Consider the following 253,346-nt stretch of genomic DNA (forward strand, 5'->3'; position numbering starts at 1 on the left):
TGACATCAAAAATGAGCTCAGCATCTCAAAATTAGCTTATATTGTGATTTTCAGCCAATTTAGGTAACATTTGAGGTTTTGTCCGACTTTTGTTTGAAGACCCGCCACTGTGCGACGCGCCGATATCATCACCCCTTTTCCAAAACCCTGACAAATCTGAAAATACAGTGAAAGTTTTGTAAATTATTCTCGACGAGTACTGTACACAGTATGATTGTATGTATTTGTCATCTAGTAATCAGTCGGAAATCGTCCCGTAGATGGGCAACGTCGAGCCCGAAACCGGTCGACAAAAAGGCAAATTTTAACTTCTTTTTATAGTTAGTAAGGACAATAAGTGAACTTGAACTGAATTTCATCATGACCTGGTGTTTTAAAGAGGGACTCAACGTGAACCCTGCAAAGTCATTGTACCGTTTTCCAGTTAGAGAAAATTGAAGTCAATTCATCCAACTCTCAGTGCAACTACATACATACGCCGTTTATAAAGATAAAGAAACAACAGCACTATGGGTGTGCAGTAAACTCTTCGGGGAAAACTTGGGGTCGCAAACCGAGGTTGGCTTACTGGTCCTACACTACCATTGCCAGACCACGATTGACTTATTCCGTAATTGTGTGGTGGTCCAAAGACCGTCTAAATAAAACTAAAGGTTCAGGGGCTCGCCTGCTCTATTCTATCATAGGCGCTATGAAACCAACTTATGTTAAGGAGGAGGCGAGACTTGGCTCTCCGAGAGTGCTAATGGGAAAACCACTGTTTGATGGGGATTTAAATGGTAGTTTGAGTATTAAAAAGGAATTATGAAATCAACACCCACTACAGCTGTGAAAGCCATGCTTCATCTACTTTAGTGTAGAGTTCTAACTAATAAATATTGAGGTGCTGATTTGATTCAGTGTTCGTTTGTGTAGAGTGTGCTTAGAATATCCCAAAACGCAAGATCTAGTAGGCTGGGGAATGTTTGGAGCATGCGCATAAGAAACGTCTCGTCCCTATTGATCTCGACCAGCGTAACGAACGGCAGCAAGTTAGCAGAGCTCTGCAACATATAGAGACTAATAGGTTCTACAATTTTGGCGCAGTCGGTAATACATGGTGAGTAAAATTTGAATAGCAAATGAAACATTTTTTCTTTCATCGAGATTTGAAACACGACTGAAATATTAGATGCGGCTTCGATAAGTGAAGTGGTTACATGCGAACATCGCAAATGGAAAAAAAAAAGAAAATGGAGGTGCAAACGTGACTAGCGAGTCCGGAAAAATCCGTAGCGCAATGTTTAAGGCGATACCGGAGAAACCCCCGATCCATGGGGCAAGCGAGTCCGGAGAAAGCCGTAGCGCTGTTCATCAAAGCAAGTCCAGAGGAATCCGTAGTGCTGTACCTAAAAGTGAGTCCGGAGTAATCCGTAGCGCTGTTAATAGAACGAAGCTAGAGATTTACGTAACTGGTAAAATTAGCAGCCAACGCAAAAAAAAAAATCAAATCATCATATCAAGCGTTGGTTATTGATACGCAGTGAAAACGATTTTAAGAGAGCAGGTTGTAAAACTTGGAAAACAATGTGACTTTTCGTAGGCACTGCGGGTAAAACCGACACCCCATAGGGGTAAGATCGACACCCCCTTTAATTTATTTTCTCTACACTTTATTCAAATCTTTATCTTAATTAAAAATGAGATATATGCGTGATTAATAAAGTATGAGTATGTATGTTGCAAATATGTGCTTTTTATAGCTTCATCATGTAGTGAGGGGAAGAAAGTTTGAAAGCGTAGTACTATAAATTAGAGTATTTTATACTATAGGATTATTTCTTGATATGGGCATTTCCAAATAATCCTTACGCACATCGTTGCAACCTTCAGTGTCATTTTATTTCGTAAGAGAAGATTTGCAAGCGTTCTACTTTCTGCTAATCGGATTCATTTACTTATAAGTGACACACAAACTATCTATCTAAAACTATCTTTTCAGATTTGATTTTTCAGACTCTAATCATTAACGATCTATTGGGGTATACATAAGATCATTGTCTCATTGTGATAAAGTTCGTCTATGACAAACCAAGAGACACTAGAAATTCGGTTTGGTGAGCTTTTTGCAGAAATGTAAAAGCTTCGATAGAATCAGATAAGCAAAAATTCCAATTTTTGATTTTTAAAGAGACTTACAAGAAATAAACACAAATGTATTTCTGCTATTACTATAGTGTGCTAATAGTCTAATTGAAGTATCACGAAGATCCCCAGCATTTTGTAATGAATCGCAAGTATACACAACCGTTTTAACAGCGTGTTGGTTTTACCCTAACCATAGGGTGTCGGTTTTACCCCAACAGCGCACAGTTTTTTTATAAAAGCAATTAAAAATATTGAGTTTCTCAAACTCATCAAACTGATCATAGGAAAGGCCGATTATAATAGGCACTGAAAAATGTGGTGATTTGAAAAGCTTTTGTTCGGTTAAAACCTTAAAATCTACCAACAAAATTTAACATCCACACGTGTATGAACGCTACTGTCGTATGTTTTGTTCATTTTTATGACACTCGGCGCACTAACGTAAATCCAATTTTTCTTCAATTGCTCTACATAAACGTACTAATAATAAAGTGTCATTATGAAATGAATAAAAATTTGATTTCTAGGGAAAGTTTTGGGGTGTCGGTTTTTCCCACAATTCCCCTACCTTATAGCAATTATTTTTCCACACATTGAAGTATTTTGATTCTACGGATGAGTATCAATTATTTTTTGTGATTTTTTGCGGATAAGTAAATTCAACAATTTTATATTAGTCGCTAACATATCATCTCATATTATGCCACGAAAATATGAGGTCGGTTGCTATTTTGACGCGAAACTTTGGAAAGCAAACAATTTTACATCACATGCTTGCTTTTCTATTGCTGTTGGAAGTAGGTGAAATATCGCCTATTTCAATTCACGAATACGAAAATTTCAACCTCTGCTATTTTCAGTGTATGTTGAAGCATTTGTATAAGGAGAAAAAAAGAAAATTCTGGTCTGTTTTCGAAGCAATGGTTTGTCAAACGTCTACTGCATCTAGCTAACATGCCAGGATTTTTGGTACAATAAGCGAGTTAGACAACAAGACGATATGTACACTTTTCATGCTACGATGCAGAAACAAGTTGCCGAATCACATCAGGGGTTCTTAAGTAACGTGTGTTGAACGATTACTTTGTTAATAAAGTATGAATTGGCAACCAACCCAAGTTGAATACGACTGCGTTGTAAATTCTATTTAATTTTCATTTTTTCTTTTTGATTATCGGCTTTTATCGGTTTTTCCATCTTCAATACCGAAACAACTGGTTTTTTTTTAAATGCCTCGGTTTTCCCAACCCTACTCCCAACCCATGGTGGGACAAAGAGTGGTTAGACGTGTACGCGGAGAAGGCCGTCTTTAATAAGACCTTCCGGGATGACGGGCTACTCGCTAACTATTGACAGTACGCGATGTTAGAAACGCGAATGAAGAGTTTGATGAAAGTCAAGAAATTTATCTATTGAATTTCGCCTCGGTACAGAAGATTTACCCCACAACTCTCCTCACGATACCGCGAACGAAACACCTTTTTCAATGGTGGAATTAACATTTAAATCCCAGGAACGGACAGAATCAAATTCAACTTGTAGAGGAACCCGCCAGGCTCTGCCAAGGGACGCTTGTTGAACTTATTTAATAAGTTTTTTGATGGGAACATTGTCCTACACAACTGGAGACAAGTGCGTGCTATCGCCATCCAAAAATAAAGGATCACAACTCGTATCGACCGATATCAATGTATCCGGAAGTTGTTCGAGAAAATGATCTTGTTTCGCCTCAACAATTTGATCGAATCAAATGGCTTGAAAAAATTAAACAACCGAGATATTCCAGCTACATCACGAAATTCTACGAACCAACAAAAAAAAATACTAGAGGTATCGCGTATCACTAGCAGCCAATAGCGCACCGTAGCTTTCGAGAATACAATGCGGGCTCGTCATCTATTTGTGGATTTCAAGGCAGCGTATGATTCAGTGTAACGAATTGAAAAGATGGCAGATAATTCATACGACGCTGGATTGGTAAAAATTAAGCGTTAGAATTGCCCGGCAGATATTCGGCTCGTTTGTATCGTTATATTGATTGAAACAGGGCGAGGAATTTTTCTAATATGTTGTTCAATCTAATACTCGAAGATGCAGTGTTTGTGTAAAGGAACGGAACCATCATCGTGAGTTGTCCGTGCTTCTTGACTTCGCAGGAGATCTCGATTTCATTAAAATCAATAGCAGAGTAGTTTGAGCCTTTTAAAAGTGAGGCTACAATCGAAGAAGATGCACGCGTGGTAGGCTTGAAAGAAGACCAGAGGCTGGCGGTCCATGATCGAGCAACTTGGAAGTTTAAAAGACATTCCCAAGTAACAATTGAAGTTTTATAGCATGCTCCAAGTGCAATCTAAGTTTTATGAGTGGCTATAAAACCACAGTAAAACCTCAATTGTTACTAGGGATTTTATCATGATGATGATGATGATGATGGTTATGAGCTGTGAGTGAACTGGATCATCGTGTACTGGAGCATTCCAGACGTTATAATTAAAAAGAAAATATTGTTGTCGTAATGCATCAATCACTCAATTTTTCGTTTCATTAACTATTTGCCAAAGTTGAAAAGTTTTTTAGCGAATGTGTTTTTGAGCATTTGGAATAGGTTTTACCACTCCTTTATCATAGTGGTGGTAAATTTCAGTCCGCTGACACAATAGCACTTCCTATTTGCAAATTCAAAACGAAACACTAAGTTTTTACTAGTTGCACAAAGGTTGATTGGGAATATATTTTGGATGTATCAGATGAAGTTCCTCCAAACTTAAACGAAAATCATCAAGGTAATAGATAAGAGAATCGAGAGGAACGATCATTTCTAATACAATTATGGTTTTAGCGTCCTTTGCTAGCTCCAGGTAAATTCTAGTGAGTTTTTACTAGAAGCACAACAAGCTCCAACCATTCAATTAAACAACATTACAGCTCATCATAATCAAATCAGAAAAATTACGCGGTTGCTAGCAGGACGAGTGCATCCTCACGATGTGCAGTTGCATAAACATTCCAAGGTTAAGCATGGAAAACGAGCAATTTGCTTTATTCCATGCACAACATTCCAGAGAGCTTTTGCGCGCCAAAACAACCTTTGAATCTGCCCGCAAAACGGAACCAGCGCTGCGGCAGCAGTCACACAATAAGGAGCAGAAAGGAAAGCCCTAAGCCTAGAAGATCAAAAGGATGGTTATGCACGCATCAGCAAAACTCATAAGCTACTAGACTAAAGTGCAAATTGTAGTCACTTCACTGTGAGTATTTACCCTACTGAAGAGCCAACGACTCAGACCATACATGATAGGGCAGTAGAACCTTCAATTTCGCATCTCTGCTCTCTGTCGGCAATTATTAAAGCCTAAAAGAGCTAATTTGATATTCTTATTATTTTTTTGTTCTTCTCTCGTACTTCTTTCTTTTTCTTGCTCCCCACTTTCTTCGTATCTCCTTCATTCTTCTTATTTTTTTTCTCTTTGTTTCGTCCATCGCGCAAATAAATGTTTCTATGTCCTCTGGAATTTTATTACAAATGAAAAGTCAACCTAAAATAAATCCTTCAAATGCCACCCCCCACACCAGCAGCTGTTGTTCCATCAAAGCAGAAGAATGCCCGACCTCCGTCTAACAGTACCGGGCTCATAGCGGCATAACTCTAATTACGAATAACTGTCTTTGACCAAAATTTCGTTTCGTCAGTCATCAACCGTACGACGTACGGCCACAGCCAGTATCGCAGCTTCCATAGCAAGAGGGGCTGCCCATGCCCATGTGACAACAATGCATTCCAATTAAAAAATACTTTTCCTTCCTTCCCCGCGTTTCCAGCCCTTCCTGCCTAGTCGGATGACGGAGTGAAAGGATAAACGCTATCGGCGACAAACGGGTGGTAGAACAAAACCATAAAGCAAATAATAACTAGAGACCCCACTATAAAGGATTCATAATTACACTCAATTAGCGCCATCCTTTCGAAGCTGCGGTTGTTGGGTGTACTATATATAATATACCGTGCGCATTTCACATCGTATAATCAACAAGGCCTTGAGAATTTCAATATCTGACAATCATAATAAAAGACGAATATTTTCGGTGATTTTTCTGAACATTTGTGTACAGCCAATGCGTTTTGCAAAATCGTGATAATGCTTCATCCGCAGAGTTCTGCTAAGGAAAAGGTGTGAAAATTGTTATCATTGTGATCCAGAATTATACGTTTTGTACTGTTCGGAACGTGTAATAATTCGGTATAGAGAACTATCCATATAACGCAGAAAACACCATGTTCGCCTCCTGGAGAACGATTCCAAAACTATAGTTAATGAAGGTTAAGGATCCGAACGCAAGGTTGGAATTACACAATTAGGAATTTACACTAAACTTTTTGCAGATCGAATGTATCAGCGGTTCCTCTTATTTGGATTGAAATTTCTCTTTCATAAGTTTTTGATACGGAGTCAATTTATGAAGAGTAGACTGGCGACGGGATGATCCACTGCCTGTCCAATAGGACAAATTAATTGCTATGTTAGGACTTTAGATATCAGTTTATTTTTAAAATTATTCAATTGTTTAACCCGTAGCATAGGACTTCATTTATATGTACTTTCAGTCGTCGAGGACGTAAAATAATATAATAATAAAGTGGAATAAGGAATTGTTGGTCTTATACACTGATTTTTTCCAGCAGAATTTTAAAAATGGCTATCAACATATGATGCAATTTTGCTTGGCCTTATTTTTAAGAAAATGAAAAATCCAATTAATCAGTGTGATTCTAAAACAAACTTCTGAATATGACGATTCAACAAATGTCGCAACCAACTCGTCTTAAGTGTGTTAAGTTGCAGAAAATTTTTAGTTTTCTAGCGAACATTACAAGGCTGGTAAATCAAGCCACTTAGCTGTAATATTGCTTAGCGTCTCAGTGTTTCTTTTATAAAGCATAAGCATTAGAGATTGCCCGCAGTTGCTACTCCGTTATTGACCAGAAATTATGCATTATGAGCCACATTGTGCAATCTATATCCCTGCGGAAGTTGCGCTTATGGGCCACTGAACGAGCAGGCGCTGGTGTCCTAAGACGATTTCGCTAGATTTTCAGAGCAGCGTGCACTTAGTGCACTAGCGCGACTGCCGGAAGCATATTGATCCCTGCATGCTCTCAGTGTTCCTTTTATAGAACATACAAACTTAGCATTGAATTATATTAACAATTTCTAGTGAACAATGGGTTTGGGTTTCTTGAAAAATACCGAAAATGCTGAAAACAATCAAGAAATGGATTCTCTGTTAAACACATTTAGTATATACTTTTATGTACTTTATCATCTCTGAGACTTTTTGATCAACAGCTTCTTTTGATTTTGTGGAACAGAAGTAAGGCGTTAGTTCCTTGTTTATCCGATCCCAAGCAGAAGCTGATTCTAGTTTCTTTAGGACCATTCTACTAGTATTGTATTTGTCCTGTACACTGACAAACTATAGTAATTATCGAACAAGGTCATGTGCATGTAATTGCTCCACACCAAACTATCTGAAATAATAATTTTGGAATAAAACACGGAACTTATGCCATTTATTACTCCATCAAATAACTATTACCGTTGACAATTCGAAAATAACAAACGAAAAAAAGCCATGACAACAACTGTTTTAAAGAGACAATTGAAATGAGCAGGGAATGGGTTCAGTGTTCTCACTTATTTGAGGGCGCATTTCCACACCCATTCACCACCAGATAGCGCTTCTGATGTCAAAGAGAGTTCTAATGAGAAATCAGAACAGTGATGAATCTAGTAGATATTTAATTTATGATTCATCACTGTTCTGATTTCTCATTAGAACTCTCTTTGACATCAGAAGCGCTATCTGGTGGTGAATGGGTGTGGAAATGCGCCCTCAAATAAGTGAGAACACTGAACCCATTCCCTGCTCATTTCAATTGTCTCTTTAAAACAGTTGTTGTCATGGCTTTTTTTCGTTTGTTATTTTCGAATTGTCAACGGTAATAGTTATTTGATGGAGTAATAAATGGCATAAGTTCCGTGTTTTATTCCAAAATTATTATTTCAGATAGTTTGGTGTGGAGCAATTACATGCACATGACCTTGTTCGATAATTACTATAGTTTGTCAGTGTACAGGACAAATACAATACTAGTAGAATGGTCCTAAAGAAACTAGAATCAGCTTCTGCTTGGGATCGGATAAACAAGGAACTAACGCCTTACTTCTGTTCCACAAAATCAAAAGAAGCTGTTGATCAAAAAGTCTCAGAGATGATAAAGTACATAAAAGTATATACTAAATGTGTTTAACAGAGAATCCATTTCTTGATTGTTTTCAGCATTTTCGGTATTTTTCAAGAAACCCAAACCCATTGTTCACTAGAAATTGTTAATATAATTCAATGCTAAGTTTGTATGTTCTATAAAAGGAACACTGAGAGCATGCAGGGATCAATATGCTTCCGGCAGTCGCGCTAGTGCACTAAGTGCACGCTGCTCTGAAAATCTAGCGAAATCGTCTTAGGACACCAGCGCCTGCTCGTTCAGTGGCCCATAAGCGCAACTTCCGCAGGGATATAGATTGCACAATGTGGCTCATAATGCATAATTTCTGGTCAATAACGGAGTAGCAACTGCGGGCAATCTCTAATGCTTATGCTTTATAAAAGAAACACTGAGACGCTAAGCAATATTACAGCTAAGTGGCTTGATTTACCAGCCTTGTAATGTTCGCTAGAAAACTAAAAATTTTCTGCAACTTAACACACTTAAGATGAGTTGGTTGCGACATTTGTTGAATCGTCATATTCAGAAGTTTGTTTTAGAATCACACTGATTAATTGGATTTTTCATTTTCTTAAAAATAAGGCCAAGCAAAATTGCATCATATGTTGATAGCCATTTTTAAAATTCTGCTGGAAAAAATCAGTGTATAAGACCAACAATTCCTTATTCCACTTTATTATTATATTATTTTACGTCCTCGACGACTGAAAGTACATATAAATGAAGTCCTATGCTACGGGTTAAACAATTGAATAATTTTAAAAATAAACTGATATCTAAAGTCCTAACATAGCAATTAATTTGTCCTATTGGACAGGCAGTGGATCATCCCGTCGCCAGTCTACTCTTCATAAATTGACTCCGTATCAAAAACTTATGAAAGAGAAATTTCAATCCAAATAAGAGGAACCGCTGATACATTCGATCTGCAAAAAGTTTAGTGTAAATTCCTAATTGTGTAATTCCAACCTTGCGTTCGGATCCTTAACCTTCATTAACTATAGTTTTGGAATCGTTCTCCAGGAGGCGAACATGGTGTTTTCTGCGTTATATGGATAGTTCTCTATACCGAATTATTACACGTTCCGAACAGTACAAAACGTATAATTCTGGATCACAATGATAACAATTTTCACACCTTTTCCTTAGCAGAACTCTGCGGATGAAGCATTATCACGATTTTGCAAAACGCATTGGCTGTACACAAATGTTCAGAAAAATCACCGAAAATATTCGTCTTTTATTATGATTGTCAGATATTGAAATTCTCAAGGCCTTGTTGATTATACGATGTGAAATGCGCACGGTATATTATATATAGTACACCCAACAACCGCAGCTTCGAAAGGATGGCGCTAATTGAGTGTAATTATGAATCCTTTATAGTGGGGTCTCTAGTTATTATTTGCTTTATGGATGAATCTAGTAGATATTTAATTTATGACAAAACATACCCCTCTGGTTACAAATGGCGCCGACTATGATGAACGGTGGCGGATGTGGGAGAGTCCAACAGTATTCTAAGCTAGACTTGCAAACCTGCCACTCCCGGTGCGGTAGGTTCCGATCTCTTCCCGTTGGTCTGGATCCATCCGGCCGTCTGTGCATTTATGCATCGGATTGACATTTTCCACTCACTGAGGAAAGCGTACCGATTCCGTTGGTAGTCTGTTGCAGGGCTCTTGGCGATAAATGAAAGCGAAGGTGGTTGGTTGGTTGGGAACGAAACGTGGTGGCGTTATCCTAGGCCAAGGATTCTGAACGAAGCGAGCAGCCGGTATTTTATGTCGCCTTCTCTTTCCATTCACATTCAGGTTTGAATGAAATATTTCCATTCAAAGTTTCATCCGTTTTCTACATATTTGTTTTAGCGCAAGAATGTATCATGGACAGGTGTTCAGGCGGATATTCAGCGAAGATACAATAAACAGTTGTCATTTACAATATTTATTAGTTTTGACAGCACCTAAAACTTCCGGAAAGTCGATCGTAGTAGCCATGCGCGACGGACGCAAGTGTTTTTTCGTTCGCGTCAATATTTGGGTGAAAATATGAAAGTGTTCCAAGATTTGGTTTTTCTCGGTTTTCGTTCGGGATTTGAGAATGAAAAAAAAAAATCAAAATGTGTGCAGTGGTCTAGCAGTCAAAAGTGTTGGCTCCCTGAGCTGTGTTGGAGCCATACAGGAACGCAGTTGCGTTTTCCTCCGGTCTGTTTGTCAGAGGCGGTGATGAAGAACGCAGTGATTGTACGGTCAAATGTGGTTGCAGCTTTCGTTCCTCCAGCGAATTACCTATAGGAGACGGTCAGAGGGTGCGACATGGTGCACAAGTCAGTGTACATTCGGTGTTCTAACATGTTGGTGAGATCCATCCTGTTTATCTTGTTTTTCTATTTGAATGAATGATACACTAAATACGCGTCAATTTCATGTGCACTTATGTTGATTTCGTTTTTAGAACCGAGTCGCTTCAGGTTCGCTCTGAGCTGTCACTTTTGTATGGATTTTGTAAATATTAGAGCGAACCTAGGGCGACTCTGATCTAAAACCGAAATCAGCATTAGTCGTGGCAAGGAATCGAAAGTTTAATAATAATACTGGTATAAATTTGATACACGTATTATAATTGAGCGGGGCTTGCCGACGGGAAAATGACCTCGGAATGTACCGCTAAGTCTCTGTCATTTTGAAATGGGTCATTGGAAAATCGGCGGAGCTAACACCTCCTACCTCTCGAAATCAAGTTGTTTGCATATGGAAACCAGACCATATGCAGAAAACTTTTCATAATACCACTGCCGGCCAGTGGGATTTGGAAGGTTAACACACACAAACTTCCGGAAAGTCCCTTTGGATTTCAAGAACTTTGATTTTCCCATGATTCCACATCCAAAACCAAACTTTTTCCACTTATTTGTTGACCCATAGAACTTTTACCCGAAGTTGACGACCTCTTCCAGGTTCTCTGTTGAGTTTATCTTAACCATTAACCATTAGCTGGGATCACTTCTGGCTTCTATTTATAGCATTCGGCGTAGACTTCTTCTCTCAAGCACACCGACAACCAGATGCTTTGCTTCCTTCAACGCTCATGGTTGTATAGATCAACAGGGAGTGTATAGAGCATGATTTGTATAGAGCAAGTGTCTGTAGACTACGGGACTTTAGCTCATTACGCAAACAATAGCAAGACCGATTTGCAACTGTAATATTCCAAATAGTCCAAAATATATGAATTCGTCGACAATTTAAATAATTTCATTTGAAATCGTCTTCAACCTCGTATTGCACCTTATCGATTTCTTCCTCTTAACTCACTTTAAGCTAGCTTGTCAAACCTATATTTTATGCATTCCACACACATGATAGCTATATGCACAAAAATGTGCTTAAAATATAATGTGTATTAATCACACACATACATTTGATGTGAAATCTGTTATGAAACAAATTTCTATATGGCAATCGTTTATAATTTTTATATACGCCACATGAATTTCAATAGTTTTCACATTATATTTATGTGTGACAGATAATTTTCATGTGCTGCTACAAATTGCATAAAATCATATGTGAAATCAATAGATTCAATATAGCGAATTTTAACAGTGTAGTCAGCTCAGTTTCCGCAGCCTCTATTTTGAAAGGCACAAATGCGTATTCCACTGCTCTGCGATCAACGCCAATAATGTCGATGTCGTCCACGAAGCCAAGAAGCGTGTGAGATCTCATGATGATAGTTCTGTTCCTATGCACATCACAGATTTTCATATCGCATCTTCGTACATCACTCTGCTTCAGTTCATTTAACGTTATATGAAATGCCTCTCCGGATATTTTGATAGTCGATTTTGGTCCATCCAGCTTCATACGACTCAGTTAAATGGTCTTGCCACACATTTTAATCCTGTTTAATCTCGTTCCACAGGGCTTACCATCCCACTGAAGTAGTTAATTTTATATTAAAAAATTTCCAACTCCAATCATATCGTCTCTGAACAAAATACCCCTTCGACTCATCTGGTGCATATACCCCCAAGTATTTACCTTTTTTCTGGTCGCTTGGAAATAAAAATTTTCCGATGGAAGCGAGTATTTGAATTCCATTTCCGTGCCCGGATGGTGTCTCGCCTCAGGACCAACAACGAAGTAAGTACACTCATCACATCTAGATACCAGCTGATGTTACTGTAACTAGAACGCGGGCGCAAGGTACATGAATAAATAAACTCGGACGAAACTATGGTGGCGGATTTAAAATTTCTATGAATGTGTTGTTACATCAGCCGGCATTCCTGTTGAACATTTTAATGGTTTCTTATTTATTTTGAAACTTAAGCTTTCGTCGTGTTTGAGTATTAGTGGGTTTATTTTGTTTGGTTTTTCCGTCGAAGAGAATTTCAAATCCAATGTGATATAAGCAACGAATGAAAACTATTTTACCTTTTTGCCCAATCTAATATCGAAAGGTCATGCAATCACGTTGACGTTCGACGCCCTAACCACGGAAAATTGGTTTCCGGAAACTTGAAAGTTCTGCAAACTGTTTTGTCGTTCGCCTTTTGTTCAAATTTTCGATTCAGTTTGAATCAAAAATGTTTCGGGTATATATGCAATAATATCACATAATTTTCTAGGAGAAGACTAGTTCCAAATGAACGGTATAATCCGCTGCTATGGAATTTGTTTCGGATTCAATCCTCTGGAGTTGATAAGTACGGTCACATAAAAGTTCAACGTACCAGCGTAATAACCAAAAGGTGAAAATCTTGTGAAAATGGAAGCCAATTTGCGTTTGTAGGCGTAGGTGACCTAGGTTGGCAATAAATACTATTTGGCCACATTGGTCACCATCAAAGCTTCTGGAAGTGTTGAAGGTAATGATCGCATTTAAAATTAAATTCAATTTCTTCTCGGTCATGACAGAGCCGATTTTTACAAACTTGGTCTCAAATAAAAGGTGCAATATGTAATAGCCATGCGATTTAAGGTTCTCATTTGAAACGCAACTGAACAATTTCAATGGTACTGTAAACCGGGGTGACATTGATCACTTTTCGAAGTAATCATTACATATTTTTCGACGCAACACATTTTTTTCAAGTTTAATATTTTAAACCATGTACACTTTACGAAGCTTCGTCAAAATAAGATAAAGTAAAAGTTTAGATTTTTGCATATTTTGTGCTTAAACATCGAATACTCAAAAAGTATAACAAACCACTACTTTATAAGTTTAAAGTAAAACTCATTGCAAATTTGAATGATTAGGTAGACTATTCTAGCTAAATATGTAATCTACGAAAAAAGTTTCGAGTGATCAAAGTCATCCCGACGATCAAATTCACCCCGGTTTACGGAAGTGGGATTACGAGAATCGAGTTTTATTTTTTTATGTTAATTTGTCGTAAAAATGCATGGGACGTCTTGTGATATCTCGGAACAAAATTTTTTTGTACGAAAATCTACTCTCCGGAATATTTACCTTATGTCTTATCAAATTTTGGAACCACTTTCATGTATTCAGAATAGGTTCTAAATTGCATAATGTGGAACTCTAAATGGTTGTTGCTCAAAATATATTTCAAAAAACATTGATTAATTATGAGGATCTCCGAAGCCCCTCGAAAAAAGATCAGTCTAATTCTCACATAAAATGGGCATCCACATTCATGAAATTAGTGGGTTTAAAGTGGCATTAATTTACTTTAATTGCTGATGCCTTCATTTTTGTGTCATTTTTTCAAATTCCAATATTGATTTATGATTTATGTTTATGAATAACTACTCTATTACGCTTCAAACATTATATAAAACTAAACCAGGCATGCAAACATATTCTGCATAAATGAGAAAAGTATAATCGCACCATTAGGTGGATTAAACAGGTTTTTACAGCACATATTCTTTTCGCTACTGCTAATCCCTTACCATGCCAGTAGTTTCCTACCAAATTCATCTTCGAACATAGGATTTTCCTGGAAACAAATCCACGATAAAAATTTTTCCTCGCCAGGCTGAACTTGACGAGTAGGTGCCAGAAATTGTTTTTTGACGCCATTTTGAAATCCAAGATAGCGACTTTCGGTTTAGAAAAATTCGCTATAATCCAGTCAATATGGATATTTTCGAAATGGTCTTGAAGAGCAGGTGCCAGAAATTAATTTTTGACGCTATTTTTAAATCCAAGATGGTGACTTTCGGTTTGGCGAAATTCGCTATAACCCAATCAATATGGGTATTTTTGGAATGGTCTTGACGAGCAGATGCCAGAAATTGATTTTTGACGCAATCTTGGAATCCAGGACGGCGGCTTTCGGTTTAGCGGAATTCGCTATAACCCAGTCAATATGGATATTTTCGAAATGGTCTTGAAGAGTAGGTGCAGGAAATTTATGTTTGACGCCATTTTGAATTCTAAGGTGGCGACTTCCGGTTTAGCGAGATTCGCTACAACCCAATCAATATGGGTATTTTCGAAATGGTTTTGACGAGTAGGATACAAAGGTCGATGTTTGACGCTATGTTGAATTCCAAGATGGCGACTTCCGGGTTAGCCACATTCGCTATAAAAACAATTTCAGCTTTTACAGAGTCATTTTCTTATGCGTTAGAATTTCTTTTATGTATAAAATATTGTGTGAGTTTTAGTTTGGACATTGTAAAATCAATTGATTCGCAATAGCGGTTATAAACAGCCATCATTCGATTTATAGGGCCATATTTTGCATAATTTGTGCGATATGGAGTTATTGAAAATATGCTTCGGTTTCGTAGCTGTCGAGAAGGTGCATAAAAGTTTAATTTGGATAAAATTTCGGCTGAATCAATACGATGCGAGACGATATTATTAATGAACGAAAGCATTGCAAATTCACGACGTTCCTTCAATGTTTGTATATTGATAAGCATGCAGCGTGCTTCATAAGATGGCAGAGGAAATGCTATCCAACCTAGTTTACGAAGGGCAAATAATATGAATTGTTTTTGTACAGATTCTATTCGTTCTTCATGTGTGCTTGAAAAAGGGCACCAAATGATGCTGCAATATTCCAATATCGACCTAACATAAGCAATATATAATGTTTTGATTGTATAGTATATATATATATATATATATATATATATATATATATATATATATATATATATATATATATATATATATATATATATATATATATATATATATATATATATATATATATATATATATATATATATATATATATATATATATATATATATATATATATATATATATATATATATATATATATATATATATATATATATATATATATATATATATATATATATATATATACATTGTATAGTATATATATACAATGTATACGGATCTACAAAATGATAACTAAAGCGTTTTATAAAACTGAGCATGTTGTTAGCTTTGTGAATAATTGTGTTATAATGATCAATAAAATTTAACTTGGAATCTAATATAACGCCTAAATCCCTAATTCTTTCACATTTTGCTACAGTCTGTCTTCCTAAGGTAATCACAACATCCGATGTTTGTCGTTTTCGACTAAAAGTGATTGAATTGCATTTTTTCACGTTTAGCTGTAAGAGGCTTTTTTGACACCACGTGTGGAAAACTAGAATTTCGTTTTGGAATGTATCAATATCCTCGGCATTTCTTATCTCCAGGTAAAGTTTCATGTCATCGGCATAGATTAGTACTTTCAGTTTTTTGAGAAGGAAGGAAATATCGTTCACATATAAAATAAACAATAGAGGTCCTAAATGAGAGCTTTGTGGAACTCCTGAGGTGACTTCAATTGGATTAGATTGCTTTCCTTTGAATTTGATTATTTGCTGGCGGTTGGATAGATATGATTCTAACCACGTACGCAGCTCAGGCTCAATTCCCATCTTTTTTAATTTATAAAGTAACATTGGGATGTCGATTCGATCAAATGCTTTACTAAAGTCTGTGTAAAGTGCTTCCACGTAGTTTCCATTGTCCATTGCAATCAGTGAATAGTTAATAAATTCATTGCAATCAGTGAATTCTTAATAAATCAGTGAATAGTTAATAAATTATTGTATAACCCAGTCATTATGGGTATTTTCGGAATCATCTTAACGAGTAGGTTCCAAAAATTGATTTTTGACGCCATTTCGAAATCCACGATGGCGATTTCAGTTTTAGCAAAATTCGCTAACACCCAATCAATATGGGTATTTTTGGAAGTTGAAGCTGCAGTACAAATAGTTTTAATTAAACAGTTAAATTTACTTAGATTTTAGCAATGTGTTTAATTTAAATCAATTCAAACCCTCAACTCAAACCACATATGTTTCTTTCCTCTCTCATTTCCATTCTCACTGCATTCTTCTGGATGAACACATAAAAATATTTTGCATTTCGCTGGTTTATGATTAGATCTTATAAGCGAGGATGTTTTGGGTGATCGGCTAGATTTTTCATGCGGGCATTTCGGTGAACCGGAAGTTGCCATCTAGAATCTCAAAATGACGTCAAATATCGACATTTGTATCCTTTCGGAAAACCATTCCGAAAATATTCATATTGATTGAATTGTAGAGGATTTCTTTAAACCGGAAGTCGCCATCTTGGATTTCGAAATGGCATCAAAAATCAATTTCTGGCACCTACTCGTTAAGACCATTCCGACAATACCTATTATTGATTGAGTTATAGAGAATTTTGCTAAGCCGGAAGTCGTCATCTTAGATTTCAAAATAACGTCAAACATAAACTTCTGGTATCTACTTGTCGAAACCATTCCGAAAATAACCATAAATTTCTGGCATCTACTTGTCGAAACCATTCCGAAAATAACCATATTGATTGGGTTATAGCGAATTTCGCTAAACCAGAAGCCGCCATCTTGGATTTCAACAAATGCATCAAACATAAATTTCTGGCACCTACTCGTCAAGGCCATTCCGAAAATACCCATATTGTTGCGGTGCGGGCCATAAGACCCGTCTCTTCCATCTTTCCGAAAATCTACTAAGTCTTTTGCATTCAAAAGGACTGCAAATATTTTTGCAAAAACCGTGTGTATAGTGTCGCCTCGTTTTTTTTCTGGAAACTTTTGACTTTAATGTTAAAGTCAAAATTTTCTCCAAAATACGAATTTAACGAATTTCTTAGGATCATGTGGAAGATATATTATTTATATTTTTTGAATCATGTGGAAAGGGTGTACGGAATGAAATTGCATCTCTTGCAAATACTGCGACTTTTTTACATTAGATATTTTCTATTTGAAATTTTGGATGAGATTAGTTCAATATGTATTGTTTACATTGTGTATGGGTCATTCCACGTCAGATTTATAACCAAAATTTTAATTCCTTCCAATTTTTTTTCTTGCATTCTTCAGCTAAAAATAATTGACACGTTTTTTTTTGTTTTGGCTGAATATGATATTTTGTTCAAGTTATTAGTTTTTGAACTTTTGAGGTTTATAAAATTGAACAATTCTCAAACACTTATAGCTTGGAATCGATGCGATATATGGAAAAAAAACATTAAATAAAAAAGTTGCGTTTTCAAATGAGCTTACCGAAAGAAATTCCCAAAGAAGTTTTTTTTTGTTATATAACTTATGAAAACTGCTACTATCGGAAAAACTTGATTTTGTTGAAAGTTGGACCAATTTTATTTTACTTATTATTTTCTTTAAATATTAACAATCATTTTACAAAGATTGTGTAAAAATTTGGGAGTGGATATGAAAATACTTTGCGAGATATTACAATTATAAGCTATGTTGAGATGGGGGGAAAAAAGGGAAAAGTTTGAATTTTTGTAAGTTTATGTAATACTTGTTATATGTCTAGCGTAGTACAATGTCCAATTTGCAGAATCTACTTGAGAGCATGAAAAAATATTAAAAATTGGCGAAGGTATAACAATTTCCGCAAAACACGTTTTTCAAAGAGGTTTGCCGTGACTACGAATCCAGTGCAACAGCTCAAGTGAAGCATAAACTTAAAAAAAATCATTAGTATAGGTACATGTGGTGTCCTTGTACGATTCATTGAAGAAAAATTTCTTTTTGTTGGAAATGGAAACGATTTTTCCAAAAAACTCACTATTTTCACTATTTTTTGACGAAAAAACGGAATCGTTCAAGGACTCGGTATTACTATTACGGTATTACGAACAATTAAAATAAAAAAAGATTTGAGATCGGTTGAAAACTTTTTCGGCAATCGTAGTCACCGCAAAGATGTTTTTGGAAAACACGATTTCGAGATAATCGCGTTTAAAGTTTCAAGTATAAGCTTCGCCTCCGTAAGGGAGCAAAATGAAAAACGCTATAACTTTGCGCCTAGTGCTCCGATCTCTATAAAACTTCCGCAGATATAAATGAATCAATTAGTTTAGTTGAGTTAGAGGAACGTCATCTGACAATTTAGTGAACTTATTTTCGGAATGTCATCGATTTATTCTTTCCCTTGGTGATATTCACCATTTTTGGTTTTAGTTCGAAGAAAAAATAGAACAATGACCTTCCAAAGAGACAGGAAACTGAGATACAGTGGGTCGAAAAAATTACATGCTCAAGTTCACTAGCGCCTCCTAGTGGAAGAATCATATATTATTCGATGTACAACCTTGAAGGTTTTAATCTCGTGAGAAACTTTTCCGAATGTACTTACTCGCTAAAAAATTAGTTAATTGAAATACAGGAGATACAGATTGAACAACTGACAAGCTCACTAGCGCCGCTTAACGGTAGTTTTCTGAAGCAGCCGTTATACCACCTCACCTGCTTAGCAACTTCGTCGAAGATACTGACTTTCTAAAAGATCTTGATCTTGAGATATAGTAAGCTGAAAAAATAACATGCTCACTGGTGTCACCTAGCGGCAGAATTTTATATCAAACTATTTTATCCTCCACTGACTAGCTCTTGATCTTCTGAACAAGTTTGCCGAAGGGAGTAACCCTCCACATGATCGAGATCACGAGATATATTGAACAGAATATTGTTTGGTCGAACTTCCCACATCGCGCGTTCTATTGGTCTGGTTTCATCAAATAATTTCAGATTGTTTTGTTGCACTTTAGGTATATTACAGCACAAAAATGAGTATATCTTGTCTAAAACATGATTTCTGAGGAATACATAGTGGTTTGGCATTGATAAATGTCTTTGCAACTAAATGATAGCATAGCATACTCTTAGAAAACATGAAAGTTACATTTGACGTAAACAACGCAACGACGTATTTTTCTGTCCGATAATAGGATTTTACATGCTATGATATGTGAAATTGAATATTGTGACTCTTTTGATGTAAAACTCAGACTGAATGCCCTAGAAAAAGCCGAACATCTCACATTTTTACATGTAATAAAATGTAAATTTATGTGAATTGGGACACTCCTTTTATGTGCATCTGGCAAGATGTAAAGTTGCATGATTTTTTTTGCTGTGTAGCATAGCATAGCAAAAACGACCGCACTCATCATGGGTGGCAGATACAGTGATACTGCACACCTGGCCATGTCCTTACGATCGCTAATGGGAAGGAAATGTTAGTTGAATACTTTAGAAGATACGGGGAACCCACGCAATCTTCATAGGTATTACGGATGGAAGAGTTTGTTAGTAGGGAAGAAAAATGGGAAGTGGATATGTGGATTTATTAATTATAGTATGGTATGAATGATATAATGAACTATAAAATAACAATAAACTGGGTCGATCTCACCATTTTTTCTTGAATACCCTGCAACCGGAACAGGCTTCAGGCACCATCGTTCCACCACATTTTTTGTGTATTCTGCTTGTAGTACTTTAACCATTATATTCCAGGCCATACGCCATATTCGTCGACGGCAGATCTTTGTTATTTTCGTTATAGGTCTCAATAACAATGTCCAAATACACAGGAATAAATACGGCGTCAGCAATTGCGGGTAACTGGATAGCGATTTCTCCACACTCCACACACTCAACTATGTTTTCTAAAAAATGACACGCCTTTTAGTCCTGCCCTATTTGAGTAACATGCCGGAGTTCTCGGAAAGGTATCATGGAAGCGACGAGTTGTTTTGGAAAAGCGACAGACCTGAAGAGCGCGAGAATGACGGGCATCGAGAATTTGCACTTTCTTTGAAAGGCACTACTGTGTTCCCATGTCATTAATAAGTCCTTATGTCCTGATCGTGTCATGATGTTTGGAGTTCAGGCTTGCAGCCGGATTCACAGCTACGTTGTTTCTACAAACAAACTTCTAAATGGGAACCACTTTTTCAATTTTCAGCAGCAGTGTGTATAAAACCTGGAATTTAGCAAAAAAAAATATAAACGCTGAAAAATGAAAAATGGCAGCGAAATTTTATTGCGTCCTTAGCGCATGGCTACTACGATGTCACCTGCATTGCAGAGCCCATCTTGCATTGTAATAAATTCAAACAGACCAAAAAGAGTAATCACTACACATCACTGCAGTTGGTGGTACGCTCGCTGAAGATCAATCGTGGTGAACATATTTTTACACTGTAATGCATCCAATAGATCATGGCTGTGGGGTACAGGATATCGATCCGGAACTGTAACCCTATTGAGGGCCCGATAATCTCCTACGAAGCGTCATTTCGCATTGTTTTTCGGTACACAATGCAACGGGCTAGCCCATGAGCTGGAGGAAGGACGACACATATCCTAATCGGATATAAGCTGAAATTCCTCTTTTGCTGCGTCTAGTTTGTCTGGTGCTAGTCTATGAGCCTTAAAATATGGTGCTTCACATCTCTTTCTCTTACTGCTTGTCGCATCGTGGAAGGCAGTGTAATTTCACGATATTCCAGCAACAGATCTTTGAACGGGTGGTTCAAACCGATTGTCGCTCCTGTATGGATTTTTGCTGTAGATATATCTCCAACTGCTTTAAGGTTATTTTTCTTATCGATGAGCCTGCTATTTTTGAGATCCACTAACAATCCGAAAAATACCAGGAAATCGGCTCCGAGAATAGGAACTGTTACATCAGCTACTACAAAGTTCCAGCGAAATTGTCGACGGAGACCCAAATCAGTCGTGACGAAACGAGAATCGTATGTTTTGATCATCGTTCCATTTGCGGCATGTAAACGGAACGCCGACGATCCTTTGATGCGGTCTCTCTTTGTAGCAGGAACCAAATACAAATTTTGTATTTGGCAGGAACTATCGAAACATCTGACCCCGTGTCGATCAGATGTCGGCAACTTGTAGAGCGGTCGTAGAGCAACAAACGGCGACTTTCGCTGATTTCGTTCACCTTCGCCGTTTCAGGTGAACTGCAATATAGTTTTTTGGATCTTTGAAAGAACAAGGCTCGCGGCACTGGTGCGCATTCCGTCCGTACTTTCGATGGTACCAGCAAGCGATTCCCAGTGGAATGTCAGTTTCCCTATTTCTCGACAACGATCGACTTCTCGCACTGGGAATCTTGAGTCGACGAACCTCAGTTATCAGATCGTCGCTGTTGTGCTATTTTATGACAAGCGCCATTTAGCACATTTCGAGAAAAACGATTTTTAAAGTTTGAGATTGAATATCTTGAAACTTATAAATGGTATAAACAATCCAAAGAAAACAATTGATGCTTCTATCTATTCTGCATTAATCTCTCAAATATTACAAAGATCGGTTGACTATGTTGCGAGTTTTTACTATGAATGTAAACAAAAGTCGCACTCACACGTGTCCTAGGCGTGTATTGATGACAAAATTTGTATGACGTGTCATAATCGTGCATGGAAAATTTTCCATAGAAAAAAATCATAAATTTTTAACTTTTATTCATATCTTTGCGTTCATATGGTCTAGACACAATCGGTGAAATGCATTTTGAAGGAAATGAGTCAGGGAATCTAGAAAAAATTGTAATTTTTGGTTACAGTGTTGCCAAATATCCTTAATTTTCAGTTTAAAAATAAAACTGTGTTTCTCTCACAACTCGTGTATTTTTCTTTTGAAAATATTTATGCCATTGTATTCCTCAGACATTTTTACACATAAAAACATCTAAAACTTCAATATGACTTGAGCAAATCCCTAGAAACAATGATTTGAAGCAAAAAACTCACAATTTCTTATCATGTTTCTCGCTATATCTAAGTAACCAAGTAGAATTTCAAAATTCTGAAAACGCCACTTTGTAGAGATTTTTTAAGGATATTATACATGCGAGCCACAACATAGCTGCTACGTCGCACACACCCCTCTCCCCTGCCCAACCATGTATCTGACATGAGCAAATATAAAAATACGTTTTTCAACACACTAACCTTGATGGTGTGCCACGAAACTGCTACTTAAGAAAGCTAGAATATTTTCCTATACAATCAATCCGAGTTTTTGACGGAATGCCATCTGTAGCTCCTATTTTGTGCAAATATATCACCCCTCTTCACTTGGGGTTCCTTTCGAAACACTCTTTTTATCGTTTTCATTACACTTTTCACATGCACTTTTTTCTCACACCACTGCAAAAACACTCGCGAAACTTTAATCGTTTACTAACAAAACTTCAAATTTACTGCCAATGTACAGATGACCAAAGGAAAATGTTCGAAAACTCTCATTTGTGCGTTTGAATTTTCACTTCAGATTTCAGTTTTTCTCAATGTAAACAAGCGAGTCGGTGCCTAGCAACGTGGCTTCCACATATCTTCACCTTAAACAAGTAATGTGGCATATTTAACTCAGTTTATCCCAAAATGGCGTTTGTCATAAGATAGTACAACAGCGACGAGAAGTTCGCTGACTTCGTATCCAGCCGTAGAAGAGATTGAGGCAACGAGGGATGGTGAAAATTCTGTCGATTTATCTGCCATTTGCGCCAGCTGTACTAGAGTGCTCCCATCAGAAATTGATAGGGTCGTTTTAAAGCGTTCTTGCATACGCGCCAAAAGGAGAGACGGGCGCATATCGCTTAGGTCGTAAGTATTCAGCAATTGCTCCAATTTTCCTTGAGCCGACATTTCAAGCCGAGAAATCAACCGATCCTTTACACTTCCATATTTGTTTTCCTTCGGAGGAATCTGCACCAAATCTGCCACATGAGAGATGACAGATTGATCGATTTTGCTGATAATTGTGTAGTATTTAGTTTCGTTCTTTACCACACCAGCTAGAACAAACTGTGCTTCTGCTTGGACGAACCACATTGTAGGGTCGCTTTTCCAGAAATCTGAAAGCTTCACTGATACCGCTTCTGTCACAGAACTGTTCTGTTGCGATTTCGTATTAGTTGAGCTTCCTCCGTTCATAGCATCCAAAATGGCGTTCATTTGTGTTTCGAAGAAAAATATTTTTTTTTCAGTTTTCGTGAAACACTTGTTCAAGTAGATGTGGGCGAATTCGTCGCGAGTAATAATAATGCAGCACTTCACTGATTAAAATAAACACTTTTTCAAATGTCTTTGCAACTAAATGATGACGAAAAATCCCAAAGTGTTGTACAAAGTACAACAGCGCGAGTGCTCGAGGGTTAAAGATGTTTTTGATGAGCGTCAGCAAGGCTACGAGCACAAAAGGGATGTCGGGATAAACTCATTAGCTCACTAGTTGTCAGAAAATGTGAGAATTCGCTGATGGTTTAACGGATGTTCAAGGTTGCACAACAGTTTGTGAATTAGATTAGAATGAAGATTATGGAGTCGCTGTATTTGTTTTTCTTTTTGGAGGTACTCTTTACTTTGGAGTTGCCGTAGTGTGCGAATTGTTTATAGTAATCACGTAAAAGACTGTTTATCATAAGTACCTATTAAATTTGAGCAACAGTTCGTCGTCAGGTCACGAAGGAAATAATTGGGTTCTTCAACTAGAACTCCGTTGCTGATGCTTGGTAAGAAGTTCCTCCACTATTCTTTTATGGAAGGCACTTCACCGTAGTGTAGCATGTCCCCCTGCACCCTCCAAACCCAAATTATTTGCTGATTCAGTTAATACTTCAATGCTTTTTTAAGTAGATGTATCTAACAAAGAGTGGTAATCTTTATTTACTTTCTCATTCGAATATTACGGTATCAATACAAAACTTTTTTAACTTTATCGTGTATCGCAGATCAGAACGCAACTATACAAATGACAGCATCGTTTGCTTTAAACTTACCAAATATTTTAGGCCGGCTTAAAAGTTAATCTGGTTTAAAAAACAGTTAGTACGCCTTCGAGTTTACGGCTATTTAAATGTATTCAATTGAATTTAATTTCAGATGCATTTTAAGATCATGTATTAGTCGAAATGTGATCCGATTCGCTGTTAGCGTTGTGCCTGAGAAACTTTTAATATTTTGTAAGGCCAGCTATTGTGTCATCGGATTCCTGTTTCTGTCGTCTCTTTTGCGATAATTGATCAGAAACCCATTTTTGAATAGTTAATTGTGTTAGAACTTCTCTTGAGGTTTATCCACTTGCCTGATCCCAATTTCTTATTAAATATTCCACAGAACCCACAGTTCCACCAATTTTAAAAGTTCATGCCATGCTCAAACTATCATGTACATGTTGCCATATCTACTGATTTTTCTTCATAGTTTCAATCTACATTCGAGTGCAAAATTGATCAGATTAAACAATTCCGTTTAGTGAAAAAGAATATATTTCTGCGATTTTAGTTTTAATTAATGCAAACATCACTGGTAGATGCAGGCTGCACTTAATCTCCTCATTACCTCATTACACATTCAACAGCACTAATTCCTTCGTTTAAGTTTCAGTGTCTAGTTGTGCCAAGAGCATTCGAGTAGAAGAAATTTTCCTAAAGATAAATGCTTCTCACGGAAAAGTTTCACCATTTCCGTTGCCGCTACCTGTTCCGTGCATGCCTTCGGAAGCATCAAGAACTAACAGTCTAGCTAGCGAATAGGAAAATATGCCGTGCCGATTATCCGGAGCGAATGCGTACGCATGCACCCAGCATGTGATTTGCAGAGTATCAGATGATGCCCATGATCATCACTGCACCGTTTGCTATAGTGATGATGGTTTTGCTAGGCGAACATTAAAACCACCCAGCACCACCCACAGATAGGCATTTGCATTGCACCCACACACGGCTCGTGTCGCCGGCCGGCTTGGGAAAAACATGAAAACATTGGCAAATATGGGCCTCATGCTGTATGTAGCAGTGAGCGAGCTTTCACAAAACTTTCGCTCACTAGTGGCGGTGGCTTGGCTCCTCTTCGTTCGTGTGGGTCTCAGCTCCCTCTCTGGCTCAACCTGGACCGACACTCGTTAGTTCAGAGTAGTGATGCCATATCAATAAATTTTAAATTAAGTACAAACATTTTTAAATTTTAGTGCTACAATTTCAGTTGCAGATTTCCAGGTTATTGGATTTGGTGAAGCATATCGAGTTTTTGATTTTTCGCAGCCCAACGAAGAGTTGTTTAACTTAATGGTGTCTTATACGGTTATATTTAAAAATAGCACGAGCGTTTATTTCGAAAAAAAACTTTTATCCTTCCCAATTTTTCTTGTTATTGTCTAACAAAAGTAGATCGTTTTGTTAGAATGATGATTTACTTGAAATATGATCTACTAGTCACTATACACTCAACACTATCTGCGGCCCTATTCTCACAGTTAAGGCACCTAGACCTATTTTCTTCTATTCACTAGATTACATGACTGTGAGAATAGGGTCCTGGTTTTCATTGTCTTACTTTTGGATCGTTTTTATTAGTGAATAAAATTGAAGTATTACTTTAATTTGGTCTTTGTCATTGTTCAGTTCATAAACTCGCGATGTTCATTGTGCTTCTGATTCATTGGTTCAAATTTAGTATAGCTTGTATGATAATTGCTTGTTGTAAATGCATTTTTTTCATAGTTAGTTGTTTTCATAGTTAGAACGTTTTGGAAATTGGTTTTAATCATTTCACCAATATCAAAAAAATGGCACGGTGATGGATGAAAATTTTCGTAATTTTACATGTTAATGTACGTTGCACGAAAGTTATCGTCGACGAGGAAATTATTTTTCTTGAATGAAGCGAAATGTTTCGTACTTTCACTAAACGTTTCTGTATATAGTTCGAAAATTTTTGTTCATAGGTCGAGCGAAATGTTGTGTGTCACTAGTAAATTAATTCGTTAGTAGTACGATTTTTTTGTAGAAGGAAACAAAATTATCGTATTTTCACTTATTATTTAGTAACGCCGTACGAAAGGCATCTAACATCTGCTTACATGGCCGAAGGCGAAATACCATCTGATGGTAACATGGAAATCCATTATTTCTCTTACACTCGCATTGTCCCTTGTTCCTAACTGCGAGTAGCGGAAATCCGCTTTCTTTTTAGCAAAGAATAACGACCGAGGTTGTCTGTTGTAACTGTGGCTTTTACTATAAATTTATTAAGTATAAGTTTCATAGTTGTTTCGTGTTAATCAAATGTTACTTACAAAATCGATTTGCATGTGTAGAATTAAGGAAAAACTATCCGCAATCCTATAATCCGTAGCGTTCTTACCTGATTAGTTTAAATTAGGTTATGTTTTAATTAACTAGACCATACAACTTACAATTTGCATGAAGGGAATGTTTATTATACTGCACTGTGATGTTTAGCGTGAGAAACTATAGTTAGGGATCATCCATAAATGAGGTAGCATTATATGGGGGAGGGGGGAGTTTTGTATTTTGTGATGATGTGTGACGACAGGGAAGGGGGGGGGGGGGGGGTAGGGGGTCATGTCATGCTACGTAGCTTTTTTAAAGGGGAATAGAATAGAATTTAAAAAAAAAATTACTGTGGCAAGGGGGGGCAGGGTTACCGTCAAGCTACGTACGGGTGTTAAAAATCACTCAAAAAATGCTACGTCATTTATGGATGAACCCTTATAGGATTTAACTGCTGTGTTGCTTCTTTTTCGACACGAAAACTACTTGCGAAAAGACTATGACAGCAAATCTTTACTGCTTATCTCCTTCTCTATTTCCGGTTGTCGTCGTGACAATCCCGTTGACGTGACAGCTGACGGCCTCTACTGTATCGTGACGAGAAGTGTTGCCAGTATCCACATCCCCTGTAAAAAAACAAGTCCCACTAGATTCCTCTGGACCATGGATAGTGTATTTTCGAACCGGAGAGAAACCGGTTATAATGAATATATTGAAATTTCTCGGAAACTGACTACCTGGCGGTAACTCGGATAACACGTGGTCGGGCAAAGAAGATACGTGTTGTAGTGAATGATCTCGGTCTGACAAACGAGCTTGCTTGTTGTGAGCAGCAGTTGGGCCACACAACCCCCTATTGTGGCAATAAGAAACTGTGCGGTAAATGCGAGGGAGACAATGAGGATGACTCTTGCGGCAGATAAACTGAAAAGTATATTTACCGCAGGGGCCCTTCACATGCTCTTAAATTATGCCCAGCGTACAAGAGACGCGGGTATAAAATCAAGCGCCCCCTTAAGCAGCACTCGAAGCGTTATTATGCAGAAATATTATTGAATGTTTCGCCATCTGTCCTGTCCTAAAATCCCTATGCTCGTTTGGCTCTACAATGAGCAAGAATCTGATCCTTAAGAGGGAACAACTCTCGTTAACCTGGGGGAGTCCAGGAAGAGGTGAAATCTTGCCTCCCCTTGACTACCTCGTAAGGGTCCCAATGTGTCCTCTGAGAGTGCGCCAACAATATCTAATAAATCCAACGGAAGTACCCACCACTGTCAGGGACACCAGAAAGCCAAAGTGTGCCCTTTTTTCAAATTTTCTGATATTGTGAACTTAATTTTCGCAGCTTTCAATTTTACTAATCCCCTTAAAATCCTTCAGCCACGTTTCTCCTTATAGTGCAAACAGTTTTGAAGTAGTTGACTGCTAAATGACCCCAGCAGCGATCGTATCCTTCGATGGCAAAGTCATCAAACGAGGTCACTGATTCGATCACTGTCCTACAGTAGAATCGTCTGGATCGAGCAAGTCTCTATTGAGGAGTACTTTTAGGGATTAAAAATTACTATTCTTTCAACCGAATTAACCTCCCGTCGACACCAGGCATTGAAATTGTCTCTTGTCAAGCTCTAAGCAACGGCAAAATTCTTTACGTCGCTTCCATTTACATTCCTACTATAGCCTCGGTAGGGCACCGAACGCTTTGTAATATCACGGAATACTTACCTGCACCGCGGCTAGTTCCACGTGACTTTAATTCGCACTGTACGATATGAGGCTGTCTTCGTGGTGATAATAGATCAACATTAATCTTATATGTTTGCAACAATTTCAACATGACCATCTTAAACACGGAAGATATGACACGGATTCAAGCGCGTTGGATTTATCACTATGCTCGACATCGCTACAGTTAGATTGCATATGGAAAGTGATCCTTGATCCCCACGATAGCGACCATTTACCTATCGTGATTTCAATTGCTAACGATTCACGATCATCAGAAAAATCAATGTCTCGTATGACTTCACACGGAACATTGATTGGAAGTGCTATGTTGCCGCGATATCTGATAAAATTGAATCCACTCAAGAAGTTCCTCCGGAGGAAGAGCACAGGTTTTTGGCTGGCTTGATTCTCGACAGTGAGAATCAAGTTTAGACTAAACCGGTACCCAGCGGCAACATCCAAAAACGTTCTCCCAATCTGTGGTGGGACAAAGAGTGCTCAAACGTGTACTCGGAGAAAGCCACCGTGTATAGGACCTTCCGAGACAACGGACTACCCGCTAGCTATCGACAGTACGCTACACTAGAAACGTGAATGAAGAGTTTGATGATAGCCAAGAAACGTGGCCACTGGCGCAGGTTCGTTGACGGATTAACGAGGGAAACATCCATGAGCACTCTTTGGGGTACGACCCGACGTATGCGAAGCCGTAACTTTACGAACGAGAACGTAGAATATTCAAACCGTTGTATATTCGATTTCGCCAAGAAGTGGCCGGTTTCCACCCCAGCACAGAAGACCTACCGTGCCGCGTCCCCTCTTGATACCGCAAACGAAACATCTTTTTTGATGGTGGAATTCTCACTCGCTCTCTTATCATGTAACAATAAAGCCCCAGGCCAAACAGAATCAAAATTACCTTGTTGAAGAATCTGCCGGGACTCTGCCTGTTGGATTAATTTAATAAGTTTATTGAGAGTGACATTGCCCCACATGATTGGAGACAAAACTATAAAAAAACATCCTCTGACCACAACTCGTACCGACCGATTGCAACGCTGTCCTGTATCCGGAAGTTGTTCGAAAAAATGATTTTGTTTCGCCTCGACAATTGTGTCGAAGCAAATGGCTTACTGTCATATGCACAATTCGATTTCTGCAAAGGCAAAGGCACGAACGATTGCTTTGCGTTGCTCTCAACAGAAATTCAAATGGCCTATGCCAGCAAAGAGCAGATAGGTGCATTACTATACAAAAACACGAATATTATATTATCCCTTCTTGTATATGTATAAGTTAGCTATAAAATTTCGTTAGTTTCATTATATTTATATAAATTTTTAATGTGTAATCCCCTAGCTTTAAGAAATTCAAAATGTAAAAAATGGCACCTTTAAGCTAACGCAAATGTGCCTTATCATATAAACGAATTGAATAAAAAGGGATCTCCTCATCAGTCAGCTTAAAAACATTTTTTTCTTCGCTTTAATTGTTAGAATTTTTATCTGAGAATATTCTTTCATAGTTTCAGGGTATACACTACCGGTCAATAGTTTAAGTTCACTTGTGTTTTTTTAAATTTTACATAATTGAGTGGGTTTCTCAGTAGACTATATTATGTTGCTACACGTTACTGGTCAGAGTGTAGCAGGATGTTTGACGCCTTTGGGTGACGCGTAGATCACACACAAACTTGTTTTGACAGGTTGTATTCTTTCGATGCGTCGAGCTCATAACACGTGTAACATTTTAGTGCTGCAAGAGCTCACTCCAAAAATTATATTCCAAATTGTTTTTTTTTAATATTTTTCTTTATTAAAAGATAAGTAGAAATATTCTTAAATTGAAAATCGTAACTGTCGAAAAAAAATCTATTCAAATTGACCTAATTCGAAGATGATCATCTCATTATTGGAAAGTGAAAAAAACTACATATTGTATGTGTCTATCGTAGACAAATGGGTCGAAAAATAATTATAAATAATTATAAATGATAAATTAATAACAATGAATTAATAAAACCATAGATTTTTGAATATTACATTTACATTATAGGGTGACCTTAAACTTTTGACCGGTAGTGTAGTTGATTAACATTTGAAGGGTGGATATTCAAAGTCGTATAACCGCCATTTCCAATTTTTATAGGAACAGAAAAACACTCGCATTTTTTCATTTTTAAGATTAAAAACAAAAACTCACGATTGTTTGTTTATTACACAAGTAATACGACACTTATTAAGGCTTGAAACGATTTCGCTTTAAATTGAGGAAAATACGACCACTTGAAATTTGAACACATATAAGTCGAGGGGGTCTGATAGTTCAAAGTCCTATATCAACCATTATTTATTTAGCGTCACGAAGTGGAAGTCAGAGAGATATGCTTCGCGAAGGTATTAGGTCATTTTTGGCAATTCTATAGTTAAGATTCTTCAATAAACGCTCACAGTATTCATAACATAAAGCATACACAGATATTTATTTGTTTGTTTTAGTGAATTCGTTACTCGATATTTCGGGATTTTAGATTAAATGAATATCTCTTGTTACTACTTTGCCGGTAAGACGAAATGCGAGTGTATATGCAATATTTCTTTGGACAAACTTTTTTTAATTAATGATAACGTTAAATACCACCGAAAACGACTTAGGTCCTTGGGAATCACTTTCGCTGAAATGCGTTTTACCAAAGCAGTCGCCAGGGTTGCCAAAAGTATTTTTGTGTTAAAAAATCTTTTCATCTGTCTTTACTTTTCGAAAAATCTGTGTCGATATCTGTGTCGAATTAGTTTAGTCGTTCAACCTTTTGCTGAATAATCTATCGAAGATACTAACTAATATGGTTTAAATACTTCAAACAAGGACCTGTTCATATTTACGTAAAAAACCAATACAAAACGTTCTGATATTTTACATTCATAAAGTTGAACTTTATCGATGTGTACAATACAATGGAAGAATAATTTTATTCTACCTTTAATGACTTTTGGTAATATAATATATACATTTAGTGACCAATGTAGCTGTCGAATTTTCATACAAAAGATTGAGAATTAACAAGAATTACAGAATATTACAATTAACGTTTCTGGGAGTATAATTCAGCCAGGCGTTTGCCAGACTTGTGGAGTCAAAAACAGTAAAACTAGCAATGAATGTAAATCACGGAAGATCCCTAAAGCTTTGCATGGGCTTTCTCTTGTATATCTCCTCTCAAAACCCTCATGCTCGGTTTGCATTTTTTGACACTTCACTAGGCTGTGTATAAAGTGTCTGAAACCTTCACATTTCAGAGTGAGCGACCACTCTCACAAGTGAAGATATATTTAATATAGAGCGCTAAGCTTAGAGAGACGGAAAGGAAGTAACACCGAAACTGAAAAAAAAAATTTGTAACATCATTTCTCAAAAATCTGTATATCTGTACATACATGCTGAAAACTCTGTATAAATGCAGATTTTTCTGTATTTTTGGTAACCATGCTTGGCACTGGGTCAAAAAGGTTTAAATTGCAATTAAGAAAAATTCTAACAATAAAACTATTGAAAATTTTGATTTGGTCTTCTCGCCAAAATTACGGCATTAGCTTAGAGTTTCAAAAAAAAAAAGAACGAATTTTGTAAAATTGACGGTTATACAACTTTAAATATCAACCCTTCATATATTTTATAATTTAAAGTAATGCTCACAAATTTGATGTTCATCAAATTCGACGACCGTATACAGTTTCTTGAACTAATTTAATTTCTTATTGAAATAACATATCAGTATATCCAAAGTTAGTTGTTAAAACGTGCCTTTGAAAACCAAAATATTTGGCGAAAATACTGCAATTTTACATAGAAAATAACTTTAGAAAGGCCACCCTTGTAACAATTGCGGTTTTATGATAGTTTTATAGTCACTCATAAAACTTAGATTGCACTTCTAGCGGGCTATAAAACTTCAATTGTTACTTGGGCAGCTATGGGTTTTGCAGAATTGGTATGTTGTATTTTCTATTATTTTGATTATAGAGGTTTTAACCTTAGTGTCATTGCCTCTTTTTTGGGTTAGAAAAATCTTGAGCACTATGTGCTGGGTTGGGAATCGAACCTAGTTGAGCTGCGTACAAGGCAATCGATTTACCTACCAACTACGATATGCCCGTCCCCGTTGTATGTTAGTGATATTTACAAGTTTGTAAAACATATTCAATTAATCAATTGCGATTTTAATACGAAAATGAAAAAAACCGACTTTGAGGCCGCATTTCTAAAAAAAAAACAACGATTCTTGACAATTAAACCTAATATTTACATTATATTTTTAAGAACAAATAAAGGTTTGTTCTCTGCAACATTTAATTCTTTTGTACATTCTACGTTAAAGTTCTCTTTGAGGTTTCGTTGTTTTGAACATTAATCGCAAACAGTGCAAGTAAAATAAAGAGAATAGTTGAAACAGTTTTTGTTCAAATTCCCGGTAAAGATGTAAATGTGGCAACACTGGTTGGTAGAATTGTTTGGCCTTCCATCTGGGTTTATTGCTCTGTTGTCGGAAGAGTCTTTGGGTGTACTGAAACCGGATCCAATGTTGATTGTAGCTCGCAGTAATCATGCGTGAGAAACAAACATGAGACATTTAGAGGGAATCTCTCGTTTTTTGTGTTTACAGCGATGATTGAATATAGAATGCGTTTTGTGTAAATAGCGATTACATATTACCCGTAATCTACAAAATTGAAACATCTGTACATCCAAGTTGCTTTTATCACACCATTCAAAAAGCTCATTACCAATAATATATGCGAAGGAGTTCTTTCAATATGTTCTATATTATTAGAAAGCAAAACGCTGAAAACCGCCACACATCTGCTGCCACAATATGGAACCCCACCGGTAACCATGTACCTCCATCAGACTAACCCTGGTATGGTGACGCATGGTGTTTCGTAACGGTACAAAGTCGTTCGCGATCCCGCAATTTCGCGGTCTCGTCGTGTTCCTACCAATTCTATCCATCCTTACAAATACCGTGGGAAATTTACAATTTCCCCGTTTGGAAAAAGCTCTCCGGCAAAGCGAGTGGCGAGTTAGCAACCGAAGAGCGAGAGTCTGATGCTCTGATCCTTTCAGCAGCATCTGTAAGCCGGTCGTTCGGTAGGTCGGTCGTTCGGTTGTTCGGTGAGCGCTCGCTCGGTACACAATAACCAAACCAGGCACCATCGGAATCCGTCAGTTTGATTTCAGCCGTCGTTCGTTTCGTGTGGCCATTGTAGTGGAGCACTGAAGGAAAACCCAAAAAAAAACTCCACTGTTTCAGTATTTATATTGCTGCTGCTATCGGTGGCACAGTGCACCGGGATCGGTGTTTGTTGAGTTGAGTTGAGTTGAGTTGGGAGAAGTGGTGCCGAAGGAAAAGTTTTTGAATTGTGCGCTCCGTTTGTCGAACGTGGTGTGTGGCTCAACAAAGATAACTAGTGGTACACTATTCGAATAGCTGAACGCAGGCGAAGAGCAGCTGTCCTGTCTAGTGGGTCGGTATTGTTTCATTGCTATTTTCATTACGGGGTTTCCCCCGAACCCGAGTGAATGTATACAACGGCATAAGTTGATTACGTTGAATAAATAAAGTGGCCGATTCTTTTTCATTTAGCTTTAATTGTTGGAGATGTTACCTTGCTTTGTTTGGGAAGTTGGCGAAGGTCGTCATCCCTTACTTGGCATATCAACTGTTGTGCAGGTCTGACTTATGGCGAGGGCAGTCAGTAAGTGATAATTGGGACTTTTCGTGCTCGTTGACTATCTGCCAAGTCAGTCGCGCATAGCAAAGGCCGTTGTTATTCTAGGAAGGATGTGAAGGATAGTGATATTTTTTTCTGCCTACAACAGTGAAACCCGCAGTTTGCATCTATCGTAGCCAGAGGGCGGTTGAAAGTGTGCTGAAGTGTGTATTCGCAGAAGGAAATCGTGCACAAGAGATGAAAAGCTGCAAAAATAAATAGTGTCGGCAATGGTTGTGGGATGAGAAGCCAGTTTCCTATTTATCTCCCAGCGAACGCCGACATATTCCGTCTATGTCAATTTGCCCAGAGTCGCTTTGCAGTGACGGTATGGGAGGTGAAATGGGAAAAAAATACGTGGAAATCTGGTGAAATATTAGGCCAGACGGCAGAGCTCTGTGTGTATGCGGAGAAGAGACATTGTCGTAATCATCATAATGGATATTGTTCCTATCACATTCAACCCGCTTTTCGAACTGGCTTTTGTGCTTACGAACTCTGTGAATCAAACGAAGAGTATAGGATGGTATGTACGCATTTGTTTGTTACGAACGATGGACGGCGTATGGCTGAAATTGGTTCGTGATGATGATGGTGGAGCGGATTAAATTATGTGCACGTCGAAACTCGCTTTGTTGTTGTAACGGTGTTTCGCAATGTCATATGCGATTGGATTGAAAAAATGATTTTACCTTTTCGCTTTAGAATCGGGCTTGATGTTGGAGTTTCCCCCTTGCGAGGTGGGATAGATGCCCTACTAACAATTGATGTTTTATAGTTCTCTTGAAACCATTTTTAAAACTTAGAATGTACTTGTAGTATGCCATAAAACCAGAATTGTTACTTGGGTGGTTTCGAAATAAGTTTTCGTTCGGTTTTAAAAGTTCATTATTTAGAAAATACAAAATAAACGAGGGTAAATAGACTGCAAGTTTTATAAATGAAAGCATAGTGTAGTAGAATTTTAAAATTCAAATGGAGGAATACCTTCTAATCAATAGGTAGCCAAATTTTGTCAACAAACCATATATTAATAAGGAAATAGTCAATAGTCACTCAATCTTTGATTCTTTTCGTAGTCGAAAGCAGTAATTGTATGTATTAGTTTTTGCTTATCTATATCAAAATCAAAGTTGTCAAAATAATGTTCATTTCTCAAAGGCACCAAATGTCCAGAATACATACCTAGAGCACTAGAAACTTTCATCGTCGAAAGTAGCATCCTATCCCACTGTGACCCACAGAGCCGTGTTACGACCACTCGAGGCTGCTGGGCATTCTTAAACTTAGTGAACAGTAATTATTTTCGATGGAAGTCATAAAGTACCACTTCACAGAAATAATTCAGTATACCATTAGCTATGGAATTTGCGTTTCGACTTCGTCGCATCAGAACCCGACACTAACTTAGTGGAAGGACAAAACTAGCGCCAGATTGATGCTAGCTCCAAAGACGGAGAAAAGAGTTGTGTTTAATGATATCTTTTTTTACTCGATTAACGCAAACAATCGTTTAATTTCTAAAATAATCGAAAAATCAATAATCGATTACAAGCTTTCGGTATAATCGAGCAAATCGAGTAGCTGCTATCAATAATCCGAGAGCATAATTAATGAAGGATTACATTGAAAATGAAAGTCGCAGAGCAAAAAAAAAAAAAATTTGACGAATCTTCTCCAAATTTTTCAAAATGTGTCGAGCGACCTTTTTTTTGGTTTACAAAGTAATCGATTATTGATTTTAATCGATTATCTTGGTCGATTAATTGAATGAATTAATCAAGCTCTAAAAAATTATTCGATTAACGGATAATCGATTATTTGCAAAAATCAGACATCACTAGGTGTTCCTGAACAAACACCTAGTCTGTAGTGATGCGTCGCTGTAGCGGGCTGTACGGCCTGTGCAAATGTAAATATACCGAAAAAAATGTAGTTTATCGGTACCGTTGGCATCCCTGGTCACCACCACGTATTGATTTTCGGAAAGTAGAAGCACATTGATGGAAATTGCGTTTTTTGTTTGTTTCTAGAACGTCAGGATCAGTTTCTATAAGCGTTTTTATTTTTTTGTATTATCGATCATAAAAATAGCCACTGAGATTGGGATGGAAAATGCAGGAAAATTAATAAGTGACCGTCTTGACTATTTCTAGTGTACATTTGAGTGCTGAGTTAAATGGCGTGATTAGATGTTGTATACAAGGTCCCGTTCTTAAAATATGTTTAAAAACAGTTTTTAGGGCAAGTGTACATAATTCCGAAATGGTCAACTTAGGAGGTATATTATGAAACTTCTCAGAAGATATATTTAATATATATTTAAATCGTTTTACCCCAATTTTTCCTAAATATTGAATTTTTAGTTTAACTTTACTCAACATTTTTATGTAGGTCTAACGCCACTGATCAAAAGTAATGTTTTTTGTGCAAAAAAGTCAAAGGAATCGAGTGAAGAAAGATAGAATGACCGCACGGAACGTGTGAACTCGTTTTACCCAATTTTTCCTCAAACTAAAGAGAGAAATTAATCATGGCAATATATTTCGAAAAGAGTCTACATACAGTTGATCAATAGTTGTATTGCTTAAATGTAAAAGGTCATGGGAATCGATTGTAGATAGTCAGAGTGGCCATACCGGCTTGAACCTTCGTTCGAACCGGTCATAAATCTTGATGGCTCCTGGTTTACCTAGAGTTTTTCAACAGCAACAGTCTTTCTCAAGGCTACCTAAATTTTTTCGACAATTAATCTTTTTCAAGACTACCTAGTTTTTCTACTCAATCAGTCTTTTTCAAGACTAAAACATTTTTCAAGAACAATTCAGCCTAAAGAAATATTTAATTCTTCCAACATGCCTGGGTACTCCCAGAAAGGCCGTGTACCAAAAATTAAAGCTAAACGGAAAAGGGTATCTTCTCCACCCGCAAATTCAATTGACAGCAGTAACTCATCCGATGTTTTATCCGAATGTGAAGCTGATGAAATTTCTAAATTTCATCGCATTGCGGATAATGCCAATGAGAAGAAAACGCAATCACCTCCGCCTATAACAGTGATGATCTCCGACTTCAAAGCCTTTCGAACTGAGCTTTCGACGTTCATTCCGGACGTCTGTATTCGTCTGTAAGGAATCCATCAACAATTGATTTGGTTTTGACAGATCAAAGTCACCTTTGTAGCGAATTGATTACACATGCTGACTTTGATTCTAATCATCTTCCAGTAACCTTTTATCACTTTCTCAAGAAGCTGTTTCCAATCCCATTAGCTCAGTGTTCAATTATCACAAAGCGAATTGGGAAAGGTACAAAACTTATATTGAGAATAATTTTAATCATGACCTTGATTTAAAAAATAAAGCTGATATTGATACGGCATTACAAAATTTAAGTGATTCTATAGTTGATGCTAGAAATTTATCAGTACCAACAACACAGAAAAAATTTAATACTCCTATTATTGACGACGATCTTCAACTTCTGATTCGCTTGAAGAATGTTCGAAGACGTCAATATCAACGTTCTCGTGATCCTGCTATGAAATGTATCTATCAGGATCTACAAAAAGAAATTAAGCATAGATTCACACTCTTAAGAAATGAAAATTTCGCGAAAGAGGTTGAACAAATCAAGCCAAGTTCTAAGCCTTTCTGGAAACTTTCTAAGGTTCTTAAGAAACCTCAGAAACCAATTCCAGTTTTGAAGGAAGGTGACCACATACTTCTTACAAACGAAGAAAAAGCTCAAAAATTTGCTCAGCAGTTTGAAAGCGTCCATAATTTTAATCTTAACGTTGTGAGTCCTATTGAAACCGAAGTCTTACAAAAATATGAAAACGTATCAAATCAAGTATTGTCTCTAGACGATATTGTTGAAACAAACTATGATGAGATCAAATCCATCATGAAAAACCGATTTAATCCACCTAGCAGTGAGATGAGACATTTCTTACACATTCACACACTCTATTGGATTAGTTTGCAGAACGCACGAGAAGTAAGCACCCAACTAGAGGTGGGATGAAAACAGTTTCTAGTCTTGCACGAATACAATCTCGAATAAACTGAATAAATCATAGAAATCAACAAAACGACCTCATTCGTTATCGAGCACTCAGTCGAGATAGAAGTCTTTTGGCATCGGTCCGTACACTCTATAGCGACAAATAGTGTTAATCCGCATTCAAGGTTATTTGCACACTCTGCGCCTAGTTGAGGTTTCAGTATTTTTTCCCTTCTTTTGTGTTTCTGTTTCTGAGTACCGTTAGCCGGTCAGTGAAGTGAAACAGTGTTCTTCTAGTAAGCCGTCTGGATACCGTTACATACACAAGCTAAGTATTAGTTTTCGTTTCCCCTTCTTGGTTGTCTTAATAACGTGCACTGGGCAATAGGCCCGTGCAAAAATGACTTCCCCTGACGGCGGTTCATCTCAAGGTGAGATGGACGTCGAAATAAAATCGGCTCCCCGGCTCAAGGTATATCCGAGCTCGGCCACCGGGCCATTTGTGATCTTCTTCCGGACCAAAGAAAAAAAGTGTTTGAATCTGTTGCAGATTTCACGAGTTCTGACGGATCGGTATTCGGCCGTGACAGAAATATCGAAAATTCGCCCTGATAAGCTTCGGGTGGTGGTTAACAGTTCTACTCAGGCAAACGATATTGCTGGCTACGAGCCCTTTACGAAGGAGTACCGGGTTTATATTCCAGCTAGCAGGGTTGAAGTCAGTGGGGTCGTTTCCGATTCGAGTCTGAATTGCGAGGACCTGCTAAAATATGGGACTGGCTGTTTCAAAGACCCCATGCTTAAGCCAGTGAAGATACTGGAATGCAAACGTTTGCATTCAGCATCAGTCGCAGCTGACGGCAAGAAAATATACGTCAACTCAGACTCTTATCGGGTGACCTTCGCCGGCTCTGCCCTGCCCAATTACCTCCTCTTTGACAAGGTTCGTCTACCTGTTCGCCTCTTTGTGCCGCGGGTCATGAACTGTACTAATTGCAAACAATTGGGACACACAGCCTCCCATTGTAGCAATAAAGCCCGCTGTGGGAAATGCGGTGGGAATCATGCGGATGATTCCTGTGGTAGAGATGTCGAAAAGTGTCTCTACTGTGGGGGAAACCCACATGATCTCCCTTCATGTCCCGCGTACAAACAGCGCGAGGAAAATCTTAAGCGTTCCCTTCAGGGACGCTCTAAGCGATCTTTTGCAGAAATGCTTAAGATAGCTACGCCACCTGTCTCTACGAACATCTTTACCAACTTGTCTACTGACGAAGGCGACTGTGATGAACCCCAGGAGGGAACATCTTCTGCTGTGCCTAGAAGTAGTAGAAAAAGGAAGAACATTTCTTCTTCCAAGCTTCGTCGTAAAGGCCAGAAGGTGTCTCTTCATGGTCCCCCTAAAATAACTACTCAAGGAAGTACTGGTGCAAAACCGAAGCAAGTCGCTCCTGAGCTCAGAAAAGGAGTTCCCAGCACTTCCAGGAACATCAAAAACCCCAAGTGTTCCCATATCTCAGCCAGAGAAAGAAAACAGTGCTGGCTTAATAAATTTCTCTGACATTGTGGACCGTATTCTTACAGCGTTAAACATTTCTGACCCCCTTAAAAGTATCTTGATAAGCTTTCTCCCCGCAGTAAAAACATTTTTGATGCAGTTCACTGCGAAATGGCCCCTTCTTTCAGCGATTGTATCCTTCGATGGCTAATTCATCGAACGAGGTCAAGGATTTAATCACTGTTCTACAGTGGAATTGCAGAAGCATTATCCCGAAAATCGATTCGTTTAAAATCTTACTAAATAATTTGAAATGCGATGCATTTGCCCTATGCGAGACATGGCTCACTTCAGAAATAACCCTACACTTCCACGATTTTAATATTATTCGCTTGGATCGAGAAGACTCTTACGGAGGAGTACTTTTGGGGATCAAAAAGTGCTATTCTTTCAATCGGATCGACCTCCCCTCGACACCAGGCATTGAAGTTGTCGCTTGCCAAACCAGAATTAAAGGCAAAGACCTTTGCATTGCTTCCACCTACATTCCCCCTAGAGCCTCAGTTAGCCACCGACGGCTTTGCGATATTGCGGAACTCCTCCCCGCACCGAGGCTAGTTTTAGGTGACTTCAACTCCCACGGCACGGCATGGGGTTGCCTTCATGACGATAATCGATCTACCCTACTCCATGAGCTTTGCGACAACTTCAATATGACCATTTTGAATACGGGTGAAATGACACGGATTCCTGCCCCTCCAGCGCGTCCGAGCGCCTTAGACCTGTCCCTCTGCTCGACATCGCTGCGGTTAGATTGCATGTGGAAGGTAGTCTCTGATCCCCACGGCAGCGACCATCTGCCAATCGTAATTAATATTGCTAACGGTTCAGGGCCACCGAATACAATCAATGTTTCGTATGACCTCACACGAAATATTGATTGGAAGAGCTACGCGTCCGCGATATCCGAAAAAGTAGAATCGACACAAGAGCTTCCTCCGGAGGAAGAGTACGGGTTCCTGGCTGGCTTGATTCTCGATACCGCGATTCAAGCTCAGACTAAACGCGTACCAGACGCGAATTCACGCGGGCGTCCTCCCAATCCATGGTGGGACAAAGAGTGCTCAGACGTGTACGCGGAGAAGGCCGCTGCGTATAAGACCTTCCGGGACGACGGGCTGCCAGCTAGCTACCGACAGTACGCGATGGCGGAAACGCGCATGAAGAGTTTGATAAAAGCCAAAAAACGTAGCTACTGGCGCCGGTTCGTCGACGGACTAACGAGAGAAACATCGATGAGCACTCTTTGGAGTACGGCCCGGCGCTTACGAAACCGAAACAGTACCAATGAGAGCGTGGAATATTCAAACCGTTGGATATTCGATTTTGCCAAGAAGGTTTGTCCGGATTCCGCCCCGGCACAGAAGATCTACCGCGCCGCGTCCCCTCACAATAACGCGAACGAAACACCGTTTTCGATGGTGGAGTTCTCACTTGCTCTCTTATCATGTAACAATAAAGCCCCAGGGCCAGACAGAATCAAATTTAACTTGTTAAAGAGTCTGCCAGACTCTGCCAAAAGACGCTTGTTGAATTTATTTAATAAGTTTCTTGAGGGTAATATTGTCCCTCATGATTGGAGGCAAGTGAAGGTCATTGCCATCCAAAAACCAGGAAAACCAGCCTCCGACCACAACTCGTATCGACCGATTGCGATGCTGTCCTGTATCCGAAAGTTGTTCGAGAAAATGATCTTGTTTCGCCTCGATAATTGGGTTGAAGCAAATGGCTTACTGTCAGATACACAATTTGGTTTCCGCAAAGGCAAAGGGACGAACGATTGTCTTGCGTTGCTCTCAACAGAAATTCAAATGGCTTATGCTAGCAAAGAGCAGATGGCATCAGTTTTCCTAGATATAAAGGGGGCTTTTGACTCAGTTTCTATCAAAATTCTTTCTGAGAAGCTGCACCAGCATGGTCTTTCACCGACTCTAAACAACTTTTTGCTAAACTTGCTGTCTGAAAAAAATATACATTTTTCGCATGGTGATTTATCGACATCACGAATTAGCTATATGGGTCTTCCCCAGGGCTCATGTCTAAGCCCCCTTCTCTATAACTTTTACGTGAATGACATTGACGAATGTCTTGTCAATTCCTGCACGCTAAGGCAGCTTGCAGATGACGGTGTGGTCTCTATTACAGGTTCCAAAGCCGTCGATCTGCAAGGACCATTGCAAGATACCTTGGACAATTTGTCTGCTTGGGCCCTCCAGCTAGGTATCGAGTTCTCCACGGAGAAAACTGAGCTAGTCGTATTTTCAAGGAAGCGTGAACCAGCGCAACTACAGCTTCAATTAATGGGTCAAACTATTGCTCAGGTTTCAACTTTCAAATATCTCGGGGTCTGGTTCGACTCTAAAGGAACCTGGGGATGTCACATTAGGTATCTGAAACAGAAGTGCCAACAAAGGATCAACTTTCTCCGTACAATAACCAGAACATGGTGGGGTGCCCACCCAGGAGACCTGATCAGGCTGTACCAAACAACAATATTGTCGGTGATGGAGTACGGGAGTTTCTGTTTCCGCTCCGCTGCGAACATAAATTTCATCAAACTAGAGCGAATCCAATATTGTTGTTTGCGTATTGCTTTGGGTTGCATGCACTCGACACATACGATGAGTTTAGAAGTGCTGGCGGGCGTCCTTCCGCTGAAAAATCGATTTTGGGAACTCTCATATCGATTGCTCATCCGATGCGATATCTTGAACCCGTTAGTAATTGCAAATTTCGAAAGGCTTGTCGAGCTCAATTCTCAAACCCGATTTATGTCCTTGTACTTCGATTACATGGCACAAAATATCAATCCTTCTTCATACTATCCCAACCGTGTCAATCTCTTTCATGCTTCTGATTCAACTGTATTCTTCGACACATCCATGAAAGACGAGATTCGTGGAATCCCGGATCACATACGCCCGCAAGTGATCCCAAGCATCTTTCATAGTAAATTTCGAGAAGTCGACTGCAACAAGATGTTTTACACCGACGGGTCAAGCCTCGACGGCTCCACTGGCTTCGGTATATTCAATCAAAACCTCACCGCCTCATTCAAACTCAATGATCCTGCTTCAGTTTACGTCGCAGAACTTGCTGCTATTCAGTATACCCTTGGGATCATTGATACTTTGCCCACCGATCATTACTTTATTGTCTCGGATAGCCTCAGCTCAATCGAGGCTCTCCGTTCAATGAAACCTAGAAAGCATATTCCATATTTTCTGGGGAAAATCTGGGACCGCCTGCGTGCTTTGTCTGAAAGATCGTACAAGATTACCTTAGTTTGGGTTCCCTCGCATTGCTCCATTCCAGGTAATGAAGAAGCGGACTCTTTAGCTAAGGCGGGCGCTTTACAAGGTGACATATATGAAAGACCAATTAGCTTCAGCGAATTTTTCAGTATCACTCATCAGAGAACCCTCGAAAGTTGGCAAACTTCATGGAGCAATGGTGAACTGGGAAGGTGGCTACATTCGATAATCCCTAAGGTATCGACGAAACCTTGGTTCAGAGGGATGGATGTGGGTCGGGATTTCATTCGCGTGATGTCTCGGCTCATGTCCAATCACTACACGCTGGACGCACATCTCCGGCGTATTGGGCTCGTGGATAGCGGTATCTGCGCTTGTGGCAACGGTTATCACGAAATCGAACATGTTGTCTGGGCATGCGCCGAGTACTGTTCTGCCAGATCTCAACTATTCGATTCCCTTCGGGCCCGAGGAAGATCACCCAATGTCCCGGTTCGAGTTGTACTAGCAAGCCGCGATATTCTCTACATGTCCCTTATATATACGTTCCTCAAAACCATCAATATCCAAATTTAAATGCCCCTATCTTTTCTCTTATCATTCGCAGAAGTGCCCTCTTCCGCCTACCGTACCCCAACGATGGTTTGATACGACTCCAAGACGAGACAAAACATCTGTCGAATGAACCAACAACACGAGATCTACAGTACAACATCACACACGCAGCGCGGTGTGTTCCCGATCCGTATCTGAGCCGTACTACGAAATCGTCTGGAGGAACCCCTGCCGGCTCGAGGAAAACCGCCCGGTGTCCCAATACTTGATACATCCGTTCGAATCTGTAATCCTGGCCGTTGATTCCTGATGCCGGAAACTGAAAGTTTATATTCCCCCCCGTTTAGCCTTGTCCACCCTCTCTCCCATGTCTCTGATACACAGATGTATGACTTCACCCCTCCTCCCCTTGAATATCTTCCCAAAACTTATGTGCCCCCCTATCTTCTAGTGTTAGCTGATCAATCCGTTCGAATCTATAATCCTGGCCGTTGATTCCTGATGCCGGAAACTGAAAGTTTATATCTCACCCCCCCCCCCCCCCCCCCTTCAGCCTTGTCCACCCACCCTCCCATGTCTCTGATACACAGATGTATGACTTCACCCCTTTCTCCCCTTGAATATCTTCCCAAAATTTATGTGCCCCCCTATCTTCTAGTTTTAGTTGATCAATATTTAATCTCATTAAGAAATGCACAACAGTACCACTACTTTAAAATAGCCCTAATTAATTCCCCTTAATCTTGAACCACTCTTTCTAGTTATCTCTAGTTAATAAGCTTGTACAATGTTCCGCTTAGTTAATAATTATTTTTTTCTACAATCTCCCTTCTAAAAATCATAAAGTGAATTACTATACAAAGAACACACAAAATGACCCGTCCCCCAAATCTTACGAATATTATATTATACCCTCTTTTATATGTATAAGTTAGCTGTAGTTTTTTTTAGTTTCATTATATAAAACAAAATAATATTGAAATGTGTAACCCCCTAGTTTTAAGAAATTCAAAATGTAAAACAATGAAAAAATGGCACCTTTAAGCTAACGCATACGTGCCTTATCAAATAAACAAATTGAAAAAAAAAAACAAAACGACCGAAATAAAAAAAGTAAAGCAAAAAATGAAATAATAGGTTTTTAAATTCATAAAATGAGTAGAAAAATTAATGTAAATCAAAATTATAATATATATGAATCAAATTAGATTAGGTTATTAAATAAAAATTAAGATTATATTTAGAAATAGTTATAAGATTAATAGAATAAATTGACTCATACTAACAAATTGAATGAAATAAAACGAATGACTGAACATTAAATGCATAACATTAAAGATATGAATAAAATGCATAAAATGAATCGATTGAATCAAATGAATCAAATGAATCAAATGAATCAAATGAATCACATGAATCAAATGAATCAAATGAATCAAATGATTTAAATGATTCAAATGATTTAAATGATTTAAATGAATCAAATGAATCAAATGAACCAAATGAATCAAATAAATCAAATGAAACAAATGAATCAATTGAATCAAATGAATCAAATGAATCAAATGAATCAAATGAATCAAATGAATCAAATGAATCAAATGAATCAAATGAATCAAATGAATCAAATGAATCAAATGAATCAAATGAATCAAATGAATCAAATGAATCAAATGAATCAAATGAATCAAATGAATCAAATGAATCAAATGAATCAAATGAATCAAATGAATCAAATGAATCAAATGAATCAAATGAATCAAATGAATCAAATGAATCAAATGAATCAAATGAATCAAATGAATCAAATGAATCAAATGAATCAAATGAATCAAATGAATCAAACGAAACAAATGAAACAAATGAATCAAATGAATCAAATGAATCAAATGAATCAAATGAATCAAATGAATCAAATGAATCAAATGAATCAAATGAATCAAATGAATCAAATGAATCAAATGAATCAAATGAATCAAATGAATCAAATGAATCAAATGAATCAAATGAATCAAATGAATCAAATGAATCAAATGAATCAAATGAATCAAATGAATCAAATGAATCAAATGAATCAAATGAATCAAATGAATCAAATGAATCAAATGAATCAAATGAATCAAATGAATCAAATGAATCAAATGAATCAAATGAATCAAATGAATCAAATGAATCAAATGAATCAAATGAATCAAATGAATCAAATGAATCAAATGAATCAAATGAATCAAATGAATCAAATGAATCAAATGAATCAAATGAATCAAACGAAACAAATGAAACAAATGAATCAAATGAATCAAATGAATCAAATGAATCAAATGAATCAAATGAATCAAATGAATCAAATGAATCAAATGAATCAAATGAATCAAATGAATCAAATGAATCAAATGAATCAAATGAATCAAATGAATCAAATGAATCAAATGAATCAAATGAATCAAATGAATCAAATGAATCAAATGAATCAAATGAATCAAATGATTCAAATGAATCAAATGATTCAAATGAATCAAATGAATCAAATGAATCAAATGAATCAAATGAATCAAATGAATCAAATGAATCAAATGAATCAAATGAATCAAATGAATCAAATGAATCAAATGAATCAAATGAATCAAATGAATCAAATGAATCAAATGAATCAAATGAATCAAATGAATCAAATGAATCAAATGAATCAAATGAATCAAATGAATCAAATGAATCAAATGAATCAAATGAATCAAATGAATCAAATGAATCAAATGAATCAAATGAATCAAATGAATCAAATGAATCAAATGAATCAAATGAATCAAATGAATCAAATGAATCAAATGAATCAAATGAATCAAATGAATCAAATGAATCAAATGAATCAAATGATTCAAATGATTTAAATGAATCAAATGAATCAAATGAATCGAATGAATCAAATGAATCAAATGAATCAAATGAATCAAATGAATCAAATGAATCAAATGAATCAAATGAATCAAATGAATCAAATGAATCAAATGAATCAAATGAATCAAATGAATCAAATGAATCAAATGAATCAAATGAACCAAATGAATCAAATAAATCAAATGAAACAAATGAATCAATTGAATCAAATGAATTAAATTAATCAAATGAATCAAATGAATCAAATGAATCAAATGAATCAAACGAAACAAATGAATCAAATGAATCAAATGAATCAAATGAATCAAACGAAACAAATGAAACAAATGAATCAAATGAATCAAATGAATCAAATGAATCAAAAGAATCAAATGATTCAAATGAATCAAATGAATCAAATGAATCAAATGAATCAAATAAATCAAATGAATCAAATGAATCAAATGATTCAAATGAATCAAATGAATCAAATGAATCAAATGAATCAAATGAATCAAATGAATCAAATGAATCAAATGAACCAAATGAATCAAATAAATCAAATGAAACAAATGAATCAATTGAATCAAATGAATCAAATGAATCAAATGAATCAAATGAATCAAATGAATCAAATGAATCAAATGAATCAAATGAATCAAATGAATCAAATGAATCAAATGAATCAAATGAACCAAATTAATCAAATAAATCAAATGAAACAAATGAATCAATTGAATCAAATGAATCAAATGAATCAAATGAATCAAATGAATCAAATGAATCAAATGAATCAAATGAATCAAATGAATCAAATGAATCAAATGAATCAAATGAATCAAATGAATCAAATGAACCAAATGAATCAAATAAATCAAATGAAACAAATGAATCAATTGAATCAAATGAATCAAATGAACCAAATGAATCAAATAAATCAAATGAAACAAATGAATCAATTGAATCAAATGAATCAAATGAATCAAATGAATCAAATGAATCAAATGAATCAAATGAATCAAATGAATCAAATGAATCAAACGAAACAAATGAAACAAATGAATCAAATGAATCAAATGAATCAAATGAATCAAATGAATCAAATGAATCAAATGAATCAAATGAATCAAATGAATCAAATGAATCAAATGAATCAAATGAATCAAATGAATCAAATGAATCAAATGATTCAAATGAATCAAATGAATCAAATGAATCAAATGAATCAAATGAATCAAATGATTCAAATGATTCAAATGATTCAAATGAATCAAATGAATCAAATGAATCAAATGAATCAAATGAATCAAATGAATCAAATGAATCAAATGAATCAAATGAATCAAATGAATCAAATGAATCAAATGAATCAAATGAATCAAATGAATCAAATGAATCAAATGAATCAAATGAATCAAATGAATCAAATGAATCAAATGAATCAAATGAATCAAATGAATCAAATGAATCAAATGATTCAAATGATTTAAATGAATCAAATGAATCAAATGAATCAAATGAATCGAATGAATCAAATGAATCAAATGAATCAAATGAATCAAATGAATCAAATGAATCAAATGAATCAAATGAATCAAATGAACCAAATGAATCAAATAAATCAAATGAAACAAATGAATCAATTGAATCAAATGAATTAAATGAATCAAATGAATCAAATGAATCAAATGAATCAAATGAATCAAATGAATCAAACGAAACAAATGAAACAAATGAATCAAATGAATCAAATGAATCAAATGAATCAAATGAATCAAATGAATCAAATGAATCAAATGAATCAAATGAATCAAATGAATCAAATGAATCAAATGAATCAAAAGAATCAAATGATTCAAATGAATCAAATGAATCAAATAAATCAAATGAATCAAATGAATCAAATGAATCAAATGAATCAAATGAATCAAATGAATCAAATGAATCAAATGAATCAAATGAATCAAATGAATCAAATGAATCAAATGAATCAAATGAATCAAATGAATCAAATGAATCAAATGAATCAAATGAATCAAATGAATCAAATGAATCAAATGAATCAAATGAATCAAATGAATCAAATGAATCAAATGAATCAAATGAATCAAATGAATCAAATGAATCAAATGAATCAAATGAATCAAATGAATCAAATGAATCAAATGAATCAAATGAATCAAATGAATCAAATAAATCAAATGAATCAAATGAATCAAATGAATCAAATGAATCAAATGAATCAAATGAATCAAATGAATCAAATGAATCAAATGAATCAAATGAATCAAATGAATCAAATGAATCAAATGAATCAAATGAATCAAATGAATCAAATGAATCAAATAAATCAAATGAATCAAATGAATCAACTGAATCAAAAGAATCAAAAGAATCAAATGAATCAAATGAATCAAATGAATTAAATGAATCAAATGAATCGAATAACTCAAATGAATCAAATGAATCATATGAATCAAATGAATCAAATGAATCACATGAATCAAATAAATCAAATAAATCAAATAAATCAAATAAATCAAATAAATCAAATAAATCAAATAAATCAAATGAATTAAATGAATCAAATTGATTTAGTTCATCCAGTGAATACAATGAATCAAATGAATAAAAAGAATGGATGAACAAAATGAATAAAGTAAAAAAATAAATGAAATGCATAAATAAAACAAACGAATCAAATAAACAAAATGAGCTGAAGTGATAAAATGAATAAAAAGAAGCAAATGAGCAGAATTTAATGCATTGTTTAAAATGAAAAATTGAACAATGGTAAAAGGTTATAAATTAATATAAAGAAATAAATTGAATCAAATAAATTATTTGGATGGAATGATTAAAACTGAAAATGTAGTCAGATTATTAAAATGAAGAAACTGAACAAAATGAACAAAATGAATAAACTGGAAAAAATGAATAAAATGCATACAATGAAAACAATGAATAAAATAAGTTAAATGAATGATATGAGTAAAATGCACAAAAAGAGTAAAGTGACCAGAGTGAATCCAAAGAATGAAACGAATAAAATAAGTAAAATGAACGCAGATGAACAAAACGAATAAAAAGATGCGGAATGAAATAATTAATTAAAAAGAAATGGTCATATATTTGAAGCTAAAAACATTTTTGAATAAAGAAAATGAATAAACCGGATTGTACGAATTTGAGAACCATTGCATCAGAAAGTTTTGAAATGTTTTTGAAAATCCCATCTTCTGAGAAAAGGCTAATAAATATGCAATGGACTTTCTAGGGCTTCCATCTTTTTTTAGTTTTATTCTTTTTGTTTTCATGCTTCTTTACTTGACGGCGTCGTTTTAAGATTATCTGGTGTTTCTACTTTATTGTTGTACCTTAATTAGTTATCAGGAACCTGGAATGTTCAATTTGCTTTGGAATTCGAAGTTTACTTTTTGGTCACATATTCCCGAAAAAAGATTTATGTACAGAATAGAATTTCCAGGTCCAGTATTTTAACGCACAATTGAATACAGTAAAATGTGACAAGGTCACATGTGCTTTCAAGGCCCTTGAACAGAGAACGACAGGGAGAATGCGATTCGTGAATGAGACAGGTACATATTTCAAAGTTTTTATTTGCATTGAAGTAAATAGTGTGAAATGTCTAGGCTATGTCGATAGCAGGTGCATTCAGTTGATTGCAATGCAGTCTCTTTCCATTCATCCTTATAGCTTTCATATTGTTTCGTTCGGAATTCTCGTGCAGAAAATATGGATAAATAAGTCCTATACAGACCAAAGAAATGGTTCAAACTACTCAGTATATCCAGATATGGACGACGATAAGTTAGAAGACACATTGTAGTTGCATCCCCCATCGAGAGTGGGTACTTTGGGAGACTTCTTTTCCTGGATCTAATTTGTGGATATTTTTGGTCTTTGATCCGTTATTTTTCATGAAAGTTCGTACCAATACAACGAATGTGCAGCTGATACAACTCATGGTTCATTCGCCTGCGCCACGTTCCGTCTTCCATCTGCACGCCACCATAGATGGTACGCAAAACCTTTCGTTCGAAAACTCCAAGGGCGCGTTGGTCCTCCACGAGCATAGTCCAGGTCTCGTGGCCGTAGAGGACTACCGATCTAATCAGCGTATTGTAGATAATCAACTTCGTGCGCCGGCGAATTTTGTTCGACCGGAGCGTCCTCCGGAGTCCAAAGTAGGCACGATTTCCCGCCAAGATCCGTCTCTGAATTTCTCTGCTGTTATCATTGTCGTCGGTTACCAGTGAACCCAAATACATGAATTCGTCGACCATCTCGATTTCCTCACCGTCAATCCGAACTCGGGTGGGAGGTTCACATTGTCGTCTTTAGAACCTCTTCCTCTCATGTATTTTGTCTTCGAAACGTTGATGGCAAGTCCAATCCTTCTGGCTTCAGCTTTCAGTCTTTGAGCATATATTTCATTCAAAATTCAATAGAGATACGAATAGTTTAAATATTGCACATGGAATGTCTCTTTTGAAAATTTTCATCGTCAAGCTTTCATATTACCCAGTTAAGCCAAATATTTTTCTGATATAGCCATGAATTTCCTTAAGTATAGTGTAGATACAGGCTTTGAATAGAATTGAATTAAAGTTGAGTTGATGTAGCAGCAGACAAGAAATAGTTTTGTTTTCTCAAACCTTCGCAATTACAATTAATAAATATTTCAGATTGGCAGAAGATCTTATCACACAACTTAGAAATGGATACAGAAATAGTTAGATAGATGCGATAGAAGAGAGACAGAGAGAGCAAGAGAGAGAGAGAGAGAGAGAGAGAGAGAGAGAGAGAGAGAGAGAGAGAGAGAGAGGGGGGGAGGGAGAGAGAGATGGAGGGGGGGGGGGCGTGTGAGGAATGGCAAATGATGGTTAATGCAGTGACATTATTTTTATAGGTATATTATTATGATATATTGGTTTCTTACATTCTTATCATAAATAATGTAATTAGTAATTTTTGCGCCATAACCAGTATAACCTAAATCTTGCAAAAGAGTTAAATTTTCGCTAGATTTTTGGGCTTCAAACATACAGTTGCTTTCGGTGACGCCACGAGTATAATTATATAAGAAATCTTTTATCTCACTACTAGGTGAATTACTTGTTGATCTGTGTATTGATATACAATCCAACATTTCCCTCATGATTGAACGCAATGCCTAATCCAAGGAATAAATACTAGAAATCACTGTTTCTTTATCAACACATTATTTTGTCTTTGAAGTGAACTTATATATTGATTTTTGAGAAATAGTTAATTTATTATAAAGGTAATTTACAAAATGTTCTCAACATCGAATTCCTTGAATCTCGTAGATGTGTTTTCATACCCCGATATTCAAAATCGGTTTAGTTTTGCCCCTAAAACACCAGTAAAGCAATACTCTGTATGAAACAATCTCATTTTTAGTTAGGAGAAATTGGTAAGCGCGGACTAAAAATACAAAATGTTCAATATCTCCGCTGCTTGTGCAAAATTGTATTGTTTGAAAGTTATTTGCAAAAACCTGCCGTGTTTTGACAAAATCGCCCATATCTCAGAAAGTAAACAACATATCGAAAATCAAAAATAATAGTGTCAAATGGCAACGTTAGGCCTTTCATTTGAAACTAATTTCATTAAAATCGGTTCAGCCATTGCTGAGATAATTACATGACATTTTGTACATACATACATACACACATACACACACACACATACAGACATTGTCTCAATTTGTCGAGCTGAGTCGATTGGTATATGAGACTCGGCCCTCCGGGCCTCGGAAAAAGTTTTCAAAGTTTGAGCGAATCCTATACATTTCTTTTGTAAGAAATGTAAAAATATACTTCACCTTCCAGTCCCTTGCTTATTAAATGCCGTAACAACAGTTGATAACCAAGACTATTTATCATAAAAATTACTTTTTATCAGCTGTTTTCAGCCTCTGAAATATGGGGCAAGTATAATTTAATACTTTTATAAGGGAAAGCATTGGGGTAAAATGGGTAAACATGTTTCTTGCGGTTATTGCAAGTATGTACAATCGATTCCCTGAACTGTTTTACGTAAGAAAAACTACTTCAGTAATCCGCTTTCAGTCTCTTTCCGAAATGACGAGTAAGGTATATTTTTACACATACCTTATATGAAGATTTAGGACAAAACGGGTAAACACGTTTCGCTCTGTCATTCTAGCTATCTTCAATCGATTCCCTGGACTATTTAACATAAAAAATTACTTTTTGATCAGCCGCTTTAGCATTTTTTTTGAAATGTAGAGTAAGGTATATGGGGTAAAACGGATACAAACGTTTCGCACGGTCATCAAATCAATTGCCTGGATTTTTCTACATACGAATTATTATTTTTCATCAACCACTTTCAGCCTCCAGGTAGAGCTTACATTCTGCAGGAAATAATTTCTTCCATATAAATTTGAACCAGTATACACTAGACGTTTCGAGAGATTAATTGAATTATCTTCAATCGATTCTCTGTGTTTTTTCACATAAGAAATACCTATTTGGGTCTTCCGTATTCAACTTTTTTCCTAGTTATAAATTCAGTCTCAAACGAAAGGGGGAATTAGGGCAAAACAGACAAGTTTAGCTATCGGACCAACGTACTTGAAGTTGGTATGGAATTTTTCAACAAATTACATGGAGAAAACTTGCAAACTCACAAATTCACCGCTGTATGAATCAGTTTATTACTCCGATAGCTGGATTTGTCCGAATTGAGTCAAACTGGGTCTGTTCCTCTCCTGATGGGACTGAAAATCGACTCAGGATGATCCATTAGGGGTCATATTTTCACTCTAGTATATAGTTAAATCCTGCAAATTTAAAAATAGTTTCTAACACATTTGGCATATTTTACACAAGGACTTTTTTGGAGGTCTACAATTGCGAATTATGAATACACTTAAGAACTATAAGAAAGATCCTCTAATACTTCTAGGTGGATTAAATGCATTTTTCCCATGAATAGACAATTCCATTATTTCAAAAATAGATCATTTTCATTCATCTTCATGGCGCGGATAATTATTTCACACATGCCAAGTATCCAATTTGAACCATCTTCTACAAATTGACTCCCCCGCTTCTTAATACCTAAGGACAAAATATCTTCAGCACGAATGATGATGGTCCACAACATCTTGTAACGTACATATACATATACCCAACCGCATACTTAGCATAAACGTGATGTCAGTTCTGCCACTTTTCCTGTCTACACTTCCAACCATCCATGCGCGCTTATCGGTAGCGGTATGAGTGTGGTGCAGGGCATACACGAAAAGAAGGAAAACTCGAGAACAAAGCTCTTGCTCGCACAATGCTAACAACTTCCAGTGGTGTTGAGGGATGGTACCTATACCCTTGCCGTCAGTGTGAAACGGTACATAATTGGTAGATGGTTTCATTACTACCCGTGGTTCATGGATTAGCGTGGAAGATATCTCTGTTCCAATTACATTGCATGAAAATGTTTAATCTCACTTTTTTAACAGTTCAGAGAACTTGTGTACATGGACTTATATTTTCTTTTGTTCGATCATAGTTACCTCGGTTCGAATCGCTTTAGAAATAACTCCTTGTAAATACGTTTGCTGAACTGTTATTTCTTCTTTCAATGTCGTCATCGTGCAAGGTGTCATTGAATTGTACGGTGCATGAAAAAAACAATTAATTACACTACACAAAATAAGTCACAATCGTAACCCGAAAACAAACCATCTACCATAGAAGGATCGTATTGAACGATGGGCTCAGCATTTGCAAACAGGCATCGTTTTTGGGGCCTCCCACAGCACTCGATTCCAACCCTCAAGATACTTTAGCTTTCATCTACTCTGTCTGTCTCCTGTCGGCATCATCTTTTGTCATCAGTTTTGCTGGTGGTGCTTTACTGTAACACAATCGGGCTGTAGTATATAAGGGAAGGATGGAGACTAGAGTATGCTTCAACCTTTCGAGCGGATGTGGTAGAGTCACGATTCCTATTACTGTGACACGTTTCTTTACTTTCCTTAGTTTTTTTTTTCTGACTTTTCAACATAAAAACGCTCTGGAATCACTTCAAAAGATAACTGTTTTCTTCAAATTTTGGACATATGTATGTTATAGGTAGGGGTTAGTGGTGGCAATCTGATACACCACGAAAGCAAATTTCAAGCATTCAATAATAATTTTCGAGATATCTTGAACCCACATTCGTACACCAAGTGTCAAAACGAGCAGTGGCGTAGCCAAGGGGGGGGGGGGTGGGGTGGTGTTTGGGGGTTAAAACCCCCTCCAAACCAAAATATTTAAATTGAAGAAAAAATGTTTGATGCTGACTAGTTTATTTAAATATTCAAATAATAATTTTGGAAGTTTATTATCTGTTCATTACATTGAGAATTTAATGTTTTAAACGTTATGGGGACCTTTTGTAAATTGTGGGATCTGGGATCTGTAACTAATATTTTAGTGAGGATCCCATAGTTGATAAATCATGTAAATATCAAGCAAAATAGCTCAACGAAAACACCTACATGGAAACTGATGAAAAATGGCGTTTTACGCTTGTCTCTAACAGGTCAGAATCGGTTTTTATGTGCATTGACTTTTTTGGGTTATCACTTATATATAGTGCTACTAGCTAAGATTGGTAATACAAAAAATTGAAAATTTGTCACGTTTTTCGCTATTCATGATGTACATTTGGGTATCGAATGGCGGCAAGATACCATAATTTGGAAACCATCAGCTTTTGCAGGTTTAGTATTTAGCTGCATAATTTTGTTGATTAATTTTTCCAGTTGGATGCATTACTAATTCCAATTAAATTTAGTTCGAGACTTAGTGTCTTCAGCAAAGTTTTCAAGAATGTTATTGCAAATAGCTTGGTTGAAGATATTAATGCAACCCGTATTAGTGCATTATAGGCCTTAACGGTTATAGGCGGCAACAACTTCCACAAAAAAGCAAAACTTAATTTAAGTTAGGTCTTGTGCCCTTAACGCGCAAAACGGTTTAGTCCAATTTCATTGCATAACTCATGTTCATGTTTATTTACTATCGGATTTTTTACTCGGGGTAACGTGACAATATTAACTGGATCGTAAAAATGTAACTGATTCGCGGTTTTCTTATTTTGTGAACTTTATCACGAATACGATTTGTGGTTCTTTAATATATTTTTGTTGCTCAGTGCAGTTTTTGTTTTCACTCCGGCATCTGGATTGGAGCCAAATTAATAACGATGCTCGAGGCCTTACTAGTTTTATTTTAATCTGCTGCGCGTACCCATCACTAGTCGCTATAAGCTATAAGATGGTTCACGAACAAACCCAAATATTGTTAAATAGTTCGCGTGAAAATATGCAGAGTTTGGAAAGTCTTCTACACTAAGGCAAAAAAAACCTTCATAGGAATATCGCATAAATTTTAGCCATAAGTAGCACGTATGTAAATCATAAGATTATCTTATGAATTGGAATTTATTTTGTCAAATCGGTTTGCTACGATCTCGTGTTTCATAAGGAATCTTTAATATTTCGTAAGACAATATTATACATTTCACTTATGTTTATGAGAATCATAAGATGTTCGTATGAAACTCAAACGACCGGCATACGCAATACCTTATAAAATGTTAAGATAATCGTAAAAGTCGCATGTTTTCATATTAATCTTATGAAAACATAATTTTCTTACTTTTCTATGCATCATAAGGTAATTCTTATGAATTTCGCTATACGTTTTGCCTGAGTGTAAATATCACAAGCACTCAAGACCGTGAATCATGAGCCACGAATCTATGGTGTATATTTTATGATTTTGTGCGTTATTTCTCGAGCACGAAGTGTTAGTCTTGAATATTATACAGTGAATACCCGATTTTATCAGCACCAGATTTTATCAGCCTCATATGAAAATTGATAGTTGGTAGTTTGATGGGCTCTAGCAGACGAACCAACTTGAATTCGAGTAAATTCTTTCTTTAGTATATTTTTCTTAGAGATCCGAAGTATGCAAAAAGAATTTTTCAATTTTTTTTTTAAATTTTGCTCAGTCAGACCCCCTTAAGCGAAATTTAAACTAAATAATCAGGAAATGTCATTAAGCTTTATCTAGGGACAAAGAAAGACTATTTTGAGAGCTTCGGTTTCTTGAAAAGAAAGAAAAATATATGTCCCGATTTTGTCAATGTCCCCATTTTATCAGCCTAAAATTCACCAAGGGGCTGATAAAAAAGGGGTTTTCACTCTACTAGGAATATTGAACCAGTTCAAGAATACGTAATCAATGTTTCATGATCAAGCCTGGTCAGAATCGTGAACCATTTCACGTTTCCGTGAGTAAAATTTCATGATTTTGAGAACTATTTCACGAGCACGAATGGTCAGTCGTAAATACTATACTAGCAACCATGAACCAGTTCATAAATACATGGAGAATATTTTATGATTTTGTGAACCATTTCACGAGCACGAACGTTCAGTCTAGACTAATTTGTTATGAATCATGAATCAGTTCACGTATACATCAATATTTTTGTACTCCTTCACGAGAATAAATGGCTGTCGTGACTATTATACTAGGAATCATGAACTAGTTCACGAATACATGAAAATTATTCTATAATATTGTGCACTACTTTACGAGCACGAATGGTGAGTTGTGACTAGGAATCATGCACCAATTGACGAATACATTAATAGGTAATATTTAATGATTTTGTAAAATATTTCATGAGCACGGATATTGAATCGTGACTAATATATTTAGAATCATGAACTAGTTCACGAGGATTGAAAGAATTCATGAATGATATTCTGAGTTTCGTGAAATAGCTCACGAGAAAACATGTTTTTATTTTGTGAATAATATTCCTAAATCATGAATAATATCACAAGTCAAGCGTTGGTTCTATGAATAGCGTTCATAAAGTTGTGAGCAACTTCACGTACAGAACATCGTTTCGGTAATGTCATGACGGAAACCGTGACTGTAGTTCACAAAACATAAACAAATATCTCCTCGAATAAAAGCGTTATGTAGGCGCTACTGAAGCGAAATTCAACATATAATTCTAAAGCACATGATTTTTATTCATGGTCTTGATTTCGTGACGTTAGTGAAATAGTTCTCAAAATTATCAAATAATATTCATGTATTTATGAACTGGTCCATGACCCCAAGTATGATGGTCACGACAGACCATGGATGCCCGTAAAATAATTCACCATTCGTGCTTGTAAAATAGTTCACGAAATCATAAAATATTATTCAAGTATTCGTGACCTGGTTCATGATGCATAGTACAATAGTCACGACAGACCATTCGTGCTCGTGAAAAAATCAACGAATCATTGGTGTTCCTTGCACTAGCGACCAATAATAAATTAGAGCATATAAGCAAACTATTCCCTCGAACATCGATATCCAATTGATAAAGTTCAGTGTGCTATCTGGACAGGGGGGTGTGCGTAGCGTAGTTGGTAAATCGATTGCTTGGTACGCAGCGCACCTGGGTTCGAGTCCCGATTTTTAAAAAAAAAATTTTAACCCGAAGAGGCGAATGACCTTAAGGTGAAAACCTGTATAATCAAAAAAAAAGTCGGGATAAACAACGAAAACTGCGCTGAGCATCAAAAATACATTATAGAATTACAAATCGTGTTCGTGATATAGTTCACAGAACAAGATACCGCGAATCAGCTACACTTTTATGATCCAGTTAATATTGTCACTTTAGCTCGAATAGAAAATCGATAGTAATACAAAAATAACATATCGCGATAAGGCGAAGAGAAATTACGAATTTGATGATAAAACTGCTAATATAATGAACATAAGCCACATCAGGACATGTGTCAAATTTGAAAGTAAGCTCTGGAATAAAATATCATAACAACGTGCACACAAATTACGTCAATCGTGACTAAGATTCTAAAATTACATCGCACTACTCGCGGCTAAAATACCAAAAATCGCGGCTAAGATCATGAAATCAAGAAAATAAATCACTCAACTCGTGACTAAAATATCACGATAACGTGAATAGGAATAACGAAAATCGTGACTAATTACGAAAATCGTGATTAATATTATTATCATGAACATAAATCACGCTACTCTGACAGAAAAATCCGACAGTAAACATGACGGTTGCGTGATTCATAAATTACGAAAATTGCTAAAAAGCTCCTGAAATCATGAACATCGTTTAAATGGCGGTTGTGTATTCTCAAATTATGAACCAAAATCTTAATAAACATATCCAGGGAGCAACCTCAGTAACTCAACCCAACATTCGAATGTAACGCCATGTATATATTCGGGGCGAACTAGTTTTTTTTGGAAAAACAAACAGTTTCATGAATACCAGGTTTATTATTCATAATTAAGTTCCTGATCACGATTTTCGTAATTCGTTCAGTTCAAGGAATCTTGATTTTTTCATGAATTTATGAACGGATTTTTTCCGTTTACCTTCAGTGCAGAGATAATATAAATTTATCCATTCATGTGTTGTTATGGGAATAAATCGAAGTCAGAAGGTAGCAACTTTTCTTTTTTAATCCCACTCAGAACCAGCATAGAAACAAATTCAGTTTGCTACTCAAGTTGAAATTGATCCGAAGCAAACAACCGAAATATACTCTTCAGTGTGACGGGAATTTTGTTCCTCATTCGAGGCGACTCGAATTTCTATTTTCAATATTTCTGAGCTCCCTACCGACAATCTATTTGTTTTAACAAGGTTCAAAGCAAACGAGTGAACAATAACATAGAGTTTAATTCTGAAAACAAACATATTCCCGTTCCTCAAATATGGAGCTAACCTATCAACCCTCGTCATATGTCGTTGGGATAAACGAACGGATGAGATAACAGATGTTTTCTGTCCGGTTGAATGATTGACAAAAATCAAAAACTTGAATCCCAAGATTCTTGGAAAGCAATTAAAAAATTCCCACACTTCCCAAACGGTTCTAACAGATAAGAATTTCGGTTCGTTCGGAGATTTGGATGTTTCCCCAAAAACTAAAGAAATGGGCGTGGGAAGGATGCTGGTCAAAACAGGTCCCGAGAGCAGACGGCATAATTGTATGTGAATATTAAATTCGTCAGACTAGGGTTAATAAATTATTCATGGAACGTACTCCGTGTAGTGTAGTTTCTTTCTCGAGTAGCTTTCCGTCCGTTTGCTGGCCTAAGGATGAGGACGTTAGGAGGCAAAACAAGAAAACTCAGGATAAATTGGAAAAGGAAAAACTCTTCTGGTGGCAGGCTGTGCGGCAGGGCATCAGATTCTACCGTGCTAAGTATTTAATCCGGATGCTACTGGTGGAAGGAAGGGAGAACTCCCACTGGAAAGCGTCCATTGAGACCTAGGGTTTGTAGTACATAGCTTGACATGGCATGTCGTGGGTGGCCTGGGTGAAAACAGATGATGGCAATCATAATCAAAATTTTCTGTTGATTTTATTGGGATTGAACAAGTCCCATGCGACGTTTGTTGCTGTGATCACATAACTGTTTAAAGCAACTTATAAGTAAGAGCTGTAAAACAATGAAACTTATGAACTGTGTTAATTTATGTGACTAATTGATTATCAATAAATTGTACAGCCCACGGGTTTCCCCTTTTTATAAAAATTAAACTCAGATTCGAAATCAATTACAACCTTTTCGTCAATGCCCTATAATTGCTACCACATCACGACATTCGGTGAAGCTAACTCTCGCAAACACCTCCACCAACAAATCCGACTTCTGCAACAAGGTTGCAATAAATTTTAGAATCAATGCCTTACCGTCCTTCCCCGACACATAGTAATTAATTTATGCTGACAGGAACAAGCTGACATCCGGCCCGAATCAGGGTTGACGGATAGCAGATACATGCCTGTAGCGTGACACAATCGCTGCACAGCAGCACATGCCTGCCTCCAGATAGTATGTATATACATGAATCTGAACACATCAACCTACCTACGACGAATCATGCCTCCGTAATCTACCCAGTGCCGACCGAGAGCCTGCTGTTCGCTGGCTGGCAATGGAGTGCACTGCTTGTGCACTGTGGCGACTAAAAGGCCCACAAAAGATGGTGTACCTAAATTGGACCGGGTGCGTTGTATTTCGCGAGGAGCGTTCGTTTCCAATGCTGTTCGGATCCATTGTGGTTCCAACGTTAGGGAGTGGGCTGTTTCGTTGCGTCTACCATCAATTAAAACAAATCAGATACGCGATCCGTTTACCATTAAAACGGCTGGCTGGAGTAGGGTATTTGGTAAGTCTTGAAAAGTACAGAATATAGAATTGACGTGTTTCGCGGTAATTCCCTTGCGGGATTGACAGCGCGCACAGAAAAAATATTGTTGAAAATAGTTTATCACTGTTAGCAAAGACAACTACGCCTACTTTTTGTTTGAAAGTGAAACATTATTTTGAGTATATCTGTATTAGGTTAAAATTGTTACTTTCGAGTTAACAGTACACATTGGCTTTTTCACTAAAAGCGAGAAACTCTTACTTTAAGTAATTTATGCTTTCAGTGTACCATGATTTTCTGCTTAATCTGACGTTATAAATAACGGATATCATTTTTTCACTCAATGTTAAGTTATAAGTTTTTTACCGGATCGAACTGATTAGTTGGATTGAAATAACCCAATCTCTTTCCCAAGTTCTTGTTTGGTAGCGTATGGGAAATTAATCATTTGGGAAGCTGCCGTGAACCTTGTTGCTGTTATATGGTGTGAACCGAACGGTCCAGCAACATTCATTCTTTAAGGCTAGTTTCATTGTATCGATTATCGCTCAAATCCGTGCACCGTCCAACACAAACCATACATTGCACCGGTTTCCATCACAGAGTTGGTGGCCAATGTGCGTCGCCAGCACCGGTTTGTTATTAGGTACGGTAAGCAGGAAATTCGCAAAGAACGACCAGTACCCGTGTCCCAAATGACCTGATTATTGATTATTTTTTAAAAGTTGTGAACTCATATCCAACCGGATACCGTTTATGGGGGTTGGTCATCAAGAATACATTTTGCTGGGTAACATGTGCTAGGCCCAGCATGTTGGGAAGCACCTACAGGATTGACCCATTCGTAATCAACTGAACTGTGCTTTCGGATGAACTACACCTACATATGCACAAAGGAACGCTGATGAACGGTGGTGGAGGCGAGCCGTGTTTGGGGTTAAGGCTAGCTGGAAATAGCTTTTTGTGGGTTCGGTTTTGGGGTGGGATTAGCACATGTTCAGCGGGTCAAATGAGTCTGTTTGAGGGTGCAATTGGAGATCGAAAGCAGATAGGGTGCCGGAAAACGCTTATTAGTGGCTATTTGGATTTCACAGTTAATCAGGAGGTTGTTGTTAAATTAAAGCAGTGAATTCAGTCCTATTTTGATTGTGTTGCTTATCAGTTCAAAATAGAAATATCGCATCACAGATTTGTCAAAAACCTTATTTATTATTATTGTTTAAAACTTGATCACTATGATTGTTTCTTAACATTAATATAACGTATTTATTGATCAATACCTCGTCCAGTTCTCGAAATCTCCATAAAGTTATGCAGAAGTTTTTTATGACATTATTTTGAGTACTTTTGCACAATTCTAACGTTTTCGCTGTGTCAATTGATGTATATGTAGGCACGTTTATCTCAAATCGCTAAGGTGAATTACAAAGCAATTTGGTGGTTTCAATTTTCTGAGTACAATTGTTGACGTTTATCCATGGTATAATCAGCATAATTATTATCAGTTACCAGGATCGGTGAAAGCACTGTGGGAAGCAAACCAAAATACATGTGTATCTGTGTGTGGAATTCTACCACTGAAAATTTTAAGTATTCTTTTATGTTCTATTTTAACTCTAACATTGTCACATTCGGGGGCGAATAGGGCCTGGGTTACACTTTTAGTCCTAGTGGCATTGAAGGCTTGGAGAGCGAGTTTGTTCCAATTTCATTGGAGGATGATCGTAATTTTTTGAAATCAATTATATATCTCAATACAGAATAATACAATCAGTATTTTTTAACTCGAAACAAGAAAAACTAAAATTTATAATATTGCTGTGACCACTCTTGGTTGGTTTTGGGACTGCGGAATCTGATTCTCTAGGCCGAATGACAATGTTTATGCTCAATGGCATGCTGTGCCAAAAAAAAAACAGCAATGAATGCATCTCGCTTTTTGAAACTCCGAGATTCGCTTCTTCGGATTACAGATTCTTTTTATAACTCTCACCATGTTACATCAATCATACAATCTACGAATCATATGGAAAGTAATGGGAAATATTTAACTTCGATTTCGAATATTGCGGAATTCAGTTCCCTGGACTGATGATTATTTTTGTAGCTTGCCATCGTGTGACGCACGAAATGACATTCCCTTGACGATCTACGAGGAATCCAGTGATATTTATCAAAAAATTCCTGTTGGTTTCTGAGACTCCTGAATCCGGTTACTAGGATCGAAGATTGTTTTCGAACCCTATCATGTGTCCCGTCAAATAAATAAGAGTGAGAGACCATGTTTGCAGTTATACGGACAACTTTGCAACAACCTAATTGAGGGTAGGTGGTTTGTATGGATGAATTTTAGAGTAAACTTAACATATAAGCCTGTGGTAATAACTTTTTGGGGTTAAGAAGATTGCATTTTCTTCATTTACTTCAATATATGTTTTAATCGGGGTTCCTTTTCAACCAAATTTTTCATTCAAAATTCTATCATTTCCATTTCCCTCAGATGATTCTACCCCATTTTGATATATTTTAGTTGTATGCTTTGTCAAAAAACATCGAAAAATTTAAAAATATATTCTAAAAATTCGAAGAAATGCACGATAAATGTAACATTTCGTGATTTTAAGGACACCACAAAAAGTTATTACCACAAACTTATAGTACTAAGTTTGCACTAAAATTCATCCATATAAACCTACTCTCAAATAGGTTGTTGCAAAGAGCTATAAGGTTTTCAATATTGTCATTTTTTAGGTAAAATATGAGTGCTTTTCAATGTGCCGATGACGAATCAAAAAGGTATATCCTATTTTAAAGCCATCTCAAAGCCCTTTCTGAAAAACTAAACATATTTAGATTTTATCAAGTTATAACGTGATTATGATTATTGACGAAATAGAAATAATGAATATCGTGACTATGATCCTGAAATATTGAACACAAATCACGCTACTCTGCCAAAATCCGATAGTAAACTCATGAGCATTAGAATTGTTACCATATAATTCGTAGTTGCTACTCTGCAATTTCATTATTTTCTCCACACATTCGTTTTCGCTTCGAAATTGAGAACGACATTAGTCTCTTCGATATTGCACATAGCGCTGGCCAAACGAAAAGAAACTAGTAACGATATTTATTTGTCGTTGTTCGATTTGGGAGAATTACAAGCTAGCGATGATATTGGACGACTGAAGCACTATTGGTGCGCATATTTCCTGTGTTTGCGGCGTTCTAGTTGCATTTTATGATGCTCATTGATATAATTTCATTTAATGAAAATTAAAATAAAAATCAAAATTACTGATTTGAAACTAAAACGAGATTGAATTTTCGTATTGTCATAGGAAAACAAATGTCACTACTTTGAAATTATAAATAGAAATAAAAAAAAATTAAAATACCGTACTAAATAAATGAATTGTATGAAAAAATTGTACACAACTTTATAAAAAATTGTGTTCAACTTAACTATTCGAGGTATACAACTGATTTCGAAACGTAAATATTTGAAATCGAAAGATCTAATTTCAAACCAGTAACGGAAGCTAAAAGAAAATATTCGTCTGTAAAAATCTGTAAAACATCTAATGGACATATTAGCCGAAAATTAACATTGCTTTACTGCTTACGATCGGAAATCATAGGAATAAAGATAGGAAATCCCATGAAAAAAGGACAAATGTGTGATCATGGGCAGTCTTGTTATAAGTTTTGGTTGGGACGGGTTTGTTTAGAAGGTGATATCTTGTTTCCATGACAATATTTTTTAGCACCATTTTGTAGATATATTATGTAACTTAATGTCTGAGAATGGAAGATTATTGTAAACTTGTAAACTTGCAATTTTAAATAAGACTCAAGATCCATTTTCTGCATGACGGTAAAATGACGAAAAAAATTGTGTCGTATAGGTTGGGACCAAGGCTGGAAGAAGTCATTTCAAATGACATTTTTAAGCGAAAGTTCGGGAAAAAACCAATACGACAGCACCGATGCTAGTTTGACTTCGGCTGCTGTGCATGTAAACGGACGAGAGAAAAGCAAAAACGTTCGTGCTGCTTATCGTGCCTGTTACATGTTCGTGAAAGTTCGGTTATTCGGCTTGCTGCCGTAGTTGGGTTTCGTTCGCTAGCTGTTGCGAATGTATGTGAATGGCTCGTGTGTTTTACTTGCATCATCCGTTGCGTTGGAACTGTTGCAAATAAATTTCATAGCAGCGGCTCAAAATGAATGTAGTGAACGACATTCATGGCTCATATTTGCAAGATTGGAATGTGCGGCAGTTCGTTTTTCGCTTGCTATAGGAAAGGACTGCAAGCAAAATGTTAGCGGTCACATAGTATCGTTGAAAGGAAAGTTGTTGGCCATTGAAAATCTATAGTTTTGTATATTTACAATTCGCTGATGCGTCAAAATTAAAATATTTTCAACTTTTTAGTAATGAGTTTTATATTGAAGGAGAAGTTGTTGGCCGTTGAAAATCAGTAGTTTTGTACATTTACAATGCGCAGGGGGTCTGCCGATGCGTGAAAATGGAAATGTTTTAAACTTTTTAGTAATGAGTTTTATATTGAAGGAAATTCGTTGGCCGTTGAAAATCAATAGTTTTGAACATTTACAATGCCCAGGGGGGTCCGCCGATGCGTCAAAATGGAAATGTTTTCAAGTTTTCAGTAATGAGTTTTACATTGAAGGGAAAATTGTTGACCGTTGAAAATCAATAGTTTTGAACATTTACAATGCGCAGGGGGCTCTGCCGATGCGTCAAAATGGAAATGTTTTCAAGTTTTCAGTAATGAGTTTTACATTGAAGGGAAAATTGTTGACCGTTGAAAATCAATAGTTTTGACATTTAAAATGCGCAGGAGAGTCCGCCGATGCGTGAAAATGGAAATGTTTTAAACTTTTTAGTAATGAGTTTTATATTGAAGGGGAATTCGTTGGCCGCTGAAAATCAATAGTTTTGTACATTTACAATGCGCAGGGGGGGGGGGGGGGGGGTCCGCCGATGCGTTAAAATGGAAATGTTTTCAGCTTTTTGGTAATGAGTTTTATATTGAAGGGGAATTCGTTGGCCGTTGAAAATCAATAGTTTTGACATTTAATATGCGCAGGGGGTCCGCCGATGCGTCAAAATGGAAATGTTTTCAAGTTTTCAGTAATGAGTTTTATATTGAAGGGGAATTCGTTGGCCGCTGAAAATCAATAGTTTTGTACATTTACAATGCGCAGGGGGGTCCACCGATGCGTTAAAATGGAAATGTTTCCAGCTTTTTGGTAATGAGTTTTATATTGAAGGAGAAATTGTTGGCCGTTGAAAATCAATAGTTTTGTACATTTCCAATGCGCAGGGGGGTCCGCCGATGCGTCAAAATGGAAATGTTTTCAAGTTTTCAGTAATGAGTTATATTGAAGGGAAAATTGTTGACCGTTGAAAATCAATAGTTTTGACATTTATAATGCGCAGGGGGGTCCGCCGATGCGTCAAAATGGAAATGTTTTCGACTTTTTAGTAATGAGTTTTATAGTGAAGGGGAAATTGTTGGCCATTGAAAATGAATAGAAGTTGTTGGCCGTTAAAAATGAATAGTTTTGGACATTTGCAATACACACGGGCAACCGCCAATGTGACATAATGGAAACTTTTTTATGCGGTAGTAGCATAATCAAGTTACAGAATGATGGTATTGCAAGACAAAATTTTCATTATTTTTCTCCTTTCATCAGGAAAATAAATCGTTTCATTAATAATTTTGTGCCAATACATAAGAAACAATTAAATGAACAAAAATATTCTTTTTTCATAATCCACCATTACATTTTGGCATATTTCCATAGTGGAAATCTCAAAAGGAAATGTTTTCGATCATTTTTACCGCTACCTTGCAGTATTTTAGTCGCATAATATCATAGTAGCGAAAACTCGGTTTTCTTACATTAGCGATTTAGGCCAGTATTGCCACAATTAAATCTGTACCGGGATCCTTTCTATCTGCACTCTTCTATCGAAAGAAGGACCGGATTATGTACCCAAACAATAACGAGGTTTTTTTTTCTTCTACATATTTTCCATTCGGGGAAATCAAATCAGACATTCTGACTCGGTTGTTTTATTTGAGCTGGAATTCCGCAAGAACCCAGTAAACTAAAAGGCGGCGCCGTAACTTGCCGATCACTTTAAAAGTAGTGTGGGAAACCAGTTAGAATTCTGGATGAGTTTGACTGGGTAATGTCAATATCAGCTCCAGCTCAAATTTTCACTGCCACTTTGTTTGCCAACCAATGGTGGCCAACAAAGTAGCGACGAGAAGCTGAGATGGGGTTGGAAATATCAATAAGATGCGAGAAACCGGCTTGCAGGAATTCAAATGGAGTATGTCAGAGTAAACGTATGCACTCCGAGAAGATTCGCTCAGCTTTTATTAGACATCATCCCTTTGATTTGCTAGAAGCATGTTTCTCGCATATTGCATTATAATGTCAGCTTCAGTTCAAGCTCAATCAGTACCAGCTCCACTTCAGATTCTTGCCATCACTGCTGCCTAACTCAACTGTTTACTGGGATGCATCGCAGGGTTAAATTATTTTACCTTGCTATAATGTAAAAAATCTGTTCCAATCTGTACTTTTTTACAAAAATCTGTAATCTGCACCCTAATAAAAAAATTATACACAAACTTTAACCCACATAGTCCAACGATTCCACATAATGTATGAATGATACCCTGAACAGGTCGTTAGGCTCTTGGATCATTAGATGTTTATTCGGGTACCGTACAGAATCTGTGCCAAAAATGCTTCAGAAATCTGTACCTTTCTACATAAATCTGGACTTGCGGCATCACTGATTTAGGCCCTCATGAAAGATCTATGTCGAAGTGAGAATTGCGTATCAAAAGAAAAATGCGAAGAGTGACCAATTTGACTAACACAAAGTCGTTTCAAGGTAATCATCATAAGGTGTAGGCATGTGTATAATAAGATTATTGGTGGCAAACTCTAAAAAACTCAGAAAACTTGAAAATGCTAAATTGTTATATTCAAATCAATTTGTTCCAATTAATGATTTGTTTTTTAGAATGATGTAGTATTTACGCCATCCCAATCCTGTCGGATGTAAAATCAAAACACTGGCGTCACATATGTAAAAATCTTATCCGTTATCATATTGGGGTTTATGCCACTTGCTGTTTGACGAGACTATAATTTAATATTGTAAACGGTCTATGCAAGAGAATGATCATTGGAGGGTAGTCCTTCGTGAACACAGAGTTCGCTAAAATTTAAAACTGAATATATGTAAATTTGTAATATCTCGATGTCACAGCGTTCACACGATTCAATAACACGTGACATGACAATAGGGGGGCGTTTTGTTCCAATTTTACGTCAGAATGGTCCAGCTCCTGATTGGTTGATTCTGACTTTTTTACCGTACGCAATGTTACTGCAGAGATAGCGAAATGATGTTTGGCAGTGTTGCAATATTTATAGAAAAGATTGTCATTACTTTTGACAAATAAAATTATTATCGTTAAAGAAGAAAAAATGACTAAATTGAAAAGAAATTGCACGGCAAAAAGAAACAAGTATTTATCATGCATTTACCGTATCCGTGGTTGATTATCTTTAACAAAAATAAGACAGAAACCACAATATAATCTAAAATTTTTCAGAAAATGGCTTCATCAAACCTTACTAAACACCTTTGATATAGAAAAACGGTGCCATTCACCAATATAGTGGATTCAAGATACAAAATATTGCCGGCATAAAATAAATTAACAAGCCTTCATTTTCATTAATAAAAATAGCAACACTGTTCGGAAGATGGCAGGAAGAAAATGCGCGAAAAGAAGAATATCGAAGGAAAAATAAGAAGCCGATTGTCACGTCTTGTCTTAGTGTTGACCTAACATCGAACAATTTGGCTATCAAGACACACACCCAGACCAGGGATGCCACATTGACATCTGTGTTTCGGCGAAAAAAATGTTTTTACCATCTGTGATGACAAAATGCAAAAAATCTGTCATATGTGAAAAAGAATCTGTGATCAAAAATTGTTAAAAAAATCTGTGACATTACAGAAAAATCTGTGAATATGGTAACCCTGACCCAGACGCGACAATGTTCACACCTTTCTAACATTTACATCTTGATTCCATATTAAAATTTTCCAGAGCTGTCAGATAGCTTTGTTGGAAATGTGCATCCTAATAAAAAAAATCTGTACAGTCTTCCCTAATAAACATCTAATGATCCAAGAGCCTAACGACCTGTTCAGGGTATCATCCAAACAATATGTGGAATCGTTGGACTGGGTTAAAGTTTGTGTATATTTTTTTTTATTGGGGTTTATTCTCTGGTTCGTAACTCTTTGACTGGACCGTGTTTTAGTTAGACCTCCACTAGTTAGACTGTTGTTCAACTAAAAATCAGTTTTGTGGTTATTTACGCATAATTTAACTATTATTAACTATTGATTTTGAATGGCTAACAATTTCCCTTTCAATATAAAACTCATTACTAAAAAGTTTAAAACTTCTCCATTTTGACGCATCGGCGAACTCCCATGCGCATTGGAAATGTACAAAACTATTATTTTCAACGGCCAACAATTTCTCCTTCAATATAAAACTCATTACCAAAAAGCTGAAAACATTTCCATTTTGACGCATCGGCGGACCCCCCTGCGCATTGTAAATGTTCAAAACTATTGATTTTCAACGGCCAACGAATTCCCCTTCAATATAAAACTCATTACCAAAAAGCTGAAAACATTTCCATTTTCACGCATCGGCAGACCCCCTGGGCATTGTAAATGTTCAAAACTATTGATTTTCAACGGCCAACGAATTTCCTTCAATATAAAACTCATTACTAAAAAGTTTAAAACATTTCCATTTTCACGCATCGGCAGACCCCCTGCGCATTGTAAATGTACAAAACTACTGATTTTCAACGGCCAACAACTTCTCCTTCAATATAAAACTCATTACTAAAAAGTTGAAAATATTTTAATTTTGACGCATCAGCGAATTGTAAATATACAAAACTATAGATTTTCAATGGCCAACAACTTTCCTTTCAACGATACTATGTGACCGCTAACATTTTGCTTGCAGTCCTTTCCTATAGCAAGCGAAAAACGAACTGCCGCACATTCCAATCTTGCAAATATGAGCCATGAATGTCGTTCACTACATTCATTTTGAGCCGCTGCTATGAAATTTATTTGCAACAGTTCCAACGCAACGGATGATGCAAGTAAAACACACGAGCCATTCACATACATTCGCAACAGCTAGCGAACGAAACCCAACTACGGCAGCAAGCCGAATAACCGAACTTTCACGAACATGTAACAGGCACGATAAGCAGCACGAACGTTTTTGCTTTTCTCTCGTCCGTTTACATGCACAGCAGCCGAAGTCAAACTAGCATCGGTGCTGTCGTATTGGTTTTTTCCCGAACTTTCGCTTAAAAATGTCATTTGAAATGACTTCTTCCAGCCTTGGTGGTGGGAAACAAAACTGCTGTGTGGCGGCATTCACGCACACCAAAGAGATTACATTCATTGAACGACATTCAAACGTACACCAACCATGAAATTCGTCTATGACTTTCCTGCTCGGGCAGCAGCGTGAAAGTTTGTAAGCTTATGACGTTCATAAAAAAAAGTCACGTTTCCAGCCCTGGTTGGGACACTTCAAATAATTTAAATAATTAAAGACAATTTAAACTTTAATGCATTATATTTATTTTTTGGTTAATATTTATTTGTTAATTAGTATTTTAGTATAAGAATAAGTAACTGAAACATTTATTTACTCCCATTTGACAAAGTTAATCTGACTCACAGTTTTTACATGTAAAACTTGTACGCAATCTTGTACGCATGCGTACACTGCATAACAACGAAAGTATTGAGCTGTCCCAATCTATACGACAATCCCTTATTAAAAATTGTAACACGGTTAAATGATCTTTTACGTCCTAAACATTTTCTGTTTTAGCATTCATAATCTCCGAGTCTCGTACTACGTGGATTCGTACTACACGGAATCTTATTGCGCGGTACCCGGAATTAATTGAGAAATTTACCGCCAGGGATGATTAAAAGAGAGTAAATTAAACGAACTTCCCGTCGTGAGTGGGTTTAATATGAAATATATTGAAACATTTGAAAACAATTTTGAAAGATGATGTCTCAGTTAAATTTGTCCAGAAAGTCAAGAGCTTCTGGATGGTGGAAATAATAACTTGGAATTGTTTCACCAGACGGCGCTAGTGCCGAATGTAAATGTTCAACTAATATTAAAAACTTTTTTTTGTCTCAATGACGAGATTATTTAAAGGTGTACTAAAGTTGTAACGTTGCTCGAGAAATCAAGGACTATCAGATGGTTACAAATTAGTGTGGAATACTCTCACTGCGTGGCGCTAGTGAGTGTACCAGCTTACAGCACTTAATAGAATATTATACATCTCAATAGTCTAATAACTTATAAAGATGGTGTTTTCGGCAAAGTTGTACAGGAGGTCAAGGGCTACGCGATTATGGACAAATCAAATTAAAATAGATGCGGCAGGCGGCGCTAGTGAGCATATACTATTTTTCAAATACTGTATCTCGAGATCATGATAATTTAGAAGTGTGGTGTCTTCGGCAAAATTCGGCAAATAAATGATTTCAGCATTCAGTCATTGGGCGGCGCTAGAGAAATTCTTGTACATGTTTTATCGCGAAAGTTTAATAATTTAGGAAAATAATGTTTTCTGTATAGTTTCTGAAGACGACAAGGGCTGTTTGACAATATAATTATTAAATTGGATATTACACGCTAGTGGGTATACGTATACTTTTTTTTAATTTCAGTTTAACCAAATTATGGCAATTTAGAATCTTCACCAAAGTTGCTCGAAATGTCAAGGATATGACATAGTTTGGACTGCTCTCACTATGCGGCGCTAATGAGCATACAAGCTGTCAGTACATGGTAGATTGTAATATATCCCAAAAATTTGACAATTTAGGAAAATGTTTCCAGCAAAAATTGAGGTATAGGACTACCCGGCGCTATTGAGCTAGTAAAAATTGATGAGTAAAAGTAAAAATTTTGGTAATGAGTCTATTATTGAAGAGCAAAGGAAGGAAAAGTTGTTGGCAGCTGAAAATTAATAATTTTGGTCATTTTCAAGGCACATCGCCATTTGGTCATTTGCAATGTTTACAGGGTGTTTGGTTCAAGGTTAAGAACCTCTCGAGGTTTGATTGACTGTTACATTTGAAGACCTAATCGTTCTACACATATCATCAAATCTTAATCGTTACTAAGTTATTGAACTTTTTGTGTTAAAAACCTGGTTGTCTTAAAATACCTTTAACTCAAAAAGTATACTTTGTGTTTCAAATCTTTTAAACCCAATTAATGGGTGAGAAAATTATTGAACTTGGATATCTTAATCTCATTTTCACTAATACTTGCTCTTATTGGAAAAGTATGGCGCTTATTGTACCTTTTTTCATTCGAAAGCCAGGAAAATTTTACGGGAAAAATGTATTAATACTTTTCAGTTAAGTGAATTTAGTATTCTTTATGAAGAAAATTAGTTTAAAGTCAGTGGTATTATTATTAGCATTTTCGTTAATTTTCTTCGAATAGTAAATTATAAATATCACCAGTATTGCGACGCAAAATCATTTTTATCAACTCGTTTCATATGCAAAAATAAAGATTTCGAACCCACTACATTTGTGGTGAGGTCATACTGTGTTAACTATTAAATAGCAGCGAAATGAAAAGCAATAGAGATAAATTGTCAAATAACAAGTTATAGAGAATGTTAAGGGGCACCAAACGAACAATAGTAACGATACATTTTGTTGATTAATAATTGGAATAATAACAAAACTATCAAAAAAGCGCTAATTTTCAGTTATTTTAGCAGAAAAAGCCATTTATTTAGTGCACTTAACTAAAAGATATTTGTACATACATCGATAGGAAATTTTCTCTGCTTTCCAATGATGCCTTGGAAATAACGATATAAAGCATTTTTAGAGTCTTTTAAACACTTGCAAGTTGATTACAGGAAAAGTTTAGTAATGGAATTACAAAGAAACGAGAAGAGATAGGAATATAATGTCGAAGAACAAATTATGAATCGTCCTAAAACCCAACTTTTGGATAATTGATATTGTTATAATTATAATTCATTATTTTGAGAAAATTAACAAAACCTCATCAAAAACACTAACTTTTAACTATTTTACAACTAAAAGGTAATTAAACTAATTAATTGAAAGATATGAGAACACCATTCAATAGGAAATTTTCTCACTTTTCCAATGGAACTAAAAAATTTAAAATACACAGTACACTTTTCGAGTTAGAGGTATTTTAAGATAAATAAGTTTTTTACACAAAAAGTTCAATAACTCTGCAACGGTTGAGATTTGATGTTATGTGTAGAACGATTTTTTCTCCAAATATGTCCATCAACCACCCCTCGAGAGGTTCTTAATCATGAACCAAGTACCCTGTATGTTTTACTACCATAACCATCAGTAAGGTTCATAACGTGAAAACACCCATAATTCCCACCATAGTTTTCGCTGATCCATTGATTGCCATGTGCTTTCCAAATGATCGGATATATACTCAGTTTTTTTGCTTACTGATTTACTAGGTTTTCTTTACGTGGATTTTCGAATTAAACCGGTTTTATTTCGCGGATTTTCCAATAAACACGATTTTAGCAAAAATATTTCAAGTACTTTTGAATGCAAAACACTTTTAAAACTTTCGAATAGATAGAAAAGGCGGGTCCAGAAGACTCCTTTTTGCCAGCACCTCAATAATATGTGTATTTTCGGAACGGTCTTAACGAGCAGGTGCTAGAAATTAATTTTTGTTGCCATTTTGAAAACCAAGATGTCCGGAATGTGTCATTTAGCGAAATTCTCTATAACCGAATCAAAGTAGGTAGTTTCGGCATGGACTTGACGAATGAGTGTCAGAAATTGCTTCTGGCGTCATTTTGAAATTCAAGATGGCGACTTTCGGTTCAGCGGAATTCGCCAAAACTCAATCAATATGGATATTTTCGGAAGTTGAAGTTGAAGTACAAATAGATTCAATTGAACAGTTGAATTTACTGGAATTTTAGCTTAGTGTTTAATTTGAATCAATTCAAACCCCCCGGGACGTATCTTAAAATTACCTCGTTTTGTAAATATGGGTGCAATCGTTTTGGGTCAGCTAGTATTTCCAGAAGTTGGAACTTTATTAATTCAAGCCCACACAGCTTCTTTTGATTCTGAACTGGTGGTACCTATCCCTTAGACATAGGTGACATAGAATGGGATCACTCAAACAAACCCTTCTTTGCGCTAATAATCTCTATGTATTTACGTTACCGAAACGAACGTTGGATTAGTGAAGCGTGAAACCGCATCCGCTTTTAATATACCTACAGTGCACAGCAAGTACACCAACTTCTAAAACCACGTGGTGAAGGAATTGGCCACCACTGGCACAACCTTGCGTTGAAGTAGTTCGCATCACTAAACAGGCGATCCGTTATGCCCTTCTATAGTTGGTGAGGTTGTTCTGTCGTTCCTGTATTGCCTGGTTCCTGTCGTGTAGTTGGTACTACATTTCGAGGATTGCATGTTACTGTGGCTCGTCTACGGCTTCAAATCTTCGGTGCTAACCGAATTGTGAACAAGCTTAATGGCCTGCACTTCTGGAACAAGCTAATATAAGCACGACGCTATCTAGGACGATAGGGTAGGTTAGGCACCACTTTCTGTATCTGGAATGTGTTAGTGTGCAGATAATGGACTATAAAATTTATGGCCTGCACGTCAAATATGACCGGACCAGAGAAATTTGAACACCAACTATCCGACCAACGAGCGAGTGAACCTTAAAAAGTGGTTATGATTGGAAGCAGAGGACATCTCCCGTCCGTATAGTTTGACGTGGGGAAGGGTTTGGCAATGGGTTCGCCATATAGACCGCAGAGTTCAGCTGAGCTCACAGGCAAGGGTTCGGATAGGATACGTACGTGGATAGAGACGGGAAAGTGTGTTTCTGATAAGTGCATACGAACTTGCCGCAATTGAAAACGTTGTAAAGTTTAGTCGTTTGTAACAGCAAACTGTAATGAAGCAACTGTAAAATGAAATTTTCCATAGCTGCTCGCACGCTTTCTCGTCGTCCGTCCTACTCCTGTGACTGACTGTGAGTTTATTGAAAGAGCCAACCACCAACGGTGCGGGGATTGTGTTTGTGTGTTCGGCTGTGTTTGCTGCTGGTTGTGATGGAACTCTTCTGTGAAAGTTTGCAATTGCGGAACAGTTGGAGCTTTTTCAGTGGCCATTATGGTTGAACGATTAACACGTCACTGGTAAATACTGATGTGTAATGAAGTTTTTTTTTGTTTCCCCATTCCGACATTGTGGATGCAAATGGAAAGCACATTGTGGGAATAGGAATTAAATACGTGTTTCAATGTTGACACACCCATTTGAACGTACCTAGAAGTTTCAGGAGGTAAATATGGTAATAAATTCCATTCCCCATGGCATGGTGTGAAAAGATTACAATTTTTATGCAAATGAAAACAATAGATTGCGGAAAGGATCACCATAATCTCGTCCAACACAATAATAACTTTGACCGACACCGCATTCAATGTTGTGCACTGCATTCAAATAAAAATGAACTCTCAACTCTGATGGAGATGTAGTTCAGCGAATAACAATATGTTTTTCGAATAAACGAGTTATAGTTTGATTACATCTGGGAAATTGCTTGCGAACAAAAAAGTTCTTCTGTAATCTTCCCATTTGGGGTTATTTCATTTTCGCGACCCTCATTGTGTCAATATTTCTTGACCGTTCTTATACTTGTGCTGGGTTTCGAAGTTTATAAAGCACCGTCTGACCGTCCTGATCCGCCGGGAGAAGGCAAAACACATTTTTAGATTTTATTGGCATTCATTCGTTCGGCATTTCGATTGGATTGAGAACTCTCACAAAAAACCTACTGCTGGCTAATGTCGAGATAAGAAACTGAGAGCCGGAACGTCGTCCGTTCGAAGGGGCTCGGGACGGGCTGGTAGGTTGCGAGCAGGATCAACAGGATTGCGAAACGGGGTAATAAAACCCAAAAGCTACCTTTAAATCCGATATATTTATCAAAGATCGCATCGGTGGTGTAGCTGGAAATTCGCTTTAGGGGGAGTATCACATAAACGGTCAAAATCATGCTGAATCTTTGCGTGTTTTTAAAAAGGTATCGATGCTGAAGACTTGTATTTTTGCCTTTCTCCTATAGAAAGACTATGCAATAATTCTGAAAATCGACTTTTTTAACCTAGATCCAGAGGGCTGAATATCTTATACCATTCGGCTCAGTTCGACGAGTTTGGCAAATGTCTGTATGTGTGCTTACGTGTGGGTGTACGGATGTGGCCAAGAATTGCACTCCGGCACTCGGAGATGGCCGAAAGGATTTTATCAAACATTGTCTCCAAGGTGTTCCCATTGGCTGCTATTGAATTTTATTGAATTCCGACTCCCGGTTTCTGACTTACGGGTTGAAGAGTGTAGTTCCCATTTAAATTGGTATTAGCATGTTATCTAAAAGATGCAAGATTTCATGTGACCCAAATGCGTCCAAATTGCTTGGATTTACAGTTTCAGCTCATTGTTTTTTTCCAGAGACGTTACACAAAAAGCTTCGTCACCGAGTCGCTTGTGGATATTTTTGCATGAAAAAATTACAGAATGTTATTGAAAAGATATATTAAAATGTACAAAAATCGATTCGCTTCATCCAAATTTCCAAAAAAATCGCAAAAAGTTTTTTTTCACGCTGAAACTCTTACTCCTCCCCCCCCTTTAATGCTAATTAAGTGTGATATATTTTATTGTTTCAAGCGTTTCAGCGTCGACACGTAGCTCATCAGGTTCGTGGATGGCGAGACATTGTATGTAGGTGTTCTGGGAATGTAACAGACATTTCTACAATAATATTGAATATAACCGGCCATGAAATCATAATTTGAAGAAATGAGAAAGGCAGAATTGCACCGCTGGGTGGATTGAAACAGTTTTTTTTTATTTGGAAAATTTTATTATAAATATGTTAATTTTTTTACATTTCTTACAAAACAAATGAATAGTAATGGCTTGAATTAAAAAAAAACTTTCTGAGGCCAAGAGGGCCGAGTCTCGTATACCAATCGACTCAGCTCGACAAATTGGGACAATTTCTGTATGTGTGTGTCTGTAACTAGTATCATGCAATTATCTCGGTAATGCTTAGACCGATCTTAACGAAACATAGTCTAACGTAGCCATCTGATGCTTTTATTTATAACTAGCTAATACCCATCGCGTGTTGCTGTGACTTCCAACGAAATAGGAGGAAAACACAAGTTGTTCCGAAGCGCCCTCTGGCGGGCAGATAATCCCCAACCAATAGCACACAAACACGCTCCATTGCAAAAGCCTACTATATATAAATTTTGACGGCAATCGGTTAAGCCGTTTGGGAGTCCATAAATAGATTTATATAATTAGGAGAATTATACGGCCCCCGCGTCTGGTGTAAAGTGCTCAAACCGAAGGTTAGGTTTACAATTTTGAAGGCAAGGTAGCAATGGATCTTTTTTGTAATGCTAAGATTTATTTATACATTCATTGTGTACGATAAAAACATATTTTCAGTCACGCACGATAACTCTCGATAAAATTATCTTATACGCTAAATTCAAAAAGTTTTTTAAAGATTAGACTTGTAATTATGAACCACAAAAATAGAAAAAGTTCGAGTTTCGGAAAATGGCTTCATGAAAACCGAAAAATCTCATATTTTACTGAAAGATTCGCTCATTTTTCTTTAAAATAATAGGGAGAAAACATTTTTTATTCAGTTTTCTGTGGTTCATTAACAGGCTACACATATTGTGCATTCTCATAAAAAAGTCATGTGAATACGTTGGTTAGTTTTTGAGCTATCGTGTTCGCCAATTTGAAAAACGCGGTGTCGAGAAAAACGCTATTAAAGGGTGTCCCACATCAAATTGCGTCACGGAAAAACCGCTATAGAAAGTTACCCATTGGGTATTTTCTCTTAAAAATTAAGGTAGAAGTAGTTTACAGTGTATTGTTTACACTATATTTTTATCGCTGTTAGTTTTTTGAAAATTATTGCCGATAGATTGATATCTGCGTGTTTTTTAGCAAATACGCGCGAGGAATGCATGGCTGTTTAAAACAAAAGAAGTTCAGCGTGGTCGCCGAGATTGTAGGAGACTATTCTAGAGGTTCGATACTAAAAATCAAGCGGATTAAAAAGAGGTCGGTTTTTTTGCCCACTACACCAGACTCCTCCCTTAATCCCTTCACGAACGCGGATATATTAAACATTTTATATTTTATTTCTCACTTCTTAATGTACAACAACTGAAAATGAGACCGTTACATAAAAGAGTATTACTTTACTGGTATTTTAGGAGGAAAACGATTTTCAATATCGAAGCATGAAAACACATCTACGTGATTCAAGGAATTCGATTTTGTACACATTTTATGAATTTACTCAATAATTATTTAACTATTTCTCGAAAATTAATATGTAATTTCACCTCAAAGTGGATTTTACAGAGTTGATGTATTTACTCCTTGGTTAAGTATTGCGTTCAACCGTGAGGTAGATTTTGGATGGTATATGAATGCACAGATCACCAAGTAATACTCGTGGCATTACCAAGAGCAACTGTAATTTTGAATGCTAAAACTCTAGTGAGAATTTGACTTCTTTTACAAGATATTTGTTACACTGGTCATTAGGCAAAAAAGCAGTTGCATTATTTATTATAAGGATATATGGAATCAAAATTTCGCATAATGTATCAAAAAAATGTCACGGCACTAACCATCAATTACGCACTTCGCTTTCTCTTTCACTCTCACACTCTCTCTCACACTATCACTCTCTTTTTTTTTTCTCTCTCTCTCTCTCTCTCTCTCTCTCTTTCTTCCTCTCTCTTGATGTTCGTGGCAACTGCACTGATAATATAAATTCCTAAAAATATTATGAAATCGATTATACAATACACGAATTCATTCGTCGTTTTCTGCAACGAAGTATTTTCGTGCATTCTAAATAGTAGGTTTCGTTCATTTCATGAACGAGAATGGCCGCTTGGTGAACGAAATCTTTCGTAAATATTACACGTTTAATGTATACTGCACGAATGTTATCGTTGATAACGACATTATTTTTCGTGAAGGAAACGAAATGTTTTGTTTATTTTAATAAACGTGTGTGTATATTACGAACGATTTCGTTGGTCGCACGAATTAATTTCGTTTATCTTAGAAAAGCATTCGTATTTATTATCCTCTTATTGTTTTCAGTCGATCTTTTGGGATCGATGTTTGACAACATCGATTTTTTTTATTTAAAAAAATCGATGTGGCCAAATCGATTTGATTATAGTACGAAGAAATGGCCGCTTGATGAACGAAAGTTTTTGTGAATTTTACTTATTTAGTGTACATTGCACGAATGCTGTCGTTGAAAACGACATTAATTTTCGTGAATGAAACGAAATGTTTTGTTTATTTTAATGAACGTTTATGTATATTACGAACAATCTCGTTGGTCGCACGAATTCATTTCGTTCATCTAAGAGAAGTTTTCGTATTTAATAGCATATTCTTTTACATTGCTCCGGCAGAGAAAAACTCAAAATTATTCATGCAGAACCATCGAGCGATGGCTCAACTGCCCTGGATTCTGGATCAAATAGAAGCGGAAGAGGTTTAGATAATCTTCCTGAAACCGGCGGACACGGATACGGCTACTAAATAGCCAGATCGAGACCGTCGTGAACATCAACAATTATCTGACGTATAGCAACAATGACGCCATATTCTACCTCTATTGAAGCTCTGTTGACGTTGACGGTTCGACGAATGGTGCTCGTAAATATTATAAAGATATTCGTATATAGCATCGAACAACTCGTTTGCCGAACGAAGCTGTTTCGTAATAAGCCAACGAAAGTCGTTTCGTGGTTTTCACGAAAAACTCGTAATAAAAAATAAATGTGTTTCAATAGAACTACGAACGATTCATTATATGTACGAAAAATTCGTATATTTTATGAAAATTATCTGTACGAAACTAATGCATAGCGATTTACGAATTTATTCTATCAGTGTGTAACGGCTCTATCTTAATATTTCTCTATCATTTTCTAACCTGTGTCATAAGATCTACTAATCTGAGCCATACCCGGAAACTAATCTGATATTACATCCTACTTGGTAAAGAAAATATTTGTAGTCCTAATGTTTATATTATGAGAAAACTGTAACTAATTTATGTTCATTCCCTGCGTTCCTCTGAAGATGAAGGGAATCCCTTCGAAACGTTGCACTATGAGGAGACTTGTGACTTAAAATCGAAAATTATATCATGAGATCCCCAAGGTACCTTTTTCATGATCAATGTGACTAAAACATATTTATTCGCAAAAAATTAAGACTTGTAATCTCAAAAATGTTCATGTCTCAAAAGCAGTTTATATGTCCATCGACACTTTCAATGGTACTTGCTTTTCCAAGAATTGAAATACTTATTCTGATAGTTGATTAGATAGCATTTCTTTTCCATGGTATTTGTTTGCACGGAACTCATTAATATTTTTTTCCCGGGGTCCGACCGGATTTTGGTTTTTTAAATTTCTCTCGTTCGGATCGGGTTCGGGTTCAAAAAAGTAAAACACGACACTCTTTGGTATACAAATACCGGGTTCATGTCAGTTTTTGGAAAGCTAAGCGTCGTTTCCGAAGTAACTTACTACGTAGAATCGAAATCCGAATTGCCCCATTATGGCAGGATTTTGAGATATTTGAGATTTTGTACCCGAAAAACGGCGTTTTTTCATACTCTTAGAATAACTCTTCTTACCCTTTAATCTAAGAGTTCAAGAGATCAAATAACGATTTTTTCGCAAAGTTTTAGCTTTTACGAACAAAGTTACAATATTGGACAAAACATGTGCGACAAAACCTAATTTTTTTCAAAAGCGTAAAATTCAACAGTCGGTAGTCCAAGAGTACAATTTCATTATAATATATCGTTCCTTGGGCAATAAACTCTTTAACGACGGCACGCTAAACGAATTTTTATGAAAAGTGCCTTTTTGCGTAGGGTCAAACTATAGACACTCGGGCACATTTTATCGAACCAAACATATTGTCAAAATTCGGATCCAAAGGAGCATGACGATACAATGCAATCAAGCAGAACAAATATTGTGATTTTCTTTAAAAATGTACTTTGTTATTCGCAGTAGACGTCACTTTTCATATCCGTATTTGTATTCTACAATGCTAATTAGAAAGATATTTATTGTGCGCTACCTAACTGCACAAAAGCATTTCACTAATGCTCTTTTTCATCAACTTTATGTTTTTAAAGAAATTGGATAATTTTATTACCTATCTTTATTTCTTGTTTCTCAGAATCCAACGAATAACTTTTCTTTTGATTCAATATTGAACCCCCTGAAAAGTTATTTTAATAAAAACATATGATCGAATACAGTCGAGCACGTTTGAACATTTTTGGGTGATGCCAGTTTAACATGTTTGTTTTTCTAATTGCCAGTCAAATACTATGAGTGTCTATAGGTAAAACCAGTGAAACTTTTCGTTTTCTCTCTATTTGTTTGGTCAAACGCTTCAAATTCTTATTAAAACTGCATTTAGAATTTATCACCATAAAGTACTAACATATGTGTTGCCAGCCTTGGATTTAGATGCAGAGGAAATAATCGATTATTGCTTAAGAAAAGGCGTCATAATATTTATTTGTTTCAAATACGGGGCGAAAAAACGAGTATGACTGTGCTTCGATTTAATCACAAAGGTAGATTTCGCTCCACTATTTCAAAAGAGGATCACACAGATAGAAGATTACGCTCCACTACATAGAAAAAGGAGCCTACAAGTCATATTTTAACGAATAAAGTAAATTAGAGCTATCTGTGCTGAATCAAATCAATCAGCATTTTTAAGAGCATCGCCATTCTGTATACAGAAATAATATCTTAGATACGAAATCAGAGAAGAGACGTGTCAATTAGAGCCAAAAAAAATCTCGAGCCACATTTGTTTCTGATGTTCATTGTTTGGATTGAAGAGTGCATCCTTATGACATTTTAGCAAGTTTAAACCTGGCTCTACCGGGAATTTCGGATTCCCGCAGCCCCAAAGAAAACACAAGGGAAACAAACTAATTTTAACTAACCTTGTTCCAATCCTTTGCTAAGCCACTGCTACTGGCGGATATGCGGGCGAGTTCTTCAACACTTTTTTTCATCCGTGGACTGGTACGTCCTAGCAGGAAAGCGTATCAGTCGGAGCATTTTCGATGCGCGACGTATTCCTCTCAAGGTTAGAATCAACCGACGTCTGTATTCAACCGTGGTTCGTCACTTTCTACCCTTTTCACGATGGTCGCCCTCCACGCTCGACGTGAACAACCCGTCTTCTACTACCGCCGTCGCACGCTGAGTAACGAGTTCAGTACTTCTTTTGACAGTAAGCGGCGAATTGGAACCTAACTCAATCCTAATATTTATTAACAAACATGTAATAAAAATTATTCTATTCTAACCCTCACACAGCCAGTATTGGAAAGCATCCTGGAAACACTACAGTTATTCTGTAGTGCTTGTTTTGTCAATATTAATATTCGAACTTGTATTCGAAGCATATTTGCATATGTTGCGAACATTAAAACGGCCAGGCCTACTGATAAACATGTAATAAAAAATTATCTAACCTAACTAACCCTATAATATCGTTCACCACAACCAAACAAACTAGTCTAACAACAAACTGTCAACGATAATACGGAACATTGGGGAGGATAAATTTTTCATAACATTGCACACTACGGCAAACGTGAACAATATTTGGGTATTTTTCCGCCCAGTGCTAAATTATTACCCTAACGGGTTACAAGGCGTACAATGAAAAGGACTGGCTTTTCGACTCCTTTTTTGAAGTAGAGCGTGATTTGGAACTTCGGAACTTCGCTTTAGCAGTAATCGGTATTTTCTTCTGAATCTCAATCCAATTTTAGTACTTTATAGTCACAAATTCTAACTATTTGTAGTTTTCAAGGATTTTTTTTATATTAGCGCCGTGATGGTAGAACAATAACACGGTGCCTCAAAATAAAAAAAATTGTATATACTTTTCATGTGACCTAGTACACGTTGCAGATGTCGTCAAATGCAAGACAAAACAACGAATCAAAATTTTTGTATACCCTCAAAATCTAGATTTATTTCGGGACTTTCGGCACTAAAAAATGAGCTACGCGGTCATTTTTCAACCGATCTCCACTTTGTGGTTTTGGGATAAAAATATGAAAGTAATCATTATTTTGCGATTTTTCAACCGATTTTGATGATAAATAGGTTGTTAGATGCGGAGTTAATATATCTCTCTAATTTTTTTATAAAACGAGCTGTTTTGAAAAAAATCACGATATTTCAAACAAATTGGAAAAACCTTTCCTTCTTCTTTCCAGAACACTAAAAAATTGAAGATCGGTTGAAAAATAACCGCGTACCTAATTTATAGTGCCGAAAGCGCCGAAAAATTGTGTTTTGGTATAAATCAAGATTTTGAGTGTATACACCATTTTTCATACATTATTTTGTGTTGCATTTGATGAGATCTACAATCTACACTAGATCACCTTAAAAGTACAAAATGACTGTAACAACGTATAATTGTATAACCGCTAATGACTTTTGGAATGATTCTTAGCTTTCCAACAATTAAACCATGTAGACCTGTATTAGGGATGATAAATTGAAAGAAAGTGATGCTCTGGGTCGTAAATATTTCCGTTTCCACATATTCTTCTTTTTACTCTTTTCTCGGCTTTTCTTCGTCTGATAAAAAAAACATTTTAAACAACCACTGAAATTAGCTTTAACACTTCAGAAATAACCCTCCCCCTTGGTAATGCCACTGGATCACACATATATTGCTATATAGAGTTACATATGTTTAGCCATTATTAATTTAATCAGTTTGGTCCTTTTTCCATCCACATGTACCTCACTACTCTACTTAGGCATCCTTTTGTGGTACCCAAGTAGCTTCTTATTTGCTGTGATTGTATTTGCAATTTTGTTGAATATTTCAATGAATAAATCCTCATTGAATTAGAATGAGTCGAGTACGGGCAAAGTTCTTAAAATGCTATCTTTACCCTGTCTTGATAATCGGAGAGAAACTTTTTTTTTCTAGTTGCTTGCTTTGGGGGCTCTCAGGGAAAGATAATTCTCATTAATGATATTGAGGAATCTACTAAAAAATATTTACTTGTTTTGCTCAGATGTTTTAGAAGAACCCGCGGCGCTCCCATCTAAACTGAAGGTTCTCTGCGGTCTTGCGTGGTTTTTGTAAGAAGCTTGAAAGAAGCATTTATACCTTTTTGGTGTGGGAAAATGGGGAAGGTTTGGATTTTATTAAAGGTATGCGGGAATATTTTTAGTACAACAAAGTATAGTTGTTTAATAATAGGGTTGTGTCCCCTGTTGTGGACCACCACCCACCATTTTTGATGATCGCGTTTAAAACGCGCTGTGAAACATTGCGCTGTGAAAAACTGGTCATTTATCTGGTATTTATAAGTATAAGAGAAGCTCCTATTCTTAGCGATGTCATATCACCGAGTTGAGAGATGTGATACATACCTTTTTAAAATTTACATTCAAGAACGATGTCTTCGGCAAAGTTTTAGAAAATATCGTTCCAAAGAGCTTTGCTGAAGACACTAAGTGTCGTTTCCCTCTTGTTATTGAACTATTGAATATTTTTTTCGGAAAAAAATTCAAAACCAGTTTGTCTCGTCTTTGACCCATCCTTTTTGCCAAATTTGATGATTCGAAAATTCGCTGTGCAAAAAATTAAATTTCAACTACCAACAGCCATCCACTGGGAGTGCTACATATGCTTAATTGAATCAAACAGCATGTTCTCGCTTTTATTATGCTTTGTGTCTTTATTCCGGCTAAACACGACATTTCAAGGCGAAAAGAGATTACTGTCTCGAGGCATTTGTCGGCATAGATATGCTAATACCTATGTAAGCGAAAATTGCGTAATATATGCATTATTCATCGTGTACAAACTGGTGTATTGTTGAGAGCCCTGAAAAAACAATCATGCATTGTTTTGTTTTTCTCTTCACAAGCGACTGATTAAGACGCCGACTTTCATAAGCGGTATGAAATAAGTACTACCTAAGCACTGGAAGCGACCAACTCGGTATTCCGGACATAAAACCGACAACAAGCGCTCGGCTTTATGCTAACTAATACACATAAAGGAATGTTTGGAGACAAGAAGAACGAGAAGAAACTAATTTACTTAGTGTGCTACAATAGTGTGCTGAAGCAGAAGACGCAAGAAATGATGAAGCCGCTAACGACCATAATCAAGCTATAATGTCCAACTAGAACGTCTGATTTATACAATAGCATTAATTAGTCGCTCCAACGAAACAGACAGCAAAAACCGAAAGTCCGGAAAATTGATCTGTAATATGATAAGAGTAAATGTCGTTAACATGGAAAATATTAATAAAGTTACTGCGTATATGAAAGTAAGCAATACACGGACAACAATCAATTTACTGAACCTGATTCAATAAACCAAAAACGTACCAATAAATATATCAATGAAATAGTTATTCTTCGTGCTGATATGACTGCCGCAAATTGATAACTGATAACCGATAATAACCGATCCTTTTCGCGAGTTGTCTATTCTCAATCCTCGTAAGTGATTCAACGGCTATTATTCTACTCAGACAACAGAATGCGTATTTCTCACACACATTAAATGTCCTATGGATTAGTATCATATTTGGTCAAAGAAATAAACGCTTAACAAACATATGCATTCCGTTACAATGCCATCTTTACAACGAACGTTTAAAATTACAAGCAACACCAATATGTAATTTTGAAATCGATAAAATGAAGTCTACTGTTGATTTGCAATAAAATAAGATTGATAGAATTAGTTGCATAACGATTGTCAATTGTTTTCAAAGATAGCATTGATAATGAATTTCTATATAAAACTAATTATTATTGACTACTAACCAGCACCTAAAACAACGTAAAAACTGATTTTCAGTAAAAAACGACGTGGAAATCCCAAATTACTCAGTATATTTCAGGAAGAGCCACCAACATAGAACACCAATGAGAGCTAACCAAACATTGGGAAGTTATATAAGTTCCGCATGTATTTTTTGTGTTTCATTCATCGTTCGCTAGTCGAATGAGAAGCATGTGGATGCGCCGGTAATAAGAAGGCGCTCTAGCTTTTCGTTGCCCATATATTGTTGCGATTGTTATTTTTGTTAATCAGTCTTATTCTGCATTATGATAGATTATGGTTTTTCGAACCAATGTGATTGGCATTCTCAATAACTATAGCAATATCAATCCGCCGTAATGCAGAATAAGGTTGAATATTTGTGGGATGCGCTACTTTGTGATACTCTAATCCTATTATTTATCGTTTCGTGGAGAGTTCGGTAACAAACTTGTTTCACTGGGTAGATTACTGACCTGTTCGTTCATAACCTCTGTAAACACAGTAATTAAAACTTAAAGTTTAGCTTGCTCTGATGTTTTATTAATCGGATTTTTGCATTAATAATCTTCAGTATTGACAGTGGTATTGATCGTGTAAGGGCCACAATTAGATTTCCATTGACAGCTCTAAGTATAGTCACGACACTTATTCCGTAATACTTTTAAGAAAGTTTTTTTGCTTTCCCTTCCGAGTAATTAGAATAAGCTGTTTTGTTAGTGTGGTATGTGATTTTCTTTGTATATAACTAAATGACAACTAATTTAGGCTTGAGCATATTGTAATGTCATTAGGGTTAAATTATGTTACCTGTTGTTAGGGTTACCTGTTGATGTTGTGTTATTTTATAGGATTTTTTTTTTCAAAACATGTGAAGGTTTTATGCCTGTATATCTTGAAAGGAGATCCACACCATTGGACTTTTCCCTCACTCCATGAAAAATATAAACGAAATAAACGAGACACACTGAATATATCCCATAAATTTTCACCCAGATTTTATTTTTCTTACACATTCAATTAAATTAGTTAATTTAATTCGATTTGTTACTTTCAATGAATTCGTATTCTTCTAAATTTATTCAGTTTATTAATTTTATTTCTTTCACACATATTAATCATTTCACGTGTACGAATTATTGTATTCACTTTACGCCTTTTAGTCATTCGAATTAATTAGGCCATGCTCTTCGTGCATTTACACTCACCTGGTTTCTTCAACAGTAACGTATGTACACATGGGAACACTGGGGCCTGGGCCCCGCACTGAGGATGGATTTAAATCCATGCTAACGCTTGTGTTCGAAAAAAAGATGTACTAGAATATTTGTATCACGCAATGGCTAACAAATCTGTGTCTGGCATGCGTTGTACAGATTTGGAAAAATGATTCTGGATTTTCATCACATTTGGAACCGTCAACAGACAAATCTACAAAAGAGTAAAATTGTGCTCTTTCAATATGCCTGGAATCTCTTAAACTGGTACGGAATTAATAATGTTGATTTTCTTTGGTTTTCTACGTCTTCATATGTTAATCATAACAACCAAGTATATAAACCGTCGATTGAATTATTTTAGAAAAATCTAGCTAAACAAAAACTTCGCACAAAAAGAGAAAATTTTACAAAGAGCCGTCATTTCTATTCCTACGGCGAGGAATCTCCGTTCAGAATCAACATTATATCGATTGATTTCAAAGGTGGCAAGATTCGACGAAGTGGGATATTCATTGGATGAGAATGTGTGGTTTTCTCCGATATTGGATAACGACTCTGACCAGTTTAATCACATCAGGAATGCTGAACTGCTCACAATCAATCAAGAGGTTCTGAACAAATCTAAACGGGACAATGAGACTGCGTCGTATTGTTGCTTCCATAGTCTAAAACTAGTTAACTTTTTTGGACATTAAATTTTATTGTTTTCATTGGATTTTACTTCGATATCGCAATCAAGATGGCTGTCATACGCTGATTAGAAGAATTCGAATAGTTAAACCCAACTTATCATGCACGGTTAAATGGTGCACTTGATTACTACTACTTGTTGAATGTATTTCCAATTTCAGTTAGCTCTCAGTTCGAAGCAAATCACATAATTTCTAGTCAGGGCTGAAGAGAAAAATTTCGGGCCCATGGGGTCTAGCATAGCCCCCCCCCTAAAAATTGTAGATTTTTCTAACACAAAAACTGTTTAGCTCGAAATCTGTAGTAAGAAATAATTATCAGCTATTATGTATGGTATGGAGAACTGTATAAGAATACACTTAGTGTTGTTAATACCAATGACCTTTTTTTAATTTCAAAGAGTGTTACGGTCAATTTTTTTTCGTTTATTTTCCGTCGGTTTCTGTCCGCATTGTGTGCCTGCCGCACCAGAGAAGTGACTCAGCAACCTGATATCGGCTTATCAGCACATAGGCGTGACACAGAGTTTTCGCCTCAGAACATCTCAACGACCTCGGCTGGGATTGAAGCCGGACACACTAGATTGAGCGGGGGTCATGCTTACCTCTCAACCACCGGCGTCGTCTATGATCAAAATTTGGTCAAACAACAATGATTAATTCTTTTTAATATTTCTTTTTCATAAGTTCAATTAGCATAAAATACAGAAAAAATATTCAGCTAAGCTTTCGGTTGAGAGTCTTTTAATTACTGCCATCAAGTTCTGTACAGCCACCTCGCTTACAGCCAGTTTACTTGAACAGTTTTGGGTCTAATTCAGGCTCCGCTTGACGATGGACCAATAGTCCCCGATTAGGCGGAGCGCTAGTGTGTTGGGAGGGTTCTTATCCTTGGGCGCCACCAGAACCTTATAGGTGTTATACCACTACATGTGCTTTTCCCCGTAATATTCAAATCCGCTCAAAATAGCGTGGAATAATCGTATTGCTTCATGAAAGGTAGCAGACGTTTTTTCGTGCACTCTTTCACGTAAATTTCCTTATTGACGGGCTCGGTCGTAATGGAAATGTCGCTTTTCAAACCACAGGTACTGGAAGCCTGCCAAACCAGATATTTCTGTGTGAATTTCGACAGCTTCATAAGCTTGAAATATAGGCCACTGTTCCCCCCGGTTGACCATACGCTGGTGACAATCGATTTGGTCACTTTTAACGGTTTCGCTAACTTGGCGTGCAAGTAATTTGGATTCAGGCTATAAGCGAGGAAAGTTTTTCTGTGTTGCTCCTTTTGTTTGGTTGACACTTTTATAACTGAAGAGCAAAAATGTCAAATAGAAAAAGTAGCTTTCAGGCAAATGAAAGGTTTGTGGATTTGTTGAATATCGTGCAAAGAAATGCGTCAAGTTTAAGTTGACCAAATTTTGATCGCAAATTTTAAATATCTCTACGAAATTTTAGTGACTTTGAAAGTAGCCGATTTATCAATATTGTCTGTATTGCATGGTTTTATTCGAAACTTTATCTGGTTTCACCTAAAAGTCGTTAAAGAAACAACACATTCGGCCAAGTCGGTGCACTACAACATTGCCAGTCTCTCAAAATACAACTTTGAATTTGTTAGATAGTGTTGCTGACTTTTCTTGGTTTCAGGAAAAGCTGGTTCAGGTAATTTTTACGAGTTCTTCATTTACATATTTGGTACAATATTATTGAACAACTCATAATTAAAACTTTTCACAAATTGGGAGAGAAAAACAAAAAAAGTAATTAACGAGGAAAATCTAGTAAATAGATAAATGGAAAAAGGAGAAAGGTACAAAATGACACCTAAAATAACTGAAAAAGATTAATAATATGTAAATGGTCAAAAACCTACCTAATAGAGACAAAAACATGAAGCGGAAAATGGAAAAAATTAAGGCAATGGTAAAATTAAAAAAAAAATAAGGTATGTAAACTATTTTAAGAAATAACAAAATAAAACAGACTGAATAATTGAAACAATCAAATTAAACGAACGAAAAGAAAAATGAAAATTAGTCAAATATTGAAGAAAATGAAAAATATTGCAAAATAGGTAAAATAATGAAAAACGGGTAAATAATAAAATGAAATATTTTTTATCAAATGGCTGTAGTCTAAAAATGAAAAATCCCACAAAAAAATGTTGCAGGAGTAATTTTTACAAAATTAGTCAAATTTTTGAAAAAAGATATTGAAAAAAATCTTTATTGACTCCTACACTGAAAAAAATCGATTTTAAAAATTTAAAGTCGATTTACAAAAAAACCCATTCTTGATTTAGATGAAATTTTGTTGCAAGATAGGTAATTATGTTCCCAACTTACCGTCAAAAATTCAAGTTGGGCATTTTCAAGGAAAAAAAGTTATCTAAAAAAAACTTTTCCTTGTCCAAACTGAATTTTTTCAGTGCATTTTTATCGAAAACTAAACCAATGAAGGTCATAATCATCTCAGAATCCGTTTTCCAAGCTGCTAGTGGTCTGATACATGCAAAAAGTATCAGTAACGAATTTTGTATATATTCATAACAAACTTGAATGAAGATTGGAAGACTGGAAGACAAGAAGACTGGAAGACTTGAAGACTGCAGTTCACTTGTTCCTCTCAAAACTGATAAATTTTATGAAACAATTGACAAAATTTATTTTATATCTGATGGAGCAGCAGCACAATACAAAAATAAGAAAAACTTTGCAAGCTTATGTTGATTCCAGTCAAAGTATGAGTTAAGCGCAGAATGGCATTTTGTTGCAGCATCCCATGGAAAAGGACTCTGTGATGCTATTGGTGGCACTCTCAAGCGAATGGCAAAAAGAGCCAGTCTTGCTCGCGACTATGGAAATACCATAACAAGTTCCCGAGAGTTATATAACTGGGCAGTTGAACAAACTGATGTAAATATCACAAAATTAATTTTCTGCTGCATATTCACTGAACAGTACTACAAAACGTCAGAAGAACTCTAAGAGCTGTTTAATAACGCCAAAACAATACCTGGAACTCAAAAATTCCACAGTTTTGTGCCTATTCCTGGGGGCAAAGTAGAGATGAAAAGGTATTCTAATTCAGAAGATGAACCAAAAAAATTTTCATTGAATATAAATAATACAAAATAGCGTGCATGAAGATAGTTTTAAACAAATGTAGTATATAAAAATAAATAAATAATTATATAAAATTCAATACATAATGTTGTTGTGAAAATAAAAAAGTAATAATGGAATATTTGTTTAACGACATAAACTCTTTTCAATGGGATTCTTGATTAAGAGGTTACATACCTTTTAGTGATAAAAATGTCAAGAAAAATGTAAAGGAATAAAGCAATGATTTCATTACATCAAATTTATAATATTTTGGTAGAACATTTTTCAGTAAAATGAACAAGCATAAGTTTATAAAAATAAATTGATAATTGGCGGAGTTATGGCTTTTTCCCCGAAACCCTTTTTTATTTAAGAGGTTAGCGATGATCACGATTGGAGACCAATAGATCATCTATAATCCCAAAACTCAAAAAAATCCATTAGTATATGAGTATTCCTCGTACCTTAACGATTAGTTGAATAAACAATAATTTTTTCCTGCATTCCAGAACGTAAAAAATCGCTTTTTTAAGCTCTAAAAGTTGAATTAAAAAAATCTTATCCATGATACAAAAATTTTTGAATAAAAAGGAATCGTTAAAGTACGAGAAAAATTAGCTACGATCAATTGAAAAAAAAATAAGAATATTGATTGAGTAGTATTTCGGCAATCGTGATCACGGAAACCCATTTTTAGTAAACCGACATTTCGAGATAATCGTGTTTAAAATTTCAAATTACCACTGCTCTTGGTAGGCGAAGCGCGCTTGGAAGCGCTGTAACTTTCGATCTATTTCTCGGATCTTCATAAACATTTTGGAAAACATTCTCAAGGAGTTGTACTTTCAGATAAAGTAATAAAAAAATTGATTTCATGAAAAATAAAAAAGTAGTTAACCCCTTAATAAAAATATGCTTAGTTGCTAAATTAGACATCTCACAAACTGAGTTTTATTGGATTCTGAGATGATTATGACTTTCATTGATTTAGCTTTCGATAAAAATACACTGAAGAAAAAAATCGGTTTGGACAAGGAGAAGTTTTTTTCAAATAACTTTTTTTCCTTAAAAGTGCCCAACTTGAATTTTTGACGGTAGGTAGGGTTTTTTGTAAATCGACTTTAAATTTTTAAAATCGATTTTTTTCAGTGTAGGAGTCAATGAAGATTTTTTTCAATATTATTATTCGAAAATTTAAATAATTTTGTGAAAACCACTCCGACAACATTTTTTTGTAGGATTTGTCATTTTTAGACTATAGCCATTTGAACAACATTTTTAGACTATAGCCATTTGAACAAAAATGGTAAAAAAAAGTTTGGCCCTTTTCAAAAAACAGCCTAGATCATTTTTGGAGAAACAAAATATGCAAAGTGGCTTTTTGTGACAAATTCGTCATGTACAGAAAGTTTCATTAGAATCTGAGAGGGTGCTGCCAACTCTGAATACGATTTGGCGCGAAATTCGTCATATACTAATGGAAATGGAACATACCAATAAACAAAAATGGGAGAATATTGAAAAAAATCCACACCAAAGAATAGCATATATTTCAAAACTGGTAAATGGAGAACAGAAAATTCCACAACACCAAAAAAATAGAAACTAAAAAAATAGTTAAATAAATTAACTAAATTCAATGAAATCAGTTTAACAAACAAATAAAATTGAAACCAATAAAACGATGGATAAAGTGGAAAAATAATGAAAATATGAATCGAGTTTAAAAAGGGACATATACAAAAAATGGGACAAATTTAAAAGGAAAGCAAATATGGTAAAACTGGATATACAATTTACAAAAAAAAAGTAAAATTAGATTGAATGAAGAAAATAGAAAGTATACAAAACCTGGATGAAATGGAAAAAGAAACAAAAAAAGCAAATATGAAACAAATGGAAATCATTTAAATCATTTTAAAAATTTCAAGTGAATACGAAAAGTTATTATGAGTTGTTTTCTTCGTTGGTTTTCATGTTCTTTCTTGATTTATGGAGTTATTCAGAATTCGTTTCACAAATCCTATTTGAACAGTTGGGCATTCTGAAAGCAAGTTGCTTAGTTTTCTTCTTTCAAATAGATTCTTTTGTATTTCTTTTAGACCGAATGAAATAAGTAGAAATATAAGTCACATATCGTCCTGGAATCATAGAAAATCACAATAGGACGAATGATTAGAAACCACTGTTTTTATGAAACCCATCCGCAGATTGAAAGGGGAAGGGAGAGGGAAATTGAACATAATTATTTCAGATTGTTCCAGAACTCTTAGCACTTTATTACCTTGGGAATAATTTCTTTTCCGTGTAGTAATCAATATCACTCGAAACAGTGATTTGCTCGGAGCTAGGAAAATTAGAAAACTGTTTAATCGTTGATAGGCATCTGATTTTGGTTTACTACTGTAGTGTACCCGTATCGAGAAAAGCACCGGTCAATTTTCCACCTGTGCTATACTCAATGAAAGCACCTCGTCATCATGTTGTATGTATAAAGACGCTGTACAAACCACACCGCACCACACCGGTCCGGTCGGTTGGTGGTATTTTAATATTATGTTGCCATTGCAAAGAGCCAGGCTGTAAACGAGCCTCAACGGAACTGAAATATGTGAACTGGAGAATATATTGGTACTACTCAGTAGCTGGCCGCAGAAGGTTCCTTCCTTGGTTCCTTCACATAGACGGCGTTTGTAGGACGGTGTTTCATTTTCAAATGTAACCCAAAAACTACTTCGCAATAAGGATACTAAAGAAGCGTAACTAAAAAATTAGTCTAACGATTTTTTGAATATATCTAAAGGTATAATTTAAGCAGCATAAACTAACTGGCGTTTGTAGTTTTACTGATCCTTTTTTTCTGTCAATAATTAATATTGGAACCCCGAGGGTTTTCTGGAAAATGGAAAGTTTTTTCTTCGTCTTTTCTTTACCTGGAAAAAGGAAGTAGAGCCTTGCTGAGTCGGCGATGTTCAAGATGCGGTGTTTTCCAAATGTATCTAAGTCATGAAACGCAGAATGGGCAGTAGTAACTAATTGCGTTACATGTACTAATGGAAACAAATGGGTCATTGGGCCATACTACTTAAGTAATATACATATGTATAACCGCAGAATCATTTGTAAACATTAGAAACAAGTCATCATAGGGCATGTTTAGAGCAGTTTTTTTTAATAAATAACACTATATTAGAACAATGGTAAAACAAATGAAACGGAGTGCGAAAACTTCTCGCGTACTATGTATATAGTTTAACCTCAATTCTCCTCCGCCGCAGTCCTCGGTAATAAAAGTAATAAAAATTGCGCAGTAGTTAGGGCATGCGACGGAGAGTTCCACGTCGTAACTGGGTTTGCCAGGATTTTTGGCTCTCGCTGGAAAGAGAAATAAAAATATTTGCGTCAAGTTAGGATGGGAGTGGGTTAAACGTATAGCAGTTCATTATGTGGTAATCCTTTAGAAATGGTATATTTCTCAAAGGTAGAAAACATAAAACCTTGCAACGTTCTGCTAAGGCGCTGCTTTCGATGCTTTTATAGAGGCGAAAATCAAATTTCATTGCGGCATCGTTACTTGCAATTGTGTTAATTTTAATGAGTTGTTTCGATTCAAGATTACCCTCGTCGCATTTTAATTAAATCTCGATGACACTTTTGCCTGCGTCAGTAATTTTCCCGGCTTTGCTATATCGCCTTTAGAATTTCTAACCTGCAATGCGAGTAGAAAAATTGATCCGTCAGAGGTCCTTCGAAGAATGCGGGATTAGTGATAAACGACATTTAAGACTTCGGAGGGTATTCAAATCTTCAAAGACCTAGTGCATTGAAGCCGGTTCGTGGGTGAGAGGAACCCCTAGCAACTGCTTCAAGTACTCCTAATTAATTTTCTGCATTTCGCTCGTCTAACAAGTCAGGGGATTAGTGTGGGGGCATTGCTTCGTTAGCAGGTGGACAAGGCCAACACGAAAAGCTTGCGTTTCGTTGGAGCTTTTTTTTTTGCTCGTTTCTGACACGGGTCGACGGGTCACGGAGGCTAGGATGAAATGGTTTTGTAAATTAGAGAAACTTTCAATCTACCCTATTAATTGGTTCATTTGTTGCTTGTATTCATGATTTAATTACTCGCAAACGGAGAATGGTTTTCTAGAGATTAATTAAAAAGTTTTTTGGTTGAGCTAGGGCAGGGAATAAACCGGTAGCGTGGCCCGTTAATGGGATTTGGATGCTTTTGTGATAAAAAGTCTTTGTACTTTTTTTTTTATTTTGTCCGTTTATTTGACACGACACGTTGCGTGCGTCGAGAGTGCCATTTTGTTGTTACTAATTTGAATTACCTGAAATCAAAGGTTTACAGCCTCAAGAGTTTCTATGAATGAACACATTTAGAAGGAAAAGTGCTTTCAGTTACCACAGCTGGGTCGTTATAGAATGGTTTAAGCGGGATAATGACCATTGAGAAACTAAAACTAATAGAGAAACGTACTTAGCATTAGTAATAATTCTCACTCGCAAATTACTATATTTTCCTCCTCCACAATTACTCCTAGCCACGTTTCAAATAACGTTTGATTGTTGATTACAGCTTAACTTCCATAAAATTTCAAATTAATTTCAATTTATTTCCCAATTTCCTCATTAAGATTCTGTCAAGCTCTAATGGCACGGGGAACAAACTTGTTCAAGTTCAAGAATAATCATCTAACAACTTGATAACACTCTTCTCCGCCTTGGTTCATTAATGATTTTAAAACACAACTTGTAAACTTTTACATCTGGGGTTTGTTCGCGAGAATTGGGATTGGTGATGAGTTCCTGTGAGAACGTCCGGCATCAGAGACACTAGAGAGGCGTACTAGTTAGATATTCCATAGCGGGAACTCGTTTGCCTCCTAACAAAAATATACCCATCAGTCCACAAGTCAACAAATTACTCGTAGTCAAACGCGTCCGTACATTTCCCTTGCTAGAAGATTTCGGTTAAATGAAGAAGAATAAGCTACCCGACTTTCCCGTTGGTATTAGGCTGGTTGGATGTTTGAATCAGAATCGGTTGAGCAGTGAGTTTCGCAACTGTTTTCTATTGTTGTTGTTGTTGTTTGTGCCGTGACTGACGAGATGAACTCCCATCCCAGACCGACTTCATCAAACATCTGGTGATTTATCGAAGCGAGAAAGTCGAAAAGGAATGCCGGAAAAGAAAAATTGCTATTTTATTAGGAAACTTTAACGCAGGCGCCCCCTTTCAGAGGCTTCGTAACGGCAAGCTGATTTAGTGTAGTGAGAAAATGCAAAGGCAAAGAAAGTGATTATATAGTGAGAAAATCAGTGGAAACCAGTGCAAAAGGATTGGAAAGTTCAAATTAATATTTAAGATGCCGACTTTCGAATATGTCTGCTTTCCGAAATTGCTTCAGCACCAATTTGATTAATTAGAGAATTGGATAATATAGTCTATTTGAGTCAATCAAGGTAATTAAGTAACTTACTTTATAAGAAACCGTGTCGTGTATTACTGCAATGAAGTAACCACGAAGCAGAGCCAGTTAGGGTTTAATTCACTTGGTTTCGCCACGAAACCGGATTTGAATGTATTACGTTTGGAATATATTGGATTTTTTTTCTACTTATTTGATGCGGCTCGCTGTGTTAGCATAATTAAGCTGTGAATATTCGATGGTAGGAAGGACGACCACTTTGTTTTTAATATGAAGAGATGGCTTTTTGGTCACGGGTTTCATACGACAATATCTATATTTCGTCTAATACCAACGTTTCGAAGGTCTATGCATTCATCTTCAGGGCAAAACTACATTATTTGACAATTATTACAAAACATTTTACACAAATTACTTACAACGGTAACAGTATTATCTTAGTCAAGTTATTTTGGACATTGAAACAGGAAACACAGAACGCAAATCTAGACTGCAAGATCAGCAATTTGATTTGATTTGAATTTCAATTTTAAACGGTAATTTTCTACGATTTGCTGAAAACTTACACAGAAGAACCTCGCGCATATCCCAAGCAGATTGAGTAATGATATGTTTCAAAAGGCCAAAAAGTGTGTGTTGTATACATTATTTCAATACGGAACAGATGGAAGTAGAAACGAATAAGGTTTGACAGATGCGAACCACCAACAGTGAGAGAGTGAGTGATGGCTGTTGTGTATATTTTAACTGACTGTCCTGGGACTTGAAAATGCTTGATTTTTCCTGGTTTTTTTCTTCTTAGCTAAAAGAGTTTTTTGCTAAATTTTCGCTTGATTCATTCTGGTCGTAACAAAGGAGGGGCACGCCTTTCTGACAAAATATTTCTTATAGACGATTTAAAAAAATAAAAATAAAATCATTTCTTAACATGGTTCATATTTAGGGATTGGCCACTAGTTATTCAAACACCATCCTTGTATGAAATCGTTAATTTTTTATAATTCGTTTATTCGATACGGCTCATTGCGGTGTCTTAACGGAGTCTTTTATATATTTACAAAATGTAACTAAAACAAAACCAAATGTTATTGAGTGTTCGTCGGATTTCGTACATGCTACTTTCTGTAGCTTCTTTCGCGGCGGGGAAACACTTATCTGGTCGCCTGCTGCATCTTGAGGTTCATTTACTTTTCTTTTACCATTCACGTAAAGCTGGGAAATCCGTTCGCGATCGATTCAGGAGAACTGGTTCTTCAAATAGAAAGAGTGAACGAGAGTTCCTTTTCAAAGTACAGTAGTGCTTACTTAATTCGCTTGGAAACAAATTGGTCAATTTACCTAAAGCAGGTCGCCAAATTAAAAGGACGAATTTTTAGGCGAATGAATAACAATGAACTGACCTACCGTCCCACAAACTATCCTGGATGCTCTCTTAATTTGGAACTGAACGAAGAACAAAATTCAAGAAGAATAGAAAAAATCCTCAGGCAAACGCTCAACGAGAGTTTTCGCTCAAAAATTAAACTTCATGTGTCTTCCGGCCTTTCCTGATCTGTTTCTGTTTCGACAATCATTCACTATATACAATTAAAAATTCAACTGAACGAAAAAATTGTTCATGTGATCTAGTTTTTTTTACAGAACTAGTCTGCCCATCTCTAATCAGTCATGTTGTGTTCGTGCTCACGATCAAATGTTTTCCGTTACCTATTACACTTACAGGTGACAAAACCCGCATTGAAGGTGCTGGTTGTTGATGTTGTGGTGCTTGATGCTGTGTTTTCAGTTGAATAGTTGCCACAGAATTGACAACCTCATGTGGTTCAGGTGATGGTAGTTGGATTGATTTGCCGTATATGTGTTGTGAGGTATACTCCTGACCATCTTCCGCGCAAGGTTATCCAGTATGTTCCGTTTAATTACAGTACTTGCACATAGGAATCTGCCCATCATGGATGCATATCGTGGTTTGGTTAATTATAGTTCCGTTGTGTTTGAATTGTATAGGGTAGACGTGCCCTTATTCATCTCATTAGTCGCGATGTCACACTATTTCGTTGACAACTCGACTTCCACTGATTGGATTGCGCTTAAATAGGTATCGACATCTTTGCTTCGTTCTAAAGAAGCAGATTAATAAAAAATCTGGCTTGGAAAATGTAAAATACTCGCGTTAAAGCGAAGCGAAAAGTAGAGTACAACGCACCCTTATTTATCCTACAATTAAAGCTAATGCGTTGAATAGAGATAGCAGACACTAACTAATATGTTCAAATGGGTGGGATGAATAGAGGTGCTAAGATGACCCTAGTAACCCTAGTAACCCTAGTTAAGAGGGGATAGATCTTTCGACCCGCATTCTCGCTACAAGAACATCATCAGTCATACTCGGGATTAAGTTTCTTCAAATATCACGTGAAACGGATTCTACATCTCCAAATTATGACGTGTATTTTGCACTTGGTTTACGGGCTACGCGTTGATAGTTCATATAACCTTACCTCTATACTGTCATTTTCTATACACACGAGAATCTTTATTACATTTCTGTACCTTTCAGCCACGTATTTTAAGTTGTTCTGTAAAACGAATATGTCTGCTTGGTCTAACAAGTTGAATGATATCAGTACTGCATTGGATAGGTGTTGATACTGAAGTAAGGTGGCTTCCATAAGCCTAAACTCCATTTTCACTTCTAGAAAATGTTCTGAAATATTTTTATGTCATTTTACTGTGCTTTCACGATCTGATTTTTTCATAAAAAATCTCGTGTTTCATTTTTTTTGGCAAAATAAATAAATTGAGTAATTATTTTGTTATCATCGAAACATTTCAACAGTTTTAAATTTGCTCTCACTTATCTGTTTAATGTCAAAGAGTAATTTCTTGCTCTCGATTTTGATCTTTTAACCGCTAAAATGACCAAAACGTTATCAACCTGAGTGATCATTGCCGGCAACATCAAGTTTATTTATTTATTTATATACTTATTTATTTATTTATTTTTTCCTTTTTTATTTCGACTATGTTAGTCACATTTTCTTTTTTAGATTTTAACGACATTCAATTAGCTAGAGATTACTGGGTAGGGAAAGTTATGAAACTTAGAGCCATAGTACTCAAGTGAGAGCAAGGATGTGAAGTAAACAGATCGGAAAACTAGAAGTGGCAGGGTCATTAGAACAGGCTTAATATCGTACGGGCTTAATCTTTGCCTTCTGTTAATGAGGGTCGAGCTTAGCTAGAATAACTACGAATCATCCGAGTTCACTAACATGTGTCCTGATAAAGGCAGACGTATCTATCTTTACCGTGACAACCGACAAAAATTAAGCCACGCAAGATCACCACTGAAAACCTGTCGACGATTAGCATCAATCTTAATGATGATTGCTGCTGTTCATCTCTGTTTGCCTTTCGAATGCCGGGATAAATTTTTATTAGACTATTGTCACTATTCTTACAGTCGTAGCGGGTTTGCTACATTGTGTAAGGTAATGGCTGTGTCTACAGCGGCTACGGGTGATTCGTAGTTATTCTGCCTAAGCTCGACCCTCATTAACAGAAGACAAAGATTAACCCCGTACGATACTAAGCCTGTTCTAATGACCCTGCCACTTCTAGTTTTCCGATCTGTTTACTTTACATCCTTGCTCTCACTTGAGTACTATGGCTCTAAGTTTCATAACTTTCCCTACCCAGTAATCTCTAGCTAATTTATTTATTTAATTATTCATTTATTTATCGCACACATCAACAGGCCGCACTCGGCCCCAATGATGGAAACTTAAACTAATTGCATCTAAAAAACTGCAGGAATCGCTTTCTTAAAGATATCCGAGACAAATGAAAGTCGAACAGGTGCGACACACGATTGAAGAGGCGTTGTAGTCCCGTGATTGCGGCATTAGCTGTTTGAATAGTTCGTCGAAACGGCACTTTCAGAAGAACGTTTCCGCGTAACGTTCTGGACCTTGCTTGGATGTTGACTCGCTCTAGTAAATCTGGGGAATCGATGTGTCCTGACAGAAGATCAGTGATGAATAAGGCTCTTGCAGTTTCATTACGACGCTGAGGTGTATCAAGCTGGATGAGTTGACACCGACTCTCGTAGCTTGGTAGACGAACAGGATCGCGCCAAGGCAGGCGTCGAAGAGTATACCGTATAAATTTTCGTTGAACGCCTTCAATTCGATCGCTGCTGTTCATGTTATTCGGGTTCCAACTACTACAAACCAATCCGAATCCACCACGAGCCAGCAGGCAGCACACAGTGGTCGGAAATGCCAAAAACGTGAACTTAATTAACTAGAGGCTAAATCATCGAATAAATTCACAGGGTGTCTTTGAAGGAATTGTTCATATAAATATTCCCCACAAACTGATAAAAATAAAATTGAGGCATGATTGAACTAGAAAAATTAACTTGTTATGCTAACGAGGTAGAAAATTTTGGAAATGCTCATAATGAAGAATTTTGTTGAACAACTTAAACTTGTAGGGCTTAAGGTTATCGACTTATAGAGCGTTTTCTAAGGCAACCCCCTAAAATTTCGTTTTTAATACAATTTTTTTTCACTGTGAATTTTCGCGCAAACCATGTTCCAAACAAATGTGGAGGCATTAACCACATAATATTGTTGAAGACTGTAAGTAAAAATACTCATTCATTTCAAAGTTATGGGTTTTAACATTTTTTTACGCCAACTATTGGGGTACTAGATGAGTTTTTGCTGTACTCAAACAGAAGATTTTCTCCATTCTCAAGACAATTTTGTTATTATATTTGTTCTTAATAACAAAGCAAGGAAGCTGAAATAATAAAATTAATAATGAAGTAATTTGACACCCTCCCTAATATGGCAAAAATAGGTACCTTACCCCATTCAATGTTATAAATGGATTGCGCTATTGATTAATTTTTTTTATTTCGATTGTAGAGGTTACAACCTTAAGGTCTTTCGCATCTTCGGGAAAAATCTCTTATGAAAAATTTCTAACCCTATGTGCGGGGTCGGGACTTGAACCCAGGTGCGCTGCGTACAAGGCAATCGATTTATTGATTAAATTGTTGTGATTAGACATTGTTGATCAAGTCTCCTCACTCTCCCCTACGCTTAAAGTGGTACTGAAGTGTGACATCCAAGTAGTATGTCGAACAAGTTTGTTCGGTTTTATATCGTTAAGTTCGTTGACATCGTGCACTTTTTTCCCGAACAGTTTGAGTGTTTATCTTATTAGGGTGTTCCTAATTTCTACTGTTAGAAGCTAGGTGCAGTATGCGGAATTAATTTTCGGTTAAACCCCTGGGATTTACTGATTTAATTTGTATTTAAATTAACCCACTAATATTGGACAGAGGGGGAGTTTCGAATTCATCTCGTCAATATCTAATACCAATTTGAGGATAGTATGAGGAGAAATTCAAACTAGCACAAATATTGGCTCCTGTTAGATACTAAATCCAAACAGTCTCATATCTTGTGTGAACTCAAAGAGCAACTGGCGGATCCCGAGTGGTGTTTGTGGAAGCAATTACAAAATCTTATCGGTACCAAGTTGATGCTAGTTACTGACGAGATGAGTTTAAAGCACCAAAACCAACTCTTTTCTAAGTTAGATGCTAAATCCTGTTCCATAGATTAGTTCAATCCAATTTTTTCCCTTTAGGGAGTGAATTTTACTTAATAATATCGGTATTTGGAAGTTGCTTGAAATACTACTATTCTTATACAATGCTGACGGTTCATTGACGGCTAAAGATTGACAGCCATTGGGCAATGGCTGCTTATATCCAGTATTCAGTTATTTTTTTATGTTTCGATTATAGAAGTTTTAGCCTTTAGGTCATTCACCTCTACGGGTTAGAAAAATCTCTTATGAAAAATTTCTAACCCTATGTGCGGGGTCGGGACTCGAACCCAGGTGCGCTGCGTACAAGGCAATCGATTTACCAATTACGCAACGCTCACCTCCTATATTCAGTTATTGAAATAGCATCTGTAAACAATTGTCAACTCTTCTTCTATTTAACTTTGGCAATGCACCAATACATTTCGATTGACCGAGCAGTTCATCCCTTTCTAAATCTAGTCTGCGTCATTATCCCGGTACTACCGTTGCACATTATTACTGTATTGGCAACTACAGTCCGGGAGACACCTAGTGATTGCCGGTTTTTCAAACATTTGTTAATGTATATTGTTGGTTATGATGAAAATCGGAGTCATTCGGATACATCTACGGATTTCCTGCCAGATCATTAGCTTATCACTAAACTTATCTACAAACAATAAATTTATATTTATTTGAAACAGCTCCAGGATCACTGGAAACATAACACTTCAGCAGCTGAAGCCGTTTGAAGTCAAATTTGATATTCGTTTCATCATCCATAAGGATGCACCCGTTGAATTTGGTCAGATCCTAGTCATAAAGCTTTTGAAAATTTTTGCACTGGATTTTAAGTCACAAAAAAAGCGCACTGATCCTAAAGTGGTACATTTTGAATAGGGTAGGATATATTGTGAATTAACACCGCTGTAAAGTTTCTGATAAAGCAGCTAGGAAATTTGCAAAGTTTAAGGTGAAGATATGTGGAAGCCACGTTGCTAGGCACCCACTCGCTTGTTTACATTGAGAAAAACTGAAATCTGAAGTGAAAATTCAAAAGCACAAATGAGAGTTTCCGAACATTTTCCTTTGGTCATCTGCACATTGGCAGATAATTTGAAGTTTTGTTAGTAAACGATTAAAGTTTCGCGAGTGTTTTTGCAGTGGTGTGTGAATAAAGTGCATTTGAAAAAGTGCAATGAAAAACGAGAAGATGAAAAATAAGAGTGTTTCGAAAAGAAACCCAAAGTGAAGACGGGTGATATTTTCGCACAAAATAGGAGCTACAGATGGCATTCCGTCAAAAACTCGGATTGATTGTATAGGAAAATGTTCTAGCTTTCTTAAGTAGCAGTTTCGTGGCACACCAGCAAGGTTAGTGTGTTGAAAAACGTGTTTTTATGTTTGCTCATGTCATATACATGGTTAGGCAGGGGAGAGGGGTGTGTGCGGCGTAGCAGTTATGTTGTGGCTCGCATGTATAATGTCCTTAAGCTGACTACACTTCAACTTTGTGTCTATTTGGGTAAATTTATATTTATTTCTGTGATAGTTCACTTCAATTTTTACAAGCGGCTGAAAACTGATTTGAATATAGTGAGAACTGATAGCTTTTCAGGAAACAAATGATATGTGGCCTAGTAGCAACTATTAGTTCTGATTACCCCTAAAACGGTATTCTTCCACACAGGGTTGCCACATTGAAATCTGTATTTTTTCGTGAAAAAATCTGGAAATCTGTATCGCGGGAGAAAAATTCTGAATCGAACATCTGTATTCAAAAATTAACTATAAGTTTCCCAAAAAACAATATTTTGACAGTAAAAAATTAATTGTGATAACTGATCACAAATAAAACAATCAGATTGATTTTATTTTTTATCTGTGGAACAAATGATTTCTAAATTTGGCGTTTTTGTTCCATGACTAGTTTACAGTTCTGGAAATCGGTCACAGGATTTGTGTCAGGATTTGATTAGGGAAAATTTTCCGTCGAGATCTCTCCAAACTGTCAAAACAAAAGTTCTGCTGCTTCTAAAAAGCACCAACAGTATCAAAATAGCACAGAATTTTAAAACTAATAAAAATACAATTTTCCTCGTCAGAAACAATTTGTGTTGAATTGCTCCCGGCCGGATTTTTGTGTGAAGAGTTTTAAAATCACCTGATGTTTCCTGCGGTTGGGTTTACACTTATATACACTGAAAACTGTCATTTTTGTGTAGTCACGGGATTTAAAAACCCGAACTCCAGTTAAAATACACAGGAACCCAAATCCCATTACACGTTTTTCGAACTGTATACTAGCCTTTAGCGGTTACTTAAGGTCTGAACTGCATAGGATGCTTTTTCAGCGTTATATGAAATTCTGATAGCATGGGTTCTACTAACCTACACCGAAAATCTGTAAAATCTGTATTTTAGCGAAAAATCTGTAATCTGTATATACAGATTCTTGGTTGTAAATTATCTTGAAAAATCTGTAAAATACAGAATAATCTGTATATGTGGTAACACTTCCACACGTTTAAGTAATCTCACTGAAATTCTCGCCAACTTGTAACAAGCTTATAAAACACTTTTGAATGACTGTCCGATGACTATACAAACAAAAGAACAGAACTCGGTATAAACTCTCAAACAAGCTACGAATATGTTAGCTCCCTTTGGACTGCACTAGTAGTACGGTTTTAAAGCATTTATTTCAAGGGACAATTACCGCACAACAATAATCGCCACCCTAGGTGCATAGACATTCGACGTTTCACCTGTCGATATTCCACAGGAACCCACCGCAATTACGGATGCCGGTGATGGCGCACCGTTGATCTTCATCATCATCATCATCACCAGTGAGTTGTGGTGTGTTTATGGGGAGAGCGACTCGCACTTGGAGGCTTTCGCCAGTCGTTGGCCAAGTTGTGCGGGACGAAAAACGACTCCAGGGAAATTTTGCCGGTTGTGGCAAATATACTAGCTACCTACCCCGTCGGTGCTGTGGCTGTGTCAGTGTGCTGGGTTGTTTTACTACCAGACTGCGGCAATAATTTATGGGGGTTGTTCGGTACTCCCCATCCGACTCCACTGGGATTAAAGATTAAATGGGTTTAGGTTTGCTCCACACTTTAAGGATTAGAAGGATGTAATTTAAGCTAATTGTGGTAAGTGCTCTGTGATGAACCCACTGTGGCTTTGGTTGATGGCAGTCATGGTTTTTTTCACACATCAGGGGAAACGTATTAATTGTTGGCCAAAATGATATTTCTTTACTTTGCAAATTTGAGGTAATGAAATTTCATGTGACACTAATTAATAGTTTCTGAAATTAACGTCCCAAACAGACATTTTACTTGTTCAGTATATCCTTCCACTGAACCTTTTAATTAAACGGACCCAGACGAATATAAATCAACACTATTTCCACCGAAGACCTTGAACAAAATAAGACACACGCAACTGAATATCAGAAACCTTCATTTCCACTCGCAAAATCGAAAGTGGCATTTCCAAGAAATCATCAAACGCTCGCAAAGGTTCTGTTTTATTTTATTTGTTTTACGGTCGGCTTTCTGCTAACTGAACATCCCTTCGGGGCTCTGCATGGTGGTATAGAGAGTCTAACCACGGCACGCACGTTGATTGTTTAATTTATTTCACTCTCCCGCAGGCTTGATTCTTCGTGATTATGTTGTATAAATAAAGCACGTGCGTTGAGGCAAACAATGTGCCCACCGATCGAGGTAGAAAATGCGTCACTCTCATCCTGCTGTCAATCTACGCAAAAAATCGACCAGGCAACAACTCATTCCCAGACAATTATTATTTTAATTTAATTCGATAATAACAATCTGAATGTGTAATTGAATTTGCCACACTTCATCAAGCGGATTTGCGAGTTTGTTGATTTTTTATGAATTTCGCTACAGGATTGCGGTTTTAGTTATGAGAGATTTACCGACATACCCATGTAAATCCTCATTGTTTTTATCCCTTTTTCTTCTGAAAATCGGTTAATTTTACCATTGACTATAGTATTTTATAAGAGTGGATAAATAATGAGAGTTGTTCCGAAATATGTTAGAGGTTCCGGAATTGGCAGGGTAGTCTTGGATTTAAAGGTTTTGTTTCGCATGGTAAAACGTCCCGGAAAGTGTCCCGCATTTACCCAAAAAGCTGATAATTATTCCAAAATATCCGCCTACAAGGTACTCTCCCAAATACTATGCCGTCGACTATCACCAATTGCAAGAGAGTTCGTGGGGCAGTACCAGGCGGGTTTCATGAGCGAACGATCTACCACGGACGGACCAGTACTGCAGAAATGCCGGGAGTACAATGTGCCCACACATCATTTGTTCATCGACTTCAAAGCCGCATACGACACTATCGATCGAGATCAGCTATGGCAGATTATGCACGAGTACGGATTCCCGGACAAACTGACGCGATTGGTGAAGGCGACGATGGATCGGGTGATGTGCGTAGTACGTGTCTCAGGGACGCTCTCGAGTCCCTTCGAATCACGCAGAGGGTTACGGCAAGGTGATGGTCTCTCGTGTCTGTTATTCAACATCGCGCTGGAAGGTGTAATTAGAAGAGCAGGGATCGACACGAGTGGTACGATTTTCACAAAGTCCGTTCAGCTACTTGACTTCGCCGATGACGTTGATATTATTGCACGAAACTTTGAGAAGATGGAGGAAGCCTACATCAGACTGAAAAGAGAAGCCAAGCGCGTCGGACTTGCCATCAACACGTCGAAGACAAAGTACATGATAGGAAGAGGTTCACGAGAAGAGAATGAGAACCGCCCGCTTCGGGTTTGCATCGGTGGCGACGAAATCGAGGTGGTTGAAGAGTTCGTGTACTTGGGCTCACTGGTGACCGCCGACAATGATACCAGCAGAGCGATTCGTAGACGCATCGTGGCAGGAAATCGTGCTTACTTTGGCCTCCGCAAGACACTTCGGTCGAACAGAGTTCGCCGTCGTACGAAGTTGACCATCTACAAGACGCTGATTAGACCGGTAGTTCTCTACGGGCACGAGACCTGGACCATGCTCGTGGAGGACCAACGCGCACTTGGTGTCCTCGAACGGAAAGTGCTGCGTACCATCTACGGTGGAGTGCAGATGGAAGACGGCACATGGAGACGGCGAATGAACCATGAGTTGCATCAGCTGTTGGGGGAACCGCCCATCTGTCATACCGCGAAAATCGGACGACTACGGTGGGCCGGGCACGTAGCCAGAATGTCGGACAATAGCCCGGTGAAAACGGTTCTCAATTGCAATCCAACCGGTACAAGAAGACGTGGCGCGCAGCGAGCACGATGGATCGACCAGGTGGAAGACGATTTGCGGACCCTTCGCAGACTGCGTGGCTGGCGACGCGCGGCCATGGACCGAGTGGAATGGAGGAATCTTTTGTATACGCCACTTCGGCCTTAATCTGTTAATAAATAAATATTCCAAAATACTCATGTTGAGACTCGTTTCAACAAATGAATATTGTTTGGGGTATCCAGCAAACGTCACTATTATCAATATATAAGCAAAAGGTAAACATAGAATGGCGCACTGTGTGTCAGTGGAAGCGTTCCTTTATACCGTAATCGGTGAAATGTTTCACGAGCTGAAATTTATTAGCACCAAATAGCTTTTCCTTTTATAGTTTGTAAGTTTAATGTAGATTTTGTGTCTCTTGCATTTCGACCTCTGAGTAGGCAGGATGCCTCTCGGGAGGTAGTTCATAATTCGCCAAATAAATGTAGTTTGTTTTATATCGTGGAATTGAGCATTCACACCGAAAGACGGAGAGTACACAACGTAGGACCTGACATTGGCGCGATCATATTGGTGCCGTGACCAGGATGCTGAACTCAGGACTAATAATTTCATCGGCAGAATAAGTAACTGTTCAAAATGGATTCTACGCCATTCCACCAAGATAGATCCACCGCCATCGCTTTAACTCGAGATGTGAGTTCCAACTATTTTGAAATGTACCTAGTTTTCGGATTTCGGAGCGTCCCTAGTTATAAATAAGTACAGTGCTCCCGTCGTGGGCTCGGAAAGATCTATACTTTCCGCGAGGCTCGGAAATGCCACTAGTTTCCGACCAGTGCATCCCATCTTGGGCTCGGAAAGATCTATACTTTCCGCGAGGCTCGGAACTACCACTAGTTTCCAACCAGTGTATCCCGTCTTGGGCTCGGAAAGATCCTACCTTTCCGCGAGGCTCGGAAATGTTATCAGTTTCCAGTCAGTGCATCCAGCTAACTTGGAAAGATTCACACTTTTCGCGAGGCTCGGAAATACCACCAGTTTCCGAACAGGTTATCCCGTCTTGGGCTCGGAAAGATCCTACCTTTCTGCGAGACTAGAAAATGCCCCCAGTTTACAGCAAGTGAATCTTATCATCGACTCGGAGAGATTGCTACTTTCCACGAGGCTCGGAAATGCTATCAATTTCCGACCACTGTTTTCTATCTTGGACTCGGAAAGATCCTATCTTTCCGCGAGGCTCGGAAATGTCACATGTTTCCAGCCAGTGTATCCCATCATTAACTCAGAGACAACTGTTTTCGGCGAGACAACTAATCCCAGATAAGCCGATCTAAAACATTTAAGGCCAATTCAACATTAGCCACAGGTGAGTACCTGTCCAATAGCATAGAATTGTGTCTGTGGTTCTTCGCTTGTTTCAATTTTGCAGTCACTTTGGATGTCAACACAAAATTTGACTTCATGAGAGTTTGCCGTGGTCACAGCTATGCACATTGAAGAACCAAAACAACATACATATTCAGCTCATCTGTACCTGTTACCTGCTAGGAACAGCGATGCTTTACGCAGTCATATACCAATACCTAACTCACTCGTTGCCGTCAACAATTCGCCATCCAAAATGTGTTATTATCGGATTATACAAATACTATACCAACCTCATTAGACGGTTTTCCACGAACCAAACGTCCAGGATTGTGGTTTGAACATCATCAACAGAACCCTCATTTGTTCAATTCGTCCAAGCGATCTCAGTTTAAGGTTAAAACATTCGTTTTAGGCGGGGAGGATGTTGAGACTCGTTTCAACAAATGAATATTGTTTGGGGTATCCAGCAAACGTCACTATTATCAATATATAAGCAAAAGGTAAACATAGAATGGCGAACTGTGTGTCAGTGGAAGCGTTCCTTTATACCGTAATCGGTGAAATTTTTCACGAGCTGAAATTTATTAGCACCAAATAGCTTTTCCTTTTATAGTTTGTAAGTTTAATGTAGATTTTGTGTCTCTTGCATTTCGACCTCTGAGTAGGCAGGATGCCTCTCGGGAGGTAGTTCATAATTCGCCAAATAAATGTAGTTTGTTTTATATCGTGGAATTGAGCATTCACACCGAAAGACGGAGAGTACACAACGTAGGACCTGACATTGGCGCGATCAACTCATATTGTACATTCAAATATTTGGGAAACGTACATAGTTAATAGCACAAATAATTTATTTATTTTGTTTTTGACGTAAGTATCAACACCATATTTACTTTTTGGTGAGTAAAGCGAAAGCAATTGTGTGAAAAAAATTCCCCCCAGCGGCAGGATTCGGACCTGCAACCTGCATAGACTGGTCAAAATGACTTTCTATAACAAAGATTCCCCTCAAACTTAAACTGATGTTAAAATAAAATCGATCCTTTGGTTTAAAATTGTATCTATGGTCCTCATTCGGGCACTTTGTGGTTTTCTTCCGCGCCAAAAAAAAAAAAAATAAATGGAAAAAAGGCGCTGACACAACGATCGACTGTGACCGACATATCAAAGAGTTGCCTTAATAAGACATTCTTGGTAACCAGTCTAAAACAAAGCCATTTGCATTACTAGTCGACCCTTTTTCGAAGACATACCACGTGAAGGTACCTACAAAAGAAGTTGAGATCGACGCCGTTGTCACCGAGACGAGTTTGGTTTGCGCGAATCTGCTAAAGCACGGTTGGGGTTGGGGAAGACTGTAAACGATGACTGTAAACGGCGATTCAACATCAGTCAAAGCTAAGGGAATAATGACCCATGTCAGCTCAAACTCACATTCGGTGACCACAGAGAACAGACGTCCATCTTCAGCATTCAACTTGTGTAAAAATCCTTAACGTTTTTAAAGGTAGTTGGGATATCTCCACCAGGTGCTGTACTGTCGTCATGTTTTTAGTGACTGAGTTCGACTGAATTGACAGCGGTTATACATCTGCCCAGTCAAATCATTCTGGGAACGATTCGGACTTCAGAGTGGATTCAGTATGGATTTCAGCTCAAATGCATCAACTGATTGGGTCGGAATCGTTTGTTTTCTTTGCGCCAGATTCCTTACTGAATCTATTCAGGATTCCAAACTGGTTCCGGAATAGATTTGACGGATAGTTGGGATAAGTTGGTGCGGCGGCGCTAGTATATTCATTCAAAGGTTTATACAACTTTTATTAACATAATTGTTCGATCATGGTGTGGGTGACCTTCCATGGATCTGCTTCACCTAACTGTTCGTCGTTTTGTGCCAGGGATCCTAACCGGATTAATGGAAAATAAGTGGGCCACACAGCCACAGCCAATAAGTGTTGGAGCTCTGTATGCGGTGAAATTTTGAAATATAATCTTAGAAAATCAAGAAAAATATGTTAGTAAAGTAAAACTTTTGAGCGTCCTAAATTATATTTCAAAAGAATTGTTTTCTATTTTTAAGACTACCAAACTTACAACAGTGTTATTCTGAACATGAACGTGAGCAATCCTGATGTGAAGAAACTAGGAAAAAAGTAACTTCAAGACACGTTTTGTTTCTCAATAAATATTTGACGCCAACAGATGGATGGAAAACAAATGATATTGTATTGGCCATTTGCAAAATAATCGATTTTCGATGATTTTCGTGTATCCTGCTGAGCGCGGAACCCACTAGATCCCGGTGTCTCTGGCCCTAGCGCAGTGTGTCCATTTGTAAAGACGGCATTTCCTTGGATAGAGGAATCATCTCCGATAGCGACTAAGGAAGCAGCAGTGGGCGATACGCTATCAGAGTTCGACATTGAACTAATTTCACCTAAAAACTTTTTAATTCGTTTATTTGACACGGATCATAGTGGTAGCTTAACGGAGCCGTGGATCTTCATGTGTCTACAATATGTTAAAATGAAAATAAAATCAAACGCTATGGACTATCCAATGGATCTTACGCGCGCAAATTTTTTTTCGCGGTGGGAAAATATTTATCTGCTCGCCTACGACGTCATGGGGATAATTTAATTCTCTCCTGTCCTTCATAACAAGGTAATAATCGTTAAAAGTGTCTTGGTTCTCGCGATTGTTCTTTCATGCTTCTTGTGACCAGTGTAAATCCGTCGTCATTATTATTAACTTCTTCCCCGATGTAGCTTACAGTTTGTTTTGAGTGCTGGATGCTGCTTTTGCGGTCGGAAATATGGTTTGAACAGTTTGGCATTCGGTAGAGATACATTCTTTTTTGTATGTTCCGTTCCGCGCAAGGTTGTCCGTGGTGCGCTGTCTGATTACAATATTTGCACGTAAGAGTTTGCCCTTCATGGGTACATATCGTAGTTTGATTATTTGTTTGGTCAGATGGCATTACTTTTGAGCAGTGCTGTGCAATCTCACGATGGTCTTTGAATTGTGACGGTAAATGGGAAATCACCGTATCACCGCACAAATGACTGTCATTTCATTTCCTTTTTCTGCACATAATGTTTTAGTTAACCATCTCTCATGAAATGATAGATAGTTTGAGTATCATTTATTTTGTATTTGCGTGATAAGCGAAATACTATTAGTGTATTGTGTTCAGGCAGCATGCGGTGCTTTGTTGGGTTTTGTCTCCAATTTAATTAAATCCAATTAAAATGATGGTCATTTTCAATTCCTCCCAAAAATGATTCCAATGGGTGAGAGATTCACGGGAGAACCGTCTTACTGTTGCCAATTCATTGGAGTAAGAACCGGAGCTCAATATAAGCATCGCTGACTGTTTTGACTGCTAACCGTTTCATTCTAATTTGTCTAGTTGATTTGCCATCAGTACCGTGATGGAGCTCAGCACTGTGGGTTGACTAGGTTAACTATCAAGTATCGCTATAGATTAGCTTTTCAACATTTTGAAAACCAATCAAAATTGAAACTGCTCTAACCTAACTCAATCTCTTCACCCACCTAAATCTTCAACAAACCTACGCCTCTCAATAGGCGCAAATCAAGTTAAGTCTGCATCACGTATATTCGAAATTTGAACCGTGTTTGTCATTAGGCTCATTACCATACGCACCCACAAATCGCCAAAAACTCACCAACAATTATCCAAATTTGCAAACTCACAAGCAGCACGCACACGTCGCATCATGCAGTGCTGAACTCTATCCAAATCCAACCTACCCTTTCCACCCAAATAGCTAATCATTGTATACTGATACAATTGTATGTGTACACGACTCGAACCTATCGTATTTCCATTTTCGTGTATGCAAAGTTTCAACTAACACAGCGCACGATAAATTTTGCACACAGCAAGCAAACGGGTGCAAGCTGTATACGGTTGAACTGTGTGTGGGTTGAAGAAATGCCACAGAGTTTACCGCTCCTTGTACTGTCCGGACGATATAGTCATGATGCTGCTCGTTTGGTATGCAAGCATCGACTGACTCAAACAGACGCACGGTACCTCTATTTATAATCTCGTGGTATTTGATTGAGTCGCTAGGTGCTCTCTATTGACGGCCCCGCTTGGAATAGGCTGAATCATGTATGGGAGCTTTCACGTGTTCCGATATCTATTCATTTTCACGAAATTTTCAATAGTGTACCATTAAAATACATAAATTATGTAGGAATACACCACAATTTCAGTTAATTTCGAATTGTTTGGAAGTAAAAAGACGGAAATCCATTCATAAATAACAGCGATATTAGCGTTCAAAATAGTGTCGCAAAAACGTGATATCGTTTGATTTCAGAGTTTGGAATGACACCCAGGCCCAGATAGTGCAGTAAGACATTTTCGATGTCAATAGTTCGTTCCATTACGATGAATATGTTTTGTTAATATTATCATCTCAAAACAGGCATTCTTAGTTTTTAATTGATATATTTAAACATATGTTTTATTCGAAATTCAATAGAGATACGAAAAACGCTCGTAGAATGTTTCTTTTCAAAATTTTCGTCCTCAAATATCTATGTTACCCAGTTTGAGATCCCGAAGATTTTTTTTGCTTATAGTAGGAGAGACTGAGGAGATTTGATCCCCGGGGAGACTTGATCCCATTATCTTAACTCAAAGTCGGATCAGAAAACATTAATGAAATATACTAGAAAGTATTCATACAAAAAGAGATTAAAAATGTATAACCAATTTTTTAACGATTTAAAAAGAACAAAAACTTAACTGTAATTGTTTACTACAGTATACGTAGCAATCATGCATGCCACATTTGACGGTCCTCAACCATAACAACATAGAGCTTTCAAATAATTGATCGATATTTTTGGGACATCGTATTAAAAAGTCAGGTGAGAGATGCGTAATATTTAGTAACAAAAATAACAAACTAGGGAGTGGGTGTAGCGTAGTTGGTAAATCGATTGCCTTGTACGCAACGTACCTGGGTTCAAGTTCCCACCCCGCACATAGGGTTAGAAATTTTTTATAAGAGATTTTTCTAACCCAAGGAGGTGACCTCTACAATCGAAATAAAAAAATAAAAAAAACTGATCAATAACGTAGTTTGATCCTTTTAGAGAAGATGTCACACTATTTCATTAAATATTATTTTCATTAATTCAGCTTTTTAGTTGTGTTCCAATATAATAGCAAAAATGGCTTGAGAATGGTGAAATTCTCCTGTTTAACCCGTTCATGCCCATGTTGTTTGTGGACAACAACGTTTTTGTGGACAACAACATTTTTAAACAGCTATAACTTTTGATTAAGACAAAATTTGCACACAAAAACAAGTAAGGCTAATAAATGTGACTATTGCCTTTCATTTGAGTATTAATAGTTTCAAGGACCAGCTCTAGAACTGAAATTATTGCAATTAGTCTGTTTGGATTCCGATGGAGCAGTGCTGTCAGGAACAGTTTATGTTGACGACGGAAAATGATTTTTTTTATATATCTTCGTTATGTTGCAATATTATTGCAAATTGATAAAACTTATCAATTTAAACTATCTTTGGCTGCATTTTCCACGCAATTCGACTATTGTAAATATTCTATGAGGTATTGAGAATTGGAAGATAAAAATTGAGCAGCTTCTAGCACTACGAGGCAAGCACTTATCTTTATGAAAAAAGGCTTTTCGTGTTTCTTGACCCCACCGTTTTCAAGGAAAAATAGTTTTGAAACCCTGCATGCGCTAGAAAAAAGTAGGGCATGAAAGGGTTAAGCGCACCAAAAACTCGAGTCGAGTGCCTCAATCATCGCACTGCCATTAGAGCCAATGTGTTGAGCAAAGATGGTAGACACTGCTCAAGGATGATAATAGAAACATAGCAAAAATAGGCATATTACGTACCATGCTCTTTTAAACAAGTTTTCAAAGAGAAATCAAATATTTTCAAAATATGGGTCGAATCTCCACTAATCAAAGAATTTTTCATTTGTTTGTTGTTTTCCAGAAATGCTCATAGTTCTTGTCCAGTGTAATATTTCCATGTAATTTTTTCATGATTTTCCCTAGATCCCTAGAAAATATATTAAACTAGAAACAATACTTAATTTTTTATCAGTTCACGGAGTTGAATTGAAAAATAGAAAAAAGAGACCAAGTCTCCTCCGTATAGAATTGAATTAAATCGGTTCCTACAGCATAAGTGATTAAAGTGACTTTACGCTTGTCCGGACATGCCGCAGACTCCGGTGATTCGCATTTAACGTCAAAAGATCCTGACTCCTGCGTTGCAAAAGACAAAGAGTTAAGTAGCCGGGAAACTATAAGCTTGCTCATTGACCCTACTCCACGTTTTACATTTCTTATAAAAGAAATGTATAGAATTCGCTCAAACTTTCAAGATTTTTTCCGAGGCCCGGAGGGCCGAGTCTTATATACCAATCGACTTAGCTCGACGATTTGGGACAATGTCTGTGTGTGTGTGTCTGTGTGTATGTGTGTGTGTATGTAACGGACAAATTCTCATTCGTGTTTCTCAGCAATGGCTGAACCGATCTTATCCAAACCAATTTTAAATGAAAGAACTAAAAAACAGTATGAACGCTATTAATTTGTTTTTGATTCTGATGTTTAGTTTCCAAGATATGAATGTTTGAATGCGTAAAAATGGCGTTTTTTGCAGTTTTTTGAAATTATCTGCCGAAATTGACAATATAGATTAACAATTTATATGTTTTTGGACAGCTTTAACGAATACCTTTCGAACAAGCTATAGATTGTAGAAATCGGACTATTATCAAAAGAGATATTTATCATTAAATGCGGACGAAAGATTTTTATCATTTCCCATTGCCAGAAATATGACCAAAAACATGTAATCTATTATTAACGCCAAAACGGCTTATTTTAGGTCAATAGTATCTTCGGAGAATTTAATGGAGGTAATATGGCCTTTCTTCTGGAATTGTGCTTTTGGTGATTAATCCCCCTATGAGTGAGATATTTTCACAAATTTTCTTGGAAGTGATTATATCGAAATGATGCCTTCAGCAAATTTGTAGCTCTTACTTTTGCGAATAACTTTACTAAAGACTTTAAATATCTATTTTGAATACTTTAAAAGTTATGGCTTGTTGTTTGTTGATTACTCTTTGTCGCCCATTTATTGTTCAATATAGTAATAATCCATTGAAATAAGCTAAACATTATTTCGATAAAACGACTTTTGTATTTCATTTTACTATCTACAACCGCTACAAATAATCACCGAACACTTCCAAGTTGTCTGGAAGGAACTTGATACCTTATCAGCACAAAAATGTTCATTTGTGCGAACCTTCTCACTGCAATTTTTCTAACTTATAACCATCGGATCGATCTGAAACATATCGGAAAATGAAAAGCGAAAAAAATAACTCCAAGCAACGGCGTAGCCAAGAGAAGGTTTTGGGGTTTAACACCGTACAACACCCCCCCCCCCCACAACACCCAAAAAAAATATTGGATTGAAGTTGAAAATTTATTGATGCAGACTGATTTAATTCAATATTACAATAACAATTATCTGATCCGTGGATTGATAACCTGTTGTTGTTAACATCATTAGGACTTTTGATAAATTGTCGGAATGGGGTCCTGATATGTAACTGATCTATTGGTTTTGATTTCACAGTTGTCTAATTGCATCAATATCAAATTCCTGCCTGAAAACATTCCAATAGAAAATTCCAGAGTTCTGTAATCAATCATAATCCTCAGATTTATATTCAAATTGATCTCGTTTTTGTAGAAATGTATTGTAATAAGGTTCTTTATTTAATAGGAAGCGAAGTTAAAATTGATTTAATGTCTATGAAACATAGAACTGCTCACCAAAAAAATGCATAATTTTCAACATTTGCCAAAAATGTTTTTGTCTTTCTCATTCACTCTAAAATTCGTCAATCTAATCCCGACCCGGAGGACCGAGTGTCATATGCCAATCGACTGAGTTTGTCGAGATCGGAAAATGTCTGTGTGTGTATGTATGTGTGTATGTGGAAAAAAATGTGACCTCAGTTTCTCAGAGATGGCAGGACCGATTTACACAAAGTTAGTCTCAAATGAAAGGTACAACCTTCCCATCGGCTGTTATTGAATTTTTTATTGATTGGACTTCCGGTTCCGGAGTTACGAGTTGAAGAGTGCAATCACACAGCAAATTCTCATATAAACTGAAATGAAAAATTTTCAACATCAAATTTGTATTTTTGATGCCAAATGACTTTACAATGCATGAAACATTGAGATGTTTGACAAAAATTGACTTCTTTGGACTTTGGTACATTTTTGCCTTTCTCATATAGAAAGGTTATGCAATCACTCTAAAAATCGTCAATCATACCGGCCCGGAGGGAGTATGCAGTGAGGGGTTGCTACTTTAAAATTAAAACTAATTTAAAATTTCTTAACAAGTTGAACATTTTCGGCTGCACCTGGACCTCTCGGATCTTTCTCCATGATCCGCCGCTGGTTTCAAGCGATGTTTCAGTATCACATAGTATCTCAAGATCGTGGCTGTCGATCCATTGTATGTATGTGCAAATCGTACTGAACATGTAATATTCATTCCCACCATTGTATTGAACATAACCAGCCATGGAATCGTAGTCTGGACAAATGAGACAAGCACAATTGCACCACTAGATGGATTAAAATAGGTTTTTATTTTGGGAATGCGTCGAGTTGAGACGAAAACGTAATATGATTAATAACGAGGATAACACTTTCCGAATGTAGAGAGAAATTTATGAAAAATGACGATTTCCATTCGACTCTAGCAGGTTCTGATCGATTTTGATGAGCATTTGATTTTTGTTGTATGACCAATTGTATGTATAGGTCAAATGTTTAAAAACAGTAATTTAAGGTCAAGATAACATCATTTTGAAACCGCCAATTTTGGAGGTTTAGTATCTTCGATGAGTTTTACAAACGTTAAACAGCGCATCATTTGATAAAACAATTTTGACGGTATATTGTCCAAGAAGTATTTATGGTGAATTTTCTCAGGTTAATATTCAGGACTACAATAAAGTCGCAACAAATTCGCTAAAGACACGAACCTTGTTACTGTTTTCTGGAAAATAATTCTGCATAATTTTAAAACTTCAAAAATTATGGTTTCGGAATTATGCCGTTTAGACAGTAAGATCGATTTTCACCAAACCCCCGCCAAACCGAATTTCTGGCTACGCCGCTGACTTCAAGTAAGTAGAAACAAAGTCGTTCTACACTCGTTCACAAGAAACTTCTTCGAATGCTGAATATCTATTATAATACATTGACACCCCAATTGTATCAGCCAAATATGTATTGCCAAATATGATTTTTTTATTGCATCGAACTACAACAATTTTTAGGTAGCTTTCAAGAGGTTATTTTATAGACTTCTTCCAAAATTTGGCGAACCTATTCCAATTCGTATACCAATTAATTGGTATACTTAAGGGTTTATATGTTGCAGATACAGAAAATACTGAAATTTTCAGCTTTTGTCCTACACAATATTACGAAAGCTTATTAAACAATTTTTCCTAATAAGTTTTTGAAAATTATAAACTATTTGAAATTTTTTAATAGTTTAATTTTTTATTTAACCGTGATTTTTTAATAAAGAGTTACCATCGCTTCACAACGTAGTCTATTTTTCATGGCTTGCGGTGAGTACGATCTCTCGAATTGCTGAACTGAAAATTATGGAATGGAAAATAATTTTTAGTGTTCTTTACAGATTTAACTCGCCGCGCAGATAGCTCTGAATTAGACCCGCTGGTGCCCTAAGACGATTTCGCTAGATTTTCGGAGCACTGTGCACCCAGTGCATTAACGCATGTGACGGAAGGCTATCGAAAAGTTTCGTGAAAATGAAAATTCCAGTAATGATGATGATTTCCCCAAACGGTTCGTTTTCGAGAGGTTTTTATTTGTTCTTTGACATTAGGATTAGCGGTAATAATTCAAATCAAGGATACTACTGGGAAGTCACCTTTAGAAATAGTCGATGTCGAAGTAAAATTTGGAACTATGCACGCAGGCACTTCAGAGATAACGTGATATCAGGAGCTGCGATTTCATTTCAACGTTTTTTTGTGAAAAGGGCGATATTCACAAATGTAAACATAAGGCTTTTTTCATACATCCGAATGATAACTAAATAACCCCTTTAGGAAAATTCAGTTTTCCCACCACAATTTGGATATTTTATTAACAGAGCATTAACAATAATTCGTTGGAATGTCTATTTTATGGGACATTTTTTCGCTTTCCCATTGATTTGGTTTGAGATTTCTAGCACTGATGTTGTCCTATGCTGATTTGAGCGATTCTCTGAGTCCTGCCACTATCCCATGTAGTATGTGTTATCAAAAACATCGCGAAACATCAAGTTCTAAATGTTCTCAAACGATATAATATCCGAAGAGAGTGATAAGAGTTATAAGAAATATCTCCTCACACTGTTAGGTGGATTAAAAGCGTTTTTTTTCTAAACTTTCTTACTTCAAATCCTTGCTCTTCCTTGAGTACTATGGCTCTTTATATTTGAAAGAAATATTTCATCTTCACGTCCCTTGCTAATTAAATGCGTTACAGTATAAAAAAGGAAAAAGATTGACTCACTCTAAGTCGTTAATAAAACAGGAAAAAAAAATTAAATTGGAGGTTATGTGGTTTTCAATTTTTGCTAACATGACTCTCCATAGTGCAACGTTTCGAAGGAATAACCCTTCATCTTCAGGGTAAAGCAGGGTTTGAACATACATTAGTTACGGTTTTCTCATAATGCAAATATTTTCAAATTATGTCAGGACTACAAGTAATTTCTTTTTCAAGTTGAATGTAATATTGAGTTTGTTACCGCGAGTGGTTCTGCTCTACACTAAAATGAAAGACTATTTATAGGAAAACAGCATATAAAAAAAGTTTTGTCTTCCTAAACCTACACCAACGTCTAACGGGGAATTAGATCAACTCGTCATAAATGTTCACTTTGAAGTGATCTTACACGTTGTTTTGTCTTTCAAACGAACTTACATATGAATTTTTGAAAATAGTTTATTTATTGGTTTATTCACGAAATGTTTTCAGAGTTTAATTCCTGGAATCAAATTCAAAATCGATTTAGTTTTGTCAATAAAACATCAGTTAAGAAATACTCTTTATCTAACGATCTCATTTTTATTTGTTGAAACATGAATAGTTTAATATCTGTGCCGTTCGTGAATGGATTTACACGATCTATGTTTTGTTGGAAATGTACTTTTGTAAGCTTTCTAGTTATATGAATCCAGCGCTACTCAATTGCACTGTTCGAAAGCTATTTGCTTACAACATGTTGTGTTTTGACAAAATCACCCATATCTCAGAAAGTAAACAAAATATCCAAAAACAAAAATTAAAGGGTTGTGTACAGGACACGACCACGGTAACATTAAAAATGTAGCTTTTTTCAAGAGCGTGCAAATGAATTTTATCTATCACACATATCGTTCTTGCTCACTCTTCTGTTTTCATATGTTACAATTAGCTATACACCCTCCACATTAAAACATAATTTATTGAAGGTCATTTAACGGTAATATATTATTACAAAATAGGCTGTTCTGTCCAGAAAATATATTCAAAAGAAAAGCTCCATATTGAGAACTGTGATGAGGAAGCCCACGCCCGCCAACGGAAATATACAGATTCTTCATGAAATATGAAATTTCATTTTCCATTTAAATTTCTAATAATGTACTAATGAACTTAGGTAAACAATCTTAAGGTTAAGTATTTATTGATCAATTAGTGGTGGAACAAATGAAATTATTTGATAAATTACATTGTTATACAACGTTCGCACTACCAGTTAAAACGGGTTTTTATGCTATCTTGGTGACATTTTTGTTGTTGCTAATTATTATAACGTGTTATAACTCTGTAGTGTAAACATTGTATTATTAAACCAATTCTGCAGCGTTTTATATTATATAGGTGTTTTATGTGGTAATAGGAATGACGTAATTATATCTCCAGTACAGCGGTTTGTTTCATAATTTAAAACAGATTTATTTTAAAATTTAAATTGGTTAAATACACAAACGTTCTATTTATTGTATAATTTAAAACGCGATTAGAACTTTGTTTTAAATACTTAGGGCAGGACAGATACTCTGACTGGATAAACTGGGAAAACCAGTCCAGTAACGCTTAAAATACGGCTTGAATTTTAATCGAAAAAGAACACCCGCTTAAACTGCTGCTGGGACGGTAAGTTCTGTTTTAAAATTTTCCATTTTGTGCAGTACGAAATAAAAGTGTTTGAAATTAGACAACAATATGTTCTGCTGTGAATGTGATTGTTTCCGATGCAATTACACTCAGGTTTTTTTACACGGGGGATACAGGCCGCGTAAATGAAAACCGCGTAAATTTCAAAATCCGCGTAAATGAAAACCGCGTAAATTTCAAAATTCGCGAAAATGAAAACGACGATGTTGCTCGTATGGGATAAGAGCAACAACTGATTTGAACGGACACGCGTCGCTTCTATTTATGACTTTTCGTGTTTGATTGAGCCACTAAGGTGCCTCCTATTGACGGCTCTGTCTGTGAAATCTGTCGCACGAATGGTAATTTTCCCATTTTTCGTGAACTTTTTAATTTTATCATTTTCAAAAGTCTATTTTAATTGCGGAAATATTAAATTATTGCCAATATTTAAGTTAGGTGTTTCTGTATGAATGATTAAAATTCATCTAGTAATGTCGGAGTTATAAGCGTGCAAACCTTACATAGTTTCGTTACATGGGAGACAGTTTAGATTTCAGAATGACACCTATCCCCAGATAGCGGAGTAAGACATTTTCAATGTCAAAATAATAGTATCAAATTGACACGTTAGGCCGTTCATTTGAAACTCGTTTAGTTGAGAAAATTTCGTGACATTAGTGCACATACATACAGACACACACACATAGATACAGACATTGTCCCAATTTGTCGAGCTACGACGATTGGTATATGATACTCGGCCCTCTGTGCCTCGGAAAAAGTTTTCAAAGTTTGAGCGAATCCTTTACATCTTTTGTAAGAAATGTAAAACATAGTCCAGTAGGTTTTTCTACAAAGGGGTAAAATTGAATTGTGATTCGATACCAGTTTCTCGTCATGTGTCGGGATCGAAAAAGTCGTGACAAAAAATCTAGATGTATGCTAACGAGCGCACTTGTATTTAAGGAGGGGGGTTAAGGGTTTTAGCGCGGAAAAAAACTTTTTTTTAATCTTTTTGAAACTTTGCGTGAAGCGAATTGATCCAAACTTTCTTACGTTATAGTGTATCATTTTAATAACATGCTGTAATGTTTCTGTGCAAAAATATCGACAAACGACTTGGTGACGAAGCTTTTTGTAGAACGTCTCTGGAAAAAAAAAACATGATTTGAGGTGTTACCTATCATTCAAAAGCTACTTAACCGATTTCTTTCAAACTTTGCATACACATTCTATTTAAAAAATAACCTAACCCCTACGTTGAGTTTTTGAGACAGTTTTTTGTTTAAGGGGGTGTTTACTTATAAAAAGGCGGAATTTTTTTGTTAAGATAGAAATTTTTATTTAAAATGAGTAATAAACCCCCCTAATTGAAAGTTTATCTCTAAAACGCAACATAGGGGTTGGACATTTTTTTTACATCGAAGAATGTGTATGCAAAGTTTGAAAGAAATCGGGTCAGTAGTTTTGAAATGGCAGGTAATACCACAAATCATGTTTATCCAGAGACGTTCTATAAAAAGCTTCCTCACCGAGTTGTGTGTCGATATTTCTGCATAGAAAAATTACAGCATGTTATTGAAATGATACACTATAATGTTCAAAAGTTTTGATCAATTCGCTTCACGTAAAGTTCTAAAAAATCGCAAAGAAAGTGTTTTTTTTTCTCGCTAAAACCCTTAGTCCCCTTCACCCTTCCCCCGCCCTTAAAAAGATGAGGTTCAACAAATTCTTGTAAAGCCCTACATCTGACGAACCGAGTAGGGGAACATGGGGGGACTTGACCAAGCGCAAAATTCTATTTTTGGCTATGGCGTCTTCTATTCGATTCTTAATTTTTTTTTCAAAAATATTTTTATGCTTCTTTCGATCCCTTAAGGTAATTTTAAAAGTTTGGAATGAAAAATGCTTTCCTTACAGAAAACATTACGTGATGAATTTGCATTAAATGATGTAATTTTTTTTATCAAACTTTGTGTGGACATATCTATTCGACTACTAATTACTATTAATGTACTAACATGCCATCTTAATCGCGTTTGTAGCAGTAAAATGATTTTACATAAATTGGAACAATGGAATAAGCATTACTAGAATTTGCATGACATTGAACGCAATAACTAATTTTGGGGGGACTTGACCAAGTGGCAATTAGCTGCAGAAAGATGCAAAATTCCTGATATTTATTATGCTTTGGTATCTATTGTTAATGTTAATCACGTCATAAAAAATCACACCTCAAACATAAGTCTTTATATTTTAGTATTAGTAAACAAAGTTAGAAATAGTATGACTGATTTCGCGACGTGTCAACACGCAATGCAAGCAGTACAGATAATCTTTAAAAAGAAATGCATTAAAAAAAAACAAAATTTATCAAATGTAACCCTTTTATATTTTTACTGCTACCTAAGAATATCGACAATATGGAAAAAAATAATTACAGTTGTTTTATGTCATTATTTTTTATTATGATTTTTCAAAATTCGCTTGGTCAAGTCTTGACCAAAAAAAAAACGATCTCAGACAAAATTTTGTAACTTTTCTAAAATTAAATTAAAAATTCTGCAAAAAATCATAAAGACGCACAATAACTTTGCACATTATATCTTAATGACTTTTGAGGGATTGAAGGCTTTTTTAGAGATTTATGCAGTTTTAGCTGAAAACCTGGTCAAGTCTCCCCATGTTCCCCTAAATGGGACCACATAGAAAAAAATAGAAAAAAAAATCATTAGTGATGTAGACCTGCAAATCCAAGTAATTTTGCATACATTTTAATAGGTATTCCATCATTTGCCAATCACGGTGGTACCAGTTTATATGGGAATTATCCCTCTTATGTTTGAAATTAGGCAACAAGTTGCACTATTTTTTTCAAACGGACTATCAGCAGTATCCTAAAGTAATATGAAACTACAGGTATTGCGTCATTTCTGGCCTTCTAGCTTGCTTTCATTACGTGCCACTCTGGTTCCCACATGAATCATTAGCAGCTTGAAGCTAGGGGCTAGGATGCAGCATGCCGTAACAAATCCTCCAGTAAACCCCGCCATAGTAACGCGCGCAGGCCAGAGCAGAGCAGTCATTCCCAGGAATAGAACCGACTTGCATCATAAATTCCAAACGAATGGTCGCCGTTTCGTTGGTGACGATGCCACTGCTGCTGTGGCAATGATGGCGCGAATCATAAATTATTCATGCTGCAGTTGGTTTGCTTCCGACACGTTTTTGTGCAACCTGGGTCCCATTTACACCATTTGAGAGTCATCTTTCCGGAATTCGGGATCCAGTTCCAGTGACATGACGGTGGTAATCACGACTGCGTATTCGAAAGCACACTTCAAACAGTGAGTGTGTGCGGTGGCATCACATACCAAAATAAGTAGGCTGAGAGCTGGAGACATGGTCGGAAAATTGTAGGTGTATTCCGGCAGGTGCGCCTACCAAATGAATAATTTCCAAAACATTTTTGCGGGGGAACCTACTTTGATGTTGTGCTAAATTAAAACAAAAGCTGTTGCTTCCCACCAGCAACGCAAAGTCTTTTCAAAGTCACCTTTTAGATATTTGCGGCAGGAGCCGTTTCGAATCTCTTATCAAATAAAAGCAAGAGAGCGACAAGTGATCTAATATAAATTCCAACCAGAAATTATGTCCGTCCATCGTCGTTCAATTCGTTTGCACCAATGGAACACGCAAGAGGCTAATCAAAATTAGCCTCGGACGTGTCCTGCCAACCGATGTCACCGATCCTATCTCACGGAGACATCCGCTGTCAGATGAGAAAGGTCAACTTTCAATTAATTGCGAGGGATACCTATTATCCGCAATTAGCCGTCCGGTGAGGAGCTAATGCGGGCAGAATAAGACTACAGATTGGGCCTATGAGGATCAGCTCTTGATCTAGAACAATTATTTTCAATTCAGGTGGGGTAGGTGAAATCATTAGAAATTTTCTCATTTTCTTAATTTAACTTCACGAGCTCAAGCTGGGCCTGGAGATCTTAAAGAAAGTGGCTTTTACGTGAGGGTAAGAAAATGAGCCGGTACATTGTGTGTTCGGGAAATGGTGCTCAATCTAATGGTGTCTTGGAGCTGGAACGTTTTCTGTGAATAGATGTTTTCTTAGCAATGCGGAACACTAATTAGTACTTATTATTTGGATTGCTTAGTGTCGTCGTGAAAGTTATCAAGGGTAGATTGCTTGTTATTTTTAGTATTTTTGTGAGTGAGCAATCAACTAAATTGTTGATTAGGTATGTATATCTTGATCGGTAATTTAGTAAAAAATTTTTAGCCATGATTGTGTTAAAACAACCCTTTTCTTCAACATAACCTTGGGAAACTTTCCGAAATGCATATAGCTTGATTTTACCGTAAAAATAATGTAGTTTCCTGCTTATCATAACACTATCTTCTGTAAAAGCGTAATACTACTATAATTCGACTTCGACTAATAATAATCAACATGAGAAGTACCGATATCGACATTATCAAACAATCCCAACACTAATCGAATTCCTATAACATCCACTTTACCATTATTCCTCCAGGTTGACTGTCGACCGGCAGGGATTGAGAATTGAATGGCTATAAGGGGCTTATAAATTGCGTCTAATCCGAGATTGTTCCTTGATTGCTCCTTCCGAACGCCTGGCCATCTGAATCGGCCGGCAGGTCGTATACTATAAAACAATTCATTTCCCACAATCCCTAAATCCCTGGTCTCATTATGCAAAATGCCAATCATTGGCTTGTATTGCGAATTGATGCATTTATTTTTACGATTACGGCTCTGTGCTATAGCTATGTTTCATATTCGGTTTTGATTTGCCATATATGGTGAATGGAATAAGGTGCGACAAGCTGAAGCGTGGAGAAATGGAGTGACGAGCTATTTTGACGAATGCTAGCACTTTAATCCGGACTGGATCGGTTTTCTGGGGAACTCTGTCCGCCGCTCTCATCTACCACTGCCAATTTGTACTTCCATGGGTTGGAAGTGGTTTCTGTTCGGCGCCATATGATCAATCGAGCATGAAAATAGGCATTTCGTGGGTTGGTAGGGGGTCGGTAGAATAGGTGGTGTATATTTGAAAGAATGATTTGAATGAACTTTTCGCTTTGGATATTCAGTGCCGGATTCAGATATGTTTGATAAATAGGTTGATTCTCTAAGACACTATGTAACAGATCGAAAATTGATCAAGTGGAATACTGCCGTGATACGCATAACAGTCCCACCTGCATAGGAAACCCATAGCAAATGGGACTGTTATGCGGATCACGACAGAATAGTGGGTATTAAAAAATCGTTAAAAAATCTCTCTACTGGCTGTATTCGAACCAAGCATCCTTAGCGTCTGAGGTACTACTGCATTACTGAGATAGTTGAAGCACTTTCACCGCGCTTGGAATAGGGCGGGTATTGAAAACTCATAGATGGCCAATTGCAATATTTGCCTATTATTTGCATCTTTTGCAGGCAATTTCCAACACCTTCCTACTGAAAGCTTCTTCGGTATCAATTAAAAACTCCTTACTCCCTTTGCTGTCTTCTTCACACGGGATTACATCAACGTATATAAAGTGATTGTATTTTTTCGCACTTATTATTTGCTCACGAATTTTCCGCTGTTAACTCAGAGCCTCGCTCGATCCACTAAATTGTTCGTCATTTGGGCCATTGAGTTCCACATTTCTATTTATGTAGTCGATGATTTCGCCTATAGTGAATTAAGTCCATATTTTTACCTTTTCAACTACTGTGCATCGGTTTTTCATTGCGAACTACTCAATCTAAATACACGACGATAAACTTAGCCTGCTCAGTAGGTGCTAAGGCTGGTCCAGATGGTGTGTAACTTCCGTTTTACTGGCACCTCGATGACTAGCTGTTGGCACTTCAATATCACCGAGTCCCCAGCGGCGTATCTAGTTATTGGAGAGGCGTTTTGAATTCCCCTCATATACCATTCGACTCAGTTCGTCGAATATCTGTGTGTGTGCGTATGTTTGTGTGTGTATGCATGTATGTGACCAAAAATATGCACATCGGCTACTCGGAGATGACTGAACCGATTTCATCAAATTTAGTCTCAAATGAAAGGTACAACGTTCCCATAGGCTGCTCTTGTATTTCATTAAATTCCGAATTCCGGTTCCGGAGTTACGGGTTTAAGAGTGTGGATGCACAGCAAATTCACATTTTTGCTTTTCTTCTATAGAAATGTTATGCAATCACTCTGAACATCGTCAACTTAATCTCGGCCAATTTTTTTTGACTTACATCGGTTTTTTGTATTCTAACAGGGGCGTAGTTAGGGGGTTAGGGTGAAGGGTCCCCCCTCCGACATCACTCACCACTCTTCTCTAAACCGCCTTCCCTCATCATGTATCCTCCTACCCGAATAAAATTTTCTAGTTCCTCCAGAATAATTTTTTCTAGTGGGTCTGAAAAACCAGTGAAAAATTTGGTTTGAAATAATTTTGAGTTGAGAAACTAATTTAAAATGTCTTAACAAGTTGAACATTTTTGGCGGGGTCCAAACTCTCGAGCCCTCCTCCTGGATCCGCCGCTGGTTTCAAGTGTTTCAGTGTCGACACATAGCAACTTAGCAGTTGATTCATTAAACGTGAGTAAAAATTTCTGAAGTGGCCCCCCATTTTTCACAAAGTGGTGAATTTTTAATTTTATTGTTTAGGTACCCCTAAACACATGTTTTAATTTTATTGTTTAGGTACCCCTAAACATCTTCGTGAAATATTTTGTCGGTATTCGAAATATTTCTAATAGTTTTAGTTAATTGAAAATTTATGCATCTTTTTATTATAATATTTTTTACAGCCAAAGATTAATTTCGAATTGCACCAAACTTCACTGGTGATTTAACAAATGTTTAGTCTAGAAAATGCCGAAAAAAGTTTCAACAAATGTTAACTATTTCTACTATTTTTTAAACAATTTTTCAAAAAAAAAATGCGGTTTTAAATGGTTTCTTCACGTGATATTCATACCGTTTAAGTTGTAAAATATTGCATATATTATCAGTTTTCAATTCCAAGAAAAAAAATTTCGAGCAAACATAAGGTTTTTAAAATATTTGATTTTTTGTGTTACCCGGCATGCGAAAAACAACGCGCGAGCGATACAGTCGTTGGCACGATTGGACCAACATCGCATGAGCGAGTCGGTGGGAGCTCGCCACGACTCTGACTACATCGAATGCAAAGCTAGAGAATGAGTTTAGTTGCGATTGTCTTATCGATAATACCCAGTGTAACACATCTTGTGTCTTCTGAAAATTTCGCTAAAATGTCTCTCAAACAACTTAAATTTGCAGTTTCAGAAATCGAATTCGTATTTTTGATGCTAGGGTTGGGAAAACCGGAAGATTTTTAAAAACCGGTTTTTTCGGCATTGAAAATGAAAAAAAACCGGTAGTATTTAAAAAAAATACAAACTGTGTTAACAAAATAATCGCTCAACGTACAAAGCCAATTGGGCATTTGATCATTTAACAGAGAACATTCTTCCAATATCGAATAAGCTTTATGAATAATGATTTGATTACTCTTATGGCATTATGATCTTTTTTAAATCCACATTAAGGGGCGGGAATAGCGTAGTTGGTAAATCGATTGCCTTATGCGCAGCTCACCTGGGTTCGATTCTCAATCCCGCAAAAAGGGTTAGAAATTTTTCTAACTCAAAAAGAGAACCATATGACCCTAAGATTCAATCCTCTATACTGCCCATGATCGCATATCAGTCCCATAAAGATAGGAAATCCCATAGAAAACGGGACAACTATGCGATCATGGGTAGTATAATCAAAATAAAAAATGGGATGTGATTCAGCATCTGGTTTGTGTATCGTAGTATGCAGTATGTCGTCGCTTATTAGTCCAAAAAGCACATTGGTTAGCTAGATGCAGTAAGCGTTCCGAGATTTTAAAAACAAATGCATAGAAAATCAGACCTGAAGTCATTGTTTTCTGGTTACCCAAATCCTCGGACGTGAACGTGATGTTTACCATAAATTGGAACGGGTTTCAGCCTATCGAAAACGAAAACGCTATAGGACAGGTTGTTCTAGGTCAAATTTGTCACTGGTATCCAAAAGTGTCATTCGAACACTCATACTCAATTTATGAAACGGCTTGAGCATAAATTCGCCTAGTCTTGAAAACCAGTGCTTTGTAACAATCTTCTTTTAGTTTCATTTCAACGTACCCTGAGGCAGTATTGCTGATGAAAACTGCAGAATCTATGATAGGTCTATGCGTTGTGGATTTGGTAGTAGTGTGAATAAATTGAATACAAAATGGAGTATGGGAATATGGAGTTGATTGATTTTGTCTTGCAGATTTTCTTGTTCCTCCATAAAACTTATCAAAACTTTTATTTGTCACGTGGGATTTTTTCGGGTTGTTATCGCTGCCTACATAAGCATCCTGCTTATATCATTATTACTGTGCATGGCACCTAATTTGAAAACACTAGCAAGTGAAAAGCTTTTTAAAGCGTTTCAAAGCTGTGCAACAATAAAACCATTTTGTTAAATAGTTCTTCCTACAAAATTACCGAAATTACCGGTTTTTCCTTCTTAGAAAACCGGTATTTCGGTATAGGATATTTGGACGGTTTTACCGGTTTTCGGTAACGGTAAAACCGGTACTCCCAACCCTATTTGATGCCAAATATCTTTAAAATGCATGAAACGTCGAGATTTTATGTTATCACGAAAAAAAAATTTTATATAAAAATCGACTTTTTGGGACTTTGCCGATTTTGCACCTTTTTGCCTTTCTCAATAGAAAGGTATTGCAATTGCTCTGAAAATCGACTTTTTAACGGAGGCCCGGAGGGCCGAGTGACATATACCATTCGATTCAGTTCGTCGAGTTCGGCAAATGTCTGTGTGTGTATGTATGTATGCGTGTGTATGTATGTGTGTGTGTATGTGCGTCTGTGTGTGTGTACGCGAACACAATCTCACTCACTTTTCTCAGAGATGGCTGAACCGATTTTGACAAACTTAGTCTCAAATGAAAGGTGCAACGTTCCCATAGGCTGCTATTGAATTTCTAATGGATCCGACTTCCGGTTCCGGAATTACAGGGTGATAAGTACGAACACGCAGAAAATGTCGATTTTAATAAATTCTGCAATGAATGTATAAAGGTGAAAATTTTTCCAAAATATGACCACAACTGCTTCGATTTGTAGTATTAGGTCACATCCATTCAAAGTCTATTTGGCCACATTGGCCACCATCCTCGGTTCCGGAAGCCCCGGCGGAAGTATCTAAATTCAGAATAACAGTCACATCGGTTTCTCGGAGATGGCTAGACCGATTCGACTAAACTTGGCCTCAAATGAAAGGTATTGCATCCCCGTAAATGGCTATTTAATTTCATCCCGATCCGACTTCCGGTTCCGGAGTTACAGGTTGTGGCGTGCGATCACATAGCAAATTGTGATTCAAACCGATACTCCGATGAAAGCAAAAAAGGTAAAAATTTAGCTAAAATGTCTCTCAAACAACTTAAATTTGCTGTTCTAGGTCACCGACGGCCAACCAAACTTTCGTTGACTACATTGACCACCATAGACGGTTCCGGAAGTGCCCGGGAAAAGCGGCCATCTTTCAAAATTTACGAACTCACATCAGTTTCCCGGAAATGTTTGGGCCGATTTTCACAAACCTATTCCCAAATGATAGCTATAATATCCCCATAGATGTCTATAATGTCGTACGGATCTCTTATATGGTTCCGGAAATATAGACTAAACCGTCCGGTCACATATGAAATTCCCATATAAGCCGGAACTCAAATTTTTTTTTAAAGGGGGGGACCTCATGAAATTTCAGAAATCGAATTCGTATTTTTGATGCCAAACATCTTTAAAATGCATGAAACGTAAAGATCGACTTTTTGGGACTTTGCCGATTTCGCACCTTTTTTCAGTTCAATATTACCATAGCTGTTTTTTTCTTTTTCAAAATTTTACAACTCGAATAATGATTTATTTTCCTGTATATAGTTGTCATGTGATGTATAATAATAAAATGTAATATATGCATTTAAAAGTTTTTAATGAATATAAACAACGCACACATTCTCGTGATTCATGATTGAGAAAGGCACAATTGCACCGCTAGGTGGATTAAAATAGGTTTTCAGTTCAATATTACCGTGGCTGTTTTTTTCTTCTACAAAATTTTAGAACTCAAATAATGATTTCTTTTCTTGTATATTTGTCATTGCATGTATAATAATAAAATGTAATATATGCATTTGAATGCTTTTAATAAGCAACGCAAACATTCTCGTGTTCATGATTGAGAAAGGCACAATTACACCGCTAGGTGGATTAAAACAGGTTTTTTCACTGGTTTTTAGACCCACTAGGAAAGTTTATTCTGAAGGAAATAGGAAAATTTATTTGGTGGACGGGGGACTTGATGAGGGACGGGGACGTTTAGGGAAAAGTGGTGTGTTATATGGGAGGGAAGGACAGAAACCCCTCACCGCATACCCCTAACTACGCACCTGTTAGAATAGAGAAAACTTATATAGGTAAAAAAAAATTGGCCGGGATTAGGGTGACAATGTTCAGAGTGATTGCATAATCTCTCTATAGGAGAAAGGCAAAAATATTGTATATTTAATCCAAATGTATCACTTCCACCGGTTCCTCTTGGCTATTGTTTAAATATGAAACGTCTTCGGTGATATTTTTTAAAACTGTGGATTCTGTTTAATTTTAAACAATTAGAGATGAACTAATGATATTGAAACTTAATAGACAACCCAAGGAATGTAATTGTTGCATCAAACCAAACAAATGCAGAGAAACCTGGCAGTGCAGGAGGCAAAAACATTACCAGGGTCCAAAATATATAGGGCTCCAAATTAGGTTGGTTACTCTACATCGTCTTTGATTATTTAAATGTCTCACTAGATATCGTCATATTACTATCCTAACTGGGACCTCTATCCAGAGGACTTGGTTATTAGGTTTCATGGGTATTTTCCAAACGATTGAATATCTAAGTAACTTGGATGAGGTCGTGGATGAAACAAACTTACTCATAGTAGCAGCATACCAAGAGGCTTGCCCGCTTCGAGTTATGCCGCATAACTTATGCGTGCTTCTAGAGGACGCATAAGTTGGTGGAATATCGAACTTGTTGGACTCAAAATCTTATGTAGATGAGCTTGAAATCGCAGACGCAGGGATGGGTCGGAGGCCTTTAAGTTGGCTCGCAAAGCATACAGAAATGCCCTCCATCCTCTGAGCGAAGTGGTTGAAAAAAACTCTGCACAGCACAAATATCTCATGTTCCAACGAGACTAGCAGATTGAATAAGTTACATTTGAAATCGAAAGACTTTCATGAATTAGAACTGCTAATGGTGAATACTTGTCTGACGAAGATGTAGTACTCAACTACCTTTTTCACACATACTTTCCAGGCTGTACGGAGCCTTCACTGACGACTGTTCCTGAATTCTTTTCCGGTAGTTCTGATTCTTGAGCATTTGCTCGTACAATTGAGATAACGGAATCGATGAAATGGGCTATTGAATGTTTTGCTCTGTATAAGTCTCCGGGAAAATATGGAATCATTCCAGTTCTACTACAAAGAGGATATCAGCACTTCAATCATATTTTGAAAAAGGTTCTTACTTGTAGTCTTGCAGCGGGATAGATTCCAATATGTCTTTGAACTGGATACACGCAATGCTTAGCAACCGACATCTGTGCTCATCGTTAAGACAAGTAGAGATAAGGAAACTGAGTGTCGGCGGATGTCTTCAAGGCGGTGTGCTGTTATCATTTCTATGGAACCTTGTCACCGATGGCTTGTTGAGGAAACTTAATGAACTTGGGTTTCCGATGTATGGTTTCGCCTATGATTATCATATAATTATCACCGGTATTTGCATTAACTCACTTTTTGATATGATTCAACAAGGCTTATGTGTTGTTGAGCAATGGCGTCTTCATGTTGGATTATCACTGGACTATTACAACTGGAGCTCGTCCATTACAGCTATTTGACTCTGAAATTAGTATCGCAGATCAAGTTAAGTACGATGGGGTAATTCTTGACTCAAAACTTAATTGGACAGCTCACATCTATTTCAGGATCAAGAAAGCTTGCATGGCCTTTAGCCAATGTTCCAGTAAATCTTGGGGACTCAATCCTAAGTACATTCAGTGGATCTACACAACTATTGTTAGAACCAATACTGATTTACAGATACCTTGTTTGGTGTCAAAAGGGAGAAGTCATGACAATCCAATCAAAGTGAAACCATCTTCAGAGGATGGTCTTGAAGACGATGACTGGTGCGTTATCGACAACACACACTGCTGTATTAGTGGCTTGAACATAAAACAACTTTATGTGTTTCTCAAACAAGAAGTACTCTCTTGTGCATACCATCTTAGGGTAACTGGGCTTTCAAATAGTAACCCGAGTAGCAAGTAGCCACACAAGACGGTGAACCCAAATGTTTATTTGGGATGAGTATATACGTGCTCCCAGTGACCTTACCTTACACTCCGATGTAGTTTTCCTTTTAAAATTTTCAATGTGGAAATTCCTCCTCGTAAGGAATGGCTGTAGACAACTAGAAGAATAAGTAATTTGTTACACGGACGGTTTTTTGTTGTTGGAGAGTCATGCCGGTGGTGATGTTTATTGTCATGAAATGAGATTAAACCAGTCTTATTCGCTTGGTAGATACTATACCGTATTCCAAGCAGAAATCTTCGCGATTCTGTGTGGCTTACATTCAGCACTTCAACAGGAAATTTGCGGTAGAGGAGTTTATTCTTGCTCTGACAGTCAGACTGTCCTAAAAGCAGCAGTTTTGCAGATTCGAGATTGAAATTAGGTGGGGAGTTGTAAACACCGTCAATTCCCGCTAAGCTATAAATGAAAAAAAAATGTGGTAACTACTTTTAAATGTTTCCACTGTCATAACGTCACTTCCTCATTAGCAAGTGTTTCATTAACTCATGTTCTTCGTGTTCAGGTAACTAGCGAATAAATACTCCAAACAAGAAGCTTTTTTACTCAATTTTATTTGTGGTATGTGGAATCCCGTTATGTAGCTGATTTCAAAGTAAACTAGTGCAAAACATTCCTTGGGCAATTGGATTTCATTGACAAAAAAATGGATAAAACTTTAGTTTGTCGATGGAGATACGTATTTTTCGAAAATATGTAAAGTGGGGAGTTGTGAACCATACATTTCAATGGATTCTAGTAATGAACAGTATCGTAATTCGAAAATTAGGGATGACTCATACTTATTATGATATACAAAGGTTAAATTTTATGCGAAGATTTAACCCATTATTGCCCAACCTACTATATATAGTAGGTGCTAAGAATAACTCCTATTACTCCATTAATAACGCAGAACAGGCATTATCAACGAGTTAATATTGTTCATATACTCTTGCAGAATATGTTTAGAGAAGTTAGAGTGGTTAAACCGGTGTTTATGTTTTGTTTTTAATCAATTTTCACTTAAGGGGTTACACATTTTTGTTAGGATGAAAAAAATCGAATTTTTGTAAATTAGATATTCTAAAACTATATACGCTGAGGAAATTTTTTTCAGTTTCATTAAGATCCGAATACTACAACTTAAGTTACAGCTATTCATAGACCGCTACCCATTCACCACTTGTAGGCGGTACGTAGTGTTTGATACGCTAGACCGTTGACTCGCTGCACCGACAGTAAAACTCGATTATCTCGGAGTTGTATTTTGTTGAAAAGTTCATCCGCGGCGATCACGATATCTCAGGAGCCGATTAACCGATCAATCTTAAATTTTCACTGGTTGTTCCTTATAATATCAGCTACTTTGAGTACAAAAATAATTTTACTGGAACGACCACATACTTTTTCTTCGATCGGAAAACACAATTTGTGATGCGCGTGAAAAATAAGTTGGGCAATAATGGGTTAATTTCCCCGTGCTGCAACCGCGAATTCAGGTGGCTTGGCGCGGATCATTTTGTCATCTACGCATTGCGAATCAGATCACTTTTCCATCTAATCTTTAGTTTAGTAGCACATGACGAATATACAATAGTATTCCAAAAACCATACAAATACTACAAATACTGAGTATTGGCTGAACTTTGGTTTGGGCAGGTGAGAGTTTGGAAAACATACAAAATGAAAAATAAGCTCAATTAGCTTACAATCAACATCTTACACATCTGTTAGAGATCAATATGAAGAGCTACAATTATGTTCAATAGAATATTAATAGCTATTTTTAGCTGACCCATTAAATGGAGCTTCCGAGTCTGGCTCCTTATCTCGTACAGACCAGAACTCAAAAAGCGCACCTTTTGCATAAAGCACACAAATACAAAATACTACCCGCGCCGCGCCACCTTAGTGTGTACGTGCAACATATATACATAGCGATGTTCCGTTGCCGCTAACTGCGACGGAAATGAGTGAAACACAAAATAAATTTCGCTCAGTACGGAAGAAAACAATCGCGATTTCCTTTTCGCAGACCCATCGTATACCTACAGTGCGCGAGATGGAACAGTTAATCAAGGTGAAAATGGAACCTGTTGTCACAGAAGTGTCACACATACAACTACATCATACGAGACAAGTAGTACTAATAACGTTCAACTCCTTAGCTGAGGCTGAAAGCCAGCACGTGCCAGTTCTGTAATCAGAGGGCACACTACAGTATGTCATGAGCAAAAACAATAAAAAAAAACTCATCTGCAACCAAGCAATACTATAGGGTTTTCTTCTATAATTTTTGATGAACTATAATTTATTATTTCATGAATTGCATATTATATCCAAAAAAGGCGAATGACCCTTTGAGGTAAAACCTTAATAAATAAGCAAACAAGCAAAGGGAGATTTACGATTAAATTAGAATTAAGTGTTGATAACAGTCTGTAAAATCACCAAGTAATTTGCTGCGTAAAATCCGAATCCGGGGTCAGAATTGGCCCAACACGTGAGGATTTTGGGATATTGGATGTTATGTACTCGAAAAATTGTTTGTAATATTTCTTTCCAGTTACATTATTTAGTACCAATCTTACAATTTAAAAGCTGAAGATATCATGATGCTATTAATGAGAGAAACAAAGTTCAAATCGAAACGAAATTTGCTTTGCTCTGAATTTGGTGTCAAATCGGCATAGTTGAAGCAGGTAACCATTTCAATCGAACACGTCTCAGACACTGACGCTGGTAGAAAAAAATGTAGCTGCCACTCGAGTATCACTTTTGCGCAGTTGGAAGGTAGTAGACAGCGTTTACCACTAATGGCTAGATCATTTTAGAACAGGGACACTTTTAAAAGCAAATACTTTTCTTTCGATTTACACAATATAGGTTATACAAATTTATTACAAATTTTCACGTTTATTACAAATTATGAACACATTTAGTATTGTAAGGAAGATTTGACCACAATGCCAGGTGGATCAAGTAAGAATATATCTTTATCCTTGGCATAGTGTTTTCCTCGTGTACGTACCATTTTTCATCCAGATAATTAATAACCTAATCCTCACACTAGCTGGAGATGTCAAAACTCAATTATTTCGACATTCCATCCATCAGCATTTCAACCTGCTATTACACCACTCTGTTAGCCCAGAACAAAACATTCCCTTGACATTTTCTTCAATTCGACTCTGGCTACATCTTGTAACCGAATGAGAGGGCCATTGAGTCCTTTCACACAGAAAAGCTCGATCCTTTCGGCAAATCCCACAGTGCCAATATGTTTCGTGGCGTAGTTTCATGTTCTCCTTCTCGTGGTCGTCGCCGTCGTCGTCCTCGTCATCGTCATGTAACCGGTAACGAACCGTCCCATTTCGGAAGCCTGCATGTCATAGATTTCCTTTCCAGTCGATGCCAGGGAAATGTATGCATTTTTCGATGGCCACAGCATGGGACAGAAACCGATTGACTAACCGAACGCAGCGAACGTAAGCGTGTATGCGCATGTATGCATATATGTATATTATTGTAATAGAGAAGGAAACGAGGTACATGTGCTTGAAAGAATCACAAGCTTTCGAATGTCAGCTTATTTGATATGTTCAATGGAAACGTCGTCAGACGGAAATGTCGTTTCCCAGTGAACGAGGCGGGAGGGTAAGGGGAACCATGTTGTATGCGCATATGCTCTGCAATATGTGGTGTACATCCACTAAACGGAAGTGTTATGCCTGAATGCCCGGATGGATGGATGGATATACGTTTCTCGACTCACGCCGAGATATGCGGATCATCGTGCGGCCGTGTGTTCAGATGTGCAATAACGGGGATGACGAAAATATGGCTCCGCGGTTACCAACAAGCAAGATTGTTACTCGCATGTTTCGATTTCAATGGAAAACGAGCTGCATGTTTGTCAAGTGTCGGATGCTTTCATGCGTTTTATGGAAAGTAGATATTTGGATAATAGAATTCGTACATGTTACTCATCGAGTGTGTGTGTGTGTGGTAGTGCAACGGAAACTGGAGGAAATGCAATGCAAAAACATGACGGTTTCATTGCAAGATTGCACAAAAACTCGCTTTTGATTGTAACATGTATTTTCAATCTATGACCTGCGTTTGAATGGGAGAAAACATCTCAAACATGCTCTCGAGTTGGATTATAAAATGTAATTTGCTGCTTTGAAGTAGAAATCACTATAACCCATGTTAGTCTCACAGAATGATGAGCTTTCAAATGTACGTGGTGGCGGAAAATTTTACAGCAGAAAGGAGGAAGGTTCTATTTAATTAAACCCACATTATTTTTAATGAGCTTTGATGGAAACGAACGGTCCTTTGTTGTCGGAACGGTGGCGTGGATGAAGAGATAAATTAAATCTGGTTCTTCGATGAGTTTCTTCAAAAGTTTGCAACAACGGTCAACGATTCAGGGGTATCACAAATTGTTGTATCATAACTTAATGGATTTACGGTTGTAGACAGATGTCGGTGCAAAGGTCTGAACATTAGTTTAATTTGATGGAGACGCATTGTACGGCATTAACCGCTGATTTACTTTGAACACTATTTGTTATATAGCAACGCCTTTAGTTTTCAGGTTTGGAATATTTAAATCACTGTTCTTAAAAAGACACGTGTTTCAGTTGTGAAAGTTTTATCTCCGTAATGGAACAAAATGAAAAATGCTATAAATTTGCGTCTACTGCTCCTATGTCTATAAAAATTTGAGATAACATTATTATTATAAAAATCGATTTTTTGCCCGACCTCAGCATATGTAACCCCTGTAGAGCACGAAAGTTTAACCAACTTTCGAGGGTTCTCTGATGAGTAATACTGAAAAATTTGCTGAAGCAAATTGGTCTTTCGTAAACATCATCTTCTAAGGCATCCACCTTAGCTAAGGAGTCCGGCTTCTCATTGCCCGGAATGGAGCAGTGAGAAGGGACCCATACCAAGGTAATCTGGACAGAGTTGTCAGATAAAGCACTCAGTAGCTCCCGTATTTTCCCCAAAAAATACGAGGAGTGCTTTCCATGTTTCATCTAGCGAATTGCGAATATTTACGATATGTACGCGGCTGGGATTGTAAGAAGAAGGATTTATATTCGCCATGTAGTCAAAGTACAGGGACATGAAACAGGTCTGAGAATTGAGCTCAACAAGCCTTTCGAAATTTTTAATCACCTCCGGGTTCAAGATATCGCATCGAATGAGCAATCGATATGAGAGTTTTCAAAATCGATTTTTCAGCGGGAGAACGCCCGAAAGGACTTCGGGACTCATCGTATGGGTCGACTGCATGCACCCCAAAGCGATACGCAAACAACGATACTGAATACTTTCGCGTTTGATGAAATGTAAGTTCGCAGCGGTGTGAAAGCAGAAGCATCCGTATTCCATTACCAACAGTATCGTTGTTTGATACAACCTAATTAGGTCTCCTGGGTGGGCACCCCACCATGTTCGGGTTATTGTAAGAAGAAAGTTTATCCTTTGTTGGCATTTTTGTTTCAGATACCGAATATGGCATCCCCAAGTACCTTTCGAGTCGAACTAGACCCCTAGATATTTTACTGTGAATACCTGAGCGATAGTTTGACCCATCAATAGAAGCTGTAGTTGTGCTGGTTCACGCTTCCTAGAAAATACAACTAGCTCAGTTTTCTCCGTAGAGAATTCGATACCCAGCTTAATAGCCCAAGCAGACAACTTGTCCAAGGTATTCTGTAATTGTCCTTGTAGATCGACGGTTTTGGGTCCCGTAATAGATACCACGCCATCGTCTGCAAGTTGCCTTAACGTGCAGGAATTATCAAGACATTCATCAATTTCGTTGATATAGAAATTGTATAACAGGGGGCTTAGACATGAGCCAGGCCCATGTAGCTAAATCGCAATGTTGATAAGTCACCATGCGAAAAATGCAAGTGCTCTTCCGACAACAAATTTAGTAAAAAGTTGTTTAAAGTCGCTGAAAGACCATGCTGGTGCAGCTTCTCTGAAAGAATGTTGATCGAAACTGAATCAAAAGCCCCCTTAATATCTAGGAACACTGATTCCATTTGCTCTTTGCTAGCAAAGACCATTTGAATTTCGGTTGAGAGCAACGCAAGACAATCGTTCATCCCTTGGCCTTTGCAAAAGCCAAATTGTGTATCTGACAGTAAACCATTTGCGTCGACTCAATTGTCGAGGCGGAATAGGATCAATTACTCGAACAACTTCCGGATACAGGACAGCATTGCGATTGGATGATACGAATTGTGGTCGGAGGTTGGTTTTCCTGATTTTTTGATGGCAATGACCTTCACTTGTCCCCAATCATTTGGGACAATGTTAGCCTCAAGAAACTTATTAAATAAGTTCAACAAGCATCTCTTGGCAGAGTCTGGCAGATTCTTCAACAAGTTGAATTTGATTCTGTCTGGTCCTGGAGCTTTATTGTTACACGTCAAGAGAGGAAGTGAGAACTCCACAATCGAAAAAGGTGTTTCGTTCGCGTTATTGTGAGGGGACGCGGCGCGGTAGATCTTCTGTGCCGGGGCGGAATCCGGACAAACCTTCTTCGTGAAATCGAATAACCAACAGTTTGAATATTCTGCACTCTCGTTAGTACTGTTTCGGTTTCGCAAACGTCGGACCGTGCCCCAAAGAGTACTCATCGATGTTTCTCTCGTTAGTCCGTCAACGAACCGGCGCCAGTAGCTACGTTTCTTGGCTTTCATCAAACTCTTCATTCGCGTTTCTGACGTCGCATATTGTCATATTGTAGCTAGCGGGTAACCCGTCATCCCGGAAGGTTGAATACGCAGCGGCCTTCTCCGCGTACACGTCTGAGCACTCTTCGCGCTGTCGAGAATCAAGCCAGCCAAAAAGCTGTACTCTTCCTCCGGAGGTACTTCTTGGGTAGATTCGATGTTGTCGGCAGCATAGCTCTTCCAATCGTTAATTCGTGTGAGGTCATACGAAATATTGATTGATTTCGATGGCCTTGAACTGTTATTGATTGAGACTACGATCGACAGATGTTCGCTGCCGTGGGGATCAGGAATTATCTTCCACGTGCAATTTAACCGCAGCTATGTTGAGCAGAGGGACAAGTCGGGCGCGCTGGCGAAGCAGAAATCCGTGTCATTTCACCCTGTTTAAAATTGTCAAATTGAAGTTATCGCAAAGGTTGTGAATTAAGTAAGACTGGTTATCGTCACGCTGTACCGTGAGAGTTAATCTCCTGAAACTAGTCCGGCGCTGGCAGGGATTCTAAGATGTCTTGTAGCTGTCGGTGCCCAACCGCGGTGGTAGGGAGAATATATATAGAAGCTATGCAAAGGCCTTTGCCTTTGGTTGTTACTTGACAAGCGACAACTTCAATACCTGTTATCGAGGGAAGGTTAATTCTGTAGAAGGAATAGCACTTTTTGATCCCCAAAAGCACTCCTCTCGATCCAGGCGAATCATATTAAAGTCGTGGAAGTTGAGATCTATATCGGAAGTTACCCAAGTTTCACATGATGCAAATGCATCGCAACTCAAACTATTTATTAAAATTTTAAAGGAATCGATTTTCGGTATGATACTTCTGAAATTCCTCTGTAGAACAGTGATCAAATCCGTGACCTCGTTCGATGAGTTAGCCATCAAAGGATACAATCGCTGATAGGAAGGGCCATTTAGCAGTCAACTTCTTCAAAAATGTTCTTAATGTATGGAGAAAAGCTAACATAAGACATTTAATAGGATCAGTAATATTAAAAGTTTTTATTATCCAGTCCACTATGTCTGAGAGTTTGATAATTCCAGTGCTGTGATTATTCTCGAACTGAAACAATGGAATACTTGGGATTTTTGATGTTCTTGGAAGTGGTGGGAACTCATTCTCTGAGCTTAATCCTCTGAGACCAGGAGGTACTTGCTTCGGTTTGGTTGCAACACTTCCAATAGATGCCACTTTCGGAGCCCCCTTCTGGCCTTTAAAAGGAACGAACTTTAGGAGAGGAAATGTCCCGCCTCTTCCTATAACTTCTAGGCACCCTAGTAGATGTTCCCTCTTGTGGATCATCAGCCTGAGCATAGATGTTTGTTGAGGATGGTGGCTTAGCTTTCTTTATCATTTCTGCGAAAGAATGTTTGGATCGTCCCACAAGGGAAGTTTATCCCCGCGTAGTTTGTACGCGGGACATGCCGAGATATCATGCAGACTCTCTGCACAGTAAGGACACTTTTCGGCTTTCTTACTGCACGAATCATCTAGATGATTCTCCCCGTATTTTCCACAGCGGGCCTTATTGCTACAATGGGTGGCTGTGTGACCCAATTGTTTACACTTTGTGCAATTCATGACCCGCGGTACAAACAGACGCACAGGCAGACGAATCTTGTGCAAGAGGACGAAATTTGGCAAAGCGGTACCAGCGAAGGTCACCCGATAAGAGTTTGATTGGGGATATGTTTTTGAACCATCCCCCGCAACTACTACTGAGTGCAAACGTTTGCACTCAAGTATTTTCACTGGCTGAAGTAAGCGGTCTCTGAAACGGCCAACCCCGTACTTCAGCAGATCCTCGCACGTCAAACTCTCATCGGTGACGAAGCCTTCGGATTGTACCTTTAGAGCTGGAATATACACGTTATAATCCCGCGTAAAGTACTCACAGCAAGCAATATCGTTTGCCTGCTATGAGTTGGCTAGCAACACCCTTGTCTTGTCTGAGCGGACCTTTGAAATTTCGGTCACAGCCGAGAACCGTTCTGTCAGGTCTTTAGAGATCTGAAGAAGATTCAGTGATTTTGTCTTGGGCCGAAAGAAGACAACAAATGGATCAGTTGAGAGTTCTGGATAGCATTTGGGCCTGGGGGGGGGGGAAGCCTTAGAAGTTGAACCCGATTCAACTTCCATTTGACCATCCGGAGAGGGAACCATAGAAAACGTCAACGCACGGGGTCAGCGCCCGCGCAGACGGAAGAAAGCAATAAATGTGTTACAAAAGACAAAAACCACTTAGCTTTAAACTGGTGTCCAACGACGAACCGATCCAGCTTATACAGCTGGCTATTGTTTAATCCTCACACGCGTTCAAAAGACTGAGGACCGAACCGAATTGGCAAAATAACCTTGAATGCGAATTGGCACTATTTTTTATCGTTATACACAGCAACAGCGGACTAGAAAAAAAAACTTCTGTCTCGATGGAGAGCTCGAAAACGAATGAGTTTCTAGAAATATTTAAACTAAGTGTGTTGAAGCAATTTGATGTGGAATGACAGAAAAAGCAGCGGGGAATTGTTCTGCAGTGTAGTCGAATAACCATATGCTTAAAACATTACTAACGAAAATGTCCTCAGTATATAGGGTTGCCATCTCTGGAGCGACTTTGACCCGTAGATTTCCACTGACCTGGGGGGTGATGGATTTTGAGTGGAACTAGACAGAAATTGGAATTAAAGCGGCTCGGAATTTTAGAGTACTTTAATCGCTTTTTACTACTACGTTAAATTTGAAGCTGTAAATTTTTCACGTTTGAGAACGGTTTTGTCGGTTTAATTTGGTGTGGCATTTTACTTCCCCGACTAAGTGCCAATAATACAAAAGCACCAGCTACTTTCGCTGTGGAGGATAAGTCGAACGAGCATTACTCTCCTCCATAACTAACAGGAAAAGGCGAGCAAAGGAGGCAGGGCTGCGGCATTACATGCATTACATGCACACTCCAGATCATACATTTTATTCAGTTTCTTAGTTTTATCTATTTTATTAATTCCGTTCAGTCATTCCTTTTATTTATTTCTTCCAATTGGATAGTTTGAATCAATTCAATTTATTCTATTATTTTATAACTGTTTTATATTGTATAATTTTTCACTTAATGAGCTGAACTAAAATTGATTTATTTACTTTATTGATTTCATTATTTGAATATTTTATTATTTGATTCTATTCATTTTATGAATTTGATGACTTTTTATCATTTTTCTTACTTTTAATAATTTTTAAATTGCATTTGGATTATAGATTTTCTATATTTATTCGAGGTAGTATTCATGCAGAACTCGAAGCTGTGTTAAACCTACCTCTAGTTGGGCGCCTACTTTGCATGAGTTCTGCAAACTACAGTGATAAAGTAAGAAATGTCTCATCGCACTACTAGGTGGCGAAAAAGTGAGCTAAATTCATGATTTTTTTAAAATGTTTTATTCAAATTTTATTTGAAAAAGCGAAAGACAGTTCTTTGGTAGTACTATCGAAGATAGAAAAACCAAGCTGAATTAAAAAAAAATATTCAAGGTTGTCGGAGTTATGGCCCATTCTCCGAAGCGTGTTTTTGGCAGAGGTTTGCGGTGAACGCTCTCCAAGCCGAACCGCTCAACTGAAATCCATCAACTAAAAAGATTATTGAAGAAAAATGAATTGCGGTGTACCTGGATCCGTTCAGGTTTCCCAAAAGAATTTTTTTTTCTTGCAAAAAAAGACGTGATGACCAAAAAATTAAGTTTTTTGGTGTTCCAAATTTTAAACAAAAATTCATTGCGAAGAATCGAAAATTTTTTGATGAAAGTAAACGGGAATGCAAATACAAAAAATTAAAAAAAAAAATAATGAAGATCGGATGAATAATTTTTGAGATATAACGTTCACCCCGAGATAATTGCGTTTAAAGTTTTGTGTTAACTTCATTCGTGGAAGAACCAGTTGCTGAAAATGGCTGTAATTTGAAACTTAGTGCTCCGATTTGGATGAAATTTCACACAGACACTTTCAAAAGCATGTACGTTCAGAATATTCAATAATTTTTTTTCCGATTTTTTGAGTTTCAACTTTGTATATAACTGCTTAAGTCAGTTGTTAGACCCGCACATCAAGATAGTTTGTATGGGCCACTGCTCGAAACTGCGTCCTAGCCGCCATGGGATGCTCTCTGCTCGAAACGCGCGCCTCAGGTAGTAACCTGTTCATGGCATTATACACGTTATGCATTATACGAAAACGGCGAAAACGAAAATTATTGGTCAAAATTGTTAAAGTCGCCATATTAGAACATGTTAACCGTAACAATGAGCGAAATAACACTGTTTGTGAAAGTTTAGTTTGTTTTCCGCGCTCCTCAATTTTTGTTTATATCATTGTGATTATTGCCTCGATATCCTGCAAAACCGTTCAGGCTTGTTATCCAACCTCCGTGTTCACTTGCCGAATGACAGTGTTTTGCTCACACGCAAGGTAGGACCACAATATCAAAATATTCTGGACAAGCTGAAGCAGTTTGCTGATTTGCCATAACCGCCATACCACCGCATCACCGCCACCTCGCCACTCCGTCACCTCGCCCCTCCGCCATTTCGCCGCTCCACCACCATCACTTCCACTCGCAGTTTGCAAAAGTGTCACCATCCTGATCAAAATATCAACATAAGGGTGCTTACAGAGTGGCCGCGAGAAGCTGAGCTGGGGCAGGTACTGACATTAGAGTGCGAGATGCGAGAAACCTGCTTGCAGCAAACCAAAGGGGTGATGTCAGAGTGAAAGCTGAGCGGATCGGCGCCGACTGCCTGTTTTTACTCTGACAGGTTCCATTTGATATGCTGCAAGCAGGTTTCTCGCATCTCGCATTTTAATGTCAGTGCCAGCCCCTGCACAGCTTCTCGCGGCCACTCTGTAAGCACCCTAACACACGACCAAATCTCGCCCATCAATTTGTTAATTCATCACCCAGCAGAAATAAACATCATCGTCGCTGCTGTGTTTTATTTCTGCCAACCGAAAGAACATATACATTCGTCAGTTGTCATCCGCCTTCCTGAACTCTAGGTGCTAGAACGAGAAAGGTGAGAAGTAATTCGTAGTAGTTTTTGTTAGTTCTTTCTTGCGCTTCTTTGATCTTGTACCTAAGTGAATTTCGTACCCAAAAGCATACCTGCCATCGTCTTGTAGAGTGTAAGTGGCGACATCTGTTACTGAGCATTTCAACTAGTAACCCTTACACTACCGCATATTGTAAAATGCCTGGATTTTGTGAGAGTTGCACTGATAAATTTTCCGATGGTCGTAATGCTGTAAAATGTGACGGTTTTTGCTCTTCGTCATTTTGCGCAAAATGCAGCGGACTAAACGACGAATTATTTGCCGCTGTTGTTAACAAGTCTAACTTATTTTGGATGTGTAACACCTGCAAAAATATTATGGGCAAAGCACGTTTTCGTAACGCATTAGTGTCCGTTGAGTCCGCAAACCAAATGGTGATCGAGGAGCTTAAAAATTCAATTCGCAACGACATACTGGAGGAATTAAACCAACTTCAAAACGTTGATCGACGCTGTACCAAAAACGCCGATTCTTGGACCGCGACAATTTTCCTTTAATTCTGCTAAAAAAAGAGAGAACGACGATACAGGCTCCAATCCTTCTAAGCTGCTGCGTGGTACAGATGCCGCCGGTTCATTGACACCATCCATCGCTGTGAATCGTGAAGATAAAAAATTTTGGTTGTACCTGTCAGGAATTTCGCCCGATGTCCCTGATGAAAGCGTTACCAAGTTAGCTGCGGATAAACTCGGAAATTCGAACATCACTGTCGTCAAGTTGGTCCCTCGTGGCAGAGATCCTAGAACGCTGAATTTTGTCTCCTACAAAGTTGGCATGCTCACGGATCTCAAAGAAAAGGCTATGACGGCGTCTACATGGCCAGTTGGCATTGCTTATCGTTAGTTTGAAGAGAAGTCGGATTCCAGAAAGGTTTTTTGGAAACCGAATGCGCCCGACTCAGCAACAATGACTGCTTCCACTGCTCTTCGCCCTCCTCCCAACTAGTTCCATCGCCTGTTTCACATCCTGTATTGCCTGTTCCCGAAGTTGCCGCACATTCCGAGCAGTTTCTTTCCGTTTACTACCAGAACGTGCGAGGAATGAGAACGAAAACACAAGAATTCCATCTAGCGCTTTCTTCTAGTGACTACGACGTCATTGTCCTTACGGAAACCTGGCTGCGCGAAGGCATATTAAACGCTGAGATCTCGTCGAACTACGTAATATATCGCTGCGATCGCAACTCAACAACCAGTCATCTGCGTCGAGGCGGTGGCGTCCTAATAGCGGTAAAGAACAACCTCGTAGGCTCGCAGCTAAGTTTGTCTGGAATTGAACGCCTGGAGAAAATCGCCGTGCGTATCGCGCTCCCGAATCAATCTGTATATATTAACTGTGTTTATCTCAGGTCAAATAGTGATCCGGATTTGTATCACGCGCACGCTAATGCCGTTCAAACAATTCTAGACAATGCTGGCAGCACCGACACTGTTCTCGTCTCTGGAGACTACAATCTTCCACGCCTTCAGTGGTCGCTCGATAATGATCTAAAATGTTACCTACCTATTAATGCCTCTTCGGAACAAGAAATAGCTGCAACGGAGTTTATGGTTGCAGGCGGTCTGTACCAGATCTGCTCATTGACGAATGTGAACGGGAGGATCCTCGATCTTGCATTCGTAAACAACACGAATATCTTAGAGCTGCTTGAGCCTCCGACTGCTATTCTCAAAGTCGATCATCACCACAAACCGTTTGTCCTGCGGCTAGATGTACGTACCAACACTGGAGATGATTCATTTCATTCGATTGACGAGCTTGATTTTGACTTTTACCGTTGCAACTTTGACGAAATCTCCGCACTGATTGCCACTGTCGACTGGACCGACTTTATGTGTTGTAATGAGCTTGACGAAGCAGTCGCGCTGTTTTATGGCAAAGTATATGACATACTCCGCCTAAAGGTTCCACTGAAACGAGTCAACAGGAGGGTGGATTTCAAATTTCCATGGAGGAACGCTGAGATTCGCGTTTGCGTAATGCCCTGCGAAAACAACGCAAGCGTTATTTCCGCCATAAAACAGACGAAAACAAAGTTACTCTTCGACGGATAGAACTACAATACGAAACGGCCCGGAATTCCGCTTTTCGTGAGTATTTGAATCTTGTGCAAAATAGCCTTCGCGATCACCCTGCAACATTTTGGGAATTCGTTAGCAGCAGAAAACGATCTGGTAGTACTCCCACTGACGTTTTCCTTGGAATCGCAAGCGCGCAATCTCCAGCTGATACCGTAAATTTGTTTGCTGATTTCTTTCGCGGAGTGTTTAGAAGCGACTATACCGTCCCTTCGGAAGAGTATTTGGAAACATTACCATCGTACAACATAAATCTCCCCCGTCCCACTGTAAGCCGAGCTGACGTCTTGAAGGCTCTGACTGCTGTTAATTCGTCGAAAGGGCCTGGCCCCGATCATCTCTCGCCCCAATTTATAAAAAGCTGCGCCCACGTGCTGTCTCTTCCGGTGTGTATCATTTTCAATCGCTCTCTCGCTGAAGGCATTTTTCCTATCGCCTGGAAAGAAGCTACTATCGTTCCCATTCACAAGGCTGAAAATATTCACAACGTCGAAAATTACAGAGGTATTTCATTATTAAACTGTCTCTCCAAAGTTCTCGAAAAGCTGGTCTACAACGTCACGTATGCAGCTGCATCGCACATTATCTCCGAGTATCAACACGGGTGTGTCACAAAACGATCAACAACTTCTAACCTGATAGCTTACACTTCTAAGTTGTTTCCCGCCGTCGAGAAGCGTCATCAGGTGGACGCAATTTACGTCGATTTCTCAAAAGCTTTCGACAAAGTACCGCACAACATCGCAATCTTGAAATTAAAGCGTTTGGGATTTCCCACCTGGCTGACTAACTGGTTGCAGTTGTATCTTTCCGATCGCTCGGCATTCGTGAGTATAAAAAACACGCGCTCAAGCACATTCAGAACACCCACAGGTGTCCCGCAATTAAGGCAGTCATCTGGGCCCGCTTATTTTTATTCTGTTTATTAACAATATCTGTAATCAGATCAAGTCTGGGAAAGTGCTGTACGCCGTAGTGCTTCAAGAAGATATCTGTACTATTCAAGAATGGTGCACGCTTAACGGAATGGAAGTCAACGTTAGTAAATGCAAAGTAATCAGTTTCGGACGCTTGCTTACTCCAGGACGTTATGAATACAGCCTAAAAGGAAGAACAATTGAAAGCGTCGACTCGATCCGAGACTTGGGAGTGCTCTTCAATAGGAAGTTGAGCTTTTCCGACCATATCACCGCGACAACTGCTACGGCTTTCGGAATGCTGGGCTTCTTAAAGCGGAACACGGCGGACTTCGATGATTTCTACGCACTAAATGCACTTTACTGTGCCCTGATCGGAAGTGTTCTGGAGTATGCTGTGCAAGTGTGGGCACCATACCATGCCGTTCAAATTGACCGACTAGAACGTATACAAAGATGTTTTGTGCGATTCGCCCTCAGGAAACTTAAATGGAATGATCCAGTTGTGTTGCCTCCTTATGGCGATAGATGTATGCTACTCGGTCTGCAGACTCTGGCGACTCGCCGTATCTTCCTGCAAAGAGTTTTTGTTTTCGACTTGCAGTCAGGTAATATCGACATTAATTTGTATGCGCCTCCTCGCGCTCTTCGTAACCCCACTCTGTTGTGGATCCCTAGACACCGTACTTCATATGGACAAAATAATCCACTGGAAAGATGTTGCCACAGATTTAATGAAGCTTCCTCAGTGTATGATTTTAACGTTTCCAAGCATAGATATAAGTTATTAATAAGAAATATATAGTTTTAAAATGTGTCTGTACGGTGTATACCGAAGATATGAAAATAAAATAAAAAAATATTTCGTGTCTATAAATCACGAAACCTTATGGATAAAAGCTACACCGCTCAAATCAGCGGTTATTGTTAAATAATTAACCATTCTAGTTGTTGCGAACACCAAGAGTTATATAACTGTAAACTGCATGGTCATGGATTAAGCTGGAGTTAAATACCAAAATAACGAGTAGTAATTGAATACTATGGTATGTCCGTGCACCAGCCAACGTAACTGCTACCAGAAGCTAGATTGGACGGAATAATCATGCCCGAAGCATAATTAAATTTTCCTTCTTGTTTGTTACTTGACTCACATCGCGAATCAGTTAACTTGAGCAAGACCCTAAATGGCGATGTTTGAAGCAGATTAATTGTGAAAATAATTCGGAAATGAGCATCAGCAGCACAGATTACCATATTTCATTAATTAAATTCACCAGAAAGCTCGTCCGATGGTACGACTGTTCAATAGGGTGCCTCGCATTGATGAACGTTGTTTTTTTACATATTACAATACATTTTTAATTCGGGGTTATATCTATGAAGAGTACGACAACAAACGAGAATGGTTTCACTTATTTTTCATAACCGCTTCGACTGAATGGACGAAATTGAGCGTCCCCCTAACGATCGAAGCACGGCAGCAGACCGTTCAGGGAATATGCAACTGTTTGCACTTCCGATTTCCGACAGCACGGGACAACGGGTTTTCGTAATTTGATTGCATCCGAAGAAGCAGGAAAGACCACGACCGACTAATGGCTGGTCACAAACAGAGACCGAACTGAGCGCCGCCGATTCATGGCTCTGTGTGCATTCTCGGTTCTGAAAGGGACGGTGCTGCTAGGAGTGACGGAATACATAATACGAATTCCGAAAAAAAAATGAAAACCCATTTTAAATGAACAGAAAATAATTTTTTCCATTTTCCGCTTCTTTTTCACAGATCGTTGGCGATTACTGGCTCCTTTCCGATTGCTGTTCGGTTGGCGTTGCTCTGGTGAGGATTTTCCGGCTCAGACGTATTACAAGCGATAACGTCTGGCCGTGGTCAGAAGCTGGAAGCGTGAAAGGAAAAAAACCAAGAGTGCCAAGGAAAAAAATACTAATGTTTGACATGCAAAGTGAAGCGTACAAGTGGAAAAAAGTGCTAGCATCTCGTGCTGTACCGCGACTGGTACGCTAGGATTAGCTTTCCGCTGTCGACCGTCAGAGCACTGTAATGATTTTCGTAGTGATTGTTTCCAATTTTTTTGTTTGCAAATATTAAGTGTTGAACGGCTAGACCACGACGTTTTTATTTGAATTTTGATTCCAACGTAGGTAACTGTACCGAGGATAGCAGTCCACGTTTTTCTCAACAGTGCTATTTGGGAGAAGTGTGGCAAAGGTACCTGAAGCTGGCCTCGTTCAAGTGGTGCTTGCAGTGCGGCAGAAGGTTGAATAGCTTCACTTAAAATTAAATGATTGGGTGCAAACGTGCCGGTGTGTTTGAAGTCGGAAGTGTGAAAATTTTCAATTTATTTCAAGAGAAAAAACAAATTGGAATTCATACTGTCGTTGCCGGGTCCTTAATGTTTGTGTGGTGAAAAAGAGAAAATTTCTCGTTTTACCGTTGTAGGTGTTTCACACTAGAAGTGTTTTACGCTCGCCGGAACTACGAACAACAAACAGAAAGGATGGAATTAAGGATTATCTCAGTGATCGGATTTTTTGCGATAATAACTGCCGTTTATTGTGGTAAGTGAAAATAGCTGTATCTGGATTCCTATAAAATACTTTATTCAGCCAGACAAAAATCTTTGAAAGTATGTGCTCAATTTAATAGAATTTAACCATCACCCCGAAAGGAAACAAACGTTGGAATCACATTCAAAACTTTTCTGGCTTATTACAAAAACAGTTTCGTGACAATTTCCCTCGGTCCCGACCGAAAACAAGAAGAGTTAACTTTGCACCCATAAATCTGTCCTAGAAGGGAAATAAATTCCAAAGCCAAAGTTCAGCGTAGTGAAATCAAATTAGCCGAAAGAGTTTTGGGGCAAAGTTTTACAGTTTTCTCATCGGGGACTTACGATGGTCTTCACGTTGTCAGCTGCAGCTTGTTGACAAGCAAATGGCGCACTGGCTTCTACTGGCTGCTGCTGCTGCTGGTGCTGCTGCTACTGAGGAAGCAGGTTTTATGATTAGAAAATAAAGTTGAAACTTTGTTTCTTCCTTCCGCTAACTAAAATCATTGTTGAATTGAGCTATAATTCAGCTTTATTCGGTGAATATATTTAGGTTATTACATTTTATGAGACATAAACTATAAACTATTTCAAAAAATAGCCAAGCATCTTTCTTTTTTTGATCTTGATACCATTATATTGGCCAAAATTTAGATGAGTTATAAAGGCTTTATTAGTTAGCTTCAATTACAGCGGTAACTTCAATTGAGCGACCGAAAATACAGTCTGTAAGGACAGAACATGTTTCGCAAAGCCCGTTTCAAATATATTAGAATATAAAAATCGGAAATAAACTTCAAGCGTAAAAATCGGACAAAGATCCTGCAGCATAAATATGGTTTAAAGGTTCCGCCATTAAAACTCGTCAAGGATTCAGCTTGAGCTTGAGCTTGTGCGACCACCCCTGGCTGCTACTCCGATATTGATCGGGACTAGCTGAAGTTGCACAGTGAATCAGTAGATAATTATGCTTGGGAGCAGCGAAACATCTTTCCATGTGCAACTCCTGGTAATCCTGGTGTTTTTGATCAATACCGGCGCCGGCCAGGCCCGAACGCAGATCGCGGAAGGAAAGGGAAGGAATGGTTAGTCCGATACTTGCTTTTGCTAGAGGCCGTTATATACTACTGCGCACTCCACAAGTATCACGGGAGGAGGATATTTTTGTTAGTAAGAGTAAAGAAATTGGATCTACTTCTTCTTTACCGACGCCAGAGAGGTGATTCCACTACCTGGACTAGATATCGATCCACCAATTTCATGCACCGGGGACCAACGGCTTTACTTCCCTTCCGAAGGAAGACGTGACCACAGATTTTTTCACCTTAGAAAAATCTCAACGACCTCGGCTGGAATTGAACCCAGGCCAACTGGCGGTCACGCTTACCACTCAACCACCGGCGCCGTCATAAATATGGTTTAAAGCACGGCTTACATATACTAGGCTAGCTCGTTAGAGTGTAAACATTTGACAAGTGCGCGTCATAGAAATCGTCGGCGAAAACAATTTCATGAAATTCATATATTGTTTGCTGCTAACGAATGATCGGTACCTGGTTAATCACAAGGAAGCTATGCGGATCTCCAAAACCTATGCTATGATCAGAAAATTACGGTGGGATATGTTTTCTATGGCATGCATCCAAATTCCCGATTTACGCTAATAATCACATAGATGCACTGATTATCCACTGTGTGTAGGGTAATTATGGCGTAATTTACGTCAAAAATTCATTGCACACTATTTTTTTTTTCCACCGTAAGAGCTCAAATATTGTCAACAACTTTCGAGAATTCCGTTTGTTTATCTTAACGATTTTTCTGACGTCACCGAAAACTGTCAATTCGCGGAATAGCAAGCCTCCTTTCTGTGAGCCGTGGTTTAAAGGTTCTCGCCATTAAAACTCGGCAAGGATTCAGTATAAAAACAAGATTCAGTATAAAAACCGGATAAAACTAAAAAAAATGGTACGCAGGAGCAACGCTCTTGAAGCGGGTTTTACGAAGCATGTTCTGTTCTCGTGACTTTTATTTGTGGTCACTCAATTGACAAATTCAAACGTATACGTATTTATATTTATAATACATTTTATGAACATCAAACACAATACTAGGTGTAAAAAATTTAAAATTTTCAGCGCGCATGGACAAAATATTGCAAACTGTGATAGTTTTCGAAATATTTGGAATTTTGCTCCAGCAAAAACATTTAATTTGTGTAATTATGCGCTTTTTGACAGTTATCCCATGATTAAATGTCAACAATCTATGTTTACCGTTTTAAAGACGTAAAATAAACTTTTTCAGTGTATTTGAATCATGGAAATGTTTCAATAAAAAAGTTTTCCTAACAACAACTTTTGATATATTTTTATAATTCATACTATATGCAGTCAAAAATACAAGTTTATTTTGAACATGATTCTAAACGCCATTTTAAATCAAAATGCTCATAACAATAACTTTCTGAAATGCAATTGTTCCCGAGATTTTTAAAATTTTGTTAAATGCATTTTGATTTAGAATGATACTTGGAATTATATTCTGTAATAACATTACAGTTTTGTATGAAATTTGTAAGTAACGGTTTGTCCACTACTCGGGTTCATGTTTACTCGGCGGACCCTTCTTTTGAGGGCAGCAGAGGTAGCTCTACAAGAATCTCGTATTTTCGTATATAAACAAAAAAAGGATAAACCAACCAACAAAATAAATTCATAATTTTACCGACTTTTATTCACCTCTCTTCTCTGTGCACTCTCCGCTGCTTGTCGATCTGCTGCTGTTGGTGGGAAGACAGCGGTTTCGTCCGACCGGCTGGGACTGCAACGGCCGAGTTCTCCGGGAATGTCGTTGTCTGCTCCGGTAGCTGTCCTTGGCGTTTAGCTAGGAAGGTGAGCTTGGCTCCTTGATTGGAACCTCCCTAGCGACATTGGCGAATTATCGCTGAATCGACTTGCTCGCCGCAAGCGATTTCGGAAGTCACCTCTGTGCATTTCCCAGGGGGACCCTTTGTCCTCCCTGCTTCGTTTTCTTCTGCGATTACCTGTGGAGGAGAGCTAGGCTCGTTCGACTGATCCTTCACAGTGAGAACGGTCGGCGTTTTGATTCCTTGGCGTTCCGGGGAAGCGAGAGCACTTGTTAGCGGTTAGCTATCCTCTTGTGACGAATCAACACCGCAACCAATCCAAAAAAAGGTGGGACAAAACCTATTTGAGGCCTTAGATGTCATTTTAGAGCCAGCATTTCTTTGTAGGATATGTTCACAGTATTATCCTGCAACTTTGTAAATAGAATATTTTTTGGTTGGACTAAAGCAGAGTACCCGAGCAAAAAAATTTTTTAAAGCATTTTTTTAGAGGGTCGATGTCCTCGACAAAGTTGTAGAATATTTTATTTTGAATAACTTTTTCTAAGATACCAAAAACTTCAGACCTCATTTTTGAGGCAAAATTGTGGTTTTTTGTGAATATGACCAAAAAATCAGTTTTTCGACTTTTTCATGCTAAAAAACTCAATTGATTGATTTAATATGTTCTACAAACCTACTGGTATCACTAAAATACAACTTTTTGTTGAAGGAACTAATAACTAATTATCAATATTTTGGATTCTAAAACTATTTTTCATATAAATTTGCTCTATTTTCATCAAAGATTTCTGTTTTTTGTGCACTTTTGTGCAGCCAAACTTTGGCTAATCTGATACTCTATTATTCATAGAATAGATTTAATATTACATGAAAACAGGATATAGTTGGACGCACTGTTTGGGTGACCATTCATGTACGACGGTTTATAACTTGAAATAACATGAGTTTATATTATTTTTAATTTATATACATTATTAGCTATAAACAAAATCTTTTATTTCCCCCGTACCTACCAGCATGTAGAATATATTGAGTTAATCAATTACGATTACAATATGGAAAAGTGAAAAAAAATAAATTTTGAAGTTAAACTGCCAAAGAACAACAATTTTGGCAGTGTTAAATCTACAGTATGTATATGGGTATTTTCAACGAAATTGTTCTAAACACAATATTTGACAACTTTGCTGAAAATCTGAACCATTTAAACAAAATTTGATTTTTTTTTGGTCAGGGATTTGTACTTTAGTTTAACCAATAAGGTTAGTTCTACAAATTCATAAAAGTTGAACAATACCTATTTGAGGCCTTAGATATTATAGAACCTAGGCGTCTTCGGAAAACATTCACAATACAATTCCATCATTTATATTTTTTTAGATGGTTGAGGACTTCAGAAAAGTTGTATAATATTCAATTTTGAACATTTTTGTTGAAAATACCTTACACATACTGTAGATTTATTTTTTAAGCCCGAAATCGTTGTTTTTTGGCAGTTTAATTATAAAATTTGTATTTTTCTAAACTATTCCATGTTGTAACCGTAATTGATCAACTCAATATGTTCTACATGCTTGTAGGTGCGTGAAAAATATATGATTTTGGGAATAGCTAATAATGTATATAAATTAAAAATAATATAAACACATTTTATGTTATAAACCGTCGTACATGAATGGTCACCCAGGCAATACGCTTAACTATATCCTGTTTCTATGTAACATTTAATCTATTCCATGAATAATAGAGTATCGGAATAGTCAAAGTTTGGCTGCATAAAAGTGCACAAAAAACAGAAATCTTTGATGGAAATAGAGCAAATATATATGAAAAATAGTTTTTGAAGCCAAAATATTGATTTTACGTTATTAGTTCCTTCAACAAAAAGTTGTATTTTAGTGATACCAGCAAGTTTGTAGAAAAAAATTTAAAAAATGTTTTTTTTTGCAATTTAAATATTCAATATAAATTTTTGTTTTTGTGAAAAATGATACAACATTTTTTTCGTGAAGAAGTATTCATTCCCTGTAACTCGTTCTCAGATAGTTTGGTTGTATAGAATCAGGTAATAGAACAAAAAAAAATTGAAATCAATGCGCGTACACCCTTTTGAAAAATTGCGCTTAAGTCAAAATAATTCAATTGACTGTGGAAAATGTTTAGTCTTCCATGCCTGTGAAACCTGCAAAGTTTCATTGGAATATAAGATGGTCGGTCATGATTTTGGAGATTCTCGGATGGATCTTCGTGGAATTCCTGAATGATAAAGATTTAGAATTTAAATAAATTATTGGTCGAGCTTGTCGCTTTCTCATCATTCGAACATCGTTGGGAAGATCTGGGTAGAAGTTCTTTAAAATCTCAAATGAAATTGATCCTACCTCTCCTAATTGCGAAATCTTTGTTGCCGTCTTTGTAAACATCGTTATTGGTCGTCGCGACCAGACGACTGGGTACGACAATACTTATCATCAACCTCCACGGTGTAACTTAACACAGAAGGAATTTTTTATTCGAGTTATAGTAGACTGGACTACAGACTTTGAGTATTGAGTTATTCCTTTTATTTAGTTATAAGATACATTATAATCAATAAAATGTAAAACTACCAGTTATTTCATTCACTTAGTGTGGAATGCCTAGACAATTACACGGTGCCACAGTGACACAAAACAATGTTTGAGAAATGTGGTATGCCATCGAAATCTCCAATTATAGCAAAAAAAATTCGAATCTTTTGGCACTAAAAATTAGCTTCACTGTCATTTTTCATCATATTCACAATTTTTTCATTGTTCTGGAAGAAGAAATGATCTTTCCAACGGTATGCTATGTTACGTCCTTTTGTTAAAAATACTATGCCATTTTTAGATAACAAAATGAAAGTAAATAGGGGAACTGGGCCTATTCGGACCTAGTAAGGGTTTATGAGCGATAGAACTGAAACGTGTCAACCGAATCACAAATAAATATTTTTTTCCTAAAAGCCTGTTCAATTGCGCACATTTTTTCTAAGTTGATTTATTCCGATCTTTTACCATATAGTGTTTAAGCGGTCCTGCGAAAAAGTACATGAAAGGTCCGAATTACCCCAAGCGTGTTCCAATTCGGACCACCCATTTCTTTTCAATTTCTTGCAATAGAAATGTCGCCCAAAACAGGATATAAATAAAAGATATTATCCGGCAGATCTAAAATCACGATAAAGCACTTGATTAAATTAATTGTTGTTGCCTACAAAAATCTTGTATTTCGGCTTACACATTTTTTTTTTAAAAAAAAGCGCTCCGAAGCAACATTCGCTCCTAGCGCACGCACTCCAAAACTGAGAACCGAAATATTTTGTGAGACAACATAGCTACATTACAGCCTTGAAAATAATATATACGCTTTTCACAATATTAATTGTCCCACTTCCTGCTATAGTTTTTCAATTTTCTCTTGAAATATATCAAAGTGACTTAATATTTTTACAAAGAACCGTCTTCGTTTTAATAAAAATTGAAAATGACAGCGTAGTTAATTACTTTGGTCCAACGTTCCAAAAATGGTTTTTGCTATAAATCAAAATTTTGAGAATATATTACATTACCAAACGCCGTACTAACACAAGAGGGGAGTAAGCCGCCCCTAAATACGGCTTTTCCTTCCCCCACTAACACCTGAAATGTACATGAAAATGAATAATCGGCCTCGTTAGGCTACCGCATTTGGGCCAAAATGAATAGTTATATGAAGACTTTTTTTTCAATAGGTCCAATCTGCAAAAGAGAGCCTCTCTTTGTTTACTTTCTCTTCCGCGAATTACTCGGTCACCTTTCTGATTTCCCATCAACTGTATGCATAATAAGCTAGTAAAAACCTTGGTCTTTCGAAACATACAGATAAATGATTAAAAAGTTTTACGGTTTCGCGGTAATAATCAAAAGAGAAAGCGAAAAAAGAGGGCTCTCATTTGCAGATTGGACCTAATGGAAAAAAAGTCTTCATATATACATTACAAAACGTTGTTTTGTGTTGTATTTGACCAGACTTACTACCTTTATCAAATCATTTGAAAATGCCATCAGTCGGAGCACACCTTCTTTTAGTCACTGCCTCCGCTAGCCACTAATTCTCCATCTGTTCGACGTCGACCGGTTTCACAGTAAAGGTCGGTCAGCGAGCTAGCAAACGGGAGCTAAGGCAAAACACGAACGAACAACACGAACTCGAAAAAAATCGGAATATCGTTGTCAAGAGAAATTTCACTGCCGATGATATCTCCGTCAGAGTGGTTGAGAGCTAAATGGCTCAAAACAACGGGTATCGATAGAGAGAAATACCGCCGTCGAGGAATTCTCAGCCCCTGCTAGCATATAAATAGGAACGAGTCGCACCAAGAAGGATTAGAAAAAGTAGCAATTGAGAGAACATGAACGATTAACATAAAATAAAAAGAACAGGAGCCTAATCCTTTCTGAACAATGGATTCGGGGGGATGAGGATTAGGGTAAACAAGATGTTTAGGTTTAGTCGGTAGGCTTAACTACTACAAACCACTGCAGTAAGAATCCGATACTACTACGAGCCAGTAGGCAGAGGTTTTTGTTGAAGAATCCTTCTCGATAACTGACGTAGACTCAATTTGTTGAGGAGAGTCGATTGGTAAGACTCGGCCCTCCATGCCTTGGAAATACTTTTTAGAGTTTCAGGATTTCTGTGCATATTTTTTATAAGAAACGTAAAAAAACCAAAACCATGCCCTTGAGAATTTTCTTCGCACGGGCCTGGTAACACGTCCTTGTTGTCATGGCAGCTGACTAGAATTGGCCAACACGTAACGGGACCATCATGCAAATTAATGAAGCTTAAGATCTGTTTATTGAAGCACAGCCTTTTAAATACTTCAAATTTGTAGGCTAATCCGTCACAAAAACTGGTTTTCTTGCTAAAGGAACGGATCCCACACAAAATCATTTTTTTTTGTGAACTTACCAACGAAAACAAACTTGAATTTTCTTGGAACCTTGACGTGCGCAGAAGCCTTGTATAGTTTGAAATTACCACAGATTTCATCGTCGATGAAGACAAATCCATCCATCCATCCGCAGCGAATGGCTGGTAGTAGTCACTCGAGCCACAGTACTTTCAGGATAATCTAGCATTGTTGCTAGTTCTCTAGTCGAAGCAGAAGGTTTTTCGAGTAACTGTTCCCAGTTATTTTTGTTTTCTCTTCCTGAATGAGGAAATGCTCGGCACCATGTCAGCTTAAAACTGTGAAATAAATAGGCCGAGCAAATGTATTTACAAACAATAAAATGCTTTAAAAGGTTGCAGAGATGAGCCAAAATTGCACGATTAATCCGCCCATAATCAATGGAATACATAGACTACTAATTGAAATAAGGCCCTGGCCCAGTAGAATATTAGAAAGTTTTAACGAAAAATCTAATTACTAACTGGAATTCGTTTGACAAAATGGTAGAGTGGTCTTCTCCCTTTTTTCAGTTCAACAAGATATCATTATTCATTCGCAATATATTTTTTACAATTTTTGTGTTTGGTTTCAAGAATCAAATCTTGAAAAAAAAATTACGCTTTAAAACAGGGTTTGCTACTTGGCAAGCGATTTGTATTCTGCATAATAAACAAAAACTAGATAAACAAATTTCAATAAAATTGTTGCCAAGCAGATTACCTGATATGAAAACATTGGACCGAAAACTAATCAGCATGAGTCCTGACATGTTTTGTATGATAGTCGAAATGTTTAGGTTGTTTACTCGTCAATAATATTTTGCACAAATCACAAGTCAATTTTATTTTGCACAATTCACCTAGCATTTCGTATACACGTAACTATAGCGATCATCCCATACAATGACTGCATTCGCCCATTCAATGACACCTGTCCAAATATAATCCTACATAAAAGTACGTGTGACATATGATCACACACACATTTTTTCAAATCACCGACACTTTCCCTCGGTCATGGGAAAAGCATGCTTTTGCCCGAAGGGATTTCCCACGCGCCAGTTCGCTCCACTCGTGTGTGACATGTTTATAGATTGTTCTCCCTTACCGGTTGTTCTGTTCCGGTTCTCCAATCCGTCTGAGTACTGACTGTTACCTCCACCTACTGCACCGCTTTTCTGCACTCAACCAACTCATCCTTCAGGCGTTAACCGTCAACGAGAAGTTCCTCGGGCAGTCGGTGGGGATCGGTTCGGTTCGGTACAATACAATTCCATCTCAAAGTAGAGAGCATAGTAGTGCATGCCTGGATGGGAACCAGACATGCGAGAATAATGTTCAAACATAAATCAATTTCGACTTCAGGTTCAGACACAGTCTTTCTGCCACAGGTCAAACAAGCACTAAACGTTCCCTGTACCGAACTGTGTCAATAACTGTGTACGAGCAAGATAAGGACAACGTGATCTTAAAAAAATCTCTATTATATATAGCTTGATAGGACTCTTGGAGCTGCCCTGTCGTTATTTCAATCAATGAAACAGGTTCTGAAATTATTTGAACCCAGAACCAACACCTGCACAATATAATGTTTTGTTTCCTAAAACAACAATGCAACACAGGCTACTAATGAACATCCTTAATACATCAGTTCCTTTGCCACAATGCCGCTGCTTTTTGAATAGAAGCACAAATTATGCTAACGGAGTGCAGAAAATAAAATATTGTCCCTCATTTTCCGTCATTACCGGTGCCTTGACTCGGAACGATAATAAAAGCACATTTCAGGGATTATACTTTCAATAATACTTTCCGTAAGCCAAACGGCAAGCAAACTATTTTTTTTGTTGCAAGGTTTTCTTTTTGTTAATGTTCTGCGCTCCGTTGGCTTCACCTGATAGCGGTCCATTTTAAGAGCCCCACGCTCTACTGTGCGGCATAACCACAAAAGGCTGAGCAGCATGCGGGCAAAATGGGGAAAAATCGCTGTCATGAAAATGGTTGGCGATGTTTCTCATTATGCGCACACAATGTGCACCGACCTCTAACTCTTTCCACGCTAGGTGTGCCTGGAACTGGTGCTATGCCAAACCCGGTGGGAGGAAATGCTTTGAAAGCACTCCGCAAGGACCTTATGACGATATTTAGCATTGCTTGCATTATTCAGCCTTCTACTATCTCTCGTATTTTTTGACGAGTTCACAGTGGTGTTTTATGTCAAAATCATGCGATTAATTATAAGCTTCGAAATGGCCTAGTTTGGGTTCATGGTATCTTCGAAGAAAGTTCTTTCTGCGAGTGTTATTTTTTGAATGGATAATCTACCTAAAAGCAAAATATTTTTATTAATTTCTTTCATGCGATTTTTTGCAAACAATTTTGCAACGCTTAGTATCTATCTTCAATTATTTTCAATTTGCAACGCATTATAAAGAGTGTCACGATAAAAATTGGACGAACAATAATGTTATTAGATGTTATTATAAAATCAATTTTTTGCGAGTTCAATTCATATAGAATAAATAAAAAAATATTCACTCAAACTTGCTTTTTATTTACTTACTTGATGGGCAACAATTCGCTTCGTTGAATCTACGCCGAGTGAAAAATTCTTCTTCACTGGACCCGGTCCTTGGCCAATCTCTTCCAGTCACCCTGGACATTGAGTGCTTTTAGGTCCTCTTCCACTGCAAACAGCCATCGTGTACGCGGCCTGCCACGGAGTCGTCGGCCTCTTCCCGGCTCTCTACTAAATATTATTTTCGCCTGTCGTTCTTCCGGCATTCGTGCCACATGACCAGCCCACCGCAGCCTGCCGTTTTTTATTAGCTTGACAATATCCACTCCTTTATATACTTGGTATAACTCGTGATTCATGCGACGCCGCCAGATGCCATTTTCTTCTTTACCGCTGAGTATTGTTCGCAGCACCTTACTTTCGAATACACCAAACGCTCTACGATCAACTTCCTTTAACGTCCACGTTTCATGGCCGTACAAGGCAACCGGAACTATCAATGTCTTGTACAAAGCGAATTTTGTCTTTGTCTGCAAACTACGGGACTTCAGCTGGCTAAGAAGTCCGTAAAAAGCCCTATTTTCAGCTGCAAGACGCCTTTTCAACTCGCGGGTAACATCATTATCGCACGTTAATAGAGTTCCAAGGTACACAAATTCTTCCACTACTTCAAATTTATCACCACCTAACACCACTTCACCACCAACATCACTATTAGATCCACGTATTCTTCCAGCTATCATGTACTTCGTCTTGCTGGTGTTGATTGTGAGACCAATTCTTGCTGTCTCCCTTTTAAAAGTCACGAATGCCTCTTCCACGGCTCGGCGGTCGATTCCAATGATATCAATATCGACGGCAAATCCTAGGAGCATATGCGACCGAGTGACGATGGTACCGTTCTTTTGCATGCCTGTTCTCCTGATGGCACCTTCAAGAGCAATGTTGAACAGCAAGTTTGACAGCGCATCACCCTGCTTCAATCCGTCTAAGGTTACGAAGGACGTCGAAATCTCTTCCGCAACCTTGATTTCGATCCATCCAGCGTTGCACGAATCAGCCTAATCAGTTTCGTCGGAAAACCATGTTCTACCACTATCTGCCATAACTCGTTTCTTTTCACTGAATCGTACGCCGCTTTGAAATCAATAAGCAGATGGTGTGTCTGCAAGTTGTATTCCCGGAATTTATCTAGGATCTGTCGCAGGGTAAACATTTGATCCGTTGTTGATCGGCCTTCACGAAAACCACTTTTGTATTCGCCGACGACAGACTCCTCCAACTGCCTCAATCTGTTGAAAAAATACGTGACATAATTTTATACGCCGAATTGAGGAGCAATATTCCTCGATAATTGGCGCACTCCAGTCTGTGTCCCTCTTTGTATAAGGGACAAATAAGGCCTTCAGTCTATCTTCTGACGTCGCACAAAGCAGAAGCAAAAAAAAAAATCGCTACGCTATAGCAGGTTATAGGCACCAGTGAATCAAGCCAGCTTTTTTTCTATATCAGTGCACAAACAAATTTTATCGTAGCCCCCGGCTGTAGAGTGAAAGAGTTTGCCAAATGAAACAAAAGTACCTGTGCTGCGGGGTAACACAATTTCGATCAACTTTAATAAAACTCGTGTTAAACCCACAGTTCAGGAAGTGGAACAATTAGTTAAAGAGAAAATGGAGCTTAACCTCGCTGAAGTTACGTACATTCAGCTACATCACGTAAAAAACTGTGTTTTGATCACGTTTAGAAGCTTAGCACAGGCCGAAAACTTCATTGCAAAGAACAACATGCAACACGAGGTCGAATTTAATAACACCAGAATCAAGATCCCCGTGTATATGGAAAACGACATGGTGGACGCGCGTATCCATGATTTAGCCCCGCGCATGAAGGAAGATTTCATCAAACGAATCATGTCGCAATATGAAGAAGTAGAATCTATTACGAATGACACCTGGAGAAATTTTTTCACCGGCATTCCCAACGGCGTTCGTATTGTGAGCATGCGAGTGACTAAACCAATACCTTCTTACATGACTATCGAATGAAAATCATCGAAGGATGGCGTGACCTATAAGCAAACAACGCTAATCACATACCCCGGACAGACCCCAACATACCAATTCTATAACCATGCAGCCCACTACGGAAAAACATGCGCCGAAGCAACTAGTCAAAACTCATCTACTACAGCCAGCAAGCCTAACAAGCAGCCACCGACACTTTCAGATAAACCAAAAACAACGATCAAATTAATCAATAATGCAGGTACAACGACCACGACAATCGCTCCCAAACCAACAACTAGCATCGCCAATAAAGAAGCTAATAACCGATGAAGACGGATATACAACAGCGACTCGTAAGAACAAGAAACAAATAAGAACCTGTGATCGTGAACAGCAAGAAAGCAGTACCGATGACGACAAGGATGGGAACGATAACGCGAGAGAAGGTAGACTGAATGACCCCCAAGCGGCTTCACCGCCAAGGAAAAAAGATCTCAACACGCATCATCAAACTGCGTCAACAAGATCTAGCAGACTGACATTCTTAGAATTATTTTTTTTACTTATTGTAAAAAAATTAAAAGACCCACGGTTCAGTTATGCCAACGCATTGAGCCGTTTCAAATAAAGCTTTAGATTAAAAAAAGGCCTTGCTTTTTAGCAGATGCAAATTTCGCCTTTTGATTGACCCCTTCCATCAAGTGTTGCACAGCCTCGTTGTAGCGGTGGTCGGGTTTCATTTTTTTTCGAACCCGAACCCGAGAAATTAAAAAAAAACACACATAAAAACCGGGATCCGAACCGAGCCGAGATTATAACAAGTAATAATCCCCCGGAACCAAGCCCGAGCATTTTAAAATTTGAAAACCCGAGCCAACCCGGACTTGAAGAATGAATAATCCCGCTTGGAACCCGAGATGGTTTATATGTAGAAGCAATCAACCTACCGAAGATTTTTAATTCTAGGCTCATCTGATAGCATGAGTAGATTAAAAATTCACTGAGAGCAAAACGGTACACTTTTTGTAAGTGCAAAACCAGTTTAAGTAGCTGTAAAAGCAAAAATGGAATCGAAAAATCTTAACCGCACAAATGAGTTATGAAGATATAACACTTTTGCCCTGAGAAGAGAAATATTCCATTTTTATCCTAAGAATGGTTTCAGAAATTATCTATTACAAATCAATGAAAACTATCATCAATATGATTGTAGTTTGAAAGGGGGTGGTAAGCAGACGTCGGAAATGGATGTCTGACGCCATTTCGAAATCCAAAATAACGGCTTCCGGTTACCAGAAAATAGAGAAAAACATCATCAATATGGATGCCATTTGAAATGGGATGGACAACGAAAATAGATTATTATCGCCATTTTTTAATTCAAAATGGCGTCTTCTGGTTCAATAAAATAGTGAAAATCATCATCAATATGGGTGTCATTTGAAAGGAAGTGGTTCGGAAATTCATGATGAGTGCCTTTTAGATATCCACGATGACGACTTTCGGTTACCAGATTGCTTTTATACTAAAGCAGTATTACAGTGATTATATCACTGGGATACTTTGGCTTTCTCTTTAGTTAAGCTTTATTGTAATTAATTTAGTACCTAATTTGGCGACCTTTATTGCCCAATTATGCCATGACCGAAATGATGTACAAAGTGGGTTTAGGACCAAGTTCTATTTGGAGGTACCCTTGGCTTGGCGATGAGCTCTCATTCGAGACTCTTTTAAACTTGGAGTGTCTTATGCTCTTCGCGATCATCTACGCATACCTACGCTTGTGATCTCCCAAACATGGTAACACCACGGTGATAAAGTGCACCATTCAGCACTTATTAAATTATAAACAAGAAGTATCAAACGTAAAACTACAAACGCCCGAATTCGCGCGATCATCAAATCGATTACATCAGGATGTCCCTACCGTCGGTTCTATCAACCTATAGAATACATTCAGTTGGATCAAAAAATACCCTCTAGACAACAACTTTTCATGGCAACGTGACTGGAAACTCTAGTGATATGGGAGAACTCACTCTCTTCTAGCATCTGAATCGAACACGAAAAATTAAGTTTCATATTCACGATCCGCGCGGTCATTCCTGAACACACGCGAAAATGCAAATGGTAAACAGTTTCAAAATTGAATTTTTATACGCGAACAACACATTAACATACAAACGCTTGAGCCCTTCGCGATCCGTCATGTACACCTACGCCCGCGATCTTGCAAGCTCGGTAATAAAATGAACGTTTTAGCACATATAAATTTACAAGCACCGTCTCTCGGTCCTAGCAACCTAGACCCATGCATTCTGTTGGATCAATAAAAAAAACTCATATTCACTCTTCTTTCCATCAACGCATAAGAGTCCTATATGGATTTTTGTCGAAAATGAGTTATCTGTTGGACTGCATTCTGTATCACCACTGAATCATAATGTACAAATAAAATCAACAGGTTTGTTTAGAAAATATTGAAAAAAATCCAACCCATGGTTATCCCATCCATAAGCTCAATGTAAATGTAAATCTTGAATAGCGTTTTTTCTCGGTTTGCTGTTTTTCAATATGACACTCTTATGCTTTAATGGGTAGTATACAACACGTTCAGTGGTGACATGACCGAGAATTCTAGTGATACGGGGGAATTCGCTCTCTTCTAACATCTGAACCTAACACTGGTGATCAAATCGAACTTATACATGTGAAGTTTCACGCTAGCTAACGCGAGCTACAAAAGCCCACATGATCGAACATGTAAACTTACAAACGCTCGAGCCTCTCGCCATAATACATAAGCACGATCATCAACGCACAACTACGGATGTTTCCAAAAACAGAAAAGCGCCCCGATGATTTGATGAACGCTATTGTACTTATAATCTGATCAACGTGGTCTCAAACGCGTACAAATATACGCTCATTCCCACGCGACCATAAAGTCCCTACGCTTGCACATCTGAATACGGTTCAATATCACAATCCGAATCACGATCCACTGCAATTGTCCTTAAGTAGTGTTTTAGTGGGTGACCTTTCCTGTCTCGTCTGCAATTGTACTGGAGCTCTTCCTAGAATCCAGCTCTACAGCTCCTGTAGGACAACTCTAAAAAATAATCCGGTGACAAAGCTCAATACATTTTTTCCTACACATACCATCAAGCGCTCTTTTCTTGTAGATGCTCACCCAAAGTTTTATAAACCCTAAACTCATAGGATTATCATCTGTAAGAGCAAGATAATAAAGGATCAGTGCTAACAGCTACAGGTCCCCTCAAGTAGTTATAACCTCTTTTGTTGAAAAGTTCGTTATAGGGCGGATGGGAGGAGAGAGTGATTAGTCCGATCGCCAGTTCCAATTGTGTTACTCTCTCGATAGAGAGGGATCTACTCATTCCTCTCTGCATAAAGCAATAGAGCGGGGACTAAAATTCTTATATCTATTCAATGCACAATGAAATTCGATAGATTCACCTTCGCCTTTTTACTGTCTCTTCGGTACTAAATACGTACAAAACAAAACAATAAGTGCAAATCCCCATCTTACGTGACAAATGAAAAATTTAAAAAGTCGCGTGAATATAAAAAACCGAATTCTGCGAAAACGAATAGTAAAAATAACGACCTTCGTTTCCCCATGAAATTTATATTTCCAGTCTCTTTTTTTATTTGCACTCAGTAACATTCAGCAAAACCCGCTCAAGCTGCTGCTGCTAGGGAGAATTAGTTGTATTATTAAAATTTTCAGTTTTATAAAACGGAACTGTCAAAATGAACCACTCCAGAGCATGTCCTTAGGTCGTTACTTGACTCGGAATTATTTTCCCCAGTCGAGCCAGCCTGAGCGTATGTGCTGAATGCTCTTTATTCAAAACACAGTTCTAAACGTGTCTAAAGTGAGGCAACAAAGAGAACGTATACCAGTTTTAAAGTTCGAAACATGAACTATTCGAAAGTATGAAACATTTGTACTTTGAAACTCCTTTATAAAATACTTCGCTCCTGAACATGCACTAAAGAATTTGGTAAATATAAAATATCAATGCTTGCAGACCTGTGATTGAAATAAATACCAATTAATACAATTTGGTCAGATCACATCACTTTTTGTTTGTTTATCAAGGATTGTTTCAGATTAGCTTCGCAATTTTTTAAAAACTAATCAAAACTGCTCTAACATAATTCAATATTTTCACCCACTAAAATCTCCAACTAACCCCCTTCTTTCAGTAAGTACAAACCTAGTTAAGTCTGCCCATTCTTTAGAAATACCTACTGAAGCATGTTGTCAGAAGTCTTAGCTAAAAAAACCCATCACTTATATCCGAAATATGGAACATGTGTGCCAATAAAACATTAGTAGTTATACAGGGAGTTTGGTTCATGGTTAAGAACCTCTCGAGGAGTGATTGACTGTCATATTTGGAGAACAAAATTGTTCTGTTCATACTAATCACCTTAATTAAACTTAAATTAAATTTAATTAAGTAATTAAACTTAATTATTTTAAAATACCTTTAACTCAAAAAGTATACTTTGTATTTTAAATCTTTTACTTTCATTCGAAAGGTGAGAAAATTTCCTACTGAATGGTGTCCTCATATCTTTCAGTTAATTAGTTTTAATTACCTTTCAGTTGTAAAGTAGTTAAAAGTTAGTGTATTTGAGGAGGCTTTTGTCAATTTTCTCCAAATAATGAATTATGATTATAGTAATAAATATTGTCCAAAAGTTGGATTTTAGAACGATTCATAATTTGTTGTTCAACATCATATTCCTTTCTCTTCTCATTTCTTTGTAATTTCATTATTAAACTTTGCCTGTAATCGACTTGCAAGTGCTTAAAAGACTCTAATCTAAAAAATCTGCCTTATATCGTTATTTCCAAGGTTTCATTGGAAAGCTGAGAAAATTTTCTATCGATTTAAGTACATTTAGCTTTTAGTTAAGGATACTAAATGGCTTTTTACTAGTAAAATAGCTCCCAATTAGCGTTTTTCGAGGAGTTTTGTAATTATTCTAATTATTTATTAACAAAATTTATCGTTACTATTGTTCATTTGGTGCACCTTAAAACTCTCTATAAATTGTTGTTTGACACTTGTTCCATATCTCTTTTCATTTCGCTGCTACTTAATAGAAAACACAGCATAATCTTACCACAAATGTAGTGGATTCGAAATCGTTGCTTTTACATATGAAACGATGTGATAAAAATGATCTTGCGTCGAAACAAAAAGAGTTAATTGAATGGAGCCAAAGAAAGAATTGTAGAACTTGTTGCTTTATTTCCATGATAATAATGGTGATGTTTATTATTCACTATTTTAGGAAAATTAACGAAAATGCTAATAATAACACTATCTTTAAACTAATTTACTTCTAAAAGAATGCTAAATTCACTTAACAGAAAGGTATTAATACATTTTTCTCTGTAAACTTTTCCTGGCTTTCGAATGAAAAGAAAAAAAGTACAATAAGAGCCATACTTTTTCAATTAGAGTTAGTATTAGTGAAAATGAGATAAAAATATCCAAGTTCATTAAGGCCATTACAAATCTTTTTTAAAAATTATGTCCAAGTACAAATTTTTTTCTGAAGGGGGGGGCAAACAAAAAATAAATATTTATTTTAATAATCACAATTTTTTTTTCTTTTTACATTTTCTTTCGATTGTTCTCGTGGACGTTTCCGCAGGGTGATTTCGAGGTTGAGCTATTTTTTTTACTAGAAAAATTCAAGCAAACATTACTGAATCAATCAAAAGTTCACATAGGAAAGGGATGCTAAAGTTTTCGTTTTAAATAATTTTCCGAACAGTGCAATTTCTAAAATCCCAATAAAAGCTTGAAAGTTCTCTAAGAATTAAGAGTACATTAAGGTATTAACTTTTGGTTGCTTGAATAGGTTTCGTTCCGTTGTGGCGGCACATGGTCCGACTGTACACACAAGGTATGAAAATCGGTCAAAGGTGAACATGCTCGATAACAATGTACAGAAACAGGATTGCAACATTTCACTTTTGGAAAACATTCTGGAATGAATCCAAAGGTAAAGTGTGCGTCAATGTAATTATTCATCTCAGATATGGTTTTCTCTGATATTTTTTTCTATTGCGTATTTCGTATACAGTAGCCTGGCGAACGTACATCCTGTGCATACTATACTTTTTCGAACTCTAGTGGAAACATCAGCTTTGGTTTATCGCTTGTGCTTGAAGACTTGTAGATTTGTTTGCTTGGTACATGATAGTAATTCGGCTCGGTTCCGTGTACATCTTCGAAATCTTTGCATGTTTCTCCATCTTGTTGCGCAGTAGGTAACCACATCAGAGAAACTCATTTGATAGTCGTACGGATTTATGAAATGTATAGCAATCATCAGTTCATTTTTTGCCTTTTTCATATAAGGAAGACTGTGCAATCACTCTGAAACTCGACTTTTTAAGCTACACCCGTCATATACCACTAGATTCAGTTCGTCGATATCTGAAAACGTCTGTATGTTTTATAGTATGCTTAAATAGCTTCAAAACTGCATTGGCCCTAGGTGGGACTCACTTTTGTGCCTAACCACTACTAACAGTCCTCACTTTTCTTCCTTCCTTTTGTTCCACGAGACTGCATCGAAGCGTTATATCGTGGGGAGGCTGATTCAGTTTTAAGACAAAATGATACATTAGAGCGGTTTAGCTCCGAACACATATCCGGCTAATCGCAGTGGTGAACTTCCGTTAGCCATTTGGCACCCGTTTCTGTGAATCATTTACTTCCTGTTTTCGCGAGCCATCTCAATTCCTCGTCGGAAGTTCTCCCGATACCGATGCCTGTTGCGCGAGTCATTTAGCTCCCAGTTTTGTCGCAATCTACTCGCATAGTGCATAAATCCTACTCAAAGGGCCAACCAGTACTTGGCGAGGACGGTTCGGCGATACCGGATGGAGCGTAGCTTCTGGTTCGCTGCTTCCGGTTCGTTGAAAACTCGACGACCCACCGCTGGTACTTCACTCGACCTACTCGATCTTGTCCCTGACGGTGAAACTAGTCTGCTCACATGCTCGGTCCAGCGATTTCCGCTGGTTCGTGGTGCCCAGTACACTGGCGCCTCAAGCAAAGCTGTGATTGCTCTCACAGCCTTCCCCTTAACATAATCGTCATGACTTTAAAAGTTCAAGTCGATGATATATTTTCCGACCGCGCTGTCTTTCGGCTGCTAGTCATCACCAACTCTGTTTTATGATGGGCAATCGTCTCCGTGTCGAGTGTCTCCTCTTCTAGCGATTGTCCGATTACTTGGAACACCACATCATCCGTGAAGCCGAAAATCGTTATATCTCTGGGAAGGCTCAGCTTCAATACTCCATCGTACACTGCGTTCCACAGCGTCGAGTCGAGGAACGTCAGTTGTAGTTGTGATTCCCCCTTATCTGTCTCGTAGATCAGTGTTCGGTACTGAAAGTAGCTGTATAATATCCTGCAGAGTTACTCATGCTGTACAGCGAATGGGCGATTGCTTCCCAGCTAGTACTATTGAAGCATTCTTCACGCCTAAGGGAACCACCACGCCAAAACGATATCCTTATCTCCGCTGTCTCCACAGTCCCCACAACCGTTTGGATGGATTTCACTGTAGACCTGCCTATAAGGAAGCCGAATTACATGAGATGACGTTCTCACGGTCCGCGTACTTCGTTAGCTTGTTCAGGATTACTTAATCTCTCTAACATTACCAGGGATATATTAACTACGCTGAAAGATTTCCATGTTGTCCCGGCATCGGAAGCAACATCAGCTTTTGTCGCTTCCAATTATCGGATCGTTTTGAACATATCCGGCCTCTCATGTATCGCTCCACTTTTATGGCTTTCGCCATCTCGATAAGCTGTTTGTTGGTAAATCGATCTTCATCTTTGTGATCATCCTCCTCACTGTACGGCGAAAATAGATTCATGTTGTGGGGAAAACCTTTCGATGATGACCTCCATCTTTTCCGGGCACCTTTCAGGTGGTGCAGCTGAGCCTTTTATCTTTGTTATGCCAACTTTGTAGGTCTCTCCTAAGGAAATTCGCGTTGGCTTTGTGGCAAGGCTTTCTTGTACAGCTTGACTGCTTTGTTGAGAGCGGTTCTTGCAGCTCGCTTCCCTCGAGGTTTCTGACTTCTTTTTAATTTTAAATATATTTTACACAGCTCAATGCGTTAGCACAACTGAGCCGTGGAGCGCACATTGTGGGTCATTTGGTCCGTCTTCTCTCGCGTTTTCGTTTACGTCCATGTCATCATCGGTACTGCATTCATCTTGCTCATCGTCGGATGTTCTTATTTGTTGTTTGTGCTTACGGGTCGCTATTGTAAATCCTTCTTCATCGGTATTAGATTCCTTATTGGTGGTGTTGGTTGTTGGTTTAGAAACATTTGCTGTAATCGTTGTTACTTCGATGTTGGTAATGGCAGTTAGTTTAGTGGTACTGGGACCGATCGTTGTTGAGCTGGTGGTTGTGAATGCCCGGTCTGCAGTCGTTGGTTTACCAACTGGTTGTGGTTTAACATACGATGATTGTATACCGGCTTTGGTCGTATCAGGTGGAATTTCTTTAGCAGTCTCTGCGCAAGGTTTCCCGTGGTGTAGCGGATGATCACAACATTGACAGGTAGGAATCTGTCCTGGGTGCGTGACTAGTGTTCGTTGAGAATATTCAACACCATGAGGTGATTTGCATGTGAAAGTCAAGTAAGAGGGAATAGGTTTTGTCGGACGCATTCTCACCACACGAACTCCGTTGCGGCGTCTTGGGAAGAAGTTCCTCCAACTATCTTCCTTAACACGTGGTGCCAGGTCATGTCAACATTTATATACGTTGGGATACTGTATAAAATGTCATTACATTCGATGACGTGTTTCATGTTGTTCTGGGAAGCGAATGATTCTGCTTGACTAATATTTTTTAACATATTCAGTACCGCATGACGTAAATGGTGGAATTGCACCGCATAAAGTACCGCAAGCTACGTTGAACTTCAAGTTCACCTTCAACATTTGCTCCCCTTCATGAATTGATGGTATTACCGGATATTTCGTGTAGTCAACAGCAACACAGTTTGCCCGCATCGTGATATACTTTTGCTTGGCATTGTCACTCATTGTTTGTTCACGTATCACACACTAGGCAGAAGGAATCAATTTTTGCTAAGCGTCGCGCGGGTAAATTTGATTACTTGCCCTGCTATTGCAGCGGAGCGATTTCTAGCTTCTGAGCTGAGCGAGATGAGAAGCCGAAGTGATCTCCGACTTCTTCTCCAAGCTCGGAGGCAACTTATACGTAAATCGATAATCGTCGTATTGCACCCGGCGACCGTTTCTCAGTTTCCCATCTCTTGGTATGGTCGCATTACACGCCTTTGTTAGTAGTGCCGTGAACTCGTTCGCATTTAGGTTGAAGAGGATACCCTCAAATTCAAGTTCTTCGACGGACACGTTCATGTGAAAAATCGCTGTTTTCCATCTTCACTCGTTTATATATCTCCCACATGTGTAGTTCATAGTCCTGTTATCAATGCTGTACCAGATCGCTTGGTGGTCGCTGTGGATATATCCTCGCACACTTTTCAGTCCATCTTTCCGGTTACTCCAAGGCTACAAAAAATGACATCGATAATGGATTCCCGCTTCTTCCTGCGGTAAGTGCCGATGATACCATTATTTGTAAGATCTATATTTAGCTTTGCTAGAGCATTCTTGATCGCTGATGGCCAGACAAAGTTCTTTTGATTCCAGCGTCTATCTCGAAAATTTCGCATGTTTCTGGTTCTTGGAATATTTCAGAATTAATGTCTCTTCGGCTTCTTGGAAAACGGCTTATTCGATTTTCACAAGCTTAGCCTTAAATGGAAGGTTTGGTAGCAGATTTTGATCTGATCAAGTTCATAAGAATCGCACATATGGCTGCGGAAATACGGTATGAATACTACGATCCCATATGAAATCTTTAAATGTCAAAAACCTTTCGCTAAAGCTCCTGTATATTGAATATTGAACCACATATAAATCTCCAGGAGTCTGATTTGAATTCAGGTTGTTTCTTTATCTAAATTATTTTCGAATGCAACGATCGATTATGTCTCTATCGACTGTGGCGTTTAAAATGGAATCGATTCAGAAGTCGGTCTGTATTAGCCTTTCCATGAGATGTTTGTTTGATAATACACAGATGGGTCCTTCCTTCCGCGACCAGCAAACGTTTCATTTGATGATGGGATGGTAATTTCTAAAACTACCATAATAGTGTTCAGTTACGAAAAGCAAAACTCTATGGAAGTTATTGTTGTTATATAAAACGTGAAAATTTTTTGAATTTTGATTATTTTAAAAAAAATTATTTGCCCCCTGATTTTTTTCAGCGATTTTGAAGGGGGGGGGGGGTGACATAATTTTTAAAAAATATTTGTAATGGCCTAACTTAAACACATGAAAACAAAAAAGGATAAGTGTGGGGGAGTGTGGGTACGCTTGATCCCACTTTTGTTTTTCTGTCATAACTTTTCAATGAAATAAAAAAAATTTCATTGCAAAGTTCGCCATTTTGTAGTCAATTCGAAATGCAAGAGCTATGAATAATGTGTAAATCTGAGTACTATGCCCTGTCAGTGATATGAACAGTTTTGTAAATCATGCCAAAACGAGGTTTTGTAAAAACGTGTGGTGACTTGATCCCTCGCCTACACCCAAAACTCGGCCGTAATACCTTTACGGTAATAAGAAAAAAATGCTCTAATAGCAAGACGTTTCATGCTAAAGCGGTTCCAACAAAAAATTCCCCAAACAGCAATACCAACACATTCAAATCTTCTCTGCGTCGCACTCATGTTTCATCAATTCAACGTATCCGAATTGAGGGTCCGGATCCAGACACTTGTCTGGATCTAAGCACAAAGTCTGGGCCTGGTTCAGGTCCGGACTTGGAAAGGGGAAAAGGGGATGGGCTGGATCCGGGTACTGGTCCGGATCCGGTTACTGGTCCAAATCCGAGAGCCGGTTCCGTATCCGGGAGGTCCGGATTTGGGAACTTGTTCCGATCGAGAACTGTGCCGGATCTGGCAACTAGACCGGATCCGGAAACTGCCTAATTTTTTTTATTTCACTGGTTTCTGCCAATATTAAGGCAGATTCCAGCCTGAAATTGGGCAGAAATCCGCCAGGATTCCGGTTCGTTTGACTCAGTACTAATACTATCATAGAAATCGACTGAATTATCCTACATACGAACAAAACCGAGGTTGACATTTACTGAAAAAGTGTTTGATTGTGTGATGCACATACATGAACAGCAACCGAAATTCGTCATTCCACCGTTCACTACTTTTGCGGGGATATACGTTTTCGCAACAGAATTTTACCCAAAAGTAATAGAAACATACCCGTCGGATTTTGGGTGTACTAGGGCTAAAGAAACAAAGCAGACTATGACTAATAGACACGAAAGATTAGCTATCACCTATTCTGACAAATTAATTAACCGTTTTAGATGCACGACAAACTTATAAAAAGTATACTTTTCAAGATAGAGGTATTTTAATACAAATAAGTTTTTTACGCAAAAAGTTTAATAACTTTGTAACGGTTGAGATTTGATGGCATGTGTAAAACGATTTTTTTTTCTCCAAATATGACAGTCAATCACCCCTCGAGAGGTTCTTATCCAAACACCCTGTATATTCGTTTACGAAAATAAATCAAATGTTACTAATCACTTACATAAATACTGACACATTTTCATTAATTTCATTAACAATTCTGAAAAAAAAACTGGTTAACGAAAAAATTAAGTAGTCTTCAGTAGCTAGTAAAAGATACTATCTAACCGCTCTAGTTATACAGTAAGGTCTCCGCACCGCATTCCGCCCCCGAATAAATATCTTACCCTGAAACAAAATACAGCTATGAACAAAAAGCTGCTTTCTAGTAAATACCTCTTGTGCCCTGGAGCAATTTCAATCCCGCTGGAACAATGCCTCTTCGGTTGAGTTCTTTAATCAAATTAAGATGGTGTTCTGAGGTCGGCCCAGATTGAACAGCTGCCTTCTTCATTATGACCGAGTGGCTCTTGAATCCGTTTTTTATGCTGATGTAGCAACGGATAAATTAAACAGACCTTTCCACCACCATCGAAGCGTCTCAGCGGAAAACTTTTTATATGTACGTATATATATGATAATCTCCGACGGAAGGGAAAATTTGCTGAAACGAACAAAAAGTGTCAAACGCTCTCGTCCGTCATGTCACGGCGGTGTGGTAGAAGCTGGGCTGAGTGACTGGCCGGTTGACTTACCAAGAGAGGACAAGTGACACACAAACCCACTTGGTTCCATCGCGAGAGTATTTCATAAATGTCGTGACAGCTCCCGTGGCCCGGGGAACTGGTGCCATTGGTGATGATGAGGGCAAGAGTCTTATAAAGATTGGATTTCAAGATTTCAGCATTGAAGGACTATTAACTTTGAGGGTCGATTGTCGATCAGTAATGTTTCGTAATTAACCATCTTAAGTAACGGTAAGGGAAAACGAACTTGGTAGACACATTACAAAAAATGAAAGGAAAAGATAATGTTCAAAAATAGTAGATAAAGAAAAGCACGATATCAGTAGTGGTATACTACGATTACGTTTTAGAAACTGTCACTGCAAGCTATTATTAACTTGGTTTAAAAGTATACTGCCCTTAATCGTTTATTTGTTCCAAGTTATTTGGAATATCCTATCATACTAAGATTGAGCTGACTTGTTGTGTAGGTATATAGTACGTAACAGTACGATAGGAAAGGGTTTCCTTGACTTCGTTCTTGGAAAATACTCGTCGTGTTACGTTTAGCCCTCGCCGAACCGAGCCTTTGGCATGCCATGCCAAGCCAACCAAACAAAGGAAAGAAATGAGGCCAGAGCTTTACCGTTGATATTGTTTCACCGGATAATCGGAAAGTTTTCTCATTAGCGTTGGGATGAGTCCCAGGCTCGAGTATCAAATAGAACGGTTGGTTCATTGCTATAATGTTCAGCGAGAAGCGGGAAACTTTCGCGTTTCTGGATTCGAAACTGTTGAACGATAGCTATCAGTTGCATTGAACCATTCGTGTAATATTACGAGCTGGAAGTTATTAGTTTGTCAAGGTGCTTCAAGATAATGTTGTATTGATTTCTTAATTATATGGTTGATGAAAATCGTAATATCGTAAAAAGTTTTTGAATAGCAGCGTGGCACAGTGTTTCCAACCATGCTAGAACCAGGGCAGTAGCGTGGTCTTCTGGCGTCTTTGGCGAGGACTCAGTTTTGCTCCCCTTTGGTGTTTATATTGCATTTAGTATGTAGGGGAACATGGGGAGACTTTGACCAAGCGCAGAATTCTATTATTGGCTATAACGTGTTCTATTAGGTTCTTAATATTTTTCAAAAATATTTTTATCCATGTTTCGATCCCTTAAGGAAATTTTAAAAGTTTGGAATGAAAAATCCTTCCCTTATATAAAATATTCCGTAATTAATAATGGGACTGGAAGGTGAAATGTTTTTCAAATATTAAGAGCCGTAGTACTCAAGGAAGGGCAAGGATTTTAAGTAAGAAAGTTTAGAAAAGTGTGGAGTAGGGTCAATGAGCAAGGTTAGAGTTTCCCGGCTACTTAACTCTTTGTCTTCTGCAACGCAGGAGTAAGGATCTTTTGGGATTAAATGTGAATCACAAATTATGAGTCAGCGGCATCTCCGTAAAGTCACTTTAATGGCTTATGATGTCGGAACCGACAAAAATTTTGCACGACATTGAACGCAATAACTAATGTTGGGGAGACTTGACCAAGATTTTATGGGGAGACATGACCAAGGGGCAATAAACTGAAGAAAGATAATTTTTTTTGATATTTACTACACTGTGGTACCTACTGCTAATGTTAACCACGTCACAAAAAAATCCCACATCAAACATCAGTCTATATATTTTACTACTAGTAAACAAGTCTCCCCATGTTCCCCTACATGGAAATGACACTGTAGTTCTGACCACAATAATACAATATATGATGAATAACATTTTACTGACACAAACTGGTTGTTGTTGGATCGAATCAAAACTCGTCGAATGTAAACAAAGTAGGTACGTTTTGTAGTGTCAAACTGGTGTACAGGTGGCGAAATCGTTCAAGTTCAACGGGGAACGTTGCCAGATAATTTTTATTTTTCAATTTAGGTTTTATGATTGTCACGGAAAAAAATCGTGAATGAAGTGCCATGATTTCTGGAACAATTACGTTTTTCGTTATAAAAACAGGACAAAAATCATGTGTTTGCTAATTATGTTCAATTTCCCTTCAATAACGCCCGCGTAACGCTTTTATTAGTGGAAATATTTGTTTTTGTTTTGTGAACTTCAGTCACAGTTATCGCCAAGTTATTTCGATTTTCAGTACGCGAACTAGTTCACAATTTTAAGAACATTATTCATAACTTTCGACATTTTATTCATGAATCCATTCAATCCCCGTGAACTAATTCATGATCTCTAATATTTTACCCACGATCCAATATCCGTGCTCGTGAAATAGTGTGAAATAGAAATATTATTCATGTATAAGTGAACTGGTTCATGATACCTAGTATAATAGTCACAACTTACCATTGGTTTTCGTGAAGAAGTTCGCGAAATCATAAAATGCACAGAAAAAAATATTTTGTAATTTTAAGTTTATTTTCATCCACATATTTGGAGCATAAATATGAATGTAAAATTAAGTTCCACCACAAATACACACGACTTGTGGCGCTTTCTTCAATGAATTTTATTATCAGTTTACACGTGGATTGAAAATTACAGTTTCTTTAAACGGAAAACCGATGCACTTCAATGTATTTTTACTCGAATACTACTGTAAAATGAATCACATGTAATATTACACGAATGAAAGTGTAAAATTGTGTGCTGTTTGATGCTCCAATTGCTTTTAACGTAATTTTCAATCAAATTTTTAATTCAATCTTTTTATGTTTACATTCATATTGATTTACATGTCGTTTAAATTTCATTATTTTTTGGTGCGTATTATTCATGTTTTCGCGAACTGGTTCATGATTCCTAGTACATGATTTACAATCTATTTTGCGTGCTGGTTATATTAAGAAGATATTCCTAATCATTTACAATTTAATGCAACATTTTTATGTGAACTCTTTCACACAAAATTTGGAGTATTATTCGTGGAATCGTTTTTGTTCTACGCACTTTTCATGAAATTTCCAGCTTCTAGCGACCAGTAATGGGTACGAGCAGTAGATATAAAAAACCGATTAGGACCTCGAACATTGTTTTTCTTTTAATGAGGTTTCTTTGTGATGTCCGGATAGAAAACGAAAACTGCGCTGAGAACCCCAAATATATAGTTCGCTGAACAAGCCATCGCGAATCAGTCACATTTTTATGATCCAGTTCATATTGTCACGTTATTTCGAGTAAAAAACCGATAGTAACCAAAAAATAATAGATCACGATAAGGCGAAAAGAATTTACGAATACCATGAAAAAACGACTGATATCATGAATATTAGTTACATTACTCTTTGAAAGTAAGCTCTAAAATAAAATATCAAAACAAACAAAATATCACGATAACATGAACGGAAATTACGAAAATCGTTACTATGATCCTGAAACCATGAACACAAACCACGCAACTAGTGACAACAAAAACTAAAATCGTGACTAAGATCCTGAAATCATGAACATGAATTGCTCTATTTATGACTAAAATATCATGAAACATGAACACAAGTTACAAAAATCGTGCCTAAGTTCCTGAAATCATGAGCACAAATCACACAACTCGTGACAAAATATCTAAAATCGTGACTAAGATCCTGAAATCATGAACGTGAGTGGGGGTGGAGATAGCGTAGTTGGTAAATCGATTGCCTTGTACGCAGCTCACCTGGGTTCAATTCCCAACCCCGCACATAGGATTAGAGATTTTTCTAAAGAGATTTCTATAACCCGACATAACCGCAATGAAGTAGAATACACTAAAGTTTTTCTCTTCTAACTTGTACTGTAAATTGTAATCGGAAACTCTAAGTAAGTGAACTCTAAGTAAGTTTGGGATGATTTTTTTTAGATTTGGTAAACAAAAGTCTCATTCGTTATTTATCAAATTCGAAAAAATACCATCGCATTCAGTGTTCTGGAATGTGCAAGCACTTTAAAACAATGAACATTTTCTCCAGCGCGATATTTGCAAGGAGTGTTATTACTTTAATAGTAATATTTTTGCTTTAATAGTAAAATCTAGAACGTGTCCTTCGGCAATTACTTAACTCGAAATTATTTTCCCCAGTCGATCGAATCTGAGTGAAGTGTGCCGAATACTCTTTATGCAAAACATAGATCTAAATATGTTTTAATGACGCAACAAACAGAACGGCTGCAAATATTAGCTTCAATGTTGGAATCAAAACTGTCTGAAATAATGAATTAAAATGCTGTGCTACATAGAAACCCACGCTGCTGAATCTGCTCTATTGAATTTGATCTAAAAAACTCATGCTTTCAAACTTGTGATAACAATAAAAACCATTTTTGGTCCCTGCTCTAATATAACTCAATCCCTTCACCCACCAAAACCTGTAACTAACCCCAGCTTTCAGGTAAGCTCAAACCCAGTTGAAACCGCCCGTGAATTGGAAATACTCACAGAAACATGTTATCAGCCTTTGTGTTGAAAATGCATTACGAGTATTCGAAATATGAATCGTGTGTGCCAATAGGTTCATTACCCTAGGCACCTAAAAACCACAAAAAGCATTTTGACATGAGAATTAACAGCCCAACGCACAAATAAGCGTAAAAATAAATGCTTTTCCTAGCACTAACTAACAAGCAGCACACGCACGTCGCACCCTGCTGTGTGGTGAACTCAATCAAAACTCGCCCTACCAACTTCATTTTGTAAATCGTCGATTGTGCACGACTCGATTCATACCATAGCATGACTAAATTCGATCGTTTCAAATCGCCTGCGTTATAAGCTTTACATACCGCAAAGAAACGAGTGCAAACATGGTTAACGGTTATTAGCCGCTTATTGTACCGTCCTGACGTTATAGCCACGATGTTGCTCCTTTAGCAGGCAAGCGACGAATAATACAAATGAACACACGATACTTCTATTTATAACTTCACATATTTGATTGAGTCTTTCAGGTGCCCCTCCCTCCATATTGACGGCTAACATCGCTAGCTGGCTCGGTCGAATAGAACGGACCAATCATAGTGTAGATAATTACTGCTTTCGCAAATTCCATTATTTTCGATATTTGCATTAATTGTCCATTCTATGAAATTAGTTAAAATTTTGAAACAGGACCCCTGTATAGAAACGTTTGAAGTATTCTACTTCAAAAATTGATCCTGCACACACCCATGTAGAAAACTATCTGCATGCTCCCGAACAAAAGTTTTATCTAGCTACAGTACAAGGTATCCAGCAAATTCAAGATTGATTCAAGCTGCACAAGTTGGTAACAAATGCGCCCGAGGTTGACAGGCCAGTGTCGAGTTTTCGAAGTGAGTGTGAAGGAATAATTTTATTTTCTCGTTTTCCATCTCGCCCAACTTTTTTTAAGACAGCACGTATCGAGGCGAAACATTCACCTCTGAATCACGTGTATTTTCCATAAAATTCGCTATCACAACATTTCTAATCAGACCAACAGATGTGCTGCTACAAAATAAATAATGTGTTCGAATTTTGAGTGGAGGTTTAAGACTAAAATTAAGGACATTTGCGGTAAAATAAAGGACGCTTTCCAAACTCGTCAAAATTAAGGACATGTCCTTTAAAATAAGGATGGGTAATAACCCTAGGCGACCGAGCTGATATCTGGAAATATTTTAAATCTTCATGGCAGAATATCAGCTTTGAAAAATTGTAAAAACATGTCGATTGTGTAAAAAAAACACGGACCGGTAAAGAAAATATCACATTTCACGTATACCACCAAGCTTTCTAGTTATGTTTCGCCATGATTGTAACTTTCCTAAAGTACGCATACAAATGTAGCGAATCATATATCGAAGCTATAAATATACAAGAATCGAAAACTTTTTTATATATGGAAACAATTTTATATATATTTTGTGTGCTTTCCGCGTAAACTTGTTGCTAAGAAAGTTTTCGTCTTTGCGCAATGTAAGCACAGATTGTAGGCTACACATGCAACCGCTAACAAATTAGATATAGCTACCCACGCATTCGCCTCAATTTTGAACCCAAGTGAACGGTGTCCAGTTGTACAATGCTCGAATCAAACATCTGTGTGTACTCACACACATGTCCGTACACGAATGGAAGATACGCACAAAGCAGAATGAGTCAACGCTAATGATGATGGGTAAAGCGAAAATGACAACTAGCACCACGACGCTATGGTAACCGTATTTGCACATGGAGCTCTACTGTACTACAGTAAAGACCTGTTTTTATAAGCCCCTTGGTGAATTTAAAGCTGATAAAACGGGGATTTTGCTAAAATCGGGACATATATTTTTCTTTCTCTCCAAGAGACCGAAGCTCTTAAATATTCTTCTTTAGTTTAGATATAGTCTCATAACCTTTCCTGATTATTTAGCTTAAACTTCCTTTAGGGGGGTCTGACAATGAAAATTAAAAAATTTGTTTTTACATACTTCGGATCTCTAAGATAAGAAAAATATGCTCAAGAAAGGATTTATTCGAATTCAACTTGATTCGTCTGCTAGAGCCCATCAAACTGCCAACTATTAGTCTTCATATGAAGCTGATAAAATGGGGGGGGCTGATAAAATCAGGTCTTCACTGTAGTATGAAATTTAAAAACACGTATAAAGTTATTGTTAGAAAAACTTTTTAACGGATAAGTTCTCCGTCATGCGAGCACATTTAAAATGTTTCTTTTCTCTTTAGGTTTCTGTTGACAGAATATAAAAAAAACCTGTTTTAATCCACCTAGCGGTGCAATTGTGCCTTTCTCATTTCTCTAAACTATGGCACGGAGGCTTTTTATGTTCAACATAATTGTGGAAATGTCCATTACATTCTTAGTACACTTTGCACTTATACACAATGGCATGCCAGCCACGAACTTGATGAGCTACGTGTCGACGGTGAAACACTTGAAACAAAAAAATATCATACTCCATGAGCCTAATCAGCATTAGATCAATGTTATCTGCTTGCTAACTCATTTTGTCATGCGGGGGTGGGTATGTGAGGAGGGCGAAAGTCCCATGAACGAACGACTCCCCAGCTTAAATTGGTATGCTTTGTAATATAGTGGTGGTTTAAAGATGATGGGGTTGAAAGGGAGGGGTATGAGCTGGTGGTCTGAGGGGTGATTTAAGGAGATTTTTAAAGGAGGGGAGTGAACAGTAGAGGGGGGGGGGTGTAACCCCTCTCCGTAAACCATCAACTACGCCCCTGTTAAAATCCAGAAACCTTATCACGGTGTATTTATTAGAACAACTTTATGCAAAAAAAAATCAGCATCTCTGAAACTTCGGAATATCAAAGAATGGGCTTTCCTCTTTCATTTGAAACTAAGATCAAAATAATCCGTCGGGGGGTCCAGAGCAACTTTTTTTTTGAAGTTTTTCTCGTAACAATATAGGTTTTCCTACTAGAGCTAGTTCATATTTCTGCCCCTAGATTGTGCTTTAGACATTCAAATAACACTAAAAGTGAGAATTTGATAGAAAATTTAATTGACTACAAATTTGTTGACAACTAAAAATTGATCTGAAATCACCCGGAAAAGCTGTTTAAGATTTTACCGAAGTTATATCTAAACCACAGCAGTAACTGCCCAAATTAGTGGTTAGTATATTGTGGCAGTTGGATTTTACGGCCATTTCCTATCAATTATGCGAGAAATCGTAACTAAATTGATCCTAGATAATGCGAAGTGTATTTTTTTTTTTGAAAACAAAATATGACTTGAGTACAAGTAAAACCTTATATGCATAGAAGTCCTCGAATGTATCCCAAAAAAATTATCTTGATCCAAAAACTCAAAGTTTTATGTTCACTGTTTGTCACATTAAGTTAATTTTGAAAACGGATAATCAGCGTTTTTAACCAAGCGTTGCAATGAAATCCGCATCATATTGCAATGGTGTTAAAAGTTTCATCGAGTTTGTTTAAATATAAAGGTTGAAGTTCATGAAAAGGGAATTTTATACGAAGATGCTAACAGAGTAGGAAGTTCATACAGGAATATCAGTCATCCCCGAGAACAATCGAAAAAATGAAAAAGAAGGCATACATCATTGAAAAAGCTGTTTCTTCGGGAGATCACTCACCATCTTGGAAAACAATATTAATATCATACTAGTTTGGTCAACACTTATCTAAAACTTCTCATCCCAAAAATATTAATGGTGCCCTATATCAGGTGGAATCTGGAATTATAATTTTCAGCTAAAAGATGAGATATTCCAAGTTCTCAAATTCCGCTGAATGCACTGTTTAACTAAACAACTATTTGGCAAATAAAAAAGTGCGTGTGAATTGACTTACAAACCACTCCTGGGAAGCTAACTTAGACTTACACCTCGTTAAAATATTAAACCACTTGTCCGGATAATTTCAAATCGGTTTTTAGTTGTTAGCAAAGTTGTAGACAATTAAATTATCTATCAGGTTCTCACTTGTAGTACTGTTCGAATGTCTAAAGCACCATCTAGAAGCAGAAATATGAACTAGTTCCATTGTAAAATCTACGTTTTCACGAAAAAAAACTTCCAAAAAAAGTTCCCCGACGGATTATTTTGATGTTGGTTTCAAATAAAAGGGGAAAACCCATTCTTTCATATCCTGAAGTTTCAGAGATGCTGATTTTTTTTCATAAAGTTGTCAAAAAAAGACACCGGGCTTATGCGAGTCGAAAAAAAAATTTGACCGGGATTAGGTTGACGTTTTTCAGAGTGATTGCATAACCTTTCTATATGAGAAAGGCAAAAATGTGCAAAATCCAAAAAAGTGAATCTTCGTCAAATTTTTTTCGTGTTTGCATCAAATCTCGACGTTTTATGCACCTTGAATACATTTAGCATCAAAAATAAAAATTCTATTTTTAATTTTTCCTATAGTTTTTATGAGAAATTTCTGTGTGGCCGCACTCTGAAACCCGTAATTCCGGAACCAGAATTCCGATCGATCCAAAATTCAATAGCAGCCGATGGGAAGGTTGCACCTTTCATTTGAGACTAAGTTTGGGCAAATCGGTCCAGCCATCTCTGAGAAAAATGAGTGACATTATTTGACACATACGCACATACATACACACACACATACACACACATACACACACATACACACACATACAGACTTTTTCCGATCTCGACGAACTGAGTCGAATGGGATATGACACTCGGCCCTCCGGGCCGGGATTAGGTTGACGTTTTTCAGAGTGATTGCATAACCTTTCTTTATGAGAAGGGCAAAAACCGTGACCGAACTAATATTTGGAATTAAATCTTTATAGCACAAGATCAGCTTTTAAAAATTGTAAAAACTTTTCGATTGTGTATGGTAAAAAACCCGAACCGGTGAAGAAAAATCAAATTTTAGACAATATAATCACATTTCATGTATAGACCAAGCTTTCTAGTTATATTTTACCATTAGTGTAACTTTCCTAAAGTACACATACAAATGTAGTGAATGCAGTGGTCTTAATCATATATCGTAACTATAAATATACAAGAATCGAAAACAATTTTATATATGTACCTATTAGCAGAATCAAAATAGACTAGGCTGAGTGGAAATGAAACAATGAATTGATCGAACGTAAATAATAAACTTTCGTTGTGCTTTTCATCGATCCGCGTAAATTTGTTGCTAAGAAAGCTTTCTTTTTTGCGCATCGAAAGCACATATTGCTATCATGCAGGTTACGCATGCAACCGCTAACAAACGGGCATTCCACATTGAAATCTGTGTTTCGGTTAAAAATATCTTTTTACCATCTGTGATAACTGAAACGGGAAAAAATTCTGTGAAAATCTGTGATAAATTACCGAAAAATCTGTGAAAAATCACAATATTTTAAAAAATCCGTGAAATTTTCATCAAAATGCCAAAAATCAGCCATCTGTGAAATAGAACCTGTAATCAAAAATTGTGAAAAAAACTGTGACATTACAGAAAAATCTGTGAATATGCTAACAAATTAGATATACCTACTCATTCGCCTCCAACATTGAACCCAAACGCACAAAGCAAAATGAGTCAACGCTGATGATGATGCGTAGAGCGAAAAAGACAACTGGTACTACGACACTATGTTAAGTGTGTTTGCAAATGGAGCTCGAATGAACAAGTGATGTTGCGGCGCAACGTTGTTATTGTACGCTCCCTTCCCCTTCAACTTCAATTCCTATTGATCGTATATTAGATTTTCAGGTACAGACAGCTGGTTGTAATGTATGTGTAGAAGTAAGAAAATTAGTGGATGTAATGTAAATGGTTCTCAGAATAACATTAATATTCAGTGCAAGAAAGACCACCGCCACGGACGGTTGGTTCGGTAATCGCGCAGTTTTTTATTAATTTCCCGACAATCGGCTTTGCATCCATATCTGGATGTGAACCGCAAATTTGCCGTGTACTTATGTGAAATGGCGAATATATGTCTGGTGTCACTTCTCCCGACTGAGGTACAAAACACAACGTAGGGACTAATCGCTAGCGCGATCAAGTGATTTTGTGTACGAATAATTGTGTTCGAGATTGTATATAAAAGTTTGCTGGAAACGAGCACAACACAAAAGAAAGCATAGTGTTTGAACGGACAAACACAGCCAGTGTAACGGACTTCTAACTCAGTTACACTGGCTGTGAAAACACGCAGCGCAGTGATCTGCTCCGCCTGCCGTTCAACAGGTAACTGAGCTTATCCGGCCAAATCCGTTCTTTAAATAGTCGACGATGATGTCATACATAGAAGCGTAGCGCGCTAAGTACATAAATCTGTCGTGCCGTACTTGGGAAGTGCTATCTTCTGTGTGTAAATGCGCGATATTTTGACTAGGTTGTACATTATTTAAATTTTTAATGCCATGATATCCAAAATCTTTGGGTCTATCTATTGGAATCTATTCTTAGAAGTACTTCGGGGTGATATGCGCGAAAAATTTGAAAATTAAGATGGCTGAATTATATGCGTTTAAAATTGGACCACTTTTGGTAGAATTTGCAAAGTGCACCCCAAATCGAAAACAAAGACGTAGTCCTACGTCAAAATCTAACGTCAAATGCAGCCAGGGGGTACTGTCAATGCAGCCATTCAATTTGAACTATGTGAGGCAAAAAGGCTATGAGAGACGAACGATAGAATGAAAATAAAACATCTATTGGCAAGTCCTGTTCCAGCTCTATAAGCATTAAGCATCATCTCTATTGATTCCCTGTAGCTCATTCTCAGATAGTTTTGCTGTTTAAAATTCACAATTTTTTTCGGAAAGGCTACGCCCTTTCAAATAGCTCTTGTGTTAAAATAATCCTATTGAATGTGAAGAATGTTGTCTTCCATGCCAGTGAAACGTGTTAAGTTTCATCGGAATCTAAGGATGGTCGGTCATTTTGAAGGTTTTCGGACGGGTCTTCGTGGAATTCTTCAGCGGTTTTTTATTGTTTTTTTCAATAAGCTTATTCAGGATATTGTTAGATTTACCCAATGGAATCGAAAAAACAGTTCCATTTTCAAGGGGGTCCATTTTGGAAAACTTACTGAGTTGAATCCTAACGATGGTGCAGTTATTTGGAATTGAGAATCAAATATGCTTGGATATTTTAGACACAAATAAGTTAAAAATGGCTTCTCGTTGAAAATTTGTTCATCAAAAAAAATTTTCTGATAGGTTTTAAAATTGTAGAAATTGTTATACATAGTTCATTTGGTATTCTTCATTTATGAGTTTCCTTTTTCGCTCATTACTGTTAGTTGTGCAATGTCGGTAACGGTTTGTCCGGCATTTCCCCTCAAAGTGAATTGTGACAGTTGGCTTTTTGAACTTTATCCTTAGTAAGTAGAGATAGGACGTCAACCCCTATAACAAATTATGTACAAAATGCTGGATATTTAAAGATACGAATCGGAAACTGAACATGGTTGACAAATAGAAACTGTGTTCAGGATGATTGCATTCGATATCTCCTGAAACGTGAGCCATTTCTTACAGCATGCATATATATGAATACATACTGCCTTACCTTGGCCTGAAATCTCTGAGAAACGTGCATAAAAGCTCTCCTGTCTGCGGTAGTCATGGTTTTCCTTGGGAGCTATTTCTGGAAAGCTATCGAGAAAAAAAGTAGGGTACACGATCCCTTATTCATGTTATTAGACATGTCGTTACACTATTTCATTGATTGCTTGGACTACAATTGATGGATGCTGCGTCCCTAAGAAGCAGTACACTAAAAAAAAAAATTCGGGAAAAATGATTGTCCTACAATTTACTCCAATGCGTTAAACAGAGATAATGGACGCTGCTCTACCTAATGTATTCAAATGGGTTAGTGGAATGGAGTGGCTAAGATGATTTAGGGCACAGTAACCCTGTATAGTGCAAAACAGCTCTCCTCCAGCCATAGTACAGTGTCGAAAGTTTCCGCTAATTTTCATACTTGTTTTACATTTCTCTTCGAATGCCTTGAACTACGATATATTACCTAGCAGGAGTCGGCTTCCCCCATGCTGGTGTATTTCTTCCAGCCAAGCAAGGGCTGATTGCGACACGAAAGACAGAGAAGCGTCCAAGTACGGAAAAACATTTTCGGATGCACCGTTTTGTTTCTCCGTCTCCTGCAAATGGAAAGTCAGAACATCCTTGTGTATATATGTAGTTAGTTAGTGTACTGCTTTATGTAGCCGTCATCCTTGAAGGAGTACGAAGTGTGATAAAGACAAGTTGCCTCTGGTGGCTGGGAGGATATGTTGGTTACAGTCAGGCATACAACGGGGAAATCTATGCTCGGCAAGTCTATTGTTTTTCTCGTTAAGTAGCAGAACACAAAAAAAGTGTCACACTAGTTCTCCCTATATGAAGCTGTGGTGGAAAGAGTTTCTTGTTCTTTTTTGCGGTGGCTATATGTTCGACAGAATCGTTTAGCTTCGAGACCACGGTGAACGATGCCAAGATTAGTCTTGTGGGGATTGAGAGGATTTCGAGGGTATTGTTCATTTAACTTCCTGAAGAAGCTTACAACTCGATGTAGGAAGAGTAGCTAGAGTCACAATGCAGGACATTATTCACATTTCAGGATCCACTTTCTTAGACGTTCTTCGAGATTGAGTCCGTGGCAAGGCTCGACCTTCTCAACAGTGTTCTTTTATCGAATGGAACATAATAAAATTTATGTTCGCCAAAGTTATAAATTGAAGATAAACAGAAACGATTTAAAAGTCCAAATTTGCCGCTTCTGGCAATGAATGTAGCCAAGCGAAGTGTATAACTTTACTGACGGTAATGCATCAACCCATCCTTTTCCCCTAATGCGCCTAGAAAATTATATCGACCAACTAGGACACTGAAAAATTGCATCCATCCACCTCATTGTGTACTTGTTCCAGCTGGATCTAAAATTTATGATAAATAAAGCGAAATGTGCGCAACCGGAAAAGAAGGAAAAACGATGCCCCATGAATCTTTCGTTTTTCTCGCCGCCACCGTTACCAGCCACACCGTTCCAGGTTGGAGTGCAATAAAGTGTGGGTGGGTGTATTTCCGGCTTCAATTCTCAGATTCACGATGCGCAAGTAGGGCAGTGTACGGTTTCGCTTCTGTTGCTTTCGTACAAACCCGAGCCAGATCCAACCTCTGCTCCAGATGATAAATGAAGGCTTCATATTTCTCTCAACCGGAAACGCCTCCGTCTCAACACTTAATAGTTTTAGAGTCCCGTTTTTAAGGCCTATTGTTCAGCACTAGAATGCTGACTTCCCATATAGTTGCTGGAGATTGTTCTGGATGGGTGCCTAAATTAATTATACTTTTTTCTGGTTTTTTTTCCTCTCATTACTTTCAGTTCCCATGAAATATGAAATCGGCTACCGGAACAGTATCGATCTGGATGCGGAGCAAACCGAAGCCCGATACGACCAGGGTTTGCTGTCGGATATCATGAACGATGACCGGGTGGAAATGCAAAAGGCCGAAAGCTGTGTGGCGGACAATTTCAAATATGACCACGGACAGAAGGTAAACCGACAATTGATTGTGTTTGGAAATGTATAAAGCAGTGGGTGACTTTCACTTACCCAAGGCTCGGATGGGTTTGCTGTTTGTTTTGTCATGCTTTATCATATCTAAACATCCTAACAGTTTGTTTGAGGTTATGGAAGTTAAGTCACTCCCGACTGTGTGCATTTAGAATTACGATTATTTTTCAAATATTTTCCTTGCCAATGTTTAATGTGTACGTGCATTGATAGTAATTGATATTTTGGTCTTATTTTTATTAAACAGATTCTACGATATGATCCTTGTGAAATCTGTCTCTGCATCGATGGGGAGATCTTCTGCTGGTGGAAACAGTGTGGTAAGTGTTGAAGACATTTTTATTTTACTAACATAACTAACAATGGAATACTATTTTTTTATACTGCACGTTATGAAGATATAAGTACAGTATCTTACAAAAATAGGATATACGGATTAAAGATTGCTCCCAAAATTGTGAATAAAGTACCATGAATTCTGGAACAATCACCATTTTACGTTACCAAAACAGCACCATGAACAAAAATCATGTGTTTTATAATTAGGGACCATCCATAAATGACGTAGCATTATATGGGGAAGAGGGGAGTTTTGTATTTTGTGATGTTGTGTGACGACAGGGGGGTAGGGGGTCATATCATGCTACGTAGCTTTTTTGATAGGAATAGGGGTTGACCTGCTGTCACGACAACCTTACCCGTTTCATCTAACTGACATCGTTTTTTTTATTTTTTTTTTAATTTTTGCGGAGACAAGTGGGGAGATAGGGTTACCGTCAAGCTACGTAATTACTAGGGGGTATTTAGAGGTTTGTGACGAAATGCTACCATGGAAGAGGGAGTTGTTAAAAATCACTCAAAAAATGCTACGTCATTTATTTCCAATTTTCACTCAGTAACGCCTGCATAGCACTTTCATTGGTGGAAATATTTGTTTTTGTTTTGTGAACTTCAGTCATGGTTTCTGCCATGTCACTACCAAATCAATTTTCTGTACGTGAACTAGTTCACAACTTTATGAACATTACTCATAAAACCAAAGGTTGACTCACGATGTCATTCATAGATTTAGGAACATTAGTTCTCAAAATCAAATCGTTCTGGATATTTTCTCGCGAACTATTTGACGAAACACGAAATTTTATTCATGAATCCATTCAATCTTCGTGAACTAATTCGTGATTCTTAATATATTAGTCACGATCCAATATCTGTGCTCGTGAAATAGTTCAAAAATCATGAAATGTTTTTCGTGTATTCATGAACTGGTTCATGATACCTAGTATAATAGTCACGATTGATCATGCGTGCCCTTGAAATAAATCACAAAATTATAAAATATTATTCATGTGTACGTGAACTGGCTTATTAATCCTAGTATAATAATCACGACTTACCATTCATGCTAGTGAAATACAGTGAAGACCCGATTTTATCAGCCCCCGTTTGATTTTGTCAGCCTAGTGAAAATTGATAGTTGGAAGTTTGATGTGCTCTAGCAAACGAAACCAAGTTGAATTCGAGTAAATCCTTTCTTGAGCATATTTTTCTTATCTTAGAGATCCGAAATATGAAAAATAAAAATTTTATCTTTTTTTGGATTTTCGCAGTTGCACCCCCTTAAGGGAAATTTAAACTAAGAAAGAGCTATGAGGCTACATCTAGGAACTAAAGAAGAATATTTTAAGAGCTTCTAATTATTAAAAAGAAAGGAAAGTGTCCCGATTTTGTCAATGTGTCCGTTTTATTAGCCTTGAATTCACCAAGGGGCTGATAAAAACGGTTTTTTATGAACGTGTCTACTGGAAAACAGACAGAGAAAGAATGACCGGAACGGTGAGAATGAAGAAACGGCGAAAATTCACCTTTATTGCAAACACTGAGAAAAGATATGTCCTCAAGCAGGAATCGAACCTGCGATCTCCCAGTCTCTAGTTGGGTGCGTTAACCACTCCGCCATCAAGGAACTGTGATGATGCCATCACCCCCATTCTCCTATAAACAGATCGTCACCTCTCCCTCTCATCGATCGGGCCAAATCTCTCTCGTTATCTATTTTTAGGTCCGGTGGACTGCGCTCAAGGCTTGAGATATTTATTATCACTGTTTGCCTCCTTTCCAAACACAGTTAGGAACATGTGATGGCATCATCACAGTTCCTCGATGGCGGAGTGGCTAACGCACCTAGCTAGAGACTGGGAGATCGCAGGTTCAATTCCTGCTTGAGGACATATCTTTTCTCAGTGTTTCCAATAAAGGTGAATTTTCGCCGTTTCTTCATTCTCACCGTTCCTTTCATTCTTTTTCTGTCTGTTTTCCAGGGGACACGTTCATAAAAATCCTTAAGAAAGGAAAAAACAAAGACTCACGTCCAAAACAAGGAATATATAAAATTCCATCAACGGTTGGATTTGATAAAACCGGGTTTTCACTGTAGTTCACAAAATCATCAAATATTACTCATGCATTCGTGAACTGTTTCATGATTCATAATATATTATGCACGATCCAATATCCGTGTTTGTGAAATAGTTCACAAAATAATGAAATATTTTTCATGTATTCGTGAACTGATTCATAATATCTAGTATGATAGCCACGACTTGCCATTCGTGATCGTGAAATATTTCATGAAATATTATTGTATTCTTGAATTGGTTTATAATTCCTAGTACAACAGTTACGTCTGACCATTTGCGCTAGTCGAATAGTCCTCAAAATCATGATATATTATTCTTAGCCTCGTGAACTAGTTCATGATTCCTAGTACATGATTCATTCAGTCTATCTTGTGTGCTTGTCATGTTTAGAATATATTGATAACACTGTTCAACACACGATCGGGGAGCAGAACGAAAAAAAATGGCGAAAGTTTACGGTGCCGGAAAACCCCTGGCGAAGAAATTTTTGAAAAAAATGGAACGGGGCTTCACAAATTAAAACCAAAGTTTGTATGGAGAGCTAGGGTGGTTCTACAAGGTAGATATCAATGAAAATGGTCATCTTAAATTTTCGCATAAACTCTTACATAAAATGCTTATTACATCGAAAAAGTAATGTATGCAAGTTTTTAGCTCAATCGGACATCATTAAGGGTGTGCGGCGTTTTTTTGTCGAAATATGTCTAAAAATAGCATCTTGTGTCAAACAAACGAAAACCGCTAAAAACAAATTTAAAAATTTAATTCCAAGGACTTAGAATTTTTTGTAAAAATGATTCGAAAATCGAAAAGTTTATTGTAATGCTCTATGATTGCAAAAAAAAATCCCATCGAACTAAGCTTGGGAGCAGAACAAATAAAAAGATGGCAGGGCTTTGGGGTTCCAACTACATTAATGTGACTAGATTTTTGAAAAAATTGGAACGGGATATTACATTACATCTTTTTGGTGAAAATGGGCATCTTTGATCGAATTTTACTAACGAACTGGGCTTGGAAGCAGAGCAAATAAAAAGATGGCAGGGCTTTAGGGTTCCAACTACATCAATGTGAAAAGATTTTTAAAAAAAATTGAAACGGGACTCCACAGTTTAAAACCAAAGTTTCGTGATTTTTTTTTTAATTACATCTATTAGGTGAAAATGGGCATTTTTGATCGAATTTTCTCAACGAACTGGGCTTGGGAGCAGAACAAATAAAAAGAAGGCAAGGCTTCAGGGTTTCAACTACATCAATGTGAAAAGATTTTTGAAAAAAAAATCACGAAACTTTGGTTTTAAACTGTGAAGTCCCGTTCCAATTTTTTTCAAGAATCTTTTCATATTGATGTAGTTGGAATCCTAATCCTTGCCATCTTTTTATTTGTTCTGCTCCCAAGCTTTGTTCGATGGGATTTTTTTTGCAATCATAGGGCATTACAATAAACTTTTCGATTTTCGAATTGTTTTTACAAAAATTTCTAAGTCCTTGGAACTAAAAAAAATTAAATTTGTTTTTAGCGGTTTTCGTTTGCTTTGACACTAGATGCTGATATTTTATGCTATTTTAGACATATTTCGACAATTTTTTTTTCGATTTTCCACATTTCATGTACTCCCTCCCCCTTTGGATGTTTTTTTATATTATAAAATCAATATTCAAACGCCGCACCCCCTTAATGATGTCCGATTGAGCTATCCCTGCCCCAAAAAACTTTTTTTATTTTTTAAAGTTTTTTGGGAGCTATCTGCTCCCAAATTTTTTTTAATTTTGTTTCGCAGTGTAATCATTTTCAATTTCATGCAAAAGGGTAATGAGATTTCCACGTGAACTCGTTCACAAAATTTGGGTTATTATTCGTGGAATTAGTTTTGTTCCATGCACTTTTTTATGAACTGTCCAGTTGCTAAGGACCAGGAATAGGTACGAGCAGTAGATATAAGAAAACTATTAGGACGAACATCGTTATTCCTTTTATAAGGCTTAGTGTGAGGTCCTAAAAGAGTACGAAAATTTGGTTGAGCACCACAAATCATGTTCGTGATATAGGTCACAGAATAAAATTGCTGATATCATGAACGTGAGTCACATTACTCCACCTGTTAAATTCGAAAGTTAGCTCTAGAATAAAATTACGTAAATCTTGACTAAGATCGTGAAGTCATTAACATAAGTTGCACAACACGTGTCAAAAATGTCAAAATTGGTAACTAAAATCCTGAAATCAAGAACAATAAATCTCTACTCGTGACTAAAATATCGCGACAACGTGAATAGAAATTACGAAAATCATGACAACATTCTTGAAATCATGAATTTAAACCACATTACTAGTGATTAAAATATCAAAAATCGCGACTAGGATCCTGAAATCATGAACATAAATTCCGCCAGTCTGACAGAAAAATCCGATAGTAAACTCATGGATAACATAGCACGGCAACGTGACGAGAAATTACAAAAATCACGAATAAGCTCCTGAAATCTTGAACATCGTTTGACTGTCGGCTGTGTATTCCCAAATTATGAACAAGAATCATAACAAAAACTAAACATATCCAGGAAACAACAACAGTAATCCAACCAAGCATTCGTATGTAGCACCATATGCATGTTCGGGGCGAACCGGTTTTTGAAAACACAAATAGTTTCATGAATACGAGGTTTATTATTCACAATTTCAGGAACTTGGTCACGATTTTCGTAAATCGTTCAGTTCTCGAAATCGTGATCTTCTGTTCATGAATTTATGTACGGACTTTATTTCCGTGTATCTTGAAAAAGCATGGTGGAACATGCATGCCCGTAGCGTGCGGTTGGCCCCCGTCAAGGGCGCCAACCCTAGGGAGGTGCTGTATATATAAAAGTCAATGTTTGTATGTACACTCAAGTTTTTTTTCACGCGGTTTTTTTGCGCGATATTTTTTACGCGGTTTTTTTACGCGGATTTTGAAATTTACGCGGTTTTCATTTACACGGATTTTGAAATTTACGCGGTTTTCAGTTACGCGGATTTTGAAATTTACGCGGTTTTCATTTACGCGGTTTTCATTTACGCGGTTTTTGAAATTTACGCGGTTTTCCTTTACGCGGATTTTGGAATTTACGCGGTATCCATAAATGAGGTTCCCTTTATCGCGGATTCTTAAATTTAAGTGGTCTTCATTTACGCGGATTTTGAAATTTACGCGGTTTTCATTTACGCGGATTTTGAAATTTACGCGGTTTTCATTTACGCGGATTTTGAAATTTACGCGGTTTTAATTTACGCGGTTTTCATTTACGCGGCCTGTATCCCCCGCGTAAACAAAACCTGAGTGTATATGATTTATGGATTCCCAAACGGCTGAACCGATTGCCGTAAAAATATATGCATAGTAGGCTTCTGTCATGGAGCGTGTTTGTATGCTATTGGTTGGGGATTTTCTGCCCGCCAGATGGCGCTTCGGACCAAATTGTGTTTTGCTCATATTTCGTTGAAAGTCGCAGCAACGCGCGATGGGTATTAGCTAGTACTTTATAAAAGAATTGGAATAAGTTAAAAAATTTGTCGAAATCAGTGTTCCACTTCCAGGTACACCCTAAATTATTGGTCGCAAGTCGAACTGAAAACGAAGCCAATGTAAAAACCAAAGTGGCGTAAAATCGAGATTTGACGAGCGGCTCTAGAAGACCAAGCTACGGCACTGTCAATCCCACCCAGATTTATTCAGAATAAATGGTGTGTTTTCGAATTTAAAGTGTTTACAAAAAAAATAAATTACGTATTTGAGTTGTGTCTAGTCTAGTCTAGTCTAGTCTACACATACACAGCCAATCCATGTAGGGATCTTGGAAAATTGCAGACGTTCGCCTACAATTTTTCTTGTCAATATTAATGTTTGTGATATATATGGTACTAGCTAATACCCATCGCGCGTTGCTGCGACGCTCTGCGAAATAGGAGGAAAACACAATTTGTTCCAAAGCGCCATCTGGCGGGCAGATAATCTCCAACTAATAGCACACAAACACGCCCCATACCAAATACCTACTGTGTGCAAATTTTTACGGAAATCGGTTAAGCCGTTTGGGAGTCTATAAATCATATGCATACAAACTTTGACTTTTATATATATAGATAGATAGATAGATAGATAGATAGATAGATAGATAGATAGATAGATGTAACACAATCATAAAAGCGGTCAGGCCAACTGTGAAGACGATTCAAAATTATACGGTGATTAAATTATTCATTCAATGAACAATTTAATCAACGAACTATTTCAAACCTTGAATAAGGAAAAAAACGTGGACAACCGTACCAACCGTTTCAATTTGATGGGGATTTGATAAATCAATGGGAGTGACTTGGCTAAGAGGGTTAATATCACTCCTTTGGTTCTAGGTTTGTGGGATGGGATGGGACAAGTATTTAGCCCTGTTCTGGCTAATGAGCCTAGGTTATAGCGCCTTTACTCGCTCTTAACTTACGTATTTGAGTTGTGTTACACGAAAATTTCAAATGTAAAGACTTCAAATACTCATTTTCTTAATTTCATAGAGGCATGCATGGGACAGACCTTCTAAACCAAAGATCGTGGAGGGAGCTAAATTGATTATCACCGTGAAGAAAGGGGGTAGGCATGGCGTAGTTGGTAAATCGATTGCCTTGTACGCAACTCACCTGGGTTCGATTCCCAAACCCGCACGATGGGTTAGTGTTTTTTTTTAACCCGAAAACAGAAGCGAATGATCCTAAAGGTCAAATTTCCATAATCGAAATAAAATAGTCGAGAAGACAATTCCATATCAAAACTTGAGAGTTTAAGTTTCCTCGGTGTCGGGAGGAGTTCTGCAATAACACAAAGTGGCCGGTGCACAGCCAGTCCTGCGATAAGTTCAATCTCTGGTTGAATTTTTTCGTGTTGTTGGAAGTGCTAGGAAATCCTTGTTTGATCTCGAATTACTAAGATCAGAGGTGGTTTTCTTCGGCTTTATATCAGCGCTTCCTCGAGGTGTTATATTTCAAAGGAATCTCATCTGCCTGTCATTTTGGGTGCAATAACAAGGGGATGTCAGAGTCGCACTTTTCCTGAGCCAAGAAATCCTAATATTTTGTCATGATGAGTGGTATAGCTCTTTTTAGTTTTTTTTTGTAAATGAGTGCATTAAAATTTTGTATGCTTCACATTTTTTATTCAGCATTCAAAAACCTATTTAAAAACCTCTTGTTATTAAACAGTATTTAGAATGCAGTAAACAAGATTTTTAATGGCAGTGCAGTAATGTAGCCGTATATTTTACCAAAAGCGACTTTCATATAGTGTTTAAAAGTAGTCGGTGATCACGCCGTCGATCTTTACTTTGTTGGCGGGAATATAGACACGGTAACCACTTATGATATACTTGTCGACAGTAATATCATTTGTCTGCATCTGATAGGATATCACTATGCTGAGCATATTTGGGCGCACTTCGAACTATCCGCCGCGACTAATTATTTCATTTATGAGCGGTCCTTTAAAGCGATGCAAAGTGATGAATTGAAGAGATAGCCATTACAGTGGCACCTAGTAGCCTAACGATTATTACAGTGATAATACGATGCATACAGTGTCACCTAGCGGCGAAAATGCTAGTCAGTGGGTTTTTTCCATGTAAATTGTCATAATCCCATACAAACTTCAGGCACGTTGGTCCGGTAGCTAGACTTGGCCGATATGCTTCAAATTTGGTGCAAGTACTCCTGGGACTAGGAATCGACTCAGAAGTGGGCCAACGTGAGAATCGAGTACTGGGAAAACAGTCTAGTTGAATTTCAAATAAATTTCGCAACATTCAATAGGTTATGCGACTCGCTAACGGTTTGAACTTTTTCATTCAATAGCTTGCGGTTGGTGTAAGGTAGTCATGTTTCATTTTATATGTAAGAGGAGTTCTTCATGGCCGAACAAAACTCACTTGTGTACGAAGAATGTACGACCACTAATGGGACGTTTTCCATGCTTGCCTTGCACTTTACAAGTCCTGAACAATTTTTAAGGGTTTTATTTTGAGTTACAGTTAAAACTGAATGATTGTAGAAAATTTGTGTTTTCATAAATTTGTTGAATAGCTTGTGAACCCATATTTCCAGATAAATTGGACATATGCCGCAAGTCTAGAACATTTTCTGACGCAGGATTTCGCCATTTGGTTTATTGGATGTTCAAGCTATATTTGGTATATTTCAATGTTCAAGCTATATTTTGTATATTTCAACATCAATCCCTCGCACTTCAAACATTTAAACATTATCAGTTTGCTTTCAAAACAACACGCGTCAAACTAACATCCCCATTCTGCTCTATTTTTTACAGACTCGCCAGATTTGCACGAAACACGACTTTCAGCTCAATCAACCACTCAGCCGGCAGTGGTACGACAGCTGGCACAACTATCGGCCACTTCGCTGGTGGAGAGTTCATCCCCTTCAACAACAACAACGACAACAGCATCAGCAGCAGCAATAACGACATCGCCCGCATCGTGCATCACCAGCGATGTGACTAGTTCATCAACTTCACCCCCGGACCTTTCACTCACTACAGCTGACACAGCAGTTGCTGCAGCAGCAGCAGCAGCTTCCGACCAGCTGGATATCGATATGCGAATATTGCATCCTGGCCCACCGGAAAACATACCCCAGAATATCCTGTCATTCCCGCAGACGCCACCGATTATGATGTATAGGCCAACGATTGGAAAAAATGGAACCAATTCGGATGCGTCCCCCGTCAATCGGAACAAACACAAGGGGCCGCCGAAAAAAGTCAAACCACTTCATCTGAATGATGGAGTAGGATTTGATGGGAATGGCGAAAAAAAGACTCATCGGAAGTCGAACGGCAAAGGTTATTTGGCCGCCAGCCACGGTCACATCGAACGGGGTCTGGCAGGACAAGTGCGCGGTGTAACCGAGAGAATCGATGCCAATAATCTGCTCGTTTTGAATTATGGGGGTCATAGCTCAGAGGAGAATCGATCCGATGGCAGGTTCACGGAACAAACGGGCGGCATTAACGGGAATGGTGCAGATGATGATGACGATGACGATGATGATGATGATGATGATGAGGATGTGGATGAGAGTGATGAATCAGAAGAAAGGCACGACAGTAGTGGCTCTTTTCGAAACCGCCAGGATACAAGTGGTAAGTTTGAGGTTGTAAATCAACCGAGTGAAAAAAATGAACTCAGCATTTATGATTATTAATCTTGGAGTTTTGCAATATTGTTATTTTCACCCCAACAGGTGGCACATTCGGTGGTTATGGTTATGGTATGATCAAAGAACCGGAAGAGGACAAACAACAGCACTACATCATCACATCGTCCGGCCACGTCGAAATGTTTGACGACACCAATATGGAGGCAACGGAAAATGTCTTCGGAATGAATCGATTTAGCTCGCAGCAACAGCAATCGGTAGAATTTTCATCCAGTTCTACCGGGCAGCCGCCTGCTATGGCACTCGATGACTCGTTAAATGATCACATCCAGCCACAGGTCACAAGTTCATCAATCCGAGATAACGACGAACAAAGCAAACCAATACCACCCTTGATATCACTGACAACGAATGTGACAAAACACTCAACAAACTCAAATCGACTGTCGGTCGCGATTTCAAGCTTAGTTGGGGGTGATGTCCCTTCGCTGGCAAGTTACGTGCCGCAAGCTTCCCGGTCCATTATTGATGTGCTCAATTCAACGGTGGACGGTGATTATCTGGACGATAACCAGACGGAATTTATCTACCCCGCCGTACCTGGTTTGACCGGCGATAATAGTGGTAGTGGTCTGGCTAGAGCAGAAGGTGGGCGAAGATTGAAAACAACGACCAGTACTATACTCCCACCCACCGAGAGCGGAACCGTCGTGGAAGGAAGGAGAGTGATGGAGCAGCATTGCGTTGTAATGGGTGAGTTAAGGAGCCAGGATTTTGATTTGGAAAGGGAGGAGGGATATTAATAGCTTGATTAATAATTTAATCAATACTGATGATTTGAGATGACCGATTAGTCACTGATCTGTTGAAATTTTGAATGGTTCTTAGTGGAAACAAATGCAAAAGAAACTAAGTGTCCTACAAACAGACAAAAAACTTTTAAATTAAAGAATAGTTTGGACTTTTGAAATATTTCTGGAGTCGAATTATATTTTGGTAGTAGGCAAAGGATACTACGCCCATTTGAAGACCCGATGGTCAATTTTTCGTCGTATATGATACCACACAAAACTTCCAAACTGAACAATTCGAATCAATACTTTGGAATTGTAGTCCATGTGAGGTCATAGAAATAAGGATTACCATTCCACAGTGGTCCAGAATGTAAATTTAGCAGGAATTTTGAGATTTTTCTAAAACTCAACAACTTAGCCTTAATAAGTCTTTGGAGAAGTTTTCGTAGTTTGTGGATTTTTTCATTTTGTTAAAAAAAACAGATAGGGTATTTGTACCAAGATCAAAAAATATCTTTTTAATTATTCCAGCTAGAGCCAAATAACCTTCAACGAAGTTGTAGAACGACAAATCTTGGAAAAGTTTGCTGAAGACATGTGAGCTCTACCTATCATACTTTTCATTTTACAACTTATACTTTTATTTTAAAATTGAAGGTTAGGGTGTTTCTTAGTGTTTATTAGAAAAACTGTTATAGTCAAATAACTTTTGCGGTATTGATTTAAAAGTGAAGTAGCCTGCATACAACTTTAACATTGTTTTAAGGAAAATAACTTGTTTCATGGCAACTATTTATATCTGTTTCATGGCAACTATTATATTTAACTATTTTTGCTGATTTATTTATCATATGTTCTCTCTGTATGAAAACATTTGTCAGCTTATTAACTTAATGTAGAAAAAAATTGAGCCCATTCGAGAAGCTTTATGGTAGTTTACAGGAACTTTTTGCAAGGGAGTCAAAAAAATTGATGTTGGCATATTCTTAATTTCTTTCTTAATTTTGATTATCACGTTTGTTTGTTTTAGGTCGAAAATTATTGGCATGTACTCTCTGCTTCAAATTATTCCAGAAATCCTCATTTGGGCGAAATTGTGGTACATTTGGAGGTTTATCAGCCTTTGGTACAAAAGGTATGTCGTAATCCACCAATGCGCCAAAACTTTGTTTTTGGCATAATAGCTAGATGCCAGATTGGGCGTTCGCTGCCATTTCGTTCGCATGGTATCTCCTAGCGGGTCGAAATTAACACTGGATGCTTAAAATAAATGTGCCTAGAGTATGACGTTTAGTATGATGCCTTGCAACCGGTTGCATTTTTGTTTTAATGCTGGAAGCGTTGTCCAAATTTCATTCCGCATACGTTATGAGCACTTTTTCGCCAACAATAACAATATCACTCATTGGGGCAAACAAATAATAATTCTTTTTCAAGTATAATTTAGGTCATTACTAGAGTTATAATTGAGCAAAAATAACGAATTCCTTATTTTCTAAAAGTTCATAAAGTTGATTACAAAAATTCTATTTTTGATATTATAAGTTCTTATATCTTTTGAATAATAGAACCTAGCGTTTTAATGTGGGTGGTTCTAAATTTTTAAAATCTTAAAATTAACTTTTAAATGGTTCGAGATAGAGCTTCGTAGAAAATAAAATTTAAAAAAAACTTGGTCGAAGACACTGGAAATCTATGTCGTGTATTTTCCATTTTACAAGAAATTTACCAAAAAAATAGGATGTTTCTTAACAAATGGTTTTCTTTATATAACTTTTGCAGTTTTAATTTTTCATAAGGATCACGTTAGAAAAACTTTCAGATATTTTGAAGGAGAGCATTTTGTCTCAATGTACCGAACCTCTAGCATCTCTCGTTAGAAAGTTATATATACTTTTTACTAAAAATAAATTCTTTTATGAGTAAACATTGCAAGACGTAAAAAATATTGCATTTGTCATTTTTTGCGATCTACACTACAAAGCATGCTATATCATATGACAACAACGGTATTTAATGTTAAGTGTCCTAATCGAAGATAATGCAATATGAAAAAGTTATATTTTTTTTAATAATAAAGTTCTCATACCTTTCAACGAAAAATTTTTGGTAGTTGGAGTTTTAAAGAAAATTATGCACCTTAAAATAATCTTGTACCCTTGTCCGTAGGGTACTTTAGTGTAAAATGAAAACTTTTTATAGAAATAAAACCGTTTTACATTTCTTATAAAAGAAATGTATAGAATTCGCTCAAATTTTCAAGATTTTTTCCGAGACCCGGAGGGCCGAGTCTTATATACCAATCGACTCAGCTCGATGATTTGGGACAATGTCTGTGTGTGTGTCTGTGTGTGTATGTAACGGAAAAAATCTTATTCGTGTTTCTCAGCAATGGCTGAACCGATCTTATCCAAACCAATTTTAAATGAAAGAACTAAAAAACAGTATGAACGCTATTATTTTGTTTTTGATTCTGATGTTTAGTTTCCAAGATATGAATGTTTGAATGCGTAAAAATGGCGTTTCCTGCAGTTTTTTTAAAAATTATCTGCCGAAATTGACAATATAGATTAACAATTTATATGTTTTTAGATAGTTTTAACGAATACCTTTCGAACAAGCTATAGATTGTTGAAATCGGACTATTATCAAAAGAGATATTTAACATTAAATGCGGACGAAAGATTTTTATCATTTCCCATTGCCAGAAATATGACCAAAAACATGTAATCTATTATTAACGCCAAAACGGTTTATTTTAGGTCAATAGTATCTTCGAAGAATTTAATGGAGGTAATATGCTCTTTCTTTTGGTATTGTGCTTTTGCTGATTAATCCCCCTATGAGTGAGATATTTTCACAAATTTTCTTGGAAGTGATTATACCGAAATGATGACTTCTACAAATTTGTAGCCCTTACTTTTGCGAATAACTTTACTGAAGTTTTCAAATAACTATTTTGAATACTTTAAAAGTTATGGCTTGTTGTTTGTTGATGACTCTTTGTCGCCTATTTATTGTTCAATATAGTAATATTCCATTGAAATAAGCTAAACATTATTTCGTTAAAACGAATTTTGTATTTCATTTTACTATCTACAATCGCTAGAATTAATCACCGAACACTTCCAAGTTGTCTGGAAGGATCTTGATAATTTATCAGCACAAAAATGTTCATTTGTGCGAACCTTCTGATTGCAATTTTTCTAACTTATAACCATCGGATCGATCTGAAACATATCGAAAAATGAAAGCGAAGTAAATAACTCCAAGCAACGGCATTGCCAAGAGAAGGTTTTGGGGTTTAATACCATACAACCACCCCCCCCCCCCACCACACAAAAAAAAAAATATTGGATTGAAGTTGAAAATTTATTGATGCTGATTGATTTAATTCAATATTACAATAACAATTATCTGATCCGTAGATTGATAACCTGTTGTTGTAAACATCATGAGGACTTTTGATAAATTGTCGGAATGGGGTCCTGATATGTAACTGATCTATTGGTCTTGATTTCACAGTTGTCTAATTGCATCAATATCAAATTCCTGCCTGAAAACATTCCAATAGAAAATTCCAGAGTTCTGTAATCAATCATAATCCTCAGATTTATTTTCAAATTGAGCTCGTTTTTGTAGCGATGTACTGTAATTAGGGTCTTTATTTAATAGGAAGCGAAGTTAAAATTGATTTAATGTCTATGCAACCAAAAAAATGCATAACTTTCAACATTTGCTAAAAATGTTTTTGCCTTTCTCATTCACTCTAAAATTCGTCAATCTAATCTCGACCCGGAGGGCCGAGTGTCATATGCCAATCGACTGAGTTCGTCGAGATCGGAAGATGTCTGTGTGTGTATGTGTGTATGTGGAAAAAATGTGACCTCTGTTTCTCAGAGATGGCTGGACCGATTTGCACAAAGTTAGTCTCAAATGAAAGGTACAACCTTCCCTTCGGCTGCTTTAGAATTTTTTATTGATTGGACTTCCGGTTCCGGAGTTACGAGTTGAAGAGTGCAATCACACTGCAAATTCCCATATAAACTGAAATGAAAATTTTCAAAATCAAATTTGTATTTTTGATGCCAAATGGCTTTAAAATGCATGAAACATTGAGATGTTTGACAAAAATTGACTTCTTTGGACTTTGGTACACTTTTGCCTTTCTCATATAGAAATATTTCTCAATATGCAATCACTCTAAAAATCGACAATCATACCGGCCCGGAGGGAGTATGCAGTGAGGGGTTGCTACTTTAAAATTAAAACTAGTTTAAAATTTCTTAACAAGTTGAAAATTTTCGGCAGGACCTGGACCTTCCGGATCTTTCTCCATGATCCGCCGCTGGTTTCAAGCGATGTTTCAATATCACATAGTATCACATAGTATCTCAAGATCGTGGCTGTCGATCCATTGTATGTATGTGCAAATCGTACTGGACATGTAATATTCATTTCCACCATTGTATTGAACATAACCAGCTATGGAATCGTAGTCTGGACAAATGAGACAAGCACAATTGCACCACTAGGTGGATTAAGACAGGTTTTTTTTGGGAATGCGTCGAGTTGAGACGAAAACGTATTATGATTAATGACGAGGATAACACTTTCCGAATGTAGAGAGAAATTTATGAAAAAATGACGTTTTCCATTCGATTCTAGCAGGTTCTGATCGATTTTGATGAGCATTTGATTTTTGTTGTATGGCCAATTATATGTATAGGTCAAATGTTTAAAAACAGTAATTTAAGGTCAAGATAGCATCATTTTGAAACCGCCAATTTCGGAGGTTTAGTATCTTCGATGAGTTTTACAAACGTTAAACAGCGCATCATTTGATAAAATAATTTTGACGGTATATCGTCCAAGAAGTATTTATGGTGAATTTTTTCAGGTTAATATTCATGACTACAATAAAGTCTCAACAAATTCGCTAAAGACACGAACTCTGTTACTATTTTCTGAAAAATTAATTCTGCATAATTTTAAAACTTCAAAAATTACGGTTTTGGAATTATGCCGTTTGGACAGTATGATCGATTTTCACCAAACCCCCACCAAACCGAATTTCTGGCTACCCCGCTGACTTCAAGTGAGTAGAAACAAAGTTGTTCTACACTCGTTCACAAGAAACTTCTTCGAATGCTGAATATCTATTATAATACATTGAAGCCCCGATTTTATCAGCCAAATATGAACATATGTTTGATGGGCTTTAGCAGACGAACAAGACTGAATTCGAGTAAATCCTTTCTTGAGCATGTTTTCCTTATCATGAAGATGGAAATATGCAAAAATAAAAAGTTCATCATAATCAGAAATAGTTATCAGACTACATCAAGGGACGGGAAAAATATTTTAATAGCTTCAGTTTATTATAAAGAAAAAAAATTGCCCGATTTAGTCAATGTCCCCATTTTGTCAGTCTGAAATACACCATGAGATTGATAAAAATGGGTCTTTATTGTATGTATTATTCACTGTGCTTCCCATTAATAGGTACATTTCATTTTTGGAGATTTTTTTATTGTATCGAATTACAACAATTTTTAGGTAGTTTTCAAGAGATTATTTTATAGACTTCTTCCAAAATTTGGTAAACCTATTCCAATTCGTATACCAATTAATTGGTATACTTAAGGGTTTATATGTTCTAGATAGAGAAAATACTGAAATTTTCAGCTTTTTTTGTCCACAATATTACGAAAGCTTATTAAACAATTTTTCCTAATAAGTTTGTGAAAATTATAAACTATTTTTAATAGTTTAATTTTTTATTTAACCGTGATTTTTTAATAAATAGTGACCATCGCTTCACAACGTAGTCTATTTTTCATGGCTTGCGGTGAGCACGATCTCTCGAATTGCAGAACTGAAAATTATGGAATAAAAATTAATTTTTAGTATCCTTTACAGATTTAACTCGCCACGCTGATAGCTCTGAATTAGACCCGCTGGTGCCCTAAGACGATTTCGCTAGATTTTCATAGCACTGTGCACCCAGTGCATTAACGCAAGTAACGGAAGGTTACTGAAAATTTCAGTAATGATGATGATTTTCCCAAACTGTTCGTTTTCGAGAGGTTTTCATTTGTTCTTTGGCATTAGGATTAGCGATAATAATTCGAAAATTCGATTTTTTTGGCTCAGTACAATATACCCCTTTAGGAAAATTCAGTTTTCCCACCACAATTGAGATATTTTATTAACAGAGCATTAGCAATAATTCGTTTGTATGTCTATTTTATAGGCCATTTTTTCGCTTTCCCTTTAATTTGGTTTGAGATTTCTAGCACTGATGTTGTCCTATGCTGATTTGAGCGATTCTCTGAGTCCTGCCACTATCCCATGTAGTATGTGTTATCAAAAACATCGCGAAGCATCAAGTTCTAAATGTTCTCAAACGATATAATATCCGAAGACAGTGATAAGAGTTATAAGAAATGTCTCATCACACTGTTAGGTAGATTAAAAGCGTTTTTATAGACTCCTTGAACAATTTTCTTCAAAAGCCATCTTGTGGTTTGATTCTAGAGTAAATAGAACCGAAGATATGATCAAAAGAAAATCAAGGGTTTTGGCAATTTTCCAAAACGGGGGGTGCTCCCATGACCCGAGGGGTGGTTCAATTGACACAAAAATTTGAGTTTTTATGTATTGGCCCTAGATGAACAATTCCTCCAAATTTTGTTCAAATCCGTGAAGGTCGATTTCAAGTTTGCATCTTTTTTTGATCACTTCGTGTGGAATGACCCATATCTCTCCGTTGAAAAGTTAGTGTTGGCGCCCTCTATGCGGTACAATGTGGAACTAAAATTTTGTAACCAAAACATGACTCCCATTATTTACTATAATTCTTCTGAACATTCTATTGAGCTAAATCTAACCATTATTTCACAAAAATGTATAGTTCGTGGGAATCGAGAAATGATACACAACCATGTGCTGCTAGGCCCCATGCAAAACTGACTCAGACATTACTTCGTTGAAAGTTTAAAAACTTCTTTTAACAAAGCCAGATTGACTAGTAGTCTTCTACAAAGTTGTAGACAATTAAATTATCTTTCTTATTTTTACTTACAGTGAACTATGGGAAGGTTCCATACAAACAGGTGGCAAAAATTTTTTGTCTCATATTCTTTCGCGAAAAGCTTATTTGAGCTGTTAATAATGAACGAAACTCATAATGGATGTATCCAGGTTTAAAAACCTTAAGGGGGAGGAGGAGGGGGAGTGGTGGGGGGGTGGGGGTTGGTGTAAGATATTCAAGGTATTTTTTTTTAAACAAATAAAAAAGAGGCACAGAGAGTTTTACTCAATTCAATCACTTTTCATATAATGATGCAGTATTTGAACAATATTTTCTTAAATTTTCATTGGTCAAGTGACAGTGAATTTCCGAAGGCACCTCGAAAAAATGCTGTGTGCATCATAACTCAAAATCTACTGGGCTAATGGTTTCGAAATTTTTCACAGTTCTTCTTCACATCATTCTCCAGGTAACTACAAGACCTTTCGATAAAATTATTATTATAACTATTTTTACAAAAAATGTTAGTAGTTTTTTTTAGCGAAAATAGGACTTTGGCTTCAAAGTGTTACAAAAAACTCAAAAATCGAAAAAAAGGAAAAACTCAGATAACATGTGATTTTTAACCCTCAAACCAATAGTAGCGGAGAAAGAATGCATGCCGCAAAAGAGACAAAAATATTTCAATTTATTTATTAAATAGAAGTAAATAGAAAGTAGTTTGAAGTGCATAGTGATTATTTCAATGTTGAAATGACCAATGAGCTTTAAAAGAAATGTCACTCTTTCAGTTGATTGCTATGCCAATATATCTTCTTCATATTTATAGTTTGCGATTAATTGTTGTTTCATTTGGAACTCTTGTTCCGGAGATATAGTATAATGAATCCTATATAAACCAATATCACGAAAACGAAATAGTTAAAACTATCCGAATAGGTCTTGAAATACATTTTTTATATTACGAGTGGCCATAAAAAATTTCTTGGTCACAAAACCTGCTTTTGGCGATTCCGGGGCTCATTATTATAAGCATGAACATTTTTTGAATTTACAAATCGTGCTTTTTAAAAATTTCAAATATTTGGTTACATTGATCGTGTTAACGGTAAGTTGGAAATTCCAGTACAACTCAGTACCATTTATTGCTACACAGTAATGTTGAATAGCAAAAATGTAGTCAGATGAATTATCTTTTCAACAAAATTGTAGTCCACGCTCATTTCGTTGTGGAATATGAAGCACTCAACCGAAACATGTACTGAAGTATCCTTTTCTGGTCGACTAGTTGAGACTGCCTTTAAAACTTCAAGTGATGCGTTCTCAGTTTGGGGCAAATTAGGGCAACTAAAATCTTCGCTATAAGTTAGAAGATGCATTATCCTTGCATCCCCCATCGAGAATTCCGGGGGACATTGGGGGACTTTTTTTCCCGGATCAAATTTGTGTATATTTTAGGACTTTGAATCGTTATTTTTCATATAACTCCATACCAATGCAATATATTTGTATTTTCAATAATATAATCACAAAGCTGGCATTCTTAGTTTTAAAATGGCATATATGAACATATGTTTTATTCAAAATTCAGCAAAGATACGAACAGTTGAAAAAACGCACGTGATATTTCTATTTTTCAAAATTTTCAGCTTTGGACACCCATATACACAGTTAAGTCAAATATATTTCTGAGATACTCTGGGAATTTCTTAGCTAGAGTATATATAAACATTCAGTATAGAATTGGTTTGAATAGGAGTTGATGCAATTTTCGATTTTTGGCCACATGCCTCCCCATAGTGCAATGGTAATACGATGCATATAGTGTCACCTAGCGGCGAAAATGCGAGCTAGTGGGTTTTCTTGATGCAAATTGTCGAAAAATCCGATACAAACTCCAGGCAGGTTGGTTCGGTAGCTAGATTTATCCGATTTGCTTCAAATTTGATACAAGTACTCCTGGTGGGACTAGGAATCTACTCAGGGGTGTGCCAATAGGGGTCGTTTTTTCTTGTCACACTACTGTACACATGTACATTAGACTGGTTCAATTTTTTACTTTTAGCTTCACCTGGCTTAATTGATTCCTTTTATGACCCTTAGTAATTGTGCAAATTTTGGTACCGATCGGTTGTGTCTACGGACCCTCCAAAAATTTCAAAGTTTATATGGAAATTAGTATCGAAAATCGGTTAAAATTGAAAATAAATTCTTAAAAGATCACCTCATCAATCAATTCATGAGAACACTATATATTTCTAAAGGTATTCTTCTACTGAACACATTCATGGAACATTGTAAGTTTGTGAAAATTCGCTGAGAAAAGTTATTAACTAAAGAAGCAGTATGACATCAAACAAGTGGATTTTATTATTAATCATAGCATTTAAATCCACTTGCAATTTTTATGCAATCACTTTAACAATCAGAAATATCCTGTAGTAAATGATGCACAAAAATCAAATAAAAAATTGTATAAACACACTTTTTGTCGTTTGAGCATCTCAATCTAGACTAATAAAATGCAGTCATACCACCATTACGATTATTTTCGATGCTCTACACAACAACATTGATATTAGTTCGCGTCGGATTTGCCCCACCTTACCCTTTAGTTTTAAAATATTTCTGTTATGTGTTTCTGATCAGGATGCCATGAAAAGGTTTCTACCTGAAGCGCGTGTATTGAGTCGAAAGCGACCAGGACGACGCTTCGAACAAGCTTTTGAATGCGCGGATCGAAAAATCTGTTTAACACTATCTAGTATACACACTTTTAGCTTTCAAAAAATGCAAAGAAAATGAAATCAAATTTTTGAAAACTTTGAATGAGAACCTCCCCTTATCTATTACCTTCTGGAAAATTTTCGTTAAATGCATTTATTTTTTTTATTCAAATCGTTTATTTGATAAGGCACGTTGCGTTAGCTTAAAGGTGCCAATTTTGTTTTGTTTTACATTTTAAATTGCTTAAAACTAGGGGATTACATATTGATTTTTTTTTAAAATGAAACTAATGCGATTTTATAGCTATCTTATATATCTACACAAGGGGATAATATTGTTTTCGTAAGATTAGGGGGGTCATTTAGTTTTTGTGGCAATATGGTTTGACATTTTTATCAGTGAGATTATTGGAGCAAATAATGTTTAATTAAGGGGGACAATTTTTTACGACTAACTTAAAACTAGGCATAACTAGAGGGCATGATTGAATTTTGTAAAGATTCGTAATTATAGTTATTTTTGTGGGTAGTAGAGTTGGGCAATTTCAACGAGATTATATAATATAATAGTTAAAACTAGAAGAGACAAGAAGAGCTAAATGCTTCGTGATGATATTGGGGGGGGGGGGGGGGGGTAGGGGTGTTACTTCTGGGTATAAGAGTCAGGGGAAGGAGGGTAGACAAAGATGGCAGGGAGAGAAAATTATTTCAGTTTCAGGCATCGTGAGATCAACGGATGGATTACAAACTCGGGTGGCCTTCATCAGGGGAATCATGTACTGGGACGCCGGGTGGTCCTCCTCAAGATGGCAGGGGTTTTTCCAGACGATTTCGTAGTACGGCTCAGATGTGGATCGGCTACATTTCGAGTTAAGCGTGTTATGTTCGTGCCGTAGGTCCCGTGTTTGTTGGCTCATTCGATACAGATGGTTTGATACAGGTGGAAGAGCGTTCTGAGAATGATAAGAAGATAACAAGGGGCAGTTAGACTTGTATATTGATGGTTTTCACAAAGGTGTATATAAGGGACATATAGAGAACATCGCGGCTTGCCAGCACATCTCGAACCGGGACGTTGGTTGGTCTTCCTCGGGCCCGCAGGGTATCCATTAGCCGAGACCTAGCGGAACTGTACTCGGTGCACGCCCAGACAATGTGCTCGATGTCGTGATAGCCGTCGCCACAAGCGCAGATACCACTATCCACGAGCCCAATACGCCGGAGATGTGCATCCAGCGTGTAATGGTTTGCCATGAGTCGGGACATCACACGAATGAAGTCACGACCCACATCCATCCCCTTGAACCAAGGTTTCGTCGATACCTTAGGGATTATCGAATGTAGCCACCTTCCCAGCTCTCCACTGCTCCACGAAGTTTGCCAACTTTCGAGGGTTCTCTGATGAGTAATACTGAAAAATTCGCTGAAGCAAATTGGTCTTTCGTAAACGTCTCCTTCTAAGGCACCCACCTTAGCTAAGGAGTCTGCCTTCTCATTGCCCGGAATGGAGCAATGAGAAGGGACCCATACCAAGGTAATCTGGAAAGAGTTGTCAGATAAAGCACTCAGTAGCTCCCGTGTTTTCCCCAAAAAATACGAGGAGTGCTTGCCTTGTTTCATCGAGCGAATAGCGTCAATGGAACTGAGGCTATCCGAAACGATGAAGTAATGGTCTGCGGGTAATGTTTCAATGACTCCAAGGGTATACTGAATGGCAGCTAGTTCTGCGGCGTAAACTGAAGCAGGGTCACTGAGTTTGTAGGAGGCGGTGAACTTTTGATTGAAAATACCGAAGCCAGTGGATCCTTCGAGGTTTGATCCGTCAGTATAAAACATCTTAGAACAGTCGACTTCTCGGAATTTATTATAAAAAATGTTTGGAACCACTTGTGGGCGTATGTGGTCCGGAATTCCACTAATCTCGTCTTTCATGGATGTGTCGAAGAAAACAGTAGATTCAGAAGTATTTATGAAATGCACACGGTTGGGATTGTAAGAAGAAGGGTTAATATTCTGCGCCATGTAGTCAAAGTACAGGGACATGAAACGGGTCTGAGAATTGAGCTCAACAAGCCTTTCGAAATTTTCAATCACGACCGGGTTCAAGATATCGCATCGAATGCGCAATCGATATGAGAGTTCCCAAAATCGATTTTTCAACGGGAGAACGCCCGACAGCACTTCGAGACTCATCGTATGGGTCGACTGCATGCACCCTAAGGCGATACGCAAACAACGATACTGAATTCTTTCGAGTTTGATGAAATGTATGTTCGCGGCGGAGCGAAAGCAGAAGCATCCGTATTCCATTACCGACAGTATCGTTGTTTGATACAACCTAATTAGGTCTCCTGGGTGGGCACCCCACCATGTTCCGGTTATTGTACGAAGAAAGTTGATCCTTTGTTGGCATTTCTGTTTCAGATACCGAATATGGCATCCCCAAGTACCTTTCGAGTCGAACCAGACCCCTAGATATTTTACTGTGAAGACCTGAGCGATAGTTTGACCCATTAATAGAAGCTGTAGTTGTGCTGGTTCACGCTTCCTTGAAAATACAACTAGCTCAGTTTTCTCCGTGGAGAATTCGATACCCAGCTTAATAGCCCAAGCAGACAAATTGTCCAGGGTATTCTGTAATGGTCCTTGTAGATCGACAGCTTTGGGTCCCGTAACAGACACCACGCCATCGTCTGCAAGTTGCCTTAACGTGCAGGAATTGTCAAGACATTCATCAATGTCGTTGACATAGAAATTGTATAAAAGGGGGCTTAGACATGAGCCCTGGGGAAGGCCCATGTAGCTAAATCGTGATGTCGATAAGTCACCATGCGAAAAATGCATGTGCTTTTCCGACAACAAGTTTAGTAAAAAGTTGTTTAAAGTCGCTGAAAGACCATGCTGGTGCAGCTTCTCTGAAAGAATGTTGATCGAAACTGAATCAAAAGCCCCCTTAATATCTAGGAACACTGATGCCATCTGCTCTTTGCTAGCATAGGCCATTTAAATTTCAGTTGAGAGCAACGCAAGACAATCGTTCGTCCCTTTGCCTTTGCGAAAGCCAAATTGTGTATCTGACAGTAAGCCATTTGCTTCGACCCAATTGTCGAGGCGGGATAGGATCATTTTCTCGAACAACTTCCGAATACAGGATAGCATTGCGATCGGACGGTACGAATTGTGGTCGGAGGCTGGTTTTCCTGGTTTTTGGATGGCGATGACCTTCACTTGTCTCCAATCGAGTGGGACAATGTTAGCCTCGAGAAACTTATTAAATAAGTTCAACAAGCGTCTCTTGGCAGAGTCAGGCAGATTCTTCAACAAGTTGAATTTGATTCTGTCTGGCCCCGGAGCTTTATTGTTACACGACAAGAGAGCAAGTGAGAACTCCACCATCGAAAAAGGTGTTTCGTTCGCGCTATCGTGAGGAGACGCGGCGCGGTAAATCTTCTGTGCCGGGGCGGAATCCGGACAAACCTTCTTGGCGAAATCGAATATCCAACGGTTTGAATATTCCACGCTCTCATTAGTACTGTTTCGATTTCGCATACGTCGGGCTGTTCCCCAAAGAGTGCTCATCGATGTTTCTCTCGTTAATCCGTCGACGAACCGGCGCCAATAATCGCGTTTTTTGGCTTTCATCAAACTCTTCATTCGCTTGTCTAACGTCGCGTACTGTCGAAAACTGGCGGGTAACCCGTCATTCCGGAAGGTCTTAAACGCGGCGGCCTTCTCTGCGTACACGTCTGAGCACTCTTTATCCCACCAGGGATTGGGAGAACGTTTTTGTATGTTCGCGCCGGGTACTGGCCTAGTCTGAGCTTGATTCGCGCTGTCGAGAATCAAGCCAGCCAAAAAGCTGTACTCTTCCTCCGGAGGAAGTTCTTGGGTAGATTCGATGTTGTCGGATATCGCGGCAGCATAGCTCTTCCAATCGATATTTCGTGTGAGGTCATACGAAATATTGATTGATTTCAATGGCCTTGAACCGTTATTGATTGAGACTACAATCGGCAGATGGTCGCTGCCGTGGGGATCAGGAATTACCTTCCACGTGCAATTTAACCGCAGCGATGTTGAGCAAAGGGACAAGTCTAAGGCGCTCGGGCGCGCTGGAGGAGCAGGAATCCGTGTCATTTCACCCGTGTTTAAAATTGTCAAATTGAAGTTATCGCAAAGATCCTGAATTAAGGAAGACCGGTTATCATCATAGAGGCAACCCCATGCTGTACCGTGAGAGTTAAAGTCTCCTAAAACTAGTCGCGGTGCTGGCAGGGATTCTAAGATGTCTTGTAGCCGTCGGTGCCCAACCGCGGTGTTGGGGGGAATATATATGGAAGCTATGCAAAGGCTTTTGCCTTTGGTTGTTACTTGACAAGCGACAACTTCAATACCTGTTATCGAGGGAAGGTTAATTCTGTAGAATGAATAGCACTTTTTGATCCCCAAAAGCACTCCTCCATAGGGGGTGTCTCGATCCAGGCGAATAATATTAAAGTCGTGGAAGTTGAGTTCTATGTCGGAAGTTAACCAAGTTTCACATAATGCAAATGCATCGCAACTCAAATTATTTATTAAAATTTTGAAGGAATCGATTTTCGGGATGATACTTCTGCAATTCCACTGTAGAACAGTGATCAAATCCGTGACCTCGTTCGATGAGTTAGCCATCGAAGGATACAATCGCTGAGAGGAGGGGCCATTTAGCAGTCAACTGCTTCAAAAATGTTCTCACTGTAGGGAGAAAAGCTAACATAAGACTTTTAATAGGATCAGTAATATTGAAAGTTTTTATTATCCAGTCCACTATGTCTGAGAGTTTTATAATTCCAGTGCTGTGATTACTCTCGAACTGAAACAAAGGAACACTTGGGATTTTTGATGTTCCTGGAAGTGCTGGGAACTCCTTCTCTGAGCTTAATCCTCCGAGACCAGGAGCTAATTGCTTCGGTTTGGTTGCAACACTTCCAATAGATGTGACTTTCGGAGCCCCCTCAAGGGACACCTTCTGGCCTTTACAAGGAACTTTACGAGAGGAAGTGTTCCTCCTCTTCCTATAAATTCTAGGCACCCTAGTAGATGTTCCCTCTTGTGGGTTACCAGCCTCGCCCTCGTCAGGAGGCAAGTGAGTATAGATGTTTGCTGAGGATGGTGGCGTAGCATTCTTTAACATTTCTGCGAAAGAATGTTTGGATCGTCCCGCAAGGGAACGTTTCAGTTTATCCCCGCGTAGTTTGTACGCGGGACATGCCGAGATATCATGCAGACTCTCCGCACAGTAAGGACACTTTTCGGCTTGCCTACTGCACGAATCATCTAGATGATTCTCCCCGCATTTTCCACAGCGGGCCTTATTGCTACAATGGGTGGCTGTGTGACCCAGTTGTTTACACTTTGTGCAATTCATGACCCGCGGCACAAACAGACGCACAGGCAGACGAACCTTGTGCAAGAGGACGAAATTTGGCAAATCGGTACCAGCGAAGGTCACCCGATAAGAGTTTGATTGGGGGTACGTTTTTGAACCATCCCCCGCAACTACTACTGAGTGCAAACGTTTGCACTCAAGTATTTTAACTGGCTGAAGTAAGCGGTCTCTGAATCGGCCAACCCCGTACTTCAGCAGATCCTCGCACGTCAAACTCTCATCGGTTACGACGCCTTCGGATTGTACTCTTACAGCCGGAATATACACGTTATAATCCCGCGTAAAGTGCTCACAGCAAGCAATATCGTTTGCCTGCTTTGAGTTGGCTAGCGACACCCTTATCTTGTCCGAGCGGACCTTTGAAATTTCGGTCACAGCCGAGAACCGTTCCGTCAGGTCTCTAGAAATCTGAAGAAGATTCAGTGATTTAGTCTTGGGCCGAAAGAAGACCACAAATGGACCAGTTGAGAGTTCTGGATAGCATTTGGGCCGGGGGGGAGCCTTAGAAGTTGAACCCGATTCAACTTCCATTTGACCATCCGGAGAGGGAACCATAGAAAACGTCAACGCACGGGGTCAGCGCCCGCGCAGACGGAAGAAAGCAATAAATGTGTTACAAAAGACAAAAACCACTTAGCTTTAAACTGGTGTCCAACGACGAACCGATCCAGCTTATACAGCTGGCTATTGTTTAATCCTCACACGCGAACAAAAGACTGAGGACCGAACCGAACTGGCAAAATAACCTTGAATGCGGATTAAAACTATTCTTTATCGCCTCACACAGCACTACGGACTAGAAAAAACAACCTCTGTCTCGATGGAGAGCTCGAAAACCATTAAATGCATTTATATTTGAAACGACTTGAAATTTTAAAACATGTTTAAAGTCAATGTTGAACTTTTTTACTGATAAGTTCTCCGTGATGCAATACCATTTAGAATATTTCCTTACTTTTAGGGATTTCATTGAGAAAAAAAACAATCCATTTAAAAAAAAATGGTGTTTTGTAATCTAATATTTTAACATAAATTTGTTTTTGTAAAACTTTTTTTTTCAGAGCATATTTTTCCCTTTAACTTTTTCTCCAATAGTTTTGTTGTACAAAATACGATAATCGAACTTTGTTTTAAAGTAATTCGTATAAACGTGCGTGTGTCAAAATGTTCTAATTACCAGAGGGAAGCATGGAGATAAACCGAACACAACTCCAAAGTTTCGTTCGAATCGGCGATGTTCATGTTTTTCGATCGGGTGCTTTCTCCCTAAAGTAGTTTTTGTAATATGTAGAAAAATTGCACAAATATTACACAAACAGTGCTGGAATTGTTTTCGTTATTCAATATAATTGATAGTTATCTCTATCTCAAAGAGGTCTTACTATCCAAAGTATCGATGATTGTCGTAACTTCAAACGGTTCATGAATAACAAAATACCATGAAACTCCACTATATTTCTAGTTTAGGCACTGCAGCAATTTTTTAGCATTTTCTGTTCCTATACGGCTGCTTCCAGTAACCCAGTGCACTTTCATTCCGGTCAAGTCGATCGGAATGGAATTGAACTTTTTAATGGGATTAATGTATTAGCAGTAACCGCTCATTAGCAGTAAGATTGATTGAAACTGCGTGCAAGATGTGGTTTTGTTCGAAAACCGCCTCGGCGCCACGACTGGCAGGAAATGGGTCGGAAGTGCGTGATTGCTCATTCAGATCTACATACCTACATAGGCGCATAAAGGAGTAGGGTCCGATACATAAACCGTTGCGGTTTTTCCAGGTCACTGCCGTCTATCGGATGTTGTTGATTCGAGATACGGTAATTGGTTGATTCATCACTCGTGGAGTGATTTGCAAGTTTTCTTTGATTTACCTCTGTTTCCAACATATCAAACAAGTGTATCAACATTTTTCTCTGTCCTTCACAGGCGTTTCGTACAAAGTGGGCTCGGTGCTGCAACAGGAAACTGGGAACTGTCTGCACTGTGTCTGCGTGGCAGGACCCGAAAATGATCCGGTGCCACGAGTGACCTGCACGCCGCTGAACTGTCCACCGTTGATACTTCCGGATATACTGGATGGTGCCGGGTTCTAAAAGCTGCCGATATTCGCTCGTTAAACCGATGTGGTAAGTATCACAGATTGATATCAATTTTCAATTTCGTTTTGATTGATTTAATTGTCGAATCGTACGGTGGCAGCGGTGTGGTGGATTTCAGTTGTACCTATACATACATAATGAAGCTGTTCATTCACCAAACCGAGTGGAAAACGAACGTTCGAATAATGGATAACAACAGAAATAACGAGTTTTTATCTGTTTGTACTGAAGCTTTCTTCGTATTTGAACGAATTATTGATACAGGCAGAGGGTTGAACTCGCCCACCAATCCCATGCGGTTTTGGAGTAAGATGTGTTTTTTCGGTGTAATAATTTATTGGCACACTCAATGGAAGGTAGAGAGGGAAATTGTTTTTGTGCTGTTGTGGTGGGAGAATATGGTGGCTATAAATCATAATGGATCGTTCAGTATTTATCACTTTCTGATACTGTTGGGGATAGCGGAAAGTGGTTTTAACAATGGGGAGTAGGTAATATGGCAGGGACTTATTGAGTTCTAGATTTTAATTTATTCGTATATTCTCTAGTTGTGTTCCCTTCGTCATGTTAACGACCTTATCAAATATTGTTGTGGTTTGCTATAGTAATTAAACCCTTCTCCAGACCATTTTAATTTTTTTTATGCTGTATGCGTTTATGTAATGTACCAATGCCGTAAGAAATTTATCATGCTTAATTATGAACTTAGGATACAGAATAACTATTGCCTGATAATGTTTAAAACTGAAGCATACTTAGAAATCCTATTCCTTGAGAAGAATTCATCAAATAATAAATCACTGGTTGGAAAAGCTGCTTGGGAGAAGTAGCAGTAGAACAACATGAATAGTGAAATATATATAATCAAACAATAATGCATGTACACGTGCTGCTGTACTTTAGAAGTCGTCGGATAACTGAAGGCTCTCCATTTGTATTGTGATAATCAAGTATAAAATCGCAATGCATACATTGTTTTGTTTTTTACCGTATGTACTGTATACTTGTTTCAAGGCGAAGAAACGTTCGAGGGGTGATAGAGGACCATTAATATCACAAAATATTTGAAATAAAGAAAAATTACTTACTGTTATCGAAATTTCGGCTGTTCGGCCGCCTATGGAAGCTGTCCTTTAATATCAGCTTCTTTCTCCGACCAGCTTAGATAAGCCGTGTAGTGTCGGTAGTGGTTGTTTCAACCGGCTAAGAATTACACTACGGAGAGGCCATGTGGTGTCCTGCCAAGAATTTAGCCACTGAGTTCCTGCTCCCATATCGCAGGAGGTAACTGAAAGTATGAGTCCCTAAGTCAATGTGTAGTTTCGTGCCAAGGACTTGATGACTGGATGGTCTAAATATGCCAGTTGCGCACGGAACATTTTGGGTTTTTGCGAATCTCTGACATAGTGTACCATTATTTTCTTCGCAAATCGTGGGAATCAAATGATCGTGTCTCATGTAAACCCGATATGGCTCGCTATATACGTTAACATCCCAGTTTGCCTGGTGTCCTCTAGTTATTGTGCAATTTATGTTGGAAATTAAATGTATAGTTTTCTAATCAATAATGGTTAGAATAGCACAATTCAATCTCCAGCATCAACGTACTGCAACTAGCTTTGGTCCAAGAACCGCATTTCCATAAAAAAAACTTCTTTTTTTGGATAATTATTTAGCACTGCCTTCATTGCTTACAACAAGACAGGTATGACTAATCTACGTGAACTGCGTCGTGCGTGCATTCTTGCAAATAAGGCTATTGACGCGTGCCTCATATCGGAGCTCACAACTCGCGATATCTGTGTAGTCACAGCTACACTGACTGTCGGTAACGTAGATAAAAAGTATAAATATATTGTTCAGCATATCTACCGAATAACGAATCATCTCCTTCTGATAATTTCAAGATCGTTCTATCATGTTGTAGCAGAAATGGGATTCCGTTCATTATCGGCAGTGATGCGAATGCTCATCACATCATTTGGGGTAGCTCGGACATGAATCTGAGAGGCTCTGAACTGATGGAGAACATAAGTAGTGCAAATTTCCATATTCTGAATGTGGGAAACCGACCAACTTTTGCCAGGTCTGGGAGAGGGAAGGTGTTAGACATAATGCTTTGCTCTGCAAGAATTATGCATGAGCTGGGAACTTGGCAGGTTCCAAATGAAACTGAACCGTCTCTATCCGATCATAAATATATATTGTTCGATCATTTGATTTTTTGTTATAATATATAGCAATCCTAAATCTACAAACTGGGACCTCCTTTTGAAAAACTTGGCGATTAAGTTTGATGGATATTTTGCCACAATTTGTCAACTAGACGACTTGGATGACATTGTGGATACGACAAACTCATCCATACTAGCATCCTACGAAGAAGCTTGTCCACTTCGTACAGTTAAATCGACTAGAGGACGATCCTTGGTGGATGGCTGAGCTTGAAAGAATGAAGAAGGATATGAGAAGAGCTTAGAATAATGTTCACAGATCTCATTCTGGTGATTCGGACTCATGGGCGTTATCACGCACATTGGTTCCCAAGCAACACGGTATGTTGATAAGCTGTTTATACAACACCAATGTCAAACATTAATTTGTGAAAATATTACTGCAGCAAGCGTTATTCAACTGTTATGCAATTAAAAAAACGCAAGAGGTGGAGCTTATATGCAACATGTTTATTTGTTCCGAATGATGTCCCGATCAGAAGAGCATAACAAAACAATAACACTATTACAACTATGCTTGATATTTATATCAACTGTAGTTATATTCAGCTAACGGAATGGAAAATGGATTGCGGACAGTTTTCTATACTACCAATATTGTAACATAATCTGTTATGAAACGATTAGTTTATGAATTGATCGTTTGTTACTAGGTCACTGTAATTAGATGATTATATCTAATACAGTTCTCTCACAGAGGACGTTTCTACTTTTGGAGAAAAAATATATCTCATTTAGTTTTAAATTTGATAAAATCATATCAAATTTTGTTACAATTTTGTTGTCATTAGCCAGTTTTTTGTTTTATTTTTTGTAATTTTAACAACTAACCAGCCAGATTTATAACAGATTCTGTTTCAAAATATTTTTGAAATAAATAACTCCAGGTGTTATAAATCAGTTATACCCTTCTGATCGGGGTACCAAGAATCATAATAACAACAAAGATTGTTGCAATAATGCTAGCGATTGCTTTGAAAACAACTTTGTCGAAATGAAATGAAGCTTAATGTGTTTCATGAAATTGTTATGCAAACAAAGCATAAATATTATGTTCACATTCAAATATGACAATATCATTAATGTGGGTGAAAATGTATAACCAATAAAATTGAATCGAGTAATTTTTCAAAATGCTTTGATATTTTTAAAGGACCTTAAAACAATGTTGACATAAACTCAATAAATTTTATACTTATTTTGTGAATTATTTATCGTACGCAAAGAACTGTGTTCAAATATGCTTTTTTCACGAGTAATCAAAAATTTGAAGCATATTAATGATGAAAATTTTGGGTTTTGATCAAAAAATCTATGCATATTAACTACTCGTCAGCAACTTTTATCGAGAAAGAATTCATGCTATCAATAAATATGGCGGTTGTTTTATTTCTACTATGTTACAAACTGAAGTTGAGTAAAAGTTTTATAAGTGTATTCTGAATCAAATTTGCTGACAAGTTGAATAATAATGTCATCTCCAGTTTTCGCGATAATGCTTGCAACAAAATTGTTTTAGCTGTGCAGTAGAGTCACAAACACCTTGCAAAAAACATCAATAATATGTGTCAAAGTTAATTGTTTTAGAAAACATTAGCACTACAAATGAATAACTAAGATGTAACGTGCAGCAGCTGTGTTTCACACATGCAACAGTCATGTTTTTTGCAATTCTGTTGTCATTGTAATGCAACATATAACTTTTGTTGTTTTTCTAGAACATGTTGCTGCTTGGGTTACCACTGAATCGGTCATGTGGGTAGTTGACAGCTTTACTCCATACAAATCGCCCGGAAAAGATGGAATACTTCCCGTGCTACTGCAAAAGCGATTTGATATTCTCAAACATGTCTTGAAAAAGATTATGCTTTCCAGGAGAGAAATAACTGTTAGATTTATTCTCAAAGGGAGGTGCTCAAGCTATGAAGAAGCCAAGAGTTTTAGACCTACCAGCTTAAGTTCTTTTCTTCTGAATGCTTAGGAAGTGATAATCTTTCATCACATCAGGAACGTTAGTTTAGTTGAATATCCACTGTACAAAATGCAACATGCATATCAGTGTGAGAAATCCACAATCACTCTGCTTCACGATGTTGTTTACAACATTTAGAAGACCTTTTCGCTCAAGCAATCTAGCTTGCGTGTGTTCCTAGATATTGAAGGTGCTTTTGACAATGTGTCCTTCCAGTCTATTCTGGATGCAACGTGCAGTTATGGGGTATCTGCATGTATCTCGGAATAGATAAACGCAATGCTTAGTAACCGCATTATTTGCTTGTCACTAATACAGGTAGAGATACGGAAGTTGAGTACTTGCGGTTGTCCTCAGGGTGGCATTCGGTCACCTTTGTTATGGAATTTGGTTGCCGATGGGTTGTTGAAGAAACTCAATGAGCTTGGATTTCCAACCTATGTATTTGCTGACGATTATCAAATGTTAATTACTGGACTTTGCAACGGAACAATCTTTGACTTAATGCAACAAGCAAGATGTCAGGAAAACATTGTTATATTCTCCATGATCCAAATATACTGAAAAAATTTCTTTTACGTCTTTAAAACGATAAACATTAGATTGTTGATAGTTTATGATACGGGAACGCGAATAACTTTCAAAAAGGGCATAATTACACGAATTAATGGTTTTTGTTAGAGCAAAATTCCAAATATTTCGACAACTACCACATTCTGGAAGATTTTTGTTTAATGCTTTTTTGATTTGAAATGATACTTAGAATCATATTCTGTAGTAAAATTACAGTTTTGTATGTCAATTAGTAAGAAATTTAAAAACATGTATAAAGTTATCGTTAGAAAAACTTTTTTACCGATAAGTTCTCCATCATAAAATCACATTTAAAATATTTCCTTTCTCTTTAGGTTTTTGTTGACAAAATAGAAAAAAATAAAAAAATGGATTCCGTTTCGGCAAACAGATACAGGCCATATTCGATTATCCGTAGCCTCGATAATCCGTAGACTCGATTATCCGTAACTCGATTATCCGCAGAAAATGACAATTGTTTGTAACTCTTTAGCGTGTGGGTAACAATAGATCAATTGATCGGATTTGCACATTGCACCTTAACTCATGTGACGTTTTGAAAACATCAGACAATCAAGCAGAGTGATGGTACCGGTAGGAAACGAGGCACTGCATGACCAGGATGGTATTGGATCAACTCAAACGTCAGTCCAATATTTCGATTCAAGTTTCAATTCATTTTGAGTAAAAACAATGAAATATTTTCTACAACACGTATAGATAGTTCAAAAACTACTAAGCAGGAGCGGCAACTAACAAGGTGGCAAAAGTTGCACAAAGGAAAGTGAAAGAAGAAGATGTCGAAATTCGATACACAATCCTTGTTTGGTAAGCAATCCGCGTATGTGGCGGATTTTTTTTTCATTTCTTCATCACATCAGAGATTGTGAATGGACAAATCTACATGAAAACATAAAAAAAATGACTTCTGGACTTCTTGAGAACTCACGATACTTTCGCGGCCAGATTAGGCATTTTTCACAATGTCGTCGTGATCTGGTACTGAACCAATTATGTTATTTTTGAACGACACTCCGCCTTTCCAAAATGTTTTAAGCTGCAAGAATCAGGAATCAGAACTTACTTTTTACTTAAATTTTTATTCATTTTGTTTAGGTTTACATTTTGTATAGTACATATTGTAGTCTAAGTGATATATCATATGCGTTTCGTCTTTGATGAGCTTCGTTGGTAGATGGTTACATTTCTGTTTGTGGCAGATTCTGAATGAACTCCTAATAGTTGTGGTAGTGAATTATTGAACTGAATTGTTTTACTCATATTAATAGGTTCAAGTAATTTCGATGTTTCGTCAATTATTGCTATTTTTTTATTTTTTTCCTTCGGTCTCTTTCTGCACTGAGTACCTATCACCGACACCAGAGAGGCGACTCCACCATCGAAACCCTAGACTTGTTACTTATCTGCCGGCGCCGTGTTTGAGATACTAATTCTTTGGATATGAAAATATTAATGTTGCTTATAATGGACTTGTTTGCTATCATTGCCTCTCCGAACTGTTCACCATAAGAGAAAGCACAAAACTTCTGTCATAATATGTAACAAAAATCACCAACAATTTATGCACGAAGAGACACTATTACAAAGAATCGTTCTATTCCTGCAGCTACAAATGCGAATAACTAAAATGAATGAACCTGGAATCGTGCATTTAAAGGGCGAACACGAAATTATTGCGACACCAAAAATGTCATGCCAATTTTCTTATAATGTTTAAAATCAAACCAAAATTTTATGGTAGTTTTATACATATATTTACTTCAAAAATCAAAAGAAAAGTTGATCGATGGAGCCTTGAGTGTAAAATTGAACGCATTTTCGCTTGATGCCCTCCATCAAAGTCTTTACAGTGTCATCCGGTATCAGTTTCTCAGTTTTTTTTCCATTTTCTTAACATGTCCTTCTCGTCTTTGACTGTCTTCTTGATCTTCCGAAGTTCCCGCTTCATCATTGCCCAGTACTGCTCCACCGGGCGCAGCTCCGGACAGTTTGGCGGATTCATGTCCTTTGGAACAAAATGGACAGAATTGGCCTCATACCACTCCAGGACACTTTTAGAATAGTGTCATGATGCTAAATCTGGCCAAAATAGCGGAGCTTCGTCGTGCTGCTGCAAGAACGGCAAAAGGCGCTTCTCGCGGCACTCAGATTTGTAGATCTCGCCATTTACTGTGCTCTTTGTCACGAAAGGCTCACTCCTCAGTCCGCAAGAGCAGATGGCCTGCCAAATGAGATATTTGGAGGCGAACTTCGACATTTTCTTCTTCTTAAATTTGTCGTCCATATAGAACATGCTCTTGCCGGTGAAAAACTCCAACCCCGGAATTTGCTTAAAATCGGCTTTTATATACGTTTCGTCGTCCATCACACAGCAGCCATATTTTGTCAGCATCTTCTCGTAGAGCTTCCGTGCCCGAGTTTTAGCCGTCGATTGTTGCCGCTCATCGCGGTTTGGGAAGTTCTGTACCTTGTATGTATGTAGTCCAGCTCTCTTCTTTGCATTTTGGACGTAGCTCTGCGACATGCCGATCTTATTAGCCAAATCACGACTTGAGACGTTGGGATTTGCTTTAATCATCCGCTTCACCTTTCCCTCCGTCATTTTGTTCTCCGGTCCCGGTTTTCTTCCAGCTCCTTTGCCGTGGTCCAACATCAACCGCTCCTGGAACCGCTTCAACACTCTGGAGACGGTTGAATGGTGAATGTTCAACATTTTTCCCAACTGCCGGTGCGACCGGTCAGGAAATTACAGGTGTTTGGAAAGAATTTGTTCTCTCGACTCGCGTTGGTTCACCTCCATTTTCGTTGAATTGAAAAACATGACTTCGAGTTTGACAGCATGTAAACAATACACGTCAATGAGAAAGTGTGCAAAATTTGGTTGATTTTTATCCAATGGTAAAAAAGTTATGTCCTGTTGAATGTGTCGCAATAATTTCGTGTTCGCCCTTTAGATTCGACATAATATCGATTGATTTCAATGGCTGCAACATGCAATATTGTCATCTGTAAATGTAGTTGAATTATGATTGAAAAAATGTAGTTTTTTTAAAGCTGGCAATTGATTTTTTTCCAGTTGCATCATATGAGGAACAGTAAGAAGTTGAGAACAACATTGTACGAATCAATGTAACTTTTGTAAATCACATAGTCGTCGTCTATTAACAAGTTAAATTTTATTGGCATATGGCTAAATATTTTTCCTATATTATCATAGTGCAAGGACAATTATTGAATGATTCATTGACATTGTAGTGTTAACATCATTCCTCATTATTGATGGATGCACTCTTCAGCCTCAAACAACGTCTTGCAACGTCAGATTATATCATATGGGGAGGGAATTACACTGTCTATTACATTGTACGCAGCTCACCTGAGCTCGAACTCTCACAACCATATATAGTTGATCAGAAATGCTAATATCTTTTAAAGATCTATCAAAATCATCTTCCGTTTTTCGACGGTACCTGGACATTTACAATGCCACTTATAATGAATGAAATCTAAAAAAAAAAATCCATATGTTTTGATTCCTAAAGTAAATCTCAAGGTGACATATTTGGCTCCCTTGTGCTGGGGACCATTTTTTGATGATCCTGCTCTACAGTAGTTTATACCTGTTCAATTATAGAGCCCCTTAGTTCAGTTGTGCCCAGGGGCCCCGAGTGGTCTTAAGACGGCCCTGGCAGTAAGGTACTGCTTCGGCATTTGTAAAAATCACTAGAATACATGAATAATACTAAAATAGAGTATTATAGCTCATTGAGTTTTTAAGCAGGCATTGAAGAATGTTTCTTCACTACCTGCTTAATACCTCAATGGAATATAATAATTATAATCAATTAACACAATTAAGTTTTGGTATATCAGAAAATAGTATGACCAGTTATTTTATTCTGGTCTGGTATCGATATCTTGGCGTACGCATGTCTTTCAAGTGTGGCAGACCTTTCTTCTTTCTCTCTCAAATTTTATATTTCAATGCTATTTTCAGGATGCTACGGTTGCGACTCCTGAGAATATGCCCATAATAATTTATACTCGCCGCGCGAATTTTGTTATTTATTGTGCGTTCTTCGAGCTAGTTAGGATCGATATGAGAGTTGTCAGATTTCCCGATAATCTCCGTTTGCTCCAGCTGGTTGATATCATCCAATAATGTGTTCGTTCCGTTGACGCAGGTCTGTTTATTCTTTTCTTGCTGTTCCATCATATCAAAGTTTTCCTATTCTAGATCTCGCCTTTCCCTGCTAAGGCCGCTCAAAGTTAGAATCACATCGTCTTCCATTCGCCTCAATGCGTTCTGCATTTGAGTATGACGGTTACTTCTACGGAGTATGTGACTACGGGGTAATTGGACAGTGATATGCATTTTTCTGTTGGCCACTGGAACATATGCTTCTAGGAACGTACAAAGGGATAGGCATAGCATATGCCATTTCAATTCTTTCCTGTGTGGTTGCTTTCCTCGTTAGACTGTATAGAAGCTCCCAAGTACCTCATTTTTGTGACCAATGGTAACGCATATCTTCCGAATGTCCGGAGCTGTGTTATCCATCACAAAAGGATCGCGTATTAGTACCTTGCTTTCGTTTGTATTAATTTCCAGACCGATGGATGTCAGCAATGGTTCGAGAAACAGCAGATCGTTGGCATATCCTAAGATACATAGCAGCCTGATAAGTTGCAGTAGAAGTTCTTGCATAAGATGTGCTGCTGAAGCATTAGTATGAACTATGCGATGCTGTGCTTCTCCTGATCAGAGCTTTGTTAACGCCCATATCTGAGAGTATGGCTTCTGTCTTTGTGGTGTCAATCTGGTCGAAGCCTGACATCCAGTAAGACTAGAATAGTTATTCTTCCTTTTCTCCATCTTTCGTCTAGAATTATATGCAGCACAAAGATGTGATCTGCCGCGCTACGTTTGTGTTGAAAGGTCATTTGATAACTGGGTAGCGGTACCACCTGATTTCTTGGACTGCTTACCCGATCAGAAACACAACAAAACATTTCAAAACTATATCTCGTGTTGTTATTTGTTACAATTTTTTGTTATTTTAACTACTAACGAGACCAGATTCCTAACACAGCCTACTACAAAAATAGCATTCTATTATAATCTTTGTCATTGCATTCCAATGGGGTAGTAGTAACTTGGCAAATATTTTATATATGCTAGAGCAGAGTGTTATGTACCTGCATTCATTCAGGTCCTTAGGGTTGCTTATTTTTGAAATCGAGATTTGAACTATCTTAGACAATTCCTTAGAAACTGAATTGCTCCTGTAAACTGCTTTCATGAGATCTGTTATTTCGACTAGTAGCTTCTTCGTCCCGTACTTAAGAAACTCGTTTTTAACTTCGTCCATTCCTGGAGCACTGTTGTTACATATGCTCGAAATTTTATACTTTATTTCCTCCGATATTGACTCCGGACCCGCTTCAAGATTGTCTTCTTCTGCTTTTTTGTTGGGTATTGTTTACGTGTTGTTTGCTCGCTTCCTGCAAAAGATTTTGTACATTTTTGAACGATTAGGCATTTTCTTCGCTTCCATTCCTTTCATCTTTTATGCTGATTCATAAAACGAAAGATTTGTGTCATTTGTTTCAGTGCGTTTTGCTTTTTACGTTATTCAGGATGAACGAACAATGGTACGAAAATAGAAAACGAAATGAGTAGTTTTTTTCCAAACCGTACATTAGATCTTCATGAAAATCAATCAGCTTATGAAGAATTTTGTTATAGTACTGCTGTCTGGTTTTTTATGAAAAAAAACCTGCTATATTCGTTTTCCATTTTCGCAGTATTCTCCGTTCGACCATAATGAGAAATACACATTTGTTTTCCTATATGTAGAGCTCATTCCACTTTTTCAATAACATTTCCAAATATGTGCAAGCATTATAACATCCGGTAGGATCTGTATCTGTATGTGCCTTACCTATTGACTCTCCATTCTAGTTGGAGTACAGTATCTATTTCAAATTTCAATTCTATTCATCAAATTCCCTGTTCTGATATCACACTAATTGATAAATTTATTGCCTCACGACAACTCGATGATTTTACATTCTGGTCTCACAAGCCGCTGATGTTTGCACAGCGATTGACCAATTAATTGCGTGCACTGTAATTGATAAATTGATTACTCAACTATACATTTTGCTTGACACCACCACCGGGATCAGGGGATGTCAACCGATGATATGTGCCAACCTGATCTTTAATTAAAATTCTAGCGGGTGAGTTCGGTTAAAAGTTTAAATATTTGCATGAATGTGTATCCTGGCTCGCCGAATGATAATATGCCGCGTGTTAAGGATTTATTCGAATATAATTTTCACCGAGCATTGAATTGCTTTATTTGGCCTTCCGACGGGTGCTGATCCTCATGTGGAAATAATTCTCAATAATTTATATCGTTTCATTGTGATATAGCCGTATGGAAGCAACTCGCACCATGCACCGACGGTGACGGTGACGATGTTCCGGGTGGGAAACCTTGATTGGATGGGTGGCAGAACTCAGTAACATGCCCCGACACAGCAGCAACAGAGTGAGAGTGTTACGGGTGGAAAGGCAATTATCGTGCTGCCATCAAGATGTAGCGTGCCACTTGACAGTTCCTGAGGATGACTTTCCCGCAGTGCTGAACCTTTGGCATTAGAGCATAAATTTCGATTTCAAGCGGCAGCCGACAGTTTGCTTTATGATGACGAATGGTGCTGATAGGGATCGCGATTGCACGCCGCATTAATGTGTACAGCCCGCCTTTTCGGTATGTACACGAATGAGGGTGACCGAACGTGGCATATTTTGGACTGGTGCCAAATTAAGTTCGCTTGTTTGAGCGTACCGGTCTCCCCTCAGTTACCGAGCCGCGGAAAGTGTCCTACTGTAGGAACCACCCTGTCTGCACGGTTTGTTGAATGACAGCAAGTGGAACTCATTAAAATGCACGCATGTAAATGATTGAATTATGGGCTTGAATTAATTAGTTCAGCTTATGTTGTTTGGTGAGATGCTTCCTTTGATTAGGTAGCCAACATTTGCGAACCAATTGTTTTGATTTTTTTTTTCGGTAATCAATTCTGTTGATTCAATCTATCTAGGCAAGCATAATCGGGGATATTTGCACATCATCAATGGTTTATTGAAATTCTTGCCACATTTTTTGCATTGGTCTTGTACCATTACTACATTAGGTATATCAAGGTTTCAAAAACTCAAGGATTTTTTGTAACTCTTTCAATTATTCTCGATGGCGAATATTCCCACCGTCTTTATTAATTAAAAAATAACTTCAACGTCTGGAAACTTCCCGATAGATAGAAATTAAATTTAATGACTCACCTGAGTTGAGAACCGATTCTTTCAATCGATGTATTGCCCATAGACTCCAAGCATTTGAAACTGTGCGCCCTCCACTAATGAGTGTAAATATGATCCCAGAATATGGCTCCTTGCGAACACAGCTTCCGAAGTGGCAACTATTGCTTCGTTACAGTCAGTGCAAGTTTCCACCACCATCAATCCTCTCTCCCTCTCTGGTAGAGAACACCAGCGAGAAACACTAATATTGATTCTCTTTCAAAAGGATGATTTATCGTGAATAGGGATTTGCCCATCCCATTCACAGCGCGGGGTAGTGGGAGGACTGCTTTTATATTGCACTATTACTTTTCAATTCGTATACCATTGCAAATGGATTTGAAATTGTGCTCCTATTGAAATAGGTGTAGGGAGCTTTAGGGTAAGTGTAGTTTATTTAATAGTGGTTTTGCTTTAAAATTAATATATCGAAATTTCGATCATTATAATCATAGCTGCAAAACCTAGAAAGATGTATATTGAGAAACAAATAAATATTTAAAGTAAAACAGATGTTGGAGAAACAGCGAATCTTGAAACCGGTGAACTAGAATGAACAAAGCTTCTAGCGACACCTACATTTGCCCCCCATTTCGCACATGTCCCGTTGTAACTGTAACGTAAAGCAAATATTTACCACTGGGAAAGTGTTCCTGATACAGAGTCGGTGACAATATTTGGTATACTTTCCAATAAGCGACCGAACTGTAAACTTGTTTGTAGGTAAGGGCGTGAAAGCAAGCTTTCATTTCGAAGGGATCGGAAGCTGTGACTGCGATGCCACCGTAAATATTTATCTTTTCGTGTTTCGATTGAATTTCGATCGTATTCATGGCAAATCAACTCCCGACGGAAATGGGAGCTTGCAATTGAAACCAACTTTCGAAGCTGTGAATTGATATTGCTCTATTACGTTCTTTTTTGTTGTTCAGTGGTTCCAGAAACTGAGAACAGAAAGTTTTTATACCCTATGAATGGAATGAAATGTCAATAAACACGGTGATTGGGGATTATTGTCCTGTAAGACTTTGAGAATAGATAATAGACTTCACTGTGAGCAAAGGAGTAAACATGCTACTGTTGTTTCAGCTGAAGCAATTTTAAAAGTTTCATGAAGTCAGTTTCAAAGTTTAATTATTCGGGAAGAAGAACTCCATTGGTTTATCTTTCAGTCATACTGTTTAGTTTTCGTGCGATCTAGTATTAAAATTTCGACTTATTTAAGAATGTATTAGGCCATTACAAATCTTTTTTAAAAATTATGTCCAAGTACAAATTTTTTTCTGAAGGGGGGGGGCAAACAAAAAATTAATATTTATTTTAATAAAAACAATTTTTTTTTTCTTTTTGCATTTTCTTTCGATTGTTCTCATGGACATTTCCGCAGGGTGATTTCGTATAGCGGGGTTGAGCTATTTGTTTTACTAGAAAAATTCAAGCAAACATTACTGAATCAATCAAAAGTTCACATAGGAAAGGGATGCTAAAGTTTTCGTTTTAAATAATTTTCCGAACAGTGCAATTTCTAAATTCCCAATAAGAGCTTGAAAGTTCTCTAAGAACTTAAAAAACATTTAAGAGTACATTAAGGTATTAACTTTTGGTTGCTTGAATAGTTTTCGTTCCGTTATGGCGGCACATGGACCGACTGTACACACAAGGCATGGAAATCGGTCAAAGGTGAACCTGCTTGATAACAATGTACAGAAACAGGATTGCAACATTTCACTTATGGACTTTTGGAAAACATTCTGAAATGAATCCAAAGGTAAAGTGTGCGTCAATGGAATTATTTATCTCAGATATGGTTTTCTCTGATATTTTTTCTATTGCGTATTTCATATACAGTAGCCTGGCGAACGTACATCCTGTGCATACTATACTTTTTCGAACTCTAGTGGAAACATCAGCTTTGGTTTATCGCTTGTGCTTGAAGACTTGTAGATTTGTTTGTTTGGTACATGATAGTAATTCGGCTCGGTTCAGTGTACATCTTCGAAATCTTTGCATTTTTCTCCATCTTGTTGCGCAGTAGGTAGCCATATCAGAGAAATTCATTTACGGATTTATGAAATGTATAGCAATCATCAGTTCATTTTTTGCCTTTTTCATATAAGGAAGACTGTGCAATCACTCTGAAACTCGACTTTTTAAGCTACACCCGGAGTGTCGAGTGTCATATACCACTAGATTCAGTTCGTCGATATCTGAAAATGTCGACTGCATCGAAGCGTTATATCGTGGGGAGGCTGATTCAGTCTTAAGACAAAATGATACATTAGAGCGGTTTAGCTCCGAACACATATCCGGCTAATCGCAGTGGTGAACTTCCGTTAGCCATTTGGCTCCCGTTTCTGTGAACCATTTAGTTCCTGTTTTCGCGAACCATCTCAATTCCTCGTCGGAAGTTCTCCCGATACCGATGCCTGTTGCGTGAGTCATTTAGCTTCCAGTTTTGTCGCAATCTTCTCGCATAGTCCATAAATCCTACTCAAAGGGCCAACCAGTACTTGGCGGGGACGGTTCGGCGATACCGGATGGAGCGTAGCTTCTGGTTCGCTGCTTCCGGTTCGTTGAAAACTCGACGACCCACCGCTGGTGCTTCACTCGACCTACTCGATCTTGTCCCTGACGGTGAAACTAGTCTGTTCACATGCTTCGGTCCAGCGATTTCCGCTGGTTCGTGGTGCCCAGTACACTGGCGCCTCAAGCAAAGCTGTGGTTACTCTCACAGCCTTCCCCTTAACATAATCGTCGTGACTTTAAAAGTTCAAGTCGATGATATATTTTCCGACCGCGCTGTCTTTCGGCTGCTAGTCATCACCAACTCTGTTTTATGATGGGCAATCGTCTCCGTGTCGAGTGTCTCCTCTTCTAGCGATTGTCCGATTACTTGGAACACCACATCATCCGTGAAGCCGAAAATCGTTATATCTCTGGGAAGCTTCAGCTTCAATACTCCATCGTACACTGCGTTCCACAGCGTCGAGTCGAGGAACGTCAGTTGTAGTTGTGATTCCCCCTTGTCTGTCTCGTAGATCAGTGTTCGGTACTGAAAGTAGCTCTATAATATCCTGCAGAGTTACTCGTGCTGTACAGCGTGTGGGCGATTGCTTCCCAGCTAGTACTATTGAAGCATTCTTCACGCCTAAGGGAACCACCACGCAAAAACGATATCCTTATCTCTGCTGTCTCCACAACTCCCACAACCGTTCGGGTGGATTTCACTGTAGACCTGCCTATAACGAAGCCGAATTATATGAGATGCCGTTCTCACGGTCCGCGTACTTCGTTAGCTTGTTCAGGATTACTCCTTCTCTCTAACATTACCAAGGGATATATTGACTACGCTGAAAGATTTCCATGTTGTCCCGGCATCGGAAGCAACATCAGCTTTTGTCGCTTCCAATTATCGGATCGTTTTGAAACTATCCGGGCTCTCATGTATCGCTTCACTTTTATGGCTTTCGCCATCTCGATAATCTGTTTGTTGGTAAATCGATCTTCATCTTTGTGATCATCCTCCTCACTGTACGGCGAGAATAGATTCATGTTGTGGGGAAAACCTTTCGATGGTGACCTCCATCTTTTCCGGGCACCTTTCAGGTGGTGCAGCTGAGCCTTTTATTTTTGTTATGCCAACTTTGTAGGTCTTTCCTAAGGAAATTCGCGTTGGCTTTGTGGCAAGGCTTTCTTGTACAGCTTGACTGCTTTGTTGAGAGCGGTTCTTGCAGCTCGCTTCCCTCGAGGTTTCTGACTTCTTTTTAATTTTAAATATATTTTACACAGCTCAATGCGTTAGCACAACTGAGCCGTGGAGCGCACATTGTGGGTCATTTGGTCCGTCTTCTCTCGCGTTTTCGTTTACGTCCATGTCATCATCGGTACTGCATTCATCTTGCTCATCGTCGGATGTTCTTATTTGTTGTTTGTGCTTACGGGTCGCTATTGTAAATCCTTCTTCATCGGTATTAGATTCCTTATTGGTGGTGTTGGTTGTTGGTTTGGAAACATTTGCTGTAATCGTTGTTACTTCGATGTTGGTAATGGCAGATGGTTTAGTGGTACTGGGGCCGATCGTTGTTGAGCTGGTGTTTGTGAATGTCCGGTCTGCAGTCGTTGGTTTACCAACTGGTTGTGGTTTAACATACGATGATTGTATACCGGCTTTGCTCGTATCAGGTGGAATTTCTTTAGCAGTCTCTGCGCAAGGTTTCCTGTGGTGTAGCGGATGATCACAATATTGACAGGTAGGAATCTGTCCTGGGTGCGTGACTAGTGTTCGTTGAGAATATTCAACATCATTAGGTGATTAGCATGTGAAAGTCAAGTAAGAGGGAATAGGTTTTGTCGGACGCATTCTCACCACACGAACTTCGTTGTGGAGTCTTGGGAAGAAGTTCCTCCAACTATCTTCCTTAACACTATTCACCTCTCCGTATTTTGACAGGATTGATAGCGAAGGAACTAGTACGTGGTGCCAGGTCATGTATCTTTTTTTCGATACTGTCAACATCTATATACGTTGGAATACTGTATAAAATGTCATTACATTCGATGACGTGTTTCGTGTTGTTCTGGGAAGCGAATGATTCTGCTTGACTAATATTTTTTAACATGTTCAGTACCGCATGACGTAAATGGTGGAATTGCACCGCATAAAGTACCGCAAGCTACGTTGAACTTCAAGTTCTCCTTCAACATTTGCTCCCCTTCATGAATTGATGGTATTACCGGATATTTCGTTTAGTCAACAGCAACCAGTGGTGCAAATTTTCATTTTCAAATGCCAACTTTCAGCTCAATCAAACCCAACCATGATTCAAATTCAAAGCCTCCCTTAATCATTCACTTTAAAGTTGGCGGGATTTTCATAACCGAAGCGTACGTCTTCATTTCAAATTGATGCTTTTTCATTCACCAACCAAAGTTGTCATCTGCTCTGTAGAGGCCAGTTTAGGTTAAATGTTGACAGGTTTAGCTTAAATGTTTTCAAGCTTACATGAACAGCAAGAAGTATGTTCAGAGTAGTTTTGCTTGAAAAACTTAGTCAATATCCCAGTACAGAGATATTCACAAGGTAAATTAAATCGAAAATGAAAGGAAAATGATTGAGCAGCTCGACTGTTTGAATGAATGATGTAAACGAATAACTGCGAATTGAACATAGTAGGGCATGATTTGAGATTTGTTCTTCCTTCAAGTTCAAAACAACCTGGTGAAAATTTGCAGCTCTGACAGCAACACAGTTTGCCCGCATCGTGATATACTTTTGCTTGGCATTGTCACTCATTGTTTGTTCACGTATCACACACTAGGCAGAAGGAATCAATTTTTGCCAAGCGTCGCGCGGGTAAATTTGATTACTTGCCCTGCTATTGCAGCGGAGCGATTTCTAGCTTCTGAACTGAGCGAGATGAGAAACCGAAGTGATCTCCGACTTCTTCTCCAAGCTCGGAGGCAACTTATACGTAGATCGATAATCGTCGTATTGCACCCGGCGACCGTTTCTCAGTTTCCCATCCCTTGGTATGGTCGCATTACACGCCTTTGTTAGTAGTGCCGTGAACTCGTTCGCATTTAGGTTAAAGAGGATACCCTCAAATTCAAGTTCTTCGACGGACACGTTCCTGTGAAAAATCGCTGTTTTCCATCTTCACTCGTTTATATATCTCCTACATATTCATATTCATGTGTAGTTCATAGTCCTGTTATCAATGCTGTGCCAAATCGCTTGGTGGTCGCTGTGGATATATCCTCGCACGCTTTTCAGTCCATCTTTACGGTTACTCCAAGGATACAAAAATTAACATCGATAATGGATTCCCGGTTCTTCCTGCGGTAAGTGCCGATGATACCATTATTTGTAAGATCTATATTTAGCTTTGCTAGAGCATTCTTGATCGCTGATGGCCAGACAAAGTTCTTTTGATTCCAGCGTCTATCTCGAAAATTTCGCATGTTTCTGGTTCTTGGAATATTTCAGAATTAATGTCTCTTCGGCTTCTCGCAAAACGGCTTATTCGATTTTCACAAGCTTAGCCTTAAATGGAAGGTTTGGTAGCAGATTTTGATCTGATCAAGTTCATAAGAATCGCACATATGGCTGCGGAAATACGGTATGAATACTACGATCCCATATGAAATCTTTAAATGTCAAAAACCTTTCGGTAAAGCTCATGTATATAGAATATTGAACCACATATAAATCTCCAGGAGTCTGATTTGAATTCAGATTGTTTCCTTATCGAAATTATTTTCGAATGCAACGATCGATTATGTCTCGATCGACTGTTGAGTTTAATTTGGAATCGATTCAGAAGTCGGTCTGTATTAGCCTTTCCATGAGATGTTTGTTTGATAATACACAGATGGGTCCTTCCTTCCGCACCCAGCAAACGTTTCATTTGATGTTGGACTGGATCGATGATCTCATTTAAACTTCACATTTACCCGAGAATGGTCAAAATAAAAATTATCATGGGATGGTAATTTCTAAAACTACCATAATAGTTTTCAGTTACGAAAAGCAAAACTCTATGGAAGCTATTTTTATTCTATAAAACGTGACAATTTTTTGAATTTTGGTTATTTTAAAAAAAATTATTTGCCCCCTGATTTTTTTCAGCGATTTTGCAGGGGGGGTGACATAATTTTTAAAAAATATTTGTAATGGCCTTACTTGAAATAAATAAGAAACTGTCCTGTAAGACTTTTAAATACTTTTATGTCTATAGTTTAGTCCGTTTTTGAGTTCATATTCTTTGAAATAACGTTTAACCGTTTCCATCTTTTGGAGCAACATGCAAGACTTCCGCACAAAAATTATTTCATTAATAGATGTATATATTTATAAAAATAGGAATATACTTGAATACATTTCAATCTGAAGATTTCATTAGAGATGGGCGGATATGGTTTTTTTCGTACCCGCACCTATACCCCAACCCTTCTCGTACCCGCATAAAAATCCGTACCCGGCGGTCACAAGAGGGTACGGTAGAAGCGATTTGTATCTTCCTTCTCATGGGCCGGTGCAAAAAAACTAAGTTGAGATGTTTGTGCTTAACCCTGGTGAGGTAGAGAAAAAAGTGCATGGGAAGGTTATTTAAAAACCCCATCGCGGCAGCTTTGGTCTACTACAATGAAAATAGGAAAAAGGGAGAAATATTTATTCGGACTACAGTGGACCGTGGTTGGAACTGGCAGTAGCTTTTGGAATAGTCCCAAATGAGGTATTTGATATTTATTTGATATTTATTTATTTACACCAACAGGCCCCTTGGTCCCAATGGTGGCTCCTTATACTATTTACAGTTACAAAATTAACATTTCATACAGGACAAAAATATAACAATAAATTTCTTACAGGACAAAAATATAACACTTATCACATTGTTGCATTTGCAAATAAACATTAATAATTCTAAATAAACAAGATAACCAAAATCTTCAATGGTCGGTAATGTGTTGTTCAACATCCAGGTTTCCACGTCGTGTTGTTCCGGTTGACAAATTCACGATAGCGGACATTTTGAGGCCAAGTCGTCGCCTGCAGGGCCAGTGGCTTCCACTTTCCATCAAGCCCTATCCTAAACGACGCATAGTCAATATCATCGACAGACTTCCAGCCGGGAACAAGTTTTTTGATGTCAATTGTGTCATTTGAATTGAGTCCAAGACACTGTGAAACTAAGGCACTCACTTCGCTTTCGGTAACGTGTGGTTCTATATTCGACAGGAACAAGGAGAACTCCATATCACTTCGATGTGCATTGCCAGTTGGTGAATCAAGCCGATTTGCATTCTTCGATTCGTTCGGCGAATCTACAGACGAAAGCGGGGTAGAATTAAATGGACATGGAGGCTTCTGTGGCAATAGTTGAGATAATGTCTTTTGAATTTCGTCGATTTTTGATTTCATGTCAGCCACCTCATATTCGATGTTGTTCAAAGATGGGTTCGGCTCTGACGACTCAGTCAGCGAGGTAGCGACAGTTTCAATAAATGTTTCCAAACACTTATCGCATAACCAGATAATATTCTTGGTGAGTGCAATGATGTTAGCCTCGTTCAATCCGACACATTGAGCATAAAATCGTTTACAACAGCTTCCCTGGCACACAGTAATAATATCAACTTTGCAATCGATCGCCGTATCACACACTTCGCACACCATTCTGTACAGGAAAAATAACAATAACGACGCTTCGATCAGACGAACAATGGCACCTCGGTGGTTGAAATAAATCACACAGTTTTGCAAAATATCGTAGAATTGCGTTCGTAATGCACGTTGATAATCACAGGATATACTTCTTGCGCAGTAATTGCTGTAATTCGACACTTTTTATAAACGGGAAAGATAAACGTTTCGTATTAAATTCAGCTTTTACGGGGAGCGAAAAACACAACCGGCACACAGCGATCAACCTCTGAGGAGAGTATAAAAGCATACCGTCAGTCCACAGATTGCGCGTAGGAAAATGCTATGCTGGTTTGAAGAGTTGTACTTGCCAAATTTTGAGTTTTTTTACGGCTAAATCCATCCGCTCGTATGAGATGCGCCCTTTTTGGAGACAGTTTCTGTCGGTAAGTATTTTAGTGCAAGTATAGCATTGTAAGACTCGAGTGAATTGGACAACATCATATTTCGACGGTTAACCATTTGGCCGTTATCAAAAGGTTTTGCATACTTGCGATGTCATAAGTTATATTGATGTCGAATGTCTTCGATCGTCTTTGCTAAAATTTTGACCGCAATCTCCCGTATTTTGTATAACTGTTGGTGTCTTGTTTCTAGGTCACCTCTTTCCGGAAATCCTGCTGAAGTCGTCGGCAGATGTCATTTCACATCCGTGTTTAATGAAATGAGGGCTAGACTCAGTGGAGAAATGAACGGTTGTATTTAATATGCGCTCCACGTCGGTGATGTGGACGTCCCAGTTGCGCTGCTTGGTTCGAGAATGTGCCCGGATTGCGGTGTTTATCGAGCGATTTGTTAGCTCAACTGGGTTAGCCTTCGAATCATAGCGGGAGTTCAACCAATGCTTGACGTTGGTTTCTTTCAGGAATTGACTGAACTCTTTCCTCCGTTAAAGTGGAGGCATTATTGCTCAGCAGAATTCCCGCAGTGTCACGATGATTGAACCACTGTTCGCGCAGCGTCGTGTAAACGGGGGTTCAGATATGTGTTAGTTGTCACCTTTCCTTTTTGGAGGGGGACCTATTTAGTCTTTGCACGTCCCATATTCTCGAATAAACTTTCATAATTCCGATCCCGCATGAGGCAAGTAATATCCCAATTGCACCTCGTGGATCGATTCATCGTACGCCATGAGAAGCAAATTTTCGTGGGTACGTTTTATTAACCCTAGAACGTTGCATTTGCTTTTCCCACCCTAGAACGTTGCACTGGGGTATAAATGTACCCCATGCTTTGATCGCAATTTTCGCAGCTAAACATGCAAACAAAAGCAATGAATAGTCCGTAATTTTCTTCGTTTTTGCGAATTTTCAACCGATTTGAAAAAAATCAAATGATTCCAAAAGTTGAAAAAATGGTCTAGAAACGGTATAAAATGGAATCCCGACATTTTCTAAAAAGTGCAATTATTTGGAAGAGTGAAAGTTTAAAAATCGGGTTTTGGAAAATACCACGAAATGGGCATGGAAATTGAAATAAAAAAAATATTTCTGACCAGTAATACATTGGTAACACGTAACGTTGCTGTTACAGAAGTTACTGTGCGCAAATTATACTTGCGAGTTATTGTTTTGAAAAACTATAAAAAATAAACAATACAACAATAAAAATGAGAACGATTTTTTTCTACTGCAAAATTAAATTAAATTAATTGAATAAATTTTTATAAACGATTTTAGCAATACTAATTGCTACTTATTGACACGAGTCACATTTCCACTAACAGCACAAAACCTAACGAAACGCTAACGGCAACCGTACACTGGGGTACAAATGTACCCCACGCCAACTTTGACACCTGCTTCCACGAAGGCTATAAGCATACAGGCTATACCACCTTTTCCTACTCTTACTAGGAACTCTAAATTGAATTATGGTTAGGGCCCCAGGTCGATAAATGCCGAATTCTCGTCTTCACACGTCTCCAAAGAAGGCGTGGGGTACATTTGTACCCCAGTGAAACGTTCTAGGCTTAAATTCGGGTGCTGTACGAGTTTACAACTGAACTGCGAGTCGTACGAAACAACGTTCGAGTTAACATACTTGAAAAAATGATTATTGTTTACTTTGAAGTCGGCATAAATGTCAGGATTTTGGATAACTTTGGACTCCGTGGAACAGCACCAGTCTCAGGTGGGCAAAGCTGAAACGGCTGATAAGGCCCGGGATAACGCATCCGGCACGACATTGTCCTTGCCTTTCAGGTGCTCAATAGATATGTCGTATAGTTGCAATTCTGAACTCCAACGAGTCAGACGCGAACTGGTTTTCCATCTAGTCTGCAGTATCCATGTAATCGCTGACGAATCAGTGACCAGTTGAAAACCTTTTAAGCAACCTCGGAAGTGTTCAACCGTCATTATCACCGCCAGGCCTTCCTTCTCAGGTGCATGATGCATGTATCCTTTGGAGAATGGTTATATTGTGCGAAAAGTAGACAACCACTCTCTCACCCTCGGGATACTCCTGTACCAGAATAGCAGCGATAGCTACGTCGCGAGCGTCTATCTGAAGAATGACCTCATTAGAAAAGTCTGGAGGGACAAAAAGCTGGAGGAGTGACTAGAGGTTCCTCGGAGTTCTAAACTAAGCTCTTGGTTTTCGTTTTCGGCAGATCTCTCGAGGGAGCAGTTACCTCACTGAACCGATCCATGAAGCGACTGTAATAAATGCACATGACGAGGAAACAACGAAGTTTCATCACGGTAAATTGTCTCCTGAGGCCTGTTGACGAGACCAAATGGTAGACAAGTAAATTGTAACATACCCCTGCCGTGAGCACTGAATATTTGTGACTATCCTGGGCCAATGTAGTAGAATCCACTTTGGCAGACAGTAAGTTCGAGACGAACTGGGTTCGAGAGAAGTCCCTCCGAATGCTGAGGGTATTGAGGTGTATTAACTGGCAACGGTTTTCATAGCTCGGCAGTTGGAATTTGTTTCGCCATTGGAGATGTCCAAGGGCGAAACATGTTAATCCCATTCTGATAGTACGGATTCCAAACAGCGGAATAATATTCTAACGTTGAGCGGACCAACGCACAATAAAGCGATTTAAGACAGTATACGTCCCTGAAGTTTTTCACTAGTCGAAAGATGAACCCAAGCTGCCTTGAAGCTTTATCTACGATGTATGAAGTATGTGGTTTGAACGCTAGACTCCGAGATCCTCGATGTGAGAGTGTTTTGGAATGCTCGAGTCGAAGAAATGGTAGTTAAACTGTGTCGGATGGCATTTCCGCGTGCATGTAACGATTGAGCATTTACTCAGGTTTAAAACCATTCTATTTAGATCACACAACTTACTACAGCTCTCCAGTTCCATCTGAAGAAGCTTGGCATCAGTTTATCCCGTATTTGTCGAAAAATTTTCATATCGTCGGCGAATGAAAGGCGTGATATTGACGTCATTAACGTAGAAGAGGAATATTATTGGACCTAGATGGCTTCTTTGTGAGATGTCGGATGTAGCGAAGAATGGTGTTGAACGGGCCGTCAAAAAATTTATCATATTCCTTTTCACGAGTCGGTTGAAATCTGTCATAAATCTGGGAATTAATTGTCTTTGGAGTGCTGCTTTACTGTCAACTGCGAATTCGGTAGGTTTTGATCTCGTTTTAAGATAGTAAGGGCAACGAGAAATATTCAAACCTGCACCCGATGTAGAAGACCCGCTTCGCTTTCCGGTATCCCTCACGTTCGTATCTTTACAATTGCAGTAGACGACAAGCACGGGAGGCTTTTCCACCAAATAGTCTAGACAGATTCTAGGTTTCTGTGGTGGTTCGATAGGTTTTTGATTTTAATTTTTTGCCCGAGATGCTTGTTGCAAAACGTTTTGGATTTTGCGTTGCCGTCATTCCGTCCATCTTCCTTTTGGTTTTGTTGATTCTGTTTTTGTTTGTTGAACCGAATTCTTTCTAATAAAGCGGTTTTGTAGAGTCGCCGATCGATTTACCAAAACTCCTTAATTCTGCTTATTCACCGACATAAGAATTAGCATTTCTTTATGGCTTTCAGGCTTCGTTTGTGAAAAGAAAGTTTTTCGCTCGGTGCCGTTGGAACCGACATAGCACGAAATATATTTTTTTCCAATTCCAGGAAATATCCCTGGAAAGATTGGTTATGCATCTTCCGGCGCTGGAGAGCCTTTATCTTAAGCGTAGCATCGAGCTCAAGCTCATCAAGATGTACAAAATTAACCTTAAGCTCGCAAACAGGATGGCTCCAGTTAAAAACCGGTTTTGCGCACGATATCAGGTCAAAGCATTGCCAGTAGACAAATGAATCGCAAAATTGAAAAGGTCATCTTCACACATATGGTTCAATGCGTTAGCACAACTGAGTGTGCTAACTTTTGTGTTTTTACAAGATGTAAAAATAAATAAAATAACTATGGTACTGCATGTCAGTAGGATCTTGTTGACGCAGCATGCTGCTGTGTGTTGAGATTCTTTTTCTTGGTGGTGATACATTAGTTTCGTTATCCTCTGCAACTTGGGGGGTCAGTCTGTCTGCCTTTTCTTGTGTTGTCGTTCAAATCCATGTCGTCATCAGTACTACTTTCATGCTGCTCATCATCGGAAGTTATAGTTTGATTCTTGTTCTTATGGATCACTGTTGGAAATCCATCTTCATCGGTATTTGTTTCTTTACTGGTGATGTTGGTTTGGAGGCATCTGATACAATCGTTGTTTCTTCGCTGTTGGTTAAATTAGTCGGTTTTCTGGTACTGGGCATGATCATTATTGATTTAATGTTGTTACTGCCCGATCCGCAGACCGTGTTTCGGTCGTGCCTGTAACAGATGGAATTTTCTTAGCAGCCCCTGCACATAATTTTCTGTGGTGTAGCGTCTGTCCTGGATACGTGACTAATGTTCGCTGACTATGTGTGACCCCTTAAATGATTTGGGAAGACCCAGGAAGAAGTTCCTCCAAGCATCTTCTTTAACGGTATTCACTTCTCCGTATTTTGACATGAGTTGTTTGATAGTGGCGTGATTAATACGCGGTGCCAGGTCATGTAGCTTAACTTCTATGGTGTCATTGTCCATGTATGTTGGGATGCTGTATAAACGTGTTTCATGTTGCTCTGTGTAGCAAATGATTCTGCTTAGTTAATGTTGTTGAACATAATTATAATACCTCATGGAGTATATGGTGGGATTGCACAGCATTAACTTCTGCTATATTGAGCTTCATATTCACTTCCAACAACGGCTTCACTTCAAAAATCAATGGTGTTACCGAACATTTAGAAAAGTCAACAGCAACACAATTCGACCGAATCGGGGAATAAACTAACTTTGCATTGCCACTCATTGTTTGTTCACGTATCACACAATAGGTAGAAGGAACAAAATTTTTCGTTGACTAATAGACAAAGCAGCACACGGGTAGATTTGATTGCGTACCCAGCTATTACAGTGGAGCGATTTTTATCTTCTGAACTGGATAAGAGTAAAAACTAGTCTGAGTTTGCCGCGTTGGTATCTAAAAATGGTCCACCTGTTCAATCAATTTAGGAGCCTAAGGATATTTCTGAGTTTGGTACAAGGCTGTGAATCCGGTATTCCGTTTCGGTTTCTCAATTGGAAGTGATGGGCGTATATTTTGTTGATCCGAGATTTCTCCCTTCAACACAAATGGATTCGGACTGGGCGACGTCGTGGATCAAGTGAATCAGATACGTCCATCAATCGCAAATTGTCCAGATCCATCTCGGGAGCTCTATTTTATGACCCCAAGTGAAGCAACCGTTCTTCGTAAACCTTCTTGTTTGGTCACCGGTACTGGAGATCTTCCTTCATTGTTAGTACTTTATCAAGGCAGATCGCATTTTCTACATCCACGTCATCGCGAAAAGAAGTGACTAATTTCTTCAGAGTTGACCGCTCATGCGACAAAATTCCCCGAAGATGCCGCTGCCGCTGGATACCCGTAAGATCCAGATTGAAAACGTCCAAGGTGACGAATTTGTACAATCGGAACGAACTTCAGCAAAGTGTTGCCAAAACACGCGTCCAAAAGCTCACCACGACGCTGTTAACAAAGTATCTGTGCTGCGTCATTGATTTTATGAGACTACATCAAAGCGGTTTTCAAGCAGTAGTCGGGACAGTTTGCTATGAATGACCTTTTCAAACAGAAGAAGGTGTCGAAATTCATACCTGATTAGGCATGTTATATGCACTTGGTGAACCATTCTTTACCAAAGGCATCACGAACGGTGAGATTTACGAAACTTAGTGCCTTCTAAAACTAAACGAGCACGGATCAGGTCATGGGTAAAAATACCCGTACCCGTTTATCTCTTCTATTTTGAAATTTTCGGCAGTTTTCTCTCCCCAGCTTTAAAATTTTTGGCAGTAAAAGCACTTAGAACTGAGTCAAAATCTGCCACGTATGCAAACAATTTTTCGTGGGTCGAGCGTTTTCTGTAAATTTTTTTATGGGTTCACAACGGTAAATAATAAATACAATTTGAACAGTTTTTCGAAATTCGAGTTATTTTCAGAGTTATGGCTATTTACTTTTTATAGCAAGAGTTCGGATTTTATTTTATTTCTAAAGACGCTACGATCAGCCAGTGATTCACGCATATGATCCTGCATGCGATGGTGATTCTCAACGCATTTTCACACAGTAGGAGCGGATCCAGAAAAAAAATCGGGAGGGTGCCGAAATTTTGATTTTGGAATGAACATTGCACAATACGTTAGTCGTAAAAACCTCCAATTTGGCTTGAAATGATTTTAAGTTTGAAACTAATATAAAATTGAAACTAATTCAAAATTCCTCAACAAGTTGAAAATTTTCGGAGGAGGTCAGAATTGCTTGTATATGAAAATTATTCATTTTTTCCACTAGTACGTAGCTCCATTTTTCTAATCTTTTGTCTTTTGCGGGTAGGATTTGAACTTTAGCATGTGGTAATAACTTTTTAGGTATTCTTGAAATTAACGAAATATTATATTTTTTCAGAAACTTCATGTTATCAACGTATGTTTTTTACTGGGGGTTCCTCTCCAACCCATTTTCATTAAAAAATCTTTTATTTTTCCTCTAAAAAATTTTATCACAACATTTTTTCTGTTTCAGGCTGATAAAAAGATTTGTTGACGCGAAATTAGTTTCCATGTGCTCGATAATTTTCATGTGAGATTAAACGTCGAATTTTACGTGAAATTTCACTTAATCTGCCACCTGAAATTCCACCTGATATTTCACATGCATTTCGATTTGAAATTCCACATAAAAATTTATTAGGAATCCTTCTGCAATTCCACGTAAAATTCCTCGTAAAATCACATGTAATATTAGATATGTAATTTCGCGTAAAATCCTACCTGAAATTCCACGTAAAATGAGCGATTTCACGTGGAGTTCAATGTGAATTTTTATGTGGCGTTTCACGCGCAATTTATCGTGGAGTTTCACGTGGAGCTTCTTGTGGAATTCCACGTGAGATTTCACGCGGAATTCCATGTGAAATACAACTTTCATGCAAAATTCTATGTGAAAATTAACGTGAAATTTCCCATAAAATTCTACTTAAAATGCCACGTAAAATTCTACATGAAATCCCGCGGGAAAATCCACGTGAAACTCTACGAGAAGTTCTACGAAAGATTCCACGTGTTATTCCACAAGAAATTCCACGCAAAATTCCACGTGGTATTTTATTTAAAATTCCAAGCCAAATTTGATAGACGAGTAAACGGATAGACACAATAAACTTAACAACTAGGTTTCCGACCAGAAATAATTATCAACGAATATCATTTACTGTTATCTTTATATATACAAACTTCTGCTTAGAACCTATCGACTACCTGTGGTATTTGTTTTGTCGGAATAAAGGACGGAGTGGTAAAGTCCTCAACAGCAACCTACCAGTTTCCGCTTTCGGCGCCGACCTGCCAAAGTCAAGCCATAATTGACTTCGAACATCCTGTTGCTCTATCAGCATCTGTGGCACACGGCACAACCCCTCCCCCTACCCTGCAGCTAAACAGCTAGCTTTCACAGCATGGTCTAGCGACTAACCACTCACGTAGCACCTATACAAATTGACTTCGGTTGTTCCCGGCCGGTGATGACTCCCAAGCACGCTGTGCTATGGGGATTATGTTATAAATACCGTAATGATTGCCTATTTATTTCAAGGATAATTTAATTTTCACTCCTCTTTGGCACAACAGCGGATCTAATTGTGGTGTATCATGGAACCGCTAACGGCTCCGGTACCCAGTCGAATAGTGGCAGCTTTAGTTGTTTCACTAGCGATAATGGGTTTTCCTTTTTAGTGCAACGGTGGAGTGATATATTCTGCTTGTTGATTATAACGATATTGTTTTGAGAGTGCAGAAGTACATTCTGTCCACTTTTGAGTACCAATGAAGGGATTTTTTAACACCATAGGGGAATACCTTCATCAACGAATACTCAATTCAAGCAAAATTATTGAACTTGTAACTTTCGGAGGTCTAGGAAGTTCTTAGATGACCATCTCAATATCTCACCCGTCTTAGTTATATGAGCTACTATGAATATCCACCGCATTCATAAACTGAAACCTCTGGTAACTAATGTAGATGTGGAAGGAAGCTTTCGGATGATCTGAAACATCAAGGGGAGCTCAATGCTTTATTGCAATCAATTATATGAGCGTTTGTGAATGTATAGAACGTGCATTGGTTTGGTCTGAATCACAGGTAGGTTTGGGGTGACCATGAACTTACTTTTAACTTAATACTTAATACTTCAGTCATCTTTAATACATGGGCCTCTATAAATATGCACCACATCCATAAATCCGATAGATGAGTTTGCTACCAATATTTGTTTTTGTGCATAATGAAGTAGCACTTAATTTCAATCGGTTTATCTGAGTTTTATATTGAAATAGTAAACATGGAAAACTGAATATGCTCGTATACTTTTTATAGCTATATTATGGATCATTACCAGTGAATAACATAAAAATAACCCACGCTGATACCCCTCAGCGATGAAACCATTCCACATGTTTCTAAATAAAATGTTTATTGACTACCGCACACACACAACGTGCACGGTTATTTTCCAGTTGAACTGACACTTTATGTTTGCATATCTTTAATAGCTACAACATGTACAGAAAACCACAACCCGACATACACCGCAGATTAAATAGCTTTCATGTTCTAACAGAGTGCTGATTCGTTAGTTGCTTTAGGGCATTCAGAACATTTGGTGCGAAATGGTTGTGGGTAGACTACCGGTGCGATTATACGGTGCACTAAAATGATACAATCGAGAGATGTTTGCGAACTACCTGTTGAAGGAAAACAGCACATTTTTCTAGCACTAATAAACTAACGCTCTGGCATATTTCATGATTTGGCTAGTTTTGCCAGCGAATGTGTTAAGTTTGGGGGTTGTTAGTTTGAGTATGAGAACCAAACGCCTGGCACAGGGCAAAAGTTTCCAAGTCGGCAAAGCGCCGACGAGAGGGTGGGGGGAACGTGGTGTTTCCCACCGGGCCCGGAGATGTAGAGGGGGCCCGGATATTGAGCAGAAGGAATAATGCTGACAAATATTATTTCAACAACAATTAATTTGAAAATACAATCAGTTTCAATATTAATTTAATTAAAATCCTCAAACTTTCTTAAATTCCAAATTGTAGAATGGTGGAAAACAAAAATATGATTTTTTTCGATTTTAAAATCAAATATTACATGGTATAAATGTTGGTGATTTAGTGAAAAATCATGATTTTGCCTTTCTCATATAGAAAGGTTATGCAATCACTCTGAAAAACGTCAACCTAATCCCGGCCCGGAGGGCCGAGTGTCATATCCCATTCGACTCAGTTCGTCGAGATCGGAAAAAGTCTGTATGTGTGTGTGTATGTGTGTGTGTATGTGTGTGTATGTGTGTGTGTATGTATGTATGTGCGTATGTGTCAAATAATGTCACTCATTTTTCTCAGAGATGGCTGGACCGATTTGCCCAAACTTAGTCTCAAATGAAAGGTTCCCATCGGCTGCTATTGAATTTTGGATCGATCGGAATTCTGGTTCCGGAATTACGGGTTTAAGAGTGCGGCCACACAGAAATTTCTCATCTAATCTGTAGGAAAAATTAAAAATAGAATTTTTATTTTTGATGCTAAATGTCTTCAAGGTGCATGAAACGTCGAGCTTTGATGCAAACTCGAAAAAAAATTTGACGACTATTCACTTTTTTGGATTTTGGCACATTTTTGCCTTTCTCATATAGAAAGGTTATGCAATCACTCTGAAAAACGTCAACCTAATCCCGGCCAATTTTTTTTTGACTCTGAAAAGGTTTCTGGATTTTAACAGGGGCGTAGTTGATGGTTTAAGGAGAGGGGTTACACCCCCCCCCCTCTACTGTTCACTCCCCTCTCTTAAAAATCTCCTTAAATCACCCCTCAGCCCTCATACTCCTCCCCATCAACCCCATCATCTTTAAACCATCACTATATCACAAAGCAAACCAATTTAAGCTGGGGAGTCGTTCGTTCATGGAACTTTCGCCCACCTCACATACCCACCCCCGCATGACAAAATGAGTTAGCAAGCAGATAACATTGATCTAATACTGATTAGGCTAATGAAGCACGATATTTTTTGTTTCAAGTGTTTCACCGTCGACACGTAGCTCATCAAGTTCGTGGCTGGCAAGCTATTGTGTATAAATGCAAAGTGTACTAAGAATGTAATGGACATTTCCACAACTATGTTGAACATAAAAAGCCTCCGTGCTATAGTTTAGAGAAATGAGAAAGGCACAATTGCACCGCTAGGTGGATTAAAACAGGTTTTTTTTCGTAACAGTTTTGTAAATGGGATAAACATAATTTGCTCTTAAGCACGTATTTCCGAATGTAGAAACTGTGAAGACGTTGAAAGTGATTCTATGGACGTCAAAAAATAAAGGTGTTGCAACTGATAAGGCCAAACTGAACTGTGGTCAAAGGCAAAAACAGAAATTACCAAATATTTCTATTTCTATCATAAAGTTAATCGTAAATTATATCATGAAGTTTATACTGCATGAAAGACTAATCAAAAGATAAGTTTTCTCATCTTTAACTAACTTTCTATTTTTACCATTTTTTTCCTTTTTTTAATTTCGTCCCATTTTTTTAATCTTTGCATTTTTTTATATTTATAGGTTTTAATTCGTGTCATCTTTTTGTCATTTTATCTATCGTTTTATTTGTTTCCTTTTCATCCGTTTGCTCAATTTGGTTCAGTAAATTTGTTGCTTCAATAACATTCTATTTTCTATTATTTCTTCGCATTTTTTCATATTTTCTAATAAACGTATTTTAGAGTTTTCTCTATCCGCCCATTTCTTTATTTTTCAATTATAGGTCTCTATCTAGTTTTTTCAATCATTTTCTTCTATTTTTTCGTATTAATTTTAAACTAATAATTCAAATTTTTTGTCTTTTGACTTAAGTGCCAATACCTTATTTAGGACTGGTGGTATCCAACGGGGAAAAACGATCGGAAATGGTGAGTGAAGCTAAGCAATCATGTGAAAAAAAATTCCACCCCAGAGGCGAGACTCGAACTCGCAACCTTTGAGACTCCGGCCCAATGCACTAACCCTTATGCTATCCCTGGGTATGGCGACATCCCAGAAAGAACATATGATTATCCCACTGGCGACGGTGATCGTACCCTGCCTGCAAAGCGAGAATCACACACAACGGCAGCTGATCACCCCAACACATCTGGGATGTCGCCATACCCAGGAATAGCATAAGGGTTAGTGCATTGGGCCGGAATCTCAAAGGTTTACGAGTTCGAGTCTCGCCTCTGGGGTGGAATTTTTTTCACATGATTGCTTAGCTTCACTCACCATTTCCGATCGTTTTTCCCCATTGGATACCACCAGTCCTAAATAAGGTATTGGCACTTAAGTCAAAAGACAAAAAATTTGAATTATTAATTTAATTCGAACGGGCGGGTTCGCTCCCGTCATACCTCTGTTCACTGGGCAAGGGACCAGAAATCGACAGTCTTCATTAGCTTTGTCACCCATCGAAGTACGATGGGTAATGAGCTAAAAATTAGACATCACACGATAATAAAAACCCGGGCCTTGGTATCTAACGGGGAAATTAAATAGATCAAATCTAGAGAAAATTTTCAATAGGACGTAAGTAACAATGAGATATTCTCTTTGGGGTTTTTCTCTTCTGTTCATTACTCGGCCATTTCAACATTTACTACTCTACTCTTTGCATAATATTCTAGTAAAAACCACCGGCTTTCGATATGTACTGGAAAATTAGTGCAAAGTGTTGTAATGACGTCGTAATAAACGAAAGAGAAAGTAAACAAAGAGAGGCTCTCAATGTTACTTACGTCCTATTGAAAATTTTCTCTAGAAATGTGTTGGGGTGATCAGCTGCCGTTGTGTGTGATTCTCGCTTTGCAGGCAGGGTACGATCACCGTCGCCAGTGGGATAATCATATGTTCTTTCTGGGATGTCGCCATACCCAGGGATAGCATAAGGGTTAGTGCATTGGGCCGGAGTCTCAAAGGTTGCGAGTTCGTGTCTCGCCTCTGGGGTGGAATTTTTTTCACATGATTGCTTAGCTTCACTCACCATTTCCGATCGTTTTTCCCCGTTGGATACCACCAGTCCTAAATAAGGTATTAATTTTTTTTTTCGTGTTGCCAATTTTACTGTTCTCTATTTTGAAAGTTATGCTTTTCTTTTGTATGGATTACTATTTTTCCTATTTCTTCAAGCATTTTCATTTTACCTTTGGCATTTTACTTTTCTATCCATTTAAATCATTTTGAATTTAATGTTTTCTATTTTGTTCATTGTTTCATTTGAATGTTTTACCATAATTTTATTTTTATATTTTTACATTTTCTGCATGTTTTCAGTTTTCAATTTCATAAAATTAATTTTTTTCCACTTTTACTTCCTATAGATTTATTTATTATTTCATCCATTCATTTTTTCCTATTTTTCTTTTTTGTAGGGGAACCCGGGACTATTCGGACCTACCTAAGCAAATCGACTTTTTAGGTAGATAGATGTGAAAAAATGTACCGGTCCTTCTCAGCTACATTTTGGTGCCATAAAAGGTTCATTTGCACCACTCAATGGCAGCGCTAGGCGACGATTTGCAAAACTTTGCGTTTTTCCATCCTTTTAAAATGTAGGGGTAATTCGAACCTCCCTACGGGGTAATTAAAACTGCCATTTTTCATTATTTTTTGCAATGGAATTATGTTTTCCTACGAAATATTCATAAGAGACACTCCTTAAGAAGTAAAAAAAATGCTTTACAAAAACTTAATCTGGTAAGTCACAGCTGTCGATTGGCGGCTTATGTATTTGCTTTGCTGTGTCGTGTGCTATGGTGTGCGCAGCTGCAAGCCGCTGAACGGTGGTTGACGGAATAGGGGGTCCGAACAGCCCCGTACGCTCATTTCGCACAAAAGTGGTGAGCATTTCGAAAATATCTGTGTTTTCACTTAAACAAAAATCATTTTAAAAAAATAGGAGCCTAAAGCTTTTCATAATACTTCCCATTTATTTTTATACTTTTATTTGTTGATTTAATCACGGTTTTTCCATTATAATGATTTTTGTTCCGAGAATGGCAAAAAAACTGAAACACATTGTATCTCCTTTCTACAAAGAACAAAGAATCAAATTCAGCTCTTGAAATTAATGTTTCAGATTTGCGGTTCCACGATTATGTACGATAGTCAGAAAGTCTTGCTATTTTCTGAGAAATCGAGGGGGTCCGAATTGCCCCCACTGTCTTAATAACCCCGGGTTCCCCTAATATTCCTATTTTTCCTATTTCTTCAAGCATTTTCATTTTTACCCATTTAAGCCATTTTGATTGCAGTTGTTCTTTTTTTTAATTTCACTTTTGACCGTTTTTACTTGTTTCTATTTTTTCTTCAATGAGGTCTGTCCATTTTTCATTTATTTCTATTTGCATTATTCGATTGCACTTATGCAATTTCAAATTAGATCATTTTAAAAGAAAATTGTCCATTTTTTGATTTTTCATAGTTGTTTTATTTTTATCTGTTTATTCTGTTCTTGTTTTTTATCATTTCTTCTGTTTTGAAACATTTTTAACATTTCCCTCTTTTTCCGGTTTTTATTCTTTCCATTTTGAATTTTGTTACCAATTTTTATCTGTCAAACATTCCGTATTATTGTTATTTCTACCTCTAACTCAGCGGATCCGTTTTATTTATTTCTATATTTGTTAACTTTTTAGTAGCTTTGTTTTTATATTTTTGCTGTATTCATTTTACTTGCTTATGTCGTTTTTCCTATTTTCTATGCTTATGATATTCGCCGTTTACATTCTTTAAAATTTAAACTTTTCATTGTATTAATTTTGTTAATTTTCCATTGTTTATCCGTTTTGGATTTGTTTTCTAGTTTTATATTGGTAGGTTTTTGACTATTTGCATATTATTAATCTTTTGCCATTATTTAACAGTCATTTTTCAGCTTTCTCGTTTTGTTCTATTTTGTGTATTTATTATTTTTTTCTCATGTTCCTTATACATCTTTTTTGTTTTCCTCTCATTAAATTCTATCTCCATTCAATATCCTTTTGTTTATTTTTTTTAAATTTATGACGCTTCTATTTTGCCACTATTTTCGCAATTTGTACAAGGTTTTAATTATAATTTTCTTTAATCTTCTGCTTCAGTTTTCCTCAAAGCCAATAAAAACCATCTACACTATCAAAAAAATGATAAGTTGTTTTTTTCAGAAGCTGGCGAAGTTGTAGCACAACGATTTGGCCGTATATGTTTTTTCTTTAATGACTTTTAGGTGAAACCATGTAATACTGACATCTGGATAAAAATAAATTATTGATAAATTTGGCTTCTTGCAAAGCCACTAAAAATTTCGCAGAGATATTTAAAAGATTTTACGATCAAAATTTGGTCGACTTTCTTTGCACAATATTCAGAAAATGCTTTGCCTGCGTGCAAAAACATGCCTCTTTTTTAATTTTGATATTTACACTTCAGGTATAAAAGTGTCGTACAAGCAAGAGGAACAACACAGCGAAATTTTGTTCTTGTTTCGCTTGAATACAAACTACCTGCACGCCGAGTTAGCGTTAAAAGTTACCAAATCAGCTGACATCAGCATGATGGCAACCGGAAGAGAAAAGTGGCCGATATTTTCAAGCGTATGAAGCTGTCAAAGCTCACACAGAAATATCTGGTTTGGCAGGCTTTCTGTACCTGTGGACCGTTAACCAGGAAATTAACATGAAAGAGTGCATGAAAAAACTATTACGGAAAAAAGTACATGTATTGATGAGTCGATACCTGGTTGTGGAATCACCTCTCTGGTGTCAGTGACAGTGACTCAGTGCGGACAGAAACCGACGGAAAATAAACGAAAAAAAGAATTGATAGTAACTTTGAAATGGAAATAAAATCATTTGAATTAACAGCA

At 37.6% G+C, this 253,346-nt stretch overlaps 1 protein-coding gene across 2 annotated transcripts; it reads left to right on the forward strand.

Annotated features, from left to right (window-relative positions):
- The first annotated feature begins 33,765 nt into the window (after window positions 1-33,765).
- Window positions 33,766-217,484, forward strand: LOC131694068 (uncharacterized). Of its 2 annotated transcripts, none has more exons than XM_058982439.1 (7): window positions 33,766-34,076; window positions 150,322-151,115; window positions 189,568-189,740; window positions 190,008-190,080; window positions 198,525-199,358; window positions 199,460-200,128; window positions 217,289-217,484. In XM_058982439.1, exons 2-7 carry the CDS (start codon window positions 151,055-151,057, stop codon window positions 217,453-217,455), a joined length of 1,977 nt encoding a protein of 658 aa, XP_058838422.1. In that variant the 5' UTR covers window positions 33,766-34,076; window positions 150,322-151,054; the 3' UTR covers window positions 217,456-217,484. The 2 variants fall into 2 exon arrangements, with proteins under 2 accessions (XP_058838422.1, XP_058838423.1); XM_058982440.1 differs by lacking the exon at window positions 33,766-34,076 and adding an exon at window positions 34,548-34,848.
- The last annotated feature ends 35,862 nt before the right edge of the window (window positions 217,485-253,346 follow it).

Source organism: Topomyia yanbarensis, chromosome 3 (assembly GCF_030247195.1).
Source record: "Topomyia yanbarensis strain Yona2022 chromosome 3, ASM3024719v1, whole genome shotgun sequence".
NCBI lineage: Eukaryota > Metazoa > Arthropoda > Insecta > Diptera > Culicidae > Topomyia > Topomyia yanbarensis.

Bases quoted from the DNA above. Each gene is read 5' to 3' on its own strand.
- LOC131694068 (XM_058982439.1), top strand. From the start codon at position 151,055: ATGGAATTAAGGATTATCTCAGTGATCGGATTTTTTGCGATAATAACT. The intron at 151,116-189,567 runs GTAAGTGAAAAT...CATTACTTTCAG, and splicing joins AATAACTGCCGTTTATTGTG to TTCCCATGAAATATGAAATC. The intron at 190,081-198,524 runs GTAAGTGTTGAA...TATTTTTTACAG, and splicing joins CTGCTGGTGGAAACAGTGTG to ACTCGCCAGATTTGCACGAA.